Source organism: Pholcus phalangioides, unplaced genomic scaffold, assembly GCF_987345545.1.
Source record: "Pholcus phalangioides strain wild (caught in Gottingen) unplaced genomic scaffold, Ppha-v1.0 ptg000006l_1, whole genome shotgun sequence".
Lineage (NCBI taxonomy): Eukaryota > Metazoa > Arthropoda > Arachnida > Araneae > Pholcidae > Pholcus > Pholcus phalangioides.
In genome coordinates, this window is record NW_028301599.1 from 2069493 (window position 1) to 2357850 (window position 288358).

The window sequence follows — 288358 nt, forward strand, 5'->3', positions numbered from 1 at the left end:
AGCAAAATGAGGTCAGGAGAACTATGGAATATTCCTAAACTCGGTATAATATTTTTTGCATATTTAGCATTACTTCTTGCAAACCATTCGCAATAGAGAGACTCTAGTTACACAAGCTGTAGGGGAGCGGAGATAAGATGTTCGTATACGATTATGACAGCTAACACCAGATACGCCAATTTGATCTCGGAGAAGGACGTTTCCCTACCGAACCTAAGGCTACCACCAATAGATAATGCCTACTCAATATGCTCCAGCAAAGTCTCTCTATGCTCAAGACGAGTATGGAATTGTTGTATAACATGACTTTCTCACTTTTTCTAGAGAGAACGATTTATGATCCAATTCGATCGGTAGTAAATTGTCCTGTAGCGATGACTCGGGGTTGGTGTGTGTAAAAGTAATAGTATATATGAGACGCACTCGTAATAACGGACATTCACTGTAATTGAACGAGCACGATGACAACTCGAAAACTTTATCCATAGAAACCGGAGAAATTAGTCGACAAGTCCAAAAGCACAAGTTTTTAAGTAGAAAATAGGAACCCAGATATGTGTGAGTTCTTGGCATACCGAACCATCCGTTTTACTTGCGGAAACATCAATAGCGAATTCATTAGTATCTAAAAAGAAATAATTATGTAATACTTTGTAATAATTATGTAATACTTTGTAATAATTATGTAATACTTTGTAATAATTATGTAATACTTTGTAATAATTATGTAATACTTTGTAATAATTATGTAATACTTTGTAATAATTATGTAATACTTTGTAATAATTATGTAATACTTTGTAATAATTATGTAATACTTTGTAATAATTATGTAATACTTTGTAATAATTATGTAATACTTTGTAATAATTATGTAATACTTTGTAATAATTATGTAATACTTTGTAATAATTATGTAATACTTTGTAATAATTATGTAATACTTTGTAATAATTATGTAATACTTTGTAATAATTATGTAATACTAATCACAACTTTCGTTTTACGCAATCATAATGCGATTATAAAAATATGATTTTTAGGTAAGATCATATTTCGAATTATGAGCCTCATAGTGACGTCAACACGCGTAATTTGTACCAAACTGTAGATATAATCAAAGACAGGAAATAATTGATTTTCCGGATAGAATGGCAACATAATTATCTGAGGAATACATACGATTTTAATTAGGGAAAAACCCGAAAAATATCGAGTTGCCTTGTATCATTGAATACCTTTTCTGAACGCAATCATGTAGTAAGTAACCGAGTTCGTATATGCATGTAATGTTTCAAAAAATAAATAAATAAATTGGGAAAAGAGAAGAGGGAGATGGGAAAAAAACCTCCTTATCTACAGCTCTGTTCTCTCCAGGTTTTTTCTCGTTTTATTCCCCATTTTTTTCGGTGAAGGAAATGAATTTTTGTTTATTTCATGTTCCCCGTTATCTCCTCACGTCACATTTCGTTTTGCGCGGCAAATGCATGGAAGGGTGGAATATGATGGGCAAAATAGACCGACGTGGAGGCGAAGAGAACGAGAGCTTTTCTATATCTTTGGCAAATAAGAATACGCATCAACACGTCTCTAATAGAATTTTTTTTTCTATCTCTCGTGTTACCGGCCCACCAGCAAAACATACTCTCTCTCTCTCACTCTACCATTGCTGATTGCTTTCTGCAGAGCGATCACCCGAAAGGTTGTGCAAATGTGTTTTAGAGAGAAACGTGCATTTACAAAAAAAAAAATATTCTCTGTTTCCATTTTTCTCTCTACTTTTGAGTATAGTTTACCTTATCGTAGTCGACTATACTGTATCAGGAACTGAGTTATTTTTAGGTTTATTTCACTAGAGGAGGAAAGACGGGAGCGGGAGCAGAAACAGGAAATATTTCTCCTGCCTCACTCGCATACGAGATTATTTTGATTTATGCATAGCGTGAGTAAGATATTTCATTCCGAAAGTCTTATGGACTCATTCTTTAGGACAATTTTCGTGTGCGAAGAAAATAGGGGTAAAGTGGAGGAAAGTAACACTGAGTAATAAGTGAATGAGGGAAGTGTATTTTTCGGAGTATTGGCAGTTGTCGTTGGATCCAATGATAAGATGGAAGTATTGAGTGTATTTATCATTTTTATCTATCAAACATGGAAAATCCGACATTAAAAATGTTCGAATGTTGTTTTACGTTCGTTGTCATTATAATAGCATGGTTAATCAGATTTCTGGGTTTAAATATAGAATCGTAGCGAGTTTCAAGGCCTTCTGGTTGGTATAATGCACCTAGTATGAATATCATCCATGCCATAAGGATGTGTATATGTTTGTAAACATCTGGATATGTATATGATGCCATGTACGTAAACTCAGATAAGTTCCAGTACATCACGAGAATATGTATCAACCCATCTCTAATAGAATTTTTTTTTCATTTGCATCTTTCGTGCTACCAACCCACCAGCAGCAACACATTCACACTATATCAGCGATCACACGAAAGTTTGTGCAAATGTATTTTGGAAAGAAACGTGAATTTACAAAAAAATAAATAAAATACTCGGTTTTCATTTTTCCTCTCGTACTTTTGAGTAGAGTTTACCTTATTATACTTCGAATATACGGTATCAGGAACCAAGTTATTTTTGTTTATTTCAATGGATGAGAAGAGACAAGATTAGGAAGAAACGGGAAATATTTCTCCTGCCTCATTCCCATTGGAGATAATTTTGATTTATGCATAACTTAAGCGAAATACAGGATGTTTCAAAATGAATTACCTGATTTGAAATATGTATATTACGAAAAATAGTGAATATACAGTACTGTATATGTGTATGTATGTATGTATGTATGTGTGTATATATATATATATATATGGCTAATCATAAAGTTTTCTTGCAAATCAGATTAAAGGTGGTGCATATGCCGTTCATCCCATTGTAGACAATTATTGTCCACATTGGGATGCACGGCATACGCATGTCTATACGGTAGTCAAATTCGTCCCAAACTTTTGTGATCACGTTTGCATCCACTGCAAGTGCATTTCTGTGGACTACGTACGAAACTGTCGGATGTGCTCTACATTTTCGTCTGACATGGTAGTTTCTTTTTACACACACAGAACAGAACCCTTGTCTCGGAATTTTTTATACCATCGCTTAATGCTCTGATTGGTGGGAAGTTCAACAGGGTACGGCCGACGAAAAGTACGATGAACGGTTGTTACGGACTCACATTTCGGACTCCCACTTCACGAAGCTTAGAACACAAAACGATTTTCGTTGTGCAGTTGCCATCTTGACAAACACTGAAGTGGCGGCCGAAGGAAGAGCATTAGCGCTACCTGCCAGCAGCTGCGTGAAACCTGAGATTTCCCTCTTTCTACCAATACATTAATCGATCAAAACGGATTAAAAGCTGAATAACAATAATTTTTTTAATATCGGATGATTCTTTTTGAAACACCCTGTACTTCATTCCCAAAGTCTTATGAACTCATTCTTTAGGACAATTTTTGTGCGAAGACAATAAGGGGAAATTGGAGGAACGCGAACCTGAATGTGGATCATGTATTTTACGGAATATTAACATGTTTTCATTGGATGGGATGATGGAATGGTAAATTTTAAATGTGTGTGTTGATCACTTTTATCTATCAAACATGGGAAATCTGAAATGAAAAATGTGCCGTTGGAATATGATCGAATGTTGTTTTATATTCGCTGTGTCGTTCGTTATAAGAACATTGTTATTCAGATTTCTGATCATAAGTATCGAAGCGTCGTGAGTTTCAAGACCCTTCTCGATATGATTATGCACCTTATACAAATATCATCTCCTGGCTATAAGGATGAACGGACATGTATATGACGCCATGAATTTGAAATCAGATAAGTTCCAGTACATCATAAGAATAAGCATCAACCCATCTCATTAATAGATTTTTTTCTATCATGTCATGTTACCCCAACCCTCTATAATCCCTATCATTCTACTATTGCTGATTACTTTCTGCGGAGCGGTCACCCGAAAGGTTGTGCAAACGTGCAGTTATTAAAAAAAACTCCGTTTCCATTTTTCCTCTCCTACTTCTGAGTGCAGTTTAACTTATCATAGTCGACTATACTGTATCAAGGACCGAATTACTTTTAGGTTTATTTCACTACACACACACACACACACACACACACACACACACACACACACACACACACACACACACACACACACACACACACACACACACACACACACACACACACACACACACACACACACACACACACACAGGAAATATTTATCCTGCCTCACTTGCATAGGATATAATTTTGATTTATGCATAACTTGAAGGAAATACTTCATTTCCAAAGTCTTATGAATACATTCTTCAGAATATATTTTGCGCGAGGGGAAAATAAGGGGAGGACTATGAAACTGAGCAATAAGTGAATATGGATCATGCATTTTACGGAGTATTGGCATTTCTCGTTGAATCAAGTGATGAGATGGAAAACTTTAAATGTATTTATATATCATTTTTATCTATAAAAGGAAGAAAATACGAGATGAAAAATTTATCGTTGGTAAATCATCGCATGTTGTTTATATTCGCTAAATGTCATTAAAATAACAAGATTACTCAGATTTCTGGATATAAGTAGCGGAGCGTCAAAAGTTTCAAGGCCTTCTCGATGTGATTATGAACCTTATGCGAATATTGGACATACAATGAAACCTCGATACAACGATACTCACCGGACCAAGAAAAAATACCGTTGTAGAGGGATTATTTTGTTATATCGAGAGGTAGCATTATCATCAGGTGCTGAAAAATTTATGTGGGCGTGGGCATCTCTTGTGAATTAGCGTTCTTATCACCACTATAAAATGCATTTATAAGCATTTATTCGGCTGCAAAATTCTAATTGGTCAGTTGATGAATAAAATTCAATTGGTTGTTTTGTCCGGTAAAGTAGCTTCTCTCGCAGGACTTTCTTGTACTACGTGAAAAGTAGCTTCACAGCAACTTCATTAACACTTTTGCAGGGGTAGATAGTGCAAAATACCGATGCTATTAGATAACCTTGAAGGAACAAAATATGGTGAAGAATTCAAAAATTGAGATATAAAAGTTATCGGTGTAACAGTTTCACAAACGCTTCAAGAAATACCGTTATGGGAAGGGTTGTCGTAGTGAAGGATATTGTATCGAGAGGAGTTTAACATAATACAGTAGGCAATTCCAAACAAGATTCGAAACCACTATCGTTGTAGAGGCATTTATCATTGTATCCAGTATCGTTGTAGCGAGGTTTCACTGTATATCATCTTGGCCATAAGTGACTTAGGCGAATCCAGATACAGGTTTCAAGACAACGTATTATGAATCTCCTAACCCGAGCGGACCAGTGAAAATGGTTGGACAATTTCATGGACAAAGTAAGTGAATTAATTTGTGGACGAGACAAAAATGAATGAATGGAATGCCTAAATTAAAGACCGAACAGAACTAAATAAATGTGACAAATATAATTTGAAGACTGGAAAAAAAAGGAAAAATAATAAGTGGGAAAAATTGCCTGTGAACCGGGAAACCCAATACAAGGACAATGTGCTTGAGAATGGATAGAAGATAATTACCTTAAATAGAAAAAATCATTTACGGATTCGCAAAAACTAAATTTTCATTAATGCGATATTTCTAAAAATATCACTGTTATTTCAGTAAAACTTTCTCCCCCCCCCTTTTTAAAATCGAAGTTTCCAATAAGTCAAACTAACGATAACTAACGTAAAACTAAATTTTTGTTTTTCTTCTGCATATTCGAAGAACAATTCGGTTTATGAAGAACAAAAACTATTCGGTTAACGAACCCGCAAAGTGGTCCGAATTCCGGACCGAATTCCGGAAGAAGCATGTTTCATAAGTCTGAGATTACAATTTCTTTCCGATAGAATTTGGTTGAATAATTATATTTTAACAGGGTAAAATTTCTGCCGCCAAATACAACTCCTCTCATGTACCGATTTGCTCAACAACAAGGTGTTAAGCGAGATGGCTCGCTCCGATGCATATTTTATATTATATAATAAGATTTTCGTGTTGTTTGTTTGTTGTATCCTATGCATATAATATGACAGGTGTAAGATATCAGATAAGATGACATGGGCTCCCCTCTAATTACTACTAAAATGTACCTTCATCCTAATATGTGTACCTTCATCCACCTTAACGAAACCCCGGAACATTCCTCCAACTCCCAACCCCATCTCGTCTGTAATCATCTCAAAATTTATTAATCGCGACAGTACCCAATTGTCCCGGGAAAATATGTTCTCTGGACTATGCCATGAAGTTTTGCTGGAAGATATCTCGACAACGCGGGATAAGTCCAGTGGCAAAGTTCTGGCGTTTATTCATTCATTCGGCTCCTCTCATATAGCCCATGGATCAGCAGGAAATTTCAAAATTTAGGAAGAACATTTTTTCAAAGATGTTTAGCAACAATATCTGACGTTTAACTAACAGTTAGTAACTTCTGTAAAAATTGTTTTATCATTCTACAATTGCATACTTATTATTTTCAAAGCTTGGCAGCAAGCGTCTTACACATCATCAATTTGGATTGGAATATATTTTGTGGGGAGAGTGTCGCAAGGGAAGATTTTGAGGACTTTGACACAATGTGATTTTATATTATACATATTCCTGAAATCGGACTTTGCCCTTGAACCGTTTTCATATATTCCGTTTGCCCTTCGTTTCTTCTTTCGAGTGATGTTAATTTTTTAGCGTTTTCTGATTGGTAACCATGTTGGTCATACGCAGGAGATGTTGTAAAAGTTCACACTTAGAGTTTTCGGAGTCCCAGGAATGCCCGCTGTGGTGATCGAGTGGTCATAGTGAAGGACTCGCATCACAAGGTTTTCCTGTGGTTCCCAGGTTCGAGATGCGAATATCACAGTGAGGAACAGTGATACAATTATTCAATCATTACACACTTCACTCATAATTACAAAAATTGACGGCGGATGACAGCACTACACATAACAAGCATTACACAGAAACAGACCACGTTAGGGTCACAATACATACATACACAGCTTCCGGCATGGCCTGGGTCTCCTTCGACCAACTGCAAAAATATCTTCATTGAGACAAAACGGTGGGCTATGATCTGGTTAGGAGTAGGAGTCGTCCCAGGAACGGTGCTCATGTGTATTCCTATAGGAAAAATTATTTCGGTTTGTGAACAATTACGTTTCTACGAACAGAATTCAGGAACGAAATAAGTTCGTATGCCGAGGGCTGACTGCATATTCTTTCCGTTCAACGAATACTTCAATTTGTTGGTTTAAAAATTTAGTATGTTATTTTTCGCGCATCAGTTACTAAACGAGAAAAAAAAAACAAACATGAACATCTCAGAACGTGAAGTATGTCCACGGCGTCGGTCCTCGACACGAACGTGACTCTAAAGGTCGCAGCATATAAATAAATAAATATAAAATCTCAACACACAATGCCAAGGACCGATTTCCGAATTTTATATCCACCCTTTTCCCACTTGGATGACTTGGCAAGTTTCTCTGGATGAACGAATCTGACCTGAGTGATGCTGCGGCTCGATCTATCACATGATGCGATCTTTACACACACACCTTCCTCTTTCTACTTCCTCCAAGAAGGAAACCGTCATCGGCAAGAAGAGATCAACTTGATTGATGCTCGGGGTCCGGAGAAACCTCAAGGAGAGAATGTGGAAACTTTCTGGGGTTTTCTTCATGACAGAAACCAGAAAGTCTTAGCAATGTCAGCACGATCGATATCTCAGGGCGCCCTTTCTCCCCCCTACAATATATATATACATACATACATACCTCGCTATTCCAATATCTAATCTCATCTTCTGGATGAGTCCAATGAGTTGGAGCAATATGTCTCCGGTGCGGGAACAATATTTATTATTAATTGTTCGTAGTTTTCACCATTATAAGGTATGGCACGGGAAATATCATTCTTTGACTCAGCAATGTACTTATGTATGCTTTTCGATTTATTAACTAGTATAATGTGTATTAAATAGAATTATTTTCTAAGAAATAAGTAAAAAATCAAACGAATTTGTTTCGATAAAGAAATAAAATTCTTAAAAAGTCTGAAGTTTCAAAAAGCAGATTTTTCAATGATGACTTAAACATATATTTCACTTAATTGCAGATAAATGAAAAAAAAAAGTGAAACTGGGTGGCCAATAGTTAATTGGTTCTTTCAAAACCAAGCGAAGAAGATATTAATTATAGTGTAAATGTATACAAGAAAAAACCGCAATTTGTTTCAGATTCTAGGTTTTGAACTCTTTCGTAAGATTAAAAACAGAACTGCGGCACCAAAGTTGCTCAAATCTTTTTTGGAATATTTATACTACGATTTTTAGTAAGATAAATCTCCAATTTAACGAATGATTGATGAAATGTATTTCCTTTAAAAATGTGTTGAATTCAAATTTTTGAACTTTTTCCACTTTAAAAGTTCCTACAATTTCTACAAAAGGTCAAATACCTCCGATGAAAGTTCATTTTACTAACACAGTCGAATGAATATTCCTACAAAATTTAAGCAATTTTAGTGCAGTGTTTTTTAAATCTTACGTATGAGTAGCAAAAAGTCGAAGTGGGAAAAAAACGCGCAAAATTTGTTTCTTGGATTCTTTCACACTGTCATTCAATACCTTCTTTTATTTAAAAAGAACCAGTCAACCTATCGACACGGATTTTTTTTTTCATTTGATTTGCAATTAATTTAATCACACATTTTTTGTGAAGCTTCGGAGATCGTGACACTACTTTAATAATATGGTCTAAATATGAATGGTTTAAAAAATAACTAAAGTTCCTATAAAAGTAAAACATGAGTTGTGTACGAAATACGTGTATTATATGAAATAGTCTAATAATATGGTATACCGGGTTTTATCAGCTTTCAGGAATGGCCTGCAAGAAGAGCAGTGATAAATCACTTCAAAATGCCTCCTTGATGCTAAGGATTCAGTATCACTCGGTTGTCACCATCATCACGGCTGCAATACGAGAAAAATTGTTTTTCTACTTCCATAAATGTACTGGTAATTTGAAACTAAGCAAAATATGTACATCAAAAGTGTTGCATTTTATTCCGCTCTCCTCATTTTTTAGCTACTGATCCTTTCCGGTTAGATGAGACGCTGTTTCTTCAAAAACTATGTGCCGGGAAATATATATGGAAAGTACAAGATATACGGAAATTGGCTATACGTAGAGATACTCGCTGATATTTTATTTCTTTTTAAAATATGTAAAAATATTCTAAAATATATTTCTTCATCATGTAGCTAGTTTCTGAATGTCTTGTATTAGCATGTGGAGAGGACATCTTTCTTACTATAAATATAGGATGTTTTAAGTATCATTTGATTCGGGCTAAAACATATCTTCAAAATGAAAAGTTGAAGACTGAAGAGGAAAGGTTGAGGAGTAATTGCACGTCCTGTCGTCCGTGGGTCTATCTCATAGAGTTATTAGAGGTATATCTTTAGTCTATGGTCCATCTCGATTGCTTTAGGACAGAGAAGGAAGATTTCATCTATGACTCTTGTAATTATACTATGACACCACTGAAGCATCGTCAACTACAAAGACAAACGATGGATTTTATTTTTCATTTTCCATTGTCATAGACTCATTAAGACTCATTAGATCTTATTTTGATCAATTTCAATTAATCTTCTTAATTGTGAGACTCCTATTCCGTATTGCCCCTAAAAACGACTGTTTTAATGATTTTTTCCCAGACATAACACTAATAATTAACGCTATGTCTTGATTAATGATAATTTTGATAATAATTATAATTATAATAATTAACAAACACTTGTGAATGCAACGGCAAAAATCAAGATTTTATCCAAATACTGATTTCAGGCTTCTATCATTGCGCTTGTGAAGGTTAGATAAATCATCCACGGTCGAGATACAGGGAAAACACCTCTCAATGACCATTTTTCAGATGCGATCAGCTGTCTGTTACGTTAAAGTAATAATTTCGCTTGGAAACAAAACTGTACAGTTCAAATATCTCGCACTTTTTTACGAAAAAAATTTTTTGTCATGCCGTTCCGTAATAAAGGGGTTTTACTGTATTTCGACGAGATTTGTTGTTCATTAAGTAAAACTAAAATCCACACTTCAACTAGCGACGTGAATTTTTAACATGTGGAAATTTGTACCGGATATTGAATTGGATATTGGAGAACCAAATTCTCTATTGGGTTCAAGTCAAAATCAATGAGTGGCTATCAATCTGTAAATTATTATTATTATAATAAGTTATAATTCAGTTACAGCAACTGAAAAATTTTACATCTCTCTTTCAGTAAATAGTCTTTTTTTCTCTCTTTCTGATGTATCTGATGCATATACATTTACATTTCATTATTTATAGAAACATCCAGTGATATTCAGAGCAAAGTTGAATTAAGAGGGTTGACGCATGATCTTCGGCTTCCCATGCTTTCCTATGGGGGAAAATTTTTCTTTAAGGAACATTTTTAAAATTTTTCCATCCACTTTAGGCACCCAATTTTTCCCCCCAAATACTATGAATATTTTTACACAATTAAACAAGAGTATTTAGGGTTTTAATTGTTTGTTATCTTTTTCTCGAATTTTAACTTCAACAACAAGCAACTTTTTCAAAATTCACCCATATTTTGTGACAAAAACTTATTAAACTTATTAAATAACTTCAATAAAAAATCTTCGTGTTGATATATGTAACACCATAGTGTTGAAACACACAAAGTTTAAGGCATTTGAAAGAGTGGTGTGTGAAAAAATGTCCCTTATCTCTAAAAAAACACTTAGTTTAACACACGCCTGCCAGCAGATTTTATTAAAATATTTCAAAATATTTCTACAATACATGTAGAACAAAAACTTATGCATAGACTCAGGAAATTCCATAGTGTTTGAAAATTGAAAAATTAGAAACTGTTTTCTTCAAATTTCCGTGCCAACCCTCTTAAAACCTATAACTACATAATGACAATTAACAATAATAAACGTGAAATTGATAAATTTCGTAATTCGATCGGGAAAATAATGAGCTTAAATATCATTAGTAATGATGATCAATTTTTTAATATCCGTGTATTAGGAATCCGATGTTGGTAAATGTTTTTTTTTTTTTCGTATCAATGTTATTTCTATATTTCAAGTACGAAGTCGAACTTATGTGTGTTTTTTTTTTGTTATCCTGTTCACCGTGTATCTTTTCTTGGGAGGGGGGGGGGGGTGTTGAGGAAAAGATTCACCACCACGACCATCATCGCGCAAGCTCACACAGATCCGTTCGGATGGTTCGGAGGATTCCACCCCCTTCGGTTGATCGATTCTGCGAAAAAGGAGCGGCTATCACAACGTCGAACGTTTTTGGCTCTCGCGGAACAAGCTTCAGTCGGCGCAACGTCTCCGAACCCGACGGCGCCAAACCAACTCAAATGCCCGTTTTATTGGGAAAAATCCTCCAAAGTTCGGGAAACAACTTTCACTCACAACTCACTTTTGCCCCCTTAGAACGAACGGACTCTCTCTTCTCTCTCACGCACACGCTCTCGCTCCTTTTCTAACGAAGTCGAGAGATGAAGAAAATTTTCCGATTTCTATTTCGGGATGAATCGGACTTTTCGACCCTCTGGTGAAATTTCGGATCACATTTTATGTATATATTTCATTTCAGTCTAAAGGAGCTGAAATAGATATAAAATATTACGTATTAAACGATGTTGAAATTTGTGTTGCCTTGTATGATATTGGAGCTTAGACGCGATTCAAAGCACTTGGACTTAAAGGATGAGGTGTTGATGAATTTATTTAATTTTCAAGTTCTTCCAGAAGAAAAACTGTTTTTCTTGTGAAAGTGTGTGTTCGTAACCCAGTTATAGCGTCGGTGTACGTCTTAAGAAACTGAAAACCACCAGCTGGTACATATTATGGTTTAGTGCAATTTTCTTCTCCTTCATCATACGCCGGTGCATTATACCCTGGGAAAGTTTTGCAACTGAATGAATCGTTGAGGTGTTATGTTGTCCCTGAACGTTTGAAGAAACTAAAAACGACCAGCTGGTATATCAACGTACAGTGTAATCATACGCTGGTGCATTACGTTGTAAGGAAATTTTGGAAATCCGAACGGTCAGTTGATAGAATATCATTCCCGTCAATTATTCGACATGGATATCCATTCATCAGAGGTAACTGCCGTCATGCGTGACTGAATTACATCAGTGACATGCCAATGCAACTTCGCCAGGTGCTCAAAACGTTCAGAGCGATGATGATGTCATATAAATTATTGAATGGTATTTAACTATCCGTTTGTGTAGTGTACAACGTTTTATGTTTTATCGCTCCGACGGTGTAATTCGAAATGTCATCTGATCATCCACGACATCCGGGGAGAAAGGCTGAAACAGTATTGGCTGCGTCGCGATTTTATGGACAATTTTATTCCGGTGAAGTTCTTTAGCGAACATCGATCGTAACAAATGAAAAGAGACGATTCAATTTGTGTAATCATCTCCAAGGCGGTCTTCGTGATGGAAATTACAAGCGCATTAATGATCTTCAGTCTGCTCAGTGGTGAGTATTCGATTGCTTATTAAATATAATTACCTTACACGCGCAATTAGTGTCGAAATTTGGTTTTTAAAATGAAATTTATATTCATAAGGAGGGGTTTGATTTTGAAAATTATGGTAATTTGTAATCAGTCGGAAATGCAGCTAGAGATTCTTCCAGTGATTACAAAGAACAAGCAGTAATGGAAATGAATTATTGGACCCTCTATGGGTTCACCCCTCATGAAATCGTATTAGGAAATTCTGATTTTAGAAAATACGGATGTAAATGTAGGTGCTGTTAGGCTATTTTAAACTGAAATAATATATCAACACAGCAATTTAGTTATTTAGAGTGGATTTTTTTTATTAACAAGAAATGATTAATTGATCCTAAAATATTCAGTCTGCCTGCATTTTAATGTTATTCATAAACAGATAAAATATTCTATAGCATGAATGAGTAAATTATGAATTAGGAATGAATACTCTATAGCAAAGTTTTTACTTCGAATTTCATTTCCAATCCCCTCAATTTTGTTCTATTTTATAAATTTCTGTAAATAGTTTAGCTTCTATCAAACAATAACACCAACAGGGACTCAATTCTTCCTAGTGAAAAAAAAACAACTGTTGTACTAACATAGCTGTATTTTGTATTGAAATGACACTAAAAAAGAAATACTTCCTGTAATAGTAAAAAAATCGAGAAAACCAATCGGTATAATATTTTTTTTTTACTATGCATTCTCCGTAAGACCATGGAGGGTTGAATATCCGTTAAACTTTCGTTAGTATTTCCTCACTCTTGAATTATTCTGAAATGTATTTATAAATCTAAATAATTCCATTCATCAATTCCTTCAGGAAGATGAAGGTATAGTAGTGAATGACAGTTTTTTTAACAGTGTGTGTATCCTTTCAGAGTTACTGGATAATATTATTCTTCGCGGTCAGTTTTCTTACCATGGCAAGTTTGGCGAAATGGCTGTCGGCCCAAACACGGCAGAAATGATTAATGAGATTTTCTAAACCGTGTATTGGACTTCAAAAACCGTTAACAGCTGTTTCATCCTATTGCGATGCTCGATAAATATATATTTTATACGGACACAATGAAATCACTGTTCTCCGATGTATAATCACTTTACGAATATCAATAATAATCAGACTTGCTAAGCTAATAAAAATAATAGAAATATACCAAGTGCTCTACTTAGTGTTATTCAATGGAACCTCACAATAACGAAACTTGATATAATGGTAAATCCTCCTGCAACGATGTTTTTTTTCAAATCGTGTTTGGAATTGTTTAATGTTAGTATCTATAGTCTAATGTTAAATCTTTCTCGATAAAACGATAATGTTTACTACGATAAATTTCTATTATAACGATATTTTTTTTTCACGAGATTTCGAAATTGTTACAACGATATTTTGTAAATTTTACTCGAACTCACGTTTAATATATTTTCAAATTCTTCACCACAGTTTGTTCTTTCGAAGATGTTTAATAACAGCGTATTTTGCGCTATCTGCTATCCGAAAGAGTTGATGCAGTTTCCATGAAGCTATTTTTTGTTTAGAGTACACCAGACTGCCATGCAGTAAACCACTTTACATCTAATTAGAATTTTTTTGTTGCCAATGAATTACTTGCATAATTTAGATCTTAATAGTTACAAACAGGGCCGTAACAGGATTTTTGCGGCCCGGGGTGCAAATGATTTTGTTATTCCCTCCCAACTCTCTTTAAAATTCGATAATTTTATAACGGTGTGCCTTGTTCTCACCTAAAACTGGCGCCCCTAAATTTTACCACCCGCGGCAGTCCCCCCTGCTCCCTCCAGCTCCGGCCCTGCTTACTTATGCATTTCATGGTGGTACAAACAATCCTAATTCAGAAGAGGTACAAACAACTGAAAAAATCCGGCGGTGACTGATGATAATTCTACCTCTTGATATAACGATAACCCCTTAAAACAACACTTTTTTCTTCGTCAGCAGAGTATCGTTGTATCGATGTTTCACTGCATTTAGTTTGAAACGTTTCTTGGAAATATATTGAGGTGTCAATGCTATTCACTCCCCGTGCTGAACTCGTTTCTGGTCCCGGTTATGTATTTTTTACCGGTATTTTACTAACAAATGCTTGATCTCACCGAAAAGAAGTTCTAGTTCTCAAAATTGCGATGTTTTGAAGTACAAAGGTGAAATATTGTGTAAATGTCGAGTTCGAGAGTTTAAATTGATATTTTCAGAGATTTTCTTAAAAAAATCACTTCAAAAAATTCTAAAACGAATCTCGTATAGTAAATTCTCAACTATTTGGCGTAGTGTAGTAGAATGGCAGGCCGGATAACAGAAAAAAAAGTCGGATAAACCAGAGTGATTTATATACTCACTTCATAGTCATACATTTCAAAACTGCCGTTTTAGCAAAAACCCGCTGTTGTTCATATTTGCTAAGCTCTAACTTCGAGCCAATATTTTAAAAATCATTGTTATGCACTGTACTGCGTGTTTTAAAAGTTTATTACAGAAAAAGTCCAAGAATAAAAATATTGTACACATTTTGAAACAAATTTTATAATGTCTAACTGAGTAGGAACATAAAACATACACATTAAAAAAAAATAATAAACACGCATACATATATGCACACATACATTAACTTAAAAACATAGGTTTAGTTATCACAAAAAATATTTGAACTCATTTGACTGTTCACTGACAAATGATTACACAAATGTGGAAAGGTAACACTGTTTGATTCATTCATGTATTAGTATTTTTTAACGAGGCCGGATTGTCGAGAGCTTACTACAGGATGATTCTAAATTCATGGAAAAAACTTTATGAGGGATATAAGATACCTAAACTAGCATTTTTGATAACAGAATGCGCGGTCGAATCGCAATAGCGGTAAAACGTGTTTTTAATGAGTGCACTTCACCGAAACCAAACACCGTATCGTTCCGACATATTTGCTGCGACATATGTTATATCAACTATTCGAGGGTGCATATGCACCTTCGGATTGATTGAATTGTTGTTTGTTTTCTATTGGTGTAAAGACCGTAAAAGTTATGCTGCATCAAACAATGATCAAGCGGTATAATGACTTGAAGTACTGTTGTGTGCGCACTCTATAAAGAAAACACTCTACTGTCTTTGCCAGTGTGATTCGACTACACGTGCCAGTATGACCAAAAATGCTTTGTTTAGGAGTACTTTATCACTTCGTGAAGTTCTTTATGTTGGTATTTCAACAGTTCAGCTGACTGCGAATTGGTCGTATATCAAATTTATGAACATTAAAATATACTCAGTGCATGCTAATATACAGATGCGGTGGCATTCACGCATCAAATTTAAATTTTACTCCCAAGTTTCGTTTAGCAACTTCTCAATCAAACCTCCGAAATTTTTGGTACTCCTAAAGCAGCGGTTCTCAATCGGAGCCCCTAGGGAACTAAAAAAAAAAAAAAAAAAAAAAAAAAAAAAAAAAAAAATTAAAAAAATAATAATTATAAATATTTTTAAATAGTAAAAATGAATCAGAAACTGATGAACAATTAAAAAGTTGGCCTACGTTGCTCCACCATAGAAGTTTTTTTTACTTGAAAGGGCTCCACGAGTCAAAAAATGTTGAGGACCGCTGTCCTAAAGTACAGAGTAAAATTTAAGATATAATCTAAATTTTAGGTATATCCTCTTACTTTCAAGTACCTCTTAAATTTCAGGGTTTTTTCAATCTAATATAATTATTTCTCACTGATAAAAATATACTCCTCTTTTTACAAAAAACCCGTTATAATAATTAAAAGTAATCCCAGATCTTGAAAATAATAAAGGGTATTTCTTCAAGCGGGGTAATTTTTGTCAGTGAGAGATGAAATTAACAGACTCGATTAACAAAATAACTCTCCCTAAAATTTAAGAGAATTTACTGAGGAGTGTTTTCACTCCTCAATGAAATTTAGAGAAGGGAAATTGAATTTTTGATGCGTGATCTGACGGACACTGATACTTACAGATTATATTCACAAAGACAGCAGCATTTACCTAATACAAATATTCAGCTATTGAAATGGTGATGAGGTTTAGGAATTCAGACTCTGAATGCACGTTAAACACACAAACACAAGTCTTTTATTCTCACTCAAAGGGAAATTCGAATGCCGGTTGAATGGTAATTATGTTGAATCTATCAATTTAATTACTGAAACCAACGTCAATTCAAGATTTCAAGAAAGCTGTATACACACGGACGGAAACCAAACATTATAATTCCGATCATTTCGTTTTCTTGGGTCATATAAAATGGCTGTTCATTCCGAATAATATTCTTACTGAATAAGTCAAATACTAAATTGCTCCGGAGGTATTCGATGCGGGAGAAGAACAAATCAATTCGCAAGGCTTGCGAAGATCTTGCGGAAACGGTTTAGGAAATATTCAGTATTTAGTTTCGGGGATAGAAAAATGGTTCCCCCACCTCATTTGAGCAATTGAATGAATCAATAACCAGCCAAGCATTTAAATAAATTGAACCATCTCTATTTTCTTCGGCCGGAAATGGAAATTGAATATTCAATGAAGTCATTCTTTGGTAAATCCTCGGTGAATTCACGTTACGCGAGTTAAAATTTCAAGACAGTTTAGTTGATGTTTGTTCTTTGTAATTACGATCTTATCCCACGATAATGTAAGCATAAAATAATATAATTGTCGATATACATTATAGACATACAAACGGGGTTTCCCAAAAGTGATAGGCCCATGAACTAAAAAAAACGAAAGAACGGGAAGCGATAGATACGTACCGTTTTCTGCATTGTGCTTGGGAAAACAACGTAAATTCAGTATTATAGTATTCAGACAAGACAATTTCTAAATTAATTAGAAAATTCCGTAATAGATGACGCTGCAGTGTGGTAAAAGTTCTTAAATGCGGTATAAGTATATACAGTCGGTCCTTGCTCTTATCGGTTACCAACGATTCCAGAACACAAAATATCCGATTATGCGGCTATAAATTCAAAATTGCCATTTTACAACGTTAATATAATCTGTATATTGGAAGTTGATGAGGGATCAATATTAATAAAGCTTCTCGAAGAAATCAGACATCAAAAATAAAATTCTAATTATATTTAATAACAACGCTCAACCACCATTCCCAATAATTTTTCATTTCATTAGCAAATTTAGCGCCCTCTATTGGATCAATAGAATACCAAAATAAAGTAATTAAATGTACGTATATTCAAAATAACTTGAATTCTTGGAGGCCAGTACGTACTCTCTCGAATGTTCTTTTTTCTTTCAAATCTTAATTCAGTAACATATTTTAAATCAATTTCGAATTTTTCATTCAGTAAAAGAACATTTCATTCAAACCACTATGCACATTATGCTCATATTGGCTGATGTGTAGTTACAGTTGACGTGTGAAGCGTAAGATTTGATTAACCCTTTAAGCGGCAAATTGGATATCACAAAACACTCTTCAGTACATCGTATCTTTTTTTAATGGAAGTAAGTTGGCTTTCTTCCGATTCTCGGCTGCTGCGAACTAAATGGCGTAGGGAAAAGATTTTCCATTGAGAAGTCTTTTTCCTAAATATATCTGGGCAGATCAATGCCCAGATATATTCTGGAACATTTCTGGGGACGTTTCAGAGCGTCCTGCTATGTCTCATCGTCATCCTCATCAATTTTAAAAATAAAGTACTTTCGTATCCCCTCATTCAGCAGTGCCATCTGCACACGAACTTTGTAAATTGATGTCGAAATTCTTTCTAAATTTAATTGATTCCATCCAGGATGAGAAGTGTGTGAGGGTTTCTGGGATGTAACATCATGGTGCTGCTAGGAATAGTGGATATTTTCAAAATAACGCAATTTAGTTTTTTCTACTACTACTACCACCGTGCATGCACCTCGCGCTCATTTCATTGTGGAATTTATCACGAATCGGTACATAGCGGAAAATGTGTTCTGCGTGTATGTATGACCCCCTGACGTATTTATGTAGTCAGATTTAAATGTCCCGCTGGTGCAGCCACCTGTCTTCAATATTTTTAAGTAAAGCTTGAATTTTCATGTTATGTAAGCTAGCATGTTGGATGTTTCTTTGCATTCTGCGGAGAGATTTTTTTCCAATGGGAGACCGGCTCGTATTCGCTCGTCGAAGTTCGAACACAGTAGAAAACCAACTTCAACCGAACACTACTGTACTGTCAACTGGTTTCAAAGGTGGATCCCGATGATGTGAGTCCAGCACGAACCCCATACGACCGCGCAGCGGTAGTTTTTCTTACTCCTACTTGCATACATTCCTTTGCTGGATTTCTAACGCATCTGTACGTGCAGAAAAGTGCTGCGCGTGTTTATGCGTCGTTCTATCTATGGTATTTAAATAGTCAAGATCAGGCTCCTTTTGTGTTATATTGATGCTGACATCTGGCTTCCATATTTTGCATTTTGAAGACAAAGTGACACAGGCTTGAATTTTCATGTTTGTTTGTAGAAAAATTTGCAACCAACTTTGAAATTTTGGGTGTGCATGGAAATTTACTGTTTTCTCAAGCACAATGCAGTGAAGGGTGAAGCTCTATATCGCTTGCCGTTCGTATTCTACCCGTTTTCCAAATGAGAGAGACCGTCATTTTTACTCAACCCTCTACAATTAAGGTTTATGCGTCTGGTTTCATATTAGTATTACCCTGTAAATTAAAGTATGCGCTTGGTTTAATATAAGTATGAAAATGTGATGTGTCATGCATTACAATAAAAAAATTGGCGTATGTTTCCTTCAAATAAAAGTGATTCAGAATTTACGTAGAATTTAGGATTACCCTGCATGAAACCATACATCAACTTGATTTATTTTTTCCAAAAATTTTTCATGGGACTATATTTTTACATTATATATTCGATAAATTTAATTTATATTTAAATTTCCGACCCCGTATATATTCCGATTTTATGTAAAAATTATTTCAACCTCGTCCATCAAAATCCCATAAAATCGGAAGAAATTGTATTTTTTTTTTTGTGAAAGAAAGGAGAAAAATATACAATGCAAAATTTGTCGTGGACCTTTTTTGTTTTCTCTTTAGACACTGAGTCGGCAAGTTTTATCCATATTTCATGAGAGACTGTAAACACACACACACAACACACAACTATGTACGTCCCGTACTAGAGACTTTTCCTTAAATTGAACGTGACGGCTGGACTAAAAGACTTCTATCCCTACAAGAAATGGAATTTCTTACTTTCTTCCTTTCTCTTTGAAATAAATTTCTCTCTTTTCTTTTTTTTTAAAGAAACTTTGTTTTTATTTATTTATTTATTTTTTCTCACTTGCCTACATCTAAAAGAACTTTACCGGCTTTCAGAAACTTTCAAAGTGAATGTATGTATAGATTTATTGAACACATTTTCTGCTACGCGTTTGGTTTGAAATCAAATAAAAAATAGAATCTGAAGTCCCCTTTTATACATGCATTTTCATATTTCTTGTAATATAAAAACGTGACTACGAGGGACAATTTCAGTGTTAGGTGCGTAGTCTTTAGAGTACCCTTTCTGAATTGAAAGGCGGACGTTTGTATTACGCGTGTATTAGGGCATATGAAAAACAATCGTGTGAAATGGCTAAAAATTCTCATATGCGTATTTGTGTGCTTAAAATTATAGATAGTTTCACGAATTCCCAATCCATATCCATAAATAGTAGTTGATTTTGAATTATGGATGGGGATCTTTGAACTGTAAAATCATACTTTATCTCTGACCGTATCTGCTGAAGCTGTTTGGAAATTATGGGAAAAATAATTATTTCTATTTCATAATTTTAAACAGTATTTTATAAATTAATACAGTTCGGTAATGTTTAACCTTCCATCCCAGAACGTCGAGTTGCATTGAAATGTTCTGGTGAAGAAGCAGACACGTGTGCTATATGTTAAGAGGTCTCCGTGCGTTTCAACACTAGAAGGGCAGAATAATGTATTGTACGTATAAAGTCCACCGGGAGTAGTTTTGACCGCTGATACTTTTCAGTAAAATGTATTAAATCACACTAATTTTTTTACAACAAAAAATGAAAAGCATTGTCCCACAAGGTAAATTTATCAATTTTGAAGAAATTTATTTTTTCTTAAGCACACATGATGTTCATAAAATAAGTCTTCAATTTCAAATAGGAAATCGTAAAAGTCAACTGTTGGCAAGATTTTTTATCACGAAAAAATATCGATAAACATTGCGCTTCAATCACAACGCACATTGCTCCATTTTGATAATGTGCTAAGTTTTTATATGTGTATCTTTTCTATTCAGATCATCAGTTGTTCGTCCACGCTATGGATGCCATATAATAATATGCTACCGAAATTTTCCTTGAGGAAAAAATTGCTTACTACTAAAAAACAATTTCATTCTATAAATTAATTTATAAATAGTACACAAAATAAAAATAAAAATACATCTTTGTCTTTCTTTTTCATCAATATTTATCTGATTCAGTGATATTGAAAGTGCCAACCAAGTTACCAATTTGACTTGAATGGAGTTTGAATGAATGAATGAATGAATGAATGAATGAATGAATGAATGAATGAATGAATGAATGAATGAATGGAGTTTGAAGCACACGAAGCGCACAACATTGTGCTTCAACCTCCTCTTCCAACAGTAAACATGGTACAACAAAAATAGCATTATTTTATTTGATTTTCTAATTTGTATGTTACTCGTGAATATGTCTGTTGTGCGTGCTGACGAATGATAGAGAATATATAAAAACAAAAGCTACAACGCCCGCCGCAAAGAGAAAACATACACAATTTAGCTTATAGCGGTAAAAAAAATAGACTGCTCTTAGCCGTTGTAATTGTAAATGTTATTTAAATTAATATGACTTTTACAAAATAACTTCAATTAAAGTTACATAATTTGAATACTTGATTAATATCAATAATGTTGAACGTCTGCATTAAGATTCCAAATTTTAATCTATTTTCAAGGAATATACCCATGTATATTAATCTACAAATAAAAAGAAAAGTTGTTTTTATGGAAATTTTGGCTGATTCATTAGAAAAATGGGGGGGGGGGAGAAATCAGCATATAATTTTCCCGTAACGTAATTGTGGAAAATTAAACGACACTGAAGGCATTAAAGCAGTCATCAGAAGTTCAGATATTTCGAACCATACACGATATGCATATCAAGCGAATAAATCTGTTCGGAGTTCTCCTCTACGGACGAGGAACTTACTGCGAAATACTCATAGGGAATCCCGAGCTTGATTAGAAAGGAGGGTAAGGGGATTGCGATCAGAGTAATGTCAGGGTTACGGCATTCCATCTTCCCGAAGAAGCAATTACGTCAGTTGGAAATGGTTATACCATTTGCCCCGGAGCCATGATTTGCATATATTACTCCATCACAGAGATCTTGGATAATTTTATCGGAAGGAAATGGGAAATGTTATATTTAGTTCTCCTAATCATAAAGTTAGGAAACTTTTACTGTGTCTTCCATGGTTTTATAAATGCTTAAAAAAAAGACACGAATCGTTGGAATGGCATAAATGAATATTGCATACAATTCTCTTTACAAATACATATAAATATATAAGACTGGCTATCAGAAATTCAAATATCAGTGACTCATTTTATTTTGTCAATATTAAATGTTGAATCAACCGTTAAAAATATATTTCACGTGTCTCGCTTTTGAATATTTTCTCTTATAAGTAAACGCTAGTATTTATTGCCTACTGGTTACTCAAATTCTTCATCAGTAAAAATTGCATATAGGTAACGATGTTGCAAAACATTCCATATTAGCTTACGTATACATAGATGGAATATCATAATACTTTTCAGAAGTATTTTAATCCAAATTTTTGTTGAATTAATATTAATATTCATCGATTAATATTACAGCTTATAGTTGGGATTTTTAAATTGCAGGAAAAAACATTTTAGGATATGATTTTGACGTATCTTGACATTTCTGAACCGAAGGACCAGTAGAATGCCTGAAATCATTTGACGGAACACTCGTGCCCCATATTACGGGACATTCCTTTAATTATTTTGGTTCCGATTTTTTTATACAAAAAATATTGAATATTTAATATTCAATAAGATCAAGCGATACACAGCTTTTTCATAATATATACATTATTATTATGATAATTATGACATAAATATTCATGTCGAATATTTTTCAGGTTCAACGATATTTTCTTTTGCAATTTTTCAGCAATTTTAGTTTAAAATTGTGCCTACTTCTGGCAACGTTTCTTATGAGACAATTTTCCCTCATTTTACCATACTTAATGTCCCAGTTTAATGTACTTTTTCCAGTGGAATATCCTCCTCAAATCGTTTGAATATTATTTCCCCGTGAAATGCATTTCTTTTCACAGTGTAGAAGTCCCTTACCCTTAAGCGATTTCAGCAGCGCATTGCATTCAAGTCAACGAATTGAATTTTTTGGCTAAACTTTGTGATATCCCATATTTATCGCATCCCGTGGTATCGCAATTTCCGAAATTTCATATACCGTAATGAGGTCTCTTGAATCCAAGTATGAAGGTATCATATTTATTCAAACACATATGATATTACACCAAAATCGATATTACAAAGGTTGAATAATTTTTCATTCAGTTAGAATTAACTTTTATTAGAATTAACTTTGCCAAGTCCACTTGTGATCCAGTTATACGAGAAGTCTTCAACCTTTCTCGAGTCGCGAGCACTGCCTATGCTTATCATCAAATATAGATCACTTTTTACGGGAAGGGCGTGCTCAACCTTTAGAAGTGTGGGGGGGGGGACATTTCATTTTAATAAAAACATCTCGCACATCAAGTAAGTGATCTGTAAATATGATGCAGCTCGATAAAGTGATCTACAAATGTGCTGCTCGCACTTTCACCAAATTTACGAGTAAAAATATTTTTTTTATTCTTTCCTGAAAAATGTTGTTTATATTATCGAAAAAATGCGTCATTTTCTATGGAGAAAATTGTGGTAGGCTTTGCCATAGACATGGCCGCAAGTATTGACATGAAAACGTTCATTGGGCCAACCTGCACGTGGTGGGTGCTGACATAATGAAATTAGTATAATCGGATTTGCCTTTGAAATAGGTGGCAGTGTTGTCTATCTAAGTTGCGGACTCCTCGAGATATAACATAAAGTAATTTCATTACGAAATGGGCCGCGTGCCTGGTGTCCAGAGTACGCCTTAACATACATTGGGTATCATCGGATTCGTATTTGTAATGTCTAGCATATCTACCGTGAAACGATTTTGTTGCGAGTATGGGCTGTGGATCTGGTGCCAAGACAGAATGAGGTATTGAAACCGGAGTGATTCCGTTGTATTTTTTCTTAAGAATATCTATCGGACGACACCATTGTCTTCTGTCTGCGGTGTGAATCTTTGGATACATAGCGTAAAAAAAAAATCCGTAACGAAATGGAGCCTTGAGTCTGGTGTCTAGACCGGAAGAGATATTGCAACCAGAGTAGCATAATTGAATTTGCCTTTATGAGGTCTACCAGAACACATCGAAAACATGGATACATTCTGATTACTTTCCTGAGGTGTGAGCGTTTTAACTATTTCGTTCTGCACCCACTATCGTCAGATAATTTAAAAGACGCATTCATGTCAAAATTGCAGTTCATTATACCACGTGATACAAAAGTTGTACAGAAAAAACCAGAGTCTATAAGTTTTTGGGACGTACGCGTATTCCATTCAAGAGCATCAGAACTCAAACTCACAAAAGTTCGTGTACTTTCTATTACATAGTATATCATTTGTGTTGAACCCGGATCCTCTCCTCTTCAGAAGGTTGTTTGTGCATCTGCACAGGAGCAGACTAAATCCTCTATAATCGATAGTATCGAAAAGCCACGTTTCTTCTTGATCGAGGTAAAGAGCCCTGACGTGTAACTTTTTCCTCTTCTTTTTTTCTCGAGTGGATTTGTTCCAATAAAAGTCTGAAAGAGGAAAAAGCTCTTAAAGAAGAACTTCAGCAAATTTTTTTTTTCCTTTCGCTACTTAATGACTTTATATTTTTCTCCCCTGCTTAGAGAGCCTGCATCGTATCGATTTCAAATAACTAGCTGAGAAATAGTGGAGCTCAAAATCCGTGTTATCTAGACGGGATTACGATTATTAGATGAGAAATATATTTGAAAATAATTATTCATATAATCCTCTATTGCATTTATATTTGCGACATAGATTTTTCCAAGCAACTTCAGAGTGCCCTTATTGTGGAATTTTCACAGGATTTCTAGTTTTTTTTTTGATTTTCCAACTTCAATTGGCTAGAATTTCTATACGACGAACAGTTAACCCACGGCATACGTATGCAGAATGTCTGTAAAGAGTTTAAAAATTCATAAAAATTAAAGATTTGGTACAGTGCAGCCCGAATGTTTAGGCACACAGTGTATTATATAATAAAATTAGAAAATAACTTATTTATTTTGTTCATAATTTATAAATTATGTATTCTAAAATATATGACGTACAGGTTTTATAAAAAATAAATTTTCAAATAAAAAAAAAATTAATTTAAGTGTTTTAAAAATATAGACACAGAATCAAATTTATGTGGGTTTCGGTATATGACGTAGATTGACGCAACAAAAGGATGTTTCTTATTATTGCTACAAGAATGTTGAATATGTTCGTGAGCCAAGCATCGTGTGAAAATCCACTCAGCCTTCGAACATAGAAGTATTGAGGATATGAGTACCGAGGAAACAAGGTAAATCTGTTCCTCAAATTTCTATTGAATTAAATCGATTTAGGTGAGGCATCTATATAGCGGTAGCAAGTGGCGAGCTTTATAAACCAAAATCAAGACCTGGAAGACCACGGGTGACCAGTTAACATGACGACAGAAAAATACGAAGACTGGCTCCGTATACAACAAACACACTGATAGTGAAATAAAACATGCAGCATAATTGGATATTTCGAGAGAAAGTGTTCGTAGATTAATTCACGAAGTCGGATATTTGTGAAAGAGCAACATGATTCATGAACCTTTCTTGAAACATCATCATAAGCAAAGGCGATCGAATTGGAATGAAAATCATGAGTGGAATGAGAATCACTAAGGCGAATGGCTGCGTATATGCTTCCGTGATAGAAAGAAGTAGAATATAGACACGGTCCAGACGGTTATTATTATTATTTTCATGATCTAAGAAAGAGTCCATGAAATTTATGGTATGTGAAATCATATTAGCTAAGAATGTCTCGGTTCTGGGTTGGTCAGCCTTCAGTCCGAACTTCAAAATGTTTAGAAATTGTGGAATGTATATGGGGTGCACATACGTACTATATTTTATTTTGCATTTTAAGCATATTGAATATATGTTTCCCCATGGCTTTACGGTTAGAAGTCACGTAGGATGTGGACCGAGCCATCACACGTTTACTTAGTTTGTTCGAACTTCAACCCCATAGAAAACCCGTGATACACATACACGTGCCGTGCATAGTAAAGAAAAGAAATATTTTCCGGTTTCAATATTGAATAATGCAATTGAGAAAGCGAGGTTCGATTTGTCCAGAGAATCACCATTAAATCTTGCACTTTCAATTAAAATCGTGCATTTGCTGTTTTTAAAGCAATGGCGATCATATAAGTTAATAAAAAAATTTTCATGATTTGTAAAAATGAGTATTTCAAATCTGTGCCCCTAAATTTTTGTGGGATGCATTGTCATTGTTCTCGCTATAATTTGTGAAATATTCAAGATTTTTGTTTTGTTTTTGTTATGTATTGCGCATTTGTCACAGGAATCCTTCAAAAATGTGTAAAGAAGCACTATTTACATTAAATAACTTACGACTCAAAATCAGTGTTGGGCCTAATCTTTCATTGCGCACACTGTATATCTGAATGCTGTTTGCGAAAAAGTTAATCTCATAAAGCAGGATGGTTGTTTTCGTATGGAAAAACAATTTAGTTGAAACTTTTGTTGACAGAAGAAGCTGCGTCCTAATTTTTGCGTCCAGAATAAAAATAGTTAATTCCTATGTACTGTGCTGAAACAAATCTTACCATAAAAAGTTGGATTGGCTCCGGTTTTCCTTTTTAATCTCACAATCAATACATATATGTTGTAATACAATACAAGTACATTGAAACGTATTTTAAAATACAAGTACATTTACAAAAAAAAAGAAAACCATAAATGTAGAGACCTTGCAAATATATAGGGATACCATATTAATATACGTAAAAACACAATAAAAAGGCATGTAAGTATATCACAGACAAATATAAAAACACTACAAAAATGAGTAGAAACACAAATATATTACAGCAGTATAGTTCATTTATTCTCAACATGGTAATATGTATGATAAAAAGACCACGTAGTTCAATAGGTGAAAACCAATTTAGACAACTGTGCATTTTTTTTTGGTCGCTTTTATTGTAAGACTTTCATGTCGGCAATTTCATTCTTGTCTACAGACACCTTCCGTAAAGCTCGTTTTTCAACACTTTGCATGGTAATATTTACCGCACGCCAACTCCGGTAATACCACCTGACAGCAATTTTCAACATTAAGTTAGCTGAGAAATGAAGGCGCCATCTATCGGGGGGCCATTGCCATATCTGCTAAAAAAAATCGATATAACTTTTTCATGGTGATATTCGTACACTGCAGGTCGAAACTATTCAGAATCATGTATTTTCACGTCAGACGCACTTTCATTGTTGTCCACAGATATTACTCCTGAAGCACTTTTTTCACACTTTACATTGTCACAAAAAAGGTCGATGGAACTTTTTCATGTTGATATTCGTGTTCAGCAGGTATAATATTGCCATATCGGTCACAGTTTAATTGTTGCCCAGTGTTATTAATCATTTTCCGTAGATATCATGCTCGAATTATTATTCTGATATTTATTTTTTCTCTGTAAATATCATTTGCTTGATTTCTATACCGTTGAAAACTTTCCTATCGATCCAATCAACTTTCCAATGATTCGCACTTTCTCAAGGGAGTTCTTGAACGTAAAATGCAAAATGTTGTGATATTACGGGAACAAGGGGAAGAAAGTAACCCTAAACGCGTGCGCTTTTAATAGGTATCAAAGGGAATCACGATCTTTGGTGAAATGAAGCAGGAAAAGGATCTGATTTACGATTTCCTCTACACACGGGAGTTTTTATTTGCTACTTACGGGGCGTGCAACTTGAGCTTTGAAAGTAAATCTTATTTTTATTTTCCAAGAGAACGTTTTCTTGTCTTTGTGAGCAACATCTTTCCTCCTTCCGTTTCCATTAATCAGTAGAATTGGGCGTTGAGAAAGACGAGAAGTAGAAAGTGTTGATTGTTTAACACTAGAAGAAAAAAAGTTGGCCCAGAGAAAGAAGTAATATTGTAACGGGAGAAAAGCTCCTTTTCTCAGTTGTGAGAGGTTTTTAGTATCAACGTTGTAAAGTGAGACGATGTGCTACCACAGCCAGAGTTTGGATTCCCGGTCGTCGTCGTTGTATATAGGAGAGAGTTGATCGTTAATTTAGAAAAGTAACTCAATTTTAACAAAACCAGGTCACGTTTCGTCGAAATAGCAGTTGGGGTGGAAAATGGGTAAACTTGGGGGCTGCGGAGAACTCCATCCCAAACACGGGCTTACTCCTCCCTTTTTTTATTATTATTCTATTCTATTCAAAATCTGGTCACATAATGTTTTCGCTTTTAAAGTTCGCATATTTCAACAAATGCTTAAGAGTAAACTATGTGGGGACTCGTATTTTAAAGCGAGTTCCTCTTTTGCTTCAAGAACCGTTGAGTAAACGCTTGGCTTACCGTGAATAAAAAGTTTTATCCGCAGGGCGCCGGAACGAAACGTATAATGATAGCTCAGTTTATGACCGAGAACATCGGCCAATTATGAAATTAAATTGTTGCTTTCGTTGGAGACGTTTCATAAACACTTGAGAGATGATAATTCAATTCATGAGTGCTTAAAATTGGCACTTAATTACGTTTATAAGTGGTTAGCTACTTTGTAAAAGATGGATTTTCCAGATGAAATTCCATGTAGAAGCTTTGTGTACATGACAATTCTAAATTCATCAGACAAACTTTATAAGGTGATATACAGAGTGATCAACAGCAGTTCATCAAAAACAAATGTGATAATTCTGTGACGGATTTACTGCGATATATGCTATCAGCCATTCGAGAGCAATGTAATCACCTTTTTAAATTTTAGGCCGTATCTGGAACGAATTAAACGATTTTCCATAGAAACCTATTGCCCGCCGAGATATCACTGCATTTATCTTTTGAGGACGATAAATCATGTTTATCTATGTAAAGAGACGCTAACAAGGAACTATATTTACTTGCATAGTACAACATCGAACTATTGAATATGCCATTTTAAATCTTCGTCGTGGAGTAATAGAAATAATAATGGGGAAAACGGAAAAAAAAACAGAAAACAAATGCAACTTTTGGGATTCAGAGCTTAAAAGAATTTAAGAGTAATTTATGACAGCTGAGATTTAATGAATTCTCAGCGATTTTTTTTCCCTTCTAGGCATGAGTTCGTGTCCATTACGTTAAGCCGAAGTTTAAGAATGTAAATGAGGAAAAATTTAATGGATTATTCAAGACACAAACCGTTCTCAAATTTTTACACGAATATTTCACGGACGAATAATTGTCAACGACTTAATGAGAGATTTTAATACATAATTTTTCCAAGAAGTGGAAAAGGTTCCGTACGATTTTTCTTTGCTGTCTTGTTTATGGTTTCATTTTCGAAATAAATCTCTAACATTTTTCAAGAGAAAGAAAATGACAGAAACGTTTTAAATAACTTTTAAGAGAAGTTAGAACACGTCCGCTTATACTTAAATTTGATCTCACAAGAACTGTAATTTTTGTTTTTGTTCTTACCCATTTCCGTTGAAAGAAATCAAATATAGATCAGGGCATCAAGCAGGATAAAGCCGAAGTAGAGAAAGTAAAGGGGATATATTCCTTGTCTGAAAGTCTTCGTGAGACCATCGCCAGTGCCACGAAATATTAATTGACACTGAAGGTTTCGTCTGTGTATGAAGATCTATGAAGAGCTACCACAAACAAGTTCAAATGGATGCTACAAATTGTGGGAAATATCCGGACGAATAAAACGACTTTCCATGGGAACCTATAGAAAATCGCATTTCCGCTAACGAACGGGGTTCTATAACGAATTATCTTCGTTAGCTGAGGTATGATTCTATTTATCTTTCCAGGACGATAAATCATCATTATCGGTCTAAAGAGGAGCTAAGAAACAACTATATTTACTTACATATTTACGACATTGAACTATCAAATTGCATATCATTATAAGCCTACATCGTAGAGTTATAATAATAATGTGAAACGAGGAAAATAAATACAACTTTTGGGATTCAGAGCTCAAAAGACTTTAAGAGTAATTTATGACAGTTGAGATTTCATGATTTCTCAGAAGAATTTTTCTCTTGTAGGCTCGATCTTACGCCCATTACGTTAAGCCAAAGTGTTAAGAATGTAAATTGGAAAAATTTAATAGATAATTCAAGACGGGAACTGCTCTTAAATTTCTACACGGATATTTCAAGAGTGAATAGTTGTGAATGACTTAATGGGAAATCTCAACGTATACGTTTCCGAAAAATAATATTTCGTACGATTTTTCCTCGCTTCTTATTTATGGTTTCATTTTCGAAATAAATCATAAAACAATCTCTTAACGTTTTTCAAAAGAAAGAAAATGTTAGAAACGTGGCAAATAACTTTTAAGAGAAGCTAGAACATGTCCGCTAATACTTTAATTTGACCTCAAGAACTCTGTTATTTTTTCTTCCGTTTTCGTTAAAAAAAAAACGGAATAGGGATCGGGACATCAAGCAGAATAAAGGAAAAGAAAAAAAAAACAGGGAGGTCCTCACGGGACCATCGCCAGTGTCATGAAATATTAATTAATTCTGAAGGTTTCGTCTGTGTATGAAGCTCTATGAAGAGCTACCGCAAACAAGTTCGGATGGATGTTCCTTACCACTAAAGAGACACGTGCAGTAGACACCAGCGAACATTTCCTGACTGTGTTGTTCTCCTTATTTTTTTCTTATCCTTATCCTCTTCCTTTATCTTTTATTCTGGTCCTCGTTTCCTATACATATAACATATATCTATGTACTTTGGTGAGGAGTTCATCTTTTTTTTTTCTTTTACACGTGAGTGCTTTGCACTTTCACTCGTTATAAGGGTTAAGAGAAGAATAAAAGAGCAAGGACGAATAAAGAAGTACACACGATGCAGTTGTTTTTTTTTTATTTTGCTGTATCTTTCTCGCTTGTTTATTGCGCTATTATGTCGATCTACTTTACTTATTTTTGTCTTGGATGTCTTCGTTTTTGACGTTGATGCTTGAGATATGTACATGGAACGTGTTATTGAGGTATTTACTTACTTTATGAACAGTTATTGGGGAGATCTGAGCAAGTTCTTCTAGACAATAATTTGTTATGTCACAAATTGTTTCCACAGTGAATATTTCTACTACCTTCTTGACTTCAGGAACATATTTTCAATTACAAATATTTTTTTTTCAAATGGAGTGCGGTTACTTAACACGTCTTAAAATTTCGTAGAATAATTCACCAAAAAATGGTGTTTTCTTAGTTACATTTGTCCATAGCCATTATAGGGTTAAAAATAAAATTTTGTGTATATTATATAATAGACAAACCATACTATTTTGTCTATTATATAATAGACAAACATACGTCTGAGGCACATCAATGAAGTACGCCCCTTCCGCTACCTATCAATTACGACTGTTTTGATTCTTCTATTTAAAATAGCTACCAGATCCTGATTAATGTACCACTCAAAAAAATAAGATATGGTATCAACTAATATTTTATAAGCTATAATATTATTTTAATTTTCAGGTCTGCTTCGAAAAGTTAGCACTTATTTGTGCGTGGTCGTTCAGCTCGGTAGTTCATACTCTGACGTACTGACCATGGCACGTGCAGCACATTTTGAGGCCTGAGAAATTTAAGTCTCTGACTGAGTTCCTCGTCCTTTTCAAAGTGATCCTCTGAGATTTGTTGGTGGTTGAGAATGGCTGGAATATCCAAGTCTTTCTAATGTCAGACCCCTAATGTACTTTGGGGCCCGCACAAGGGTTCTCAGTATTTTATTGTGTTGACTTTGCAGACGCTGCATGTTGGTCTTTGAAACATGAGCAAATACTGGTGCGGCGTAGGTCATGATAGGTCTAATGATCGATTTAACAATATGACTTTCTTTTTAAGAGTTAGTCTTGAACTTGGGAATGCCATGCGTGATATCACATTCTCATGGTTTGGGTAGCCTTAGCTCTTACGTGATTTATTTGAGGAGCGAAGAATGTGATGATTGGCTTAGAATACATCCCAAATATTTCACTTCCTTCACAGGTCTTATGTCTTCTCTTCCCAGGTAGATTGGTGCTCTAGTGAATTTTGTTCTTAAACACCAGATGAATTGACACTTGACATGATTAAGCTCAACAGCATTATCCTCACATCAGTCTTCAACTTCCTTCAGAGTCCCCTGAAGATTTTCTCTGCAATTGTCAGATTTTCTGTTGTTGGTGATAATAATGGCATCATCCGCAGAGTCACATTATTCCCATTTGGGGGGGGGGCAAGAAAGTCAAGTCATTCATGTAGATGGAGAAGAGTGGAGGCCCAAGAACTGATCCTTAGGGAACTGAGGTTCTTATTGAACGAACAGAAGAACAAGCATTTTTCCATTTTTGACCAGAAAATATCTGTCATTAAGATAGCTCTTGAAGAACAACACGTAGTGGTCAGGAAAACTGTATTCATTAAGCTTGGCCAACAGAGTTACGTGATTTGTTTAGTCAAATGCCTTGCTAATGCCCAAGCACATTGTACAGGTGAATTCCTTGTGGTTCAAGGCTTGTATTGCAAATTCTATGACTCAATGTAGCTGTGTGGCACAGGAATGGTTTCTTCCGAATCCATGCTCAGGACGAAGTCGAGATAATTATTGAATCGTGTAAAAAGGATACGTTCAAAGAACTTCGATAGATTGCTCAGAAGGCTGATTGGTCGAAAATGTTTTGCTATGATAGGGCTAGCAACTTTATTAAAAAACCAATCAACAATTTCAATCGAAGAATTGTAGCGGTTTTATTTGATAGGTGGCGGAAGGGGTTCCAGTTTCAACATACTATTATACTACTGCAGTTTTTTCCAAACATTTGGCCTATTCTTCCCCTCTCTCTCTCTCTTTTTCCTGGGGAAAAACTACCAAATTTTTATTGCGGCTCCCCGTCTTACCCAAGAAGGGCCATACTGTCATCCAGGATACAAAAATTATTGTTTATACATTAATAACTAATATCATACCATATTGCTTTTTTCATACTTCACATCTTCTGTCAGACGGTATGCAATGTTTCCATCGTTCACTCCAATCCCCAAAGCAAGTAGAAAAGGCCTTTTCCTGGAATCTGCCTCAGTGAACCTTACAAAGCTGAAATAACCAATAATTCTGTCACTCAGTTTCTCTTTCGAACTTTTTGCTGTCCCTATATTTCTTGATTTTTTATGATTTCATTCTCAATTCTTACGGAACGCACCTTTAAAATATGTTATTCTGCTCTCAGAGTGAATAGCTTTTAACGTCACCGCTCAAATTATAATAAATATAATTTTCTTGTAACTTGTCTATATTCTAGAAAAGCTAAAACGTTAAGAAGATTAAATCTTTATACATATAATAGAAACGTTTATAACGAATTCATTTACGAGTTTAAATATTAGGAAAAATTCTACATAATTCTAGATCTAATGCCTTTACTAAGCGGAATCAGAGAACTAATCGCAGATCCCCAAGGTAAACGTTCTTATGTCTTTAATAGACATTTTAAAACCCATAGAGAGAAATAAACATATTGTGAGACGCTGTGTATATGAATAAAGAAAAATTAAGATATTATATCCGGTAGAAAAAAAATGAAAATAAAAGGAAGATGCGCAGACTACGTATGGCAAGGATTGCATGAATCGCTTCTAGTGGATCATAAATCGGATTATATTACTCTGCTAACACGCACTAAGGTGTCACATGTCTTATCAAGCTAGAACGAAAGCTCATTTAGGGATTTTCCTAGAAGAAATCATACTGTATATGAGCGCTTCACGTACATATTTATTCCCAAGATACTTCGATGAAATGTATAAGGAATGTTTATTATGGTATATGTATAGCATTACAGTATATGGTTTACGTGATAAGTCAACATAAGCTATCTGGTATTTTTGTGATAAGGTCTCGATCCACTATGACACAAAATTCTGCAGCATGGTGATTAAAATCTGCTTACGTTAGCGGATGTGAAAAAAGAAAATAAATCAAATACATATATGGATGACATTTATCAAATATTGGTTATTTGGGGTGAAACATGCCCGCTACCAATGTGATCACACTTCCTGATAGCAATAATCGATTGATAACCGCATTCGAAAAAAACTCGTGTAGAAGCACGATGGCCATATGTCCCGTTTGGTCGAATGGTACGTAAAAAACCGCACAAACATTGATAAACTTCGTTTTTTTTTCCTCGTATGACTAGTTTCAAAATGTTAACACTAGAATAACGGTGGGTGTCTGTGTGACACCATAGCTTTTTCCGGCAATTTCGGTACATTTTAATATATTAGAGTATCGTATAATATTTCTATGAGAACATAGTTAAAACACAAACAATAAGTGGGTGAAACCATTGAACTATATTTTCATTGCTATTTATGTTTTTAAAACATTCTGGCATAGGAACTTTCTCGATGTGCATCAATGTTGAGGAAACTCGAGACTGAGGGATTTGTATTCTTTTTATCCCTGATATGATTCTAATGTTACAACGTCTCTAGGTTTTCAATGGGATCAAGGAGTGTGATCTTGCTTTATTTATTTATTTTTTTAGCAGTTGAAAGTACTTGAAAATGTTCTTTCCGAAGGCTTTCAACCAATCTTCTCGACACAAATTTGAAAAAAATTCACAGAATTTCACTGAACTGGAATATGTATCTGTGAGGAAAGAGTTTCTTGTAAACTATTTTGGAATACTTGTCCTGTTTCATTATGATTCACACATCAATACTGTTGCTTACTTCACAAAGGTTTTTCCTGGGGTAGTTTTCATTCACTCGTCTGAATTCTCACCATAACCAACACTGCTTCAGCGTTTTTCTTACCCAGTCCTTGCCAACTTTGAAAAGTTTTTTTTTCGGTGAAACTACGTCTTTTTGCCATTTTTACAGCACGTTGATATTTCTACTTTTCACAACAAGCAATTTTTGGGAAAAAATGACGAAAGTGCTCGACAGTAAAAGCTGAGAGAAATGACCGATGCTCACAAATAAGAATGAAGGTTAAAAAAAGGCTCACAAATGAGGAATTACGCCATATTCGTTGCACAAAGAGACTATCAGAAGAATTTCGACCATACAAAAATCATTCGTTTATAATGTACATACGTTTTCTCTCTCTGCAGAGAACAGGCAGGCCTACAACACGATACTCACAAAACATGAAAATTCAAGCATTTCCATCCTTACTTCAGAAAATGGAAGCCAGATGACAGCATGAACACGAAACAAGCGCAACTCGACAACATAAATACGTTAGGGCCAAGCATACACTCAGAACACACATTCCGGCATGTGCCGATTCGTTAGAAATTCCGAAGAGGAATGTGTACGAGGTGCATGTTCGGTCAAGTAGTAGTAGTACGCTCCATAGATTACTTGTGGAATTCTTCCGGCCAAAGAACTATGAATGTGGTTAACTAAGAGAAACTGGCCATGAACTGAAGAAAAAAACATTTTTTAATATAGCGCATGCCTTCTATTGGGCGAGAGATTGCGAAAGCAGCACTTCACATATATGGATCATAGCAGCTAACAGCTACCAGCTCATATGCTACCTGCCGCTTGAAGAGAAATAAATAGCCTACGCATGTTTAAGACCAGTCTAAAAATCTATTTAACACAACAGACATCAGAGATGTAGTGTATATTTCCTTCTTTTTCCTCATTTTAATAGCATCAATTTATGTTGTTGTTTTTTTCCGACTTTTTCATTTCGTTTTTCTGATTGTTTTTGCCAACCCTTCCAATCGGCCACGGAGCTCGTCAGGGCATTTCTATGCCCTTTTCTTCGTGGTTCGACTGTACATGTTCAGTTTTTTTCTGTTATATTCTTCAATGTTCTCACCTGTATCAATAATCATACATGATCTATAATGCACTGTAATATTTTCATGTACGGAAAAATAAATTAAAATTGAAATATTACGGCCAGATTAAGACATTGTGAACTGAGTACGGGTTTTTTGGTCACAAAGAGCACCTTCAACATAGTCTTGCAGGTTTACAGCGATATCTTATAGGGGATAAAATGAGTCTGGTTCAACCTTATCTTCAAAATATGCAAAAAGAAAAAACTTTCTGTGCCTATGAAATAATATAAACTATGAAATACTTTTTTTCTCATGTTACGGTATTGATTCGTTACGTATTTTGTCAGAGTGATAAAAACACCCGAATTATCCATTATCCATGATTTCCATATGCGACATCCACTGTATTTGAGGATTTTCATAGCGATATCTGAAAAATACTTGGCAATTTCTGAACTGTCGTGTCGGGGTTATTATCACTTTTGCTCGTCAATTACCAAGACTTTCTCTTCCAAGAATTGTTTTCTATTCGATTTATTTACAGTAGGATTTTCAGAAACTTCTCAAACAAACACGAAGATCGATTTCGTTGCATCCGAAATGTTTGTTATTGATCTACGGAAAAGATCTTTCTTCTCTAACTATTTGAAACTTGAACCTGGAAAAACAAAATAGTTCTGCGTACAATTCAGACTATGAGTCGTGTTTCATTTTCCCAATCGAAATGCAAACGTTAAATTACTCTCTGAGCTGGTACCAAATGTTATACGAAATGGATGGCGTTTTAACGAGAAGCATCAAGTGAATCCAAATGCGTTCACGTTTATTGCTGTGAAATCTGTTGCAATCACGTGGAAAATCAATAGCATATTCGTAGGGGAATTGCAATAGCTCGACTTATTACGGGAGCTTGCGCTTTTTACATATGGCTAGTGATAATTTCCAAGGCTATTGGCGGTTGCGCTGATCAAGCCAACATGAAAACATCTTAAAGAAATTGAACTATGTTCAGCAGTTTCCCCAAATTTTCCAGAATGTATTATGGTAAGTTGTTTTAAGTGTATAATATATGATATTGCAGTGAAACCATCATTACGGTTAGACTCGTTTCTTTATTTCTCCTTCGTTCTCTTCCATCAATGTAATAACTTATCTAATTTCAACTTCAACGTTTGCTATTCCAGTTTATTGTAATGTTTCGTGGGCTAGCTTTAAGCAAGAGTCATACTTAAGTCATGGGTTTCAAAATAAAATTTCATTGCACTGTTTTGCGTAATTTTTCTTGTCATTGCAGTTTTATGGACACGGCGTGTTGGTCAATTGTCTCCAAATCTACTCACATCCTTGTTATACACATAGACCAGGAGGGCTGGTGGGCAAAGTCACCCTTTTATGCCGGGTTATTTTCAGAAAAAAGAGGGGTGACCAATTAAATAAAAACTACATAAATCATATCTACGAACCATGACATAAACATTTAAAAAACAATACATATATATTTTCGACTTTTAACCAACGGGAATGAAATTTTTAATTTCAATTTTGAATTTGGGGAAAGTCAGTTAACGGAAAGTCAGTTCCTGAGTGTATACTCTGTATATCATCTCATAAGTTTTGAATATCGGTTATTTCAATAAAAACGCATTAATTCAGGGTGTCTACTTGGTTGAAAAATGGTGCTTACATGAAAAATGAATTTAATTCTGGAAAAGTGGGGTGTAGACTATATATACATATGCGTCTTTAGAGCTAACCTCACAAATATACAGATTGGATTAGAAGCCGATGACACATTAAAAAAAAAGATACATGACCAACTCGTTGACTCTCCCAATTTCTGCGCATGTCCTTGAGAAACAGTCAAAGAATTTTGCAAACTTTCTCTTTGAGATCCAGAAATAGTCTGGTCTGCATTCTGAGCATGCAAACCTGCGGGTCGTTGCCGAGTACAATGGAATGAAATCAAAAAATTTCTCCTTCCGATAGCGTAACTCTAAAAGAATCTTCATTTCATTGAAATTGTGAACTACATAGGTTGGTATTTTGAAACAAAAGTTGTTATTATAGCTGAAATAAAATTTCGCACCTTCTCTGTCTCCAGATTCAACACCCTCTAGATTCCTTGGATTATGGAAAATTTTCTATCATCGATGAGCTCGATGATGATGTGTAAGTGGAGAGACACATCCATGAAATTACACATCGATGTAAATGGAGACCATTTTCACAGAAATGATCGAGACTCCTCTACAATCGATGGTAACAGACATATGGGTTGCAATTGATTACCGCATTTTAACGTGCATAACGAAACTCTTTTTGCCAAAAATCGAGTCCCAAAAATAGAAAAAGGTTTCTGATACATGATTAGTATTAGAGATATATTTTTTCAACATTTTTGCAAATTTTAAGCCTAATAAGTCAGGAGAGGGGGTTTCCATATACACGATAAAATACGGTATGTGAAAGTATTATGCAGAGCGAAGCGTAACAAGCATTAATTATGAACTGTTTGTCTCGCATTTTAGGAGTTAATTTCTGTTTATACGAGATGCAACGTCATCTATAACTTAAATATAAATGTATTTTAATTTTTTTAGAAAACCAAAATTCTGGGCAATAATAGGTATGGGGTCATTCAAGTATTACGTCAGCATTGAGGGAGGAGGGGTTTCGGATTTGCTGGCTTGTGGGTCATTGTTTTGCTGACTTTTCCTGACAAGGAGGGGGAGAGGGTCAAAAATGGATGAAAATCTGCTAACGTAATACTTGAATGGCCCCAATTTTATTGCAAATTGCACTTTTTTCCCATGTAAGAAAAACGTTGATTTTTTTTGTGAAATACTAAAGTTTATTCAACTTAATATCTTGTAATAATTTTCGAAATGTATATAATTTTTATCCGTACTTAATTTTTCATGTATGCTTTTGCATATAACGTGTACTCTCAAGCAATGCTTGTTGCCAGAAATATGGTACATGCGGATCAATTATGATTAACTTCATTTGAATTCCAATTTTAAATGCTGCTATTATGTGAACAATATCTGTTATAACAATCACTATAATAATCATAATCAATCGATGTAATATCAAAATTTTTGAAATTCCAGTTACAATTAAGTGCAGCTTTAACACGACCGATTTCATCAAGTCGGTTTCACTATTCAATATAATGCATCTATTGTTCTAACGTGCAGCTGCACGTGAGGGAAGGGGAATGCATAATGATAGGTAAGGCGTAAACAAGTATGAGCGTGCGGGTGTGAGCATGTCTGCCAGCGTATATGTATATACATATAGAAATTGAAGTTGAGGAATTAATGACTTTATCACGGCGAGTATAATTAAAATATACACACATATATAATTTATGAACGACGCTCCACTAACTCTAATCATAGGGTTCCTAGGCGTTTTAAATTATAGTTTGAAGGGAGAAAACGCGCTGATGGCATTATGGAGAAAGTAGGCTTCATTAACATAAGTTCCACGCTTGCTGCAAATTCAACGTAATTTGTGGCTATGTGGGAAATTTCAGTTTGCGGATTCTCGCGGCAGCGGCGTTTCCGATGCAATTTAGCTGTATACCAAATGTTTCGTAATTAATATTCCCTTTATTATCTTTGTTTTAAACAATATTTATATGAAATTTCTTTGTGTACTGAATTACAAAACTGTTCACACTGTAACACCTGGATCATGTCGTCAAAAAAATAACATCGTACACATTTTGCATTACGAACACATTGGACCGATTTCAAAAATTAATTTAAAATCAACTAATAAACATAAGAAGGTGAGGTTGGCACTGAAATAATCCTTTTTTTTAATAAATTGAAAGAAATAGTCTAAACTTTCAACTAGCACGAAACACTCGACGTATCGTAAAATTAGAAACACACAGTGTAAAATTATTATTTATGAATATATGAATTATTGAATATGAGCACCCCTTTTATAGCTCGAGGTCCATCTAAACGGGGAAAGGATGCTTTATGTTCAAATTTGTTTGATCTATGTAACGCATATTTGGCATTATTAGCGTTAGGATTTTTATAATCTCAACACTGTAAATATGCCCTATAAAACAAAAAATGAGTCCTAATTTTTTTTTTCATTCCTATCAGAGATAACATTCGTTTTAGCAAAATACTAATATGATAATAAGTGTTGATGCAGTCTAAATTATTTTGACCTATTACTTATTTTGTATGAAGAAAAATTACTAGTTTTAATAACTAATCTCATTCAGTAGAAATTTCCCTTATGTGTAAGTTTTTCCTACAAATTAATATGCTGCCATAAAATATCTAGCCAAGCACGGTATTTAGTTTAGAAAACCATGGCGCAAATTAAAAAAATATATATATTATTTTTATTTGATAAAAGCTCAAAATCCCCCCAATTTACCAATTTTAGTCAATTTTCCCCACGAGTTACCATCCCCAACACCGATTCAGATGATTTATCTATATTACAGCCACACACCAGTGCCTTTCAAGGGACTGGTATTTTTAGGCTAAATAAATAGTGAATGTCACTGATGATTAGTTGAGAAACGTGAATTTCAGGATTTTTACCAATCTGTAACGACGTTCCATTTTTTGTGCGTAAACTTCCTACTCCTAAGAGATCTCGTCAGAGGTATGAACAGCAAAATCCAGTCTAAAGTTGGATTGGAATAGCAAGGAAAAAATTTTTTACCGAAAATTATGAAATATGTGCAAAATGTGCCTTAAAATTGTGCAAATACGCTCTATCAAGTAAAAATAGCGAAATATGCAGAACAATAAATAAATAAATAAATATATATATATATATATATATATATATATATATATATATATATACACACACACACACACAATGACATAGAAATCCGAGCCCTAGTCATTATTATTAGTTATTACTCTAGCGCTCGGATTTTTATGCCCCTAAAGATGAAACGTCATTACTCATCGGTAAATTCAGGTTTTTTTTTAACCAATCAGCAACGACGTTTCAGCATGAGGGCATGAAAATCTGAGGCCTAGAGTAATAACTAATAATATTGATCGGGGCTCGGATTTCTATGTCATTGTGTGTGTATATATATATATTCATTTATTTATTTTTCTGCATATTTCGCAATTTTTACTATATAGAGCATAGTTTCACTATTCGTACTTAATAAAGCATATTTGCACAATTTTAAGGCATATTTTGCACATATTTCATAATTTTGCATTGCATTTAATGTGTTTAGTTTTTCGTGATACCACCCCATCTATGAGTGAAATTTCGAAACATTTCCTGAATATATCAAAGAACAAAAACAACTTTTGAAATCATGAGAATTTTATTGTATTGCACTTTTTACATCAATTGATTGATTTTTAATAAATTTTAAAAATGCGCACAGGTACAAATTAATAAAGAATAGTTTTGTTGTACCTGTCATACTGCCAGTTTGAAGAAGCCTAATACCCTTGGATATCACGGAGCCACCAAATGGAGGTTGATTACTCGTAACCGACTCCATAGATTTATCATACCGGGCTATTGGACCCCCCTCCCCCCCCTTTTCCTCAGAATAAACTCATCGTTCATAGTATCCATTAATCAATATCTTATAATCAGTCATCCTCTTTCATCTGAAGCCAGTGTCGAAGGAAGAGAAATATGAACCTCCCTTATCATTTATACCGACCATACCATATCCAGAGAAAGAAAAAAATTAATGGATTCTATAAAACTCTTCATTTATATTCTGCTTTTTTTTCATTTTCACTGAAAATCTAAGAATATTTATGTAATTTTCGAACAAATTCAAAATAATGCTGCATCCGAAAAAAAAGTTGCATGATTTATAATGAGTGAATCTTAATAAATGATCTTTGATGAAACATAAAAAGATATTGTTCGTTGAACAAAAATGATGTGAAAAAATTCAATAATGAGCTTTATGAAATTTCAAAAAACAACAACTTAATATCAAGTGCTAAAAGTTTTTGTTGAACACATTGAAATCCCGAGATGAACGCATGGAAACACATGGAAAATCGCGAGAGAATTTCATTTCTCCGAGTTGCAGTGAGATCAAATTGAGTACGTAATAATGTTGAAAATAATAAAAGAAAAAAATATAATTTGATTTCCATAGAACCTAAAAAAAAGTCAACAATGCTCTGTATGAAGGGTTTTTTTATTATTAAAATATTCTGTGATGTCTACACAGCTTCCTTCACTTTGTCTTCCACATTTTAATATTTCTGGTTTAAGAGAAAGAAGGAAAATTCTCTAATTTTTCAGACTTGCTACAAATGTCTATATTTTTATATTATACCAGCTATATAAGACAAGGTGCTTGCCCTGGCTTTCTTCAATTACTGGGAGGATTGAAGAAATGACAAACCATTATAAAGGAGAGAGTAAACTATATACAGTACTAACAGGATTAAAGAAGTGACAAAACATTGTAATGGCATATAAATGTCTGGTCATTTGATCATTTTTGTCGCACCACGGTCATTTTCTGCACACGAGGGCTAATTATAGACCGGGAACTATAATTCTTTGCAGATTCCGAAGGGCAGGCTTGGTTTTATACTCATCGAAAGGTTGGTGCGCTAACCCCTTGATGGAGGACTCCCTGCGGTAGCAATTTTTTCTGCGGTCATGTCGCCGTTTTTGTCGTAACCCTGTATCAGGAAAGTTTTCTGACAAGGACGAACCGGGTATCGAACTCGCGACACCTCTAAACATCCTTTGGTACTTTAGGCGAGTATCTTATCGACCTTGACTACCGCGCCCTATACGTGTCTGGAACGCATTGTTAGAGAACCACGGTAACCAAAGTAAACATTCTGAAAGTAATTGCTGAGACCCAGAAACCATTGTTGCCAGATAGTTTTTCAGCCATTTCGGGCATTTGCTCAGCTCTGACAAACTTTTAAACTGGCCTATCGTTCAATCGAAGCCCTGTTTGGTATACAGGGTGCTCTGTTAATGGACCGACAAACTGAGAAGGTTGTTAGTAGGCATTAAGACGAAAAAAAATTGCAATAGAACATGGTGTCGCAAACCACGTTGAGAGGGTGAAAATCGCGAAAAAGCCATGCAGGTTTCGACGTCACGCTGGAACGACAAAAAGTACAATAATAACAAAAATATTTATTTGATTAATTATTACAAGTTTTTTTGGGAAGTGGCGACCGCTGACTATATATGAGTATATTCAAACCATATACAGGGTGCATAGGTGACAGGGCGTATGGTATTTGACTGTCGAACCGTCTTTCCTAGAGGCATAATTCCAGTTGGAAAAATTATCTAACCAACATGTAGTACTCAAATATGTCATTCATGTTGCAAAGTGTTATACAGTTACTAAAATTAAAAAAAAAACAAAAAAAACCTTTGATACAGTGTCCATGCGCCCAGAAACACAATTAGAATGTTGTTGCCCTGTCTTCTTGTATGATCCTAAAAAGAGAAAAAAGTGACGTTTGTAAGTGCAATATAAACCGAGTGAATATTCACTGAGATATTCAAATTCGAAAAAAAGGAGGAAAGTTTAAGAAAAACAGCATTAAATACGAGTAAAACGATTTTTGTGACTGGCATGCTTTTCCTGGTCAATGGTGCAATTCTTCACATACGTTGGACTATTGGTTTTAAACTGGTGTGCAACATGAAAAGGAAAATGTGGTACTGAAAATTGTTTATTTTCATGCTACTTAGTGAAGTGAATCTTATGCGTCATATGAAACCTGTCACTATATTCGTAAAACTGTTTTGTCGCATGTGTGTGTATTGCTTTTTTTCCAATTTTCCGCCGTTTTTCGTATTCGAATATCGGTGAATATTTCCCTTACAACGTCACTTTTTTTTCTTATTTTTGGAATCATCAGAGGCAACATGAAGGCAACAACTTTCTAATTGTGTTTTGGGACTTCATAAATAGTTTTAATTTGTTTTTATTTCAATAACTTCATAACCCCTTTCAACATGAACGACATATCTGAGTGCTACACATTATTTGAAAACTTTTTCTCATTGGAAATATGTCTCTAGGATCAACGGTGCGCCGGTAAAATATGACAAAAGCCGTATTAACTATGCACCCTGTATATATAAATAAAAATGTATTGTTTAGTATATATTCAAACGTGAAATAGGAGAAACAGTTATTTTCCGGATATCGTGCTGAGCAAACTCCGAGGAGGACTCGAACACGGTCCCTCTTGCATACCGGGCAAGCATGCTACCATCTACACTACTGGAGATACGGCCCTGCCTTCCATTCACATACTGTGGCGTGAGGCGCTGAAGTGGATGCATTGGTAGCCTCTCTTAACTTCAGGAAATGGCCCCCGGGTGGGACGGTTTAGAGATAGATAGCCCAGGCACAAGAGGGCCTAGGTTCGAGTCCCGATGGAGACGTGATGACTTCTGTTTCTGAGTTCACCTCAGCATGATATCCGGAAAATAACTGTTTCTCCTATTTCACGTTAGAATATACACATTTATACTAAACAATACATTTTTATTTATATGTACATGGTGCAAAATAACTGTTTCCTTGATATCTCGGGCTGAGAAAAAGCCATCTATCTCTCTGTGAAATAGGAGGTTTTGCGATTCACTTTTTCTAAATTCTTGTGTGCGTGTGTGTGTGCCCTCCCTCCTCTCTCAAGAGGTTCCGCAGTCGACGCAACATAAACACTTCTACAACATAAAACGCTTTTACTGCCACCTGTAATGTGAGAAAACAACTATTTAGTAATATACTGGAAGTCAAATTGCTTGTTCATTTGAAGCCAGTGAGCAGCATCAAGACTAACAACATACAATATAGTACAATATATATTTGATACTGCTAACCTATCAAAATTTAACGGTTACTAATTTTTAAGTTTATAGTTTTATAAAACAAGTTTTCGATTATAATTCAAACATACGCGAAATCTCAAGTTGAACTCGCACTGTTGTTGTCTATCCTGCTTTTGCAAAGAGCGGAAGCGACAACTTTCGACATGGGAAAAATTTGTTTGTAGTCATTAGGGAATCGGATAATGCTATCAATTTTTTTATATTTCCGCGTCGAAAGTTTTTCTTCTGAAGAGCTTAAACAAACTTTCCCCGAGTAAGTTATCGTTATCAGTCTGCAAGACTATGTAGGCGACTAGAGGGTGCTCTCCCCCACCCTCTCTTGTTGACAAAAATTCCCGTACCGAATGTCGTAATCGGTCTGTAGTATTCGCTGTGATCCATTCATGTACGCATGGAGCTGCTGTTGCAATGATCTTCCTATAGTGAAGTCAAATGTATCACAAAAATATGACTTATTCTTCCGTTCTTCATCAGTTTCTTTGGGTTGAACTCACTGAAGTTCGTTTTTCTCTGGGGGGGGGGGCGAACGAAACGTATTGTTCATTAATATATATACAAATGGCAAAAGATGCCACCATAAACGGAACTGAATACAACACGGTCAAGCTACCACACTCAGCGGCCAAACCGATGCTAATGGTGGACCTCCTCAGGAAGTGGCAATCTAGATGGGACAACCCGGAGGCCAACGGTCGTTCCACCCACGAGGTGCTGAAAACTGTGGATCTGAAAAGTAGCAATTGGAAAAGGGAAGTGACAATGTTTATCACAGGACACGGGCCATTTTCAGCATATTTGAGGAGGTTTCAAACTGATCCCGAATGGCAAGTGCAGTTGAGGGTCGACGGGCTCTAAATGGCATTACGCCACAACCCGTGAACACACGAGGATTTTTCACTTACAGGCTCCAGATGAACAATACGAGACCGCCTGGATCAAAGCAACCCTTGGCAGACCTGAATCTACAAGGAAGCTGGTGGAAATGGTCAGATTCCTGACAAATCACCCAGAAAAAGCCAGAAGATAACAACCCAGATGAGGAGACGACACCAGCAAACAGGGGCCAACTCAGGCGATCTGTCAGACTGGTCAACAGACGAGTCGAATATGCAGAACAAGATCTCACCGACGAAGATGATGATGCGGAGAACGCGTAAGAGACAAAGTTCCCAGCACTTCACGGAATACCTCTCTCGGCAATGGCTGCAGAGGACCAGCGCAAGAGGCTGCAGAGGACCTATTTAATATACCTGTAGTATTTTTTTTGATGATGCGGCACACGTCTTTTGGCAAACTGTCGCGCCCGCATGTGGCTCCTCGGGTGGGGGGGGGGGAGGCGGTACGTTCGGGGGTGCGGGGGTTGCAGGGAGGGCGGGAATGGGTGTCGGCGGTAGGGTGGCTTCCTGCGTGGTCGGGAGTGGCGCGTCAGTTGGGGCCCTTGTTGCGAGGCGTCCGTGTTTTTCTTTTGGGGGGGGGGTGGTGTCCCTGTCCTGTGGCGGGTTCTCTCTCGTGTCCGCGCAATTACATTAAGCGGCATGGACTGCATTTGTTTTAATTATTCACATCAATAGCTATTGGTTTTAAACGGGTGTGAAACATGAAAATGAATATATGGTAACGAAAATTTATTTTCATGCTCACACTAGAGTTCTAAATCTTCTGTGGCATATATAAAACCTGTTACTATATTTTCATGTTTGCTGCAAAATTTACAAGTTACTTTTTTTTGTGTGTGTGCCGATTTACATATTTTTTTCAGCAGCTGGGCATTCACTGTTTCCGAAGAGTATTTTTCTACCATACGTTCACCGAGGACAAGCCATTTGCTAGTCTAAGCTGAAATCGAAAGCCATAAAATCAATGAAACGAAGTAATCAAACGAATGTTTTACGCTTAGATACCGTTCCCGTCAAACGTAACAAGAAGCTTATTGCACCGCTATCGGCCGCAATATGAATATGACAGTCTCTTCAGGCCCTGTTTGTTCGTCGAAATGTGCTATCGTGGAAACCAGAGGAAGAATGAGGGAGGGGGATATATGAGAGGCAGTTTATTCGCGAGATGTGCATTTGCTCTGAATCGATCTATATTTAGCGTCATTATGATTGCGTGAGTTTCGAGCATTCATTACTCCGGACATCGCGGATGTTTGAGTGTTGCTGTCTCTCTCACGCTCTCTTACTCTCGCTCCCACACACTATGTGTCCTGTCCACAACATCTGCGGCCAATGTCTGACCGGCCATCAGTTTGCATGCGAGAGAGTGTGTCTTGATTGTAGCTCTACAAATGATAAATTCTTCGTGTTCGAGAGGCACTGAGTCGATTCTCTTGCTCAAGAGTGGTGGGGGCCTACATCATTTCGTATATATAAAATGCATGAAATAAGTAAATGAGGCGAGCATTCGCGTAAGAGTCTTCAAGCTGAAATGACCGTACCGGAGACATTATTGTCCTTATGCATGCTCCACAATGGGTTTCGTCCGTAAATTACCATCCCTGGCGGATGAATGTTATCACGCATCGATGTCTTGATATAACCTGCTGCTCTCCTTTGCCTTCATATTTCCTTATCCGGGAATAAAAATGTTCCATTTCAACGATGGGAATATATTTTTTTTACTAGGAAAAGTATCTGAAGTTTTCATAGATCATAAAAACTTATAGCCCTTCGTTTATCATCTCATCAATTCGAAACTCTTCAGCAAAAAAAAAAACCCACCTTCCGCCTTTTTGCAACCAGCGAAATCGATCGAAAAACGCTATTTTTTATGTTTTTAATATAACTTTTTATGGGAAATTTTTTCAAAAAGCTCTAATTGAATTTATCTATTACAACGATCCAAGTTTTCAATCCCTAATGGAAAATATAAGGTAGGAAAAAATAATCTAAAACTTTTTACCTCCACCGATGGATAGACCTTATCAAATATTAATTCCAACCACCTCAAATCTCTCTCCTTTTCGTAAAAAAAAATCCATCCATGATCGAAGGAACTCTCTCATCTACTTAATCTCTGTCAGTGCCACTATTGAGCAAAATCTAATAAATCTTTATACCCTTATAAGAATCCTTGATTTATTGAACGAAGATTGAAAAATGTTTCCTCGCATATCATCGCAATGCTAGGAGAATTATGGTTCCTGTCCTCAGTTGACAGACTTGTGAGAATATGATATATATGTGGATTGGCATATCCTTATCCTGAAATAACCGTATCTTGTGACTTTATTCGTAAAAAATTCAGTTTTCCTAAAAAATATTATCCAGCTTTTTGTGTCCATAAGGAATATCAAAGGCTGATCTGAATGTCTGGAACAGCGGATCTGCAATCGTTGACGTTATAAGCATACTTTCAATTACAAAATGTTTCCAAATGACGTACGGTTATTGAAAATGTCTAAAATTCAACCCAAGAGGTCGAATACGTAAAAAAATTATTCAAAAATTAACTTTCTTTTACACTTTTTGCTAACATTTCAAATACATGAAACGTAAATGCTACTCTAAGAGATCATTCACAGAAAATTACATACTTTGAATTTTGAAACATTTAACTTTGAAGTTTTCAGCATTTACCGCCGATGCCTGAGAGTGAGGTTCACAAATTGCGAAACATAAATTGAATTCAAAACTCTAAAAAAATCTGTAACTGACAAAAAATTCAATTAATTGTTATTTATTGTTAATATAAAAATAAAATGGATGAGTGATTATTCTATTTGAGTAGAGTAACTAAAAACCACCATCGCCCAAAAGAATGTCAACACAGTAATAAGTTGCCGAAGCATAACGGTTTTATGTGTATTTTCAATGTTCAATATTTCTATAAATATTGCATCAAAAATAATAATATTATCTTTTTGCAAACAACTTACCATAGCGGGATCTACATTTTAATAATCCCAAGTTTCAGCACGCGAGGACTGTATAAAAAGTTGATTTCTTAATTTTTCATATGTACGATCTCTGAAAAAAATTTTGCGATTTTGAGAAGAATCACGTGACTTGAAAATCTTTTGTTGTTATTGAAAGTATGGTTTCTGAAGGCAACGATTACAGAGATATCTGCTGTGGAAATAATTTGGGATTTCAGCTATATATGATCACGTAAGTAAAAAATGAATTTTTTGAATTTTTTTATACTTTAAAAGTTGTCACTGAATATTCTGTTTATTTTCTCCGTATTTATTGTAATTTTACTCGTGTATTTTGAAAATTTGACTTGAAGTAGACTAGGAAACAAGATCCACATATCCGGAAATACATTTAATACAATTGAAGCGCTTATTTCAGAAACTCCATAACTGGCAAAAACAGTTAAATTGAGTTAATACTAGTTTCTTGAAGTTGATCGATTGACGATCATTTGGTGCAGAAAAACTAACTTATATATATATATATATATATATATATATATGCCCCCCCCCTTTTTTTGGGCCCTTGGAATATTCGTTTAGTGCAGAAACCCCAATAAATGACATTACTTAGATTATTTCTGCGCTTAAAAGTAAAAATTAGCGACACTGACGTCAATGGCTGGTTTTGTGAGATCTAAAAAGGGTTAAACAGGTCGTTCCGGATTTTTCTGCGTTTTGAAAGTTTGTTTTAAGGGTACTATGATTATTTTCTGTTATCTGCTTTCAAAGTTTGAAAAAAACATAGTCAAGTTAATCGCAATCACAGACGTGGAAACTCTGAAGAATAGAAGAAAGGGTGTCGTTAATCCAGGCACGTACAAACGTAATGCATTATACAAATCACGAGTTTAGGGCCAAAGAATATGCCACTTACAAAGGTAGACAATCACTCAGAAAACACTTCCTGACAAAATCAATTGCAAATGTTTCGCCAACTTGGCACCGAAAAAGTTCTGAATGAAATTTGGAATAACTTCTACTCAATTTCTGGAAAGCAAAAACATGCAAGATAGGTATCTTGGTAAAGCGGTGGACATGATCATACACGAAAACCGTCAACTCTGACAAGACGTGAGGAAGGAGCATTCGAAAACAGAAAATAATCCCATTTAAAATATTTACGAACGGACACTTTCTCCAGCCATGGTTTACCTGGAAAAGTGAAAGCCAAGTCATTCATTAATTTCTTGACTACATCAACATTTTTCTTGACAAAAACTCGTAGATTGGCTCGCATTTGGGCTTCAAAGTTTAGAACCACAGAAAACCAACTTGAGCCAATCACTCCCAGGAATACAGTCGAATCCCGTGTTAACGAATACCGTTGCAGCAAAACTCTCGTTTTAATAACAGTTTTTTTTTATCCCCAGATAAGAGAACAATTTAAAACATGAAATTCCTTTATAACAAAGTGCCCAACGACGTGCTGAAAAAGATGCGCATAAAATATGGTTGGCGAATATATATCTAAACTATATCAAAAATACAGCAACCCAATACCAGCAGTAAAAAAACAAACAACGATGATAAAACATATACATACTGCTCGCAAAACATTATGATTGTCTTCTCTAAGTATGGAGATCTTCTCGATTCATCCCAATATTTTTATCATATCTCTTTTTAAACGTGTCAATCGTGTGAGAACCACGACTCCGGAGATAAGCTATTCCATTTATTAACAACCCTATTAGGGAGAAAACTCCCTGCGGCACCACCGCCACCTGGAATTGTCCCTTACTAGTCGAAAGTGGTGCCCCCCTTGTCGAATCAGTTGATTGACGATGTATTAGTAAGTAATGGTCCATTTTATCCATCCCGTTGAAAATTTCACACATTTCGATCATATCCCTCCCCACGACAACTACGCTCTTCGAATGTAAACATTTTATCATTTCCACGCAAGGAAATTTAACCAAATTTCAACATTTAAACAAGTGTGTATACTGTACGTATAATATACTTTGCGTAATAGCAAATACGAAATCTGAAATCACTATAGGGAGATTGCCTAAGAAACAACATGAGTAAAATATATGTAATAAAAATTAACATTACAAAAAACCCCATAAAAATATGATTACGGTGGCTTAATTACAGCAACCCAAAGATAGTGAATAGAAAAAAAAAATCTAAAATAATAAGTAGGTAATGGTGAGTATCGGTTATGGTATGGTAAGCCTATGATTTGTAAGTATTCCAAAATCATTTTTTTCCTCGCTCTTGTATATGATCCGGAAAAAAAAATGAAGTGAGATCAGAGATAAATTTAGACGAAATTCTAAAATATTGATTGCTTCGAATCTCTGGAATTCTCCATTTCTTCATAGTATCACCTATGTTCCGTTCACGGAATGTAATAATGAATAAATATAACACGACCATCCAGTTGCAAAGGTCTAGGAAAGATGTATCTACCAGGAATTGAATTGTAGTGAATACAAACTATATGGGAATTCTATTTATATCTTAATTAACTGGACTAAATGAAGAGAAGAAAAAGTAGATGTTCTGGTTTTTATATGATATTCCTGTTAAAAGAAGCATCTTTTGAAGAAGAAATTGAGGAGAAAAGTTTTAGAAGTAATTCGAGAAAGGAGAGCAGTATATGTGAAGGGGCAAAAGGGGAATCGAATGAAGAAAAACTCGTGGAGAATGTTGAGAAATGTTCCCTAGCAGCTCTCAACGCCAGAAAAAGTTGAGAGCCTCTTGCACTGTCTGCTTTCTTTTCTGCTTTTATTTTCCTTTAGGGCAAACGAAATGAATTTCATTTCTTCGACTGTCCAAGCAATGCATATCCAGAGAGAGAGAGAGAGAGAGAGAGAGAGAGAGAGATAGAGAGCGATCCAGTATAAGCGAAAGGAATGAGCAAAAAACAAGAGGAGAAAGAGATAGGAAAGGACATTGGAGTACCGCTGTGAGGGAATATATCCGCAGCAGTTTTGTGTAGAATATGACGTTAAGGCATCGCATCTGCAGTCGGCGCCTTCCAGACTGGAAAACATTTGGCGGAAATTTCTTCCCATCCATTCAACAACACTTTGGTTTATCCTAAAACAGGAAAACACAACTTTTCCTGGAACAATTTAGTTTCCCGCGAGGCAGTTCTGTGAAAGAAGGCAAAGCAAAAGTCACCATCTGCATAATGAGAAGGAGGCAAATATCCAGATTGCTTCTGTGGCGTAAGGTCAATTGGCAAAAGGGTTTTCCTCTCTCACCAACCGAGAAACCAAAGATGAAAAAGAAAAGATATAATACAAAAGCTCCTCTGAGATTAGACATTCGAGTGTATTGAAGGATTTGCTAGTTTTACGTGCGATATGTTTATTTCCACATGGTACCCTGTGGGTGCTTGTATTTGTATTGCGGCATCCAAATATACGAATACAAAATATTTCTCGGAAAAATTTAATACAAGAGAAATACAAACTCCTTATGCTCTTTGATACGCTATATATAGGTGCCGTCTTCAGAGGACAAAAAAAAAAATATCACGCCGACCGTGGGTCCCACTTGGATTTGCTACCAAATCTTTACTATGGGTTGCTCAGCGGAAAGAATTAATATACGTCTATCTAAGTCAAGTGCCGTGACCAGAATAAATTTCATCGCCTGCGTGTAAGTCTTTTATGACAACCTGATTGGTGGCTGCGTGCGAAATGGAGCAATGTGATTGGTCTATTCGGATTTTCTTATAATTCCTGCTCGTCATGGCTCTGCGATCGGCAGTGCTTATTTATTGTCGTTTACTAATTTACTTGTGAAGGCCCAAATATATGTGTCATTGTAGAAGTTTAAATCAAACTGTACTGTGTGAAAAGATTCCGCCAGTGGCGTAGCCAGAAATTTCGTTCGGGGGGGGGGGCAAAGTGATAGAACAATAGATTTGGCCATCCTTTTCCTTGTTTTCTCACATTTCGGGGGAAACCAGACGTCCAAGTCTCTCCCCCCCCCCCGCTACGTCCTTGGCTTCCGCTTAATGAAATTTGAATCCATGGCCCTATTGTCAGCAATGAGCGGCAGTGGTCAATTCTCACATTCTTGATTTTTAACACGCGAACATCTTCATTTAATCTAGTTTCAATGGGTCGCTTTGCCTGTCCCATGTAGCCAAGAACAAAATCACCACATGGAATGTAATGAAGGCCGCATTGTTTATTCTATGGTATAGCATGTTCAGGGGGCAAAACTCACAATAAACCTTAGCTTGTGGTGACTGGAGGCTTGAAACATAAGTTTTTAGTAAGCACATCTATGGTTGTTGGGTAAAACGTTTTGAGAATCAGTTTGATCTTGAGGGAGATTATTGGGTCGTAAGGTACAACAACTATTGTTTGTGCAGCCTCTCTGTGATATTTTATAAACTGGTTCCTCTTGTTGGTTTAATGAATTTCCTACTCATTTCGCCAACGATCTTGGTGTTTAGAACGCCAATGTCTTTAGGAATTCCTTTGATGGTTTCTAGTTCACGGTCTGATGTGAGAATAAGTGCGAAATCCCGAGAGTTTCTGTTGTTGCATGGAATGACACGATCTAAAACCATTTGCTAACTACGGTCAAACTCGATTATAACGACTTCGGTGGCAACGAAACTTCAGCTATAATGTGAATAATTGGAGGGTCTTGGCTGATTTCCTTAGATAATAATGTTAATACATTATTACCCTTGTTTACGACGTCCTTGATAATTGAACGGCCTTGGTTATCACGACATACTTTCGTCGCTTTTGCTTCCGTTTTCCCTATAATCAGAGATTGTCACACTTGCGTGTGGCTGAATTAAATTAAGCTAGCCAGAACGCACACTAAACCTTAGATTGTGGTGTCCACGTGTTCACTTAGCTACTTAACTGTGCATAAACTTTAGAAATATTTCTCAAGGTTTCATGGTTTCTTCGTTAGAAAGTATTTGTTGAATTCACATGCGGGAACGTGCTGTATGCGACCCCTATTATCGTGCTGAGTGCAATTATACTTTCTACCGGATCACATTTCGCGTTTAAGGCGGAACCTCTTGACGGGCGCATTTTCCCGAAGGCTGGAGGTTGTGCATCCCTTATATAACAGGGTGCTTAGGCTGAAAAATTATTTATTATCGCATATATTTGGCCAGCGGACGTAAAAGATTTCTCGCCCATGCAGTATATATACGAGATATTGTAAAAAAATTGTCCTCATAAGAATGAAAAATATAGCGTTGAGACTATAGTTCCTTAAATAGAAACGAGTTCTGAATTATAGACGCGAGTGTAAGTAAAATTCTTCCACATGAAAGACTTCGATTGAAATCTGTAAGTCACAACATTTATAAAAAGTAATAAAAATGACTTTTCGGGGTATATCTATGGGGAGCTTTCTTCTTCTTCTCCCCCTCTCCTAAAAATACGGGATTTCTATTTTAACATGTTCTTAGTTCCTGGAAAGCTGTAGTCGAAGAAAGAATAGTCGCGCAGCTCTCGCTCTCTCTCGTACGTAGAAAATGGATTTAACAAGAAACAGAATAAAGAGAAGACATTTTTTTTCTCCTCCCTTGTCACCTTTTAGCAAAGACTGATTTTGACACCTGTCGAGAATTTTGTCGACAGCGACAAGATGTGCAGTAGCGAAGAAATGGTACTAACATGGGATGGAATGAAAGAGAGAGAAAATGGAATCGCGATGTGGAATGTATGCATACGTATGCACACCACTTGGCGATAAAAAAAAGCTCCGGTCTGCATAATAAACTCGTAAACTTTGAAAGAGAGTGTGTGTGTTGCTTTTTATTACCCGTTTTCCACATTTTCACGGTTATGTGCTTACGTCGAGACTTTTCGTTACAGTTTATCACAGAAAAATAACAAGGATTGAATGGAAATAAAAATTCCTGCAGAATCTGTCTATGTAGGGACTTTTCACCACGACATTTGAGGTTTCGGGTCACCAGTCTTTCATCGGATATTTTTGAAGTTATTTACTTGTTTATTTATTATTTATTATTATTTTTTTGTCATTTTATAATTCTCAAAATGTTATGAAGCCGCAAAATATTCGAGCACGGTGTTCTGCAAATTCCCGACAGATGTCACTTCAGTTTTCAGGAAGTTCACTTTCATTGAGAAATCCCGGGATGACAGAATTTTTTTACGAATCGGAGCATGCCTGAATGTGCTTCCTGAGTGTGGCACTAACGTATTTATGTCGGCAGACTTGTGCTTGTTTCGAATTCTTGCTGCCCTTGTCATCTTCTTTCTTATTATTAAGTGAAGATGTGTAAATGCTTGGATTTACGGTCGGATACTCGTTTACCAGAGTAGAATGTTTTAATATCATCAGCTCTGTGTAAAAATAGCAAAATGGAAACATTACTTACGGAAATTCTGCACGTCGATGAAATGAGTGGTCAGTGTTTTCGCACAGTCACGTCATGACTCTAGTAAGTTTTTTTTTCTCGTTAGACACACAAATTGGTTTAAAATATTTTCTTCACAAAGAAAATATGTTAGTTATACAGTACTCGCATTACACTATGTTATTTTTGGTATATTTACATACACCGAACGTCCATTCTTTATGTTTTTTCATAACCCTGATCTCCAAACAGTAAATAACAACATGCGTGATCTAGAGCGACGACAATGGTTTACTGATCGCATAAAAAATGCTTATAAGATGATATGATAAAATGAGAATGTTTCTCTTCTTTATGTTCCTCATTGGAGGAATGATTGAGCGCCAGACTTGAGAAAGTGGACATCCACGATGAGCGCTCTTCTCCTAAAGTGCAGCCATAACCAGAACGTGTCGGATAAGACACGTGCAGATATCTGATTTATATTTTGCACTAGCTGAGTTCATCCTGGCCCGAAGAATGATGTACGAGTTCAGATATTATACATGCAGAGGAAGATTGGCTTGGCCGAGGAGGTGCATGGAAGAGGTACCTACGCATGTTCAAGTTAGTGCACGGGGCATGCGCTATGGAGATAGATGATTTTTTCTGCAGTATAAGAGTGAAGGTGGCTGAGGGTGGTATGGTCGAAGCATTAAAGGTAACGTAATCGAGAACACTTTTCTATAAAATGGTTTGCCGCTGTGGTGGTCGAGTAGTTATAGTGACGGACTCGCGATGCGAGGATCCGGGTTCGAACCCCACAGTGGTGGTCGGCTGCAGTTGGTTTTCTGTGGTTCCCAACTTCAAGGCGCAAATGCGAGCCGATCTCCCCGTTAAAAAGTCTCGCCACAGAGAGCAACAGTCCTACAACGATAAATCATTCAATCATAACACTTCACTCATGGTAAAAAAAACTGATGGCAGCACTACACATAACAAGCATTACAGAGAAACAAAAAAAACTTCACGTCAGGTTTCACTACACGTGCACGCACATTCCCGCATGTACCGATTCGTTGGCGGCACTTATATTTTTTTTTATATAAAATTATAGAATCAGCGATGAGATTTCCCCGCATTCCGCTCTTGAGATTGAATACTTTGCATGGTCATAACGCCGTCGGTTTATCTTATCGCCATCTTTGATAACAAGGTATTAAAGTGCTTACTCTTTTATATAGCTTAACCACATGGAAGCTTGCGAAACTTTTGCAACGATGTATACTTTAATTTGTAATTCATACGAAAATCGTGAATAAACAACGTTTTCATAACTTATGATAATTATGGCTATAAATATATAAATATCCATCATATATTTGTCAGGTCCAACGCATTTTTCTCAATTTTTAACGACTCTTTACTATATTTTGGGATTTTGACGACAATGTTTTTGAATACCATGAGCAACTTTCCGTATTTGAGAACCCAGTTTCCCTTATTTTTCTAAATGAAATATGGTCATTCAATCATTTGAATGATTTCTCCCGTCAAAAAACACTTTTGTTTACTGCATTTTCTTTTTTAAGGCAATAATTAATGATATCCCGTATACAGGATCGCACTTTTTTACATTTGTCTTCATGAGGTACGGTGAACCTAAGTATAAATATACAATATTAATTGCATTTATTAATTTATTTACTTAGAATTCAATAACAAGTCTTCTTGTGGATCGCCTGTGGTCGGCGGATCATAAGTTGAGAAACGCTGAACTATAATGAACACATTATACAAAAGTTATTTTTACTCAGACAAAATACTCAAACCCTCAAAAATACATAGAAATGAAGTAAAAAAAAACTGGTTCATGAAGACTAATCACCCCCTACACTAAGACCCTTGAAAACAGCTTCAAGTTAAGGCGAAAAATTCCAATATCGCAGACAAATTTCCATTTGATACACAAACTTTATAGCAAGTGGTATTATTCACTTCCATTCTAAGCCCCCTATATTTTCGATATCATGTTTGCGTGTAATATTTACTCAGAGCTAGCCTTTTTCTAGCATTATACAGCGAATATAACTCACGTCAGGTTATCCGTTGCCCCCCTCCCCTCCACAATGCAGATTACAGTCCCTCTTTCATGATCGATCCGTGCATTTCGCGTCAGTTGAATCGTATTTTATAGTGATCTGAATCCATTTTCATCAGTCTGGACACCAAATCGAATATTCTAGTCGAGTTGGGGGTGAATAGAAAGTGAGTTTCTCTCCTCTCTCTCGGGAAAGGACAGAGACAGAGCAGAGAGAGAGAGAGAGTGGAAATCAACTCCACAGCGGGACTCAGACTCAGTTCTGCAGACATTCGGCAGACTGAGAAAGAGATCATTCATTCCCGAAACGTCATAAATCACCAGTGTGTGAGTTTTTAGCTCCGTAGAGACGTGTCAGTTCCAACTTATAACGGTTGCAGGTAGTACATGCTTTCGTTTGTTACTTATTTTTGTAGAATTTCGCAATTTTTTCCCCCCTGGAAGAAAGGGGGAGGAGTTGCATGTTGAAAAATATTCCTGCCGCGATTTAATCAAAAAATCATCGGGGATCGGGATCGTAAATGTGTTTTTGATAGAGGGGAAATCCTGTGAAGGGAGAAAGGAGGGAAAATATTACACACACACACACACCCCCAACACTAATAAATCGATTTCAATGCCGAATTCAGACTTTTGTGTGCCCCCTACTGAAATATTTTTATAATTTTTTTTCGAAGTTATTTAATGTTAAATTTTTGCAGCATCAATGGAGGATCTTTATTCTTATTATAATAACGGGATGTGCTTAAATGAGAAAAAAAAATTTATATATATCATTTTTTTGTTAGGATCGAAATACGGTAGACACCACTTATAAGAGTCATGAATAATATCGGGTTGAAGTACCGGGATAATATAGAATAATTTAAGTATTGTTATCAATTTTGCGTAGTATAGAAAAGTCATCATGAAAATTCGTTTTTTGTTATCAAGACTCGTTTATGGTATCATGTTTTGTGGAGTTTTTTTTTTTCTTTTTACGTAATTTGTAGCTAAGGTTGAACCAGTCTCACTACTCCCCACATAAGTTACTGTTACAAACCTGCAACAGTGGAGTTCAAAAGGTACCCTAACCCTTATGCACAAAAACTTTTGAACTTGACTCACAATCGAACTGCAATTAACCGGTATAATCCATATACGTGTAGCATTTATTTTGCAATTTATTTCGTATTTATTCGTGTAGAGTGAAGGCAAATGCAAAGTAATCAAAAAGTGTCTTTCTTCACTTCATGCACAGTTTTTTTTCAACTTACCACATTCACACTCGACAAGGAATCTACGTATATTTCACAAGGGAATCTATATAACGTACATTATAACAATTTGCCTTAATTTGTGAAACACATTAGAGAGTTCCAATCAATTCCTCACAGTTTCTGAATAAGAACACAACATATTATCTTGAAAGAAAGAAAATCATGCTCTGCAAGAGAAAAAAGACACGATTTAAGAATTTAAAAGAAAACAAAGATGCGAGAAAGAAAAACGGATTGTCTCATTTCATACAACCCGTTCTACTAAACGGACCATTGTGTTTGAAACCGTGCTTTTTTGGATATAGTTATCAACCGGTTATTAATATCAATACCTCAAGTACCGATGTGGCCATATTAAGCGGCGTGCACTGTTTTTTTTCTAAATCGTGTTTGAAAAAATGTCAAAAGATATTCATTGTGTCTATGCCTTCAAAATCCGAAAAATTCGGAATAGTTTGGAATAATATCTTTCTTCCTAGTTTTTATGTTTTTTTTTCCCAGCGGACATTACCAACTTCCATCTCAAGAAAAATATATGAAAAAAAAGGAGATGCACAACTATAAAATGGAACTTTAGATATCTTGCATGATGTCTCGAAAATATCCGCCAGCCATCTTTCCTACATGGAATGTCGTATAATGGCTTTTTGCGTATATCTCTCGGACTTTAGATATTCCATAAAGTAAATACGCGTCGTATAACGGAAGTCCAGCAGTCAACATCTACATCTGGTGCGTTTGACGCCGACGAAAATCGGAATAATACTGTGAATTTATATCGTATACTTTCATTCCAGGTGCAAAATATAAATAATTTTATTTTTCATGGCATGTGGACTCCCTATGCGTTGTATAGTGATATATACAGGTTCTACGGCACACTTTTTTTAACTGTACACGCAATCACGGTCTATATCACCATAGTTTTACTACCATTTTATTCCTCAGTGAAGAGGAGCTGTTTCGGAATGGTGAAATCTACCAGTTATCTCTCTCTCTCTCATGTTTTGCTTTTTATGCAAAACCGTGAAAACCGTGAATGCTGTACAGTCCGTCTCAAAAGTTTAGAAGCTCTAGATTTTTAACTGCGCCTTGAATACCGTTTTGGTTTCATTTTTCTTTGCTTGTGATCAGAATGCAAAAACCAACTTTGAACTTCAGTCACTGTTCACGAAAATAGGTTTGGATTTTTTAAACTGAAAATTATGAAAAGAAATAGTCATCTCAAAAGTTTAGAAAAACTTCCGATTATTTGAATATTACGTCTATATTGGGTATCGGAGACGTGGTAGTATAAGAATGGAAAGCTATAGGATTGGTGTAAATTTAAAAAAAAAATTGCTGCTGAAATCAGTGTGTGTGATTGACATTTTTTCCCCCTCAATTTTCAGCAGTTGCGATTTTGCAATTTTGAGACCTAGTTATCGAAGGAAAAACATTTTATCAGGGTTATCCTTTTTTTTTCTTGTTTGAGCCAAATCTGATAAGTATAACGGTCCTTTAAAATAAAAAAAAATGATAATAATAATAATTTTCATGCATATATATACTGGTACAATTTAGGTACACCTATGTGTACCTTAACTTGGAAAAAAATCATTAAGAACTATTTACCGTTTAAATATAAGGAGCACATGTGTACCACTGGAGCGAAGAAGGATACACCATATAAATCATGCAACTACACTTTTTTTTTTTTTTAATAATAATAACGTGATCCTCACGTATTCCCAAGGCATCAGCATGATCCGTCCAGGGAATTTGTTAGTGTTAGTAAACATCCATGCGCGGACCGGGATTCGAACCCAGACCTGCACAGTGAGAAGCTAGTTCCCTAAGCACTCGACTGCCAGGCGGCAGTGACATCAGAATGTTGCCATAGGTACTATAGATAATATTAAATATATTCAAATGATTCAGATATGAACAGTATTTATCTGTTCCAAAATTAAAAATATCAACTTTATCGTCATGAAGGCCATTTTAAAGACTATTATTTTACTATTTCATTGAATCTCTTATTGTTCACACATAACTAAAATTATTCTGATATTGATAAACTCATAGGGAACGCCAACTGTATTTAATCTGTAGTGAGACAGGATTTACTCTGCGTACAGAGACTGGAATTGCATCAGTGCCGAGGGGTTTCCTTAGCCGTACGATCTATCTGTCCATATAATAGCGTTGTTCTCAACAATTATTGACGAATTGAAACTGTCGTCTCCTCAGTCTCGACTAGAGGTTGTACATCGCGCCCTGATTTGTCACGAATGGACTCAAGACAAGGCGGAGAGTTATCAATCCGCATTGCTGAACATCGATTTCACTTAAAAAGGGAATTCTAGCCATTTTGCCTATACAATTCGTTCTACCCATCGATACAGTACAATACAAACACAACATGCCTTGCACGGTGGATGCATGAAAGAAAATTAAAGTACATATTAAATGAATAAATTATCACGTTCACTCCCTTAGATTATATACCAAAAAAATTAAATAATGTTCTTAACACTCAAGTGCGTGGCTTTGCACATGTTCAAAGGGTCCTTTAACCTCTTTACGATCACGGGCGTAATATTACGTCCAAAAACCAGTGGAATAAATTCAAACAAGTTCTCTGTGTTTTCTTTCTTCTCTTTTCACCATGGCGAAGCTTTATAGCAACTCTATTATCAGTACTGTCTCTTATCTACGGAAGTTGTTTTTTCTTTGCCTCGTTTCTTTATAATTATTTATATTTCTACTATATACATGTAAAAGCGGAAGAAACCACGTAGGGTGAGGGTGAAAAGAAGACTCTAAAAAACTTTTATCTATATTATCTATTATACTTTTTCCTTTTTGACATTTTCTTTCTCCAAATTTCTTCATTTTTCCGAAACGTGATTGGGTTAGGACAAGGTAACCATATTCATCGCCTATTCGTTATATAGAGATAATCCAGATTTCTTACCAAAACCTTGCACGTTTATTGATAAGCGAATGGGTTTGGTAACTTGCGGACTCTTAGAAACCGCAATTTATCAAATTCATTTTCTCGCCCTCAGTCATTGTGGATTTTAACTCTTTTGTGACAAAGTTCTGGCGTTCATTCATCCATGCACGTGAAGTGGTTGAATGATCCTCACCGCAGCTCCATTGCAGCCCAAGACAAAAACTTCAAATCATGTTTGCATATAAGTTAAGGTCTGATTCTTTCCACTTTATATCTTAAATTTGCTGGTAGGCGTCCCAATTTAAGTCGAATTTTAAAAAAAATCATGCATTCAAGGATTAACCCTCCATCCACCACATTACGAAGAAATTATTAGAATAAGGAATGATAATAAATAAACATATATAATAAAGTAAAATCTGTCACTTTGGACAACTCTGTATACTATGAAATTCCCCACGTTGAACAGTTTTGAATAGAACCAACCACACATGCTATCCACAATACTCTACCTCTAAATTTTGAACCCTCACTAGCATGGTCATATTTTGATGGCACCATAGGCGTCAACTTAGACAGGTTTTACTGTATAATGATATATATAATACTTAATAGTTATTTTTTATATTAATGTGATGTGGGTGGCCAATTTGGTTCTAGTCAAAGACAAAATACTGTTATTCAAACAATTAAAACACAGTATATTGCGCAACCCAGTTCACCATACACCGATTCCTGCAATATCGCTATACGCTATATGTGTGTGGGGGGGATCGGCTAATTTTGTTAAATATTGACTCGGTCAATGTTCAAATTTCGAACATTGGCTGTCCAGTTCACGAAGTGGCCGGTTCTCCCTGGCCAATGTCCGATGAAGAAAGACATAATTACGGATTCACGTCAAGTTGGCGTATTTTTTCGTGATAATGTTTTCCACGTTAGTAATGGCAGTCCGTCAAACCACAGTCACGATGCGGGAATAATTTTTCCTCCAAAATTTGACAGAAAAACTATATGTTTATACAGTTATTTTTAGACTTTTCCTCTCGACTTTCACTCCCCCCCCCCCCTCTTCTCGTCGCGTGAAGCTAATCCAATACAGCTGCTATATACATGTATAGCCATGTATCACATGTTGGCGATGAAAAAAAAGAAGGATTTGGCCTCTACCGGGCCGTCTTATATCAGCACATCGAGCTTTGGCGAGGGATTTCCTACCACTTTGTGCAATGGACATTCACGACAAATGGACATTCAATTTTTTTCCAACTTCAGACTTTATCCAAAACTCCTGACCGATTCGCGAAGTGGCTGGCCCCGTCGCGAATTGGTCGCACTCTTTGGCAGTAATTTTATACATTCTATGCTTCTTTATATTACTGCCAGAAAAGTGAAGCCAATTCGCGAACTGGTGTGATTCGGGCTTTGGCACTAATATATATATATTACGGTAAAAGCACGAAGATTAGCACCGTAATTAGCACCGGGATCGTTGTGATTAATAAATGACAAGCTTTTGAATTTATGAAAATCAGAAAATTCGCAATTTTACTAGTTTTCACGAATTTGAACGACTAATTAGTTACTTAATTAAGATTTTAATTAGCACCGGGATCGTTGTGATTGATAAAAGATAAGCTTTCAAATTCATGAAAATTAGTAAAAATTCGAATTTTCCAATTTTCATGAAAGTTACTAAATGTCAGCTTTCACCGAAATGCTTGGTAAAGCCCGAAATGTATACGTTTTCAAGCATATTTCGGGCTTTTACCAACTCGACTTGGGCTTTTACCCTAACATATATATATATACACACACACACACGCCTTCATATTATACCTTCAAGTTTATATAAAATCAATGACTATGATACAAAATACATTGTGTAACTCTTTCCGATGCAAAAAAGACAAAGAAAAGTAAAACGTATCTTTAGCATATATGGGACATGAATTCTGTCGTAAAGTATTTTCCCCTCTTCAATGAAACAAAATAGAAGAAACCACTTTTGACTGTAAATGTGACATAGTATTTCGATTTTATCCGATTCATTCTACTAAGCCACTATCTTTATCAGACTAAAAGTATTCTTTTTCAAAGTTGAAAAACACAAAAAAAAAACTTTTACAGGATAAAATTTCTTTTGAAAGCAAAGGAAAATATTTCTTCTCTCGTGTCTTCTAAAATCCATGATAATTCTTCAGAAGAGTTTTTTCCATTTATCCAAACTCCCAAATAAAAGAAAAAATAATAATAAGAACGATTCTCTAAGAAGAATAGGAATCTCAAGAAGAGTTTCAGGAAAATGAGAGAGGAAAAGAAAATATTTCCAGGAATGAAAACCAAATGAGTAGAATTATTCTTCGGGAAGCAAATGATTTGAATTCCAATATTACTTGTTTCTGCCATCGAACGACGAAAGAGAAGGGAAATCCAATATATATATATATAAATGTATATGTCATTGCTGTTTCTCTTTCCTCTTCTGAAAATTGTTCTTGAATTTCCAATTTTTGAAGTTCTTAAACGAAAAATAAGCTGATTTTTATTATTATTAAAATAAAATGGGGATGAGAGATGTTTTCATAAAAATAAAAAAAATGTCAGGGGTAATTACAGAGAACCTTATCCAAAATCTTTAATATGATCGCATGTATTTGTGGGACTATATTATAGTTATTTTAAAAGTCTATGTAAAAGCTTCGCTCGAAGGTAATTAGGATTAGTTATAATAACATGGAAAAACATCACCGAAGCGTCACTCAAAATAAAAAGTCAGGATGGAGAGAGCTTCATGAGTGGTATCACTGGACAGGGTCCGAGTCTCATCGTCGCCACAGTGGTGGTCGACTAAAGTTGATTTTCTGTGGTTCTCAACCTCGAGACGCGAGTGCGGGCCAATCCCCCGTAAGAAGTCTCGCCACAGAGAGCGACAGGACTGCAAGTACATACTTTCTGTCATCACAGTCCAATCATATTCCGAAATATTGATGACAGGGCAGATTCAGCTCCCACCGCATTGTTGCAGTGGTGGTCGGCTGTTAATTTTCTGTGGTTCCCAACTTCCAAGAGCGAATGCGAGCTGATCTTCCCGTTGAAAAGTCTCTCCACGGAGAGCATCAGATCTACAACGATACGATTATTCAATTATTATACTTTACTCAATTTTTCAGGTAGAAAAATTGATGGCAGATGGCAGCGCTACATATAACAAGCATTGCACAAAAACAAAACTTCCTGTTAGTGTCATTTCACGCACACACATTGCAACATGTACCAATTCGTTGGAAATTCCGCGGAGGAATATGGACGAGGTGCATGTATGGTTTAGAAGTAGTAGTAGATGACAGCACTATAACAAGCATCGCATTGGAAAAACTCCATGTTATATTCACGACACATACATACAACTTTCAGCATGGAACCAACTCCAACCATCTGCTTATAACTTGAGACAGAGCAGCCGGCTTTTTAAGAGGAGGTGGACATCAATGAAACCACGTCCGACATGAAAATATACAATAACAAATAATTTCGACCTGCTAAACATGAATTTCACTGTGAAAAAAGTTTTATTGTCTCCTCTTTTCGGGATATTGTCCTGTTCCCATGTACTTGGTAGAGCCGAAGCATATGAATGTTATTTGTACATTAATGTAAACTATTTGTACCTAATATATGTATAATGGATCTAATATGTGAAATTTATGAATGTGCGTTGTAAATGATTTTGAAGTTTGGCACATAGTTGCTTTGCCAGTGGTACCGAACCAAGAAATAAATATGCTATTGCTCCGTTAACAGTTAGAAAGCGCTTAACCTATTTATGTTGTAGTTTTATGTTTATTAGTATTACGTTTTCAATTTAATTAATGTTCTGTGTCACCTCAGACTTTAAAGCACCTCATGATAAAAAAAAAAGTTTCAAGAAAAAATCGCTTTGTTATGCAAAGTTGCAACCCAGTGATTTAAACCACTTTAACTCTCAACCTTAGGATATGTGGAATGAACATTTAAAGAGTTCGCACATATATCAACAGATCTGAGCGTATGACCATAACATACAATCCTTTAAACTTTGTTACCGAACCTCCATCATCACCATGGGCACCGTAACCCAGAAGCTGAGGCCATTCGAGCACCCTCTTATAATTTTTCAAAAAAAATAATAATGCAATGCAGCTTCTTCCCGCCTACGTATGTGATTGAGTTCAGTATATATGGGACGACCACAGCAACTCCCCCCCCCCCCCCACAGTGCTTTCTCCATTTTGCTTAAAATTTGGCATAAAAATACCTCTTTCATATAGAATGACATAGATAATAAAAATGAATAACCATTTTTAAAATTTTGAACTTTCCATCAAAACAACAACTCTCTATCAAAAAATGTTGTAATAGTTCACACTAACAACATTTCATAGAAAAGTGACTAGAAGGGACTCGGATACCTTAAAGTTCTTGAGAAAATGTTTTCTCTTCTAATATTCCGTCTTATCTACTATGTCTTCGCTTCAAAGCTATATATATGAGTTTTAGTCTAATTTCAAAAGACTTACACCGTGTCTGCAACTTTCTGGTAGCTTATAAAAAATAATTCATTGAAATGTTCAAAAATAGGGCCTAATCTATATGGGAACCGAGCATCAGTGGGAAAGAATACGAAGGAGGAATGCTCGAAAAAGCTTGTATCAGTGAGTCCCGTTGGGGAAGAAGATTACGGAACAGATAGAAAATTCTGAGTGGTGTAATACCTAGATAAAAAGATTAAATCGCGAAAAGAAGGAGGCGTTCTGGGAATTTGAGAAAAGCGGAGAGAAGAAAGAGATTGAACTAGTGTTCGATGTATTTTGATAAAAGCGAGCAATGGATTTTAGTCACATTAAATAAGTTGTTTTGTTGTGAATGTCAACTATTTTTTTTGGGCATCCGTTACATAGATATCTAAGTCGTCCATCAAAACCTTTTACATTTCCCTTAAGAATTAACTTGTTCCGTTTGATAATGCACTTATATGTCACCTAATAATGTATACAGCATGCATTCTATTCAATATTCTTTTATTCAATAACACTTGATGAACAGTTTAATTTTCATTAGATTTAGTGTTTTTTATGATATATGACAATGCTCTTCAACATTTTCACACCTATGGACAAGTGAGAATCGTTAAACAGTTTTGCGTACCGGGAGAAATAAGAAAAATAATTTGCCGGCAAAAATCAATAAGTGGAATAATTTGCGGACCTGGAAAAGACAATAAAATATGGAAAACAATTTGCGGGTCGAAAAAATTGAAAAAATAATAACTCTATGGCCGACAAAAAAGGAATATGGAAATATGTGATTTGGAGACAGCAAAACAAACAAATACGAAAAATAATTTATGCATCACCAAAAAGAATTATAAATAAGAGAAATAATTTACGCACCATCAAAACGAATAAATGGGAAGAAAAATTTACGGAACTTCGGAAATAAATATGGAAATTAATTTGGGATCTCCGAAAAATAAGTATAGAAAATGATTGACTGACGGGAAAAGCGAATATGGAAAATAATTTGCGGGCAATAAAGGATAAATTGAGAAAAAAATTAGGAGATAAGTTACGGACTTCCGAAATGTTTATAAATAAGCGAAATAGTTTGCTGGCTGACAAACATTTGATCATTTTTGTCGCACCACGGTCATTTTCTGCACACGAGGGCTAATTAGACCGGGACCTACAATTTATTGCCGATTCCGAACGGCAGGCTTGTTTTTCATACTCATCGAGAGGTTGGTGCGCTAACACCTCGATGGGGGAACTCCCTGCGGTAGCAATTTTTGCTGCGGTCAAGTCGCCTTTTTTTGTTGTACCCCGTGTCAGGAAAGTTTTCTGACAAGGACGAACTGGGTATCGAACTCGCGACACCTCTAAACATCTTTTGGTACTTTAGGCGAGCATCTTATCGACCGAGCTACCGCGCCCGGCTGGCAAACAGAAATGAAAAGGAAGAATAATTCGCTCACCGGCAAATGCAAAATATAAAAGAATCATTTGCGCTGACCGGAAAAATGAATATGAAAAATAACTTACGGACAGCAACAGATAAATTAATAGGAGGGATAATTCGCGGACCGGCAAAGAAAAACAAGAATGCAGGGCATCTTTTTATCAGCCACCACGTTGGGCATTTTGCCTGTTGTGGCGTTGTATTTGTAATTGTATTAATTTGCAGGCCGGTAAAAAAATATGAAAAATAATTCTCCAATACCCAAAACAATAACATGCGGACCGGCAAAAGATAAATCAATATCTCGAACAGTTCGCAGACCGGCTGACGGCAAAAACCGTCACAACACAAAAATGTTGGATATATTATTTTATTTTTAAAATCTAGGAACGATGTAGCGGCTACATAGATCGGGCGAAATTTTTGCAGAGACCTGCAGAAACTTTTCACACACACGGACTTGAAGAACACTGATGAATAGAATGTGCAGTAGAGAATATTATTCCGAAAATCAGAAATATACCCAGTTGCATTAGAATTATTAGCATAATACGATAAGCCCAAGATCAATTTCATCTTAAAAAATCTACTTCCTTGTCATCTTTGCGGGATTCGATAAAATAAACGCTGTCGGGAATGTCTCGCGACATCATAAATCATCTGAATTGGAACTTAGAGGAAAAAGTATATATATGTATGTACATAGACATAGTGAATACATATCAAATTCATATCGCAAAAACATTAATTCATCGATATAAAAAACCCTCTATAATCCATGAATATTTGAATAATATCAAAGACGCATGTATATATATAGGGTTATATCACAGTAATGAATACTCAGATATAGGCTTATTGATTGAGTAATAGTCCCGAAAATAAATTGAACTAGCAGAAAAAAAATGTTATAAGAAGTGAGAAGAACCAATTTTCGTGAATTTTATACGTAAAAGAAGTTAAAAAGAGAAAGATGTAGAAGTAAAAACACCTGCGAGAGGATATGTAATTGGAATTATTCCATTATCCCGTTCCTTCCTCAAAAAGTCAGGGCAAATTTTCTTTGGAATTTTCCAATATTCTAAAATATTCACGTTCTTGCCTCCGGAAATTCTGAACTTCAAGGGGAATTTTATGAGCGTTTCTTACATGCACGAGAAGGAAGGAAATTTTCTTGCTTGGAAGTAAAAATAAACGACTAAGCAAGCAATTTGAATACATACATCAGGAGAAATAGTTTTCTCATTTTTATTTTTTTTTAAGATCAGAACAGATATTACAACCGGTAGTTCACATTTGAAAGTACGTACTTGGCACAGGTAATGGCTAAAATGTATTAACTAAATAAAATTTAATAGAAAGGAAATTCCGATGAATCTTTAATGTACTTATAAGAATATATTATGCTTTTTTATTCTATCGCCATTCACTATTCCCGTAGAACTATTTTCAGCTATCCATGGATCGACTTTTGCAATAATGCACTGCTTATAAGCTGAGATGTAAATTTTGGTGGATAAAGTGATATCTTCATTGCGATGAGTTTCTTTCTTATGCCCAATTTTTCACGGAATATTATTTACGTATTTATCCATAGAATATTGTTGGCTGATGCTTAAGAAATCGAATACGTTTTATTGTTACGGAAAGGGATATTGTTCTATGCAAAAATTCAGCGGGTGTGAACAAATAAATGATAGTGGAAGGAGTTTTTTTTAATTACTGAAGACAAGACAATAAAAAAAAAGAAACAAGACAAAAGGCAATTAAAAGGTAAAAGTGGTAAACACTGTAATTGCCAAAAAATAAAGTGTTGGGAAATCACAAAAAAAAGAAACTGCTTTTGCAGCCCTTAGGGATGTCTATACATTTGCGACGTCTTTACAAGCTCTTTAGTACCATCTACATGACTCCCAGCCACTTTTCACGTCAACAACATTGACTCATGTTCATAAAGCATTGTTCATTTGACACTTTGTGAAAAACGGTGTTTTCATTTTTTTGGCACTTACAGTGTTCATCATTTTTACCTTTCAATTACAAACACGCACACACACTGTTTGACGAAAAGGACGTGATCCTTCCATGGGTCATGTCTTACTTATACTTATGATAGATATGGATTCACGGCAATATTGAAGTGTACAAAAAAAACCAGTGAAACCGAATAATACATTTTAACAATTGTTTGAAGAATATCAATATTACCTCTCTCATTCTATTTATATTATGATTATTCCACTATAGTCGGACCTCATTAACGTGAACCCACTTAACGCCAAAAGAATCATAGTCCTGTTATTTTTTGGTGATATAATGTTATAAAAAATATGCTTAACATGAACCTTTTAAATGGAAGATCGCATAACGTGAAACGATTTGTTAACATGAAATAAAAATATGTTTGTAGAAAAATTCTAGGAAGGCAAGGGTGTTTGCGAATGCCGCTAACGCGCTAAACAACGATGGGGGAGGGAGGGGGCGCATGACTTTGATTTTCATTGGGGTGGAAGGTTTTGTTAACTACAGTCTTGTAAAATTAACTGTTCAGCATCTGTTATTTCAAATACACAATTTTTATAGCCTTTTTTAAACGTATCAGATGGAAGCTGTTGCCTATTAAAACCACAGAATTCATTGCAGGAAGGCATAAAGATTTTTTGTAAATTGCTTTCCTTGGTAATGGTACTGTCTGTGACCTTTCTGGTGTTTAGACATTTTCTCGAAAATTTCTAGAAAATACACTGGATAAATCGTTTTAAAATTTCGGTGAAGTAAACCCTGTGCTATACTCACTAATTTCCAGTGAGACGTTAGTCACTAGAGTATTTAGGGGGGGGGGGGTCAACGACAAATTAAATAATAGAGAAAGGTTTTTGATCAGCCTTGTATAATAAAGAAACTGCAGACGATCTGTAACTTTCACAGAATATGATACTGTTCCTGTGCAATACATGTGTGCATTTTCGTGAGAATAACACACATATTCACGAAGGTATAAATGTTCTCTAAGAACATTCCAAATTTCCTCATATGATTTTTGCCATTACCATGCCGATTTTTCAACCATTATTCACGAAATTTACAGAAAACCTGAGACATACTACATAGCAACTCAAAACATAAATTATAATTCAAAGACATAAGTATTTTTAGTAAATGGTTATTAATTGCGCATGCGCAAAAAATATAAATATTATTCTTCATAATTTAATTGGCGGATATAGTGAAAATTATATAAAAACTTTAGCGCTGAATGTCATGAAAATTCAGATAGATATGCGCGATAGAGTGAGCTGCAATTTCGAACCTTGCTAAAAGTAACTGAATAAAAAAAAAATTTCCACAAATTGCTACACGATTATTTGTTGTTATTAATACGAAATGTTATATACAAATAATAAAATAACGGAAAGTAATCGCTTCGTGGAAAATCCCTTACTATTCGGTTACTTCAGCAAGTTTCAAAATTAAGGCTCAGAATATCGCGTATTTTTATTAATTTTCACGACATTCGGCTGGCACTATCATATGTGTTGCACCATGTGTCTGGCAATCAAATTTCTTTTATAAACATATAAAAATTATATTTCTTGCTCATACGCAATTAATAAGCATTACTAAAACATATTCTCACAAAAATTCACAGAAGTACAAAGTTAGTAAAATATATTTTGAAGTTACAAGTCATTTTCAGCTTTTTCTGACACAGGCTCGATGAAAAGCTTTTTTTTAATATTTAATTTGCTGTCGGCCCCTAAATGCACTGGCGACTAAATTTTCACTGGAATATGTGACTACTAATGTAGGGTATATGATCGAAATTTTAGAATGATTCGCTCAGTACTTTTTCTAGAAATTTGAGAAACACTCTAAACTCCAAAAAAGACAGTGTATATGATATAGAAACTCGGTTCTCATAATATTTTTTTTGTACTTCTTGTAATTATTCTGCTGGGATAGAAAAATCAGCATTTCTATACATATAAATAGGAATACCTTGTACACGTGTAGTTGAAGTACGTTGAAATGAGTTAATGATACATTGCCTTGTGAGGTATTATTGCTAATCTTTAGAATATTCCGTCGAAAATTGTCATATAAAGGATTTATAGATGGAATATAATTTTTCTACGTTCTTCCCAGGCAGTTAATCTAAAAAATATATATGCAAAAACACCCATGAATAGAACACTTCTCTCCAACTTTTATACGAAATAATAGATTTTAAATGTTAAAATTAGATTTAAAAATTAGTTTAAACATTGAACTCATAATTACTCTTAGCTTAATAATAGTTACATTAGAGTATGATATTTCTATTTCAAGTTAAATGAAGAAAATTTAAAACAGTCAGCAGAAGCACAAATGGGATTTGCTTTTAGGGAATGGTAAATTCTGTTAGGAAATAGGATGACTTATTTAGAATATACGAGAAGTATCAAGGTTTAATTCATCATAGAAAATCTTATATAGCATAACTCTAATCAGGGAAATAAGTCCGTGAGTAATGAGAGGATGAAAATTAAATTCGCGTTTCAGTTCGGAAATGAACACAGGAAAATCAATATAAAGGGGTTTTGGATTCATGTTACACTGATTCTAGAGTTTGCTGATATTACATAACACTAGAAAGACGAACGGGATCTCTGTGACCCTCTGTCAATGATAATGCCATGTAAAATGTCTGCGACACATGCGTGATCAAGGTATATCTGTATAATTCTCAAGTACGGTGACACACTCTAGAATTCAGAGGCATTTTATAGTTGATTCCATAAATTTAGAGTGTTAGAATATCTCGCAACCACAAGTCCGATCTCACAGAACTTATAGAATCCCAGGGTGTTACGTCGTTGCATCACTGCGCTAAAGTTAAATTGCTTTAAAAGTAATTATTTAAAATTATTGAGAAAACGTGCAATTTGAGAAATTGTACGTTATTCCCAGTTTCTGTGAATACATCAAGAACTTTCTTTTATTACCCCAAACATTAATTTTTTTTTGGAATTTTCAAGATTTGTTTGCATTTTCGATAATCAAAAAATGCATTAAAAACATAAATCACAGCAAATCAATATTTTTTCAAGTTTCAAATTTTTTTGTGAAAAACAAAAATAAATTCGTTAGAATTGTTTTCAGCCAAGATGATGCAGGGTTCTATATCAATCAGTCTTCACGTATAATTTTTTCCAGAATTTTATTGCTAAAGTTTATGCAATAAATCACACATTTTCCGGAGGCGCTTTCTCATAAAACCATATTAGAAATCTCCGAAATTTCAAATTTAACTGTGCCTTCTGATGAAAGTACCCTGAAATTCGTATTGACTATACTTCTAACTCAAAACTTTTTCACAATCCTTTAAGTCAGGGCTCAAGTCCCTGAGGTTGAAAAAAAGAATTCCTACAGTGAGGAAAAAGCAACCATGGTATTTGTTCATAAAGTGTCTTAAAGGGCTAATGAAAAGAAAATTTTGTAGAATTTACACGAAAAGAAACAAAAAAAATATATATTCAAAACTGATTTATTTCAAAGAAAATTTCAAGTTTATGCAAAGTTTTCCAGAAGAGTTCATAAAAAACCATATCTTGATAGCTCTTCCGTGACACAATACTTTTTTTACGTCCCAACTTTTCCCGTTAAAAAAATGGGTGGAAAAAAAACCCCTTTCCGTAAACTACCGAAGTCCAGTACTTATTGAATACTTCCGTGCATGAAACTTAGTCATTCATCAATGTCACGACTGGTTTGCGTATAACCACATGAATTTCGGTTTCTTTTTTATTTCATTTCAATCTTCCCTCTATAGTGTTTATTCAACCATATATGCAAAAAAAACCTATATTCCATGGTTGGTTCTGCGTATCATATTAGAAGTTTGCTTCCAGGAGACAACATAATGTTTATTATCGATAAAAATAGAGTAAATAGTTCTGATTCAAAATCGTGAGTAGAATGCATTTTTTGCTCTCTCTCTCAAGGTAAAATAGATCGGAGTAAATTATAGTAATATGACTAAATTTTTTCGGATTGGCCTGGGTTTCTTCCCCCCCCCCCCCCTGTCTCTAAGCGAGTGTTTGATATTGATACACTAACCATTTTGTGTGGATTGCCATGAGCTTATGGGTCCTTCTGAGTGTCATTCGTTCCCTATAAATGGAACCATTATTGTAATTTTTACATGTTGAAGTTCTGGAACATCAAAGAACTGCTACCGCGAAAGAGTTGTGCTAACTTTCCGTGTATGCCCGATCCCGGAAATTCAGCAAAAGTCGTGAACCTGATGTGACCACCGGTGGCATGCATCAGGTGAATGACGCTCTCAGAAGCCACCACAAACATTTTTCCACGGTAAAAATCAAAAACGTTAAGTGGAACTTATGTACATATGTCCACATATTTAGAATTGGGAGATTTACATATTCTAAAATAATAATAACTAGTGGCTGAAATTTTTTATTTATGGTATCGTGTTGAAATATCACAACTTGTACAGGGTGGACAAAAAGTCCGTAGAAATTTCAAAAAATTAATAAAAATCAGAAAAGTGACCGAAATAAAAAACGGTTTGCAGGGTTAACATCGCTAGATCACGGGAATTTTCTTAAGACAGAAAAAAAACTCAAGAAACGGCCGATAGGTGGTGCTAAATACACAAGTCAAAGAAAACATACGCAAATTACGAACAGAATGACTCCAAATCGGTTATAGCAGCAGTACACGGTATACAACGGTGAACCGGTTGTGGATGTCTACATTTGCGACGTCTTTATAAGCTCTTTTGTACCATTTAGACGACTACCAGCCACTTTTCACGTCAACAACATTGACTCATGTTCATGAAGCATTGCTAATTTGACACTTTGTGAAAAACGGTGTTTGAATTTTTTTGGCACTTACATTTTTTTGGCACGCACGCACGCACACACACACACCAGCTCTTTTTTGAGTTAATTTTCCGGTTTTTATTCATTATCAAAGTGGCCGTGCAAGTATTATGTCAGCAAATTTTTAAGATATTTTGTCACCCTCCCCCCGTCAGCAAAAGTCACCAAAACTCCCACCCCCCCCCCCTTGTCAGTAAAATTTCGTCATCAGCTCTGCCCCAATCCAAACGCATATTGGTTGGATCACAGAAGTACACGGGGGGGGGGGGGGAAAGGGGCTCTAGCCCCCTTCCTACCCACGATCAAAAATTTATTTTCATTCAAAGTTACTTCAGATTTAAAGTAATTAATCAAACGCGTTTTTCAGAATTGGGGAAAAAATAATTTCAAAACTAAGCAAACTTGATGATTAGTAAAAGAAATAATTTCAGTTTAAATAAATCTTCAGTTATTTTTGCCTTTTATTAATTCGGGGCCCCATTGGCCCCTCCTATTAATGTATCGCTAAATTACATGAGTTGGTAGCCTTGCGGGCTTTCAACTTGGCCCGCGGTGTCTGAAAGGTTGAAGATCCTGCACTATAGGCAGATATGTTATAAACAATTCATATACACAGATATTAAAAATAATAATAATCAAGTATTCATATTTTATTACATTTTTATTAGTCATGTAAAATTTCAGCAAATGTTAGAATCCATGATGACAATGGAAAAAATATCTTATCTAGAATATTATATTTCTTTTGAAAGTTTTAGATGTTTGTCGATTAAAGTACAAGCAACGCAAAGGCTGAAAGCTAACTCCGCATAAATCATATTCACGTATTTAAATAATTGTTTAAAACAAATTAAAAACTCTTTGGGACTCAAAGGAAATAATGAATTGGTATTATTGCATTGATATTTATCGTTTATAAATCATAACTTATAACGCAATAAGAAAAAAGTAATTCTTCGATTGTTCTATATGAAAAATGGATTTCATTTCTTCGGTACGTTAGAAAACCACGTATTCCAGTTGTTTCCAGCCATTGTTCATAAGGAATAATATGAGAATGTAACGACTTTTAGAAAAGAGTTAAATATTATTTCAAAGAAATCATTTTTATCTTTATTGTCCTGTTTTTTTCAGCATTTTCCGGTTTAAGGATCCATTTGTTCGACAAGATTTTGACGAACACGAGCGAGCGATTCATATGCTAATTTCCTCCCGCATGAATTCAATATTTCGCTGGAGTTATGGGAATTTTTATGCGTCTCGAATAGCGACTTACGGTTTAAATACCGGGTAAAATCGAGAAATAATTCAAAAGAAAGAATTGATAAGTAATGTTTTCGAGTTTTCACGAATGAACGAGCGATGAGGGAGAAATTCCAATCGCTTTCAAAAGAATGCAATAACAGCATGTATTCGAATCTAGTAAAAATGACAATGTGGCGATAGTGGTATCCTAGAAATGTTTGCTGTTCTCCGGTAGTTTCGAATTGTTTTTGGGTTCTAAACATCTTCAATAGATTTCAGTTAATTTATAACTGTGAACAGTATTTAGACGATATTTACCTTTCTTTTATCGAATTTCAACTATGTTAATTTCCCTACTCATATGTCCGGCGTATAAAGTTATATTCAAATTCTATGTGCTGAACATTAGAAAATGCCGGATGTATAGGCCAAACTCTGTTTGGCTGATATACTTCAGATGCACGTAACCTGAAAACGGAAACATTGCTACAAAGTACATTATCGGAAAACATTGTTAGTCTTTTTTCTTTACATCCATAACAAATTTTTGTCCAAAACGAACTGAACAGTAGAGCATTTTGGTGATGTAACATGGTGTTACATGTTCAACAACCATTCAACTACTCATTAAGTTCATAGTACTGTAGTTTTCTTTGTTCTTTTGAAGTTCTCTGAAGCGATTTCAACACTAGTTCATCGTCTGTATGGAATTTAATTAATTTCATTCCTATTATTCGGATGAGAAGGATATTTGTACCGTAATATCCTGTGTATACTCCACAGACGCAAATTTCATTACTTTAGAAATTTCATATCGATGTTTAAAGAAAATAACATCATGTCTTTTGTAGCCATGTGAAATCCGCTTATGGAAATTTCATTCACCAATATCTAAAAATAATCTAGTAAAATCTTTAGGAATGGAAGGGGTTGTGACAATTTTGTGGAAAAATATCCAGCTTTTCCCAACTCACGCTTATACGCCCAAGTGTGAAAAATATTTTTTTCAGAAAATAATTCCATGCATTTAACGTACAGAATGATTCAAAACTCAACGTAAAAACTTTTAGTGGAGGCAGAACAAAAAAAAAACAAATAACATAGGAATGTATGACCGGAAACCCCAACCTGATCAGCTGGAGGATAAACGAAGATGAAGAAATTTCAAGCCAATAATGGGTGGAAAAACTTTTTATTTACCGATACTTTACGCGAGGACAGTACGTAGTGTGTGTATACGTTAAGTTTCACAATTGCTCAAAGTTCCCACCATCCACAGTTATACAAAAAAAGAAGAAGAAAAAAGTGATACATTTTTTTCCTGTGATTCTGTTTTGAGAGAGATTTTGCGTTTTCTGCCTCCCCTAAAAGTTTGTACGCTGAGTTTTGAATCATCATGAATAAAATTGTTTCCCTGTCCCTGTGTAGAGAAATCTTCAATTTTAGACCCAATCTTCGCCAAATTTAGCATATATATCAAACAGGGTGCGACTTGAACGATAGGCTTTAAAGATCGTCAGAGCCGGGCAAAAAACTGTCGGGTAACAATGGTTTCTTTAATCCCGTACGTTACAACTGTTAGAACGGTTGAACGCTGGAATTTATTTACTGTGACGCAGATTTGCATACAGTTTCTTCTTCTTCCCCAGGTTGCATTTGCATGCAGGGTGTTCTTTTTCTCCAGATAACTTTCAACAGGAATGCCGTTTTAACGTTTACGGTGCGGCCATTTCGAAATGCGCTATAAAAGCATTTCATTAGTCAAAAACAGTCTGTATCACCATTCCTCATAAATGAACGATTTATGGTGGCCTCGGTCAACAAGATTGAAAAGTCAATTTATTCAATTTTCATCCGTATTTTGGAACGTCACCTTTTTTGAATACCGAAGCGCACGTCATTGAATTTCAGAAAATTATTTGCTTTCCTACGTTGGTTTTACGGTTTAATCATATCATCATCATTACATAACCCTGAAATTAATCATATTTCCTTATTTACCAAATTTTGTAGCAGAAATGGCAGCCTATTATACAATAAGTTTAATGATTAACAAATATCAAAAATATAAAGGAGGAAGATTATACTAGTTCAAACATAGTTTATATTGGTAATTGGTCTTTCATTTAATTCTTAAAAACAATACGAACAAAATGGTCGAAACAATATTTTAAATTCTACGAAAGAAATGATCCCATGGAATATGACGCTTGTTTATGATTTCTTTTTTGTATCAATAAAGTTCGTCTGTTCCATTCAACTCACTAGATCATCCATATAGCTGGTTATAAATAATAAATTCAATAGATGGAATCTCGCTTTACCGTAATCATTCGTAATACTTTCGAAACATGTAATTTCTATGGCTTTTCTCCTTGGATTCGGAAGTAATAGATGTAAGAGTTCCTGGAAGTCTATATATAGAATGCTTTATTGCCCAACAAGAGTCTTAAAGAAAATTCTTCTTTCCGAGGGAACTAGTGGAGAGCTATTTCGTCGAAATGGAAGGAGATTAAGCGGAGATAATTATGTATCGGCGGCGATCGAAAGGAATTATATTAAAACAAGCGCCATCCTATAATTAAGTGGGTCTCTCATAATACGAGTTCTTCTTTCAATTTTATTCCTCCATTGGGGATTATCCCGATGAAAAGGGAAGATGATGTGGGAAAGAAGAATGATGTTGTTCTCCCTCCATCGACCGGCGAAGGCATCAAATGCAAATTGGACCGAACTCGAGAACCTAAAGTTTAGCCAACCTCTTCCTTTTCCCCATGATGATAAAGGCTAGGCCTAAAGAAAAATGCAATTTGAATACTTTGAGCTGTAAGATTGCTTCAGGGAATCCTACACAACGCATTTTTGATATGTGGCTTTGATGTGGGAGCGGATTTCTTTCTTATTCTTTACTTCGAAAGCGCATCGTCTAATCTTCCTTTTCATATAATAATCTTTCCGAATACCTCATAAGTAGGTCTCATCAACGTAAACTAAACTGACTTCAAAAGGTGGATGATGATGAATTGATGGTTATGATCGTGTTGATCCATACACACATTCATATAGCTAATCCATCAATAGGTTCCTCTATGTTAAATGCTGGATTGTGAAGATATATCACCATGGGTTATAATGCTTGAAATTTTTGAATATTTGGGCTTTTCTTTTTGGATGAGTTTTTAGCAAAGAAGTGTCACGACCCCTAAAGTCAATTTTTCAAAAGTGACTTCGAAAAACACTTCACTGTAAATAAAATACAAAAAAAATTCGTTTCAATCCGTCAATTTTTCCTTCTGAAATCTAATAGAAAATAAGTGAATGATATAGTGTTAATGTGTTTAAAAAAAACAACTCCAAACACGTCTTTCCCCGATTGCAGATTTTGAGCTTGCCCGTAAGAAAAAAAAACTACATCAAAAATTCTCAAATTTTGTTGGAATAATGTACGACATGTGGTATATTTATACGGCGTATGTTAATAAAACGAACCTCGAACGCGTATATCTGCCCATTCGTCATAATTTTATGATTTTTAAAGAAAGTAAAAAAGGATTATTTGGAACTTGTGAATTCAATTCAAAAAAATGCATCTACATACTTTCTATCAATTTACTGAATCGGAGGTTAATTTTAAAAACACATGTTGAATGAATATTTCTGAAAAAAATCAGAATTTTTGGAGCAGTAGCTTTTTTTTAATATTGCGCGCTGCCAAAGTTCCGAAGTTCGATCTGAAAAAAAAAGAAAAAACGCTCAAGTTTGTTGCTTTAATACTTTTACATTGTGTGTGCCTCATACATTTACACACTTTTTACTTTAATTTTTTTTCATTTTTAAAAACTCAACTCAACGATTGACGATAAATTGTTTGCATTTGATTTGCAATTGAATGAAATATTTTTTAAAGTCATTTTTGCAGGCCTCAGAGAGGTCGTGACACCCCTTAACCACGGCCATGCCTTAACCTTATCTAAATTCAATATTTGATGAATAAAATGTGCGTGAATGAACATTCATTTTTTTTTTGCAATAATACAATTATTATTTTTAATCATAAGAAGTGATCAATATTGAATCTTTCCTCTTGAATTCTAGATAACTATTAGTTAAAACCTATAGATTTTATTGTGTGTGTTGTGAAATGAATATGTGTGAATGCGTAAACAGAAATACAATAAACACATTTGGATAAATCGGGAAGATATCCATAAGTACACATGAGACAACCATAATTTTCTATGGGCAGTATATTTATACTTCATCACAATTATCGGTTTATTTATTAGTCTTATTGGATTGTTGCATTTTTGATACAGTTTAGAATATATATCGGCATTCATATTCTTTGTGGGCATCTTTTTCAGCCACCTCGCTGGGCATCTGTTGTGGGCTTTGTATTTGTATTTGTTTGTGACTGATAGCTTTTGTTAAAGAATGCATGCACATCTAGGTTCTAAATGTGGGTTACAGCATGACGCAGAGTACTATGCACACATTGACACAGTACTCCCGATATGAACAATTATCATTATGAATAAATAACGTTAAATAAAGTTTAAAGCAATAAAGCTTTATCGGAATCGCAGTGCATCAAATAAATAACTGCAATTAATCTTTGAGTGCGTAATATTTGTATATGGCTAAATGTTAGCTGACTGTGGGACGTACGAAAGTTGAAGTACTAAATGTAAAGGTACAATATGATGGAGAATACTTAGTGCACATTACATATTACTAGCAAACACCCTACAACTTGCAGGTCAAATATGGAAGTTAGAAACTTGTACTGGGAGCAACATAAATGGGAAAAGGAGAAGAACGAAGGTATATATGGAATAATGAACATTATTAAATGTTCATTATTGAGAGACATTGCTCTCTCGATGTTAATTGAAAGAGCATTCCACAGCTAAATATCTGGTATTCTACTTCAAAGACCATTATGTGCATTACTTTCGACAGATATTACTGCAGTATGTTGCGTGTATGATCAATTGCTAAATCATTGTGTATTGTTTGAATATATGCAAAGGCTATGGATTCAATAATTCAATTATTTCGATTATATAACAGTGTTTTCATAATTAATTGAAATACTGTTACATTTAAATGCGCTTTTCATTATAATGTTATGAATATGTTCACGTAACACATTTATAGTAATGGATATTTACGAGTTTACAGCTGCTAATTCTGGAAAAGTTATAAAAGAGCAGATTTAGAATGCAGAGTACAATTTTAAAATACACAAGATGTCTGTGCTTTTTAGAAGAAAAAAATATCTACAGTTCCTGCCAAAAATAAGAAAAAAGCTTTCAGAAGATACAAATATGCAGCACACTAGTAAAAATTATATCACGATGAGTATTTTATCCAAGAGTATCAGGGCTGAGGAAAAAAATTTCCCAACATGTCCGGGGCATGTAGATAATTCTATTCTGCATGCATTTTCTTCGACCACATGCTCTACGCAGGACATAAAAAACATTTTTGTTTTTATTACATTTTTTCATCAACAATGTTGCAAGTTTTACTATACAAATGATTTAAATTTCACAGAAATGCTTCCAGTGGCAGTCAGGATGCAAATATGCAGTCAACGTATTCTTAGTTACTTCCCGAGTGAATGAACTATTTTAATATTTTCTATGATTCTGATATTTAGCATCCCTATGCGATCATGGGCTCTCACATACTGCTGCCGGGCTGTTCTGGAAAACGGAAAGCATCTATTCCGACGAAATAGTATACCCTAATGGTATTCATTGAAAAATAGAAAATACTTTTTAGTTTGCATAAAAATGTAAAAATGTATTTTTTCCAAACATTACATGCGTTACATGACATTTTCATGTAGTTTATAAAAATTCCGAAAGGGACAAAAAAACCTGCAGATCAATTCTAAGAATTGTGAAAAATATTTGTCGCAATTCTCTTCCACGGATAGAAGTATTGGAGAAAATATCTATCACAAAAATAAAGGGGTTTTGCTGCCACCTATCCCAATAAAAGTTAAAGTATCTGTTATCATTTCTAAGTGAAATTTTTTTTATTGTTGGTTTAAAACCGGTATGTAGCATGGAAATGAAATAAATGTGTATAGTTCTATACATAATTTATTTGTATAGTGCATAGTGGTATTTTTTATCAGGATTCGCCCTGGTCTTTCAGTCCCGTACTGCAAATCAGTACGATTGTATAAGCGAGGAGAATCGTAACCTGATTACTCCTTTGCCGACGCCAACCGCGTGGAAAATTATTATTGCCGTTTTGGCTAATTTTAGATTCTTTTATTGTTGGCCCCATTTTCCTCTTGAATTTTCGTAATTCTTTCAAAATTTCGATTCAAATGTTTTTATCACTATCGATATATTACTTATGCAAATAAATCAATATGTGTGTGAGTGCGATTTAGTATTTCTTAAAATAAGTAAATCCACTGATAATGATTTTCGGGCATGCAATCACATTAATCTTGGTATCCATATTTAAAGTTACATGCCTCTCCGAAGATTTAAAGTAAAACCCTTTAGTAGCTGGTTTTTAAACATTGTTCACTGTAGCCGTATGTCTAAACAGCTTCTCAATGAAGCTTTTCACAATGCACAGCATGCATGCACATGTAAAATAAATCTTACCTATACACTGTCATAACAGAAAAGCAAAATTTATTCGTGTGTGCCAGAAAATATTTCTGAAAGTATTCTTTCGTCTAAATATGCGTTTGTTCAAAATGTTTCGTGCTTATATTTAGGAGAGATACTTTCTCTGCAATGCATTTTGGAATAAAAAATATGGGTACAAAAAAGACTAATGTTTCTTCTTTAGATCTGATAAAAATTAAGAAAAAAACAGAAAAAAGATATGGAAATTCGGAGGGGAATATAAAAACAAGAAATTCTAACAATGCTAATGAGCTCTTGAAAAATTACAACGAGAAACTAAGAAAAATTATATGACAGATTATATATTCACGAAAAACCAAAAAAAACAAGAACATCAAAATAAACAAAGAATAATGATACAGCGAAACAAAAAAAAAAGAAGATATTTTTTGTTTAATACTTAAGAACCTAGAAGAAAATAATGAATTTATTAAAGAAAAGAAAAATAGTTTCCAGTTCAATCGTTTTCGGAATATGAAAATTGGCCAACGACAGAAATAAGAAATTATAACCGCGATCTAAAAACAACTATTTATCCAAATTACGCGATAAAAAATGAGTGGGCATAATTATCTAGGAAATAATAGTAATAATTCTAAATTATAAAAATTTTATTGATAAGCTGCTTCAATGCAGACACGTTCAGCAATGAGTTTCTCTAGTGATTATGTGAAAAGGTCTTTCTTTTAACTAATTAAGATAGAGAAAGGGCATGACAATTAGTCGTGCGAACGTCACTAATATGGTGAGTTACGACGCCTTCTATGTTCATCGGTCTCAGGTGAGAAAAAGGCGGTGTCTTCAAGGCTGAGGCTGTGGTTGGTGCTCAGTTTAAGCCTGTTAATAAGTGTCTGTTAAAATATTAATCAGTCTTCATAAAGTCTGATAAAGCTATATTTATATTATGCAAATGAAATTCCCAAAGAATGTTTAAACTGCTGAAAAATCGTTTTAAAAACCTCAAGCATATATTCTTCTATATATTTCGATATTATTCTCCATTATTTAGTACATATTTTGTAGGTACTAAATAAATGTTCATAAGATACTCACAAACCAATTTAAAACCCAAGGAAAAATTGCGATTCACTCTTTTTTTTCCTTGATGGAATTAACACAAATTCGAATCTCAATTTCTTTCTTAAATTTTAACTGTGAAGTGTGACACCATACAGGCTGTCCACTTGTCGTTCTTCGATTACGTACTAACTTGTAAATCTTTTTCACAGAGGAAGCTAAAAAAATAAAAGAGTTCAATTAAGTGAAAGGAAATGCCAGGGAACAATTAAAAAAAAATTAGAATACAGAAAGTAAAAGAAAACTATATTTCTCAAAAATCGCGATTTGAAAATTGAAAATTTTACATGATACTATGGTCCAATAAGCAGTACCGGTAAAAAAACATATTTTGAAATAAGTTCTTGCATTCACCTGCATCTTTGCAACGAATCATGCGTTTTCAGGTGACGAAAATCCAATGCTTTAACTCGGTCGGTTTTGGTCGTAGATGGATGTTTTTTTTTAGTTTCGCATTCTACTGCATGATCATAATTTCTACCAGTCTTAATTAATATGTGGTTCCCAACTTCGAGGCGCAAATGCGAGCCGATCTCCCCGTTAAAAAGTCTCGCCACAGAGAGCAACAGACCTACAAACAGTACAAATATTCAGTCACGACACATCACTCACTTCACTTCTGAGATATAGATGGCAGCACTGAAAAATCATACACAACACTTGATACGCACTCAGACTGTTAGGTACACACAATTACACTTCCGGCACAACTCACTAGGTAGAAAACTGCCTATGGCGATAGACCTGAGTTGTGCTCGGTTAAAAAAAAAAAGTCTTAATTAATATGGCTCAGTGACTATCAAATAAATAAATAAATATATATATATATATATATATATATATACATATTTATTTATTCTTTTTTTTTCGTGTGTGTTCTCTCAGTTTATGCGAAATGTTGAATCCATGTTCTATGCATCGGTTTTTTCCTTGTGCCCTTTTTTTTCTATCAATATTTTGTATACATGATTCAATATGTCTCTGTTTAGGTCTAATTTTGCTCATGCTGAGGTCTAATTCTCTTCATGCTAAGATCTAATTCTGTTCATATTAAGGTAACTGGAAGTTTCGTTCAAAGCTAATGGTTCATAAATCAGGTATTGAATAACGTTAATAGTGGCCACCCTGTACATTGCAATCTAATTCAACTTCCCTCTATATACCCAAGCATCTCATTTTCATCAATTGCAAACTGTTTCCTCTATGTAACATATTTGATGGCACTATGTTCCATCTACATAAATATTGAGTAGATATCAAATAATCTCGCAGAATTTTACCTGTTAAGCGCAATTTATTATGTAAACTTCGATAATTAATCCTCTTCTGGATGCGAAACCGATTATTGACATTATAGCGTATAGTCAAAAGATTCCATCACATCATCGGACACATAATTTCACTACGGGAAACGGCGAACGTTCCAGCTTATCGTATTCGATCATAGCGGCAGTCAATTAGTCAATGCCTCGTTTTAAAGGTGCTAACTAAGTCCTCTCCACCTTTTCCTCTCTCTTTCTCTCTCTCTCTCTCTACGGCAGAAATAAGCGTAGCCCCTGTTTATCAAGTTAATACAATTTGAGCATAACATAAACACACCGGCAACAGAATTCATTAACGTCCATTTGCGATTAATCCAGGCATGTTCATAATTCGCTATTGATGCAGACGAATGAATGTTGAGATACGCTACCTGGGTTTCCTCTGACAAACGGGTTCCGAGAACATAGTCAATAAACTCATGGCATGGTGAATTAATTGCATCCCGGGAAATTTGTATCGGTTATGCGTAATTAGCTGTGATATCCCCCCTGAGCTTATTCATTAGCCGCTGATGAGAGAAAAAAAATTATACTTTTTTTCGAAAAAAGATAAATGCTCGAGATGTATGATAGATCAGTGTTGTTTGTTTCTTATTCAAGTATAGCGGAGTCATTAATATAAAAAAAAATAAGTTAAGGAGTAAAACACAAAGCACTGTGTTCTTAAAGGTAAAAATGTCCAATACGTGTGTTCATGCATTTCAAAAGAATCCACCTAAATAAACCTGAATCTTCAATCATATAATACCGTAAGCTCTTTTTTGTTACCAAGGAAAAATTAAACAACTTCATGCATTCATTGAACATAAATAAACAAATCTTCTCTTTAAATATGTTACCGAATGACAGTAATTTCGTAAAGAATGAAATTTTGTCTCGATAATTTTAAGATTCGTATTTTTTTGTGAAATAAACCTTTGATGAATGTGTGCGGAGCGTTGTTCCAAAAATCAGTAGTTGAAAGTCTTTCAGTACATGTGTTTGTAGATGGTAGCCCTAAAACACAATTCACACACAACACTATATATGCATACTCAGACTGTTAGATACACACACTCATACTTCCAGCACAACTCGCTAAGTTGTAAATTGCCCATGACGATAGACCTGATTTGCGCTCGGTTTGCAAAAAAGAAAGCAAGTACATGCGTGTAGTGGTCTGAGTTAACTGAACTCCATTTCCCGGCCTTAGTGTGCAATCATTAACCTCATCAGCTCATCTCGTCTAGAGTTCATACGACCCTCTGAAAAGAATTTACTTTATTCACCGTTATTATCTTAATACCGTGGTTCCCAGAGTGATGGTAATGACCCACTTGCGGGATGTGAGTTACGTTAATGATTTGTCGTGAGAGAATATACTAAATAAAACTGATGGAAAATGCCTAAACTAAATGGCTGCCCTAATTAATAATTGCATTGAAAGGGATGAATTTCCCGAATTTCCAAAATCAGCTATAGTTGTTCGTTCCTATTTTTTAAAAATGTTAATCAGAATAACCTCAGCAACTACAGGCCTATCTCAATATTGTCACATACCTCGAAAATAATTGAAACGCTTATTAAAACTAGGATTTGCTCATTTTTCATTAACAATAATTTATTCTCCAATAGAAAGCATGGTTTCTACCTGATAGTAATACTGAATCTGCTCTTTTAAATTTTTCTGAGTATGTCTACAAGAATATTAAATAATCTAGAAAAACAATAGGCATCTTTCTTGACATAAGATAATCATTTGACTGCGGGAATCATAAAATCTTGCTTTCGAAACTGTATTCCTGTGGAATTAGAGGAAATACTTTCAATTTTATTCAATCTTATCTCACTGAGAACTCAAAAAGTTAAATGCAATAATTACTCAAGTAAGGCCATGAAGATAATCAAAGGAGTCCCACAAGGATCTAATTTATTACCATTATATTATTTATAATTTTTATCAATGATCTCTATAATTCAAATATCAAGGGTAAAATCATCACGTTCGCAGATGATACTGTAATTCCTTATTCAGGGGATGACTACCTAACACTTATCAACAACATAAATACCGATCTGTTAACAGTCCGTAATTAGTTTATTGCTAATGATCCCCATACCAATATTTCCAAAATTAAATCTATCAAACTTTCTTTGCAAAATATTTCACCTATTGCCTATGGCATAATTTCTGCATGAACCAATTCGTACTAGTAATAATTCATGTAATCGTTAACGTCTAGAACAAATACCCTCCATAAAATACCTAGGTATTTGTATTTTTCAAAATCTAAAATGGATAGCTCATTGTAATCACTTAAAATCAAAACTTCGCTTCATTTTATACAAATTCTACAACCCGAAACCATATGTAAACCCATCCCTTTCTTGTTAAACTATTATTATCCAATGTTTCATTCCCACTTACTTTATGGTCTGCCACTCTGGGGAAGTGATTATGTCACCACTATTGCTCCCATTATTTCTTTAAAAAAAGTTATTACAATTTTAGCTAGCAATTACATCACTCCAACAAATGAACTTTTTATTCAATTAAACATTTTTCCCTTAAGACATATATAACTGTTACAGATCCATACTTATTATTTACAAAAAAAAAATCAATCCTCTTTCCCCTTCTGAAGTCATCAAGAACATTCAATAGACACAATTTTATTTACTCGATGCCGTTAGTGCATAAAACTATTCTAAAAAAATTAGATTTCTCATTCCAAAATTTTTTGATAGCCTTCCAAATGATCTCATACATTCCCCCCCCCCCTCATTTTCTATTTTCAAAAAAAAATCTCAAACGAAACTTACTACAAATTGTCAATAATGAAAATTACTTTTCATTTCATCCTCAGATTCACAATCACTCGTTGTTGTCTGTTTTACTGTGTCTTTTGTTGAGTTACTGTTATTTTTCACCTCCTCCGCGGTCGAATTTTTAATTAAAATACCCTTGCTGTCAACTCTGCTCTGCCAGTCCAATTCCTACGTAATTGTATGTTGATTTATAGATGTTTTTTTATAATCACTAAAGCACTCCCTTGTGACCGTTGCATTATTCCATTATAAGCGGAAAAACCTCCTATTTTCGTGACCCGATTTTGCTAAAAAGTTGTTCCTTATACATATTAAATTACGGTATATAATAACGCATTAGAAGCCTACATAAAATTTACCGAATATACTTTTAAGAAAATTTTCATTCAATCAAATGTGCTTTCGCGCACTTTTATGGGAAAACAATTAATAAATTTGTTTATTTGTTCTGAATCCAAATACAACATTTATTTATTGAAAATCCAAGAGAATCACTATCCTCATTCCCTATTTTTTTAAATGGTGAAGTGATTCTCCGCATTATTTTTTTACTACATGCGCGTAACGTAAAGATAGGTCTTTCCTGCTTTTTTATTTATACATTTCTTCGAAATTTTCTAGCGAAGTAACAGCCCCGAGTTCATACGTTTGTGGCCAGAGGCGTATGTAGGGGAGAAAAGAGGCGGGGGGGGGGGCAGCCAAGACAATCGAAATTTAAAAATGTTTTGAAATATCGTCGTAAAAAAAATTAAAATATTTATATATATATACTGTATGCTATTTTTATCCATCTCTGTTAATTTGAAATGCTTTTGGAAGGGTTGTGGCTCAAAGTTTCTCTGAGGGCGGAATTAAACCACAAAAGTATGATAAAAGTTTTTATAAAACTTTAAAAATGCAGCCAAAAAAGGCTACCGGTTGCACTTATGCGAATATAACCGGTACGATTATTGTTTGCATTTTTCAAGTGTAATAAAATACCTTTTATCAAACTTTTATAGTGTAATTGCGAACTGAGAGAAAGTCCTTGTACTCCCCAAACCCAATGTGCCCTCTCTAAAGGTCAATTTTGCATACGCCAATACTCGTGAACAGGGTGCAGGGTATTGTAATGTGGTAGGCCTTCTGATGTGCACCTTGGGTAACGCAAATCTACCACCAGTCATTGTACCATTTCATTACTGCTTGGCGCAGCGTAATCTGTCCTTGCACTAATAAAAAACAAACTCCAATACATTCCATAGGTGCATATGTACGCACAAATAGTTGATAAATATATGTATCCCGCGGAAAAATGATATTTCTTTTTGGTGAGGTGCTGTTGTGCACTCTCTAAAAACAAAATGCAATCGATCGCCTTTGCTATTGCTGTTCGACCCCTCATTTTATGATCAAAAATCCATAAATGAATTTCGAATCACCCTTTATTTACAAGTGAGAAACATTAACTAACTATAACCCTCTTCGCCAACTATCGCGCAAAGCTGTTAAAAGTTCTTCGATTAAAATGAGTGACCAGATGTTGATTAATGTGCCGCATTAAAAAACAATATAACATGGTATTAGTTAATATTTTATTAGCAATAATACCAATTGAGCTATCAAATTTGTTTCGAAATTCTAACAATAGTTATTTGTGCAGGGTAAAATAACATTGGTAAAACTTGCAAAGTATAGCTATCTACAGCCTTCTGAGATTGTAATAAAAAAATATCAAGACCAGAAAGGGGTGCAAAACCATTGAGAATCTTTCAACTCAGCTTTGGGTAGCTACACTTTACAACTTTTACTATCGTTGCTTTACAACACACAAATAACAACTGTTAAACTTTCGAGGCAAATTTGAGAATTTAACTAATATCATTGCTTATAAAATATTAGCTAATATATCTTATTGCTTTTTATGAGGCACATTAATCATAATCTCGTCGCTAGTTTCAATCGAAGCATCACAACAGTCGTATCTGATAGGTGGCAGAAGGGGTCCTACATGGTTTGTGTGTCTCACACGCAATATAATACTACGTATATTATATAATTGTTTTTAGTATTTTCTAGAAAGCATATTTTTCCTGATGTAATTTTATTTTTACCTGTTTATTGGTTATCGAGAATATATTACTTAGCACCATTTTTTCATGGTGGTAAAGCTTACAAAATATGAATGTTTAGAGTCTAAAGAATGCTTCCGTGTGCACGGAGTTTTTTTGTGCTGCGCAGAATTTTTCTTCTTTTTAAAACAGTATGATATTTTTTCATTCTACACAGATATCGAAATTCTGTGAACAGGGAAACAGGTTTGTGCGAGTGAAATAAAAGGCACTGTTCCCCCATCTGAAATTTAAAAAAAAAGTTAAAAGGCACATTTCGTGTAAGAATAGAATTTTCCGTTGAAAGTTTGACTGTATTTTCTGCATTTCTCAGTGTTCAAACATCTCCCCCACCTGGCATATTAAAGAAAATTTCCCGCTGACACTCTGATTTCATTTTCAATTGGTGTTCTAAAATCTGTCTCCTACTCGTTGCGGAACTACATCATATCCAATAACGAATTAAAGAGCAGGATATGTAAAAAAAGAAAGATATTGTCAAAAACAAGAAGAAAAACCTACGATTACTTCAACATTCATGAGATAAGGGTAAAGAAATAAATCCGTGGCAATTATAAGGAAAGAATAATAAATAAATGAAAGAAAATATTTCCCCTTTACACATGAATATGGAATTACGAAACATTTAAAATTCATTTGTAAAGAGATTAGACAGGGATAATGCTCAGGGAAGATTCATCTTAGCATTCAGAAAAAAAATTATATAGAGTTTTATTCAATAACGAACGGGCTGTCGATATGTCCTCAGGTGGTCATTGTGGTAAATGCGATATCGATTCTTTGGAATTCTATGTATTCACATCTCTATAAGAGCCCTATAATTCCTCCTACGACCTCTAAAGCCTCCCATTGTCCTTAACCAATCAAAACTGGTGCCCCTTCGTCGAAACAGTAGATTGACAGTCACAAATAGCTCACAGTCAGTTCTGTCAATTCTTTTGAAGACGTTAAGACTTCAATCACGTCTCTTTTATATATTTACAGCAGTATCAAACACATAAACTTTTGACTATGTCGAGTTTTTCACTTTGAAAGACACTTTTATGGAAATAATTCATTTGTGATTCATATAAAAATGAAATACACACAATATATATTATTTTAGTGTCCACAAAGAAATGATAGATAGACTGTGATATTGTCGCCTGTTCTGAAATATTTTATACGTGTCCAGACATTTTTTCCCACCAACCTATTCAAGAAAGTCTCTCACAGACATTCACAATTGGTTTTCTGAAATCTGTAGTCTACTCGTTCCAGTTCCAACATGGCCAATGCGTGACCAATAATGAATAAAAGAGCAGAATACGGAAAAGAAGGAAAGAAATGTTATCGCAAAACAACCTACAGATTACTTTAACATTCGTGAAATAAGGGTAAAGAAATAAATCCGTAAGGAACATTAAAATAAGAATAAAGAAAAACGGAAGAAAAATCCCCTTGACAGATGAATATGAAATTACGAAATTTAAAATTCATTTCTAAACAGATTAGACAAGGAAAACGCTCACAGAGAAGATTCAACTTAACATTCAGAAAAATTTAAATTAATTTTTAACGACGTCAAGAGAGAGGTTAGATTCCGCAATTCCACATTCTGATGTTTCTTTATTCCACTAAATTCTTTTGAGAGTTCTTTCTTAATATATTTTTTTTCTGTCTTACAAAACATCTCTGGTAAGAGATTATGATATGTTCTCCTTTTCATTTTTATTTCGCCGGACTACATACACCTTCTAATAAGAAATGAATTACATGGTTAGGAAAGAAAGATAAAAAAATTAATTTTGGTTCTGTATTTTTAATTACTAGCGAGAGTTGACCGAATCAAATTAAGAATATGAATTTAGTGAGAGGTTTTCGTAATTAAAATCCGTTCTTGCCCGTAGTTATTAACTCTTTTGCTTCTTTGTGTCAACAGATTACAACCAGAAAGTTGAAAATATTAAAAATAATAATAGTTATAAAAAAAAAATATATATATGCATATGTATGTACAGAACGGAAAATAAGAAACTTTGAACTAAGAGTTTAAAAGTGTTTCAACGGTTACGAAACTTAAGACAATATTTGATTAAGACTTTATGTTAATAATAAAAGTTTTCGGAATTTAAATTTTTTTAGATGACTATGTCTACACTAAAAGAGACGAGACAGTCTTTTCTTGTGTTAACAAGTTGGAAGATTGTGTGAAATGTAATTTTCCATGTAACACCGTATATAAAACAAATTGTTGCAAGAGAATTTCGCAGCATTATACTTGTAACAAGAATTCATTTTGATTTGATAAAAATGTTTGGATTCGTAATGTTTGGTGCCATTAAGGGAAAAGAACTATAATATATTACTGGCAGTGTTTCTTTCTCTTTGCGCATTGAAGAAAAAAAAATTCAGTCTTAACATAATGACACCTGACTTTTGCCGAAAAAAATGTAAAATTAAAGTTGAAATTGCTGCTGACATTTTTAAGAGTTTCTGATTGGTTTACCACCTGTAACACTATATATAATATGATTAAAATAGGTCAGTTTGCTAATTGGCTGGAAATTTTGCGTATTCACCAATTTCGCTTTAAATTGACTAGCCAATGTCCGATCTTCTTGATTTCGGGTGTTGAAGAGCCAATTCGCGAATTATGACGGAGTGATCAGGAAAAACCAGAAGAAAAAATACATGGTGTTATATTTATTTGTTATCATCACTTGTTGCAACAAGGTGAATGAACTTCTGTGACATTTTGAATTGCGCAGCAAACCAGAAAGGCAGATGTGCCGTCTTACATCAGCAAATCGAATTATGGCCAGGGATATTCAGCTACTTTGTGAATATTAGTGTGTGTGTGTATATTTATTTATTTATTTATTTTTATTTCACAATAAGGTTCTCATTTCTTTTTTTTTGTACCCTGTGTATATAATATGGCAAGTGTAAGATAACAGATGAGATGGCATGGGGGGGGGGGGTTAATTGCTTTTAAAACATACCTCCATCCTAATATGTGTACATTCATCTTAACTTAACCCCGAAACTTCTCCAACTCCTAATCCCATCTCGTCTGTAATCACCACAAAATTTGTTAATCGCGACAGTATCCAATTGTCCGGGGAAAATATGTTGTAAAAAAGTTTGTATGTTGTTTTTTTTTGACACTAAATAAAGTGTTCCAGACTCTGCCACGAAGCTACGCTGGAAGAGATCTCAGCAACGGGATAAGTCCAGTGGCAAAGCTCTGGCGTTCATTCATTCAGCCACTTTGCGAAATGGCCGATCAAAGTAGAAAAAAAATCCTAGTCATTTCTGGTAATCAGACTTTGACCGCACCTCTTGGCCAATACGCGAAATAGCCAGCCAATTCGCAAATTCACCGTACATACATACAGAAAAAAAGTTTTCCACATTCTCTTTTCAATATGTCCACGTGTTTAATCTCTTTACATACAAGCAGCTGGCGATAAATTTGAATGATCTGTATTAGACGTATAGCCAATGAATGTTGTAGTCTTGTTTCACGCAAAAAAAAGGAAGAAAGTGTAAGAAAGAAAAAAAAGAAAGAAGGGTGGGAAGAGAGGAGCATCACAGAGATAATTGCTATAAGTATTAGTACAGTGACTTGCTTTTTCGCCCCCAGCTACAAATTTATTTTGTACTTTTTTTTTACTTGTTTCCTTCCTCACTTCAATGTGCAGTATATAATAGGAGGATTACATTATTGGAGAGTGGGTTGTTGCCGTGGTAAAGAAGACTCACACAACTCTGTTTCATATAGTTATAGTAACCCTGGTGAGCCCAGACACTGATTTATCACCCCCTATTTTCCACTATTGGAAATTTTTCAGCAACAGATATTCTAGCGATACTTGGCAACTTCATTCATATTTTTGATTAAACAATTGGAACTTTAATTTAATTAACTTTGGCAATTTTTTGCTGAAAATTGGTAATGTGCTGCATGGATTCCAATTTTCTGTATTTTAATGAATGGAATATGGTAAGCTGTTTTACTGGAAATAACTTTCTACAGGAATACTTTTCGTGGGCCGGTTGTTGCACCTCTGCTGGCCGCATTTGTCACGAGCCCCGGAGGACGTGCACTTGTAATGCAAAGGATAATCTTGGCATCAATGTTTTGTTACTTTGGTAAGACTGTTCCGACCCAGATATCATTTACAGCCTGCATAATATTTATATTCCACATGTTTGTGACTGACAGAACGGTTATAATCGAATCGAAGCCATAGCATATTTTATGTAAATTATAGATAGTTCTTTGTAATTCGTTTCGGATTGCTTTATTGTGCATAAAAAGTATGGTTTTCTTTTATTTTGTCTTGGCTGATGAAAGGGAATTATCTCACGGATCGTGAGAACGGAAGTTTACCCACATGACCTCACTTGGGAAATCTTAGGTGGATGAAGTCCACTTTTACTCTGAAGGAGTCAGATATTGCCCCTGGACGTGAAGTAAAGCCCATTCACCACGCTGGCTAGAAGCCCCGCTCCGGGAGCATTATCTGTCGGGGGGGGGGGGATTCTGGATGAGTATTTCGAGGTGTTATAAGATGCAAAAACTAATACTCGACCCGAACTGCGATGTCCCTCATAATGTTGTCCGTGTCTATGCTTTATATTGTGAAATAGTTGTGTTCCGGATAATGTGTGTCTCTCACAAGCACTTGGAAGGGCAAACCACGACGCAGTTTTATGGAAAACACAATTTATTTCACAGCTATGTACACGTATTCACAAGCAGCGATTTCGACCGGGAAATAAGGCATTTATTTGTATTAAATAGTTTATAGGTATTAAATAGTATTATTACAGTATAGTCTACAAATGTATATGTAAAGGTATAATATATATATATAAGACCATGTTCCAACTAAAATTCTACAAACTGCTCTTACTTCTGGTCTGTTAGTGGCGCCACTTATATAGGGAAATAAATCTTCCAGGAAAATCTCGACGATTCGCGCGTTATCTTCACACTTCTCTTGATACAATGACATCCTATATCATCTCACTTGCCAAGTTTGTCGTCGTCAGATTGGCGACATTCACAGAGAAATGGGTTAATGATTATTTACAGGCAAAAATGACGTAATACACGGTAATAATATTAGTATTTACATAATTTTTGTAACAGTCGTTATAGCAAGGCTCACCGATGACACTAAGTACAGAGCAAAAATTGGGGTATCGTTATAATATTTTGTTTTCTTATCTTATCTATTGTGATTATGTATCGAAGTAGTCTAATAAACAAATGTAATAATGCTAATTGTTTTTCTCCACAGGTGTTTGGGCTCAGCAATACTTCAGAGTGAAGCCGCACGACACGTCAGTAGTAGAGAACCGAACAGCTGAATTGCACTGCCACGTTGGTAACCGCGTAGGCAAAGTCCAGTGGAGCAAAGACGGTTTGCTTCTTGGTGAGTTTTAGTATAGAATAAATATTTGTCGCAATCACAGTCCAAAAATACACTACTACGACTACTACTAAACAGTACTTGGACATCCTGTACATACGTTCTTCTACGGAATTTCTAACGAATCGGTACATGCCGGTGTGAGTGTGTGTATGGCGTCTAACGCATTTATGTTGTCAGCATTGTGTCTGTCACCTGCCTTCCGTATTTTGAAGTGAAGATAGCAAATGCTTGTATTTTCGTGTTGGGTATCCAAGTTTTACGTGCTCTCTAATGAGAGAATCGTTTTAAATGGGAGAAAGACTTGCATTCACACGCTTTGAAGTTGAAAAACTGCATAAAACAATCTTCAGCCGACCACCACTATGTCACCTAGATTTCCAACCTGGATCCTCATGATGAAAGCACGGGAAGCACCACGCCCACACGACATAGTGAAAATTCATGAAATTATTTTCCTCACGGTCCATATATAACGTACATATATACCGAGTTTCAACGGAATACGTGCACCGAAATGAACGTTCTATACATAATATAGGGTGGGGGGGGGGGGGGTCGAAAAAAAATGATTTTTTTTTAATTTTCGAATCTCTAAAGTGTGGAAAAGTTGCCTCCTTTAATAAGAAGAAAAACGACGCAAAAATTTTTTAAAATCGGTTTATATTTTCCGGTTCGAAAAATCTGACATTTTTCTTAAATTTTTTAATATTACTTAAAATTCTACGATCGGCACGGCAAATTCTATTCTGTTTATTTTATGGTTCAATAAAATGAAGCGAGAGTTAAAACATCATAATATTTCGATGTCTATTGGTCGCGCAACGTGCTTGAAAAACAGGGATTATTCAAATTTCAGCAAGTTTCATTGTGCAGCTTTTCGTCCGTCAAAACAAACCATTCATCGCTAGGAGGTGGCTGCACGTCGAATTCTATCCACACTACCCAATCAACCATCCGAAGTAGGCGTGTATGCGTAATTTACATTATATTTTAAAATTAGTTATCAAAATTGAGTAGGACTTTTTAAAGGAATTTTGTAGGATTTGGGGATTTACGGTTTCTTCTACTGTTTCTTTTCCAAGTGTATGTGTTTGAAGTTTGACTTTTGGGAGAAATCAGGCACATGACTGAGTTTTATAACAGCTTAGATCTGAGATGGCTATACCTAGCTTCACGTCTACATACTCTACTTGAGGCCTCGGTAACAAGTTAGGCACACGTAGAACTACACGTGGGAAGACCACTACAGTGGATCGTGTATCTACTCCGTTTCAACAAACGTCTCAGCATACAGATGGTGCAATGAATCAATGAACGCCAGGACTCTGTCATCGAACTTATCCCGTTGCCGAGATCTCTTCTAGAGTCTGGAACAATGTGTGGGTACTTGACAGTCTTAGCCGTATATGTAGTGTTGTGCGGCAATTTGAAACCTTGATCCTCATGTTGAGAGTGAGGAAAGCACGATGCCACACGACCACGTAGTCAAAATTCGTGAACTTATTTTCCCCACGGTCCATATAAGGTACATATATATACCGAGTTTCAACGGAATACGTGCACCAGAAGAAGCGTTTACATTGTCTGAAAAGCGTCAGTTTAAAATAAAACCGTTTTGAGTAGTGTCATTAAAGAGTACTATTACTATATTTAACCTCACATGAAGCTCGTAGACATTCCTCCGTGAAATTTTTAAGGAATCGGTACATGCCGGAATGTGTGTTCTGAATGTATGGTCTTTTCCTAAGATATTTATGTGGGCATAGTCGTTCTTGTTTCCTGTTATTGTTGCAACCTGTCTTACAGGAAAGATGTTCATTCTTGAATTTTCATGTCATGAGAGCATCGTGCTAGAGGTCTGAATGCGCTCTACGGTGAGATTGTTTTTTCCAATGGGAGTCCAACGGTAAAATGCGACAAATATTATTTTTTTTTTTTTTGCATCATATGTTCTATAAAAAGTGGGGTGGATGAGTTCTGGAGGTATTGGACTTTCGTTAAGAACGAGCTCTGGTGAGCGTTGCTACTTTTCCTCACATTAGAAGTTCCGTGACGGATATTAACGGTGGTATGGACTCTCGGTCTGATTTTTAAAGTTCAAGTTAAAAATTGGTACGACATACAGATGTCAGCACTAACAAGAACACGAAGCACCCACGACTCAGACAACGTCAACACTTTAGGGAAATACATGCTCAACCCATTGCTCGCTGGCAAAATCTGGCCCTTTGAGTCATCTCGTGTGGCCTGCGACCTCAAACCTATTCTTTTTAATGAACTAAGCGGCACATTTCCAGTTTACTCAAGTGGCCGGCGTTGCAATTTCACTTCCCTTAAGCAACCCGTGGCGCATTAATGATAATTTAGCTCACCCACTTACTGAATACTTGAAGGAACCGCGACAGTGTTCTAGATCACTCAAGTGACTCGCGACAATTACAGATTCCCTAAGTGACCTGCGCCAAAATTTATACACCACCTTAGTCACCCACGTCACATTTACAGATTACTTAAGTGATTATTTACAGGCCCTGGTTATCGGCACTGTACCAACTCACTTAAATGGTCCGTGGCACGTTTTCCAACGAATGAAGTGGTCCGCATTCTCCGAAAGGTTGAGCACCCTTGCTTTAGTCTCACATATACTCAACACACAGACACACATTCCGGAATTTACGAATTCGTTCAAAATTCCGCAGAATAACGAGACACATACAGTTAAGTAGCCATAGTACAGAAATGAATGGGAACAGATGGAAACGTTTTTTTTTAAAAAAACATTACACGCATTCCAGAAAATGATTGCCTTTATGTTAGAAGCACAACAATTTCCTTCCTATCATACACAAGTTTATCAGCAATCACTCGCAGGAAAGCTTATGAGGTGCATGTGCGGTATATCAGTTGTAGTACAGAATCGGGAATAAAAATGTATAAAAAGACATTTCAAATTAAATTTAAAAGTAAAAAAAAGCCAATAAATGACAATGAAATAAATGATAAAATCGAAAGTACTACTGTGTAATCCTCACTCACCTCGTTATCCAATGCTCATTTTTTCGATATTTTTTTCCTCTTCTGCCTAAAAAACGAAGCAAATCATCTCGTTTGACCGTAAAAGTTACAACTACAGCCCTAATTAGCGCTAATGAGAACCCCTTATCGGTTTTTATCGGTAATTATTATTCCATTACCGCGCATTGATCTTATTAATGAATTGTCTCTAGACTAGAGTACACCGCGATCCTTTCTACTCCGGTTCATATTTACGGCGTTATGAATCTGTCCGAAAAAGTATAATTTCGAATTTAAATTGGATTTTCGTCGAATAAAAACGTCGAATTCTTACCGAGTCGGTGAATTAATGCATCGACCGTCGTCTTTTCGAATTTAATGAATTTTAATATTTTCTAGAAGTATTACGAGTTTGTTTCCCTAGAAAATATTTTAACTGTTTTCTAGCTATTGTAATAAGTTAATAAATAGGGCTCGGATTTATATGACCTAAATATATTCACAAAAACTACTCTGCAAAAAGGTACTTTTTTTTAAATTTTGATGAAAACTACCAGATGAAGCAATATTTGAAGACTTGTCGTAAAGCAGACTCTAGTTTCTGCAATTTCGTTGATTATTTTTCAAGATCAATCACAATTGTTCTGCACATTAAATCGGTTTTGTGTTGGAGAACTTTTAACATATTAATATAATAAAAAACTGGTACACCATCCATCCTCTTTTAAATTGAACACAACTCCAGTCTACCGGCATTCCGCAATTTACTACCGATTCACCCTAATTCCAGAGGTAAGTAAGTTATGCCGAAAGTGCGTGTTTGTTCGAAACCTAATAGGATAACTGAATATACCTAACTATGTGCGTGCGTTAGTGCTGCCATCTGTATTTCCAATTGTGAATGATGTGCAGTCCTTGAATAATGCTACACTTGAAATCATGGCCGCAACTAAGGGAGGGCAGGGAGAGGATCTGATGTCTATATAGGCCACCCCATTGGCCCGTCTGTTAAGAGCGGTAGAACGGCGAACGTGCCGCGGAACCGCCGAAAAACGTTTTATTCAGGTCAGGTCAGGTCATCTGATGTCTCTTCACATATTGATCATGCAATAAATAAATCCAATGGAATTATGGGTATGCTCAATCCCATCACATTTCCACAGGCAAAACTTTCACTAAAGAACGAAATCATTCTTTTCAAATCTATAATATGGCCTACATTACTCTATGCTTCACCAGCTTGGGCGCATGCCTGCAAAATGAACATGAAAAATTACAGACCACACAGAACAAAACACTAAGAAAATTTATTGGAGCCCCATGGTTTGTTTGTGGAATTAACATCAGACAAGACTTGTATATACCTCACATCTTCACATACATAAAGAAGTTAAACAATGATCAATTCGAGATCGAATGTTTAATTCTCAATTTGAACATCTGAAGGAAATTGTTGATTATGACACTGGTTGCTTGAGGAAGTATAGGGGGCTCAAACAAATTGGGCACCTTGCATAGGAAAACTTGTAAAGGTGTTTTCCTCTACAAATCTCATTGTATACATACTATTGATACGTAAATTCTCTTCTTCAATTGTATATACTCACATTACTTGCATATTTTGTATTTTTTCACTTTTCGACATTTATTCGTATTATTCGCATATCTATCCGAATTGCTTCATTTGACTTTCGTATGTTCACATATTTTTTCCCAATTGAATATGCAATTGGACATTGGATTTTGACCTGTATATAACGTACATGTGGGGGGGGGGGAGAGCATGAAGTCTCTTTTTGAATTGGATTTGTTTAATCTACATAATTTTTGCTAATATATATCCCCTGTAATTTTTGATGCACTGAGTTGAAACAGAACTTTGTTACCTATATTGCATTTTTGCAGGGGTTTTTGCTTCACGACCCCATGTGATGTCCCCCCCCCCATTCCACTTCGAACAGATGTTGCTAGCTGAATATTGTGTGACCTGCTTCTGTGGACTGTGGCGACTTTTACCTGCTTATCGCCGGATCATGACTCTCGACCAAATTTGACCAGTTCTTTTTTACATTCATTACACATACATGCAAACATATATGTAAACAAACATTACCACTTTTTCTTCTTCACAGGCCTACTTGGCCAGTTGTTATGCCGGCAGTTGGCCCTCTCGGGCTAGGAATCGGCTCAAAATTTAATTCTGGTCTGGTGTCTTGTTCGCTGGAAAAGGGAAGGACGCCAAGTTTTTGATTTTGTTCGATAAAAATAACGGGGAGCGGTTGCGGCCATGGTTGTAGTATCTTTTGCGAAACTTTTCAACGTGGGGAGATCGGCTCATATTTACGACTGAAGTTGGAAAACGACATACGTCCCGTAAACCACGATGGTCTGCATCTTAAAAATTCCAAAGTGGTACTCCATCCAAAGTAATCTTGATTGTGGCACAGCTTGATGTGCAGCTTGTGGCACAGCAAAGGTTGGCCACCCCAGTAAAAGAGCTTTGGTGGCAAAAAGTCTGCCCCTCCTGACAAAAATTCATGTGTTTAGGAATGATGTAAAATATATTGAACATGATTTTCGTGTTTGAATTTTTTCGTGTTCGTTCTTGGCGTGCCATTCTGTAAAATTGCAAAATTATCCTTCGGACCCTTCTTATTTATTTAAATAATTATAAAATTACTTGTTTCAACCAGTCTGAAATAGTTTCTCTCATTGATTCTGAAATAATTTTCCTCTCATTTATCCTGAAATCATTTTCCTCATTTATCCTGAAATCATTTTCCTCATTTATCGTGAAATCATTTTCCTCATTTATCCTGAAATCATTTTTCTTATTAATTCTGGAATGGATTTTCCTTCGGGAACAAAAAAGTGGCTATTGGGAACGCAAAATGTTCTTATTTATGTTTTAATAATCACAAAAATTCATTGTAAGTAAGTGCATATTAAATCTCTAAACGTCTAAACAAATGCTCCCAGATTGAAATTTTGGGTGATAAAAAAAATAAATAAATAATCTATTGCTTGAAAATTCCTAAAATGTTAAAGATCTCTCAAATATGCTTGAAAATATGACCAATAACTCGAAAATGCCTGAAATATGACTGTTCATAAAAAAATATCGCATGTCATAGAAATCCGAGCCCTATTAATAACTATCCTGTCACAAATTCTCAATAAGTATCTTATGGTATGTCATGGGTTATGCCAGAATAAATAAATTGTACAGAAATTGAGATGCATTTTTATTGCAGAATAAACTTTAATGGAAGCACTAGGGATCTTCAACCTCGCAGACGTTGGGTTTTTATAAAATATAAAATATTTTTCTCAAAATAATTCTGAAAATATTTCTTGCATTAATTCCAAAAATATATCTTCCAATAATTCTGAAAATATTTCTTGTAATAATTTTGAAATTATTTCTTTCAATAACTTTGATGATATATGATATAACATTGATTTTATAATTCTGGAAATATTTTTCATTAACTAGTGATTTTCATGAATTGCGAAGAGCTTTTTTCTAGCACTTAGGAAGCATTTACTATTCTGAACTATTTATATACTACTATTACACAATTCTGAAATTAATTAATCTAATAAATATAAAATTATTTCTCTCTTTAACTCTGAAATTATTTATTTAAATAATTCTAAAATTACTTGTTTCAACAATTCTGAAATAGTTTCTCTCATTGATTCTGAAATCATTTTCCTCATTTTTTCTGAAATCATTTTCCTCATTTCTTCTGAAACCATTTTCCTCATTTCTTCTGAAATCATTTTCCTCATTTATTCTGAAATCATTTTCCTCATTAAACCTGAACTAATTTTTCTTATGAATTCTGGAATGATTCCTCGCATTAATTCCAAAATGATTTCTCTCACTAATTCTGAGTTATTTGATTAAAGTAGTTTTAAAATTACTTCTTGTACCCGATTCTGGAAAACATTTTTCCTTTGATGTCTTTTTCCCAGCATTTCTATAAATTCTGTAACAATGTAAGTCTTTCCATCTCAAAAGGAGCTTCAAGGGCCACGCGTTGAAGACCGCTGGTCATATTATGTACGGTATATTTTCGACTTTCTTGGTATCATTTTCCTCAGAGAAGAGTCTTCCAAGATGATGGTTATATCCCATCATATAAACAAAGACCTTAGAGCTGTCCATTCACGGAAACATTTCGTTGGCACCAACGCGGTGTTTTCGATGAAAAATTCATACCGATCCCCCCGAACAAAACGTATGAAAAGATATGAGAAAACAGCAAATGAGATCTCTACCCCACGTGTAAGTGATAAAAGGGAGGTGCTGTGGCTCCGATTTACCGGGATGTTCCAGATGAGTTCTTTCCTCCAGGGTCCCAGATAAACAACAGTATAATGTATCCGATTCAGTTCTATGATATGTTATTTCTTTATCGTATTAAAAGATAAACCGAAAAATATATGTTTCAATCGACGAATAGTGTTGTAAGATTAAGTCGTTCCGATTTCCTTGACGTTTTGCTCAAATATTACAGTGATAATTTGATTCCATTCTCAAACAATTCTAATAATGTGTCTTTACTTTAAAAATTCATAAAAACCGGAAAAATAACCGAAATAAAAAGGGTTTGCAGGGTTAGCATCTAACATACACAAGTGAAAGAAAAAAATACGCAAGAATAGCAAACAGAATGCCCCCAAATCGTTTATTACAGCAGCGTGTGTTCCACATGACCACCACCACAGGCGAGTCACAAATCCAGCAACGGCAGAGTGCAGCAGGTTCGCATACACAGTTTGCAACGGTGAACAGGTAGTTGATTAGGGGCGTAAGTTCTTATAACCGTCTCATTTACATATTTCCACCGACATCGCTCGGACCAGTGCCACCTGTCGGATGTTTTTTGTTATTTTTTTCCTAAAAAAAATTCACGTGACCTACGATGCTAACCCTGCAAATCGTTTTTTATTTCGGTTATTTTTCCGGTTTTTATTCATTTTTAAAATTTCTACGGACTTATTGCACACCCTGTATTTCTTTCAATAATTCTGATGGAAACGACGCATCATCAGAAGTCCGATGAATGCGAATCGCATAATGAAACTTGTGAAACATCTTGAATCATGCAAAACAGAATTCAGACGTCCAATTGACCGGACTGACAAATCCAACGATTCCGAATATACAGCTTCAGAACCAAGACCAAAAGTTCCTGGCCAGCATCCCATGATCACAAGACTCAAGAGTAAACAAAGATCAATCCAGGCAGCCTTTCCTTCCTCGGAAATACTCTCTACATCCCAATTTCAGCATCCAGATGTAAATGTACATTGTCAGTCAATGTAAATTAGCGTGTGTTTAATCCTATTTTCTTTGGTGCATATATTTTATTATTTTTTTCATTTTTCTCCTATGATAATGCTGTATGTATGATAATTCTATGATTGTATCGTGCTCAATGTTTGTTTTCTGATGGATTGTTTCCATAGAATGTATATAATTGTTTCATTTGTTGAGAATAAATAGAAGATGCTCTCTCCGACACGACCCAGCCTCCTAGGAGGTAAAGAGAGGAAGTTGTCTTGCACAACAGCTCTGGGCGTGAGCGGTCATCAATCAATCAATAATTCTGATAACATTTCTTTCAATAATTCTGATAACATTTCTTTCAATAATTCTGATAACATTTCTTTTTCAATAATTCTGATAACATTTCTTTTTCAATAATTCTGATAACATTTCTTTTTCAATAATTCTGATAACATTTCTTTCAATAATTTTGATAACATTTCTTTCAATAATTCTGATAACATTTCTTTCAATAATTCTGATAACATTTCTTTCAATAATTCTGATAACATTTCCTTCAATAATTCTCATAACATTTATTTCAATAATTCTCATAACATTTATTTCAATAATTCTGATAACATTTCTTTCAATAATTCTGATAACATTTCTTTCAATAATTCTGATAACATTTCCTTCAATAATTCTCATAACATTTATTTCAATAATTCTCATAACATTTATTTCAATAATTCTGATAACATTTCTTTCAATAATTCTGATAACATTTCTTTCAATAATTCTGATAACATTTCTTTCAATAATTCTGATAACATTTCTTTTTCAATAATTCTGATAACATTTCTTTTCAATAATTCTGATAACATTTCTTTCAATAATTCTGATAACATTTCTTTCAATAATTCTGATAACATTTATTTCAATAATTCTGATAACATTTCTTTTTCAATAATTCTGATAACATTTCTTTCAATAATTTTGATAACATTTCTTTCAATAATTCTGATAACATTTCTTTCAATAATTCTGATAACATTTCCTTCAATAATTCTCATAACATTTATTTCAATAATTCTGATAACATTTATTTCAATAATTTTGATAACATTTCTTTCAATAATTTTGATAACATTTCTTTCAATAATTCTGATAACATTTCTTTCAATAATTCTGATAACATTTCCTTCAATAATTCTCATAACATTTATTTCAATAATTCTGATAACATTTATTTCAATAATTTTGATAACATTTCTTTCAATAATTTTGATAACATTTCTTTCAATAATTCTAATAATATTTTCAATAATTATGAATTTCCATGTGATTTGTGAAATAATCTTTTTCTAACAATTATTACTCTCGATAAACATTAAACCATTACTCTTATTAATATTCCCAAATGCTTTCGCTCATTAATTCCGACATTTTTCCTAAAAGTAGTTTTGAAATTACTTCTTGTACCGAAACTGAAAAAAAAAATTATCCTTCTTTTCTCCTCCAGCATTTCTATAAATTCTGTAACAATGTAACAATGTAAGTCTCTGCAAAAGAGCTTCAAGTGCCACATGTTGCCCGGAGGTGATGTGTTGAAAACCCCCAGTTTAATAATTCATGCATGCTGGATATTCATGGGCTGAACATTCATGCTATGCCCACTACACCGTATGGCACGATACTATTTTTCTCAGACAGAAGTCCTTCAAAATGAGTGTTATATCCCATCACATATAAACAAAGACCTTGGAGCTGTCCATTCACGGAAACATTTCGTTGGCACCAACGCGGTGTTTTCGATGAAAAATTCATACCAATCCCCCCGAAAAAAACGTATGAAAAGATATGAGGAAAACATAAAATGAGATCTCTACCCCACGTGTAAGTGATAAAAGGGGGAGGTTCTGTGGCTCCGATTTACCGGAATGCTCCAGATGAGCTCTTTCCTCCAGGGTTCAGATAAACAACAGTATCAAGTATCCGACTCAGTTCTATGATATGTTCTTTCTTTATCGTATTAAAAGCGAAAAAAGCTAAACCGAAAATATATATATATATATATATATATATGTTTCAATCCGCAAACAGCGTTGCAAGATGCATTCGATCCGTTTTCCTTGGCTCTTTGCTCAAATATTTTTTGGTTTTTATTGGTCAGAAGAAAAATCTATCTCTTGTGTGAAGTTTTTAGCGAGTTGTTGTTGGTTTTCGATTGCTCTACCAACATCAAGAAGAATCTAATTTCACCAATTTCACTCACAAACACCCTTTACTTATTTTATCTAAAAAAAAGAGAAAACTTCTAGAAAAAAAAGTTTCTTTTTATTTTCCCGCGACTCATTCTGATAATTGCGTGTAACTTCGAAGACACAAGTCGCAAGATTTCCTTAAGTTTCTCCGATCGACTTTTCGTCGATGCTGATCATTAGCGCTTCCGATAATTTGTCTATTCCTAGGGCCCAACAACACTTCACAAATTTAGCCCCCCCCCCCACCCAATTCTTCTTTTTTTTAGTGTATACTATAATCTTGTAATCTTCATACTTTTCTATATGAAGAATTTTCTTCATATGTTGTCATTAATGTCGTAAAAACTCGTTGTTTTTTTTCTCTCTGAATAAAATAATGAGGATTTTAATGATGTATATAGTCTCAACTTATCAGCCGTTACTAGAAATTTATGGCCGTGTTTCCGTGTCTGTTTTAAACATGGTGCAGATTCATTAATGTTGGCAGTGGATTTAGTAGTACAGGGTGATCCAAAAGTTTCAAGACTTTTGAAAACTCGATACTTTTTTTAAATAAGTATAATAGAAAGATGCGGTTTCCACAGATATGCTTTGAAACATCTATGATTTTACTTTTCGTAATAGTAGGAAAACTCTCGATAGTTACTTTTTTGTTCAACAGATGCCGCTACAGTAAAAAAATAGCTTTTCAATGCCATAGTTGAGTTCAATCAGAAAAAATGATCATTGTCTAAATAATTTCAATGTAAAAACCAACCTGTACAGCATTGAAGAGTATTTAGGGTACTGTAGGGTTTACCCCTGAAACTTCATTCTGTATAGCATCTTTCAACTGAACCAATGACGTAGGCCGATCTCTGTGCGCATGCGGGGGATTTCAGATAGTCGCATAACCAAAAGTCACAAAGAGTAAGATCTCGAGACGAGCCAGGACACTGTTCTCTCGAAATGTCCACTTCAAAATTGTCTTGACAGGATTAGCGATGTGCGGAGGTGCTCCATGTTACATGAACGTTATGCAATGGAATGCTCGCCTGTTGCAAGTGAGGGATGGCATTATCCTTGTTCGTATGAACGCAATGAACTCATCTGCTTAAGAAATGCATCTTAGGTATATGTACCTCGGTAGTTTAACGGTAGAACACACACCCGGAAAGTGCGAGGTTGGTGGGTTGATTCCCACAGACAAATGTGACTTTTCTTTCCAATTATCTTCCCCTGGTATCCAGTCATCTGTACTTCGTACAATTAGCGGAAAGGATCATCGTTTCGTCGTAAATATGAGCCAACGGTAATTCTGTGAAACCGCGACTATATACGTAATATATACTGTATTTAAATACAAATACAAATACAACGCCACAACAGGCAAAATGCCCAACGAGGTGGCTGATAAAAAGATGCCCATAAAAGAACTGTGAAGAAAAAGCTTGACCACAGCAATGTCATTTTCGAAGCATTCGACTTGAAAATACATGATCTAAAGCCGAATCGATTGCAGGATTACCGTACATTTGGCATTTCCAGTATACATGAAAAAGTACCTTTCTCTGAAATTTCTACTGTTATTTGAATATTTTTGCGACAACGAAGTGCTTACTAAAAGTGCTCATCCGACTAAAAGTGCATTCGAAGATATTTTTCAACCAGGATCCCGGGGATGTTTCGGAAACGATTATAGTTCGTTGACTCGAAATCCCCCGGAAAAACAAATGCTAATTTGAAGAGGATGCTACTCCATTTATAGTCGGTCGTATACAAAAGGAACTGCCCCGGAAGAAAAACATTCGGCTTTCACAGATTAGGGCATCTCGAATAAGAAGAAAAGCCCGGAAAGACATTGAATGAGACGGAAAAGGGGAACAAATGGGGCAAGTCTTGTTGTATAGTGGCCAGAAAATTTGCTGCTTTTAAGGACTTCCTTCTCTTGAAGATAAAGAAATAAAAAGGAAGGAAGAAGATTACGGATATACACAACTTTATTCGGCTTTTTTACTGTCAACTATGCGAATACAGAAGACGACTACAGCTTTTGCTCTCTTATATGCATCTGGAAATGGAAAGAGGATCCTTAAAATGCGCAGAATGGACGAAACGCATAATAATAATAGTAATAGCTTTATCTCAAATACATACGTATTTGTATCATACTATTCCGTTTTCGCAGAAATATCTTTAGTAAATTCAACGAGAGTTGAGTTTCTTTTATAACAGTCCTAAGAATTAGAAGAGTATTATTATGTACTATTATAGGAGTCCTAATCCAAATACAAGCCACGTCGATTGATGTGATCGTATTGGGGGTTCGGAGTTGCTGATAACAATAACCAAGTGATGACTATATCCAAAAAAATTGCGTACGGTGGCCATACATTCCTTTTGGTAGAACAGGACGTATGATAAACAGGGCTATATAATAAGGGTTCGGTTAATCCCTTTATAGTCGCGCTTGCCGCCTTGATTCAGTGGGTGTGATCTCGGAGCTACTGCTTGACGTCACCGCTCAAGCCCTTTTTTTAGGAGACGACAGCAGCACACAAAATGTGATTTGTTTTTATATTTTAGTTGCTTATTTACTGTTCTTATTTACTGATCTCTCACTCATGGTGTTATCACAGGGAAGCGCGTGTGGTATTTGTATAATCCATAAGCTAAGAAATATATGGATTAAAACCAAGAAATAGTTGGCAAGTAATAATGTCTTTTTTGATATTAGCATTCAAAATGATAATAATAACTTCAAACATAGTATATATTAGGATTTTTCTATATGCTACATTTTTTGCGGACATTCGCAGGACAAAGAAAGTGACCGTAAAAGAGGGGGGTGACCGCATCAAAGGGGTTCCTGTTGGAACGGTAAAATGCAGTAAACAGTATTAACAATAACTGAAATGGTTTTTTGCCTGCAAATGAACGAAAATATGGCAATAAAAGATGCGTTTGAAGTCATGAAAGTATATAGTTATTGCACAGATACAACATTAAAATTACAAAAGAAATATTATATAGAGTTTACATACTCAATTTACATATTTTGGAAAATTGATCAATCGATGTTTGGTGGGTTTTACGGAGTATCCTAACTGTTTCTTAAAAATTGGCCACATGCGGCCCGCTGGCCAGCTGCTGGACACCCCTAGTATATATCATTGACCGAATATCTCTCGATAATGTTCGGACATTTCTGAATTCCATTCTTTGCACACTTCATCATTGACATCAGCACCGCACAATATCTTAAATACAATATAGTGGCGTGTACGAAAACAATCCAACCAACCATTTTGAGTCTTTGAAGTAGATGAATCCGATTTCTTTTGCAGCTCCTCGAGTTCTTTCTTGTAGAATCCGGTCGGAAACAATGTAAGTTCTTGCTTTGTGCTGAAACAAACAAATCACACACAACTGAGTCTATGTGCAAGTTCTTCTGTCTTCGGAAATATATTTTCCTATGCTTGCTTTCTGTTTTTCAGTCATTCTTCTTGCCAATGTTCATTTTACTTCAAAATGTATCATATCTGGGACATATCAAAATGGACAAATTCATTGTCACCATCCGTGTCTCTGAGGGGAAAATGTTCTGATTCGCACCATTCGATCTTCTCTTGACATTTTCTGTATTTTCTATTCTTTTTTTTTTATAAATTTCACTGATACGTATCATAACTGGGAACAGAGGAAATAACTGAAATTTATGTAAAATTCCACAGCTCTTTTTTCAAGAAGACAATTTTGCTAATTTTGTGAAAGTGATAGTGTTAGAGCAGTAAATACCAACGAAGACAAACTCTTTAGCTTCTTCCATTGTTTAAACTGTACGCATATTCTTATACTACCCCAAAGAAAAGGAGGAAAAATATATATTTCGAATACCGCCCGTCTTCCACTATTATCAAAATGACAACACAATCAGAAAAAATAGAACAAATGTGGCAACGGAAAATTTGCTGATTTTAAGAACTTCCTTCTCTCAAAACCTTTTAACCCAAGACATGAAAATTCTTTTTTTAGAATTTTCAAGATTTCATTGCATTTTTTGAGAGAGATACTCGGAAAATACATTAAAAACATTAATGTCAGCAAGTCTTTACTCTCTCAAATTTTACATTTTTTTCTCTTTTTTGATGAAGAAATAATTTCTTCAGCCATTGTGATGCAATTTATTCAATTATTTACAGCCAGCTACGTGAATACCGATGAAGAATATTTTCCTATTTATTACATACGTCTCAGAATGGAAAGAGGAGCCCCAAAACTCCTCCAGAATGGACGAAACGTATAATACGAATAGCGCTTATGCAACACATTCGTATTTCTAACATGCAGTTCTTATTTCGCAAAAATATCTCTCTTTGAGTGAACTCAACGACACAATCGAGTTTCATTCATAAAATTTCTAAGAAAAGCATTGAGACATTTGTTTCTATGTCTCGTCTACTGGATAATTTTCTAAGGGTTTTAGATTTTCCCTGAGGAATTTCTGTGCACAGTATAATACGATTAATGTCTCCAGTCTGTTATGATAATGAATTGTAAATAATGTAACGTTCGCATTCATGCAAGAAAAGAAAGCGTGATTCTGCTGACATCAGTTATCAGAACGTAATTACGAATACCGACATATTAATATTTTATGCATGTATTCAGCAGGTACTGCGAATGTTTAGCAAGCAGACACGCACAGATCGTTTTCCAACCACAACTTTCCAAAAATCTATTAGAAATCGAATGTTTCGTTTGCTCTATGTACAGAGTATATAATCCTAATGATTCACTGTGTATATAATTTTTGGTCTATTAAGATGTAAATGAGAAAGTCATTAATACATGTCTTAGAACATACATCGGGTATGATAATTCTGATATCTGGACATCTAAATTCCGTGAGTGTCATAATGAAGTAAATTTTTCAGAGAGTGTTTGGGTGGTTGAGACCTTTATATATGGAGAATCCTTCAAATTTACTTTACCTATGTCACTGCGACAGACACGCCATGGGCATTTTTTGCAAACAAGGAGATATGATTTAAATTGGATTTTCAAACAGCTGGGCGAAGACATTCCTCCTTGCTATGCTTAAAACTCAGACACATCAACCGAAATTTTGTGCACTGAATCCGAATAAGTATGTCGATTTATATGGTTGGGAATTTACTGCAAATTCGCCATCATGAATACCTAAAGCACTACCTAATTATTGTAAGTTAAATTTACAACTCCTGATAGACCCCGAGCATGTAATTTTCGGAATTTTAAAAAAAGTTTTTGCATTTTTGATACTTAAAAAATGCATGAAAACATAAATGTCGGCAAATCTTTATTTTCTCAATTTTTTTTTTCAGTTTTTGCAATTTTCTTTAGTGAAGAAATGCTTTACTTCGTTCGCCTTCTCATGAAGTCCCCCTCCACAAAAAAGTTCATATCTGCCCTATTTCCAGCTCAAAACTTAGACAATCCTCACACCGTAATAACCCGAATACTAAATAGGGCGTAACGCTTCTCCTAGGTATTTACATATTACATATTTATTTCAAGTTTGTAACTGGATTGTTTATTTGCCCATCATGTGAAATTTCCTATCGTAAAATCTCTGGAATGCAACGTACTAGTATGGACACTCTTCTCCTAACCACTAATTTTGTAGGTTTCAATTTATATTCTGTATGTCATGCACATTCACTGTCCATCCAGCAGTGTCAGGTGTAATTTCATGCATACTGAATTTTATAAGCGATACATTATTTATTCTCTGCAGCCCTTGACCTACTCTACTTTGCTGCAATTTACCGCGGCGGTGACCTGTCAGGTAGAAGTTCTTCCGAATATGAACTGAGTCACAGTTTTGATTAGTAAGTAAGTGAGAATAAGCAACCCGCACATTTTTGGCACCATGGTCACAAAGGGATAATACCTGTTGTAAACTTCGATTTCTACAGGGTTAAAAATACAGTCAACACTCGTTATAACAACCCCATAAAATAACGACCATTACATTACAAGGGACTGGTAGAATAGGTTTCAAATATTTTCATATAATGACTGTCATATACATTTTGCTTCGATATAACGTTGGTATTGGACGAAACGATAGGTTCTTTTATAAAGGTCGTTGACTGTGCTATTCACATCAGGAATTGATCGAATTCAAATTCTGAGAAGAAAAAATAATCAAAGCAGAGAAAATATATTCTGACGATCTGTTGAAAAATGAAGCCATGTGAAGATAATGAGACTTATTAATAAATATAATTTTTGGTATCCTTTTAATTAACGAACTAATTAAAATTATTTCTCAATATAAAATACGTTGCAATCTCATTTTTGTTTTTTAAATAGGAAAAAATGTCGTTACGAATAAAAATTGGAAACTTGAATTTATTTCGTGTTATTAGCAATAGATTTTTAACACTTATATAAAATGAATGAGAACGATTTGATTTTAAACTGCATTAAATATACGCGCGTAACTGCACTACGAAAGTATAGTGACTTGTATTTATCCAAAGCATACGAATTTTATATACGAGGTCATCTTAAAAGTAATGCATAAGGTGGCACCACTGCGGAGTCGATGAAAGTGGATATGCGAAGACGGAGAACGTGTCTTTTCTATTTTCTATGAATTTTCAAATTATGCGGTACCACAAATGTCACCCACAGCATAGGTAATATTGTGACAGCTCAAGATAAAAGAATCGTCTTAAGTTAATTAGAAAAATTAGATTGTGTACGATGCTGACCAATCATTCCTATTTTCGTTTGGTAACTTTTCCGACACAACTCTGCCTCTTTTGAGGTAACGGAAGTAAAGTGCTCTGCATCAGTCCGGGGTTGTGAGCGGTTCTATCTATCGATCTATTTTCTTTTGGTGTTACCTATGTTCTTGGGAATGTGTCTTTTCTTCTGTGTATCGCAAGTTCTCCAGCCGAAATGCCAATTTTATAAGTATTCCCCATTAAATTTCTTCATTGCCCTTCATCCTCCGTTTCCTATGACAAATGCACAACTAAGTTTTTTATTCTTTCTCTCCAGCTTTTCACCGTTGGATTCCTCTCCGAAATGGCCCCATCAATGAAAAAACTACGCCTTGAAGAGAAATATGCTAAATTTGTATTGGAGACGAAGCATAGGTTCAGGGAAGATTCCTTCTGGTTTAATATTATGAACTTTTGAACTGCAGTTGAAATTGTAGTCAAATGAGTTAAGTCTACCAGTTCAGACAAAAAAATGGGTCTTTCACTCTATCATGCATGTTTGCACCGATTTACTGAATAGGTGCGGGTAAGAACTAACGAATCACATTCGTACCGTTTCGATACGAGCCTCCTTATTTTGATCGTACACGGCTCAGACCCCTATCGATCACTGACAATGTCAGCAATTGCTGTGGTTGAGGGTAGGATAGATATGAATATTTTTCCACCACTCGCCAGCTGCAGTCATATCGCCACCCATTGAAATCTCCTGGAGGAATACTTTCGAGGTGCACGTATGATATAGTAATAGTCATATTGTGAGATATGGAACTATACTGTCGATCGAGTTGCGTCGGAAATTCTTTTCTCTACTGATAGGGAAAGAATTTTTCTTTACTTTTCGCAGGGACCGAACTAGTGGGCCTCACGGTCACCTTCATGGTGGCAGGTGGGCATCTTACCTTTGCTCCACTCGGGCACAAATTTGAGTGCTTCCATCCATTTTCCAAACTATGAGTGAAGTGCACCGTTGTAGGTATGTTTCTTTCTGTGGAGAGGCTTTTTAACTGGGAGATCGGCTCGCATTCACGTCTTGAATGTGGGAACCACAGAAAACACAAGCGCCAGTCGAACCCATGCTTCGAGAACCACGGTTGGGTTCGAACACGGATCCTCGCGATGCTAGCCGATCAGTGTGACCACACAGCGACTAATGCGAGCCCACAAAATTTTGACTCATTCCGGAATTGGAAGAACATAATTTTTAGGGACGCCAGCTTTTTATCCGGAATCATCTGAGGACTGATAGAAGTGATACCTTGACTAAATAGAATATCTTCCAAAATTTGAAATGAATCACATCTGAGAAGCATATAACGAATATACAAAATATTATAATACACAGGGAGGTTATAAATAAACTAACACTACTCAGACGTATGTAGCCTCAATTCGGATGTAGGAATTTTGATGAAACTTGGCATATAGGATGCTTGTATGAACCACGAGGAAAACGATTCAATAAAAAGTAGTTCAATTTTCGACCACCAGGCTGAACTTATTTCATATTGAATCTTTTTTTATTTCGCCATGGACCATATATCCTACCAAGTGTCATTCAAAGTACCTCCATTGGAATGGCTGCTAAATACGTCTGAGTAATGTCAGTTCATTTATAACCACCCTGTATATTCCTGAAATAAAATGTAGTCAGTAATTAAAATTGTAATTTATATCAGTCATAGATTAACCAACGTATAAATAATTTTGTCGCATTTTCAAAGATAAAGTATATTTAGTCTTCAATAACAATCTTACCTATACGAGTAAAGTTGTCTCCACCGCGGTATATATTCAAGCCACTACAAGTATAAAAATACTGTATAGAGTCTCCGACTCGTTCAATACGAATGATGAGATTTTCGGTTCAAATACACGCACATATACAGGAGGAGTAGGGAATAGAAGGAACGGGAGAATAAAGAAAAGCTGAATCCCCATTGTATACGGAAAGGAAACGAGATCTTTTGAGGAGAGTCAGCAGTAAGCGTCATTTGGGATACTAAAGATGCGAAATCGATGGACCATTGCGGTCGGACCCATCCTCGTAAAGACAAGACTAGACACAACGACAGTTTTTTTTTTTCTTATTCCTTACTCAGAATAAAAAAGAGCAGAATGAGAAGACATTGTGGAAGAGAAACAGCAAGATCTGACAAAAAAAGAAACAACACAGTTTCTTGCTTCATTGCTTCCACACTAATGCTATTTGGTGTAGCAGTGACATTTGTGACACTGTATGCTGTATTAAAGGACTTGTCATCTGTTTCATCTCCTTTCTTGCTTGGTTGACCCATAACACTCAGCTGAGAGACGGTTAACGCCATTTTGAAAGGATGGATATCGCCCTTTTGTGAGTTTTTATTTCCGTGATTTCAGATCTTGTATGTGTTTTTCTTTTATCGAGGATAATCCAATGATCAGACCACTTGTTAATTACATTAGAGTTAGAGAAGTTAACATTCTTGAAAAAAATAGAGGTTCACGCGTCCCTTCCAAAAAATTGGAACACCCCCAGAAATTTACGAGAGCAGTTCCTGAAATCATCAAGCTGAAGAGCGAAAATAAAGAATATGGTTGGAATTTGCATCATCCTCTTTGAATAGAGAGGTTATTCTTGAGCACATCAGTGACGAAAAAATCTGCATAAAGTAGTTTGAATGCGCCGTAAAATTCCAAATTTCTTCACCTTTTTTTTTTAAAAAAACTAGAACATCTGACTTGAAATGGATTAGGAAATTAATATTTGTATGCAAATTTACATCAGCTTGATCATATAATGTGTAGTATGTCTTTCCTGGTTATGTATGTGAATCTAGAATAACTCGATCGTTGCATTAAGTGTGGAAAAACGGGACATTTCTGCAAACACAAAATTGCATATGTTGTATTTGCTTTAATTATTAGTATGGGTAAACGCGTGCTGACATCGTACGAATACATTGCACTGTGGCCATCTTTGGGATTCACCATGAATTTTATGCATCAAAACATTGAGTTGGTGAGTCTCTGGCGCAGATCCAGATTGTACTATTCTACAGCCGATAGCAACTGGTTTGCAATTGATTGGCTTTTTCACGATCTCCACAATCTCTTGGCAAGATCCGCATCGTTTACAACCATCAGATATCACGAAACCACCGAAGTACCGATTATGTTTGATGGAAATTGCCGAATTCTTGATACGATCTGCGCTTTCCATCTCCAAACAAAATCTTCAGTTGCTGGAACCAAAAAAATGGAGACCAATAAATCGGCAGACTTCTCTGTGTAGAGATGCATATTAGGCTTATTATCTTTTGATTCCAGAAGTTGAAGACTTGTTATGGAGATGGGAATTTTATTTGCCTCATCAAAAGTTTTTTCCCCGTCCAACAAGCTGTAGCGCACTGCTGCAGAAATTCCCATCTGCACAAACTACATAATAAACAGGAAAGACATACAACACATTCGTTCAAGTTGATGTAAATTTGCATGAAGATATTTATGTCATATTCCGTTTTTATAGTCAGATCTTCTAATCTTTTGAGACATTTTTCGAGGTGTTCTAATTCTTGAAACGAAGAGAGAAAAAAAAAGTAATTTAGCATTTTATGACGCATTAAATTTACTTCGCGCGAATTTTTTTTTGCCATGATAAGCTCAAGAATAACTTCTTAGAAGATAAAAATGCAAATTACAACCGTTCCTTTAATTTGAGCTTTTCAGCTGGAGCATTTTATTTTCACGGCAGTTACAGTGTGATGATTCGTCTCTAGGGAAATGATTTAACAATTTTTATGAGTATATTATCAAAATCAGTCATGTTCCTTGTTTTCAAGCAAATGTATTTTGATTTTTGAATATTTAATCTCCATTTATATCTTTCTTTAATACCGTTATCATTTTGAATATTAGCAACTTTCCGAGAGCATTTCATAAGAATTACTGTTACCAAAATCATATTTGAAAGATCACTGTTTTCATATGCGATACTCGTGGTTGAAGTGAGTCGGAGGCGATTGGGGCCGCGGCGGGGTTGGGTCCTGTGGCTTACGGGCCGATGCCTGCCGGGCCCGGACATCAAGAGTAACTTCCAGCATAGCGCAGCCTCCAGGTAATCTGCTTCAAAGCGAGGGTCATACTTGGTGTTAGTGTTTGTTGTTCTTTGCGTGGTTCGGAGGTCCAGTGACACAATTCGGCCCGTGGTCTTAGTGGCTGGTGGGACTTTTTTTCCCAGCATGGCCCAGCCGCAAGGTAGCCTGCTTACATCCCATAAGGGACAGAGCGGGGGCCATGTTTGGTTTTTTCATATGCGATGCTGAAGAACCATTATTCCCATTCACATAATCAATGTACGGTGCCATCGTTACCGTACTTAAACTAAAAAATCAATATGATTGTAGTGACCCTAGGTTCTCCAAAAATAGTGAGCACTCATCACGACAAATTTAACAGGAATTTATTAATTAAAAAATGAGAATAAAAACGTACACTGAAGACGATGATCCTATATACATACTCGATCGTTTTCACACACACTTCACCCCCGTTTTCTATTTTCGAATGTCCATAGCAGAGTTCTCCGGATTTTCATTCTCCTGAGGCTTATTCCTTCTTTGGCTGTTGATCCTTTTACCGTATTGTTGCTTCAAGATTTTAACTGAGAGACGTGCATTACAGAACACTCTACAACCATAATACTTACTACTCTCTTAGAATCATTGTTATCATTCACAAAAGCTTTGAAAAGTAAACTTATGTTTCAGAAATGTCAAGATCCATTGTTACCATTCTTGTGGAAGAATAGGAGGGGTCCCCCTCCCCCGTTCACTATACGAACAAGACCCTGTACCCGCTTCTACCGCAGCAGAGATTCGAAATAGAATAAAACTAATTTTACACTATATCAAGTTAGTCCATGAGCATTATGGATGGAACCACAGTTGGTATTAATTTTCTTCCTCAACTAATTAAATGCCTCTTAAACAATATCCCGTAGCAAAGTGTCATATAACTCTTCTGTCGGGGAAGTAACAACTCACATAAAAGGATCCAGTGGGAATTAGTTTCAAGAGCATAGAACTCGACGGAACTTTTTGAGCGGTTTTCATACACATATGCAGAACGAGAAAATCCATCGTGGGTATCTAATTGCTGTCGCACCGAATAATTCAACCATTATGAGGGACGTTATCATTTGCATAAATTATCACGAGTGAGGTGAAGTGAGAAATTCTACGGAAGGGACGCCATGTATGAGACGAACTCGCTTAATAATTGCATTTTGTTTCCAAACTTCATCTGGATTTTTATGAAGTCAAAAGTAATTATATCTACAACAGTTGTATGACAACGGTTTATTGACAGTTTTGTCATTAAGCAATGATGAAATCCAAATATATTATATTTTCTGAGAAATTTTCCAAATAAAATTCATCAGAAAAATTACGATGTTTGGATTTTAGCCTTGCTTAATGACAACACACTATAAATAAACCGTTGTCAAACAATTGTTAAAGATATAATCACTTTTGGATTTCCCAAATAAAATTCAATGTATTCATGTTATATCGAATCAACTACATATAATAGCATGTCTGAAACGAACTGTTAGGGAACCACGGTAACCAAAGTAAACATTCGAAAAGTCATTGTTTAGGCCCAGGAAACATTGTTGCAAGACAGTTTTCTGCCTATTTCGGGCATTTGCCCAGCTTTTCCGATTTGTTAAAGTAGCCTATCGTTCACGACGGGTAATGTTTGATATATACGCTAAATTTGGTGAAGATCAGTCTAAAATTGCAGATTTGTATGGAGAACATACACACAGACAAACACAGAGACCCAGAACAGAGCAGACCGAGCATGACCTGGCTCTATCACATACGTGATTTTAGCTCATTGGCCCGGAGGGCGCAGTCGTGCCGGAGAAAATTCTGAAAGACAAGGATAGAGATCGGGGATACCTTCGTAGGGCTATGCATACGTTTATTGATATACATATTATAATTCCTTATACATACAATCATTGTGACAAGACACATACACAGCAAGTCAATTTTATATATATAGATTGTTACGTGCACGGCGAAGATCGCAAAATTAACGATAATAATTCACCTCCACACAATTCATCGAAAGAAAAATTCCCAATACACTCACATGTCAATTCACTGCTAGAAAATTCACCAACAACCAATTCATTGACAGTGTGACAGTGAGCGCGTGAGCAGGTGAGTGAGCCACTAAGCAAGTGAGTGTTTAACGAACAAGTGAATAATTCATCGTGTAATATGTGGTGTTGCAGGTGTTCCTACTCTCTGCGAAAATACTTTTTTTAAATGTGAGATTGGCTCGCATTCGCTCCTAGAAAAAGTTTTCTGGTTTATGAGGTTCTGAAGACACGATGAAACACGATGCTTACATAATTCGGAAATTCAGTTGGAAATCTTCATGAAATTATACATTTTTTACGTGAAGTGTATTGAATGATTTTTTTTTTGGTAATACTCGTACTATCGGAATGACGGGTTTTGTCTCATTACTATATTTGTGGCAGGATACGATGCAGATATCCCTGGTCATCCGAGATACAAGATGAGGGTCGACCATCCTAACTCGGCGTACACTTTGCTTGTAGACGGAGCACGTCTGGAGGATGAAGGAGAGTTCCAATGCCAGGTAATATCTATACATATTTCACATTTGTACCTTACCTCACCAATTTTAAGTACCACCATTGTTCTATGCTTTGGAACAGCAGTACAGTTAAATTGGCACCATGTCGAGGAAATGTGTTATACGATATTGTTTATTGATACGATATATGTTTCAAATGTGTCTCCCTATTCATTTCACATTTTTTCCATTATAATGACCTAAAAGAGCATTTAATCCTTTAAAACGACCTATAAACAATATAACACCACACAAACAACATTAAATCCAATATAACAACCCACAAACAGCATTCAATCCAATGAAACGACAAAGGGCGTCAAGTTCAATATGTCGGCCTGGGAAAAAATAACAGCCTACAAAGAATGTTTAGTTCAACACAAGGACAAGGACATCAGGGAAATATAACGACATCCAAAAACGTTTATCCAGTAAAGATCATTTCATTCAAAACAACGATCCACGATCCAACGATCCCCAACCCAATGCGACCAACAAATAATATTTATTCAACCATAACGAATACAAAGAACGTTTAATTCAACATAACGTCCTGTAGGGGACATTCAAGGTATCCGACTACAGTGAAAAACACGGCATTTTGGAAGAAAATTTTGAATTTATTCTTTTTTATTATTTATGAAAGTCATATTTATTTTGTGATTCAAAAAAATTTATTGTTTTGTTTGTATGGCGTTGAACTGAAGTTACGCCCACTTTAGCATTACGTGTTTACATACATGTAAACAGTGATTACAAGCTTTAAACGCGTTTTACGCAGAAATTTTAAAATTATGTTTTTCCAGATATTGTTAAAAGTAATGAACCAAAATCTGAGGTCTATCATTTGTATTTGTCTATAACTACAGTGTTTATACACGATATGAAATGGAATTTCAAAAAAATACACACGTGCATTATCAAATTTGAGTGCAGCTTATGAGCACATCCTACAATCCTTTGAATTTTGGACCATAACTTGCACCATCACTAGTTGAACGTACTGTTAAAATAATAATAAAAAAAACATTCCATGCATAGAACTTTTTGCGATCGTGTTTGGAATATTAGATCTATTCTGCTTAAAATTTGACATAAAAAAATAATTTATCATACAAAATGGCTCACGTCGTCCAAAATGAATTACTGTTCTCACAATTTTGGGTTACTTCCTCTATCAAAAAAATATCACTTAAGTTCGCTTCTCTCCAATACCGTTTCATAGAAAACTGACAGGAAATGTAGTCCGATACAGGCCCGTGATTTAGGGGGATTTCGAAAAGACACTAAAAATGGTGTATATATATATATATATATATATATATATATATATATATATATATATATATATATATATATATACACACACACAAATATATACACTGGAGAGCCAAAAAAAACGGACACCTGCCTAATATCGTGTAGGGCTCCCAGCGAGCACGCAGAAGTGCCGCAACACGACGTGGCATGGACTCGACTAATGTCTGAAGTAGTGCTGGAGGCTGGAGGTAATTGACACCATGAATCCTACAGGGCTGTCCATAAATCCATAGGAGTAAGAGGGGGGTGGAGATCTCTTCTGAACAGCACCTTGCAAGGCATCCCAGATATGTTCAATAATGTTCATGTCTGGGGATTTGGGTGGCCAGCGGAAGTGTCTAAAGTCAGAAGAGTGTTCCTGGAGCCACTTTGTAGCAATTCTGGACGTGTGGGGTGTCGCATTGTCCTGCTGAAATTGTCCAAGTCCGTCGGAATGCACAATGGACATGAATGGGTGCTGGTGATCAGACAGGATGCTTCTCGTCAGTCGTCGTTGGTCCCGTTCTTGCATGATCCGGCCGCAGCGATGTCGTAGATTTAATTTTTTACGGTATTATCGATATTCATGGTACACTCGTGAAATGCTCGTACGTGAAAATCAAAATTTCATCGCTACCTCGGAGATGTTATGTCTCATCTCTCGTGTGCCGACTATAACACCACGTTCAAACTCACTTAAATCTCGATAACCTGTCATTGTAGCAGCAGTAACCAATGTAACAACTATGCCAGACACTTGTTTTGCGGCATAGGCGTTGCCGACAGCAGCGCCGTACTCTGATTGGTTCCATATCTTTTTATTTGCATACGCATGCCTGCACCATTTTTTTCAGCTCTTCAGTTTTTATACATACATTGAGTACATGTGCTTTGCTCCCCCCCCCCGGAACAGGTTTGCCCCCCCCCCTCCGGAAAAAGTTGAAATGACGGCCCTGGTCCGATACATTATTGGAATATACAGACCTACGAAGAAGTTCAGGTTCCAACCTCTATTTTATTATAAGATTCTAATGTGGTGCATTCTCATTACCGTTGCTTATATTATAAAAAATAAATAAATAATATATCATTTCAGTTTATCTAAATATGGAATATTTTCTTGAAAAAAAATATTTTTTTAAACTTCACAAAATCCCCCAAAATGATAACGTCTGTTTTTCGTGGAACGATGCGAGTCGTTATAATAAACATTGACTATATTTTTATGCATAAAATAAAATTTTTGATGAATAATTTTCGGTAGAGATCTTCGAAAAAATTGAATGTAGAAAAGATATTCATACCTATACAATTCTTAAACGAGGGGAAAAATTGTTTTTGACATGAAATGGGAAGTAATAGAAAAAAACTATCAATGAATTGATCGTAGGATGCAAATAACTTTGGAAAAAGTCCGAAAAAAAAAATCCCCTTATCAATTCTCTTTCAATACACAACAGCAGTAACAAAGAAAAAAGGAAATAAGAAATTCATTTCAATTTCTTTCTTTTTTTTCTTAGCGACGCAAAGTATCTTTCGTCAATCATTACTCAGTCCAAGAAAGAGAAAGTAATGCTAACTGAACAAAAGGAATTTTCGGACACTAATTTCTTCGACGAAAAATTCCTTTCTGAAAGTTCCTACAGGGGGCGCCCTATTTAGTCGAAGGAACTACGGAGCCATAGGAGGAGCAAAAAAAAAAAAAAATCCTTTTCTCTCATTCAATTTCATTATCTGTGGGCTTCTGAAGGACAATGAGATGGAATGTATAGAACAGATTCACAAAAGAATAATTCACAGAAAGTAAAAAAATTCTCGCAATGACGTTCATAACACACTCATTTGTCGTATGAAGTACTTCATTTTCAGCCAAGTTTTCTTTATTCAGCCTTTTCTATTGTCTTTGTTACCGCAATGCTCAATTGCGAACCTCGCCGCATGTTAGTTTTAATTTAGTCGATTTATGAGTAGCGTGCTCTTTCCGATTTTTTTTTCTTTGCCCTGACGTAATTACATCTCATTATGTTTTGGAAGTATGTGTTACTTATATTTGATTTTTCAGCGAATTTATTTGATGAATGTTTAGTAATTTATATGATTAAAAACAAAATTCACGAATACAAAAATAATCTTCAATGATAAATAACTCAAGATGAGCTTGAAGAGATACGTGATAAGTTGCATCAATAGTCAACCCAGCTTAAATGTGTTGTATATCAACGGTGCGAACATAGAATATCCTATTAACGAGGCATTTGATTATGTAGTGAACAACTGAATTGCTGTTTAACACTATTAACATACTTGGAATATTGAAAACGGATGAAGGATCAATGACAATGGAGCTTCTGGAATAAATCAGACATCAAAATGAAATGAAAACTATTTTTAATTCTGACAAGCACAATACCTAAGATTTTTTTTTTACTTTTCATTGTGAAAGTTAGTGTCATCTATGGGTGCAGCAAACAACAAAAATAAAATAATTTAATATAAGACAGAGACAGCGAAGTTAGTAGTCAACCTTAACTCCTGGTATTTTCTAAAGTCTTAACTTGACAACATTTTGGCATAAACTCTGAATAATTTGTCTAATAGGAATATAATATAAATACAGTGGTTGATACATATTAAGAGTTGTAGAAATCATAGAATTTCCTTCAAACACAATATATATCACTGCTGCTTTGACGTAGAAATTTTTGAACGGATGGTGGCTATTCGCCTCTTTCTTGTACAAGGACAGTATGGTTTCTGGAAACGGGTATCTACGACCACTTAATTAATAATCGTTCATCAAAATCATTGATTTATGAAAAGCTGTATAGTCACTTTGCTCCTCCATTGAGTCCGTTTCAGCACGGTTTTGTTCGCAAAGGCTCAACTGTAACCAACCTTGGGAACTTCACTCATGATATGTTGGTTGCTCTTCACAATGGGGAACAGATAGACACCATATGCACAGATTTTGAAAGGGCTTTCGATCAAGTAGATCATCATATACTCTTAACGAAATTACGCTCACAACTTTGTTTGTCAAATGAATCTGTAGCTTGGTTCGCGTCCTATTTGAGTGACAGAGCAAACATGGTTCGGCTGCCATCAGTAAATCTTTCTAAACCATATACAAGCACGTCTGGTGTTCCTCAAGGGTCGAATCTAGGCCCGTTACTTTTTCTCATCTTTGCAAATGACCTTCCGTTGTATCTTCAAAATAGCCGTTGCCTCATGTTTGCTGATGAAATAAAATTTCATCGATCAATTCAATCCATAGAAGAATGTTTGGCTCTTCAAAATGAGATATTCCATCTGAATGATTTGTGTCGTGACAACAATCTGGGTCTGAATGTTTCAAAGTGCAGTGTCGTTTCATTCACGCGAAAATATTGCATCCATTGCTTTACGATTACACCGTAGATGCAGCAGCTATATGAAGAAAGAGCATGGTAATGGATTCAGGTGTAATTTTCTAGAGCGATTTGAACTTCATCGCTCACGCGGAAAGTGTCTTGGCAAAGTACAACAAGTCACTTGGCTTTTTCGTTAGGCCGTCTGGGATATTCACTTCAGTTCTACCGATGGTACGACTGTATTTCACATATGTCTTACCCTCACTTGAGTATGGCTCAGCCATATGGGGTCATATTCCTGCAGTGATGAGCGTACGTATTGAAAGTGTACAAAAAACATTTTTGGGGTCATTGTTTCGGAAGACGTTTGGTGTGTACGTCCCTTTTGTACGTCTGTTTTTTTGAAGATGACATCTCTCGATAGCACACGTACAAAGCGAGATCTATCATTCCTTCACAAAGTTCTCCACGGCAGAATCGATGACTATTATCTGACGAACCTAATTAATATCACCGTGCCATCTTCCGAGCGAAGGGTTCATAGTTCCAGAAATGTTTTTTATTTACCCCGTGCACGCACGAACATTTTAAATGCCTCACCAATTTTGCGAGCATGCAAAAATTATAATACGGGTGAATTCCCATATATTTTTCATAAAGATTCCGTGTTAGGTGCTATATGAATTTGTATATATTTTCTTGTTTTATCATCTATTTTCGGTTTTTCATTCTTTATTTTGGACGTTTTGTCTCTCTCATATTGAATTCTCAATGTGTGCTTCCGTTGCGCATATATATTTTTGTATTATATGTATGTAGATTTCATTTTTAACGTGTAAATTCCATGAATTGTTATTATTATTTTGCTTATTTGATTAATTTTCATTACTTGTATTTTTGTATTTTATGTCCGTGTGTTTCCCATCTGTGTATTTGAGCTCAGCCTGTTGAAATGTGTTAATAAATAAATAAATAATTTTTGTTGGATTGCTGAATGCTAACAGACAGCCAGAACTACGTTTTTCGATATTGCAAAATCTTTTGACAAAATTTGGCGTAATGGCCAGCTATAAATCATCCTTATTTCATAAGCACCTTATTTTTCTGCATTTTTTGAATTTGCCAAACGATATCTTGACTGGAATATTTTTTTCGAATCCAAATATGTGAACGGCGCTACACCTAATCCCAGACCAATCACGGCCTCAATAGCTCAAGGGGATGTCCTTGGCCCTCTGCTTTATATAATCTAGATATACATGATTTCTCTCTCCCAGTGGCATGGCACCAAAATGAATCTCTTCTATTTATGCCGATCAGTTATCGCCGATACGCATCTAGATTCGTGATTCGCGCATCAAAATTGAATTTTATTCCTTTAAATCTCTCATCGGGGAAGTCAAAATACTCCTCAATTAATCCTCCTAAATTTTAGATAATTTTTAATAGGTTTATGTATCACTGATAAAAAAAATCTCTAATTTTACACAAATGCCGCTTGAAATTTGGAAGGGGGTGGAATTACTTTAAAAAGTTATTTTTTTCGGATAACACTGATGCCGATGATAATGTCATAATTTGTAGAGGTGAAAAGTCTCATGAAATATATTCAAGAGAGATGGTCCACAAAAAAATGAGAGAAATTATGTCTTTTTGAATCAGTTGAATGCTAGGAAAAACTGTTTTTATGTGAGCAACTGGAAAACTTGTGTTTCCCACAAATATATTCATAAATTTATAAGAAAACATTATTCATTGATCTGATACACACAAATACCTTGGTGTAATTTTCGGTAAACGTCTTTCGTTCGCATATCACTATTCTGACGTTACAAAAAAGCCAGGTGGGGGGAGGTACCTTTGCAAGAGCAATACAGCTCTTTCTATCTCGTCGTCTGGCAGACCAGTGTTTAGGGAGCTAGCTTCTGATTGTGCAGGTCTGGGTTTCGGGCATGAATGTCTCTAGTAACACTATAACACTTTTTTTTCTTCCCTGGACTAGTCTTACGGATCTCTTAGGAATACGTGAAAATCACGTGGTTTATTTATTTATTTATCTTAACAAACTTATTTTGTATAAACTGATCATACGTAGTTCCTGTCTGGATGTGTTCTAGAAATCCCAATGTCATTGCTTTTGAATGTTTCCAAAACGCAAGACTATGAAGTTTTACCAGGTCCCCCGCCCTCCGGTTCTTCAGAAATAAATGTATAAGTAGATACCAAAATTGAAACAATCATGGATTAGGCCAAAAAGGCTATTCAGGAACTGCTTTAATTCTCTTCACAACTCTGACTATGAGAGCATCTTCGTGAACTCTTCAATTATAATAGCACTGATATTTTTAGACTAAAAAAGCCTAAAACTTTCTTCGAGATGTCCAGACCCAATGTTACTGACAAACTCGAAATTGGTCAGTTGATTAGGCCAATGTCCGAATTTCGGGCTTTGGTCAGTCAGTTAGTGAAGTGGCTGGAGATCCCTGACCAAAGAAAAGACATTGTTTGAGGTAATCGCTAAGTTGGTATATATTTATGATAAACTGAAGAGCCAGAAAAACTGGTACAGGCATGCGTATGCAAACAAAGACATATGGAACCAATCAGAGTACGGCGCTGTGGTCGGGAAAGCCTATACAACACAACAAGTGTCTGGCATAGTTGTTAGATCGGTTACTGCTGCTACAATGGCAGGTTATCGAGATTTAAGTGAGTTTGAACGTGGTGTTATAGTCGGCGCACGAGAGATGGGACATAACATCTCCGAGGTAGCGATGGAATTTGGATTTTCACGTACGACCATTTCACGAATGTACCGTGAATATCGGGAATCCAATAAAAAATTGAATCTACGACATCGCTGCGGCCGGAAAAAGATCATGCAAGAACGGGACCATCGACGACTGACGAGAATCGTTAAACGTGACAGACGTGCAACCCTTCCGCAAATTGCTGCAGATTTCAATGCTGGGCCATCAACAAGTGTAAGCGTGCGAACCATTCAACGAAACATCATCGATATGGGCTTTCGGTGCCGAAGGCCGCCCACTCGTGTACCCTTGATGACTGCACAACACAAAGCTTTAAGCCTCGCCTGGGCCCGACAACACTGATATTGGACTGTCGAGGACTGGAAACACGTTGCCTGGTCTGACGAGTCTCGGTTCCAATTGCTTCAAGCTGATGGACGTGTACGGGTATGGAGACAACCTCATGAATCCATGGACCCTACATGTCAACAGGAGACTGTTCAAGCTGATGGAGACTCTGTGATGGTATGGGGCGTGTGCAGTTGACGTGATATGGGACCTCTGATACGTCTAGATACGACTCTGACAGGTGACAGGTACGTAAGCATCCTGTCTGATCACCTGCACCCATTCATGTCCATTGTGCATTCCGACGGACTTGGACAATTTCAGCAGAACAATGCGACACCCCACACGTCCAGAATTGCTACAAATTGGCTCCAGGAACACTCTTTTGACTTTAGACACTTCCGCTGGCCACCTAAATCCCCAGACATGAACATTATTGAACATATCTGGGATGCCTTGCAACGTGCTGTTCAGAAGAGATCTCCACCCCCTCTTACTCCTACGGATTTATGGACAGCCCTGCAGGATTCAAGGTGTCAATTACATCCAGCACTACTTCAGGCATTAGTCGAGTCCATGACAAGTCGTGTTGCGGCACTTCTGCGGGCTCGCGGGGGGCCGTACACGATATTAGGCAGGTTTACCAGTTTTTTTGGCTCTTCAGTGTAATTAAGCTCATTTGTAATAACGTTTAACTACATGCAACGATCAGAGGAATAAGAATATAGATATCTTATGGGATTCATACTGATATTATAGGGATCTTCCGCCACTTTCGGCAATGTTCGAAATTACACACCAATTGAGACATTGGTTGGGTCAACTGACCAGTTCTCAGATTTCGGGCATTGACCGTAACATGTATAGGATTAATTTTCTTCATTCTGGTACTGTCATTGTAATTATACAGTGTATATGTGTAATTTTAAATACTTCCTGACTATATTATATTCCTTATGTACATCAAGGAAAATATTACTCACCAATCTCACCATAATCTGCAGTGCATTTACATGTCTTCATTATCATAACCATATAGCATTAATCGGATCACTCTTAACATGTTGCATCTTCAGCATCTTCCTCATCATATGGGAATTCTTTTGATCATCATTTGCATCATATTTCATTTTGCATATTGCATGATATTGCATTTTTCATTTTGCATATCGCATGATATTGCACTTTTCACACATTTTGCATATTGCATGACATTACATTTTTAATATTACATCACATGATCGCGTATCATTAGTTTTTTGGCGTCGATTACCACCAATATATGTTATCCATTAGTTCCTATGGGGGTGACTGATAACTCTCGGTGTAAAAATGTACTTCCAGCCACATTTCTTTTCTAGAATTTTAGCCGAAATGACAAATTATCATAATTACTCAAGGAAACAGTTATTTTCCGGATATTTTTGCTGAGGTGAACTCGGAAAGAAAAGTCATCTATCTCACTCTAAACCGTTCCACGCGTGGGCCATTTCCTGAAGTTAAGAGAGGCTACTAATGCCTCTACTTCAGCGCCTCACGCCACAGTGCGTGAAATAAGGAAGGCAGGGTCATGCCTCCAGTGGTGTAGATGGTAGCATGCTTGCCCAGTATGCAAGAGGGCCTGGGTTCGAGTCCCGAGGGAGACCTGGTGACTTTTCTTTCCGAATTCACCTCAGCAAAAATATCCCGAAAATAACTGTTTACTTGATATCTCGGGCTGAGAAAAAGTCATCTATATCATCATTACTATTTTCTTATCCCAGCCATGGCTTCAATGCACTACTTACTGCGTTTAAATGACAGAGCGATGATAAACGGGGGTATGAGCTGTTTATCATCGCTCACTCCTATTTACGGGTGAAGTTTCAAGGTAAACATTTCCTCTACAGAGAAATTTGGGTTCCGAATAAACAGTGAGTGTATCCGTTTGTCCACGCGCGTTACCCGATTAAGAGGGGACGACTGTATATGGAGGAAAATTAGTAGATTTATCTTTATTTTCTCTCTTAAGTCTGACCATGTTATATCGATCAGATAAATAGAATATTTATCTGAATTATGAGAAAATACGGGAGACCGCCAATTTTCTATAGAATATGTATCCCAAATAACGAGGAAAATATGCAGTATCTCCGATTTCGTACACGTTCGGTGACTTCGTAAAGTTACGGGAGTGGGGGAGGTTTAGAATTTTTGAGAAATGTTGCCCATTACGGCTAAAACTGCTGAAAGAATGTCAATGGATGTAAAATGGAGGGTTGCTGAATCAAAATTATATTGCACGAAACAAAATGTTGAATACACATGAAAAACATGCGAAACATAGTTATTTTATAGCCATGGATATCTTAATCAAATTTTATGAGGTACAAAGAAAACATCCCCATCAGTCAAGATTACGAATTCAAGTAAGCTCTGTTGAAGATTTGGAAAAAAAAAACGCAGCCTGAATTATGGGAGAATACATGAACGTCCCGTAAAATAGGGTCATATGATCAAACAAAAACAAACAGTCATGGTCTGTAGGGACCTACGGCAAGTAATGCGTTCTACACTACGTTCATGTTTCGCCGGTGTCAACGTTTGTACAACGTTTGTACAAAGTATAAAGCTTTGTATTTATTCGAGTGTGACTGAACCAAGCAGCTTATAATGTGGATGAAGCTCAGAGTCTCCAAGACTGTTGGTGCAGCTTAAAGCTAATTCCGATCAAATGGACGAAGCCAACCATTTTGCTGGAATTCACAACCAGACCGCAGAGGATGCTGCAATAGCTAATCGGATCCCACACTCGTTAATACATAACTAGGTGGTTGATGTGTCATATGTTTACATTATCCTACCATGGTGATTTCTAGAGCCTGGATTATATGCAAATGCATATGTGCATATGCATATTTTGGCCTTTTCTCCAAACAAATATTGCTCAGAATATTTTCATAGCATTTTTATTTTTTCCGCAGGTGGGATTTAGTGAAATTATAGAGTTGTTTGTATAAAATACTGTATTTTCTAAATAACAACCGTTTTACAAAACTTGTAACCGATACGTTTATTGGTTGCATTTTCAAGTTTTATTAAAGTTCTTTTATCAAATTTTATAGTGTAATTCCCGTTTAAGACTATTCCTAGAGATATGTTAAAAAAGTGTCAAATTTTTTCAGAAAAATTCTCGAAATTTTTTTGTCACTGGTATTTCGTTACTGAGCAGCTACAGCAAAGAAGAAAAAGAAGAAATTTTAAAAATGTGTAAATAAAAAATATGTAGAATTATTTGCATATGCAGTATACACTGTGCATATGTAGGTATATATTTTTTAAATGAATATGCACTAAGAAATTAAAAAAAAATCATTTTTAAAAACGTCCTTTCTTGCATGATTTTTAATGCGTATTTTCTGTTTTGATACATATCCTGGAATTTTTTTTTAATTTTCCTGATATGCTTTTTATGCACATTTTGGCTTTATTCCGCATTTTCTGCGGTTTTCATTGCATATTCTGGCATTTTCCCTGCAGATTTTGACAGTTTTCAGTGCATATTTTGACAGTTTTAAGTGCATATTTTGACAGTTTTAAGAGCATATTTGCATATTTTAAGAGCATATTTGCATATTTTAAGAGCATATTTGCATATTTTAAGAGCATATTTGCATATTTTAAGAGCATATTTGCATATTTTAAGAGCATATTTGCATATTTTAAGAGAATATTTGCATATTTTAAGAGAATATTTGCATACTTTAAGAGCATACTTTAAGAGAATTAATTTTATTAATTCCCAAATTATTATTATTTTAATAATTATTAATTTTGATTAGCTCTGAAATATTTTTTCTACCAATTCTAAAACCAAATACAAGTTTTTTTTTTTATTAATTACTCACTAAATAAATTCTGAGCTTTATTTCGATGTGGAATCTATTTAAAATGATCCCGTAATTATTTATTTCGGTATATCTGAAATTATTTTAATTCTCAATATATCTAAAAATTATTTCTATCAATAATCATGCAATTATTCTTTGAATGCTAGGTAATTTTTATTAGTAATTACGAAATTATTTTTCTCTCATTGATTTATAAGTTATTCTTTCACTAATTCGGAAATTATTTATTTCATCAATTCTATAATTCTTTCTTTCATGAATTCTGGAATTATTCCTTTCATCAATTCTGGAATTATTCCTTTCATCAATTCGGGAATTATCCCTTTCATCAATTCCGGCATTATTCTGTCAATTCTGGAATTATTTTGTCAATTCTGGAATTATTTCTGTCAATTCTGGAACTATTTCTTTCAATTCTGACATTAGTTCTTTCAATTCTGACATTAGTTCTTTCAATTCTGACATTAGTTCTTTCAATTCTGACATTAGTTCTTTCAACTCTGACATTAGTTCTTTCAATTCTGGCATTAGTTCTTTCAATTCTGACATTAGTTCTTTCAATTCTGACATTAGTTCTTTCACTAATTCTGAAATTCTTCTTCATCAATTCTTCAATTATTTATTTTACTAATTTTGAGTTTTCATCAGTTTGTTCCGGAATTATGTCTCTTATTTATTTTATAAATACTTCTTTCATTTATTCTAAAATTATTTCTTTCATTTATTCTAAAATTATTTCTTTCATTTATTCTAAAATTATTTCTTTCATTTATTCTAAAATTATTTCTTTCATTTATTCTAAAATTATTTCTTTCATTTATTCTAAAATTATTTCTTTCATTTATTCTAAAATTATTTCTTTCATTTATTCTAAAATTATTTCTTTCATTTATTCTAAAATTATTTCTTTCATCAATTCTGGAATTATTGCTTTAATTTCTTCTAGACTTATTTCTCTTTCTTCACTTATTTTAGAATTATTTCTTTCAGTAATTTTGAATTTATTTTAATTAATTAATCGTTTTTCAATTTTTTTCAACTATTTTTTGAAAATGATCGGCGGGCAGTGACAAAAACTCCTAGGACAAAATATGACCCACGGGTCTTGCGTGGATCCCTGCAGGCGAGGCAATGTTGAGGCTACCATTTTATTCATCATTTATATTAATACGATAATCATTCCATTCTATAATTTGATATGAAATAAAAATTTAGTTTCATTCCTTAACAATCAAAAGCGAAATAGGAAAGTCGTAAACAAATGAATTAATTCGAAAATCATTGAGTGATACGAATTATTTATGTTCAATTTACATATAATCAAAAAAATTCAATTACTTACAGAGAAAAGTTTCACTCAAGATATTCTCATTTTTTCAACTAACGAATCTTTCAGGAATAATTTTCCCCATGAATTAATCACGTTAAAAACGCGATTTTTACCAACAAAATTGTTGATTTAACTCCCCTTTTAAAAGACTTTTCAAAGAAACCAAGTCAGGTAGTTGTGGAAAAAAGTAATCAATTCTTTAATTGGGTGAGAAACCCTCATGGGCTATTTCGAATTTAAAGGAATGAAAAAATGAGGTGTATATTTACATAGAGGAAAAAATACCAAAGGCATATGTTACTGATGTTTATTAGTTTCCTCATAGCCCATCTTTCATCCGGTAAAAATTCCTTATTACCGGCGGAATAGGAAATAGTAAAATATATATAAAAAAAAAGTAGGATATGAGAAAAATAGAGCAAAGTAGGAAGCGGATATCCGAGAGAAAAGGAAAAAAAAAATTGTCGTAGAAGGGGAAAAAAATCAAATATTGACAAGCGAGCCTGGGTAATAATGTGGATGAACCCATGGCCTAGCTCCCAAGCAGTTCGGGAAAAAAAGGAGTCGATCCTGGAAAATAAAGAATAAAAAAAAAAGAATGCCAAAAGAATAAAAGCGGAAAAAATTCTAGAACTGGAGGCATCTGTTAGGAAGATAATATTGGCTTGAACAGGATATTCTGTACTAGAAGCAGCAGCATCAGCTTCAGCGAAATAGATAATCCCCTTGGGTTACGCAATAAATAACTTCTAGGGAATAACGACCTAGTTATATTGCTACTTTCACGACAACATCTCATTTTGTGAGAAGCGAATGCCCCCCCCCCCTTCCTTTTTTCCCCTTCATTTTTATTTTTGAAAATTTATGTATAATAAAGACGAAAAAGAAGAGAGAACGCTGTCTAATTTATGTTAACAGAACGCGTTTATTTCTAAGAAATAGAAGTGGAGTAAATTTTAGCTTGTGAAATTAAGCTTTCTTTAGGTATATTTTATTGTTTTGTCTTTGAACGGCGGTCATAATTCATATTGGAAATATCCCAAACGTTTTTAGTGATTTTGTGAAATTAAAAATTAAGGAAAAATCCCAATCTACGACTTATTATGACAATATTTTATCTACTAATTCTGATACTGTTGACGCCTTAGATTATTTTGGGTTTATTTTCTCCACCAATGAACTTGATAACGTCGACATCATATCAGCTAATGGATATCCAAGTGCATAGTGAGCGTGGAAGACCTAAAAACTTTAGGTATTGATGGAATTCCTGTGTATATTGTAAAAGCTCGTGTTGATTTTTTTCTTCTGTATCCATTAAAAAAAAAAAACACTTTTAATTTGTCTATAAAATCTAGTTTTTTTCACGTAAATGAAAAAAAAATCCAATAATTCCAACAATTTCCAATAAATCCGATAATTCTGATCTATAAGAAATGGGATAAAGTGCCTGTCTAACAAACTATAGGCCAATGATTATTTCTTTTTTTTAATTGAATTATTATTTCCTTGTTTTTAAAAAAAAATTGTACAATATACATGCTAGAAATTATCCTCATAATAATAAATATGTTTATTCAAAACTAAATCAAATATCAAAATCACAATTTCACTTGAAGGAATATAACAAATAGTTTTGTATTTATTTGGTAGATGTCAGCAGAATACCACCAGCGTAGCGTCTTGTCTCAGATGTACGACAAAATATAATATTATTGCATATTTGAAAGTCACACTGGAGCTTTTAAATAGCACAATATAGCATTTTTACAGCATAAATATTCTATTTATTTGATCGATGTAATATGGTCAGCCTTAGAGAGAACGAAGAGAAAGTATATATATATATATATATATATATACATACACACACTTTTCCGTTTATTAATCGGGTAACGGACAAATAGATACACTAAATGTTTATTCGGATAAAGTCCTGCTGAACTAAATTTTACTCTATACAATGTCAACCCCTGACCCTTCACCCGTATACCGGGGTGCCGTAGATCAGCTTATAACAGTTCATACCCCCGTTTCGCTTTCTCAATTATGCAGTAACTAGTGCATTGATGAAATTGTTGAGAAAAGAAACCAGGATGATGATAACTTAAGCATCTCGGCTGAAATTTTAGAAAGTAAATTTTTGCTGGAAATACACTTTTACACCGGGAGTTATCAGTCACATTCATACGAACTAATTGATAACATATATTAATGGCGATCTCAAAATATTTCATCGCCCTTTAGCGCCATCTATATTCATATTCGACTGATGAGAAATGATTGAAGAGTAAAACTGGTAAACAATGTAGGTGCCGAAAAAAATGTTGTGTAGGTGAAAGTGCCTTGTAACCTTCTGAATGAAGGGTGGGCAGAAAAGTCCGTAGAAACGAAAATTTAAAAATCCATAAAAACCGGAAAAATTTCCGAAATAAAAAATGGTTTGCTGGGTGAGCATCGCTAGGTCACGGAAATTTTTTTGAGACAGGAAAAAAATAACTTAAAAACAGCAAACAGCCGATAAATGGCGCTGGTACGAGCGACTTCGGTGGAAATATGCAAATGAGACGGTTATAATAACGTGCGCTCCTAATCCACAATCAGTACATCGTTGTAAACCGTGTATGTGGACCTGCTGCACTTTGCCGTTGCCGAATTTGTGACTCGCCCGCAATGTGTTATCCCCTATTGTGTAGGTCATGTGGAACACATACTGCTGTAATATAAGATTGAGAGGCATTCTGTTCGTTATTTGCGTATCTTTTCTTTGACTTGTGTACGTCAGTGGCACTTACCGGTTGTGTTTTAGTTAAATTTTTTTCTACCTTAAAAACATTCCCGTGACCAAGCGATGCCAATCATACAGTTCGTTTTTATTTGGTTATTTTTTCGGTTTTTATGAATTTTTAATGTTTCTACTGACTTTTTGCCCACCTTGTAGTTCAAAAAGGCGTGTAAATGGGAACGTCCCTACGGGCAGCAAAAACGTTTTTTCTTTAATTGCTAAATTACTGTGGCAAACATGAAAACATAACTGTTATTACAGCGTTTAAAATTTATGCTGGCGTATATTGTCCTATATATATATATATATATATATATATAGTAATGAAAGTTCATTGTCTGTGTCAGTAATTGTCCTAAAGTCTTTTACTAAACGTATTTCATGCTCTTTGCAGGTCGGTCCGGGAAAAACTGAAAAACCGATACGTTCAGTCGCAAGGCTTACGGTTCTAGGTAAGCGAATGCTCGACTTATTCGTTATCGAAAATCCCAGCAAACGTTTGGAAATATGATTTTGTTTTCCTTGATCATGCGCGTAAAATTGGAATAAGCAGAGAGAGAGAGAATTGTACCACAAAACATGATATCGTAATGCAAAAGTGGCAGCACATTCCTTCAATATCAGAAAGGGTTAGAAAACGAGCAAAATACAGTACACTATCTGTATATTCAGTAATAGAATGACATAGTCGACGCCGCTTATTAGAATCACGAAGAAAGTTATCAGTTAGATATTGTTATCTCTTTTGTAAAGAACGGAACAGACATATATCATAGCAGGGGGAAAATTCGTTTTAATTAATCGGAAATTCGGATAATATTATTTTAATTTTTACCTAAGTTTTTCCTGCGTATTCTAACGCTATAAGGTTTCATAAATTTATTTTTTCCCTGTACGGTTATCGTTGTCAGGTTGCAAAACTGTGTAGGAGTCTTTAAGGTGTTCTCCCTCGTCCCCGTGTTGACAAACATTTCCGTATTTAATGTCACAACCAGTCCCTCGTATTCACTGCGATCCATGTACGTGCTCGTTAGATCCACAACTGCTTTTGCAATGGCCTTCCTATAGTGAAGATAAATGTAGGACGAAAAAAGAAACGTTTTCCTCCTTCGATCTCGATCAGTTTTTTTCGTTTACCAGATTCAAATTACTTTTCCAAAATACGTATGTGAAACGTTTCTACATTAAATACATATATTTATCTTCATTCCTGATATACATTAAAGCAGTGTTTCCCAACCATTTTGATAACGCGGACTACTCTATAGTGGTGGTCGACACTCGCGGACCCCTCGCCTGCATCGTCAGAACCCCTTCTTATTGTTGTTTTTATTCTGCACATCATGAAAAATTCAATAAATTACACATTCACAGCACGAAATGTGTTATTGGTGATAAATGAAAATGATCCCGTTGACCCCTCACAAGGTACTGATAGACTCAATGATGTCCGAGGAGACCGCAGGTTGGGAAATATTGCATTCTCACAATGAATGAATCACAATAATGCAGGATTTTAGGTCAAAGGAAAAAAAACGTCCCATTTTAGAACAGAATTTAAAAAGAAATGAAATGATTGAACAATTTGCAACCAATGCAGGAAAGAAAAGCAGAGCTGTCTCGTTTCACGAATACATGTTTACTATGCGTCCCGTTTGACCAAAAGGGATGTATGGTCACCGAAATTGCAAACTGGGCTTCTCGGATCGCATTAAGCGACGTGGACTGTATTATACAGAATGTCCCGTAAGTGCTAAGGCGGCATTTATCTCATAAACCATCCGTCGTAGAAATGTGATTCAATTTAAAAAGTGCTAAAAAATCATTCAAAAAATACCCTGTACCCAGCTTTGAGTGTGGAAATACTGTGTGTCACAAAATAAGAAAATTTTGATACCATCACCCCGTCTTTTAACTTCAAATTAAAAGTTGTTGCCATATATCTGTGGGAATTATTATTATAAATTTTGTAAAAAGCATATTTCGGCCCGATGAGCCAATTTAGCCTGTATAATCGAGCGATTAATTTTTCTATGTTACAGCCACGAGGCTGAGGCGTTCCCAATCAGTTCGCTCTGGATTTTCGACATGTATAGTTAGTTCTCAATTTTCTCCGTGTATGTTTCATCTCCTTAATACTTGTGATGTCGTATTTAATTATGGATTAATATGCTTAATACGTTTGCGAGTCGCTCATCTCTTTTTTCACATCATCGACAATATCGCTATACATCTCTTGACCCCAACAGAAAAAAAATCCTGTTTCTAAGTGCAATATTCGAAGATATTTGAATTCAAAATCTGAGAAAACTTATGAAAGAACAGTAAAAACTAGTGGACAACGCTTTTCTCCCTGAATATATATGCTATGCTTTCCCAACTTCTCTCCTAATTTTGAATTCTAATATCTCAGTGAATAGGGAGTTTAAAACATGAATATTTTGTTGGCCTCGGGAGAGACAGGATAAAAACTTTCTCTGATTGGTTGTTAGAGGACAAGAGAAATGTATAAAAATTAAGATTTTCCATTTTGTTACACACTGCATATTTATTCTCAAAACTGGCACAGGGTAAATTTTTGAACGCTTTTTGAGCATTTTTGCAAACTGCACATCTATGACGGACGGATGATGCGATAAAAGCCGCATTAGCACTTACAGGACCTCCTGCATGACATTATATTATTTATTAATTATATTATTATTTTTTAATCCTGATTTTGCCATTCATTCAAAATTTTATATAAACTGATGTCGATATATTCGATCGGTGATGTCTGATTGTCGGTGAATGCTGTGATTCTCATTACGAACTTCCCTTTTTCGACATATTGGGAATGGACCGGACTCCTACATTTGGAAATCTTGTTTCCCGAATATATTCGGCTGGGCAGTTAATGCGAGGAGAATACAGTACATGAATGCATGTTTTGATGGCGCTTTGATCAGAACACGACATTCACAAACAGTTGCGTCATACAGTCGTGATTTCCTTCTGATATATCATGTGAGTTATCCCCGTCCATTCCAGCATGATAAAATGAAGACATGAAGTAGCCCTCCCAAGAGCGTCCCAGACATGTTCTTTAGTGTTTTGGTCAGGAGAACTGGCTGGCCAATCTATACGCCGAATATTTTCACTTTCCAGATAATCGTTGACCAGATCAGCCCGATTCGGACGAGCGTTGTCTTCCACGAACAGGAACCGAGGACCAGCTACGTCCCAAGAAAGTCGAACATAGTGCTCTAACATCTCCTCTCTACACCTCCTAGCAGTCAGGGACCCTCTGTCAAATACATGGGCTAAGTTGGAGGAGGGGGGGGGGGTGTACGGCTTTACAACACGCCCAGACCATGGCACCTCCAGCACCATAACACTTCTTTCGAAATCACAGGCTGCGGTCTCCGGCCCTTATGTGCCACTGGGTGCACGTGCAATTTTTCTCCCTAGTCATTGGATTCAGTCACCCATTTTTGTCAAATGGCTTGTACGTTGCATCGAGTAGTTGATAGCTGTCTTCATGAGGAGAACGACGCGAGTGATTCGAAACTTGCGAGCACGGGGCAAGGGGAGCCACCACTATAAATCTTTGCTAACTTTTCCGACACAACTCCGGAAGGAAGGTGCTTTGCATCAGTCCGGGATTGTGAGCGGTTCTATCTATCTATCTATCCAGCACCATAGTGGTCCATTTCCCTGATGTGGGACTGATGGTATCGGGTCCCAAGTTCTCTCCAGATGAGGATACGTCGAGAATCAGTATCCAGACTGAATCTCGACTCATCTGTGAAGAACACGGTGCTTCTCGGTATTCCGGTCCAAGTACCTTTGGTTCAGTACTTTTCGTGAAAATAGACACTATGTTCAAATTCCCCTAATTTTGCACACGAGTGTACTTCTGAGAAAAAAAAGGTTATACATATAATAACTTTCATTCACGAAATGACCTTCATATCTAGGATTATAAAAGTTCCTGCACCAGAGAAAGAAGTACTACTTATTTTTTATTCAACTTGCTTCACGTTTCTTCAAACTAAAGGAATAAAAAAAGGAGGTGGAAAAGAACGAAGGAATAGAATGAAATTCCAGAAATATGATAAGTTCCTACTTTACGTGGAAAAAACCTGAAGTTTTATTTTTCATTTCGCATCCATTAGGGTTGCTCATATATATACGAATTTTATTTATTTTTTAGTTTAAACCATCTTTTTGCTTTGTGGAACCAAACTAAAATTACCCCGGGTAGAATTTCTCCCACACAAGTTCATTTTTTTTTTCATTTTCGTTAGTTTACTCACAGCGTTACATATCCTACTTTCTTTTCCACTATGGAAGAAGTGAAATCTAGAATTTTTATTTCTTTTCCATACTAGCCTCAAGGCGTGTGAAAATAATAATATTAAATGCTGTAACAAAGGGGAAAAAATACTTCGGATGAATAATATTTAGGTGTTTTACGCTTTCCTCGGAAAACTTACGAAATAAACTCTAATGGGTGTCGCATTAAGAACATTTAGGATGTTGGCAAACGGATCATGGCGCCTAAATCTTGGAAAGTGTTAAGAATCTTCAGACTAATGTTTGCCTTAGGCATTATTTCTACAGAAGTTTCCGTTAGAAATTATTAATGTAAATTAAATTCTACGGATGGTATGCTATTTGTTTACGCAGAAGATGATTCATAAAAAGGTACCGTTGCAGATATAACTATGTTGTTTAATATTCGTGTTATTTAATAGTGAGTAATGATTATCCATTGAATATTATATATAACTTTATATCCAAAAATTTCTTCTTAATATGAATTCCGAAAGTGTTTTATAAGCCAAGTTATCTCTGAAACGATGCTATAAGATTAAATTATTTCCATATTATTATATTTATGGTCAGAGATGCCAAGTACAAAAATGAATTACCCGTTTTAAACATTTATTCGGAATATTGAAACTTTCAATTATTTGTATTCGTGGTAATATGAATATTAAATGAAGATTTAGTTGAAATCTTAATATTTTTCTTGACGTTTACAGTCCCACCAAAGTCAGTATCGATAAACAGTTTGGATAATAACAGTGTCATAGAAGTGAGAGAAGCCGAGAAAGTAGTTCTGCAGTGCCAAGCATTGTCCAGCAAACCAGCAACTATATTGAAATGGTTTAGGAAAAACGTTGAACTTATGCCTGGTGAGTATTTTATATAATGTATAAATATATATTAATACCAGAATCATCTTCACTAAAATTATCACTTTTAATATTGAGACGTGTTTTTGACCTATTAGTACAGTATATAAGTCCGTGGATGATGTCACTCTCCGCTATGCATGCGGAGGTTTTTTAACCTTCAGTACATACGTTGCGGTGAATGTAATAAACCCGACGATTACGCATAATCGCCGATCATTTCGATATCTCATTTAATGTATCACTTTTACCCGGTTACGTATAATACCGAGATTATGTGTAATACGGGAATATGCATAATACCCAAGTGTCGGTGGTAAATTTGATGGATACTGAAAACAGTTGAAGACAATATGCCTCCAGATGGTGACAAATGGAGAGAAACGATGTCCCTTTCAGGTGTTCATACAAAGTACGATACAATAGAAGAATAGACTACAGTAGAATTTTGTATGGACAGCGGGGAAAGACATCGTTTCCCCTCTAAACGTCACCATCTTGCAACTGTTGTTGTCAAGAGCTATTGGCTGAGCTAAGAGGCTGCCTATGCGCTGTCTGTCCCGCATGTGCTCTTAGGCGGTGTTTCCCAAAGTTTTGTAAACGATGAAATGGTTAACGGGGTGGTAGAAGCAACGGGTCTAACACAAGATCTAAAACTTGGCTTGAGTTTGGGGGGGGGGGGGTGATTAGAGAACAGATTCTGAGAGGGGGGCGATGGAACAAAACGTTTTAGAAACTCTGTTCTCATTTAAGACAATTGTAATTCACTGTAGTTCTATGGTGAAGCACTCGCCAGGACTAGTTTGATTCACCACAAAAACATGTGAATTTTTTTTTCGAATTTTATCTTCATTTCCACTTGGTATAGTATCAAGTCTATCGTACTTTTTCTCTCTTCGTCTGTCTTACTGCAGTAGAACTTGGTTAATTCGAACTTTTACGAACCTCCCTTGAGTTTTCTATGTAGTTTAATGTTGATTTTTCTTGTTTAATTCGAACTTTTTTCACTTTTGTTTTGGATATTTTGAAGTGAATGGTAAGCGAAATTTGGAAAACACTTTCAGAAAGGATAATCAGGAATAATTGTCGTAAATCAGACTTTGAACACGGTCAAGAAATTCTGTAGTGATACTTATTCCAGAACAGTGGAATAATGTAGCAGCTAAGATAAATTATTATAATTATACATCATAAAAATTTGGGAAACAGTTTTGTGATAGATATGATAAAATTTTAATAATTCATAATTATTATTCTCTGTGGATGTTGATGATTATGTTGCAATTTGTAGTAACTTTACAGATCCGAGGTAGATAAATTGGATAATTTGAACTCTTTTCTAGTGACTTAGGACTTCAAATTAACCAAGTTTGACCGTACTATTACTTAACCGTACATGCACCTCGTACACATTCCTCTACGGAATTTCTAACGAATTGGTGCACAATCATCGTCAGCCTTACATAACCCATTATTTTAGCAACAAGACCTTTATTGGAGTTTTTTTTCCTGTATTGTGTTAGTATCAGGCAAAAGGCATGGTGGCATGGTGGTAAGATGTTCATCTACCATCGTGAAGGTTGTTGTCAGGGTCCCGGGTCGAACCCAAGGGAGGGTATAGATAAGATATTTTCCCTAACGAACTCGAGGCGACCACCGATAGACAGCGCTTGCACTTCCAACCCATCTCACTAATGGCAGTAAATAGCGATATGGCCAGAGTTGGTGTTTGGTGAAGTAGTAGTACCAGGCAAAATAATATACGTGTGCCTCTTCTATAGTGAAGTGCTGTTTCTTTTCAAAGGAACATAGTTCGGAACGCTATTCGATTATATTGCACAACACTGATTTTGTCAATAATTATTATTTCATTGATGTTATGGTAATTATGGAGCACTGATTCGAATCTGGCATTGGTTTTGACAGTATGACTTTAGTTTTTGAGGAAAGAGTGGAAATTCATTTTCAGTCGTTTTACATAAGTAGCATACAAATAACATTGTTGAGATGCATTTTCTTAGAAAGTAGAGCCAATCCGACAAAATAAACTATTTATGAAATCCGCAGCCGTAATATACCCTGAAAGTATTAAAATTTTCTTGGAAACTTTATTATCACTTTTTGAGCAGTGTTACCACTGCCACTTAGAAGTGAGGAACAATCTTAGATTCTAATGCAGACACAACTTTTGCTTTGTTCGGTGAGAGCAAATATCAAGAAATGTTTGTTGAAAGGGATTCAACCACCTTCAATCGAATTGACCGATTCGATGTTCGAAGGTGACCTAGTATCGATTCGATTACTCTTATATAGTAACATATACATTCCACCAAAGTCGTATCCCTTGATCCGAGAATCAGTGCGAATTAACTTTTTTTTCCAGTCTTTTTGTCTGAACGTCGTCACCTTCACATAACTCCCTGATCGATTCCAATATCTTGGAAAAGCAATTCTCTCGGTTCTCATAAGATAGACTTGGTTTTATTGGAGTGAACAAAAACATCTCCACATTTGCGATGTGTGGCACTAAAGTTCATCGAAACCATGAAACTGTGTGAATATTGTAGAACAGCGGTCCCCAATTGCGGCTCCTGGGACCCCTAGAGTACATGGTTAATTGTAGAATTACATTTAAAAAATGCTGCTGCGTTGAACAAAAAGTATATAATATGAATATATATAAATTACTTTAAAAAATCACAATTGAATTTACCTACAAAGGCAACGTTGGTGGACTGCAGTAGTGATACTGCTTGAAAAATGCTAAGGAACGGTGTTATTTTTCATCATACATAACGATAGACATCCTTCAAAGGAATGAAACTTGGTATCCCTCTATCTCATAGTAGCTGGTATCCAGAATCATTGTAGATGCTGAAGCATGATTCATCAATGAATGGACCACTGTTCCCAACGATATACCATTCATTATACCGGCGAAATCTTTTTCGACGATCATGTGTTCATAAGGGGCCGTTCAAGTATTACGTCATCACCGATGGGGGAGGGGGGGAGGGGGTTTCTGATATGCTGACTTTTGATGACAAGGGGGGAGGGGTTTGGCTAATACTTACGTCATCAACCACCCTTTATGAAAATGAGTTAGGATTCAGAGGGGCAGAGCTGATGACGAAATTTTGCTGACAAGGGGGTGGGGGAGGGGGTCAGCGTTTTGCTGACTTTTGATGACAAGGGGTGGGCGTCAAAAATAGCTAAACATTTGCTTACGTAATACTTGAACGGACGAGTGCTCGTCCGGCAATCGAGGGACCCGGGTTCGACTCCCGGTAGAGGCAGAGATGAGTTTTTTCCTTCCTTAAAAAATTAACATCTCAAATACTAAATATCTTCACAACATCCAGTCTTCTGTATATCTTGTATTAACAAGTGGAGAGCGACATTCATGTCATATATTTTTTGTTATTTTTCATTAATTAAAATTTTAATTATACATTAGCATAATAATAACATGTATTTAAAAATACTTCAATAGAATTTTGAATTACAACATTATTCTTTAAACCTATGAGGGACGGTGGTTTTGCTGGGAAACCGTCTTATCGAGACACCGGAGTAATGTCGTTACATAGGTGATTATCATTATTGTGGGAAAGGGGGGGGGGCATTCTATCACCTTTTTGGAATTTAGTTATTACCATCATGCTATACTATTAACTAAACTTAAAATGTTTTATATTATCTTCGGAAAAATGTATTCAATAATTCTTCGATACACGTATAAGAAGTACAACATTGTTATTTAAATCTTTGAGGGGCGGTGGTTTCACTGCGAAACCGTCTGTTCGAAAAAGTTTTCCTTGGCCGGCCCGTCATTTAAGGGTGGTCGATTTCGAAAGATATATATTTTTATACTTCATTAAAGTTGTTAAATAGTAAAATAGTTTTTTTATCGAATAAACAAACGAGAAGATGATCTTTTTTTTTATATATTTTCTCATTTTATCTCAAAAAAGTGCCAATAAACTGAAAAAAAATATATAAATTTCATATATAATGGCATTTGCTAAAATTATAAAACCAAGGAAAGTTATCGGTAATTTCTGTATTTCTGAAAATTTTAGTTGGTTCCATGGGTAAACCACAACCCCCATAGAGCTAAGAAGTATGATGTTTTATTTTTACTATGATGCAATATGGCATGCTTGCAAATGGGGAACCTGAATTATGTGTTTTTTATGTGCGCTCATCATTTTTGAACAAAAAGACAAAACGTAACATCCACCTACCAGTAAATCGCACATCATAAAAATGTGCCTTTTGTAGCACAGAAGAGCGGCCCAACTGAGCATTTACCAGTAAAGTGTGTCATTGTGTTCTTATCAGAAAGATGTTACGTGTTTCCAGAAATTCTATGATTTGTAATATATAGAAGAAATGCATAGTATGAATGGATTTTGGATATACATTTTTACTGAATAATTTATAGATAACTTGATGTACTCTGTACTTCATGATTTTATTTCGTATATTGCTTTTTTTTAATATACAGAATTGGGTGATACAAAAACGTACGAAATGAAATCGGAATAAATACCAGATTTGTCAATACATTATCAAATCACCAGAAAGATTTTGAAAATTTTTCTTTTCCATCATTATTTACCAATAGAATGATAGATAATAAATAGAAATACAAATACAAGGCCACAACAGGCAAAATGCCCAATGAGGGGGGCTGAGATGAAGATGCCCATAACAAATATGGATGTGGTATATTTCAAAAATACAGAACTAACGTCTTGAAAACCTCCAATATCATTATATACATGGGCAGTTTTATTATTATTATTCTTTTGAAATATTTTTAGCGCATCACATTGAAACAGAAATGTTTCGATTTTGATCATTTCACTTATATAAATTGATGATTCATGATGTAATATTTTGCTCTCAGAGGCTTCAAAGACGTCAGTGCGGAGAGAAGGTGAAAAACGTTACACCACTGTCAGTTCGATTACGTTGTACCCGAAGGGAGAGGCTTCAGGTGTTCCTTACAGCTGCGAAGCTTTGAATCCAGCGCTTCAGAATCCTTTACGGACTACTGTCACAATTCAAGTGCTTTGTAAGTATGTCTAACTGACTCACGTGGGAAAACTATCGCAGTATGTATCACATAATATTATAGTAGTGATTTGCCAACATCCTATTGTTTGAATAGACGGCGTCGAAAACAATTTTGTTGTCAATTGTTGTTATTAGAATGTTTTCATAACGTTTTTTGAAAATGTTTTGCTTCATTTTTTTTAAAAATCCCGTACCGCAATATGATATTGAGAGCTATGCAGGCATCAAGCGTCATCTATTGACCATAACGTGAAGCTCTTATTGATCGTAATTTTTCCTTGTGGATGAACAAACGCTCCCGCAAACTATACACTCTGAAAGAAATGTTAAAAAAAATATTTGGGTGGTTTTCTTAGTTGTGTTAAATGTTTAATAAGATATTTATTTTCATGAATTTCAAAAAAATCGATGAACTTCAACTGAGTTCAAAATTGATGATATAGATAATGTTCTTCAACAGCTAGTCTGCAGGAATGCTCTGTCTGTAAAACGTTTCACCCAATTGATGTAGCCGCTATATAATTTCAGAATTATATAGCGGCCAGCCCAGGACATCATACATCTCTTGGGAATACTTGAGGATCACGTGATTAAAAAAACTAAAAAAAAATTCTGTCTGCCTACATCAGGATTTTACAAAATGTGGTTCAAAGACCCTGGGGTTCCACAAGTTGTTGTTAACCGGTGCACGCTCTTAACCACTGAGCTAGATGAAATTTTTCAAATTAACAAATCAGAAGTTAGACTTGGAATATAGTGCGAAACTTTGACCAGAGAGTTCTTGGTTCCCACTCTGTTTCTAAGAGACATTTGGGTTATCACTAATTAAAAATGATGCCCAAGAGACAAAAATATATGATCATATCAGAGAATGAGTTTGATATCTTAAAAGAAGGTCTGGTTGTGTAAGCAAAGATTGCAAGTATGGAACAACGTAATTTTCTTCATCAAATCATCACGTTTTTTTGGCATAAACAGTTGCATTTTGTGTCTGCTAGCTTTGTATAACCATTCCGAAGATGCTTCCTTCAAAATATATAAATTTCCAAGTTTCAAAGACACATTCAAAGTTATCAAGGATATTAATAGTATTGGTTCAGAAAATAAGCTTAAATTTGATGATTTGTTTTACAGATAGATAAAAGAAATTTCGGAATAACAGTTTTCCGTTACAGTAGCACCATAGGAGCAAAGAACACAAAACAAAAGAGCAACTCTCGCAACATAAATACTGTTAGGCACCACTCATACATTTAGATCACAAATTCCGACGTGTACCGATTCGTAAGAAACTCCGCAGAAGAATATGTACGATGTGCATGTATCAGAGAATGGGTATATATAGTATTTAAGTAGTATTAGTAGTCCGTCCTTCGAGTGCGAACAAAAGCATAACTTAACAGCTCTTTGTTCGAATGAGATTAAAAATGGAAAAAAAAGCCAAATACTAAATTAAAAATCATCATGAAAAATGGGAACTTAAAAAAATGAATCTCATGTGCATCATTTGAAGCAAAAAACTTCTTTGAAAATAATAAAAAAAAGCATCTTCCTTGGAATTTCACACAGTGATGCTTTCTTCGGCAGCTCCATGAAGAAAATATAAGCAAATAACATATTTTTATATATTTTCACGGTCCTAATATTTAGCAGCCCTTGTATGAGTTCTCATACACTGCAACTGAGCCATTGTGGAAAATGAAAAAACTTCACTTCTAGCGAAATAGTATTACCGTTATGGTATTTATGAAAGAAGAGACCTTAGTTTGCATAAAACCGTAAAAATATATTTTTCGAAAAAATATTACATAGTCTTATTATACAGTATATAAGGTGTGCGAAAGGAATAAAAAAAATCCGAGATTGTTTCTAAAATTGTAGGAAATACTTATGTGCCGCATTTGCAACAAACAAAATAACCCTAACAAAAAACAAAGGTATTTTGCTTCCACCTATCCAACAAAAATTAAAGTATATGTTATAATTTCCAAGTAAAGTTATTTGTTGGTTTCAAACCGGTGTGCAGCGTAAAAACGAACCAAACATGCATGATGTTATTTATTATTAATTTTTTTGGTGTATCCCTGTGTAAGTCTCATTCGTCGAAAGACCGGGAAATATGTTTTTGTTTTTTGTCACCAAATTGCTTTTTGTAGTACATTTACATCAAAAACGTATACTTACCAATATTTTGGCGCATAAATGCAACCAGTGTGCAGAACAAAAATGCAGTTTAATACTAAAATCCTTTTCATTTCCATCCTACAAATCGGTTTAAAACCAAAAGGGGTATTATTTTGGGAATTATAAGCGATATTTTTGATTCTATTCAATAGGTGACAGTACGGGTGCTAGCTTAAAGCAGTTTCTCGTATTTGTAATAGAAAAATACGTATTCTAGCCATTACGTATTTCTAGCCTTTCCCTTATAATTTGCGCTCTATTATATCACCTCAATTATTTTACACACACGTACGTACGTACGTACGTGTGTGTGTTTGCAGTGAATTTTTATATTTTCTTCTATCACAAGTTTGTATCGGCTTTTAATTTTCTTATGATTATAACCCCAGTAGTGGCAGCCATCCATTCGTCTCTTGGGTAATGATGTTTTTGAGTATGTAATTGTTGTTTAACAAAACAAAATTTAGATTGAAAAGAAAAATCGTTATGTCCGGTTTTTGTATCAGGATTTGTCCCGGTTTTTTCGTCGCTTGATCTGGTCACCCTCTCCTAGGCCCGTCATTTACCAAGCCCAACCATAATTCTATATGCGAAATGAATTGTAACTTTCTTCCGACGCCAACATTGGGAAAAATTACAATAACCGGCTTGATAAATTGTAGCAAGTTTAAGTAAGTTCAGGGGAGGGGGGGGGGGGGCGGTGATAATATTTTTTTTAGCATATGACATATTTTTTGCGTGTTCGAGCACGTATTATTTTGAGTCACATGACCGAAACCGAGCATGTAATTTTTGGAGATCGGTTTTGTAGTGCATCCAAGTAAAGTCGCTGCCTTGATAATGAGAGAATACAGTATTAAATTCTGAAGAATTTGGAGAAAAAAAATGATATAACATGAAATATATTCCTCTATCGCATAGTTTAAACTTACTCTACACATTGTATTACAGTTCATGATAACTAAGAAGGAAATTTTAAGATACGATGTTTGAAAAATTGGAATCTGATGTAAAATCTAAAAATTACAATATTATTTATCTCTTTTAATAAAATAATCTTATTTAGATCCTCCAAGCCCTCCGGAAATCAAGGGTTACCGAGACGGTGAGGTAATACAGGCTGGTGACGTGCTGAAACTGGCATGCGTATCAAAAGGTGGTAAACCTCCGGCTCGTCTCGTGTGGTACCGAAACGGAGACGTTCTCGAAGGTACTTACAGTACCATGGACCGTGAAGCAACGAATATTCTCGAGATCACTGTGATCCCCGAAGACAACAACGTAATATACGGTTGCGCGGCAGTCAACCCACTCACCACTCGACCGCTCTTCACCACCATCAAGCTCAACGTTTTTTGTGAGTGTCACTTCTAATAATCACTTCTCATGCCATCACATATTTTAACACAAGTGCTATTAAAGATAATAAATGAGGATGCTATTTTCGTTGGTGCTATAAAAGTCAATATTTAAAACGGATTTCATCGTAGTATTTAACATATGTGTGCCCATCATATCTGTTTTTGAATGTAGACTGTTATGACAACTATTTATAAAGAGTGATTAAGTAAAGATGGGGAAACTTTAAGAGATGATAGTACACACCAATACAAACAATTGTCATCAGAGAATGCATGGTCTAACATGAAACGCAAACGCACGTTTCGAAACGGCCGCTTCGCAAACGTTAAAACGGCATTTCTGTTGAAATTTATCGGGAGAAAAAGAACACCATGAATGCAAATGTAACCTGCGGAAGAAGAAGAAACCGTATGCAAATCTATGTCGCAGTGAATAAAAGCCGGGGACGCCAGCCCTGTGAAGTTATTCCAGCATGCAACCACACATTCTAACAGTTGTAACGTATGGGATAATAACGCTTAATTAGTCTTCGCCTTTTACTCACCATGACGCAGATTTGCATGCGGTTTTTTCTTCTTCCCCAGGTTACATTTACATGCATGGTGTTCTTTTCCTCTCAATATGTTTCAACAGGAACGCCGTTTTAACGTTTGCGGAGCGGCCGTTTCGAAACGCGCGTTTGCGTTTCGTGTTAGACCATGCATTCTTTGACGACAATTGTTTGTATTGGTGTGTACTATCACCCCTTGAAGTTTCTCCCATCTTTTCTGAATCATCCTGTATATACACATAACATTCAAAAACTGTGGTTGCATGTACATTCATGCAACCACAGTTTTTGAATGTTAGGTGTTATCATAGTGTGGTGGGCCGCGTCACAAACATATTCAATTAAAATAATTTCAAACAAACTTATTGAATAACTGAAGCGGCATTACGCTGTTCCGCAATTAAATTTTAAAAAATCATTCGCTTCAAAAACATTTTAAAAACATTATTAATTTCTTCTGTCAAATCATTTGAAACAATTTATTTCGTATTATATTAATATAACTAATTATACTATTAAATCACACTGAATATGAAATTATATTAAAAATTTACAAAAAACAATAAGATAACCTCACCAAAATTCGCTCAAAATGAAAAATAACACACACACACACCATCATTACTTGCGCTTGTGAGCATCCCGTGGTAGGAAAACACAACATTCATTTCTTTTCATTTCATTTTATACTGGATTTTAAAGCAACCCGGGCCAGTCCCGTCCGAAAGAGGTGGACCTCCGAAACTTAATTAAAAGTTGCCGCCGAGAAGTGCTTGTGGTACACCTAGAATACGAGCACTTTGATAGAGATGCAATTTTCTAATTGATCAATAGGGATCATGTGCTACCTATGGAATTTCATCCAAACGTGGAAACAAGACACAAGATCTAACGTTTATAATTTGAAGGCAGTATCCAGTTGAAAAATAATGCAGATGTTATCACACAGCTTTTGTTAAATGTAGTTGCTATCACACAGCCTTCATTGAATGTAGATGTTATCATAGTTTTCAGTGTCGATGCTGTGGTAGCTTTTTTCCAAATGATGTAATGGGAAGCATTATGCGATCTATAACTATCTAATATGATATTAGATAGATTAGATATTAGATATTATATCATGGAATTGAAGTCAACGCACATGTCGCGAACTATATTACAAATTACTTTGTGTGTGTATTGCATATTTTTCAGTTCCTCCCAAAAGTGTGATACTCACCGGACCTTCGACTGCTCACAGAGGCGACATCGTGTCCATGGATTGTCGCTCAGACGTCAGCAACCCTGCAGCGGAGATCTCGTGGACGATAGACGGCGAAGTTGTCGATCCCGAAGAGGTTGAAGTGCTTCCCGACGAGAGAGGCTGGTACACGACATCCAAAGTGACAGATAAAATCTCCAGGCAGGTAAATTATGTAACTTTCTTTAACCACTAAACTTTAGATTGAAGTTCCTATTTTTGCATATTTATTGCCTACGTAATCATTAAAGGGCGGGGGGGGGGGATAACCTACTACAGTCAATTCTCACTTCGCGAACTTAATTCGTTTCCAAAGTACGTTCGTAAACCGAATTATTCGTGAACCAAAATAATTTTTCCTGTAGAAGTCAATGTAAAATGGATTAATTCGTTTCTGGGTCCTCGAACACTTGTATAGTTCAATTTTTACAACACTGCTTTATGCTCCAGTACATAATGTGAAACCAAATGAAATCATCATATTGACTCTGAAAACACATTACCCGAGAGGGAAATATTCCCAACCTCGGGCTTATATTCTATACCTGGGAAAATCTGGCCCCATGCCTAGAATAAATAAATTCATCTATTCATCTGTGTCAAATCCATCGAAAAATTTGATGTAAACCTTTTTTCGAAGTTTTAAATGACATGCTGAACACACACACACAACAGTCGTCTCTGTATAAAATGCCCTTGAAAAGGGTATTTTCTCCTGAGACGACTTGAAAAGCTTATTTTCTCCTTTTGCCACGGGGCCGTAAACTTTTTCCGGCTCGCATGTTCGTAAATCCAGGCAAGTTCGTAAACCAAATGTTTGTTTCAAAACCACCGAATTTTGTGCAAACTAAGGCATTCGTAAACCTTGGGTTAAGCGTATTTTAATAATTTTGGCGTATCGTATGCCAATAGACAGTGGGCTTTATGTTGCGAAATTTAAACTTATTCTTCCTTGACCTTCTAGTGCTTCTCAGGCTTTTGACTATTCTAGTCTGCTGTCTAAATGGACTGAAAGTTTCAGCTGCAGCTGGAAGGACGCGTAAACACGCACACACACACATCTTAAATTTATGTTATTTTTCTGCAAGTTTTTGTTAATTATCACAGCATTAGAAAACTTGCAGCCACACGTTTTTTTTGTTCTTGATGTGCATAATTCTCACGTTAGGACTAATAGAAAAGCATTAAATTTGTATTACGTTCAATTTTTAGATACGTCACCAAACTAAAACTTAGTCAAGTATTTATGTTCACAAGAAATAGATCTTGCGAACAGAAATTTCTACGTGACATTAATTTTATGAATTCCTGCAGATTTTATTTTTCCCTGAATTGAAATCAATATTTCAACAAGATCTTTGGTGAATCTAGAAAGAGTCAAACTTCGCATATTACTTTCCAATACGTTCCATTGACTCTCTATTTGACTAAGAAGGGAAACTCGTCGGGTGATAATTCAAACATCAGAATGATAACTTCTCACTGTCTGATCTCACTATCAATTTTCCATAGTTAGAGACAAATATATTTAAGAATCGCTGATTTGAAACATGCCTCAGTTTTCAAAGCAGATTATATCTATCTATTGAGATTGATAAATATAGGCTACATAAATACCGTATATACTTGTGTATAAGCTGACCCCCCCCCCCCCCCCCCAGTTCAGGACCACCAAAACCGCAATAAATTTAAAACCCCAGTACGAGCCGACACCAAAAAAATTGATGCATTTCAGAGAAAAAAAAATGCTTATATTTTCATGCAAAATGAATAGCTTGTGGAAATTTACAATAAGAAATGATTCAAACATTTTAATCCATTTCAACTGAGTCTTCAAGCTAATCGTGATCCATCAGATCATCATAGGGGGTGCGGCATCTTCGTTGTTATCTTCATCTGGGCTGTCATCTCCATTGGCACTTTCAAACAGGATATCATCTTCAGTTTCATCCATCGCATTGCTGATGCAACACTTTTTGAAGGATCAGATGATAATTTCGGCGGAAATAGAATTTCACGCTTCATGTCCCATTGACACACTAGGCCAATGTCACAGGGCCGTCATTTCAACTTTTTCCAGGAGTGGGGGGGGGGGGGGGCAAAGCACATACACTCAATGTATGTATATATATATATTTGTATATATATATACCAGTTTGAGTGTATTTTCAAAATGCACTCAAAAATACACCCCTAAATGACGGGCCTGCGATGTCAGGTTTCTTCTTTCATAATCATCGGAACTCATCCATTCGATCCACAAATCCCTCAAAATCCCTCAAATAGTCTTCCACAGGCTTGTTGATGCTCACATCCAAAGACTATGCAATCGAGGTTAGCCCACCTGATATCAAAGAGAATGATGTTTTCGATTTCTTTGCCTCGGCTTTGACATTATCGGTTCTGTGGGGTTTCACTGCTACAAAAATGACTACTGATTGTGGGGGTCGATATTTTCTCATAAAAAACTGACCCGAGTATAAGCCGACCCCCCCCCCCTTACTTGAGAAACGAATTTTTCCACAAAAAAACTCCGCTTATACACGAGTATATATATGGTATGCTAAAATATGGTGGATATAGCTTAGTGCAACAGATGCATCCCCAGTTGATAACACTCACTCATACAGTTCACACAGTCAATGCAGTGAAATATTTCACGAGTTTTTATGTCGCGTAATCATTCAATGCTTTGCCGTACTCGTACGTTTTACGTTGTTTGCAACACTAATTTTATCATTTTAATGACGAGCATCACACACTGCTATTTTCGCTGAGCTGAGGTGCACACGTTGTGTAATTTCTTGGAATATATTCACAGTATCAGTGATTAGAATATTTGTTCACATATGAATTCTATTCTCTTACAGGACACCGATGTCAAGACGTTCGTATGTACGGCGGTTGGTGTGCCTCAACACGAATCTGTCTTCCAGTCATTCAATATAACAATAATGTGTAAGAGTCAAAACTATTCAATCAGACAATGTTAGAAAGGCTATCCCAGAACACTATCGGCAAAATAAGAGGGGGATTACATTACCCATCAATACGACCATTTTTCCTAATTATGCCAAGGTTTTCTACCCACTCATTCGCTGGATAAGTGTATTATCCTATAATTCAGAAGTCATCAACCTTCCTCAAAATATCACAAAGAAGGACAAAGAAAATTTCTATTTTTTTGGCACCTTTGACGCGGATCTCATGTTACAATGCACTGGATATGCCATTTATGACCCTAAGTTCCGTCAGAAAAATCGTTTGTTTTCACTTGTAGTACCACTCTTGTGATAGAGTTCCTGGTAACCCTACATGCATTTATAGATGAATATGCATGATTGTTTGCATCAATTATTCATAAATTACTAATTCAATCATAGATGTCAGAAATGAAATTGCCTATATATTTTTAATGAATTTTTGTAATGAATATATTTGACTAATATTTCTTTTGTATAAGAAGATTACGGACAAAAGAGATAATTAAATGGAAATTGAGAGTTAGAGAGAGACGTTTTCTGTGACATACCAATTATAACAATCCAACAGGGAATTATTTCATGAAAATAGACAAAGCTCACCCCTTTAAAATTGATTGCCGAAATAAAAAGAAAAATAGATGCCTGGGATGGAGACGCATTTTCCCCCATTTATTATACTTGGCGACATATAATAATGATAATAATAAATCAACAGGAAAAAATTGCGATTAAAAGCTTGCAAGATATACAGAAAACTAGATGTTTCGTGAAGATGCGTATTTATTCATTTTTTGAGTCGTTGATTTTATGAAGGAAAGAACTCATCACTGCCTCTACCGGGAATCGAAGCCGGACACCTCAATTGCCGAACGAGTGTTCTCAGTACTAACCTACAGAGGACATAGAAATTATTTTATCCTGGAGCCCGGGTTCGATTCCCGGAATTGAGAGAGATTATTTTTTTTTCAACAACTCAAAAAAAAAAAAATTAATAAGTATCTCCATACAATATCCAGTTTACTCTACACCTTGCTTAAACAAGTGGGGAGTGTCATAATGCTATATAGATTATAACTTTGTTTACATCAGGGAAAAACCACTAGGAAATTTCTTCACTTTCATATTTTCTACCTCGTTTGTGACACCATTGGCTTGAATTCCATGTTGTCACACGGTGAATATAAAAGTAATTTATAGCCCTCTAAGTTCACTAACTACAAAAAAATCTTCTAGACATTATTTACAGAACTTCCTCTCCATACTACCGGGTGTGGGATTCTAGTACAGCCTGCATATTCCTATGAATAATGCATAATAGTTTTTTTTTATTAGATATAAGTAATTAATCATGTCTTATTTAACGTATGAAATTGAAAATAATCAGCACAAAAATTATCGATAAATTTTCTGAATTTTCAACTAATATTTCTCCTCTCTATGAGAAAATTACGAAGAAAACAGATAAGTAACTAAGAGAAAACTGGAATGAAAACAAAACTGTTTCCACAACATACCATTTTAACGGGATCCAGCAAATAATTCTTTGAAAAAAATACAAAGAATCGCCCTTGAAATATATTGTGGAAATACACAGAAGAATAAAACCCTGGAATGAGGGCGCATTATGCATTGTTTATTGTTCTTGCTGACATAGATAAACGACAGTTCAGGGAAAAAAATAATTAATAATTATGATAATAGTAAGTCCAGAGAATTAAAGTTTTAATATTATAACCACCCATCATAAAAATCGACTGGGAAATTTATTATTTCCACATTTCTTTCACTTCGATTTTGGCATCATCGGCTTGAATTCCATGTTAACATGCGCTGAATATGAAAGTCATTTGCAACCCTAAGTTTATAGACGAGACAAAATCTTCTTCTTGACATTATTACCGACATTCTCCTTCATTCTAGTAGTAGGGTTCTGGCACAGCCTTCATGTTATTATAAATAAATATGCAAAATATTTTTATTAGATTTTTTTCAACATGAACTTTAAAATTATCAGATTAAATTTCTGAATTTTAAACTTTCTTTTTTATGAGAAATTACAAAGAAAAGAGATAATTAAGGGAGAATCGTGAGCGGAAAAAAGACCGTGTCCCTAACATACCATTTTAATGGCGTCCAACAGAGAATCCTTTGACCAAAATAGAAAGAATCACCCTTAAAATTTATTGTGGAAAAATACAGAAAAATAAATGCCTGGAATGGGGACGCATTATGCATTATTTATTATTCTTCCGGGCATAGAAAAAGGACAGGGCAGGGCAAAAGCAGGGGAAAAAAAACAAAAACAACAAATAATAATAATAATAATAAGTCCACGGGGTAAAATTCCGTAACGACGAAAACAGATTCTTCGCTAAAAATGCATGGGCCGTATAGCCAGAGAGAGAGAGAGAGCGCTCGAAGAATAATGAAGGAGGGAATGGCATCAATAAATCACACAGGAAAATTTTCCCAGGCTCTCTCTCTCTCTCTTTCCAGGATCCTGTCTTTTACCCGTCATTCCCCACTTCGAAGATTTCCCAGTAATGAGCTCTGCCTTGTTTCCGGCAGAACTTTCTGGAATACACACACACATATTGCCCACTACTATCGATGCTATCCACGATGGAAGGAAGAAGCCAACCATCCATCCCCAACCCCATCTCGAACTAATCAGATTACCGGCGGTGCAACTTTGTTGACTTCGCCTCTAACAAGACCGGTTAACAAAGTCCAGTCTCCTATGTCCATTCGGGGTATGCGTTCATCTGTAAAGTCCGAGGACCTATGACTGGGCAGGGAGTTGGCAGGATGAGGAGCAGTGGAAGGATGATTGTGCTTGCATTGGCGAGAGATAACACTCCCAGAACGACCAACTTAGTATACCACTTTACTCACTCTCTCTCTTCCTGTACCGACCCTTCCCTGTGTCCCGTTTCCATTTAGAGCCTCTGTGTATGTCTGACTGGGTCAGTGTTATTGCATATTTGCGTGTGTCAGATATTATTTCGAGTAGCGATCGGTATTTGGTGGACTTATTCGGTATTCTCGAGCTGACATTTCCTGGGACGAAAGGAAAATTACTGTGTGTGTGTGTCTGGATATGTTTCTTTTAACACGCTCGATCCCCTTTGGGATTCATGACCGGAATGACGTCCTGGATAGCTTAATAGAACAAATTATATTTGATTGTGTGGATGTTCGTTGAGTGAGAAATGAATTCCGGTGCATTAATGAATAATGTTTTATATATGAGTGATTTGATACGCTTCGTTTTTTTCTCACGATTTTTATGTAAATAATCCAATGTGAAATAGTTCATATACAAGTTGTTCTATAAATTTGCATAAATGGTTTGAACATTTATATAAAATAAATTAAATTAATTGAAGCATATGTCAATACGGTTTGCGAAAAAGTTATTTTCATGAAGTTGAGCATTTTTGGTGCAGAAGAAATATTTCAAGGTTTTTTTCCATAGATGGCGCTAGAAACCAAAGTATTGTTGATTGGATCCGAAACTTTCTTCCCTCTATTTTTTGACCGAAACATTCGTAAGGCTTCAGTTGGTGATTCCAGTATGAGAAGGAACAACTTCACCAATAGTGCTATATTCACCAGTGTCAGCAATGGGAAGCCTTATGTTAGAAATGAGCTGTTAATAGAACTATGAGTTATTATAGGACTCTGGTTTATATATTTCCAGCGATTTGCTTCCATGAAGTGTCTTCTATCGACAAAAATTTTAACACTAATGTCTAAAAAAATTTTCCTTCGTGAGAATAACTTCTTCGCAATTCAAATGTACCCCAATTCCTACACATTTACTTAAATGTGTGAGATACCCTGTACTTTATGACAATTAGTTTCAGATTTTATTGATGATTGGCCAATAAATTTCAGATCCACCGGAATCTCCAGAAATCTCGAGATATTTCGAAGGCGATGTACTGAAAGCTGGACAGACCCACGAATTTTTATGTACAGCGGTCGCTGGGAATCCTCCTGCGGAAATAGTGTGGATTCGAAGTGGCAAAGTGGTTAGTCAATATATCCTTGTGTTGCATTAAAATCGATATTTTATATAATTTATATAATCATATGTCTATTACTCACAAACACCAAAACATAACTGTTTTATAATTGAACCCGCCCCCTATCGTTCGAGAATACGAAATATTTCCAAATAAAAACTATGTAATTTAATTATCGCTAAATACAATTTATCATGGGATTTTTCATTCTGTCGTTGAAACGAAGTTTTTTTTTTGTTATAAAATAAGTGCATGTATCCATATAAGCTCATATCAACGACCCAGTTCAGAGAAAGGAAACAACTTCAAATTCTACATGTTTTGAGACATCTTCGTTTTAAAAGAATCACTGCGTAATAGAACTGAATGTGAGTCATTTCGTATTTTATTATAGTAGAGGGAGTATAAGCAGAGATGGGAGTTGCTGTTGTTTTGCAATTGGTAGAGGTATTTTCCACCGAACTGGGTAGTCAATGTACGGGGGGTCCTGTAAATAGACGTACGCAGCAGAATTTTCTCGAGGGGAGGGTGGGATTTTTTTATTTTTCTGAAGGTTGAGGGAGGGGAGTTACTATACTTTCCTGCTAAATAACACTATAATCTCGGCTTTTGGGTGGGGGGGAGGGGGGGTTAGAACCGCCCTCTTTTTAGTACGTCAATGGTCTTGTACGTCCTAATAGAACTTTTATCTCATCAACAGTTCGTCGTAGAGGTATGGTTCCAGTTCAAAAAGAATGCTCAGAATGTGTTCAGAAATCACACTGTACCAGTTTTATGAGTGAAAATACACTGCTTCACAAAATAAAAAAATTACTATTTTTTACGGTTTTTTCTCGTCCTCTAACTTTCAACTACAGTCCAACTACAGAGTTTCCGCCATTTGATTGTTTTTCTAAGTGCAAAAGAATCCCATGTTTTCTAAATGCAATATTCACTGATATATTTGAATTCGGAAGTCGGAGGAAAGCTGTAAATAAAACATCATAAATGAGGAAACGGAGCGTCCTCCGTTAGTGTGTTTTTGCTGTTCTCTCCAAAATTTTCTTCGTGTTTGGAATTCAAATAGCTCAGTGAATATTGCTGAAACACGGAAGTTTTTGTTTGCCTTATGAGAGATAGGACAACAGCTTTCTAATTGCAAGTTAGCGGACGAGGGCGTTGCAAAAAAAAATTGATTTTTTACTTTGTTAAACACTGCATTTTTACTCTCAAATTGTGATTTTTGAACGTAGTTTGGGCATTTGTTTAAGTTACGACTATATCTCTGCGACGAACGGTTGATGGGATAAAGGCCGTATACTCGAACATCCAGGGTCGTAACTAGGCAGGTGCAACAGGTGCACCCGGACAGGGCTCACTTGGAAGGGAGGCCCAAAATGGGTCCAGAAGGGGGCCTAAATTCAAATTCTTGCGGAAGGCACAGGAATGGCTAACTACGGCCATGCGTACATCAGTCTCACGATTCAACGATCGGATATCTCGTATTGGCTTCTCCTCATATTGTACATAGATGCAAAGAAGACCATTCTACAGGGAGATTCCTATGACACTCCTTATGGAATTTTTCTTTCTACCAGTGGTTTTTCAGAGCTCTACATTTTTTCTTATTTCTGCAGGATAATTCATTAATCTAAATTACTCATTTATTAACGGATTTCTCATAAAAATTCGATGGTCTACAGTGTGTCAAACCTTATCTTATCCTGACCAAGTGAAACATACAAAACAATCAGGGTACGATCTTTCATATTATATACATAGTAGTGACCTTCATATTCTACACAACCCTCTTTATTTCTGAATAATATCGCGAACATAAATAACTGTATTGCACTGGTTACATTGATATTCATGAGTGCGGTGTAATAAATATTTCAAATACAGTTGATAACCATGAAATTTATCCAGGACGTGCAATTTTTAATTTCCGTTTATTGAAAACAATGGAACTGCCAATATACAAGATAGTTATAAAATTACTTCGCCGATATACGAAGTCCTAGCGGGCGCAAAAATTGACGAATCCAGTGAAATTCGAGACATAACTGTTTCAAAGTGCATGTTCATGAATAAGAAGAAAAACAAAATCTCCTAGCCCTCACGGTTAAGGACACAACAGTTTGAACATTCCAAATGGTAACATCTAGTTTTATGCATTGCAAAGGGGTTGGTCCGTTGAAAGATCATGAATGTCGTTACAATGGTACCTGCATCCTGTTTAACCTCTCAGGGATTTATTAAAGAAGTAGGATTTATGTAGTTTTAGTTTCGTCTTTAGTCATGAAGTTTTTAGGGATTGAAATTAGTTCATTATGTATCTATTTAAAATGAAACATCATTAATCTGCCAGAAAGTTTTTTTTTTTTTGCAGTTTTTTTATAGGTCACGCTAATATGTGATTTTCAGTGATGAAACGATTAAAAATATGTTTGTTGTACATGTAAGTATTTGGCATGGAAGAACGCGTGCTTTGCTCCCCGAAGGTTTAAACGCTGGCGCTAGACGCAGACAAAGAAACACGTGAGAAAAACCAATATAGCTCTTATATTACTGCCGCAGGAAGAACCCCACCGACAAGTTAGTGTATTAACCTCTTGGTTGGATCTTCTTCCGTTGTCTGCGTCTTGCTCCATCGTTTATGGTGATATAGATATAAAATCTATATCACCATATACTATAAAATACCTATATTTCGAATTTCATTCTCATTCGTTGATATTTGCACCGCTAGGAGTTTGTATATCGGTAAAGTCATTTAATGCCCACCTGGTACATAAAATATACGTGAACGATAAATAAAATGCATCGAATGAATGAAATCACATAGCATATTGGGCATTAAATAGAAGAAGCAAAGATGGTAAACAACTTATGCAAATTGAAACATATCATTATAAGTCTTGGAGGTTAAATTACACACATTTTATTGCTGTAATAACGCATTGTAACTTCATTTCCTGCGTAAAAGTGTTTTTTTGTTAAGAGAGAAGAAAAATTTAATTTTTAAAATTTATTACACGTCTTGTTGTAACCTGATTCATGTTGACAATAAAATGTGTGACACATCTTTTGTGAGAGCAGCCACATCATGAACATATTTTGTTTTAAATAACTTTAGGTACATGCCAGAAGAGAAATGAGTAATGGTGTCATCAGCAGCGTCTTGAAACTTGAGATCGAAGCATCAGATAATGAAGCGTATTTGAAATGTCAAGTGAACAACTCGGCTTCGCCGTCGCCTCTTTTCGCTGAAACGAAACTCAATGTTCTATGTGAGTACGAGGTACCCTTTTTCAACGTTTTCAAATAACATGAAAAATAATCATTTCAATCAGTATAATTTTTGTATTTTTATACGTATTGTTATAGTGGGAAAAACTCTACCGAAATGAAATAAAGGGTTTGAAATGAATGACAATATTTCAAATATTTAAAATAAAGAAAAAATATGTAATTTTTTTCTACAACGCTCAATAGATGTCAACACTTCCATAGAATGTCTGAAATTGACTGAACCATTATTTTGCTTGCTTTTTTCTTTAGGTTACAAATTTCTAAATGCAGGCTTCATAGAATTAGCGGAAACAACCCTTGCATATTCTAAGACACAAAGAAAATTCTCTAGTCATCAGTTTTAAACACTGCGTTCTACAGATGAGCTGCTATATATTGAGCAATGCTGAAAATAATCATTAACAGTTTTTCTTTATTTTTATGTATATCATAGTTTTATATTATGCGTAATAGTTTTGAAAATATAAGTTTTTAAGATCATGTTATTCATTTCTGCAAACTGTGTACATTTATATTTTCATGGTGAAAAATCTGAGTAGGTTTTTGGCACTTCACAATTTCGCAATAAAATCCAATTTAAAATTTCTTTAATAAAGCAGAGATGTTCCAAGTCATAGCAAAAGTATTAAAAGTGAAAAATAAATTCGTAATTTATATAGATTTATATTAATATTATTTTATGTGTGTATATACAGGGTGATTCAGAAAAGATGGGGAAACGCTTTAGAAGGTGATAGTACACACATACAAACAATTGTCATCAAAGAATGCGCGGTCAAACATGAAACGCAAACACGCTAGCGCGTTTCGAAACTGACATTCCCGTTGAAATATATAGGAAGAAAAAGAACACTATGCATGCAAATGTAACCTGGGGAAGAAGAAGAAACCGTATGCAAATTTGCGTCACAATGAATGAAAGGCGTGGAAGCGATCCCTGTTATTCCACCATGCAACCGTTCTAACATCTGTAAGGTACGGGATAATGGCGCACTTTAGTAATACTGAAAAAGCAGGCATGCATTTCAGTATGAAAATACTTAGCGTATTACCCCAGATTACATATACATGCATGGTGTTCTTTTACTACTATTAATTGTTAATAGGAATGCCGTTTTAACGTTTGTTTAGCGGCCGTTTCGAAACCCGCTGGAGCGTGTGCATTTCATTTTAAACCATGCATTCTTTCATAAACATTGTTTGTACTATCACCACTTTCCCATCTTTTCTGTATAATCCTTTATGCATGTGTAATAACAATCCACAGTCGTTCACTAACGTACGCGAAACTTCTCCTTGCAGCCAAAAGACGCCTTATTCAAGCGATAGGTAATTTCGTTTTCAGAACTTAAAAAAAATATCCAAAATTATATAATTTAGTTATTGAGTAAATAAGTTCTGTTTCCTACTGCTAAAGTGTCTGATAATCCTTCTCCCTGAAACATCCATCCAAAATGACCAATGTTTGAGATGAGAGACAATTTTTACCCGGTAAGATTCTAAAATGGCCAGCAACAATGGCTTCTCGGCTTCACCAGTGACTTTTCGAATGCTCGTTGTGTTTAAAATTGCACATCTTATTACAACACTTTCTAAATAATGTCATTATCGACAATGCAGAGAAAGTTTCATCATTTTGCAATGGAAGCGCTTCTCAGTTCGCCCTCTTCACTTCAAAATGTGGAAGCCAGATGACAGCACCAGCAAAAATAAGAACCTAGCACAACTCTGACAACATAATTGCGTTAAGGCTACATATACACACACGCAATATACTCCTTCATGCACCACTTTGTTAGAATTCTCCGGAGGCATGTGTATGAGGTGCATGTTCTGCTAAGTAGTAGTCAATCATAAGGGAAACGATGTGGAAAAACTGGGTAATATACAGTAAAACACAGTTACAACCAAATATTTCTAGATCTTTATTCTAGTAGGTTGAATGATATGGCAATAAATGATTCCTTCCTGAATATGTATACAAACTAATAAAAAAAAGTCAGTACGAAAAATAATAGTTTATTGCTCACCTAAAAATTCGATTCGAATCGAATTTTACAGACATAATCATTGAGAGGAAAATCTTTAATCACTCGAGTAAAATGAGTAACGCATTCAAATCAATGCATTTCTCCAACTACGTCTGGAACGAATTGAAAAGCTTCTCAAATGTCTTTGAAATCTTGAGAGAGGGAAAGAGCTCAAAGAAGTTTTAAGCTTGGACTTTTGAGCATTTTGAAATCGTAATAAGATCTTATAAAATGGAATATTTCTCTTGAATGAATTCATGTACTTTTCATTCTGGTAATTACATTCGAAAACTGTTTTGAATATTTTGAATGTACACAGTCCGCCTCAAATGTTTAGACAATGCAATTTTTTTAGAATAACAAGAAAAATATGGCAAGTAAAATTAGCACAATTTAATGGCTATTATCTGAAGCATTTCTACATGTGTAGAAAAATAATTTCCACCTAAGCACATTTGGAATATTTGTAACGCTGAAACTACAAAAAATAGTTGTCTTAAAAGTTTAGAGTTAGAGAGAGAGAAAAGTTAGAGATAGTTTAGCAACCCTGCATATGGTCATGGGCCTTCAAATACTGCATGGGTTGAAATATTTTTCAGGTCCCGGGGTCGGAATTTTTTCGGTTAATTTCACCTCTCTCGAAATTTAACTCTTTCACTAAAAATAATAGTGGGATTTATCCGTGCTATTGTGGACGGACGTCCAATTTTTTGACAGACTGCCCAGGACAGCTGGTTGTCCCGAAAAAAATGTTTTCGGGAGAGCTTTTTTTTCCCATCTTTAATCGGAGATTCAGTAAAATCACATTGTTTTTAAGGAGGAAAAATCTGGATTTTATAGCGAACATTGGGGAGAGGGAAGTGAGTTTTTTTTCGCCTAACGGTAATATATGCACGGAAGAAATATGCACATGAATATCCATTGAGAGCTGGAACACCCACTGCTACCTACGGGATGCAAATCTGTTACAATTCTCAAACTGAAATTGTTTTTGGCTTTAAACACATGTGGAACATTCATATAAATGAATAACATGTGGTATGAAAACATATATTCTTTTACTTTCATGCTGCATACCAGTGTAAATTTTACGTGCCAAATTTCAGTATTAAAAAAAAAAAATTCTATGATCTCTGGCTCAAATGTTTCGGCGTTCCAGCAACGCGAGTCTATAAGCAAATTTAATTTCTATCTAAAAATTCGCACCAATCACGCGCGGAAGATACCTATAAGCGTTTGAATTGGAGTTGATTTTAGTGATTCTCTCATAATATTTCTTACATATTTATCGAAATCATAACATCGTTCGGGAATTATGCATAATTGCCGGTAAGGGAGCGACATCTTGAAAAAAATATATCAAACTTGCCGAGACGTTTTATGACCATCAATATTCAGTCTACGTGGACTTACTGAATTGTGAAAATGCAAATGACATTTTTTTTAATATGATAAATATAAAATATAATAAATATAATTATAATAATCGTTTTCATTTTGATGTTTTTTATCAATTCTATGCAGTTCCGCCCGCTAACGTCAGCATAACAGTGGATCCGCCTCACCCAAAAGAAGGAGAAAAGGTAAGTATGTATTAATTTATTACATAAATGTTAGCATATTATGGAAAAACTGATTTTATACCTATAATGATCCTGAAATGATATTTGCTTAAATTAGTTTATAGGGACACCATTTTCTATCTCGAGTATCGAGTCATATTTCCACTGCCATTTTTAGCAAAGCCTGATTTTTTTTTCCACTAATGACCCATCTTAAGGCTAGAAACACGGACGCGGTGTGTGTGACCCTGCGCACTCTCACTGCTCCCATGCCTCAAGTAAAAAAAAAAAACCAGATGTTTAAAAGTTTCTCGAATTTTCCCGAATTTTACCTTGTTCTTATTATATATCTTTTTTTTTTCATTATCTTTCGTAACAACGGGAATACGAACGGATATACGTAGAAAGACAGAGAAAAGGTCACACTAACCCTCCCATATATACACATCTAACATACAATACTACCAACAGTATCACATTTGATTTTATAAAGTCAAAATTATCTTCTAATAAAATCTCTTTGTGCATCTAATACGGAGTAATTCCCCATTCGTGAGATTTTTTTTACCTTTATTCTTATCTCTGCAGATTTTGGTCAGCAGGTGCCTCTGTAGCTTTAAATGTCAAGTATTTTTGTCATTTTCGGTAGATTTGTTTGACCGGCAAAGTAGAAATAGTCACGTGTTTAAGATTGCTGTTAAAATGTCAAAAGATGCCAATTCACCGATGTCAAAAAGTTGGCAAAGATTGTGTGAGAAAAATCGAGAATCAGTCGTGGTGATGAAGATCAGAAGTGGCCGTGAAAGTACATAATTATTGCAATGAGGAACAATTAAAATTACAAAATATATGCTATAGAAAGAAGTTTAACACTAACAAATTCCATGGACAGATCATACGGATCTCTTGGAAATACGTAAAGATTTCGTTATTTAAGAAAAATGTTGAATACTAAATTCGCATGTTTTGGAAAAATTATCACTCTTCATTTGGTGGGTTATTCATTTGGTCTGAGTATTTCAACTCTTTCATAATGTATTTTAAGCTGTGAGGCTGAATCCAATGTCTTTTTGTCAATGGAAAATATATTTGATTCGCCCAGAATAGCACTTTGAATACGTTTATTGCACCGTTCAATTACTTAAAAACCATAGAGATTTTGGCAGAGTTTTTTTTTGCTCCTAAAACTCTGTTTCTTCCACATTGTCTTCTTCTTCAGATGGCTGACGCTTTTAGTTTCTAGACGATGTGCGATATTTCTCGGTGGCATGATCTTTTATTCTCACATTATTTTCTTTAAAATCATAATGTTCGGCCGTTACTATAATAAATTATTGCTTATTTGACGACATCGATTTTTTTCTATTAGTGACAGAGTGACGATTACTAGAGCCGGCCATATTAAACAGAGTGGAATCGTATGTGAAAAAAACAGGCAATACATGATTTTATATCCTTAACCCTGACATCAGAGCTTATAAACATTAGCAAACTTCAAGCCAAAATTTATTCAAAAGTCATAAATTGGTCCAAATACTGGAACTTGTGCTGCCATCTAGTGAGCATATTTGAACCAAAATCACAACTATCGGTGTCCATACAGGGGTTTCAGTTCAATGTAACTAATGATGAAAATGGTGTCCGTGACCGTATCTGAGGGTGACATGAAATGGGAAGGGTTAAATACATTATTACAAAATAGGCTTTTATCCAGGAAAATTTTATTTGGCCTTGAACAGGGGTGACCTCATCTGAATGATCACCGTTAAGATGGGTGTTATTGTATAAGCAACAGTATTGATGATGAATGTGTGAATCAGAATGAACTTACACATGGAATGATGCCTCAACTGATTCGAAATAAAATTTTGTTGCAAACATTAAACGCAAACTACACTAAAGGCACCAGAACAACCTAGAACTACATCCAAATGTGAACTGATTTCCACAAATTCCGAGATGTCAGTCAAAACTGTAATATCCCGTCTATCGGTTGAGAAGAAACTGCTACAGATGAACGTGCATGAAATATCGTGGGACATTTCTTGAATAGGACACATCAAGGACTCAAAAATATTTTACGAGAAACTCATTGCTTACAGATACTCATTTCAAATCACTGGAATCCTGTTAATTTCTTTATACTAAAATCGACAAGCATGGTTGAAATCTTTCGGAAAGATCATCGTCAGGTGCTTCCAACTCCAAAAAACATAAATAAATAAAGAATAATCTGATAATCTAATAAATAATTTGAATATAATCCCAGTAGTTGATTCTATTAGTGATGTAACACTGAAATCCTATCAAGAATATAAGAATATAGGAAATACGAATCCCCGTATCGAGTCCCATCCAAACTTACGCATATCAAGGGAGTTCGTTCACACAGAATGCTATAAAAACTAAATAATAAATGTAGATTAATAGCTTAATGGTTTCACTCATGATTCTTTGCGTTTTAAGACTATTCTGTATTAAAAAAAGTACATACTATGCTTTTTAAAATATTAAAAAATTCCCGGGGAAAGTTATGAGGGCACAGACCCCTGCCGTGTTTCTCCTTATACTCCCCCGACTCCTCTGCCTAGTTTCAAGTAGTACGTTTGAAATTTGAAGAACCAAGAACAAGCATATCCTGATGATATTAGGCTCACAAGTCCCCTTAGCCAAAAAATATTCCTTATCTGCGTTTTGATTAAATTAATAAATTATCTTATCTTGTTTTGACCATTGAAGTTGAAAAACGTTGAGTGGATAATCAACTCAGAGTTGTTTTCTTGCCCGATAGACTTTTCGATACGAACAAGTTCAAAATTTAAATGCACCGTTCATTAGTGATTTGATGGAAACATTTTTTTTTTTCATTTTTAATGCAGCGGCATGTTTATATGAAAATGACTATTGTTTCTTTTAAGGCGAGACTTGAATGTCTGGCATCGACGAGCAACCCGTCTTCGAAGATTATTTGGTGGCAGAACGGCAGATTGCTCACAGGTCATCTCTCAAGGACCAAGGCCTCCTCTTACGGTGGCTTATCGACGACGAGTACCTTGAACGTCAAACCGCTGACGTCCTTGGACGACGGGTCGAAATTCACTTGCGAGGCGAAGAACGAAGCTTTCGATGATTCAGTCCAAGAGCATGTCATCTTACGAGTTAAATGTAAATATTAATACGATAATTGTCAAATATACCAACAATAATTTCAATGAACTGTTAGGCTGTATAGTATTTATATAGCTAGATAATAATGATTCCACATATCCAGGTTGATTCAACAATGATGCTATTATGTGACAATTTTAAGACCTATTTACATACAACACTATCCGTCTTCTGTTTGACGGATCCATTTTGCTCTCCGAAACTCCCGGAAATCTTGGTGTCTGCACATGGAACCCTATTCCTCAGCCAAGCATCATCATTAAACTTTGACAGCTAAATAAATAGTCACGACTTTAAAGACATACATAAAGAATTTGTTATACACATGATATGAAATATCTTGTAGTAATTCAGTGTCACTGTAAATTCACATTTCTTTTAAGTTTTACAAAATTCGGTTCTATATTTTTTGACAGTTTTTTTAACGAGCTCGCCTTTCAAATTGAGCAGTTTGTTACTTAATTTATATTTTACCTGGAACAGTAATGAAAAGTATTTCTCACAGAGGTAGGCATATGCGAATGGAATCCCATTGGTGGTATAGTGGTGGTAGGGAGAAGCTGGTTTTCTGTGGGTCCCAACTGCGACTGCGAGCCGATCTTTCTCTTTGAGAAGTCTCGCCATAGAGAGCCACATACCTACAACGGTACAATTATTCAAAAATTTCACTCCACTTATAGTTAGAGAAAATGATGGCAGATGGCAGCACTGCACGTAACAAGCATCACGCAGTAACAAACTCCATGATAGGTTAACAACACGTACACGCACATTCCAACGTGTACCAATTCTTTAGAATTTCCGCAGAGGAACATGAACGATGTGCGTGTGTGTTTTAGTAGCAGTAGTTGTTAGAAATTGATGGTACAGCGGTGCTTTTGCGCGATATATATAAATTCCTTTTTTTAAATATTTTTTCTCAAATTAGCATTGATATATTTTTGTAATCCTACAACTGCATAAACCCTCAGCAAGAAAGCCGTGGACCTCCCGGTGGTGTGAAATCATCCCCGATTGAGAACCATTAGGACAGTTGAAAACAGGAAAATATTTTTTAAACTGAAACTAGACGTATTGCACAAAACGGAGATGGGCTGTGTCCGATGTGTGTGAATAGACCCACATGCGTTTCACAACTGCATATTGCATCAGATATGGACGCAAAGTAGATAGAGAGCGAGATGATATTTTCAGCCTAAAATACAAAGTCGAGGGATGAGAAAAATTTTCTTTATCTTTCTACTGTTTGAGAGGGGGTATTTCTCAGGTTAAAGGCCACTCTACTACTTATGGCACTCTAATCTCGTGAACATCGTTCTAAGAAACATATTAACGAATTGGTCCATGTCGGAATGTGTCATGTATGACTTCGGTACATTGTGTACAATTTGTTTCTGAAGAATATCTGATATATGTTTGAGAAGTGCTGATATCCGTCTTCTGCATTTGAAAGCAAACAAGTCAGCAGCCTTTCCCGTCATGTTATGTGTGAATTTCAAGTCTTGTGCAGATCTGATTGCTTCTTGCTTCATGTAGAGATATTTTAAAAGGGTGATCGGCTTACATTCGCTCCTTCAAGGTGAAAAATCACAGAACATCATCAGCAAACCACTATTACACCGTCACGTTGGTCCGAATTTGGGTTTCTCTCTTTGCGAGTTCAGTTTTAGAGAGTCTGAAATGTCTCAACTTCAGCGCTGTGAGTATTACAAGTTAAGATAAGTTTGTGCCTCCATGGCGGCAGGTGCACTTTCCTCGATTGCAAGGGGATCGGAGTTTGATTCCCATCGGAGACCAGCGAACTGTTTTTGTCCTCCCTCCCGATATTTGTGTCAGCAGTAAATATTTTTCCTAGACGCAAAGTAGTTTGCGAAAAAAGCGTCCGAGGACAACATCATATCTTCAAACTAACAAAAAAAAAAAAAAATCTGGTGTGACACTCTTTTGTAGATACAAACAACGTGTTAGGCTTTAGATGTACCTCGAAATAGCAGTAAAACGTTGCAACAACAACGACGTCTTCAATAGAGGCTGCTAGTGCCTCGCGTACACCAATATCTTCATGTAAAATCAGTAATCAAAGGAGTCAGAGGCATTGTGTAGTCCCAGTTACTGGCTTTAATCTAACGTCCAATTTTTTTGGAGTATGAGCGGGAATACGGGGGATCTAAATTCTAAACATACTTTTTGATGATTTCTTAGCAGTTGTTCTGTTGAATGTGCTCTCGATCATCATGTACACATGTCCTCCTGTCATTATATATTCTATTTGGCAATAACTTTGATCATTCTTAGGTTAGACAGAAACGCACGCGATGCTAATCTCTGCTGTTCATTCTGATCATGAAATACTGGATAACAACAGGAGATAAAGATGAATTTCTGATAGAAAATCTACATGCTTCTGTGGGAACGCGAACCGCAAACCTCTTGCCGTTAAGGCGCGTCCTCTAACATTACATTTACGCTCTAAGAAAAGAAAGTGTCTGATCTCTAATGGTAGTAATTCACTGCGAGAATTTGTTTTTTTCAATCCCTCACCCTTTCTTCCCGCAGTGGGGATGTGAATTTTTTTTCCGAATTTTTCTAGTTAATAACCCAGTCTTTAGTATATCGTACTCTTAACCCTTCTCTTTCGTAGAAACGTATTAAAAAAACAAAAGGCATAAAATAAAATAACGTATTAAAAAATTATAAATGTTTTTATAAAAAGGGGATTTCAATTGGGGCTTTCAATTTCCTTTTAATTGAAATAATACATCAACACAGAAATCTAATTGACTAGAGGGGATTTTCCAAGTAGCTAAAATGATAAATTAAGTGTAATGCACAGAAAGAACAGCGCAAAGGGAAACAAGCGTTGTCCGTTTGTGCTGTTCTTTCCCAATTTTTCTCAGATTTTTGAATGCTAATATCTCAGGAAATATTTGCAATCACAGTTGCTCATAGAAACATGATTTTTTTTTCTTTCCTCAGGAACGACAGGGCAACAATTTTTCGATTAAAAGTTAGAGGAAGGGAATATGGGCAAAGTTAGACGGACGTTGAATAGTTATTTACTTGAATTTTATTTCCGAACTGGACGCTTATCTCAGGTAGATAAGATTCTCATCTGAAGTACCAAAGGATGTTTAAAGGCATTGCGAGGTCGATACCCGGTTAGTTCTTGTCAGAAACTTTCCTGACACAGGGGGTACAACAGAAACGGCACATGACCACAGAAAAAAGACACATCGAAAGGTAAAGCTCACCAACCCCTCGGTGAGTTCGGCGAGTATAAAAAATGGTGCGGTTCGGTATCGGTAATAAATTTTAGGTCACGGTCTAATTACCCTCAGGTGCAGGAAATTACCGAGGTATGACAAAAATAATGATATAACCAAATCTCTCAATTTCGTGTAATCATTCAAATCCCTAAACACGTGAAATTTCAGAAGCTCTTAAAAAATGGCACCTACAAGTAATCAAATCCTTACTATTATATATTATTGTATATTTAAAAAAAAATACTTATATAGCTGTATTTTCTACTGATATGACAAAGATGTTTTTTTCTAAAATACCAAAAAACTTAGAACATATATTGATTGATATAATTTTTTCACCGTGTATTTGTCATGTACGTTCATATGTACACATCATCATAAAGGGTTACATTAAGTGAATTTTAAAAACATACGTACTCAGTTGCATCGAAAAGTTTTATTTCACTGTTATGAAATAATCGCATGCATTTCGATTTTATTTCACATAATTCGATTCAAGATGCTATACACGGTGATTCAAAACTCAGCGTAAAAACCTCTATGGTAGGTAGAAAACCCAAAACATAATCACATAGGAATGTATGGCCGGAAACCTCAACCTGATGGGACTGGAGGATATACGAAGATACAGAAATGACAAGCCAAGAATGGGTGGATAAACTCTTTATTTTTAGCGATACCTCACACGAATACCGTACATGCCCCCGTTAAGTTTAATAACAAGTGCTCGAACTTTTTAACATCAACAGTTATGAACAAAAAAATTGTGATACATTCCTATGTGATTCAGTTTTGTTTTTGTGTTTTCTTCCTCCCCTAAAAGTTTGCAGGTTTAGTTTCGAATCACCCTGTATAAAAGTCATATACTATATACACACACACATCTGGAATATTTAGTCCCTCTCACACAAGAAACTGGGTTCAAAACGTTGCGTTGAGTCGATGGTTATGTATAAAAGACGATGTTGAGTGATGGCTTTACTGTACTGATGGGATTTACAGAGAGATATAGTTCAAGAACTCTCCAAGAAAAAAAAATTAAAATGTTCCTCTTCTTTTTTTATAGATCACCAGTTTTGAAAACGTCGTCGTCGTCGTGAGGATTCTAAAAATCTATTGGGCCGTAAATAGGGAATCACCAGGCCTCCATTTTTTTCATAAAAGAAAAAAAAAGTGAAATACGAATATTTCGGGCTTTGGTTTACCATTTCCAACTGAATCAGCTTCCACCTCCCACAAATCTTACCTCTCTATAACGGAGGAGGATTTCCTTATATAACCCTACTTTTTCACATCCGTTCTCTACAGCTGTCACGATCCATAGGAATGTTCGGGATCTAAAAAAATAAAAAAATTGAAATAAATAAAATAAAATCTCTACATTCCATGACTTTCTTTTTCCCACGATCACTTATTCAGAAGTCGACGTTGCTGCGCTAACCAATCCCTTCCCCCTGATTCAAACTGATAGGTGGATGGAGAAAGTGACTGGAAGCGGTAGAAAGTTTCTAGGACCCTCTCTCTGTATATTGCAATGAAAAAATAAGAAAAAGTTAAAAAAAAGGCGTTCTTATTTTATTTTATTTCAACATGGGAAACGTAAATCGTATCCAGACACGATTTACTTAGGGAAGACTTCCTACATATAAATTCTTTTTTTTTTGGTGCAAACTTCGTTGGTGAAACCCGTTGAAGTCCTGTTGAGATATCTCCTAGTGAAAGGAAGAGGAATACTACGGTACCGGCTTGGTGTATGTCATTGCTCTGTTTTATTGGACTCTTGTGTTTGTCGTCGTTTCCCAATAGACCGACGAGAAAGCTAAGAAAAGCAAAAAAGAAAAAGGTTCTATCCTTGGATCTGAGACAGCCTCCTCCTGGTGTTCATTTGAATTTTTCAAGTAAATAAATACGTGGGAATAGGTCGGAAGCTGTGCCGTAAAATGTACGCTTCACGTGAATAAAAGGCTTCGAAGACAGAGTTTTTTTCTCACACTCATGTTGTATATCGAATAAGTATGAAATTCAGCTATACTTCCTTTTATACGGCCTGGTCCTGAAAAATGCCGTGAATTATATATTTAGGAGATACATGCTTGGAATTTGTACTTCTTGCATAGGGAATGAAACGTTTTTACTGCTGTATATTTCGGAAAGTTTTATCGTGATTCAAATAGATAGTATTCAGAAGTTTACAGTTGAAGAACGTGTTTACTTATGTGATTTTCCTATAAATGTTCGGTAAAGTATCGGTACTTGAGACGAATTAGATTGGGTGAAACCTACGCAAATTTATTTCACAATTTCCAAGTAGGTATTTAACCAAGCTTAGTCGTGGAGAGTGACTTTTTCATTTGTTCATTCTGAATGTTTTTATTAGTTAAATATGTATTACATTATTCACGTTACCACTACTTCTTAACCGCACACGTTCCTCGTGAAGAATCTTCTGGGGAATTTTAATGAGTCGGTGCATGTCTGAGCTTTGTTTGTGTCGCCCTAATGTGTTTATGTTATTAGAGTTATGCCTGATTCTTGTTATACAGGTGAGAAGTGAAAATGGCGGAATCATAATATGTATTTATCGTGTTGAAAGTCTGCCTGCTTGCTCTCTTTGGAGAGACATTTTCCAAATAGAGACCGGCTTGCAGTCACGCTTCAAAGTTAGAATACTGCAGGGATATCTTTATTCAGAATATTTTTGTGAAACATTTGTTCTTGCATATTGTTACCCCCAAAAGCCATAAATTTTAAGGTGTATTTTGAAATACACGAAAATAGCCATTGAGCTAGCTGATAAACATCTAGAGTGAAGGATATTGAGCGAATTGTTTGTTGCTTGTTTCTCGGAGGGTATAGGTCTACCAATGGAAATAGCACAACAAATTTCAAATTAGGAATTAACTCATAACCAAATAATATACTATAGCGATAAAAGAAAAGCGGAAGAAAGTCTTTTCGAAAAATCATCAAAGTAGAAATTAGGTCTTCTTCCCTAATACCGGAAACTTCCCGATCCTGAAAAGTATAGGCATATAAAAAGATGTGCGACTAGAGAAATATATTTGTCCATTTCTGGTTCCTGCACTCAAAATATGATAAATAATCATTACAAAATACGTTGCAAAAGGAGTAGATTTTTCAACGATATTCTAATGGTTCATTCTCAGAAGGCAGAATAAACATCGTATTTACCGATAATTCTCTCACTGTATTGGATTGTTTTATTAAGTAGGCAGAACTTATCAAAAAATGAAGTATTTTGTGTACTATTTAAAAATTGATTTCTCGTATACAAGAAAACGGCAGAAAGTGTGGAAAAATACATTGTATTACCAAAAATTATACGTATGAAATTAAAAAGTAGCATTCACACAAAGATGGGCACGCTAAAATCCGAAATTTCTTTTTGACGGGAAAAAATACCGAAATCAAAATTACTTCGACATGAAGCAGAAATGTTTTCTAAATATTATAAAAAAATATACTAACCTGTAATTAACTGCATGCCGTTTCTCTATAATTAAGAGCAATGTAAATACATTTTATCAAAACAATAAACTACAATATGAATTTATCAAAGTTAACAGATGGGCATATGACTAAAATGTGCATCAGTCCAGAAATTAGTGTTTTAATTTAACAGCAGATGCCACCGAATGTATTTTTGGAAAGCGCATTCCTCGAAAAAATGGTTGGGAAAATGTATTGTTGAACGCTGTACAGGCAGGGACGTCTTAACAGCATCATGGGCCCCGGATAAAGTAATATCAGGTGATGTCTAATCAGCTGAAAGTACAGTATATACATACTTATAAGTGTCTACACTTTGTTTCGAAATGCACATGGGGACCCGTGTGGGGCTAACGCGTTAAGACGGCACTGCCAATAAAAGACAAGCGGTACACAACACAATATCAGTTCTTTTGATCATTCCCAATGGATTTTGATGCTTCGCTTGCTGGCTGTGACACAAAAAGGATGAATTAATGTTGTTGTTTTTTTTAATTATTCTATTATCTTTCTATATGGATAGTTGAGATATAAGAGAGAGAGGAATGATAATGTACTTCTAATTTTATTTTCCGAAGTGATTTGAAATTTCATTTTAAAATTTAATTTCTTTATTTAATTTTAAATGTAATTTGAACTTGAAAATTTGTTTTTTTCCCGTCAATTATGATTGAAATGACTTCTTTTTTTCAAAAGAATTGGAGATGCAACTAAACACATTGAATTTCATAATGTTTTGCATGTCTGTTGGAGAAGAAAGTTTTTATTTTTTTCCAAGATGTTTTAGTTATACGTACGACTTTTGCATTAATACGGCGTTTTGACTAGTTCACTTGAAAGTCGTATAAACGGGCGCTCCACTGTACTTTATATATTTCTTGTCAGTGGCATTTATTATCAAATTTTATAACTATTATTTAAGGAGAAAACTGTTCTTCCAATATCATTCGAGCAAACTAATTTTTCGATTGATTTATTATAATTTAATCAATTCTTAAAATTTTTGAGGATTTCTGACACGTCTTTTTATTCGATATAATCATACACGTAGAAAAGGACAATATGAAGAACAAGGAAAAAAAAAACAAAGAAAGGAACATTGAGAGCATAAACATTATGTGCCCCAAGGACAACCGTCCAATAGTTCTAACCTGATTTTCCAATTTAAGATTTATTTTTAAAACAACATGGGATTATCTGCCTTTCATGCAGAACGGAATAAGCCAATTTCTTCACATTACTGCAATTCATTCATTGACTACTATTTCCCATACTGTTTTCTTGTCGATTCGAATTCGCAAACATCTCTCGTTGTATATTTTGCGATTGGTTTTCTGTAGTAGTCTGTCGGCACTGTTGTTGTTGTTGTTGTAACCTCCCTCGTATACTATAGCCAGATTTGTTCCCATACGAAAGTCGACGGATGTCAAGAAACGTGCGCCTCTAACTAGGTAATCCGATTACGTCTGATCGGCACAAGTGGAAGTCAATCTTCATGTAACGATAATGTGCTGAATAAAGTTTCTCAGAGGCGATGATACCTTTGGTAGAGTGAAAGCACAGTGCCAGTAAAAAAGCAGAACAAGGCCAGATCTACATCCGAAGGTATTTGCAGCGATGTCTATCCGGTTTACGATTGAGTGCGCGAGATTACTGCGTTGAATAATGCTTGTGTGAGAAATAGAGTTCTATAGCAAACGATAATGATGCAAAAGCGGAATGCTTTGATATTTGTTGAAAGGACTGCAATAAGCAAACAATATAAAATTACATGAGGAATGACGAATAGCCACCAACATATTTTACCACTAAGAAATTATAGATATTTTATGAAATATTTTGTATCTGGTGGGAAATGCCAATTTTTTCATTGCATAATGCCTATCTAGAGAAAAAATTAATTAAGTCGATTTAAAAAACGTACCAATGGTTTGTCTACTGGGAGTATGACCTCGTAGAATGATTTGATTTTTTTTTAGATTTTTGCAGTTAGCCTTTACCAGCTAGGTATAGTGGAAAGTGTGCACGAATGGGAAAATATTTTTGGGTTTTTTTTAATGGGATAAACAAATTTAAATTTATTTGTTTTCTTTTTTGACAAAAATATACAAATTTACGTTATATAATAAAATATTCTAAACAAGTAGGCTCAGTTGCTTTTGGTGATGCTCAATTTTATACGTGAACTTTTTTTAACCACCCTGTATTTCTACTTTATCTCTTCCACGACAGCCAACGGCTCGTATGAAACTAATTCCCATCATGCATAATAATATCAGATAAAATGAACATCCGATGAATTTAGATAAATTTTCGAAATTAAAAATCTTGGCCAACATTATGAGTCAATAACCCAGATAAATAATGTTCTTCTATTTAGAAAATATTCTGATTTTCACTCAAATTTTTTTCTCTCTTTGTAAAACTCGGACAGAAACAACGCCAAAATTGAAACTCAAAGAAAAGCTTGTTTCATACCTGAAACAAAAGAAAATAACAATACGAAGAAAAAAAAATTGAATTTCGTATTACCAAGAGGTGTGTCGACAGAGTAATAGAAGCAACGCTACAAAAGCTATTCTCCCTGAAGGACAAGAGAGTCCTTTCTTCTTCTCAAATATATTTCTTTATCTCTCACTCAATGTCCCTGTATTTCCGCCTACTTCCGTCCAATATCTTAATAAATGCCAGAGCCATTGTTTCCGGTTTCCGTCCCCGAATTCAACCCCTGATCCCAAAATAAAAAATACCCCATATATGTCTCTAGTAGGGAGAGAAAATGTAATCAACTTATTGACTGTTCCAGGTCTGATATTGGTTCTGATTGCTCTTCCCATTCTTAAATTTTCAATTCTTTAAATTTGCAATGGGATGGATAGGATGGACCATGAACTTTCAGTACACCGCCAATCGACTGCTTTTACAAGGGGACACCAGTATCGATTGGTGAGGGACAATGCAAGGTTATGGTGTCGCAGGGAATTTTTTTCTAATAGGGTTGTTAATAAATGGAATAGCTTACACCCGGAAGTAGTAAATTGTAACACAATTGACACGTTCAAAAAGAAATACGACAAACATGTTGGGGTAAGTCGAGAAGCTATCCATACTTAGAATAAGACAACCATAAGTATTTTTTATAGACATTGTATAGTATTTTATCATGTGTATATATTGATTATAATTTTTGTTAATTGCATTTTTCATTGGGTTGCTATATTTTTTTTTGGAAATATATGACATCCATATTTTCATGGGCATCTTTTTCTCAGCCACCTCGTTGGGCATTTTGCCTGTAGCGGCGTTGTATTTGTATATTCTATGTCCACTAGAGTTGAGCCGGTGCCACACAATCGTAGATTAAGACATTGTAAAATATTCGCAGAGAATGAAACGGAGTGGTAAGTGGTCTCCACTCATGTGCATACACATTAATAAGCTTTGTTTGAAATGTTAAAATTATTCTCATAAATCACGAACACTTGAATATTATTCCACGAAATATAATTCTATCTCATCGATTTTACAACAGTCAATGGCTCACAATAAACTAATTCATCTCATAATTTTCTAATATCAAATAAAATAAACATCCTATATATTCAAATAAATTTTCTAAAAATTAACAATCTTGACCAAGTCAATAACCCAGATAAATAATTTTCTTTTATTTAGTAAATAATCGGATTTTCAGTTTTTTTTCTTCTCTTTGTGAAACTCAAGAGGAAACAATCGCCAAAATTTAAACTCACAAGAAAAATCTTTTTTTTTTAGTCTAATACTTGAAACAAAAGAAATAATAATCCGTAGAAAGAAAATTGAATTTGGTATTACTAAGAGGTGTGTCTGGACAGAGGCAATGCTACAAAAGGCTATTTTCCCCTGAAGGACAAGAGAATAGTCCTTTCTCCTTCTTAAATATATTTCTTTATCTCCCATTCCCTGTCCCTATATTTCCGCCTACTTCCGTTCAATATCTTATTAAATGTCAGAGCCATTCTTTCCGGTTTTTCCAACCCTGAAGTCACCCCTTGATCCTAAAATAAAATAAAATAAAAATACCCCACACATTTCTCTAGTCGGAACAGAAGATGGAACCAACTTATTGACCGTTTAAGATCTGATATTGATTCTGATTCTTCTACTTCCACTCTATGTCCACTAGCTGAGAAATTCGGATTTTTTTTTTTCTCGTTGATATATATCTGGAAAATAAGAGCCGAGAAATCCCCAATATATACTTTTTTTCGGGCTTCTACTGCCATCTTTTTCCACCTCCTATGACTTTTCCGTCTTATTTTTTAATGCTTGAAGCAGGGTTCCCTTGTCAACAACAAGCCTCTTGTTGTATGGACATCTATCTGTTCCAAGATAGAGTAGAAAGAAAGAAAGATCTTGGGGGAGAACAGAGAACTTCAAGTCATAGTGGACGCAAAAAAAAATGGCGATGGGATGGAGAAGAAAAAAAAATACCCCTGAAGGAGAGAAGAATAAGAAAAGGAAAACGTTTCATGTACAGAGATATAAAGACCAAAAAAAAACACGTTCGATTGTCGCTACGCCACTGCAATTGGAGCAGATGGTGCAAGACGGAGCAATCAGCGATAAGAATGTGCTTCCACACATCGATGATCCATTTTCTTTTTATATTGCTTCAGTGTAAATCTATTATTTTTATTTCTAAAAATAAAGAAGGTGAAATGGATCCTTATATATCTATATATTGAATACATATTATATGAGAATGATAACTCCCATCAATTTGGGAGTTGTTTTTATTCGGGATATGGATTTTCAGAATGTTGATTTAATTGTAACGTGTGAGTAATAATGAATAAGTGATTAATAATTGCTTTCGATGTCCATGTGTATATAATATTAAAATTCCTAACATATATATATTTTTAATCTCTAAATATGCGTTATTAAATCAATTCAGCAGTAACTGCAGTATATAGTTTTGCGGTTAAAAAACTAATACTGATTAAATAAAATGGTAATGTATGGTAATACAAACTTGATAAAAAGTATGGAAATGCAATTTATTGAATTTTATGATTGATAAAATATTTACACTCAAAATCAGCTTTTGAATTAACTAAGGAGGGAAATAAAAATATGAAGGGTATTGAGCGCAGTGAGTCGAACTCAATTAAAATGATTAAAAAAAAACTTAAAGTCGGGTCTGTATTTACTAGGAACAGGTTTTTTGCGCCGCGTGAACCGAACTAGATCATTTCCCTTGGCAGAAACGTGCTACATAATCACGTAACGCGTTTGTGTTTTGCTAGCGTGGTGCATCAGATCAGGGCGACTATATAGTATATTGCCCTGGCATCACTTATTCCGTCGTCTGCATGCTCCGGTTTGAAGTGAAGGGAAAGAAAAACGCAACGAAAATGGGTGCATGAAACGCGCGGTGCATGACGCATTTGACTCCACCTGTCGGCCAATCACGCCCGACGTAAAGCGCTGTCGTGAAACGTATATCGCTTTGTAGGAAAACAGTCATATTGTTTTTCTTATTGGTGAGTGGACGGCATGTGTCGCGCTGGGCGATTGAAGTTGCACGCAGTACAGAAAACCTGCTTCTAGGAAAAATTCCTATTTCGGGTTATGTCGTTTGTTCCACTAAGGACCGTACATGAAAGGTGAAAATTAAGAAATTTCCGTACTGGCCAGCGGTGACTCACAAACGCTAGGAAAAATAAAAGTTTTCACTTTCAAATATTTCGATGAATGTTGCACTTAGAAGAAAGAAAGGGTCCAAAGGTGTCATTCTAAAAAATATGAAAAAAATACGAAAGTACAAAAAAAGTAAAGGAAAAATATGAAAGTACATTCATTTCAACCAGAAACACATTAAAAAAATACCAGGGAATGGACTTATTAAAGCCATAAAGAATTATTAAAAATTGCAACTGGCTACTTATCACCTTTTGCGCACCTTGGCGATATCCATAAAAAAACATTTCTTTTCCCTTTTTTTTTTTTCAGAAGCGGCTTCATGTTTTCTTCTCCAGCTTTTTTCCTAGCGAAACACTGTCTCTCTTCTCTAGTTATTTCTTTCTTTCACTGTCTGTGCTATAACTAATCGTGTGTTGTTTGAATGGCATCATTTCAAGTCTGTAGGGTTGCGAGATTTTCAAATTCATTCTTAGCCTCTATTAGTATTCAAAATATTAATATTTACAATTTTTTTGAGTAAGACATAATAATTTTACCGGTTATTTTCATATTTTTGTGCATATTTTAATGAGTAGGATTTGTGTCGAATCTTTTCGAGGATGATAACTTTAGACCCTTTCGTTCTTAGAAACGTTAGTTTTAGTTTGGTTCAGTAGAAGCAGATTTTAAAGCGAAAATAAAATGTCTGAGTAGACCGTATGAAGTTTAAATTTTTGTCGTTGGTACATATACGATCCTTGGTAAAATGAATGACATATCGTAAATGGGCACGTTTACGTTTTCCCATTTATTTTTCTTCAATTAATAGTAACTTTTATAACTCTAACGCTTCTAAAGATGAGTGATATGATTTCAAGGACTTTGCACAATTCTGATCCCGACTGCTTATCCTCATATATTTTTTTTATCTAAAATTGTAATCTATTAATCTCTTTCAGATGCTCCAGAATTTTTACCTCATGATGATATCTTGGAGTTGGTTGAGGGACAGTCCGGTGAATTCAACATCAGCGCAAGAGCATATCCCGATGTTTACCAATACGTTTGGAACAAACTACAGACACCCGTTCCAGTATATGTTAAGAGCTCTTCCACTGGATTACAGCCCAGGGTCAGTTCTGATGGTCCTTTGCTAGTCTTCTACAAAGTAGCGAGGAAAGATTCCGGTCAGTATTCCTGCACGGCAAGGAATTCGGAGGGGAGTTCGACCACAACGCTAACGCTCAATGTTTTATGTACGCTTTTTTTATCACTCTCACGCATTCATGTTGAATACATATAACTTGCAGCTTAAAATCATAATCTCACTGATTGTTTTTGTAGTGCACTGTAATTTTTGTGGTGATTTTTCTAGCATTTTAATTATTGTCTTCCTTTAGATCCAGCCGTCATCACGAATTTAACTTCAACCGTCGAAGTTCCAGAGGGAGAAACGGCGTCATTAGAATGCGAAGCCGAGGGTAACCCTATGCCCGATGGTGCCATCTCTTGGCGTGGCAAAAAGAACCAGCAATCTTTAATACCAACTCCCATAGGCTCCAGAAAATCGGTGCTAACTTTATCTAATATCAGCCGTCAGCATGATGATATCATTGAATGCGTCGTAGATAATGGCGTTGGTGCTGCAGCAGTGAGACCTGCTCGTCTAATTGTAATGTGTAAGTTGTAGTTTTCTCTCACAACTATTTATTACTTCGTAAATGTAAAGAAAATATATACACAAGGTGCCCTGTAAGTGCTGATGCGGCCTCTTCATCGCATCAACCGACTACCGTAGAGGTATAATTCTAATTTAGAAAATGCTCTCTCGAAAAGCGTTAAATACTTACCCTGCACCAGCTTTGAAAGTGAAAATACTGTGTGCCACAAAATAAAGCATCTACATTTAATACAATCACCCCCTTGCCCTCTAACTTCGAATTAGAAATTTGCTGCCCTCTATTACCTGAGGTCAACAGAAAATATTTCATGTTTCTAAGTGCAATATTGGCTAAGATATTTGAACTCAAAAAACCGAGGAAAGTTGAGAAACAACAGCGAAAAGACGAACTAACGGACAACACTTCTTTCTCCTATTTATGTTATCTTTCTAAAACTTTTCTCAGCTTTTTGAATTCAAATATCTTAGTGAAAATTGCACTTAGAAACAATAATTTTTTTTTCTGTTCACCTCAGATAATACAGGGCAACAACAATTTCCTGATTGGAAGTTAGAGAAGAGGAAGAAGGCGTAAAAAAATTAAATATTTTATTTTTACTCACTATTTTCACTCTCAAAAGTGCTACAGGGTCATTTTTGAACGCCTTTTGAGTATTTTTAAATTGTAATCATACCTCGACGGCAGACGGTTAATGAAATAAAAGCCGCATTAGGACTTACAGGACACCCTGTATATATTAATACAACTTTTTCACTTATAATACTGTTCGCATTTCTGAATCTCACCAAATACGCAATTCTTAGACAGGCCCTATGTCCTCCGAGAAGATATGAAAAGGCGTGTCGCTGTCGGCAACAGAACTTCGGCGCATTTCGACTGCGGTGCGGAAGGTCATCCGAAAATCACTTTCACGTGGTCCTACAACGGCACGACGTTAGCTTCTGGTACAATGGAGAACACAGACCATGTTTCTAAAGAAGAAAGGCGTTCCGTCAACCATTGGTGGAGCAGGCTTACCATCAAAAAAGTCGATTGGTTGGATTTCGGTGTTTATACTTGTGTGGCGGGGAACGAACTTGGACATGATTTCATCACATTCACGCTGACAAAGACTGGTGAGTACGAATGCCTTCACTTAAATTTATATATATCTCTTTGGAAAATATAATCCTCTGATAGACTACTATGTATAGAAGTACTGATAAATGAGAAAAATATATACATGAGAATATGGAAACAAATATGAAAGACAATAAATTAGGGAAAATTTAAGGTAATTAGAAAAAAAGAGAGAAGAGACATAGGGAATTTTTGAATTTTTCTCACAAAGGGAATTCTTAAAGTTTGAGAAAAAAGTATATTTCGCTTCCTTCTCTCTCTTATACAGCCACTAAGTTAGGGAATGGCAGCTACTACTACTAAACCACACATGCACCTCGTCCATATTCCTCTACGGAATTTCTAACGAATCGGTACATGTTGGAATGCGTACGTGTAATAAACATAACGTGAGGTTGTTTCTGTGTAGTGCTGAAATCTGCCATCTTTTTTTTCTAATCATGAACGAAGTGGAATGATTGAAAAATTGTATCGTTGCAGGACTGTTGCTCTTTCTTTGGCAATAGTTGGGCAATGGCTGTTGTGGCAGTTGGACATTGTAGTGTTTGAGAGAAGCCACCCTGTATATCATTCTCTCACAATTTAAGATACCATCAAATTAATCTAAATCTCCGTCGTAGGCATCAAATATCATTTTCATCTAAATATCATGTTTGTATGTACTGCAAAAATAAGAGAGGGTGACATTACACGTCAAAACGAACAATGTTCAAAGCGGGAAACAGAGTCGCAATTCTTCCAGTGTCAAAAACTTCGGAACCAAGGTTGGACAAATCTCCAAAAATTTACATGCCCGGTAAGACCTGTAACTTGAAATGATAGATGCCCAGATAAATGTTTTACACCCCCCCCCCCCGAAAACAAATCGTCACCGAATTTATTTACTTGATTTTTTTTTTTAATCGTATCGATTTATTTGCATAAAAATATCGAAAGTGATAAAAAATTTCTTTTAAAATCAAAATTTTGAAAGAAACGCGAAAATTTAAAAAACGTGTGGTCATCAATCAAATCACTAATTATAATTATCCGTGTTATTGGCGTCGGAAAATAAGGCATCACGTTACAATTCACCTCATTTTTTGAATCGATTTATATACCGGGTCGGACGGCAGCCGCGGGTCTAGGATAATATAGCCATGCGACTGAAAAGAGGGGACAAATCCTTATGAGAACCGTGATACGATACCAATTCATGGATAACATATTGAAAAAAAAAAATCAGAAGGGATTATATATAGTGTCAAAATTTACAACTTGCCATTAAGGCAACGGATGAAATTGCCTATTGCACTAAAAGACTTGACCTTGTACAATTTAGTTCCGTGTTCTTCAAACTATCTCATTGTAAACCACTGAAATTAAATGAAGATTTTTGCAAACTGTGACCAAACTCCGATATCACAACACATGATTCGGGGTCATCGCCAAGTTGGTTTCTTTTTGTAGATAATTATTATTCGTCAACGACAGATATGGCTACCCAACAAACCGCAGTTACGATGCGGTAATCATTTCATTTCGACCGTTAGCGTAAACCATCGAAAAATTGGTTTTAAAATACGTCTGAACCGTCTTGCATCAACGTATTAAATTTTAGTCAGAGATCTCCGGCCGCACCGTGATTTTGCCGGCCAAAGTCCGAATCATTTCTGAAAATCAGACTTTGACCAAACCTCTCAGCCATTTCTCAAATTTTAACGTATTCAAAAACATGCGTTAAATCAAATGTGCGTTGTATGATCTATTCCAGAACTCGGAAACAGAATACAGGATTTGTAAAGTTTTAATAGCATTATCATAATAAAACACACCTAAAATTATCTGTGAAAAATACTCTCGACGAATCATTGAGTAAATCAATTTCTTGATGTCTCCTCAGGGCCACCAGATCAGCCCCTCGGTCTAGAAGTAAGTAACTTGACTCACCAGGGCCTCAATCTTAGGTGGAAACCAGGTTTCGACGGCGGCATGCCCCAAAGTTTCGTAATCCGATTCAAGGACTTCAAAGACACCAACTTCACATTCGTGGAGGTTCCAAGGAATAGTACGTCGTATCGTGTGACATCCCTGGAAGAAGGCACATCTTACGAGTTTTCCGTTGCCGCCAAGAACAGCTTAGGCATCAGTGATTTCTCTTCGGAAGTGAAAATAAGAACGAGAAGTGAGTCCATGAAATACAACCAAATATCCGAAAATGAATACATATTATATATATATAAAAAATGGCAGTTCTATACATTAACATATATCCTTCAGGAACGCTTTGATACCTCTCTCTGAGGGGTAAAGCGGGGTGTGTCCCATCCTTCAATATTCAATATGCATTAATTAACATAGACGTCTTATATAATTTTAGCTTAGTATTCAATATTATTTGCATTCAATGAAATAAATTTTGGAAAGGTATTCAAAGTTATACGCGATATAGCTTAATAATTCGGGGATTTTAATTATGTTTTGATCCATACCAAACACTCAAGGATCATAAGTAATTAAATAAGTAATTGAATTTTTACGAAATTACTTAAAACTTTAATTATCTCTAATTATAAACCGAGAATAATAATTGAATCAAGATCCTAAAGATCCTGAAAAAAAGTGATTAAGTTAGATTCGTATAAACAGCGTTGAACTTTTGAAGAAAGTTTTATGAATTTGATTATAATCATCCGGACAATTTTAATTGTTCTAAATCAAGATATTTGATCTGTAAAGAAAGAAGAAATAGAATAATATGGGATGCATTGTCGCTTTTATTGTGTATTTTCCACATTAGAGCACTTTGAAAGATTATATCGATCTTTTTTCTTCTGAGAGGAATTGAGGGTAGAGATAATTGCGGAATGATATTTACTATTGTTGTAAAATACAAAAAAATGGTTTTAGAAATCACTACTGAAAATAATTTAATTTCATATATGAAATAAAACTGGAATATAATTATTGAGATATTGACATTTTTCTTACATATCCAACCATTTAAGAATGCATTCAAATTTACTTTCATCAAGATTCGTACTCGTATGTCCAACATAACAGTTCAAAATAGGTTTATAAAAAGACAGAGTTTAAAGAATGTTAGCAAGTAAGTGCATTGCAGTCTTTATAAAAATGCACTGAGGCAGTTCTGTACTTATTCATCATTCTGCAGCAGTTCTAAAAGAGTACCTACGTATTGAAAAATGGAATATTCCTTGCAGCACAAGATGACATAATTCGGTGTTTCTTCAACCATTTTCTACTTGCGGATCAGTGAAATTAAATGAAAAATTGCCTTGGTCGATACAAGTGATACAGGTATTTAGCAAAACGGCAAAAAAATGATAGTAAAATATAATAGGCGATAGGAGAAAAATAAAAAAAATTCTATCTTTCTGCCTTATTATATTTCATATTTATTACTATTCCAGTACATGCGAGAAAGGTTGTTGAGCTGTGGCCCCTTCTGTCACCTATCAATTAAAAATTAAACCATCTGTATGAATTTGAAAGTAAGTTTGGTTGTTAGTTTTGAACCCTATGCAGCATGAAAGTAATTAATATGTAGTATAATACAAATTACTGTTCTTTTGATGCTGCGTAATTATATTAATTTCTCATGCTCCATAATACCAATTACTATGTTTGCTAGTACTTACATAGACAGGTTTTGTGGCAAACGTAAAAACATATTAACCAGCATTATGGTGCATGAGGTCTACACCAGTATTGAACATAAAAATGAAAAATATGCATTATATATATATATCATATGGCTTATTTTATAAAATAAAAGTGTCACTATTTTCTTGCTTGGGAGTTCTTTCTCCATGCATATGACATGAACACATTCAAATCCTGTTTTAACGAATACCGTTATAGTGCAAATCTCGTTTTAACGAACACTTTTCTAATCCCCCAGATAAATTTCCCTAGAAACAATGCAAAAACCTGTAATTCCTTTACAACGAAATTTCGTTATAACGAAGTGATTTCTCCGGTCTCTTAGAGTTCGTTATAACGGTATTCGACTCTATAATGGAAATATAATACTTACTGCAGTGGTTTTAAACATTTTTTATCCCGTGCCCCCCCCCCCCCCCTGTATCATATTTTAATGCGTTATATGGCATAACGTGCTATAATAGCTAAATTAATGTTTTGAAGGGCGGATATTTCCCCAAAACCCATAGAATAGAAAGTAAACAGGTGCCCCCCTTATACTATAGACCCTCTCCCCCCCCCCCCCCGCCAAAGAAGAGCATATAGCCCCAAACAGAATAATATTGATTTGAAAAAAACTACTCTCATCAGGATGTTTTTCGCAACATCTTAAAATATTAACGTTATCCCCCGCCAAGGGGATCGTGACCAACACTTGAGAAACCGCTGTGTGGAACTTGAGAAACCAAATGCTGATTGGTTAATGAGCACTGATTGGTTAAAAGCCTTAAATTCACGTTTTTTTCGACCAATCAGCGTTTTCACGCTGCACGCGCTGTAGAAACCTGCTCCTAGGAAAACCCGGCTTTAAGAATTATTTGGTGAAATGTTTTGTGAATCAAAATTTGGTCAAAAACAGTTGGCGGAAAGAACGTGGTTGAAAAACTATGACAGAGTTAATATGATTCAACTCACAATAAGTCATCATTCAACATGTACTTACTAATGTATCCGGATTCACTGGCGGCATCACCAGGCATCCTTTTACAAGCTCTGCAGTACATTGTCACCAAAACACATGATCGGGTTATTATCGGGTTCATACACACAAAACCTAACTGGTCGCTTCACTGTAGTTATTGCTGCTTTACTGTTTAATCACTCTTTTATTTTGACTAAAAGTTTCAGGTATGTGCGTACATAATGATTTTCATACTATTGTATAATTAATGCTCTGAAGCATTAATTGTGATCGTTCTTATTTTCCAGATGTGCCAGTTATGGATTCGACCGTCTCGCAGCTGGATTCAGATCGAACTTCGGACGCCCTACCATCTTGGTTGCTCGCACTAGCCGTAATCGGAGGGATAGTCGTTGTCGTCAATGTCCTGCTGTGTATTGGATATTTCAGGAAGAAAAACATGTGTGGTGATCAACCTGGAGGCAAAGTTTTTTTTTTTATATAGCTCATTGCCCATAATATAAAAACAATACCGAACTTTATACCAGGTGGTCGAGTGAAGTGCGATTCTCTGATAAAGAAAACACATATGAGAAAATTATTCTTAGTTGAGAAATTATTCTCAATTGAAAAAATTCTCTCTTGAAATTAAACTTTCTTCAGAGCACTAAGCAATCTTCTTTCTTCTGCAAATATTTTGATGCTTCTTTTCTCCCATGGGCAAATGGGGTCGGACAAATTTTCAGGGATCTAAAATTCAAAATACAGGGTGAGAAAAAAGTCCGAAGAAACTTTAAAATTGAATAAAAACCGGAAAAAATGATGGAAATAGAAAACGGTTTGCTGGGTTACCATCGCTAGGTCACGGAAATTTTCTTAAAACGGAGGAAATAATAAACAGCCTCCAGGCGGCGCTGGTACAAGCGACTTAGGTGGAAATATGCAAATGAGACGGTTATATGAACTTGCACTCCGAATCCATAACCAGTTCACCGTTGTAAACCGTGTATGTGGACCCGCTGCACTCTGCCGTTGCTGGATTTGTGACTCGCCTTCAATGTGTTATCCACTGTGGTGGTTTGGACATGTGGAACATATACTGCCGTAATAAACGATTTGGGGACATACTGTTCGTTATTTGCGTATTTTCCTTTGACTTGTGTACGCCAGCGCCACTTGTCGGCTGTTTTTTAGTTATTTTTTCCTGTCAAAAAAATTCCCGTCACCTAGCGATGCTAACCCTGAAAACCATTTTTTAATTTCGGTTATTTTTCCGGTTTTTATGAATTTTCAAAGTTTTAAGGGGGGGGGGGGGACTTTTTGCCCCACCTTGTACAATCTCATCTTAATACAATTTTAAAAGATGTTTGCAAAACTGATGAATTATTGTAAAAAAAAACAAGTGTCTAATACATTTCCGAATGTATTTGTGACAGTTTTATGCATGTATACATACGTGACGCAAACACACACAATACATTTTATAACAATTACTCAAAAAACGCTGAGTGGGGCCCTACAAATCCATGTTTATTTAAGGCTGGACCTTGTGGTGGGGAACGCTATATTTAGGTTAAATAATATTATTTTGTTATAAATAGCGCATCAATGTTTTATATAGATACTCATTAAACTAGCAAATAGGTTCCTTACAGAAACATAGCGAAAATGCTTGAAACACGCCCAACACGTCCATATAATGTTCGTTACTTCAATTTCTTTGATAGATGCGAAGAACATTGATTGGAAGAGATGAAATGCAGCTGAACCCCGATACTAAGAACTCTGATTTAACGAATTCTTCGGTTAACAATTTTTCAGAAACTTTTCTGTGTATAATTTTGTTAATCTCCCAAACCCATATATAAAGATTTTCATAGATTTTACGAATGAGATGAGACCGTCATTATTATTCGTTGAATCGGAGAAAATTACTATACCGTGGTTGAGATATAACAGAAATGTACGTAAAAGTAATTCTAAAACAATTCGTCAAATCAGAATTTGTTACAACGTTGTCCAACAGTGTTACGCCTTTTTGATACATCACCAAAAAACTGCTACACAAATGTAAACTAGTTAGTTTGTCAGTGTTCGGGAACATCGCCAATGACCCAATCGGTACGGACAGAAAGACAAGAGGCTGAAGTTCCTCTAACCAGTCGCAACAACTGTAATAACGGAAAAGAGGCCTAGAGCCCATCAATTTAGCCAGCTAGAAAATAATTTTGCGCAATATCGTTTGGTATTATAGATATATGTAGGCTAACAATGAGTCCAAAAAGTACGGCGGAGAGGCTGAGTGGGATGCTAAACTTTCTGGAATTTTCTCCGGTGCGATCACGCCCTCTGAGGTCATGTCATAACAGCGACAGAGTTATGTTCGTTAGTCCATTTACAACAGTGGTTTATCCATCCCTGGGTCGTACGAGTAGCCTAACGATGAGTAGAAAAAAGAAAAGAAAAGCTGATTACAGACGCCCTATAAATATGTATCCCACCAACCGAACGTTTATTAATGCGTGTTATTTTTTCTAACTAAACCCATATTTTGCAAAAACTTTTATCATTTAAAGTTACACGACTGAGGTAGATAGCGGCAGATTGAATGAATATGGCGCAGTGGCATAATAATATTGATTTGCTACTTCCAGATCCCAGCCCTGAACTGCATACTGACGACGACGAGTTATCCAGGGAGAAGAAGATAGTCAAGAAAAAGAAGATTCCCGGAGAGGAGGATACGCCACCGTTCTACTTGTCTGGCACAACAGTAGATTTACCGGATGACGGGCTCGATCTCAGCAGCTTCCAGGTCAGTTATTTGCGTCATTTATTCCTGTTATTATACAGGCAGACTCCCGCGTTACTTTTTGCATGGGTAATTACCGGTAATTTATTCCTTGTGCCCTATTTAGCGCTTCCCTCGACAATTTGTGTGCGCCAGGGGAAAACCCAAGGCCAAAAACAAATCTTAGTTTTCGCCATGTTTCAAGATCAGACAACGATCACTAGGAACTTTTTGTTTGTATTCTTGAATATATACACACACTTAAAAGGAAATTGTTTGAAGAAAAAATGAATACAAGATCGAATTTTATGAAAGTGAAATAGAACCTATGCAGTGGGTCGTCATCAGGGGAACCTCATGCATGGTTCGAAAAGAATAGACGTTTCTGAAGGGTGGCTGATTGCATTAAAAATGCTAATACTTGTTGCCAATACAATGCCAATACAAATCCATCCCTTTGGGCATGCGCTGATTTTATTCGACTTTTGTCAATGACCTGAACCTGAAAAACCAGACACACTCCCACGTTACTATTCCTATGAAACCTCTAACGTATAGGGAGTGTGCTGGAAATTTGCCAATTACCAAGAGACCACGGGATGAGTACTCACAGATTTTGCACCCACGTGGCATGGTGGTCGAGTGGTGATAGTGACGGACTTGCAGCATCGCGAAGACCTGGGTTCGAACCTACTTTCGCTACAGGGTGATCGGCTGAAATTGGTTCTGTGATTATCAACTTCGAGGCGCAAATGCGAACCGATCTCACTGTTAAAAAGTCTCACCACGAACAATTACAACAAAAATTCAAATGTTTCGTAAATAATTATCATATTGAAAGAAAATGTCTTTTATTTGCTATTTTAATCAATTTCTCTTAACTTAAATACTCTTTGAAGATAACTTAACTTAAAAATATTTCGGAAAGAGAAATTTTGGAACACCACAAGACTTTTGTGCCCCCCTCCCCTCCAAAGGTGGTGCCCAGGTAAGCCCATCGCCAAATGGGTACGCCGAATCTCTAAGAAGTTTCTTTTTCAGATTTTATTCGTCGCGTTGAAATACTTTGGTAATAAAATTTTAGGGTAAAAAGCAAATGTCTCAAATATACAGAGTGCAATTGGTGTTAAAATTTGTGATGCTTCCAGTTCTTTGTTCTCTAATATTTTGCCGTTTTTCCTTATTCTACATAGAAAGTTCCAAGTCTCAGGCAGATATCACGTGACACAAGTGACGACTGTCATTCCTGTGACAGTAGAAGGTGTGATTGCGGTGGTAAACAGTGGGGTATGTACATCTGTGTAGTAGATAAAATAAAAATGGTAATTTTATGAATGTTTTAAACACAGTACCACCTCGAGTTGCGAATAATCTCGAGTTACGTCAGGATCACACTATAAAAGTGTGATAGAAGATCTTTTACAAAACGGGGAAAAAAGCAACAGTCGATGAACTAATTGGTTACATTCGCTCGAATGTAACCGATACACTTATTGGTTGCATTTCTCAAGTTTCATGAAAGAATCTTTCTAGAACTTTTATAGTATAATGCCCGCCTTACGAAAAGGTAATTGGTAAAATGCTTCGATTTGAGGTGGAAATAGATCTCGACTAGAGATTGTGTTACAAAAAAAAATCATCATTTGAGATGCGAAAGCTCTCGTTTGCTGGAAAAATGTCAAAAACGACATCTCTGCGGTACAATGTATGAGGTATTTTTTGTCTCCTCCCTTTCCAAAACCTATCAGAAATCATTCGATTTTTTGCCTGGATAGCGTATGCCACGGGTTATGGACGCGGGTTCTTAACCCGCGTCATAAGGGTTTTTAAGATGGGCCATTCAAATCCACTAACAGTCGATGAATTCGAGAACTATGGATCATGACACAAACTTGATTAGCAGAGGCTTAATAGACGGGTCTAGCACAAATACGCTTACAGTCCTGTTATAAATGCACTTATTGCGACACTGATTTCACTTAACTAATTTTTAAAAACAAACCGTCCCATGGGTCGCGAAGCTGATCTTGTTGCCGACTTTTGGGTAGCGGCTGAAAAAGTTTCAGAATCTCTGCCGTATGACAAATACATGCTCTTCTTCTAGTTTCGGTAAATAAACGGTGCTTGGGGCTCAACAAAACTAAAGGTGTAAGCGCTATTACTTCATTCCGCCTGGACAGCGTATGTCAGGGGTTCTTAACCAGGGACCAATTTGATAGCATTCACATGGCGGAGAACGTGATGAAAAGATTGGATAAGCATTATTTTATGCATGAAGTGCATTCCATAAGAACTTAGTGTAGAATCATAAAAAAAAAAAAAAAAAAATATTGGTGCAGCAAAAAATAACTTATTATTTTTCCAAATTATCTTTCCTCACAATGGTCAAATCGTCCAATCCACTTTTCAAAGCAAGTACAGAAGATGGTTAGAGCTTACTGTATTCCATATCACTATATGCCGGAGGTAAAAAGGGCACCATGCGCCATAAAATGAATTTTACAGCAGAAACGTTTGCGAATTTTTTTAGTATGTCATTCTATGGGGCTCCCTTGTTTTATAAAGTGAGAATATTTCTGTTATTTAATTGAAATAGGATATGTGGGTAGCGCAACGGAAGTACTGCAAAATAATAGGGTTATCCCGATAATGACAAGAATGGGTATGGTGTACTTTTTTCTCCGACATACAGATTTGTACTAATTTGCTATAACAAGTACGAAAAACCGCGTCAAGTTAGGACTTCTGGTGTCACCTGTTGAGTAAGAACAAAACTGTATCCGTAATAATTCTTGAAATAAAATGTTTGTTGATTTTGAAAACATGTGCATCATGGAAATAGACATCAAGTGGAATAAAACTATATGTATATATGTATGTATTTTATTTTATGAGGCATATCATGGTTTTTATGCTTCATAATATCGGTCACTAAATTGTTAAGTTTATACCATACATAAATACATAGTAACTATTATTCTGCACTAATATGAAGGTTGGTCGAAAGGTATGGAACATTTTTTTTTCGAAATTACTTTTGGCTTGAGTGTATTAGTTTGCATAATATTTTTTTTATTGAAATCCATTCATATCTTCCGGCGCCCCAAAAATAGTTAAAAATTGGCATTTATAGAAAAAAGAATTTTTTCGAAACTAATTATGGCGTGGGTTGGGCAAGTTCTGTCTTGGGCATATTAGTCTACATAATTCATTCATCTTTTGATGACCCAAGTGCCCCAAAAATAGTTAAAACCACACACTTTTATGAAAACGTATAAAAATTGTAAATTAATGAAAAATATGAATAAATTTTTCAGAGTATTTAGGTATTAAAGTATAAACTTATAAATAATAATTTTATAATAATACATGAAGTTTAAATTTAAAAATCAAAGCAATAAATCATGAAACTTATATAATGACTTTTTTAATTGTATTAATTTTAAGATTCACATATTTGTTAATGCTTTTTGGTATTAAAATGTTTGATATGGCTTCTTAATTTTATCCTATTCAATATGAGAAGCCGTGTCTCTTCTCCACACACACTTTCCGACGCCTCAGACACTAAGCGAATGATCTTTCAACTGCTTGGGTACGGCATGAAAATATTTTCCCCATTCCTTCCAACTTTTACTATACTAAATAATTTTATAGATTCAATAATAAGCAATAAATGATTTTTCATTCTCTGCCTATACTATTTTCCCTGTGAAATCGATTATTTAACTCATCGATTATTAACTAATTTGCATAAAAATCGATTTTTGGCAAATATTTAAGTGTCTTGGGGCACCGGAAGAAAATAACTGAAGTTGAAATTTTTTTGTATTTATGCTAGTATGCTTAAAAGACAACTTTTGCACTCCACGCCGATTCTTTCTTCCACATCTCGATTTTTCGATCCACCCTAACCAATATGCAGCAAAAAAAAGAAGTACTTATAATTTCGAACGGAATTGAACCATTTATTTTATATTAATAATTATAACAGGAAATTTTGCTTTAATACAATAGGACGAAGCCGGGCTCCCAGTGTTCAAGCAAAATTTATGTGTATTTCCCATCTATGGAAAATGTTTGGTACGGGAAAGCGTACATCCCACTCCCAAGTATTCATCCCATTTCTTTTTTCGTTCTTTTTCATTTAATTTAACTGAAAGAACTAAAATAAACCGACAAACTTCAGAGAGAGAGTTCCGCAAAATATCCTGTCCTAAGGATTCACCAAAGATTCCAGCCTATGAGCCCAGCTTCTGTATATGAGGGCCCATATCCACACCGGTACTGCTAAATATTAGGACCGTAAAAATTGGTACAAATACAATGAATAAACATTTGCAACATGACTGCCACGGAGTGCATTTCTGCGGTGTGTAGGAATTTTTTACTTGCATCATTCTCGATGGAAAAAAAAATCTCGAATTTTATTTTTTTACATGCCAGCGTCAAGCATGTCGAAAAAATACATGCCAGTTAGAAATTTTTATATGTTCCAAAAATGTCGAGCTCTGAACAGCCGTTGCATACACCTATTATGTTTCAGTTTCGAAAAGTTTGTGAGAATAAGTGGCGTGAATAACTACTACTTTGCGCCACACACCAACTCTGGCCATATCGCTATACTGCAATTTAGTGCTGTTAACGAGTTGGGCTGGAAATGAAAGCGCCAGCTATCGGTAGTCACCTCAAGCTCTTTAGGAAAAACATCTGTTAGGGAATAAACATCTAGTTGTAAATAAGTAGGAAATTGTTTTTAGTGTGAACTGGTAGAAATTTCAGTTGAGCAGAGTCCACTGAATCAGCTCCAAAAAAAACCCTTCTCATCTCGCTGTGGAAGCTGGATTAAGCAATAGGATTATAGTATATTATCTGAGGGAAGATACGCTGAGAAAGAATAAATAATTTTCAGCTGTACATATATTTCTTGATTTTTCATGATTATACTCTAAGTTCTTATAGAACGCACCTTGTATTGTACCACCCTTGTGTGACCACCACTTGAGATTTGCAAGTTCAGGACTGCCTTCTCAAGAGCAAAATAATGTCATAAATCAGTGTGTAACTGTAGAACTTACAAAGAGTGACCCGAACTTACAGAAGAGAGCTTACAGAGAGTGAACTTACAAATTATACGTAACACGTTCATTTGCAGTTCCAAAAAAAAAATAAAAAAAACACTGCGAATTCAATTCTTATCGTTGCGTGTTCGGGGGTATTTTAAATGGGGTAAATCATTACTGTGAATTGGAGTGAAAGTGAACCAGGCATTGTGACCATACGTTCATAACACTTAAATTGACAACGATATTGCAGATTTGGAACACGTGGCGTCACTTGAAATCACGAAACAAGATGCTCATGACGCTATCTCATACAAACTGTTGTTTCACTCTGTAGCCAATTCTGACGAGTAAGTCTTTTAACGCATTGGCACGCACATAGTTGAAGAGATCTCTTCCCGATGATGCGACAAGACGCTTCCAGGCTCTTAATAATACAGATTGCCGCCCTCTTCGAAACGCCGATAATCGGTTGACAGCCTAAATTTGTAATTAGGCCCATTTCTGCAGCTGCGCAACGATGTGACTTCCCTAATTACTCTTTCATTTTAGCTTCTATTTCGGCTAAGGAGATAGAAAGAGAGAGAGAGAGACATTCCAACATTTATAGACTGATTGCTACGAATAATGTAACACACGCAGAGAGTTCTCCGAAAACGCTTCTAATTAAGGTTTTCCCCTGATAACGAGTCACTTCCACGGCAGGTAATAAACGCTGTGATCTTTTCCATAAGTGCCTCTTCTCTGAGAGGACAGTCCAGTTATTGAGGAGTATTGGAGTTAAATCAAGGTGATCTTTCTAATACCGTACAGTCATATCTCGACTTACGTCGGTAATTCGTCACAAGACTAGCGACGTAAGTAGAGGTAAATTTTTGTTTAACTTATATATTGTGGAAATAATTAGGCAACAGGTTTCCAAATGAAATTATTAAAATCTATCTTTCTTCTTTTCTACTAACATAAAAATATAAGGCCACAACAGGCAAAATGCCCAACAAGGTGACCGGCAAAAAAAGCACCATGAATCCAAACGGAAAAAAAGACTAATTATCGTTAATTACCTTCCGGCGGTAAATACAGAGCTAATATAAATCTGAAGTGAATTCAAATACATTTCACGAAAGGAAAAAAACAATGTTACGCATGGCTAATAAGTGACAGGATCATCCATATTCAATGGCTCCCACTTATCGTAACTACATTTATAAAAGCAATAACAATTATACTCTTATACGTTTTTAGTTGACCCTTTTATATCCGACATTATGAAAAGTAGAATAAGTTTGTTATAAATTAAAATGAAAGTATATAAATGTTATGATAATAATAAATATTTATTATGTAAATTCTTGCATAGGTCAATTTAGTTCTGATTAAAGGCGAGAAAACCAATGTTTGTTTTTCAATTAGTTATTTCGAAACAAATTATCTAACCAGTTAATTTGAATTATCGTCAGGGCAAAGTGTTAAAATCACGAATAAGAGTTATTCGTTAAAAGCACGGGACAACGGGAAGGTCCCGTAAAATACGGACCTTCATCAACCCTTGACCAACCTTGACCCTGATCAACCTATTATTTGTTTATTCTTTTCTTTGATGCGATTCTCGCATGGAAAATTTAAAAAAAAAATCAGCGTAATTACAGTGCCTCGCTGAATTTTCCTGAAAAAAAAAATGACTGAAATTTTATCATTTCTGTGAGCTAAAATGGCCAAGTTATAGAAAGTGATGTGTGTGCGTGGTCGCAATAGTGAAAGTAACAGAAATTTCACACTATCGGTGTACCTACTATCGATGTAACAACTAAAGTGTGAAATTATTAGCTTATTGGACATTTTAAATGATCAGGTATTTCATGAAATAAATAGATACGGCATTCCATGAAATTCCTGAATTATTCATTCTAACTCTGTAACATATCTACTTATTTTTCTTCAAGTGTAAAAAGAACAAAATCTTTCGGTATAATATGAAAAAGCACTCATTTCAATATTTAATAATCAAAATTTGTTTCATTGTTGCCATCCAAAATTTTTGATTTACACATTTCCCTTTAATCACTATCCTGATTTGCCCATGTTAGACACGGCATCCGCTTCTTCCCGAAGTTGATTTGCCCGTGTCTTGTACGAGCATCGTAATCTTTGACCCTAGAGTGAGCTAACGTAAGTTTTGACGTAAAGTAAAAATTTAACTGAATGAATTGAAATGAATTTAACTCAATGAAATGAAATTGTTCTGATAATCTTTTACGCTTCCGTTCTGATTTACCTGTGTCTTTCTGTTTTTGTAATGTTTGGCCTAAGAGGGCGCTAACAAAAAGTAAAAAATTAATTAAATCTGTACAAAATGCTATGGCTTCATGCAACAGTAATATAATGATATCTAGATACATAATCTTGTAATCTAATTATATAGATACATAATCTCTAAGCTCAGTTACTTAATCTATCTACAAACTAGATTATTTATATTCCATGGAAAAAAAATTCAAATAAATACAAACATAAAGGTCATAACAGGAAATTGCCAAATGAAAGAAGATGTTCATAAAATATATGGGTGCCAAATATGAACTACAGCAACCCAAATAAGATTATATCCCGACAAACAGGCCTATAACTAATAATATATAATACACTGCTTATATAAAAGATTATGGTTGTCTTAACTAAGTATAGATAGCTTCTCGATTTATCCCAATATGATTATCGCACGCTTTTATATATGCTTTCCCTATCCAAAACGTGTAAATTGTGTTATAGTTCACGATCCCCGTGTTTAGGATTTGAAGTAAATAAAAGTGTATTGGTAAAATACAAATACCACAACAGGCAAAATGCTCAACGAGGTAAGTAAGAGCCTTTGAAAACATAACTATTTCAACGAAAATGAATAAGGGAATCAGAATCTTAAGATTTCTAAATTAAAAATTGAGTGTGACTTTCTGTAATTGTCTGTGGTTTTCCTAGTCCTAGACATATGGATAGAATGGGCAAATAAACAATCCTGACATTTTCTGTGCATAAAAAATTAAAAACCCTTCAGGCAAGTGAAGAATAGAACTTACTGAAATAGCAGAAACTCTCTCTTTGTTTCATTACATGTGTTTTATATATTTTTTAGTTTTAATGAAAGCTTTTATTCATATCAGACAAATTCCATGGAACCCCTCTTACATTGACAGAAATTAATGACAAATTAAATCTCGAGAAACATTTCTCAGATTATTTTCCAATCACCAAACACAAAACTATCCATATTCATGAGAGCATTAATACTCTGTGGTGCATTTTCACAAAATTCTTCATAAGTATATGCACTATAAATTCCCCAATTTCAGCTAAATACATTGATAGAACCGGTCACAATCCCAGACTGATGCAAAACAACTTACTTCCGTTACCACAAAATGGGAACGGTTGTGTCAGAAAAAAGTAGCAAAGATTTATAGCAGTGGCTTTCCTTCCCCCGTGCTCGCAAGTATCGAATCACTCGTGTCGTTATCTCCATGGAGACAGCTATCAAATGGCTTGTATCGTACATGTAACGTGCAAACCATTCGACTAAAAATGGATAGCTGAACCCAATGACTGGGGGAGAAAAATTGCATGTGCGCCCAGCGGCACATAAGGGCCGGATACCGCAGCCTGCGATTTCAAAAGAAGTGTGGAGAAGACTTGTGGGAGCAAGTAAGAAAAAGAAGAAGTCAGCATATTGAAGTGGGAGATATTTGGGAATGGTCTACATACACAATGTAAATGTACTGTGACGGTAAACGAAGAAACAAAGCATCCGTCAACAGTGCTGGGAAGTTTTGCTTTCCTTTCGTTTTACGGAATATGTAGAGCCTCCACTGCGACGGAAATAATCAAACAGCCTACGTTGACAGTGCTGGGCATTCACATTTGAATTACTGCCATATATTATTCATATTATATAATACAAATACAAATACAAATACCACGCCACAACAGGCAAAATGCCCAACGAGGTGGCTGATAAAAAGATGCCCATAAAAATATGGATGTCATATGTTTCAAAAATACAGCAACCCAATTAAAAATGCAATTAACACAAATTACAACAATATATACACATGATAAAATATTATACAATGCTCATAAAGAATACTTATGGTTGTCTTATTCTAAGAATGGATAGCTTCGCGATTTACCCCAACATGTTATCGTATTTATTTTTAAACGTGTCAATTGTATTACAATTTACTACCTCCGGGTGTAAGCTATTCCATTTATTAACAACCCTATTAGAGAAAAATTCCCTGCGACATCATAGCCTTGCATTGTCCCTCACCAATCGAACCCGGTGTCCCCTTGTAAAAGCAGTCGATTGGCGGTGTACTAAAAGTTCATGGTCCATCCTATCCATCCCATTGAAAATTTTGAACACTTCGATCATATCTCCTCGACACCTGCGTTCATCTAATGTAAACATATTCAAAAAATGAAGTCCCTCTTCATAACTCAAGCCCCGTGTGCCAATAAGGACACGCGCAGCTCTTCTCTGCACCCCTTCGACCAAGTCTATGCCCCTCTGTAGGTATGGTCTCCGAAACCTTACAGCATACTCCAGTCCAGGACGAACTAAGCCTCGAAAAAGCGGAAGAATGACTTTAGGAGAACGCGAAGAAACCTTTTTGAAAATTAGACCAAACATTCTGTTCGATTTTTTGGCTACCGCTGAACAATGTTCAGAAAACCTAAGCCGCTCGTCAATGAGAATTCCCAAATCGGTGACCCTGGTTGCATCCGGGATAGTGACACCATTCAACTCGTAAGAGAACCGTGGGTTGTTCGAACCAAAATGAGCGACCATGCATTTATCAACGCTAAACGTCATGCTCCATTCATTTGCCCATGCTGCAATCCTGTTTAGATTGGTCTGGAGCGACTCCCTATCACTTTGATTCCCGATTAACCCCATTAGCTTTACATCATCTGCGATTTTGCTAGTAATCCCATCGATACCCTGATCGAGTTTATCGATACAAAGTGAAAAAAGTAGCGGGCGGAGGACACTTCCTTGAGGAACTCGACTTGTGACACCTGTCCAACCAGAGATTTCGCCGTTCACCATAACTCGTTGCGACCTATTTCTTAACCACGATTCTATCCAATTCAGCAAGTTGCCCCCAATCCCAATCTCATGTAAACGCTTCAAGAGTTTACCATGTTTGACCCGATCGAATGCCTTCTGGAAATCAAGGTAAACAACGTCTATATTTTTGCTTTTACTCAAAGCCTTAGTCACATGATCACAGAAGCAAAGGAGGTTAGTTACACATGACTTCCCCTTCCTGAACCCATGCTGATTATCCGACAATACATTATTCTCGTCTATCCACTTCACAAACTGCCTTTTGATGATAATTTCCAAAATTTTCGAGAGGGAGCTCGTCAAACTCACTGGACGATAATTTGACACCGCTTCTCTACTACCCTTCTTAAATATCGGAACAACGTTAGCAAGTTTCCAATCTCTTGGGACGATACCCTCAGCAACACTACTCCTGTATATCAAAGGGTGTGCGACTGGCCCCAACATTTCATTAGCACATTCCCTGAGGACCCTGTGATAGATATCATCTGGTCCTGGTGCTTTGCTTGCACATACATTTCTTAGAAGATTTAGGACCTCCGCGTCTTCTACTTGAATATCGTTGAGGGTTTTATTACCCCATGCAACACCCGTATATCGAATGTCATTATCGCCATTAAAAACCGACGCGAAAAAGTCATTGAAAGCACAACACATGCCTACATTGCTCTCTACCCTAGAGCCTCCTATCGAGAGGAGGCCAACTGTCCCCTTACATCCATTATTGACGTATCGAAAAAATGATTTTGGGTCAGAGCCAATGTTATCTGCCAACCTAGATTCAACTTCCTTTTTACTATCCCTTATCGCTTTCTTCAACAGTCTTCTTTTATCAGTAAACAATGATAGGTCACCTCGTCCACGTTTAAACTCTCTGAATGTCCTTTTCTTTTCAAGATAAAGGTTCCGCACGCTATCCGTGAACCATAGAGGGTGCGATGTACAAAAACGCTTTTTTCGAACAAAGGGTATGACGTCGTGCAAAACAGCGGACAGCTTCATACTAAATTCTTCTCATTGACTTACCACCTCTACCGATTCCAACCGGTCTTTGAAAACTTCCGCTAACCTTCCTCTCAAAACATCAAAGTTAGTTCTCCGAAAACAAGGAACCAATCTTTTGTTATCAACCTTTCCCGAGGAAAAGTTACAGTGAAATCTGACGATACGATGATCACTGGAAGAAAACTCTTCCCCCACCGAAACATGTTCAACTAGATCTTCAGAGCTAGTAAGACCTAAATCCAAAATAGCAGTACCCCTAGTGGCTTCTGATACATGCTGATACAAAAGATTTTCGAGCACCAACTTAAAAAAGTCTCTTTCATACTGATTTCCAGATGAAAGGTTCTCCCAATCAATACCTGGGTAATTGAAATCGCATAGTATGAGAACCCTCTTACGCTTACACATGTAGGAAATTTCATCATGATATTTGGCGATGAAGTTTGGATCCCTATTCGGTGGATTGTAACAAACCCCAACAATAAGTTTATGACGTCTTTTGTTCTCAAGTTCAACCCATATGGTTTCAATATCACTTCTCTGCACGTTACACTCTCTAGCCTTCAATATATCAATCAATATATCAATCTCAGCAATATAAATCATGAAAAAACACAAGGCATGTTCTGTGATCACTATAATTCAACTACAAATATATTTTTTAATGAATCTATTTCCCTCACGACACACACTGAATCGTACAGCTGCAGCTTCTCAACTGAATACAGAACGGGGTAATCGAAAAAACTGACACTGGAGAGAACAACAGTTGTCAGAGGAGATAACATTTTGACACTGATAGGGCAAATGTCATTAGGAAATTCTCTGGAGGTTGCATTACACTCCAGAGAATACAGTGCGAGTAACGAAATTCTTCGAGTTGATTGCTTTTCGTAGAAAAGGTCATTGGCTTCTGGGTTTGCTCGACGAAATACAACAAAAATAAGTACAAAAAAGATTTACACTTCTTTTTCCGTTTTTGATTGTTATATTCTATGATGTTTGGAATTCTTCATATTTTCTAGCTATAACTCGCATAGAAATTCGAATATTTTATATAATATTTGGTAATTTAGTCTTAATTTTTTTATATATTAATTAGGAGGCACCTTATCTTGTGGAGCGAGTGGTCACGACCCTTCGCATAATCATGAGCATCAGGAGTGCCCAGATATTCTGAAAAGAGACAGTTGCCATTGTCTTTCATCAAAGACTTCGGTAAGGAATAATTCAGTTTAATGTTGTCGGATAAACAGTATTGCAGATTAAATAAAGGTTCGTAAGAACCCCTTGTTGAATGAAGTCTAAAATACAGTGAAAGTGCGTTATAACGAGAATCTCGCAATAACGAGTAATTCACAAGTGATTGTGAACAGCTAATGTTAAAGATGCAAAAAATATTCGCTTATTTATTAAAAATATCGAGTAATTCATAAAAACCAAAACCAGAGCACATTCGCTATAACGACAACGGAAACTCCCGAAAAAATCATGCACCAAATACTGCCACATCCCGAAATTGGCCAGTTCGCAACAAGAATGGCCACTTCGCGAATTAGTCAATTTCGTTAAATAATAACCGCATTGGCCGGCTAGTTTGTGAAGTGGCCGATGATGCTTAGCCAATGTCCGATAACAAAAAGCATGATTCGATATCGTCGTCAAGTTCGCGTATGTTTTCGTGTATTATTACGTCACATTAGTTATGGCAACCCGTCAAATTCCAGTCCTGATGCGTTAATCATTTTTCTTCCCAAAATTTGGCAGAAAAAACTACATGTTTAGAAAATTATTTTTGATTTTTTTCCCCACAAATTTCACTTTTTTGTCTCGTCATATGGTAGTTAATCCAATACAGCTGCTATATACAGTCGAATCCCGTTAAAACGAGTACCGTTATAGCGAAAATTTCATTTTAACAAACAATTTTCTAATTTCTCAGATAAGTTTAAATCGGAAAAAAACCAAAAACCTAGAATTCCTTTATAACGAAATTTCGTTCAAACGAAGTGATTTCTCCAGTCTCTTGGAGTTCATTAAAACGGGATTCGACTGTATAGACAAGCATCACATATATATTTGGCTTCTACCAGGCCGTCTTACATCAGGCCATCGAGCTTTCGTGGCCATATCGTGAAATGGCGCGAAAACTGGTCGCAGATCAAACAAGTCTTTGAAACATTTTCCTCTGTTGTAAGTTTTTCCGCTGCTAATCTTGCGGCTTTTTTTTTTTAACATGAAAATTACACACGAGTGAAATAGTGTTAGATTTTTTTTTTAGCCTTTCTTCCCTTTTTTTTGCTGTGCAAAAGAAAAAATGGAAAATTTAGTAATAGAAACAAAACCGTCAATCGTCAACTTCCTTTTTTTCCTATGGCAATCACCATAAACTATGGCATGCATAAGCAATTTACTCTGAATGGGTTCCCAGCAAGGAGCCCACGCCCCACAAGGGGGCAATTTCATTTTTAGAACAGGAGACAGTTTGAGTTTTTCTATGAAAGCTTGAAACCTTCCGAACTCCCTTGATTTCTTGTATCAGCTCAAATTTTCAATATTTAAACACACAATTGGTACACACACACGCACGCACACACACACGCACACAAACACACACATATATATATCATTTCTTTTATTTTTTATCTTTCAGTAAAAAGGATTTGACCAAGGGTTCTTGATGTTTTGTGTTTCATGGAAAATTTGCACCAGTAAGATAAAATTAACGGATGCCAAAAGATGGAAGGCCTCCTTTAAAACATGATATTCTGTGTATATATCGCAATGTAAAGACAATGACTTAATTTTTTTTTCTCATCCAAGCTCACGGAGCATCCTGAAGTCTCTCGGATGACCCTTGATTGAGATAGAACCACTACTCTTGACTAAGTAAAAGTAGACAGAAATCGGGAGGGGGACAAGGACCTCTGGTTTTGAAATTCGAGGAGGCAAAGCAATGGGTCTCACATTTGAAGAAGAAAAAAAACATATGATATGGTACTATGAAGTTTCACCGAGGAGGGGGTACCCGCGAGAAAAATACAGGGGCATCAGTATTTCAGAGCTGCTTTGGTAGGGCATGGCCTAAAAGAGGTTGGAAGCCACTGCTCTAGATACATATTTCAGCAAAAGTAATTCAAAATAAAAGAAAGACAAATTCGTGAATTCCCCCCCCCCTACATTTATTTGTTTCTACAGTCCAAAAAAATTAAAATTCGTTTGTATGTAACGAGAATTCCGTTATAAAACGACAATCTTTTCTCTGATTGAGCTGTCGTTATAACCGACTTTTACTGCAACTTGGCCTTCATAGCCGTGAATTCTACCGAATTATTGTCGGTAAGAGAAATATCTACTACCCACATCAAGATTGCGCTATTAATACCATGGAGTTATTCATTATCATTTACCATCTTTAGATAAAAACTATGTACATGATGTACCATAATTTCGTAAATAGATTAGAAATACAATGAAAATTAAGGCAAGTGAAATATTTTAATGGTGGTAGAGCAAAATATTTATTCTCACAAAGAAGATTCAAATTTTTGTCAACTGAGGGCACTGCGTAAGATTAATGCACGAAATTTCGGCCCTCAACTTTTCTTCGATCTCTTCTGTGTCGAAAACGTGCGTAAATCATCAATCTTAAATAAAAATGCTGAAAAATATATCAACAGATTTAAATTTTAATATACCGTGGATTATCAGTAGTACTGTAGCAAAATGTGTGTAATAATATTATCGATTTAATAAATACAAGTTTGTTAATTGCATTAGGAAATTATGGAAAATGATTTTGCAAAATACAGTCGAATCCCGCTATAACGAGAGACAGGATAAATCATTTCGTTATAAAGGAATTCCAAGTTTTTATGCATCGTTCCTATCTAAACTTATTTGGTTTATTAGAAAGTTGTTTCTTAAAACGAGATTTTCGCTATAACGACATTCGTTAAAACGGGATTCGAGTGTATTTTGCAAAATCATTTTCAATAACTTACTATCATCTATTTTCAAAAAAGACATGATTTCACTTCGAATCCAATATGAATACTTGAAACATAAAAAAATGAAATAAAATAAATCCATTCCATTTCAGGGTGTTTCATAAATTTGTAAATAGCTTAAAAGTATATAAAAATCAAAGGAGTCGGTATTTTGTAATGAGATGTAGAATGGTAGTTATATGGCATCCCTGACAATCAAAAGAATCTGAATATCGATATCTTAGTGATCAATACATAGGTATGTACAGGGATCGACATATAGGAGACAGCTAAAGCCTGGCGAAAGCCCAAACTTCAGACATTGGCCAGATTAACTGGGCCGGTTCGTTCGCGAAGTGGCCAACTTCGAGATTTTGCAGTAGCATTTACAAATTGACGTATTCAAATAGTTATCCGTTTGATTTTTAACGTATAATGTAAAAATTACGCAGAAAAAATATGGCAAAAAGTTTTTTTGAATTTTTTTTAACACTTTAAGTGAGCAGTGTTTCTTAACCTTCTTTAGTGCGTGGTCCCCTTTGGACCATTTTTCTCCTTGTGGCCCCACTTTTTTTTATCCAGAGCCCTCCACCACTCTCATCCAGGATCGAGACCTTCCTACTTATTGAATGTTCTTATGGGGGTTGCCTGGATGGCGTGTCATCTCAATGCATTTACCTACCCGGGCACGGTCCGGAGTCCTCAGATGCAAAGGAGCTTCATGAAAATGAGATATGTTAGAAATGTTTTAATATGAGAATGTAAATTGAAGTGATATTTTTTTTGCCAGGTAGGGGCCTTAAAAAAAGCAAGGATACTTTGGCAGGGTGGGGGCATGATTCGTTTAAGACGGCCTGAAGATGTCCTGCCTGCAAATGTACATAATTATTCTCGGAATACGTGATATCAGATCTCATTATCATGAGGTACCTTGAGGCAACTTATGCCCTCGAGACCCCCCCCCCCCCCCCAGTGTAAAAGCTTTTTTCTTTACAACCGAATTTTTTTCACAGTGTGGCCCCCTAAGCAGCCAGTAGCTTCTCCCCTTCAACTTGATTTTCACCCATGGGCACTAACGTCTCAGGACCACAAAGGGGGCCCCCAGGTTGAGAAATGCTGCTTTAGGACAGGGATGCACAAACTTATCAGTCCGTGGGCGAGATGTGTGGAAATTTGTATACCGTACACAGTGACTTGCATTTTAAGGGACACTAATTTCTGCGTCCCAACATTTTGAAAAATGTCCCGTTACTTCCCATATTTTCAATAAGCGTTAGTTAAATTTTTGAATTAAAGAATATGCTTATTTTCATGGCTTATAAATTATATTGTGATTATATTGCTACTATCACAACTAAAGTGAATGCAATGTATGTGTTTGTGGTATTAATTATAATACATTTAATATATTCATCTCACACATATCCCGTATATATATATTCTCTCTCGTCAAACATGTACGGTTTTTGGTGAATTAATTACATTTTGACTCACTGTAACCATCCTTTTCCACGAAACGCAAAGATTTTAGAAGTAGACTTTATAGTTTTTATCTATAATCGACAACTTTTCACTTGACAATTTCTTCGACTGTAAATGGTTACTTTATTATTTTTCATTTGACATTTCCTTTCTTCGACTGTAAATGGCATTTATGGCTTACCAAATGACTTACCTTTCGTTTGGCATTTTTCTTTCTGTAATTGGCAACTTCATTTGCATTTGAAAATATTTCTGGTGATAATAAACGGTATCTCACATGGATCTCGTATTATTATGAAGGAAATATGTTCTGCCTAGATATTTGTCATGTATGTGTCTGTTATTATTACCAATACTTGTTCACCCTTAAAAACGCTTCGTGGGCCGGATGAAACACCTTGTCGGGTCTCATTTCCCACAGGCTTCAGTTTATGCACCCAGAACACATTCGAGGTGCGAAATGAATCGATCTTTGCATTAAAAACGTCCGCCACCGAGAGCAACAAGCCTACAACAAGACAAATCTGTAGCTGTTGCACTTCACTCACATTCCTAAAAATAGATAGCAGATTGCTGCACCATAACATGCGATACATAGAAACAAACTTCACAATAGGTTCACAACACCTACACGCACATTCCAACATACATCAATGGGCTGGGAGTTCCGCAGAGGAATATGCACGATATGCATGTGTGGTTTAGTAATAGTAGTAGTAGTAGTGTAGAAAATATAAAGAAAATAGACTTTCTGGACCAACATTCAAAATAAGCCAACAAAAAAAAGAGGCCTAACGGGTATAGTCACATTGGCGTACGTAACGGGGGTCAAGCCGAAATTATAGAGTTACTAACTATAATACCCGGCGTTGCCCGGGTTTTCTTCAATGAGGCTGTTTGGATCACGTGATATCTCCCTCTTTCTTTGAGGGGCATGCAAACCGTGTCTAAGTTAACCAATATGACGACTTCCTGCGCAACTTCATCAACTTCATGAAATAAACAAATCTAGATTTAAAGAAGCATAGAAACGAATATATTTTTTTTTCTTTTTTAAGGGGTGCTAGGTATTTCGATTCCCTCCCCCTGAATTTCAAGTTATTAAATCTGCCAGTTTCAGCTTTCAAAAATGCTTAATTGAAGCTGTGGAATTTCTTCGATGTACTTTACGGGCCCATAATTAATTTTAAAACATCCTAAACTATGAATTTATGCAGTTGAATATCAAAAGACAATACGGAGACATAAATTTTCATGCTCGAGAAGATATAAATAAAAAGTTGAAATCAATGTTATTGCATGAATATCCAACTCAAAAGTAGGTCCGGCTAATTACTTCATATTTGATCTCATGGACTTCGTATATCTCTAATCGAACTCAATATTTCAGAAATCTAGAATTCAATGCAATTTTCAAAATATTGATGTGACAGACAACTCCACAAAATTTCAGCATTTCTACAGTAAAATCGGCAATTTTAACACTGATTTCTATGGGGCATCATCCTTTGCCTGACCCTCAAACTGATGCTGATGATGGTGTCTATTCAAAAAGCTCTCATTACTGGGAGGATTGAATAAAGTGGCAAACCACTATAAAGGCATAAATATTATACATATACTGACAGCGTTGAAGAAATGGCAAACCATTGTAAAGGCATATACACGTCTTAAACGCATTGCTAGGGAACCACGGTAACCAAAGTAAACGTTCGGAAAGTGATTGTTGAGGGCCAAAAACCATTGTTGCCCGACAGTTTTTGCCCATTCGGGGCACTTGCCCTGCTCTGACGAAATTTTAAAGTAGCCTATCGTTTAAGTCAGGTCCCATTTGGTATATATGCAAAATTTGGCGACGATCGATCTAAAATTGTAGATTGGTATAGAGAACATACAGACAGACAGACAGACAGACAGACAGACAGAAAATCAATTTTATATATGTAGATTTTGTAGGAAAAACGTAACCCCCCCCCCCTTTGAGAAGAAAAAAATTTGAAACCCTCAAGAAATTGGGGGTTTCAAATTGTTTGACCCCCCCCCCCCCATTCTGCGTACGCCTGTGTGTGTGTACCATATAAATAATATACTAAAAAGGGCACCTCGAGTTAAACAGGGCTCCACCATAGAAATTATACGTTGAAAAGGGTGTCAGAAAAGGCTGAGAACAGCTGGTTTAAACCATGCTAAGACCAACTTTCTTCCGGTATTCATTTAACACCACGTATAGAAGAAGGTCGTGACGTCACTGAAGAAGGCCATTTCACCTATTGCCATTGGATATAGCAGGTCGACGCATGCGGTATCTTTACCTGTTTTTTGCAGGATATGGCTATAGGTGGAAATAACCTTCTTCAGTGACGTCACTAAAGAAGGAGGACTTCCAACCACCTACAGATAATTTTTTTTGCGTTTTCCCACCTCCTATAAACAAAAAGATAAGATACCGCATGTGGTTCTCTTATCCATTGGGAGCTACTGACATATGCTGTTTGTGAACACCTATGGATAAGGTGAAGATATTCAAAAAGAATGTCATTCTTTTCCGGTGTATCATATGTATGTTACTGCCAAAGCCCGAAGCGCGACCAAATCAAGATAGGTCCGGCCATTTCGGATATGGACGGACATCCTTGGCCAAAGCTCGGTGTGCTGATGTAAGACGGCCTGGTAGAAGCCAAATATATTTTTTCATCGCCAACGTGTGATGCTTGTCTATACAGTCGAATCCCGTTTTAACGAACTCCAAGAGAATGGAGAAATCACTTCATTATAACGAAATTTCGTTATAAAGGAATTCCAGATTTTTGCTTTTTTCCGATTTAAACTTATCTGAGAAATTAGAAAATTGTTCGTTAAAACGAGATTTTTTCTATAACGGTACTCCTTAAAACGGGATTCGACTGTATATAGCAGATGTATTGTATTAACTACTATATGACGAGAGAAAAAAGTGAAATTTGAGAGAAAAAATCAAAAATAATTTAAATAAATAATATTAAAATAATTCTATAGGTGGTGTTGATTCATCTCGGCATAATTATTCAGAAAGTAGATTTCTCATTTGATTTCAAAATACTTTATGTTTATTGCTTTTGACGCATACGAATATTACTTCTTGTTTTAACGTGTATCATTATGGGGAATTCATTATGTTCTCGATCTTTCTTTTTAGAGAGTTGCGGCTGAAGGCGATGTTACTTTGTCGGCAAAAGTGGCTACATACGGACGAGCTCAAGAGAAAGAGATAAACATCGGCTACACTAGAAGCCAAAGCCCACTGCACGTCACACTGAGTACATTCCAGCCAAAAAGTGAACTTCCTATCAGACATTCACTTCTAGATATCATCGGGCCGAAGCTCGAAACTGTCATCAACGGTGACGGCGAAGACAGCTGAAGTCCGTTGTCCACGAGGGTATGCAGCGCGATCTAACGACGTCGATTACAGCACCAAGGACACCATCGATCTGTACGAAAAAAAAAAACAATTATTTGTTCTACTACTCACTCACACATGAAGAACCGTCGCACAAAGTGCCTGAAAACTTTTAGGAACAGTTTTCCTCGAGGAAATCGCGGAATATGAAATGACGAAAGAAAACCTTAGCTATTTTTGTAATCATTATAAATGGCAACTGAGTGAAGTCTCCGTGGACTCCGAACTCTTCTGCTCGTGTTTGTTGTTGTTGTGAAAATATTTGTGAGAAGAAAACCGTTGATGGAGAAATTTAAATAAAAAAGTATTAATAATAATTCGAAAGTCGGTGTTTATGCAACAAGCTTGTACGTTTATAGGTGGAGGTGACACGTGAATTGTAAATAAATAATTTTTGTTTGATTTCATGAGATGTTATCATTTTCTACTTTTTTCATGTGAAATATACTAATTTTTGAACACACATTTTTGATGGAAAAAACAAAACATGCGTGTGCCATAATTAGCTTTGCCGCAATAGTTTTTTTAGTGAGTAAATAAACAGAGCCTTTCCATCCATAAAATTTACGGTTCATGTTCAAGGCTTTATTTACACTTCCATTATAATCTTTTCGTTATACAACGAATTCCATGCATAATTTGGCATGCCGATAAATGTGAAGGACACCAGCTCTTCGACTCGGAATACAGTGAAACCTCGATACAACGATAAATATCGTTAGCATACGCAGTGCATTGTTTGGTGCCAGGGTTTTTTAAACCGATTTTATGTGAATTCCATGCGCTGAAAACAAAATATGACGCCAGCTTTTGCCCATCAGCTTTTGTTTACAGACATGAGAGTTTCCTTATTTAAGTTAAACACATCAAATTAGGCTTACGGTATGGACGTTAAATTGAAAAAAAATCTTTTTCTTTATAAATTTTGTAAAACATTTTAACTGTATAATTGAAAATAAGATGTTCCTGTACATTTACAATGGCTTAGTTTAAAATTAGAAATGGGAAGTATCATGGAAAACTGTTGGCTTACGACTACGCATTGAAACCCCAATATCACTAATTATGGTTTCCAGGTTTTCAAATAATAACTGAAGAAATAGTTATTCTGTTCCACTCCGAAAGCTTCCGTTTGAAGTTCTTGAGTAAATTTTGTTCCCACATTCTTTCAGCAGATTCCAATAGTAATCTGCCATCACATGAGTATTCCATCTACTTTAGTGTCAGTCCTCCATTGTCTTTATGTCCTGGTGAAATCGTTCACCTTATTTTTCGCTAGTATCGTCAAAATTTTCAGGGAAACGGTTGTGCAATTGATAAACCTTCATATGATGTTTACTAGTTCAACAGTTTTCAGCCTTGTGGTAATCCAGAAAGTTCTCAACAAGGCCGAATGAGAGCCTCGCTTTCTGTTCTGAATTCATCAAATAATCATTCATAAATAATATTATAATAATAATCGTTTATGAGCTGTCTGATTTGAGGACCATCAAAAAAATCTAGCTCCACCTTTTTCTGTACTTATTCCAGGCAAATTTTGTTCTATGCATGCAAAGCAAGGACTATCTTGATCAAGTGCTTTCATAAACAGTTTCACTAACCCTAGCTTTATATGTAGCGGAGACAAGGTGATTCTATCTCCTCCAACTAAGGATTAAATATCACACAAATGGCATTTCTTTCTCGAAGAACCATATTCTCTCTTGCAGACCAATCTTTTTTACCCATTGGAAATGCCTGACTATGCTATCCCGTAAGCAATAAAGGAGCAAGGATATTTCGTTTAGCTCAATTACTGACCAAGGAAAAATTTTACCCTTTTCAAGTTCTCACAAATTACCCATTGATGTTCACGAAACCTAATCTTCTCCATGACCAAGGTATGGTATCATATTATTCTTTCATTTTGTTTGAATGAGCAATGGGTCTTGCAGAGACTGAATCAGGACACGCCTGCTTGTTACGATTATTTCGGTTTATGCCAGTAATATTCATAATACAAAAATTACATTTCCTCAAATTGGTTTAAGGGTTGCCTCCAAACTATAGAAACACCAAGTTTTAGACCCCTTTCCCTCCAATTAGTTAACTGCTGTAGGTGTTCTATACAAGGTTAGGTATAGACAGGCTGAAAAAATAAAATATTTTTTGTTTTTGTTTTGACAACTACTTTGACGTATCTGGGGTCTACACGTTATTTGAATACAGTTTCTATTTGAAAGTATGCTTCTAAGATAAACGGTTCGCGAGTTATTCCACGATAAAGTGTCTATCCTATGGATCTTGAATATATTAATTGAATCATCACTCCTGGATAAACTCACGTTGTCACAGGAATAGAAAGTACAAATGCCCGAAAAAAATATAATAAATTTATATATATATATTAGCCTTATACTGGGTTACTCTGCTACTAGTACAAACTCTGCTCTCTACACAGACAAAATTCGGAAAAAAATACATTGAGCATTGAAGGACCCGACACACACCGCTTCCCATCTCAGAGAGATATCGAAGCTTTCCCGGGGGATGGGTGTATCCGGAAATTTATTAACTTAGGTGAAAATAACAAACAACGATATACATATATACAATAAACAATCTGGAGTAAAAACTGTGATCATAGCATCATCCACAGATAGACAGTCAGTAATCGTAATACTCCTCATATAAATAATCAAAAATAATTGTACATTATTCTTTGTAAAATACATAAATAATGCATATTGTATAATGAATAATACAAGCACTTGAGGAAATATTTGCACAAAGCTTACAAAATTTTGTTCCTCGAATGTTTCTCGAACGTTCTGTCTGTGTCTGCCAGCTGAATTAAAAATATATACGTAGACGTTTATGGTTGATACACTAATCCTTAACGGTCAGGGACAAGATATCTCACCCCAACACAATTGGAAAAAACACATACATCTCTCTATTTCTTGACAAGACTTTTCTCATCGTGAAGATTTATTGTAACCCTGTGATCGCAAGTTGTTTTCCCCTTTCGACTTTCTATACTCCTATATTACTGATTCCTCTATATTCCAATGTAACTTTCTACTATACATAAATGAGAGAGAAAGAACACATAGGAATCTACTGCCACTCGTCTTTCCCCATTTTAATTCTAACACGAGGACAAGGAAACCAGATTTTTTATATTTATCACCGTTACATCAAATAAACATTGTCCAAATTTGTTGCCAAAAGCCTGCACAATACGTGGATAACTTGCCTTGTAGGTAAAATGAATGAAAGAAAAGCCGTGGGAACTCAATGTTTTTATATTGTCTAGATGCTCGTTTGATCATCAGAAGAACACACGAGACAAGTATATCAAAATTTACTTCAGTTAAGTACTTAGTACAATAAGAGAAACGTCATAGCAACATCCCAGCTCATAGTATTTACTTTCCTGCAGACTAAATGCACAGATATCGATACAAGCAAAGCCTTCCTGAACGTATATTTCGATTATTCTCATGACCATGATAAGAAATTTATTTGTGAATGTTGCTATGAATAACCTGAAGTTACTCTAGTAAAATTTGAGCAATATGAAAAAAAACCACCTTTTTTTGGAGAGTGAACAAAGATTGAACATAAATGCACGAAAATCCCCACCGTTTAGTTTGCTGAAAAGATAGAGATCATTTTACGGCTGAATGTACTTCAACCATTCCATTTCAGTTATATTCAGGGGAATAAGGGGGAATAGAAAATGCGTTAGCCATAAATCCAGAGTTCCTATTCAATGGGAACACATTGGTGTAAATCTACGTTTCGGAGATACTCTCGAAACACCTTATAACTGATACATTAGACCATATGCGTTTTAAAGGATCAAGCATGGATCGCGTTACTGAGCACATAAGGTATAAAACAGCTCCTGTAGTTGCAGAACTACTACACAAAGATAGCTTGAAATGGCCAATCTCTATCTGGTCTGAATGCATCGGATCTGCAAATCATTTCTATTCGATAGTCTAAAATAAGATAGTTTCTCAAATCTGAATGAATTTTATCTGAAACTTGTGAAAGAGTTTCTGAAATTCTAAAGAGATCAATAAACAGTCTTGGCTTGAATGTATCAGTTTATCATCCCAATATTGCGTTGCAATATTGGTGAATGATACGAAGTTAAAGGTTAATACAAAAACATCAGTGTAAAGGAAGTGTATTTGATTTAATTTCAATTACGATATGTATTATCCGTATTGCCTATCCATATTGGTGTTTTTAGATTTTCTGTTTGGAATGATACGAATTTACTGCATTAGTGGTAATTTATCTGATATAATTGAATGATTGTACAGTTAGTTGTATAAACCAATGTTCTTGAAGCTTTTAATACTTCCGAACTGGTGAAATCAAGTGAACAATTTCGCGGACTGGCATTAAAGGGAGAAGTAATTTGTGAATTCGCTACCTAAAAATTACAAGGGGAGGAAAATTTCATAAATTTTGAATTATTTATATTAATCCCCTTCTTTTCTTTGTTTAAAAATTTGACATAACTTTGGCAAACCAGTTTTTTTTTTGTTGAAACATCGAGAGCATGAATGAGTTCGCTTTTCTTCATAGATTTCTCATCTTTACTACGCTAAGTCATTGCTCTGCTTTACGTTCTTTGTTGCATCATGTTTTAATCCATTATAATTACCATGGCTAAATTTCAAAGCAATCGTGTGTTATGTAGTCACCAACGAGTAAGGCAAATTCCACAGACTATACAAAGTGGCACACTGTCAAAATTTGGCACAATGTCAAAAAATTTGAAACGAACTAATTTAGTACAAGTAAATGGTCATTAGTCACGCATTTACAGGAAATAATTTTATTTTACCATTGTTTGGTTGCCGGATATATATTGCAACTTGTGAGAGAATTCTAGTTGAATGTCATAAAAATCCAGTCAACAATAGAGTGAGCAGTAATTCCAATTACTCGCTGAAAGATGGCGGATGATAATTGATTTTCGACAAGACGATATTTAGATTGTTTCCTGTCATTCCGTTATATCGGGAATCAGCCTTCGAGAATATCTTTAATAATTTTTTGTTGGTCCTCTAAAAACATTCGTGACCGAATCTATATTGGAGATTGTGAGTTCGATTATTACGTTCACATGCCCGAAATTACAGAACAATGTGATGTCATAATTCATTCGCTTAAAACCGTCAGATGGTGATAATAAAGTGGCAACTCAGTTTATAATTAACCACGACGGCTCTCAGACCGCCGAGAGCTTTGATTATAGCATACACTTAGAATTTGATTATTTATACTTGAATATTTTTCTTTTCTACCTTAGGTTTTTACGCTTTTTGATAACGCATTACACATAATAAATGATACGACCTATGGAGAAAGTGGGGGGAAAATACCGTAATCATCATCTACACATTTCGGCCGTAGACCTCACAAGAGTTACACGTCAAAAGATAAATGACAACACATAACACCGTCAGCGTAAAAGTTAATAACACCAACGAATATGTTTCTTCCCTTATGTGTGAGTACATATATTGCGCCTTTTTTTCCGGCTTCTCAAACAAGAAGCAAATCTAATATAGAAGGAAACCATTATATTTGACACACGATGAGCTCCCAAGCGTTACTCAGCATCAGCTGGAGAAATAATAATAAATAAATATAGTAAAAAAAAACAACATGAAAACACACACTTCGATGGACGTTATGAGATGAAACAAGGCCTATACTGGTGCTGTACTTGATGCTTTTCGTCGCTCTGATACACGCCTGTGGTTTATTTCTTGTAGTAGATCAATTGGGTTGATTAATATTTAATAACGAAGTACCCGGTACGTTGACTTCGCTCTTTACCCTCGGATTTCATGAACGCTAGAATCCTGAGAAAACGTTTCACTTGGAGTAATGACACCTATCTTTTGTTGTTCTTTCTCCGGGCTGTACTGTATAATCCAATATCTATGAAACAAATGTTTCCTCATGAGAATGGACAACCAATTCAAAACAATACCATATGTCATCAAACCAATTCATCTTTTTATATGTTCGTCCTTCATCATTCAATATCTTGTTGGATGAGGAGGAGAGGTAGTCGTTTTTGTGTAGATAACCAAACTGGTGATGCGAATTATAGCTGTATTTCTTCACAGGAAGTCCCCAACACAAACGATACTTCAACACCAAATCAAGACATTTTCTGAATATTGTACCGAGGTGAACTTTGGGAAAGAAAAGTTGGTTTTCTCCACCAGGAATCCTAGGCAGGACATCTTGCAATTAGTCAAGAGATCCTGGGTTCGATTCCCGGTTGTGGCATGAATTAATACCCCATATTTGGAAGGATAAAAAACAGATTTCAATAAGAGATAGATAAAAAAAACTTGAAAAAACGAAATAAGAAGCGCTCCCCGATCTTAATCATGAAACGCTGGAACATTATTGAAGTTATGCTATTTAATATACAATATACAAACAATATACAAATACAACGCCACAACAGGCAAATTGCCCAACGAGGTGGCTGACTTAAGAACATCATGGATCCTCGAGCCATTTTTGGAGGCACTACTACTACACCACACATGCACCCCGCCCACCCCCCACCCACCCCGCGGAACCCCCCAACGAATCGGTACATGCGGGAATGTGCGTGTACGTGTAGTGAAACCTGACGTGAAGTTTTTTTGTTGTTTCTCTGTAATGCTTGTTATGTATAGTGCTGCCATCTGCCACTAGTTTTTCTAACTATGAGTGAAGTGTTATGATTGAATGATTTATCGTTGAAGGACTGTTGCTCTCTGTGGCGAGACTTTTTAACGGGGAGATCGGCTCGCATTTGCGCCTTGAAGTTGGGAACCACAGAAACTTCTTGTACTTCCTAGCATTTCTTAATTTTTGGAAATATTACATGTAGGGTTATAGTCTACAATAAATCATTTGGATGCGTATAAGAGAAAAATGACACATATAATATGAAACATTATTGCCATTGAAGTATTCACGATTCTGTCTTGTTCGATAGTGATGAGCAATCTAACTTCAGTGAAGAATGAAAAATATTTGAAACATTTCTTTGAAGATACATAGTGGTGCATTTGAAATGAAGGATCTCTCCGGATGTGTGTGTAAAATTACCAAGAAGGAATTCAAGGTTCCTCTGATATAAATATTCTATTAGAAATCAATTTTTTTCTAAAAAAAATTAGTGTATATTTTGGGTTGTTTTTTGACATCTTTGTTAATATCCGTAATTGCCACCAAAGTGCTCATCCAGGATAGGATCATGAGCTGTCGTAGCAAACGCTGGTATCCTGTATATGTCACACCTAACATGCACCGACAAAAATAAATCTTAAGGAGAAAGAAAACAAAGTCCATATTTCGTTATTTAAATATTCATAAAGTTCGTGCATGAATCTTCTTTTTCATATGCTTCTCATGATTTTTGTTCATGTAATCTCAACTACTATTTATTCCTCAAATCCTGCTTCTCTCACAAGAAGAGATTGCGAAATATACAGAAAAGTATGTGTATATGTAAAGAGATGCTGTTTTTATTTTCCTGGAAATAAATATTCATCTCTTCTACGGAGGATTCAAACGCACTTTCTGTAATACGCCGGACAACCAGACCAGACCAGACTCAGAATTTGATGATGGTGGTTGGCCCTTAAAGCGGGTCATTAGCCAACAAACAGTCTGGGGACCCTTTGGGACCCCGGATGAAATACGCCGGATGATTGCGCTAAAGCTGGGCTTTCCTAGGAGTAGAATTTCTCCGTCGTGTGCAGCGTGAAAACGCTGATTGGTTAAAAACCTGAAATTCCGGTTTTTTTCATGTTTTTTGACCAATCAGTGTTTTCACGCAGCACGCACTGTAAAAACCTGCTCCTAGGAAAACCTGGCTTAACACGGTAAGCTATAGCACTTCATTCGGTAAGCTATAGAAGCAAATGAAATAGCCCTTGGAGAAGATATACGTACATACTGATTGACACATCATCGTGAATGATATCAACATGTTATTTAGGGGCAATTATCTTCTGCTATCACCGTCCATCGCATTGTGCCGTTCAGCATATATACGCTCCATGGAAGAAATATTTTGCCTGCTTCTATTGGTAGCACACTCGTCGGGTATACGAGATGACGTGGGCTCGAGTCTCCGTAGAGGCACAAATGGGTTTTTCGCTCCAACATAAATCAGCATCTTATATTCAGCGAGTTTTATATATAGCTTGTATTAATAAATGTGGGTCAAGAGCACATCTTTCTCTACGTAAGAAGATATTATTTTTCAAGTGTGATGCATTTTTGGTCTAAGACATATTTAAAAAGTTAAGCATTCAGATCGCAATGCTCTTTGAGAGCCACGCCACGCCGTATTCGATACGGTAGCATGGGCAGCAGTAGCAACATACGAGCCCTATCTTTGTCTGGAATCATTGAAAATACGTTTTCCAGGAAACGAATTTCCGCTGAAGAGGAAATCAAACAACCTTTACAGACAACGGTTTACTTTTATGTGTGTGTGTGTGTATATATATATATATATACACACACACACACATGCGAACACGTTCGATACTTATATTACACTTTAATCTCACTCTCCGTCGTCCCTGTATACACATACACAAACCCATCCTAAAGCGAAGAATCTGGATTATCCCACGTTTCCTGAAAAGACCCGGAAATTGGCCTGGAATACTTTAAATTCCTCACTAGCGTCTCGACAGTTGATTCGGTATTCTGTTTGGCTAGTCCGAGCTTCTAGATCGTCGCGGTATTTAAGCTACCTACACCCTCTTCTCCACGCATTCCGAAGAGACTACATGCTGTCGCGATTAGACGTAACGATACGCGCAGCGTCGAGTTAATTACTTTAGCTATGCCGCGGAACATTCAGCGAATGATGCAAAAGGTTTTCATTTCCACTAAGAACCTCTCTCGTACAAGTTGATTGCTGATACGTCCATGCGGAATGCGTGTCCATAAAATGCATAGCTCTACCATATTACTGTTTCTCTCTACGAGGGTCATATGGGAATCGAACTCCAGTGAAATTACGTGAAGCGTATTGAAGGAATACAGTTACATTGCTTCACTTTAGACTTTTATAGTATCATATCCAATATTATAATCCATTGTATGCATGAATGCAAACGCTCATATGGGACATTATCATTTCCAGAAACAGAGGATTTTGTGGATTTTTTTTTCTCCAATAGAGACCAGAACAATCACTGCATTGAGAAATTGAATTTTCGCGATGTTAAGGCCAAAACTGATATTTGGAAAGAAAAGTGATTTGCCTCCTCCGGAAATCGAACCCGGATCCCCTTGCACACCGGGTTAGCGCACTTGCCTGGTATGCAAGGGGACATGAGAAATGAAAGATTCAGCTAATCGAAAATGCTTTAAAAATATATAATATGGCGCGCTCCTATGTTTTCAGGACAACCGCGTTCTTTCAGTGCAAGACTAGGCATCAAAATGAACAGCTTGGGCTTTCTAGGAGCTTATCTTTTCCCTCTGCATGTGTTAGACACAGAAATGAGCCGACCAAATTACAAACACCTACGAATTCGATTAGTTTGTGTAAACACCAGCTTTAGCAGAACCGTGCTGGTTATGGTTGTGCACAGGGCCGTAACATGGATTTTTACCGCCCGGGTCAAACAGGATTTTGACGCCCCTCACAACTTTAAACTTCGATAGATTTATAACAGTGTTCTTCTTTCTGACCTAACACTGCCGCCCACAAAATTATTCTGCCTGGGGCTGTTGTCCCCACTCCCAGTCATGTGTGTGTGTGTGCAGATGGTGTGGAATAAAACGATCTTCAGTTTCTCTCATGTCCTTATAAATTTTCACTTATCCTGTTTATTTTAACCTTCCGTCAGTTTTTGTCTTTCTTATAGCATGCCTTCAATTGTCAAAAAAAAATGTGTCTTGAAATTTCGGGCGAGAGAGAGAGAGAGAGAGAGAGTACCTGGTACTAATTAAACTAATTACGTTATCAAATCACGTTTCGGCTAACAAAAATGATTCCGGGACAAATTATCTTCGTTAGCCAAGGTGTAACACTGTATTTTATAGAAAAATCAAAACTTTCTGAATGCATTCAGGATTAAAAAAATTTGCTACTTCATTGATTTTCTTAATTACAACGCCTTTTCTCGAAATGATTCAGTAAATATTCAATCCATAAGGAAACAAGTTATTTTTTATAAACTGAGGAAAAGTAACCTAACTCATGAAATAAGTTCATTATACACATCTGCATATAAATATTCATGATTTTTGAGAGTTGAAAATAATTTTATCCACTCTCATGCATTTAAAAAATAGTCAAGGCAATTAACGATTTGATTAATTTTCATTCTATTTGATTAATCGCACATATGCATGCGTGGAAGTGTGTATGGGTATATATGAATATAAAACGAATGTGACTCTTCCACGTTTAGCCAGGGGCTCTGGGATATGCGATACAATATATGGAACTCATTCTCTATCACTTAATAACGTTAGGTTTCACCTGAAGAATAATTTACATCTAATTTAGTGCTTAAGGAGTCCGTCTAATTTATCATGAAGGATTTCCAAGTCGTAATTAATGGTACGGTTAATGAAATCACGCTCGCGTGGCTCCGTGAGTTTTATTTAATGCGGGGATCTTTGGAAATTCCAATTAAGATGGTAATAATGAACCCGGTGTAATTCAATCATATTTTGCAGGGGAAATACGTGGGGAGAATACGTCACTTGATAATGGCCAATTGAAGAATACGGAAAGGTTTTCCAGCAAAACCACTCGATACGACATCACGCCATCTCCTTTATCAAATAAAAAGGGACAAATAGTTGGTGATAACAAGCAAGAAAGCATAGGTATATAAATTAGAACTATCACCAATTATAAACATGTATGAAGTAGTATAGTACAGTGTAGCTATAATTAAACTGATGCATTCAGACCTATGTATTCGAAACCTATGGCTCGAATAAATTAGGTACCAAAAATGGCATGAAAATTATATTTAATTGCAATCAACCATACATACGATTTTTACTTTTCATTAGGAAAGTTAGTGCTCTCTATTGGCTCAACGGAGAACAAAAAATAAACTAATTAAATGTACGTGTTAAAGATGACGATGCCAATATCTACTCTCAAATGTATTTATTTTAACTTAGTAACACATTTTCCATCAATCTCAGATTTTTTATTCACTAAAAGCATTATGTGTATAGTGATTGAAGTGTATTAAACAGTGAAGTATATGAAATATCCATATTCGATAATTTACAGAAAAGAAATTTCTTCAACACTCTAAAATTCGCCTGCCCAAGATATTGATAACATTGTCTTGCAAATGGCCAACACCTTTCATACTGTAATGCGGGAGTCCTCCACAGAAATTCTACATGCGGTGAATCAATTCGGTTTACCGACAGAAATTTTAGAAAAAATAAGGCACAAAAACCGCATACTTTCGAACATCAGTTCTCACCAAACTACATTCAATTGCTTTCCACACAAACTGACTTGCGAAAAAGAGTGGTGGAATATATAAGTTATCATAGAAATAATCTCACTCACACTCTATAGAACCTACTGATGTGATTGAAGTTACTGATATAATTTCTAGACTCAAAGTTAAAAAAGCCTCTGCCTATGATTCTATTACTAACCTTTCTCTAAAAAGTCCCCCCCCCCCTTCTATGCTTATTTCACTGACAAATATATTTAATGCAGCTCTTCAAATCAACTACTTCCCAAATCCGTGGAAGCACTGAATAGTTAAGGCTATTCACAACACAGGTCTAGACCCTATACTACCACGTTCATACAGGCCGATTAACCTTTTATCCAATGTAAGTAAGATCTTTCAACGAATCGTTGCTACCCGTTCGGGCAATTTTATTACTAACAACAATATTATACGTCCCGAGAAACATGGGTTCAGACGTGAGCATTGCTGTGTGTCACGCAGCTCTTACGTGTTAGAGTACATCGCTCATGCATTCAATCACAGAGACTACGTGGCAGCTGCTTTTTTAATATTTTAAAGCCTTCGATAAGTGTGACCATCCAGCACTTCTTGCCAAACTTATTGATCATAGTTTTCCCTCTCACTTCGTTATTTTTTTCATAATTATCTTGTTGGAAGAACTCCCCAGGTTAAAATTGGAGAAAAAATTTCATAAAAATCACCAGAGCATCTGTACCCCAAGGAAGTGTACTTGGGCCCAAACTCTTTAGTATATATTAACGATTCCCCGGCACCTAAAGCAGGAACATTGGCATTATTCGCTGATGATGCGGTTGTTCTATGTGGAGGAAGGGATACAAAACAAGTGGTAAACAATTTACAGGAAACAGTGGATGAAATAACAGATTGGTGTGAGGATTCAGATATAGTTTTGAATCATGGAAATTGCCAATTTGCATGGTTCACCAACTATAAAAAAATTCCAACTCAACGACGTTTACATATTGAAAATCACACCCTACGTCCTGTCAAACAGGTAAAATACTTTGGATGCATACTTAATAAAACACTGACTTATACCCCTCATATCGGATTTGCACCTAATAAAACGACCAAAATTATGGGAGCCTTAAACAAAATTACATTCCCTCAGGCCAAATTTTCTATTAAAAACAAAGTTCTACTCTATAAATTAATCCTATGGCCAACCTTACTTTATGCTTCTCCTGCATGAGCACATGCTAGTAAAATGAACATAACATGAAGATGCTACAAAGGGGACAAAATAAAATTTTACGGAGATTTTTGAGGGCTCCATGGTACATCAGAAGCATAAACATACAGAGACCTCAATATTCCACCTATTTTTAATTATATCAAAGGACTCAACAAAAAACAGTTTGAAAACATGATGAATTCAGAATTTTAACATATAAGAGATATTGTCGATTACAGTGAATCTCCTACGTCGAGAACTTCAGCTCGCAAAAAGGTATACAGGAAACCAAAACAAATCTTTCATCTCCCATGGGAGAATGTAAGATAAGAGGGAAAAAGGAAATTGTAAACCCTCTTATGAATATTTTATGTATCTCATTTGACAATTTTTCGATTGAATTTTATTTTTGGCACCTATTTGCTCACTCGCACCTATATTATAATTTTTATCTTGGTATTGTGGACTGTATATTCATTGAAATGTCTTGGGGTATATACTGTGTAGTGCATTTATACCCCTTTTTGGCACCTATTTACTCACTGCCACCTATGGTGGATGGAATGATCCCATGGACGTGATGGGTGGAGTTGTACTGTCAAACATTCTCGTACCTTAACCTCGCATATTAATCATATACCTATTTACCTTACATTAACCTTGCACAATAACCATATATTTACCTTACATTAACCTTGCACAATAACCATATATTTACCTTACATTAACCTTGCACAATAACCATATATTTACCTTACATTAACCTTGCACAATAACCATATATTTACCTTACATTAACCTTGCACAATAACCATATATTTACCTTACATTAACCTTGCACAATAACCATATATTTACCTTACATTAACCTTGCACAATAACCATATATTTACCTTACATTAACCTTGCACAATAACCATATATTTACCTTACATTAACCTTGCACAATAACCATATATTTACCTTACATTAACCTTGCATAATAACCATATATTAATCTCATTTTGTGAATACAATAAGCTCCCACCGAGTCACAGTTGCCTTGAAGTGTTATTTGAATGACAGAGCGTTCCTTGACACCATATTTGGATGTTTGACTTATTGATAGATTTTGATTATCAGAGCTCACATTATATTGCTTGTGCAGATTCACTTAGGCTGTATTTCATGTAAAATCAGCTTACATTTCAGTAACATCATACCTGAAATAGAGACGGCATTTTTACCCACCTGCAAAATGACCAGATTTAAATTTCTGAAGCATCGACTAAAACTCCCGGAATTGACTTCTCTTCTTTCCTCCACATACATACACACATCATACTGAGTTAAACCTTCTCTTCCTACCTTCATAGGCATACCTGGGCCCGTCTTGGCCTACCTTCCAGCCCTTTGGCGCTGGGAAGGGGGGCAAACTTTGATGCTGGTCTGGTGGTCTGACATAAAAAAAGTGTTTATGGGAATCTGTCCACCAATGCGTTAGCTCTGTGTGCAATGTTTTTTTTTTCTTCTGAAGAGCAGTTGCATGACCAATTGGCTAATTGATAACTTGTGGTGGTATAGGGCTTGAGCTTCTGACAAAAAGATCTGAACTAATATTCTGATGGTTTACAGGACCATATGTGGTTTTTTTCTATTAACTTACAAGCACACACACTTCACATCTACACAAACACGCTACAACCCCCTTCATAGTCATCAAGAGCAGTCTGTATGCCGCTAGACAGTCAGTCCCCTCTGGTTCAAAAATTAAATTCGGTCGGTCGGTAGAAAAAAATTAAAATCAAGCGAAGTTAAACATTGTCTCTATTAAAGCAACTTTGGTGCCGGAAAATTTTATCCGTTATCTGATAAAGCGAGGCAGACAGTGTATACTTTTTGGTGTCATCCACAAATGCGAAATCTTCCACTATGTACTAATGATGATCAAGAGTTAATTTCGCACTGTGCGTAGGTCGTTTAAAATTACGCCAAGTGTTAAAAATCGTCTGACATCCTTCACTCGTACGTGTGCAGTACGTTTATATGCGAGTACGTACGTAGTAAATGGAGGGTCCACAGAAAGGGGATAGCAAAAATATATAACGACGGCAAGTAAAGTGGTTCAGTTATAAGTAAGGTAATTCCTTATCTCCTGCACGCAGTCCCACTCAGCTCCGAAGAGATGAGGAAATTATATACTCGCCAAACCAAGGAAATGGCAACAAATGACCGACATTAATGGCACGCATAGTTCGTGAACTGGCCAGGCCCCACATGGCTGCTACCATCCTCTTCTACTTTTCTCATGGAAGAGAACTAATCCCTTCATCTCTGCAATAAATAGCAGAAGGCTGCAAATCAGGTTTACCATTCCTAGGGTCGTCAGAGAGGAAATAAATAGGCGCTAAGTTGACCTCGTAAAAGAGATGTCAGATCTACGGAAAGGGTAATCTTCTTAGTAGCTCGAGCGGAAGATTTCGAGGCATCAGGAAGATATACCCAGAACTCTCTTTTCAATGGATCTACTTCTTCTCGGCTAGCAGCATGTAAAATCAAGACTAATTTCATTAGAAAACTAGTGCTTTCCATGATGATTTTTTTAATTTCCATCTATCTTCCCAAATCCAGGATGTAATTCTTTATTGTTGTTAAGAATCGCGTAGAGGCTTGTAAAAAAGATGATAGCAGAGCGTCATTCATATATTTCGGGTACATACCCTTCCTCTTTTTCATAGAATCCTTATTGCTATAACGTCAGAAATGCTGCAAACCCATTGGAATTCAGCAGAAGAATTAATTTGGTTATAAATATTTTGAACACTTTTCTATACTCACGAAATTGTTTTTATTGGGAAGGGAATTAAGTGCTGAAATAGGTTTGAGAAAATTCCACTTTTTCACGGATGAAAGGTCAGCATCATGCTATTTAGCTTTTTAACACTTTCCCAGACCAAACAATGTCATTTTGTAGTATTTGTACGACACGTTTGTACAGTAAAAACGGGGGCGGGGTGATTATTCTCGCTTTTTAACCTCAAGGAGTTAAGCCTTGATTTGAAAGATTGTGGTGTTTTGAGTTAGAAACATGAGGATAATGAATTTCGTTCGGGGTTGCCCATTAGAGTGGAGCACTTGGAGTGATAAAAGTTTGATAAAAATGTAAAGTATTTTATGATACTCATTATCAAGTATACAAATATCCAATAACATAAAATTCCTATATTTTAAAAAAATATTTAGATTCGGAAACCATTTAAAATTATAGTGGCCCGAGTGGCATGGTGGTAAGATGCTCGTCTACCACATCTAACGTTGCCGTCACGGTCCCAGGTTCAAACCCGAGGGAGGATATATCAATAAAATATTTTCCCTAACGAATTCGACGTAACCACCGATAGACAGCGCTTTCATTTCTAACCTATCTCATGAATGACTGTAAATTACAATATAACGATATGGTCACAAAAAATTTAAATGCATTCATCTCACACAGAAACATTTAAAAACGAAAGCATAATTACTGGTGGAATGCAATTATTAAAGCCGCAAAAACGTGTAAACCGTCTTTTACGATCAAGGCCGTAATATTGCGTACAAACACCTGTGGAACAAACTCAAACTAGCTCGCTTTGTTTTCTTTCCTCTCTCCTTATGATCGAGAGACTTTGCTGTAACCCTACGAGAAGTTGTTCTTTTTACCTTACTTTTTTTTTATACAATTTGTTAGTGATTTTTCCCCCACATACGACGTATCCTTCTACTTCATACATAAAAGAGACAGGTTTGGTGCGGATGAAAAACCTACTTCGTACACTTACTCTGTCTAAACTCTATATCCTCTCTCTATATCTCTCTCACTCCTCTCTCTATCTCTCCTCCTCTCTCTCTCTCTCTATCTCTCCTCCTCTCTCTCTCTCTCTATCTCTCTCTCCCCTCTCTTATCTGTACTTATTCATTACAATGTTTTTCATTCATTCGTTTTCTTGTTCCTTTTCTTCTACTTTTTTCCCCTTCAATTTCTTTCCCTTTTTTCGAACGTGCGGTTAGGTTAGAACAAGTTCACCATATTTATCGCCCATTCGTCAAATAGAGATTTTCTTGTCAATTCCTTGTAAGCGAAGGGGTTAAAAATTATAAAAATCTGTTAAGCACCTTGTCGCACTTCTTGGCGACATCTATAAGAAAACTAATCTTGACTTTGTCAAGGAAACATATTTTTTCTGGATATTATGCCGAGGTGAACTCGGAAAGAAAAGTCATCTGGTATCGACTCGGACCCAGGCCCTCTTGCAAAAGATAATATCTGTTTCGTTGACATATTGAGCTGAGAAAGAAGCCGTATATCTCTTTTTCACTTTATTTTCCTTTTTCTCCTCCAGCTTCTCTTGTCTCGGAGAAAAACTAGTTATTTCTATTTTTTTCCTCTATGTTTTTCTGCGCTGTACCTGATCATATGTTGTTTGAGCGACACCAGTCTAACACTCCTGGGTTGCACAGAAAAAAATTCAACATCTCATTGGGGAGTTCAAAATATTAATATGTATTTATAATTTTTTTTGAGTGACCCATAATTTATATATTTAACATATTTCCACAATTTTTTTTTAGATTTTTGTGTATTTGTGAATGAGTGGAGTCGCTGGTAATTTTCTCGAAACTTTTTGAAAACATCACCTTGGGGATCTTTCCTTGTCAGTGTACGTTAGTGTTAAACTTTTTTTTACAAAAGTGGTTCACTTTCTGTTTCTTCCTTGAAATTTCTAGCATTCATCTTTTACATATATGTTTGTTCTTTTATGTTTTCTGTAGTCTTTGTATTCGTTTGCTTGTGAGTTCCCATGTTTTGCTTTTATAATTCCGTGAAGCAAACACACACACTAGCTGAATAATTTTCATCATGGGAAGCTCGGTATGTTGCTTTCTAGATCCCCCCCCCCCCCGAAAGCACGCCATCCACACCATAATTACGATTACTTCATTCATGATGTTTGGCATAGTAACTTCTTGTCTTACGTAGGCATGTAATTTTTTTAAATTTTTCTTTTGCGTTATTCATGACATTACGTTCAAAAATTTTGCCTACAAAAAGAAGAAAATTCTTATGCAAAATCCCGTAGAGAATGCTGAAATTTGAATTACGTTCCGAAAGAGACAGAAATTCTTCAAATTAAAATCCTCGAGATTCTTATCTTGTGGGAAAAAAATTTACAGTCAATTTCATAGAATAATATCCAAGAATTTACAGGAAATAACTGCAGTTCTTTAAATTCCCGTGTGGCATGTCAAGAAATTTCGTTATAACAAATATACGTAGTAAAATATTGCAGGAAACTTGCAAGTTTGTCTATTAAATTTTTTGACGAATTGTATGAGAGATTAATACTTATATATATATTTGACGCGTTTCGGTTTATTCAAATATTCCAATGAAAAATTATAAACGCGTGAGTATGCATAATCTTACAAGGGAATAGCTAGGCATTTCCTTATTTAAAAATTATGTTTGATACATTTTGCTCTGAAAATACACAATGTATCATATAATTGAAGAGAACTGACGAACAACAATACAAAAATTAAATATGTATTACATAGAATTGGTGAGTATTTATTCATATAAAAAAGTGTAAAATTTTCACATTAACATTAAATAGTAGAAAATTGGGAAGTATATAACTATCAAAATAAATATGAGTATAACGTATTTCCATAAATGTATTCACTTCATTGGTTGTGACAACAAAATATGTGTATGCATTTTTCAATAATGTATGTGCCACAAAAAAAGAAAAGAAAGTTTAAGAATGTAATCGATCACATTTATCATATTATAGGAAAATAATCTACAATATGTTAAGATACTTCACGTCATGATGTGGCGTTCGATCCTAATTGAACTTTTCTTTATCTTCTTAAGTGTGTAAAACTTGGCTTGGACTCGGAGTGTCCGTGCATATATATATATATATATGCACAGGATGTGTCCCATGAATTTATAAGTAGAACCTCACTAAAACGGACTTCACTTATAACGGACAGCTGAAAAAAATTTAAAAATTGTAAAACTACAATTTCAAGAAGTTAAAACTCGTTTTAAGCATAAAAAAAAATATTAACATGTTTAAAAAGCATTTCCAAGCAATCTATTAAACATCGAACGTTGTTTTGTTTTTCGTAAATATGGATGCGCTGCGTGAGTCATACCGCTTTTAAGCTAGAAAACTTAAAATTAGTACACACAGTGCATACGTACACATTTTTTTCAATTCAACTTATATTGAAGGCTGCTAATTTTAGATATATAGGATGCTTCGAAAACAGGGGTTATGACATTTTACTGGTGAACCATTGATCCTAGAGGTATACTTTCAGTTAGAAAAGTTTTCAAATAACATTTAGTATTCATATATGCCATTCATGCTTCAAATGGTTGTATAGTTATCAAAATAAAATAAAACAACTTTTTTATGCAATGTGTGCTCCAAAACCCAGTTAGGAAGTTGTTGTTCTATTTCTCCCGAGATGCCAACAAAATGAAATTCCATGTTTTTGAATGCAGTATTCATTGAGATATGAATGGAGGGTTTTGGAAAAAAACAGCGTTGAATGTGAGCAAAATTGTTTTTCGACATTTGAGGCGGTTTTTCCCCAACTTTCTTCTCTTTTCTGAATTCGAATATCTCAGTGAATATTGCACTTAGAAACATGGAGTTTCTTTCTTTTTCGCACCAGCAGAGATAAGGAATAGACAACTTTGTAATTGGGTTTTGGGCACACAGGCGAGAGAATATACAAAAAATCGGTTTTATTTTATTTAAATAATCATACAACCCCTTGAAACATGAATGTCATATCATATCTGATTTCTGCACATTATTTGGGAAACTTTTTCTAACTGGAAGTATAACTCCAGGATCAACAGTTCTCCAGGAAAATATCAAACGAAGTGTATGGTACGCACCCCGTATATTAAACAGGTTGAAGAGCTCAGCTAATGTATTCTTGTTGGGGTAGGCTTACACCCTGTAGCATGACACCCGCTAATAGAATTATTTGTTATAACAAGACTCTCATCATAATGGACAACCTTCGACCCCTATTAGTCCGTTATAACGAGGCTCTACTGCAGTTAAAAAATTCATAAAAATTGAAGGAATTCGTATATTTGAATGTGGAACGCGAAAAGTTATTCTCACGAAAGACGATTGTTTTTTTTGTTGTTGAAACGGAAAAAAAAACAAATTTAAATTTGTTTAACGACGAGAGAGACAGAGAGAGAGTTCTACCGGAGAAGCCAGTCCGGCAGAAGTGATTTGACCTCTGAACCGTTCTTCAATATCTTCTCTGTCCGAAACACTCCCAAAGCTTCAGCCGGAGATGAAACGGCTGAGGTAAAACAACTTCGCCAATAGTGTTTTATCAAAAAATGCCAACATCACAATGAAAACTTTATGCAAGTGCCAGGAACGGCGAAATTTAGAAATGCGATGTTAATCGTACACACACCTTGCACTTCATGAAGTCTGGTTTATAAATTCCCAGGGATGTTTCGGCGCAGCGCTCTCTATCGACAAAAATTTGAACCATTTTTCTGTACCGAAAAAAAAAGTCCCCTTTCGCGAAAAAAATTATTACTTTAAGCAAACGGCATTCAAAATACCAATTTTTTTTCAATTTTTGTGAAGTTTAAGCTAACTACGAATTTACGGGACACCCTTTTTCTAATGCCAGGTTTGACGAAAACAAGAGAATTAGTCGTTTATAGGAATAAAATTATATACGATACACGAAAAAAAGGCTTCCGGACATTACAAAAGTAAATTTGAAAATTTGGAAGACTAAAAGATATAAAATATTTTAAACCTGTGATTCCCCACGTGGGCGTTAACGCCCCTGGGGGGTGGGCGATAGAATGCTCCAGGGTTGGGGTAGAAGCTACGAATACAACTATGGGTTAGATTGCGTTGGGGGGCGATGGGACAGAAAAAGTTGCTAAACTATGTTTTAAACAATGGGGAGGATGAGAATGAATACGTTTGAAACTGAAGAAAAGTCATAAATGCCATGTTTTTGTCAAGCCTTAGTATGAAAACAGATGCTTGTTTAATACAATTGAATGACCGACGTTAGTAGACCTAAAAATTGCAAAAAGAAACCACGGCTATACGCTTTTCGGAACTATATGAAGTCCCTTCATCATTAGCAGAAATAAAGGAAAATATAGTAAAATATTCCATATAGCGGGAGTTACTGGTTGTTGTAGACATAAGGGCCCTTTCACACGGAGCGGATGCGGATGCGGGTCCGGAAGAAGTTTTAACAATTGGAATATACTGCGCCTTTCAGACGAGCCGAAAAATCTCCGCACCTAGGAAATGTTCATGCGGGTCCGGACGTCGTCCGCATGTGTCAAAACCTAAGTGCGGGCTCCGCATCCGCACATAGAAGTTTTGACAATAGGTTTATTCGGAGCTATTCAGACGATGCGGATGCGGAGCGAATTCGTCCGCATCTTTGGCTACTTTTTGAAGGTGATTTTTCACGGAATTTTTTTAATTATTTGCCATAAATACCCTTAAAAACACCATATGATGGTCCCTGCTCATTAATAAAATGTACCTACATACGTGTATCCCTTCGTTTCCTTCTGAGATTGAGATATAGAAACTTTGACCTGCCTTCTGTCCATATTTCACAATTTTATACAATAAAACCTGTCAACAACGGCCACTGACGGGACCAAAATTATAAGCCGTTCTGTTCATTACGAATATTTAATTGACTACATACTTTAATAACTTTTAAATTTAATTTAAAAATTTCAATTTTTTCTTTTTAAATTTTTAAAATTATTTAAAAATATAAATATCTGAAATATTATTTAAATATTTGTTATTTTTTTAAATTTTTAATCTGTTAATTTTTTTAAACTTTAAAAAAAATACTTTTATTAAACAACGTTATCCACGTACGGTGTTCACTCAGGGCCGTTTGAAGACCCTAGAACTTGAATATTTTTGGTGGTTCCCCGATACCTACAAGTATATTTTACTCAATATTTAGTCTATAAACTTAAAAAAATGAAATTTTATGTTTCAGAAGTGACTAATCTAAGGATGGGATTTCACTCTAAATGGTTTATGAAAGTTATTTTATAAAACTTGAAAAAAGCAACTAATAAATTGCAAGTGCAACCGATAAATGTATTAGTTGCTTTTTTAAAAGAATTATTATGAAATTTTTATAGTGTAATCCGTACTTGAGGCCGGGATTATACTATAAAGTTTTGTAAAATATCTTTTATAAAAGTTAAAAAATTCAACCAATAGGTGCATCGGTTGCATTCAAGCAAATGCAACCGATCTTAATGGTTGAATTTTTCACGTTTTATCAAAGAGCTTTTACAAAACTTTTATAGTGTAATCCCGGCCTAAGACAGAATTGTGATGTGAATATTTCTAAGCACAGACATTTTGAAAGTCCAGCCCCTCCCTTTTTTTATACTTGCAAATTCTTTGATATTTGCTGAATTTTTTTTTTTTTTTTTTTTGGAACATCGAATGTTTTGGATGTTTTTTGGATTGGATTTTTCGAACATTGGATGTGTTTTTGGAATTTTCTTTCATATTTTTCCGAAAAGACAGATTTTTTTTCAAAATTTTTTGAAAATACACTGCTGGCCACCCAAATTGCAACACCAAGAAAGACAAGAGATATCGCAACAATATTTATTTTGTAGATAACATGTTGCCCAAGCATCAAATGATTAAATTCATAGACTTCTGTGAAGTGTGGTTCCTGCCAAAATCAGTAGCCAGAGTAGCCGCCATTGTTGGAGATCACCGCTGCCACACGCCTCGGCATTGATTCAAAGAGACTTTGGATGTGTTCTTGGGGTACAGCAGACCAAGCAGCTTCCACGCGTTGCCAAAGTTGATCTGGTGTGGCAGCTGGGAATGTAACCTGGGTCAATCGTTGAGCAACCATGGACCACATGTTTTCTATCGGCGAAAGATCCGGAGAGCGAGCTGGCCAGGGAAGCAATTCAATCTGGCGATTGACGAAGAACCTTTCGACAATGCGTGCCACGTGTGGTCACGCGTTATCCTGTTGAAATATGGCTGTGGGCAAGCCCTGAAGGTAAGGAAGGACAACTGGCTCCAACACCTCGGAGATGTAGCGCTGGCTTTTTAAAGTACCGGCAATGCGTACTAGAGGAGTGCGAGAGTGATATCCAATACCGCCCCATACCATAATACCCGGTGCAGGACCAGTGTGGCGGTGCATAACGCAGCTGTTCAGCATCCTCTCTCCACGGTATCTCCAGACTCGAATCCGACCATCGTGGTGTTGCAGACAGAAGCGTGACTCGTCAGTAAAGACAATTTCATTCCATTGTGCCGTCCACATCCTTCTTTCATCGCACAATTGGCGGCGGAGACGTCTGTGGTTCTGCGGCAAGGGTAGACGAAGCAATGGACGTCTTGCGGACAGACCACTCTGCTGTAAACGGCGTCGAATGGTACGCGCAGACACTGGATGATGCGGTACAGACTGAATGTGCTGTGCTATGGTTCGTGATGTGGCTGAGCGATCCGTCACTGCCATACGCACAATACGCCTGTCATCACGTGAAGTGGTGCACTGAGGTGGATGCGATCGAACACGTCGGTCCGTCGTACCCTCCTGCATCCAACGATCACATATCCGCATTACAGTTGTTTGGTTTCGTCCAACACGACTACCGATTTCCCTGAAAGATAATCCACAATCTCGGTAGGCCACTATCCTTCCTCTGTCGAACTCGGATACTTGATCAAAAGATGATCGCTGTTTTCTACGAGGCATAATTGGTAGTTTTTTTGAAAAAAACCACAAGAAAAACACAAATGCCGTACTTCAAATCGTCGAAATCTCCAAGCCTAAAATAGCGTTTGAAGTGGCGCCACAGGCGCGCGTGATGTGCGTCTGCGCTGAAATTCTAATCATTTGCATATCTCACCTCCGCTAATGCATGTTGTAAATTTCATATTATTTGCATGCTTCCTTCAGGGTGTTGCATTTACGGTGGCCAGCAGTGTATTTCAAGATATTTTCTCCCATCGACTACTTGTGAGGATCGCAATGGAGGCATCTTTAGGCTCAATGATAAAAACCACCAAAGAATGCCTCTAGGCTGCCTATGGGCACTGAATCAGGGGTGAAGGAGAAAAATAATTACAAAAATTGCGAAAAAACAGTTTTTATGCACGAATTTCGAACTAAAGATGCGGGCGATTCGTCCGCATCTTCAGCGCTCGTTTGAAAGGGTATGCGGACCCGCGTCCGCATCCGCTCCGTGTGAAAGGGGCCTAAGAGTAGAATTCAAAATGAACCAAGAACAAGAGGTGGGGAGGAGGACAGAAAAAAAAAATGGCGGAGCCAATTGCAAACGAGAACGTGATAGTGATGCTGATAGAGAAGAATAATTAGTTTAGAAATTTTTGCCAGATTTTTGAGAATGGTGGTGTGCTGGTTAGGTGGTTGACCAACTATTTGTGTTTTTGTTGATGTGGAACGATTCGAAGAAGCCCAAGTCAGAGGGTGAGGGGCATTTTTGTATGATTTTGGTAGAATTTTATTCTTTCTCTGCTACTGATGAAGAAACTCATATAATTCCGAAACTAGTATAGCCGTGGTTCCTTTTTGCAATTTTGAGTCCACTAATGTCGGTCGTTCAATTGTATTACCTAATGAATTACCTAAGTTAATTCAGTTCTAGATGCTTGTTTGTCTGCTTAAGTATTACTTGGTAAATTAGTGAAAGAATAAGAAATTTGTGAAATTAGTTAACAATAAGATTGAACGCCTTGTATATGTTACGGTAAATTTGATAAATCGGATATCATGCATACTTACCAATTGCCTTCGTAATTTTGATAAATTTATCACTTTTACCTTAAATTTATTATTTATTTTTCTTACAAATTTATATGCGAATATGCATAATATCAACACACAAGCGAGCGTCATTGGCAAATTTGATAGCTACTTGAATTTTATCAAATTTATCTGTGATTATGCATAGTAAACTAGTGTAATAGGTGACTTTGATAAATATGAAAAAAAATCCAAATTAGTCTAGCAGGTGTAATGAGTATAGTTGAAACCCGATATAATGATAACAAATTTCACAATCTTACCTCGACGTAATGGTACATTACATGTATGAATTGTGATGTATAGTAAAATATATCTTATAGTAAGATTTATCATGTTTACCAAAGACGCGACGCTTATGCATAATCACCGGTGAAAGTGATTAATTTATGTACATTTATCAAACTTATCGAAATGATCAGTGATTATGCATAATAACCGGTTATTGTGAACAATAACCAGATTTATCATATTTACCGTAACATATTCGTGTTACAAAAAAATGATAATAATTGTCAAGATTCTCCGAAAATTGTATAAAAAATTCAAAACTTCATAATTTGCTTTGAACATGTAAACATTCATATCATTATTATTTTTATATTTCCAGTATCATGAGTATGTTTTGTAACATCGCCACTGGCTCTTCCTGTTTATAATTGAACATTTGTGCGTATCGAGAGACGCATTGTCATTTCTGTTACGTGATCATCGAGATCACGCGAATCTTCGAACAGATATGTTTGAACAGCACTCGAACGACTCCCGATGACCTTTCGTCGAATGTTCCTGGAGATCTTAAGAGATTTCCGCTACTCCCTGAAATGTTTCCTCTGCTAAACAGTGCGGCGACCAGAACACATATACTAGACGCTCGTGCGTTAATGCGTACAACGTGAAATTTAAACGGCCAATATCCCTTTTCCTTTGGAGGCAGCTGCAGTGGATGTCGGTCATTAGACGGGCGTTTGTAGTTTATATGACATAATATCCTTTCCTTCCGCTCGTTTGCTCCGACATCGGCATCCCCTACTGTGCGAGACATTAGGTGTTTGGAATTCGGACATGCGCCGTCGGGGCGGCTGCTTCATTTATACGTTGACGGGATCTAACACAACGTTGCACCTTTGGTGTATAGTACCAAAAAAAAAACCATTTCATATAACATCGAATGCATTCTTTGTTACAAAGTAGTCAGTGATGTTCAACATCTAATATATAAATGCGGAGCTTGGAAGAAAGACAGAGAAGGTATCAATTTTGAGAATGAAAAAGCATCACCATTCAGGTACTAATAAAAAGCAAAAAGATTGGATCTCTTATAAATTTTTATACGATCTCCCTGTCCTCTAACTTCCAATTAGAAAGTTGTGGCCCTGAGGCCAAAAGCAAAAAAATTCCACATTTCTAAGTGCGATATTCGCTAATATAGATAGATAGAACCGCTCACAACCCGAACTGATGCAAAGAAACTTACTTCCGTTACCTCAAAAGAGGAAGGGTTGTGTCGGAAAAATTATCAAAAATTAATAGTAGTGGCCCCCTTGCCTTGTTCTCGCAAGTATCAATCACTCGCATCATTCTCCCTATGAAGACAGTTATCAGGTCGATGTAACATAAAAGCTATTTGGCTAAAATTGCTAGCTGAACCAGATGACCAGGAAGAAAAATTGCCCGTGTGCCCAGTGACACATAAGAGATGGAGACCGCAGCTTGGGATTTCAAAAGAAGTGAGGAGAAGAATTGTGTGCCAAGTTCGAAGATGAAGTTGGCATGTTGAGGTGGAAGATTCGAATGATCTAAATACACGATACATACATAATATATACAACGACTCCACTGTGATGGAAAACGAGGAAACAAAGCATCCGTCCCCAGTGCTGAGCGGTTCTGCTTCCCTTTCACTTTTCTTTTTTAGAATATGCAATATACGCACACACACATGAAAACACAGAGCCTCCACTGTGACGGAAATAAACAAACAAAGCCTCCGTTCACAGTGCTGGACATTCACATTTGAATTATTCACTTATATTATTTACTTAGCATAAGTTTCCCTTTTTTACGTAATTGGGAATGCACATAAACATTACTATAAATACAATACACACTTGGAGCAAATATTATGTGCTCATACAAATATTCATGGTAACAAAATTATAATCATTCTATGTCAGTGTATTTACTAAAGCATTCGTATTATTCTTCCGGGTGTTTACGACAGGGTCGCTGAGTGTGTTGTTTCTAAAATAGGGTCTGTGTGAGGACATTAATTCTTACTTTCAAAAATTGCTCTTACACAGATGTCCCTGATTCCAGACGATTGATATATTATGGTGTAGGGGCCTAAGGTGACCTATTTAACTTGAGTCTGCTTCTACTTCAGATTCTACTTCCGAATCACGTAGTTTGTTCATTGCTTCCAGTTATTATCAAAGCAGTTTCTTTATTATTCACCAGATGCTTCAAGACTTGTTGTAGTTTTCTCGTAGCAGATCTTTGTAAAATAATTTTCCGTTTCCATAAGATCTCTCGTCCGTTTGGTGGTGCTTCTAAATGGTATCCCTTTGTGTACTCACACTGTGTGTATCACCTAGTGTATCACGCTTCCCGAATGGCCGCATCTACACATGCTGGTCTGGCTGATTTTGAGCCTTTGCATGTATTCACCGAATGGACCGTGTTCTGCGAGGGGAACATTACTATTTGTCTCGCATGATTTCTTTAATTTTACCTACTTTTGGTATAGCGTCGAAGACCTTTCTTCCAGTTGTACATATTTGCCAATGGTGTTGCCAATTCTCATACACTTCTTGCGAGAGCAGATTTTTAATTTAGGATGCCGGTAATTTCATTAAGTAGTTTTCATGTTGATGTTTTGTAGCCTCTTTTGCGAATTTATCCGCCATTTCATTCTCCTGAATGCATAGATAGATAGAACCACTAACAACCCCGGACTGATGCAAAGAACCTCACTTGTGTTTCCTCAAAAGAGGCAATTCGCTAAGATATTTAATTTCGAAAATCAGAGAAAAGTTATGAAAGAACAGAAAAAACTAACGCACAACTCTTCTTTCCCTCATTTACGTCCTTTCCTCTTTTCACTCTGCTTTTTAAATTCAAAAAATGTTTCAAAGAACATTGCACTTAGAAACATGGAAGAATTTGGTTGGCCTCAGGAGGAACAGGCCAGCAACTCTGTAATTGGAAGTTAAAAGACGAGCGCCGTTTAAAAATGTAGATTTTTTTTTATTTTTGTGTTACACTGTATTTTCAGTCTCGAAACTGGTACAGTGTGTACAGTTTCGAATGTCTGTTGAACATTTTGAAATTTGAATCATACCCCTACGACGGACGCTTGATGAGGTAAAGGCCGCAGTAGCACTTAAAGGAATACCCTTTGTAGTTAATGCATTATTCAAATTTCCGGATATACACACATAAACTTCAATCTAGGATAATTGACGTTGTTTGTTGCATTTGCATATGATGAAAAATAAGAAAACCACATTAACAAGACAAATTTTAATCTTTTTCAAGGTTATGTAATTTTAATTTTTATGGCGAAACACGTGTTGTGCACGAGTCGCGTACGGCAGAAACTGATTAGTGGTTAAATTAGAGTGATACTTTCAAATGATTTCTTTCATATTTATCAAAGTTACCAACTTCATTTGCAAATTATGCATATTTGCCGGTAAAAATGGTGAATGGAATGGAACATATACGTATTCAAAACGTCCGTAGAAACTTTAAAAATGCAATAAAACCGGTCACGGGAATTTTTTGACAGGAAAAAAAAATAATTAAAAAACAGCCGATAGGTGGGGCTGATGTACACAGGTGAAACTAAAGTGTATCGATCTAGTCCATCCAATCTGTCGGAACTGAAAGATGCGATCAAGCCGAAATGTGTCATGTATACATCCGGACCTGCTGAACTCTCCCTTTGCTGGATTCGTGTCTCGCCTGCAATGTGTAACCCTCTGTGGTGGTGGTCATTCGGAACAAATACTGCTGTAATAAACAATTTCGAGGCATTCTATTCGTTATTTCCGTATCTTTTCTTTGACTTGTGTGCGTCAGCACCGCCTATCGGCTGTTTTTTCCTTGTCTTAAAAAATTTCCGTGGCCTAGCGATGCTAACCCTGCAAACCGTTTTTTTATTTCGGTTATTTTTCCGGTTTTTATGAATTTTTAAAGTTTCTAGGGACTTTTTGCCACCCTGTATGTTACAATAACTGCGTAAATACGGCTATCATACATAATCACATACCAGTTTCGTAAAGTTGATAAATATTGCAAATTTTTCCCATTGGCCGGTGAATATTTATAATTTGCAGCTTGTATTGGTAAAATGGTAAATCATCAATAAATTGCCACTCAAATTTACCGGACGTTTTGCTGTAACTTTTCATTCTCAGATTTCCTCCACATTGATCATACTAACCACCTCCATTCAGAAGTTGTGCATAATCACCGGTGAAAGTGATAAATGTAGAAAAGTTTATCAAACTTTCTGATACAATTAGTGATTATACATAATTACTGGTGATTACGGATAATCATGGATTTATCACATTCACCGTAGGATATCGATGTCACTGAAACAATTGGTGATTATGAGTAATAACCGATAACTAAGCATCATTACTAATTTATCACATTTATTGTAACATATAAACCATGTAATTTCTTTTCCCGAATCAATCTTCACACACACACACACAATATGTTTAGTTCTATTTCAACCTAAAAAACCTGCAGACAAGAAGCAGCAGCACGTAATCCTAGCTAGAAAATTCTTGTGTTTTCTCAATGAAAGATTCATGGATTATGCAAATAAAAATACGATAATCAAATATATGTGTAAATTAAAAAATTATAATAATAATCAGTAAACTGTTTAACTCACCGAAATGGATAAATCCAATTTCTAATTTAAAAAAAAAGCATCATATAGCTTTTTTTTGAACTGAATCGGCACGTTTTACAATTTTTTTAGCTTCACGAGCAGCAAAAAAATTAGGAATTCCTTCAATATACCAAAGTGAGCATCTAGTAATGACAATAGATATTACGTGTGTCTTGTAATTGAAAGTTATTTTTCTCCTGTACCTAATTGGATTTTATTGCGATTCCATTTCACGCAGAGAGAATTCCTGTTGGTATTTTTACATTAATTCATCACATCGCTATAAATAAAATCGACTCTTTTTTTTGGTGGTGTACCAAGTGTGCAGTTTTTTTGCTTCCTTTCTACCTTTTTCGGCTTTTTTTTTTGCGTGTGTGTGTGTGCTGGAGCTGCTCGCAATCAGTCGGTAAGACTGACAAATTACTGTTGCGAATCGAATGACTTGCGGATCCAATTAAGAACGATTCGTTCGTTGGAATGATTACCGAGAATAAGATTCATTAAGCTGTACCAAAAGTAGGATATTGAAGTACATCCGGATTTTTATTCAAGTTTTTTCTTTACTTTTTTCTGGAAAGAAATTGCCGTCTTAAACTTTTGAATTATCCAGTGAAATTCTTTTAGAAATCATTTAGCACAAAGTCTGTATTTATTTTTATCATTTATTCTGATTCGCTATACTATATGTTTGAGTCGAAGTTTTCACTTGGTCCCAGTACTTTTTCCGTATTTTAGTGTTAAAAATCTTTCCTCGGTATTCGGGTATAAGAAATACCCCTGAAACACAGAGCGTGCAACAGAAACGGCGACATGACCACAGAAAGAAATTGCTACCGCAGGGAGTTCCACACAAAGAGGGTTGGTGCACCAACTTCTCGGTGAGTATAAAAAAAAGCTGCCGTGTTCGGAATCAGCAATAAATTGTATATCCTGGTTTAATTAGCCCTCTCGTGCAGAAAATAACCGTGGTGCGACAAAAATAATCAAATGATCGGGAATAAGATAAATTCGTGAAAAATACCATTTAGCAATAAAATTTAGCATTTGGCAATATAATTTAGCGAATTCATTTGTCTAAGAGACTGATTTTGTCACGAAAGAAGGACAAAAAAGAGCCAGACAGTCAAAAATCACTGTATTTTTTGACTGAAAGTAATTCTGTGGCGTTTGGTTAGAACTTGATATCTCCAAAAAATGTCTTTTTTGATGTAGTAGTAGGTCTTGTTAATTATAACTAATTAGAAGTGAGATGAATGCACAAATAAAACAACATTCTGACGTATGGTATTTTCATTTGCATTTATGTGTATGATTTATTTCTGATTTTTAAATGACAATAAAAATGATATATCTAAAAAATGTGATTTTGGAGTTATCATGTTCTGACCAAACACCACAGAATTTTGTATAAACTTTATTTATACAAAGGTTTTTAACAGCTGGTTGATGCGAAGATATATTTTGGAAAGAGAGAAAATTGAACTGCCCCTGCAGGAATCGAACCCACGTCCTTCCACTTTCCGGGTGAACGCCCTAGACTATACAGAGACAACGAATATCTCAATCTTTCCTTGGAGCCCGTGCGCACTGCACGGGACCGTACTCAGACGGTCGGACCAAACTCAGGCCAAAGCTCACTTTATTTATAATTCGTTTTATTTATACGAGTATCATGTGTGAGCCTGTTTCCATAATAGAAAAATACAGAGAGTATGCACGTCTGGTTTATTTCTAAATATTTCCATTCAATAATCGAATATGATCAAATTATAATAACATCTCTTCTAATTTCTTCAACATTTGCCATTTTACCAATACGGAAATCGGAAATAGCGCTGTTACTTTAATAAATCTTTCTTTTTCTCACTCTGAAATCAGTATTTTCTGATAACTCGAACTTAACGAAGTTATTCACCGGCGGATGCACATTCGTATTATCGAGATTTGACTGTACTTTCATGACATGAAAATTCAAGAATTTCCCAATTTTACTTCCCACTTTTCACAAAATATGGAAGCCGGATTTTCACACCAGCAACAACACGAAACAAGCACAGCGATGATAACATAAATAAGTAGGGCCATGCATATATAATCCACTCATACAACACGTACATGTACGTGTACTCAGTACGGACATGTACTGATTCGATAGAAATTCCCCAGAAGAATGTGTACAAGGTGCATGTATGATTAGGTAGTTATATACACAGAGTGAGATGTAGTAGGAACCTTTTCGAAAGCATTTTATGTTGAATTTATGTAAAGTTGTTTAAATGCTGAATTTTTTAGTCTTTTTTTATGGTGATAATTTTTTCATAGTGTACACTTTCAGCGGTTTTTAAAATTTTTCTGATATGCATCTGCAACTGTAACAATGAAAATTTATGTATCACTTTCCAAATATATAACTACTTTCTTTGTCATTCAAACTACAGAAAAAAAAAAATTCTGATTACAAACATCAAGGTGAAAAAACCAAAATTAATTAATTAGCGAAATCACAGCACACATATTCTGTAACAAAGGGTTGTCGTCAATTGGGTCATCTACCTGCCATTTTAATATATAAAATAGAAAGAATATGACTCATCTCATGTGCAAAGGCAATTCTGAGTTCTTAACCTTCAAACTGGCTGCGGTCATAGATGTTTAGAAAACCCTCAGCACACATGCAAAGCTACGCATTTAAGGATCAATAACAATTGTTATGCATATTGTTCGAATGCTTCTTCTAAAGTTTATACTTATGTATATTCAATGGTTTTTTTTTTGGAATTTAAGGATTTTGATTTGATTGATACTTTTCTTTTAATATTTTATTCCTTTTCAACATTTTATTTGTTTGTTTACTTTTTCTTAGTTCTTTTTAATCGATGAGAACATATTCTTCAGGCATCAATTACTGCTATTAACAGTACATGCATTCCGTAAAAATTCTTTTGAAACATTTCTAACCAATTTGTACATGCCTTAAATATTGCGCGTATCTATGTGATGGGCCAAACGTATTTATGTCGCCGGAGTTATGTTTTCTAAAGTTCTAGTGGTGCGCTATCTGCCTTCCATATTAGAAATGAATGTAGCAAAAGTCTGAATTTTTGTGTCATCTGGCACAGAAATTCAGGCATTAGTTTTGAGGTTGATAATTTTTAATCATCTTTTACTGGGTGGGACTAATTGAAAAATAGTACGGTACATTACAATACAAACTTTTTTTACACTAACTAGTTTGTATTATGAGGCTTGTATACGATTTTTTTTTCCGGCCACCTCGTTGGGCATTGTGTCTGTTGCGGCCGTTGCATTTGCATCAAAACACTATAAATATTATAACAAAAGCATATTACATCATATTATGCTTACTGTCTTGCCCATAAATACTTAAGAACAGCTCTAAATGCGGAAAACCCGTTTTACCCGCATTAACGCTGTTTTTTCCTTCGTTATTCCAATTCGTATATCACTTAGAAACATCGCCATTTTTTTTGGCATTAGGAGATAGAGGGAAAAAATTTTCTAACAAGTTTAGGGATACACGGAGACTGTATAAAAAGTTACTTTTTATTTTAATAACTATACAATCCCTTGAAACTTGAATGACTTATCTGAGTATTAAACGTTATTTGAAAACTTTTTCCAGCTAGAAATATGCCTCTAGGATAAATGGTTCGCCAGTAAAATTTGTAGCCCCCCCCCCTCCCTGTTTACTATGCATCCTGTGTATGATGAAGCAATCGGACAGCAGATTATTTCCATTTGAAGAATTTCATATCGTCGACCTTCATCCAGATGAAATGAAATTCCTCGCAGACGCGGGGGTTAATCCCTGCATTGCCACTTCGCGGTAGAAGTTTTCTTCTTGCCCTGGGTCTCTAAGCAGCTGTCGCCCGAGATTTCAGCCTTGATTGGTGACCCGTCGTTAGAGCCAGGGATGTTGGAGGATTAGGTCGGTGATCTTCAGTAACATGTGTCGTCGTCAAGAGAGAACTAGGGTGAAGGAGTAAAACTTAAATCTCTTCTTAATCTTGGCCGGTGATGGCTTCGAGTTTAAGTTCCTCTCGAACACACTGGATCCAAATCGACGTCCGGGAGTAAAACGATAATTTCAAGTCTGTTCAGTGAAAGAAAGTTTATTACGTGGATTTTCGATCGGACTGCACTCGTTCCCTGGAATGTTATGTGTATGTGCATACAATTAGTTTTCTCTCCTTTTACATACTTTTTTGGGAAAGATAGTTCGGAAAAACAATGTCCTGGTATCGATTTATTCGTAGATGGAGAGGTCGCTGCAAAAAATCTTAGACAACGAAGAAAATACATTTTATATAAGCAGCGGCATTTGTGTATTCCTTATGTTAGCTAGGAAATAAATATTTTACCTAATTATTAATCTAAACTTTGAAATTTCACTAGCAAAAATTGTTCATAAATAATTGTGGTACAATGGAGTTGGTTAATGAAATAATAACATGCCCCAAACAACTTGTGATCAAAATTTTATAAATTTATGAATTATTGTTATGAAGTAAGTAAAGTGAAACCACACTAAAACGGTACTTACTTATTTACTAAATGAAACTGCGACCCAGTCCATATTGCTACAACGATACTCGATATGACGATAAATCCCTCTACAACGGTATATTTTCGAATCTTGTTTGGAATTGCTTACAGTTTGATTTTAAACTTTTCCCGATACAACTATATATTTTACTGCTACGATAAAACGGTCTTTAACGATATTTATTGAGAATATTTCGAAACACACTGTAACGATATTTTTTTTATTTCTTTCTGTCAAAATCACCTTCAATATATTTTCAAATTCCTCATTAGTGTTTGTCCTTTCGGAGAGTGAACAATAACATCGGTATTTTGCCCAGTCTACTGTCCGGAATTGTCAATGAAGTTGCCACGAAGCTAATTTCTGTGTAGCACACAAAACGGGTTGTGCAAGGAGGAGGCTACTTGACAGGGTTAAACAACCATCTGAATTTCATTCATCATCTTATCAATTAGAATTTTTTGCTGCGAATCTATACTAAAAAAAGCATTTTACATCGTAGCATTAACAACGTTAATTCAGAAGAGAGATTCCAACAACGACAGTGCCTGATGATAATGGTAGATCTCGATATAACGATGACTTCTCTACAGCGATATTTTTCTTGGTCCGCTGAGTATCGTTATATGCACAATAAAGACACAAATAAAGAGGTATCACTGCACAATATAAATGCGTTATAGTAACCTTCGTTGTAACAATATTTCGTCTATAATGACAATAATTGGTTATTCAGGCTGACTGACATAGAGAAGGGCCTCAGGCTACAGAAGGCATGTGTATTATGCATATTCGCCAGTAAAAGTGATGAATATATATCAAACTTACCAAGACTATTGGTAAATATGCATAATAAGTGGTTATTATGTATAATAACTGATTTATATCACATTTACCGTCACAAATACATTGAATATTCAAAATAACAACAAACAATACTCAAACATGATTCTGAGACGTTCTTATTCCAATTCAGAAAACTCAACAAGCATTTGTGAGAGGTTAAAATATTAACAAAATATTTCGCTGATTTTCACAAAAACATAAGGACAGATTTAATTCAATTTTAAAGTAACGTGAAATTTTGAAAACTTAGTTTGCATAATAAATTTAAAAATTATCTTGCGAAAGTGCCGTATGTTTCCGTCTGCCTTAACGATAACGTTCCACTTACATGTATACCTGGCATGTATTTATTGCCGTTATGGCTTCAGGGCCCCTCATGCTTCATAACTGAATTAATTCTTCTTTCTTCCTGCATATTTTATTTTACAGCATATTATGCTAATCTCGAGATATTTTAGTAATTCGAGATTCCCATTTGCGAATTCAATTGCTCTCTGAAGAGATCCCCGTATGCGAAACGAAATCGTCAGACAGCAATTTCCTCTCTAGAAATATGTATAATTTAATTGCTTCTGAGATCTCTGGTTCTTTCTTTCACCTTTACTTTCGCATTTTTTATGGCTCTAATTTTATTACCCCACGTAAATACATTTATCATATCTCCAGCTAATTCCATAATTTTTAATTATGAGAAAAAATAGAAAAATATATAAATATCACCATCATGTATTAGATGTTTAATTTCCATTAGTATACGTATGAGTCGAAGTTCAAGTTTCATATAAATATAGGATGGTTGCAAATAAAATGACACTACTCTCAATGACTCACAAATGACGTATGTAGCGCCCATTCTGATGGTGATATTTTGATGAAACTTGGTAAATATAGGCTATATAAGGGCCATGTGGGGGAAAAAAGGGAAGAAAGATTCAATATAAAATATTATCCAATTTTTAACCACCAGCTGGATAAGTAGCGCTTTTTTTATTGCAGTTATCTTTTTGCCATGGTCAAAATAACGAATATATCAAATTTTAATGAAATACGTCTACCACAACGGGTGCTAGATTGGTCTGAGTAGTGTCACTTGAATTCAACTTGCTTTAGCTCCTAGTTGTATACAGTTAAGACCCAAGCTGAACGATGAGCTATTTTGAAAGTTCGTCAGAGCTGGAGAAATTCCCAAAATTGGCAAAAAACTGTCGAGCAACAATAATTCGTATGCCTAGACCATTACTTTTGGAATGTTTACTTCTGTTACCGAGGTTTATTAACAATGCCTTTCAGATATTTTTATCCCTTTCATTGGTTTGTGACGTCTTAAATGCTTCCTGTATTATGTAGGAAAACCCGGGCGCATATTTCGCAAATGCACCGCTATTCCGTGATTTTTTTCGTAATTTTTTCCACACCAATATCTTGACGTTGCTTAAGCCTCTACGATATCTTCATTTTCGTATCTGTTCGAACAACAGTAGTGCAAACAAGGTAGATATTTCCACTGATGTTCCACGATAAATTTCGAATGTGCAATCGCGCTATTTTCAACGTTATATAAACGATTTTATTTTTAAACTAACAAATTTATACATTGAAAGCAAACTTAAATATTCAAACAGTTAAACAACGATAACGATTTCAAATTTCTGTAAATGTGATAGAAAATCCTTGCAATTTTAGTGAAAAAATTCTCTAATTTATGAATGCAATTTTTAAATAATAACTTATCAATGTATGCAGCAAATCAACTAAAAATAAACAGAAAAATTAAAATACTATATATATATATATATATATATATATTATGCACGTTAATTAGTCGTAAACAGCTATAAAATATTTAAAAACTGGAACTTAGGAAAAGAAAAGATACTAAAAGACACACAACTACGTTTTTTATAACATTAATTTATCTTAATTTCTTCTGCATTGCTTTTGTTACGTTAGTACGAAGCCCTGTGCGAACGTGTACGAAACGATTTGTTTGTTAGTACGAAGCTGTCCTCTGTTTTGCACGACGTCATACCCTTTGTTCGAAAAAAGCGTGTTTGTACATCACACCCTCTATGGTTCACGGATAGCGTGCGGAACCTTTATCTTGAAAAGAAAAGAGCATTCAGAGAGTATAAAAGTGGACGAGGTGACCTATCATTGTTTACTGATAAAAGAAGACTGTTGAAGAAAGCGATAAGGGATAGTAAAAAGCAAGTTGAATCTAGGTTGGCAGATAACATTGGCTCTGACCCAAAATCATTTTTTCGATACGTCAATAATGGATGTAAGGGGACAGTTGGCCCCCTCTCGATAGGAGGCTCAAAAGTAGAGAGCAATGTAGGCATGTGTAGTGCTTTCAATGACTTTTTCGCGTCGGTTTTTAATGGAGATAATGATATTCGATATACGGGTGTTGCATGGGGTAATAAAACGCTCAACGATATTCAAGTGGAAGACGTGGAGGTCCTAAATCTTCTAAGAAATGTATGTGCAAGCAAAGCACCAGGACCAGATGATATCTATCCCAGAGTTCTCAGGGAAGGTGCTAATGAATTGTTGGGGCGAGTCGCACAGATATACAGGAGTAGTGTTGCTGAGGGTATCGTCCCGAGAGATTGGAAACTGGCTAACGTTGTTCCGATATTTAAGAAGGGTAGTAGAGAAGTGGTGTCTAATTATCGTCCAGTGAGTTTGACGAGCTCCCTCTCGAAAATTTTGGAAATTATCATCAAAAGGCAGTTTGTGAAGTGGATAGACGAGAATAATGTATTGTCGGATAATCAGCATGGGTTCAGGAAGGGGAAGTCATGTGTAACTAACCTCCTTTGCTTCTATGATTACGTGACTAAGGCTTTGGGTAAGAGCAAAAATGTCGACGTTGTTTACCTTGATTTCCAGAAGGCATTCGATCGGGTCCAACATGGCAAACTCTTGAAGCGTTTACACGAGATTGGAATAGGGGGCAACTTGCTGAATTGGATAGAATCGTGGTTAAGAGATAGGTCGCAACGAGTTATGGTGAACGGGGAATTCTCTGGTTGGACAGACGTCACAAGTGGAGTTCCTCAGGGAAGTGTCCTTGGCCCCATACTTTTTTCACTTTTTATCGACAAACTCGATCAGGGTATCGATGGAATTACTAGCAAATTCGCAGATGATGTGAAGCTAATGGGGGTAATCGGAAATGAAAGCGATAGGGAGTTGCTCCAGACCAACTTAAACAAGATTGCAGCATGGGCAAATGAATGGAGCATGACGTTTAGCGTAGATAAGTGCATGGTCGCTCATTTTGGTTCGAACAACCCACGGTTCTCTTACGAGTTGAATGGTGTCACTATCCCGGATGCAACTAGAGTCACCGATTTGGGAATTCTCATTGACGAGCGACTTAAGTTTTCTGAACATTGTTCAGCGGTTGTCAAAAAATCGAATAGAATGCTTGGTCTCATTTTCAAAAAGGTCTCTTCGCGTTCTCCTAAAGTCATTCTTCCGCTTTTTCGAGGCTTAGTTCGTCCTGGACTGGAGTATGCTGTAAGGTTTTAGAGACCACACCTACAGAGGGACATAGACTTGGTTGAAGGGGTGCAGAGAAGAGCTACGCGTGTCCTTATTGGCACACAGGGCTTGAGTTATGAAGAAAGACTTCATTTTTTGAATATGTTTACATTGGATGAACGCAGGTGTCGAGGAGATATGATCGAAGTGTTCAAAATTTTCAATGGGATGGATAGGATGGACCATGAACTTTTAGTACACCGCCAATCGACTGCTTTTACAAGGGGACACCAGTATCGATTGGTGAGGGACAATGCAAGGTTATGGTGTCGCAGGGAATTTTTCTCCAATAGGGTTGTTAATAAATGGAATAGCTTACCCCCGGAGGTAGTAAATTGTAACACAATTGACACGTTTAAAAAGAAATACGATAAACATGTTGGGGTAAATCGAGAAGCTATCCATTCTTAGAATAAGACAACCATAAGTATTCTTTATGGGCATTGTATAATATTTTATCATGTGTATATATTGTTTGTAATTTGTGTTAATTGCATTTTTAATTGGGTTGCTGTATTTTTGAAACATATGACAACCATATTTTTATGGGCATCTTTTTATCAGCCACCTCGTTGGGCATTTTGCCTGTTGTGGCGTTGTATTTGTATTTGTATTTGTATTTATAACATTTAACTGAGTCCGCAAAATACATTGTAAAATGTACTGCATCAGCAAAGAAAATAAAAATGTTTAAATCAATTTCTGGCGGGGAGTGGAAAAAAAAACTGATAACTTCCACGACCTGGATTGGGACCTTGGTCCTCAGGTTCACAGTCTTTTATAAGGAAGCCAACTTGTGACCGAAAGCACAACAGATCGTACGATATTAAGGTAGTGGGAATTATCTTAAACCAAAATTACTGCAAACCAAGAAGAGGCGTGATTGGCTGGAATCGTGTAATTGCGGAATAGCGGTGTATTTGTGAAATTAACAACCCGGGCAGCACTGAGCATTATTGCTAGTTTATAGATTTTTTTTTTTGTCAAATACAACCGGTTGGTGATACATGAGATATGAAAGCACTTCAGATGATAAGACTGGCAACATATGCAAATTATTATAGTATAGAATTTTTCGCCTGATTTGAAATATCTCAGTATGAAAATTGCATCTCAAGAATGTATATTGATAGACTGGCACGGATCACAAAACTGAGCTCAAACACAAGTTTACATAAATCATTTTGAGAACAACTATTTAAAACAGCAATTATTCACCATCTAATTATGGACAAAACCTTTCAAAGAAGTATTAAAAGGGAAACATCAGTCTATATGGAATTATCGGCTAATACACTTTTTTTTAATGTCAAGTATTCTATGAAAGGCAATGACAGATCGGAACTTTGATCAGTCGGAAAACTTTGTCTGTGGAACTCTTTGAATCTCATTTAATTCGATTAGAAACCTAAATTATATATGCAATCATTCATAGCCATGGATGACATATGAATTGATGATACTGAACTCACGAAGTTTTCATTCTTTTACCTCCAAAGTCAAATGACTTCGGAATCGGTGCACCGAAATGAGACTATGAGCATGATTTATTTAGTAGTAATGGAGTTTCTGAAGTAACTTGAAACTGGAGAATTGCCATTATTTTTCTTTTTTCGTAGGAATTGATAACTTTCTCTTGAAATTTAGTTTGAAAATCATTTACACAGCAAAAGAAAGCAAAATTATATATTAGTTATTGTTAAAAATATAGTGTCGCATATTGTTAAAAATGCATTGTTGAATATTTTTATGATAATTTTTTAGGAAAAAAAACATTTATTAGGGCCAGAAGAAAAAAAAAAACTTACAGCTAAAAAATCTGCAGAATTTAATTTCTTGCTAGGCATGCACGATGCGTAATATCATAGTCATAATCATGGATAGCTGAAAAATGTCATTAACGTTATAATTATTAGCACAAATGTTATGAAATGGCTAGAATAATAAAGTAAGTAGAAAATGTCAGAATATAATTATTAGTTACAAGTAAAAATTAATTTGAATAATATATATTTTATTTCAAACTAGCTGTAACCCGTGGCATCGCTCGAATTTGGCTCGAAGTTGTTCTGCAATGATTCCCTCCCCCCCATATAACATTTGCACCAAATTGGGTGTTAAATTTCAAAAATTCCTTCGGAGTGATTCTCTGTATTATAAAATATAATACTCACCAAATTTCATATTTACAGTTTCTGCTGTTTGGACTCAACGATTATTGTGCCATATAACATTTGAAACCTCCCTTCTCCCTCCATATGACCCCCTTAAATGTTGAATTTTGAAATATCCCTTCTTACTGAGCTTCTACATTACAAACTAAAACTACTATCCAAATTTCATAATTATAGCAAGATATCACATTCAGCTTTATTTTTGAGAGTTTATTGATATTGATCTGATATTACTATTGCTATATGATCTGCGTAACTTATGATGTTCCCATTTAATTGCAAATATTGAATATCATTTACATGGATTAGAAATAAAATGGGGCTGAGTACAGATCCTTGAGGGACCTCACAGATAATTTCCTTAAATGAGCCGGTGTTTTGTTCATCAATCCATAGTCTTAACCTTTCTTGAATGAAGTAGCTCCTAATCTAATATCAGACTGAAATAAATTATTTCACTTGAAAAATTAAATAACTGATTTAGTTGGAAAGAAAAAAAATCAATCCTTTTTTATTGGGTGGTATTTTATTCAATATTATTCATATAGAAGAACAAAATATTTTCTCTAGATTGTGGAAGCGGGTAGTACATTTCAAATTTAAACATGATAATAACACATGGCATATTGTCGTTAAAAAATAGACGACAAATTATCGTTGCAAAAATACATGGCAATTTATCATTGCTATATTAGATGCCAAATTATCATTGTAAAACCAACTATTTAGATGACAAAACAAATTAACAAATTAAACATTAAAAAACTAAATTAGATGAGCAATTATCATTGTAATATTAGATAAAAATATTATTTTAAAAATAGATCAAAATATTATGTTAAAAATAGATAAAAATATTAGTTGTGTAAATTACTATTTTAGAAATAGATGAAAATCTATGAAAATGTTAGATATAGGACAAATTATCGTTACAAAATTACATGAAAAATTATCGTTATAAAATTACATGAAAAATTATCGTTGTAAAATTACATGAAAAATTCTCTTTGTAAAATAGATGAAAAACTATCATTTTAAAACTATATGAAAAATTTTAATTTTTTTAAAAACTAGATGACAAATTATGATGACTTATTACTAGATGACTATTAAATTAGTTGACAAATTAACATGGCAAAAGAACATTGAAACATTGTAAATTTAAAATTATAAAATAAAAATTGAAGCATTGGAGTGTTAATTAAAATAAAGGTAGAGCAATATCAGTAAAAGTAATAAAATATTATGAAATTCACTATTAATTAATTCTTCTTAATTAGCATAGATATATACTGAATGATTTGCAGTTCAAATTCTTGAAAATAATAAATCTAGAGAAGAGAAAGAAAAGTAAATAACCTTCGATCATTGTGAACTGAGAAAATATCGATATTTCTTTAAAAAAAGCAAAAAAATATCCAAGATGAAATCTTGCCGACTTTTCTATACAGCTACCGACATCTATTGTTACATTTCGCAGTTGCAATCTTTCCGCGGAAATTGAAAGATTCTTTTTGCGATAGAAATATATAAATCATGCTTTGAAATCAAATAAAAATAAAATGAATAATGTTTTTTTTTTCCTCCCATCAAATGGCACATCAATTCCATCCACATCGAATAAATCTAATTTAAAAATATAATGATATTTTCTTCGAAAGCAAAAATAACTTAGGATAAAAATCTCGAAGTTCTGTATTCAAGTCCAGTATCTTAAACGCCACAAAACATGAATAAGCTCTCGAAATATCCACCCATGAAAACATTAGTCTCCTTTACAACCAATAGGAAAAAAATGCAAGTAGGAGAAAAGAGGCCATATAGGGAATAATACGTCGATGATATGCTTCCAAATGGCCAATAAAAGAGACATTTATGGCTTTCAAAATGGGATCAAATATAGAGGTCCACATGGTCTGTTTTTTTTAGATGTTTGTATTTGCACCGAGTCTTCGAATTTCAAACATTTCAGTATTTTTACTTCTATTTTCGCTAATATTAGCTCTATAGCCAGAATACGCGCTATTCAAAGTATTTGATGATAAAAGTCGCCATGAAATGGGATACATTTTTCGAACACGTGAACCAAATAACCTCAAAATGCTTCAATTTATGTGATACCGGAGCTGTTATTACATTCCGGTATGCAATCAAAAGATATCAACGCAACATATGTACATGCGAATGCATCTTTACTTTTTTCTTGTGAGGTACTCAATATTTCGGTTACTGGTATTAAATAAAATATTTGATTTTACTTAGAATTATCATAAAATAATATATGGGCATCTTTTTCTCAGCCACCTCATAACAAATATGGATGTCATATATTTCAAAAATGCAGCAACCCAATTAAAAATGCAATTACAAAAAATATATATACATGTTGAAATATTATACAATGCCCATAAGAATGCTCATGGTTGTCTTATTCTAAGTATGGAATAGCTTCTGGATTTACCCCAACATGTTTATCGTATTTCTTTTTAAACGTGTCAATTGTGTTAGAATTGACTACCTCCGGGGGTAAGTTATTCCATTTATTAACAACCCTATAAGTGAAAAATTCCCTGCGACACCATAACCTCGCACTGTCCCTTACCAATCGGTGTCCCCTAGTAAAAGCAGTCGATTGATGGTGTACTAATAATTCATGGTCAATCGTATAAATCCCGTTGAAAATTATGAACACTTCAATCAAATTTCCCCGAAACCTGCGTTCATCCAATGTAAACATAAACATTTTGCCTCTGTTGTGGCGTTGTATTTGTATTAATTTGTGTATTTCCGGAAAGTTCCTAATCCGTGTTAAAGTGAGCTATGTTTTTCCGCAATCTGCCACAGTCATCGCTATTGTAGAACAAAACTGATTACAGAAGAGCCTCGAAAATTCAAACCCCGAAATTTCGAGTTTGCGGATAATCCGGAGAATGGAAAATTTTCGAATTTCCTTCCCGAGACCCTGTTTTTCCTCCCTGTTTTTTTCTCTCCAAGAAACCAACTTCGTTGTTTTCTGAGATGGTTTATTCTTTTTATTCTCTTTAGTTATTCCTCTTCTCTTTTCTTCTAGAAGTACAACGTAGTATTGTGCTGTAATTTCAATTTTAAAGGGACTAATATGCGACCCCCAGCATTAAAATAAGTATAATTGGCATAATAAAATATCAGACCCCTCTTGAATGGACGTAGACCATTCTAACTTTCAGCGGGTGGGGGGGGGGAGATCGCATAAAGAACAAGCTTGACCGTTTTCTTTATAATGGTGAACAATGGCAGTGTCCCTTGATTGCATTTCCGTAAAATCATGGGATAGGCAGTTGAAAGCTATCAATGTCTCTGCGTCCTTCAACATCAATCCCACCCCAACTCTTCTCAATGATCTCTCATTCTTATCTAAGCACCCTTTTCACATTCTTCATGTTTTGAAAAACATCGTACGGAATCTATCTCATTCAAATATAAAAATACAGTAAGTATGCTAGTACTGCTTTTTTGCTTGTCTTGTTTTTTAGTAAATCCATTATTTAAAGCATTTTTTATTGTTTTTCCGATAATCCGAGGTGGCATCGGTCCCATCCACCTCTGATTACCGAGGCTCTACTGGTACATACTTCTTCACGACATTAAGGATTGCATTCATTCTATGTGTCATAGTAGTTCATACGATTTTTACGAATATATTTGATCGTTTTATATTGATGTGTCTTCACAAGAAGCAAATTAATATTATGACTGTGTGTGTGTTTTTTTTTCACTGTCACATCAAACTATACGAACGGAAATATTTATGAGAATAGTATGATGACGTGTATGATAAACATTTTTGAGACTGGTATAGTAGCCTATCTTATGGAAAATGTTTTTGATAATATTTTAGCCCTTTCTGACTCGACACTCATTTTTCTAACCTCAAGCCCTGACTTAAAGTATTGTAGGTATTTTATTGTTGAAGTCAGGGTTTTACTCCTTGAGGTAAAACAACAACGACTTCAGTAAGAAAAGGCAACCCCCCCTCCCTATTGTGTGTATGAAAAATACCGGGTATTCCCTGGTCCGAAACGTATAATGATACAGTCGAATCACGTTTTAAGGAATACCGTTATTGTGGATATCTCGTTGTAACGAAAGCTTTACAGATCCATAAATAAGTTTACGTAGGAGAAATGTATTGCGAATTCCGATATTACAGAACTGAGAATCCATTTTTATCAGCATTCTTAAACAGGAAATCAACAAAAGAGTACAGAGCGTTCCAAAAATGATCCTGTAAAATCAGTATCAGTGAATTGAATTTACTTGCTGAACTGTTGGGGAAGAAGGGTTGTTCTCCTATGACTTGTGAAGTGAAATTTCAACCATCACGGTGCATGAAAAAGAGTAAAATATGTGGTAATCCAGTGCTACATGTTAAGAATGTTTTATATACCTCAAAAGAAAAAAAAACAGTTTTTGATTAAAGAAAAACTTGAGATAATTTTCTACAGTTGATGTTGGAGTAAATAAAAACAATGTGGCATTAATACGGCATATCTTCATCTACTCTTCCAATATTTTTGAAAAATCGGAAGTTGGAATTTCAAATTCAATTAGCATTTTTAGGATTCATAGAAAAAAGACTAGACTTAAATTTTCAAGATGTGGGTTTGAAGTGTCTTTACAGGGTATTCGTTGCAGACATTTTCCAGAAACATACACGGGTTCAGGAAATTCTTTTCCGAAATGAGCCAGTTATCATCCTACTCATATGAGAGAAGAATTGGATTAAAAATACGGATTATTTGCCTCAAATATGTTAAGTAAGTAAACTGATCGAAAAAAAAAATCAATGTCTTGGGTTGAGTTGCTCTTTGAGTTATTTTTTAAATTTAACTTCATTCTTTTTATTATCTACAACGTAAATACGTTTTTGTTACCTTAGAATCAAATTCAGCAAGGATGAAATAGTTTTAAACAAATACTAAAGCTCATAAAATCAGAAACTTTCTACTTTAATGAAATTTCGTTATAACGAAGTGATTAATTCAGTCCCTTGAAGTTCGTTACAAAGGGATTGCAGTACATTATGGTCATAAAACAAAATCCACTTAAAACTATAACGGCTTAAAATATAAAAATAATCGGGATATAATATGGAGAAGAAATATCTCAATGTTACAGATATACGGAATATTTCAGGAAAGTGACCGAAAAAATATTAGTAATTCTAAAATCAAAGTAAAATGTAAAAAATACAGTATCAGTAAAAGAAAGAAAGAGAGAGAGAGAGAGGTTCAGCTGCGCGTGTGGCCTACGTAAAATGTAAATAGATAATAATCAATTATACGAAGTATTAGACGAGCGCGAATTACATTTTTCAATCTGCCACTAATAAAAAAATATCAATAACTGAAATTTGAACTTCTTTCTATATCATCTGAATGAATGACCCCTGGGCATTTTGATAAAATTCACTGAGATGTAGGCAGTTGGAATTCTTAATTTCAGCAGTTTTGGCGAGCGCTGGCCGATGCTAATGTCTCTCAGCGTATTTGGCAAAAATCGGACTATCGCATTGATATTTGCTAGGTGATCAAGAATGTTCATAAAAAACCATTCCTAATTTACTTCAGAAAAAGCAAAAATACATGTGCATCAAAGTAACTTTAACGTAGATGTATTTATGTTAATACATGTGAAATGTGCCTCATTTTCTTTTGTGCGTCCACTCGGTATGTAAAAAAATAGATTTTATCTAATCGCTTCACCAATTATAACGTCCCTAAACTTTTTTTACGAATGCCTCCTCCCACTGAAATATCAGCAAACTAGGGTTATTGCTCTGCTAAATTTAATCCAATTTATATATAACTATTTTCATTCAAATTATAATAATAACTCGTACATTAAAATCTTTTTCATAGGTGTGAATCTTTCGCGATTTTATTAAACATTTATTAAGTAAGACTATATTCTTAAAGAGATAAATATTTTTACACAGTTTTTATGGCAGATCGAACATAATGAATCGAATACCTGTCTAAACATGTTCTTCGTGGCTCGAATCGATTGCTTTCTTTGAATGAAAATTTGAAGTTGGGGAAGAAATTCAGAATATTTTACAATTAAGATCACAAAAACATAACTTTATTTTCAAACTTTACTTCCTGCAAAAAAAAAAAAAGCCCTAAAAGTTTAAGACAGAAGTACGTATTAAGATTCCCTCATGCACATATTAAAGTCTCCCCTAGAGAAAATAAAGGGAACCAGGATAGTAGAAAACAAAAAGAACATATTTTCTTAAGAAATAAAATAGACGAATTCAATTTCATTTCGAAGTCATAAAGTTTATTTCATTTGTTTATTGACAAGAATTTCTGTGTCAGATATGATTTCCTTCCTTTTTTTCTTATTTTAGGAAATTTTACGAGGTTCCTCCTGATCTTGTATCGAGTATAACTTGATTTCCATTCCTCAAACAATTTTTATAGCTGCTTTGTCACCATCTACTTCTCATTTTCTTCGCGTGTGTAGCTTGACTCTGGGTTCGATATCCGCTCCCGTGTAAGATCGTGTGACAATTTTATGACATCCCTCTGGTTATGAGGAAGAAATACAAACAAAATATTGAGAAAGAGGAAACATATCTTTAAAATTTTGTTTCAATTCCTCACACAGCATTGGAATTAGTTTTATTATTTTTTTTATAGTTTCTGTTTTAATAATTATGTTATCCTCTTTTTCTTTATATGATATTATATTTCGTGAGAGAATGAAAGCAAATCTGTTCAAATTGATCATAAAAATATAATATCCAGCGCGATTTCACTTTTTTTCTCTCATGGTTTTTTTAAATATATTTTTCATATTTATGGTTTTTTTCCTAATCGAATTTTTATATATATATTTCTTTGTAATAATGATACATCAACCACGAATTTTTATCTTTCATTTTGCGAAGAATGTGTGTATTTTCAAATTATTATTATAAATATTTTAAACATAGACACATGTCATATTATGAGTCAAAATTTGAGCAGATGAATAAGTCAAAATAGGTTCTAAGAGTATCAAAATGTGTACTAACGTAAAGGACATTAGCATAATTAATAATCCTAATGTACTGGTGTGTGTGTGTGTTGAATTGCGATGGAATATATCTGAATATATCTTCTTGGTGCAGTATAGATGGATGTGTGGCACATACATTCAGTTGTAAGGTAACATATTACGCACACAATTATTTGAAGCTATTTTCTCATATCCTCTTCAGTGTTAAGGTACATATGCACACCTCCTTTTTAACTATTTTAAATAGTTTTAATGATTCCTTTTTCATGTTAAGACATGAGGTACACATATGTGTACATAATTCAACTCAAATTAATTGATTCAATTATTATTTTTCTATTTAAAGGTATATTTGATATACAATGAACATAAGCAATAAAAAAATAATAAGCAGTTTCGGCTCAGGTGTGAAGAGGATAGAAAATTTCAAACCATGCCAGTGAAGGCAGACTATATCGGAAATTACTGCCATTACCACAATTAAAATAAACTGAAGTAAAATATACGTTGGAAGATCACAAAAGAGCTCAAAAAGGATGTACGATATTTAAAAACCCTCTAGCAATGAAATAATAAGTATTATTATATATTCCCCAAATAACAATTGATAAAAATTGTTTTTCGTTAAATTAGGGTCACCATTCACTTATTATACCGAAATCATGCCACTTTTTGATAATAGAATAAAATTTGCAATGATATCAGTGTTTAAAATCCTATTACATTTGTCGCAAGCCTGGGAAACGTCAAAAGATTTCATGAGTTCGAAAAAGTGTCAAAAATACAGGTATTCAGAACTCTGATATATTAGCGACATTTAACTCGGACTATCGCATTGATATTTGCTAGGTGATCAAGAATGTGCATAAAAAATCATTCCTAATTTACTTCAGAAAAAGCAAAAATACATGTGCAACAAAGTAACTTTAACGTAGATGTATTTATGTTAATACATGTGAAATGTGACTCATTTTCTTTTATGTGTCCACTCGGTATATAAAAAGGTAGATTTTATCTAATCACTTCACCAATTATAATGTCCCTAAACTTTTTTTTTTTACGAATGCTTCCTCCCACTGAAATATCAGCAAACTAGGGCTATTGCTCTGCTAAATTTAATTGTTATATTAATTGTTTGTTTGTTAATTGTTACAAGCCGCATTTCTGTCGTTATTAAAGAGGAAGACTCTTGGCAATTTTGTTGATTGGATACCAAAAAAAATCAATTTCTATATTTTCACTAAGTATTATTTCCGAAAAGTTCAAAAAAATCACAATTTTCTAACTTTTTGCTGATGAAATTTTGAAAACTATACATACATTTCAAAATAAAATGGTGGATTCTCATTCTTTTTCACGCTTTAGGTGAAACATTGTGTATAGTGTTATGCATTACAGAAGAAATATATTTTTATATGGTTCGAAACTCAAGGATTAAATGTCTAATAGAGACATATATGACGAAACATAAACGAAGTTTTCACTCTGGTCCCTTTTTCACTTTGACGAACTCTTCAGCCAAAAAACATCCAGCCATTTCATTGACCTTAACATGAAAGTAGAGGACAGAAGAGATAGAGCAGATTCCCATAAAGTACTCCACTTAGAATGAGAGAAACAAAACAGTTGACATAAAAAAATCATATATTTTCAATTCGACTCTAATCATATACAAATACAAATACAAATACAAATACGACGCCACAACAGGCAAATTGCCCAACGAGGTGGCTGACTTAAGAACATCATGGATCCCCGAGCCATTTTTTGGAGGCCCTACCTACTACTGCTACACCACACATGCACCCCCCCCCCCCCCGCGGAACCCCCCAACGAATCGGTACATGCGGAATGTGCGTGTACGTGTAGTGCAACCTGACGTAAAGGTTGTTTCTGTGTAATGCTTGTTATGTGTAGTGCTGTCATCTGCCCCCAGTTTTTTTAACTATGAGTGAAGTGTTATGGTTGAATGATTTACCGTTGTAGGACTGTTGCTCTCTGTGGCGAGACTTTTTAACGGGGAGATCGGCTCGCATTTGCGCCTTGAAGTTGGGAACCACAGAAAACCAACTTCAGCCGATCACCACTGTGGGGTTCGATATAGATTTGTACCAACGATACAGACGAAACATCTGATTCTGATAAAAATTTTCGATGCTGATTCGAGCTGGCTGGAATAATTAATAATTTATTATGGAATAATAATAATAATTTCTATCGTGTTACCATTTTATTATTTTTATAAAAAAAAATGTGGAAATAAATGTTTTCTTTTTTGTCATCAGTCCCAAATGCAATCAGTCATTGTATTTTTGACAGAATTATCGTAGTCTAAGTGACAAATCTTGTCAAGTTTTGGCCTTAATTTATAAGCAACATGAACTGAATGCTTAGTTACTGTATAAACAAATGGGTTAACAACGAGGAATAAGTAAACACACGCGAGAGAAAAAAAATCGAACATTTGACTCACTAATAACGTCATCTCATCAGATCTACAATTAAATTTTAATGCGGCTAATCTTTAACGTGAAATCGAAACTCCTCGTCTCCAAATTTGGAAGATCCTCGAAAGTGTTGAATATTTTATTAGGATACCTGAACACAATTATTTAATGAACTCTCTCTCAAATCCTTTCCTTCATCTTGCTCTCTGTGGAATTCGCAAGTCGAACTTTGTTTGGGACGAAAATAACTGATTGAGATAATGTTTCTGGGGAAATTATTGAAGTTTCTATTCTAAGTAAAACATAGAAAAGCAATTACAGGAAAATTTTAGACTCAAACAAATGCGGTTTCTGTATTTTAAGTTGATGTTTTTCACGACGCTACATGTGGTCACATCGGGGTTTCGGATAATAATAACCGATTTGTAATTATAACCGAAAAAGTCCCGGTTGCAATTATGATATCTAGGTATCGGATTTTTATGACCTATATAAAAATCTGAGAAATATGCAAGCCGAAAAAAACATAAAATATGACCTAATAATATCCCTAATTATCCCAACTCGATAGAGTGCCTTACCTTATTATACAAATACAAATGTAAGTACAGGGAAATTGCCTAACGAGGTGGCTGGGAAAAAAGAAGCGCATAGAAAATACGTATGTCAAAATAACCCAAAATACAGCAATTAACTTAATTACTGTATTTTTAATTTTTAACAAGCTATTAATATAAAAGCATATACCACCAAAAAAAAAAAGAGGTATAGTAAACTGCCCATATAAAAAAGATAACCTAACAGTCTGCCTTCATATCTAGTGTTTTGCGGGAAGTTGGTCCTATCAGCCATATTTCCAATTGTGAGCGAAGAGTAACGATTGAATATTTGTGTATTTGTAGGACCCGTTTCTCTCTGCAGCGAGAATTTCCTATGTGTGAGATCGGCTAGCATTCACACCTCGACGTTGGAAAACTACAGAAAACCTACTTCAGCCGACCACAACTGCAATGACCGACGGTGGAATTCATACGATGATCAACTACTGCTACTGTGCTGAAAATATTCTCATCGAAATCACAAAAAAATTCTGAAAATGTTTACTTTCTGAACACGAAACTTCAAGTCGGGCCGGAATCATGGTGGGGGGGGGGGGGGGGGGGGTAAGATAAATTATTTAAAGCAGTGATTCCCAACGTGGGCGTTAACGCCCACGTTGAGGGGCGGTGGGATATTCCAGGTGGCGGTAGAAGCCACGGGTATAGGATCCTACGGGTTGAATTGCCTTGGGGGGCGATGGGAGAAAACATTTCTGCAGAAGGGGAGCGATGGGACAAAAAAGGTTGGGAAACTATGATTATTATGATTTAAAGTATAAAATTTACATATTTATTTTTTTACCTCAAAACATAATGCAAAAAACAATGTTATAGAGCTTTACACTTTTACAGTGATGGAGGAGGAGGGGGTTTTCAAAAACATGTTTGCAACCCCTCCCCCCCCCCCCGTGGGAATAATCTCTGCGTTTAAGCATGGTGAAAACTCATTGAGCTTGAAGATTTAACGTGTTTTAATGAATATGATCTTTCGCATTACCTTACATGGTTTCCCATCAGAAATATAATAAAGGGTTTCCCTTAGGAACAAAGAAGTGTCTACAGGAAAAGCAAAAAAAGAGGAAAAAATTCATTGTAATCACATACCATGGAGGTAGAATACAATTCTATTATATCTCCAGGATACATACTATATCTGAGAAGTAAATGCCTAAAACATAAAATTTTGCATGGTAAATGACCAAAAGTCGAAAAAAAAAGTCCAATTACATGAAAACTCCTAAAATACCATCGAATGTTCATAAATGCAGAAATTATGCCTAATAAGTCTGTCGAAAATGCCAAAAATATGACTTTTCATTAAAAAAATGACAAATTATAAGAATCCGATCCTTAATGACAACCATATATTTCGTCTGGTCGAATGAGGAACTTTGTTTATCTTTTCCACATACGCGGGCATATGTGGGTACTTTCACACATTTTCCACATACACGCTGGGGAAATGTTTCAAAATGTTAAATCGCGCATTGTTATTAATAATTATCATTTTCAATTGTTATAAAACAGGATTTTTCCACCTCTATAAGCCGAAGTCATTTTATTTTATCATTCAGAAATTGTGGGAGTTAGATTGGAATTGTTCCGAAGTGCATTGCGAATTATGATACTTTATATAATATACGGTACATTCCCTTGTGAATGTCTTATTTTGATGAGACACCTGTGCGGTTGAGTAGAAATGGTTGTTCACGGTGAACATAAAGGGTGAGCGTTAGGCAACCCTATATTTTGACCCTTTAAGCGGATATGAGGCAATATCTCGCCTTCATAAAACACTCTTATTTTTAGCATTGACAAACCCAGATACGTCGTAGAAATGATTTATTGAGAAACATTTCCGTACAACCCTTCAGTTTGCCTGCCCCGAAAATCTGAAGAAAACCTACTTCATAAAAAAGATATGGCATTTAGGCAGGGGTGGGAAAGGTGTTCACTGATTTCTAGTAACCGCTTAAAGGGTAAAAGACTGATTATTACTACTGCAACCCTTCGTGTATTAAGTTAGCATACCTTTTTGAGGAACTTCCAATGAATTTACACACCGACGGGATGCATTTTTTTGCACGTTGCATTTTTATGTTTTTAAGTGCTGTCATCTAATTTTGAATTTAAAAATAAAAAAATATAAATTAAGTTTCAGGACTTTTCAGTTATGAGTTTGATGTTTTTATTGAAAAATGATTTCTTCAGTAAAATGTAAAAATTAACATTTTCTATAAGTGTTTTGAAACATATTTTAACTGATTTTTAAAATATATAGTTATATTAAAATAATCATTTATATTTAGTAGTTATTGATCTTCCTTACCAATCACATCGCCTGAAGAAGGCTATATGTAAGTCGTTATAAAGTCGCAATGCGCGTGGGAACGACGGAATAAATTCTTTCTATCACTTGTTTCTACGGGTTCTAGAAAAGTACAATGATTAGGGCAAACATTTCTTAACAGCATCTTTACCATTTTTAACTGATAGAGCACTATTTCGTGATTTTTGGCGCTTTAGGGGAGTTCTCCATGATCTTCAGGATTAAAGGCATGGTTTTTAGCATTATTTCGCATGTTTCAGCATAACAAAAAATGAAGTTAGATTTTCTTTTCCTATCTACATTTTAACCCAATTTTTCGGTTTCCGGCTACGATTGGCGATTTTCTGGTTATATTTGCTACTATTGGCTATTTTATTTGCTCACCTTTGGGATCATTTTTGACAATGACTGGTGGTTTATTTTAATTTCCTGTATTTATCTGAAGGAAATGTGCTCAACCAATTTATAAAAGGACATTTTTAGTTTTTTTAGGGCATAATGCATGCCCGAAAAAACATTTTAATTGGTCTGGAGAAACTCCCTATCGCTTTGATTTCCGACTAACCCCATTAGCTTCACGTCATCTGCAAGTCACTAGCAATCTCATCGATACCCTGATCGAGTTTATTGATAAAAATTGAAAAAAAGTTTGGAACCAAGGACACTTCCTTGAGGAACTCCACTTGTGAGGCTTGTCTAATCAGAGAATTCCTCGTTCACCATAACTCGTTGTAACCTATCTCTTAACCACGTTTCTAACCAATTCAGCAACTCCCCAATCCCAATCTCGTGTAAACGCATAAAGAGTTCACTATGTTTCACCGGATCGATTCCGGAAATCAAGGTAAACAACATCTACATTTTTACCCTTACCTAAAGCCCTAGTCACGTGATCATAGAAGCAAAGGAGGTTAGTTATACATGACTTCCCATTCCTGAACCTATGCTGGTTATCCGACAACATACTATTATCGTTTAGCCACTTTACTAATTGCTTTTTGATAATAATTTCCAAATTTTTCAAGAGGGAGCTCGTCGAACTCACCGGACGATAATGGGTCACAGCCTCTCTACTACCCCTTTTTAAATATAGGAATAACATTAGCAAGCTTCCAATCTATTGGGACGATACCCTAAGTAGCACTATTCCTGTATATCTGTGCGACTGGCCCCAAAAATTCATTACCACATTTCCTGAGGGCCCAAGGATAGTGGAATTCCTCCAAGGACACTTCCTTGAGGAACTCGACGTCACAAGTGGAGTTCTCAAGGAAGTGTCCTTGGCCCCATACTTTTTTCACTTTTTATCGATAAACTCGATCAGGTTATCGATGGGATTACTAGAAAATTCGCAGATGATGTGAAGCTAATGGGGGTAATCGGGAATGAAAGCGATAGGGAGTTGCTCCAGACCAACTTAAACAGGATTGCAGAATGGACAAATGAATGGAGTATGACGTTTAGAGTTGATAAGTGCATTGTCGCTCATTTTGGTTCGAAAAACCGACGGTTCTCTTACGAGTTGAATGGTGTCACTATCCCGGATGCAACTAGGGTCGCCGATTTGGGAATTCTCATTGACGAGCGACTTAGGTTTTCTGAACATTGTTCAGCGGTGGTCAAAGGATAGCTATCATCTGGTCCTGGTGCTTTGTTCACACATACATTTCTTAGAAGATTTAGGACCTTCACATCTTCCACTTGAATATCGTTGAGATTTTATTACCCCATGCAACACCCGTATATTGAATATCATTATCTCCATTAAAAACCGACGCAAAAAAGTCATTGAAAGCACTACACATTACCTACACTGCTCTCGACCCAGACACTCCTATAGAGAGGGGGGCCAACTGCTCCCTTACATCAGTTACTGAAGTACATAAAAATGACTTTGGGTCATAGCCAATGTTATCTCCCAAACTAGATTCAACTTTCCTTTCTAGTATCCCTTATAGCTTTCTTCAACGCCCTTCTTTTATCAATAAACAATGACAGGCTACCTCGTCCACTTTTATACCCTCTGTATGCTCTTTTCTTTTCAAGCTTACCATAAGGGAGCGATGTTCAAACACGCTTTTTCCAAACAAAGGGTTGACTTCATGCAAAACAGAAAACAGATTCGTACCAAATTCTTCCCATTGACTTGTCATTGCGACTGATTCCAACCGGTCTTTGAAAACTTCCGCTAATCGTTCTCTCAAAACATCAAAGTTAGTTCTCCGAAAATAAAGAACCAGTCTTTTGCTTTTAACCTTACTCGATGAAATACAGCATTTCAGCATTGAAATGAACAGAAATTGTTAAACTTATTGAAATTTATTTTCTCCATGAATTTAATTTTTTAAAGAATATATATTTTTTCATTGAAGAAATTAATGTTTGATAATCGGGGGAAACACGACGCCCCCATGCCACCCAAGTACACTTTTCTGATCCCATCAATATGCGTTAGGAGGCAGAGCTGATGACGAAATTTTGTTGACAAGGGAGGAGAGGATCAAAAACGGCTAAAAATGGCTAAAAAGTCACGCCGTAATACTTGAACGGCTCCTTAAGTGTCATAGGTATCGGAGATATGCAAAACTTTGTACTGGCAAAAGGTAGTACATACAATAAAATATATGAGAGAAATATTTGAAGTAAATCAATGGTTAAATGATATTTTGGATGATATTTCTACTATAGGGAAAGCGTTTTTCTTTTATATAATATTATTATATGTGAAAAGGTGGGATACCCCTTAAAGAAACACCAAAACTTTCAAAATGTTATTCTGTATAGTTGTGAAAATAAAAGAAAAAATATATAAAAGGACTGAGTTGTGTCTAGCCCGACACATAGTATCACTTTCAGAGGAAAAAAGGACACTATTTCCGAAAGAAAAATAGAACTATTTCAATAAGGAATGAAGGGAGAGGGGAAAAAAAATTTAATAAAGAGTCGGACATAAATATAAGGTAGGAAATCTTGAGGTACACCACAACAGGGACATGACAGACGAAGGTCTTCTAACTGTACTCGAGAGACTTACGTCCACATTTTTCCGAATAAAATGTTACGAACAAAGTTGGCAAGGGGAGGGGAGAGTTACAACACTCTTCTTTGAAATACAACCATTTGGGGAAAAAAGAGGGATTTTATTTGAACTGGAAACAGAAAAAGACGAGTACAAAGAAGAAGAAAAGATAGTCTGAAACTGGGTTTTAGGAAATAATAAAAGTGTATAAATGAATATTTAATGAATGATACAGTATTTGTCACTCAATTGTATGACATACCCGGTTAACCTACTCGTAGCTCTACGAGAAATTAGAGGGTAGTTGACAAAATCGTGTGTCTGAATAATGAATAAACGTGTTGAACAAAATCACAAATTATACAGGGTAAACGAGACCTCCGAGACACATTTTAAAAATTTATTATAAATCAACCAATTCACATTAAAAGATTCGGTTTTGCACTAAAATTTTTATCATGGACTGGAGATTTTTATTAACTTTTTTGAAAAATTAAAAAGAAAACAGTTCATATTTCACCAACAGGTGGCCTTGTAAAACTAGAAACTCGGCATAATACACAAAAGGCAACATCAACAGTTTATGGCAATAAATTCGCGTTACATCAAACTATTACATTTCAATGTGTGTGAGCGCATGTTTCTAGCTCATGTACAAATTACATAGTTTTATGGAACGCGAATAGTGATAAGCATTCATTATACACTATCTATATTGCATTATTTTGGATGTCATGTAGGGTTTTGTGTTTTAAAGCGTCGCCTGGGAGTGAAATTTTAATATACTTTTTAATTCGTTCAAGAAAAGTACTCATTGCATGTTTTTTCATTTTTGCGTCAATTATTTGATTTGTTTTTAAATTTTGAATATTTCCAGGAGTTTTTTCGTCTACTCTGAATGTTTTTAATTTATTTTTAACTCATTTTGTTTAGTAGTTGATGGACGAAATCGGATTGTTTGATGTCTGGTATTGCAGAGAAGTACTCGCCAGGCAGTTGCAATGGTGATCCGTAGAGGATTTCGACAGAGGAGCATCCTAAACACTCTTTCACTGCGGATCTCAGGCCTAGAAGCGCTAATGGAAGAGCGTCAACCCAAGCTGCATGCGATTGGATTCGGCATCTTAGGGCAGCTTTCAGAGATCGGTGTTGTCTCTCGATGAGTCCATTCGCTTGAGGATGATATGCGTTCGTCTTGTGATGTTGGAATCCGAGGTATCTGCTTAAGGTTTGTAAAAGGTGACTCTCAAACTGTCTTCCTTGGTCTGTGGTAATCTTCTGTGGTATTCCAAATCTGGCAAACCAGGTCGCAATTAGGGCTTTGGCGACTGTTTCGGCAGTTTGGTCTGGCGGCTTCGATCCATCTGGAATATCTGTCTATTATCGTTAGGAGGTACCGTGAGCCTTGGCATAATGGCAATGGGCCAACTATGTTGAGATTGATGTGTTGAAATCTATTGTTCGGTACTTTGAAATCGGGCAGAGCGGAACGAGTGTGTCGGTGAACTTTACAACGTTGGCATGCAATGCATGCTCTAGTCGACGTTTAACAATCTTTTTTGATGTTGCGCCTTTAAGGAATTTGAAAGTGTTTTGTGCCAATTTTCATTTTCAAGGTCACGAGGTTAAATGAAAGGTCAAATTGGTTAATTGTTATAGATTTTGACTTTTGAGCATGTATAATTTAGTAAATATTTCTGCAAGTTTGTTACACTAAGGTTACATTGGTTCTTTAGGAACAGAGGAAGTTTAAAATGCTTGGTGTAAACTTTCAATTTTATTTTCCATGTCTCGAGGTAAAATTAAATTAAAAAATTGGTTATTTTTTAAAGTTTTTGGCAAAGTTTATTTTCTACCTAACCAATATTTTTAAAATTTTGATACACATGATATAATATTTTGTGAGATAGTTTCTGTAAGGTTTTTTTAACCTCCATTCTTCTTGTGGAATTTACTTGCGGTGGCGCTATTATAGCAGGTGGTGGCCATGCGTGTGTTTTCCCGCCAATAGTTGCTGTAGGATGGTAGTAGGATTGTGTTCTCATGTAAGTCATGTTAATATCTCTGCCTTACATTTATCGTTATTGTTTATCAGGAGTAGTTCATGCTTTCAAACGATATCTTTGCTTACATTCCCAGCATATTTTTTTATTGACTCGTATGTTTACTTTGAAATTTTAAATATTAAGTAGTGTTTTATGTACGACAGGGGTACAGATATGTTATTTTTGAAATTCCTATAGTGCAATAATATACGGTAATACATTGACAATTTTGCATTATAGGTGCAGGTGATTGAAGTGTGATGCAACATGGCTGAACGCCATGAAAGCAAGCGCCCAAAGTTAGGTGAACTATCCAAATTTGAAATATGTGTTGTGTGCGAAACCGGGATATGACATATTTAAGTGTCCCCAGTATCGGCATCGTATCAGAATTTGAAGGATTGTGTTACCACTAGGAGAAAGCTATCTGGAGCCTTACTTTGTGATTATAAACAAGAGACTCTCTCTCTCTCTCTCTCTGACATTCACTGCTGCAGAACTTGAAGAACTTGGGGCTACTTGGCACAGAAAGTGTTATCAACGTGTAGTGCACAGTGTTAAGATTCAACGTGCTGGAAGAAGGTACGAAAAGGGATTAGTGGATCATGATACAGGAACAATTACTACATTGACGGTTGAAAGACCAAAAAAAGTTGCTGATGAAAAGAAGCTGGCACTCTAGTAATAGTGATAACACGCTATCAAATGACAGGTGAATGACAAGGTCGGTCATGTTTGGATATAGCAACATGCAATATCCCTGAACGAAAGTGCTGAATCATTATGAAGGAGTAGAGAAATTGATTGTTGTGTCTACAGAAACAATAGTTCAATCTAATCACATGGGTGTCAATTACCAGAAAATCTGTTACGAAGAAGCTGACACGATACTAATTTATTATGCCATTCATGCTGAAAAATTGGAATATATACTGCGTATATTATCTCCGGACACAGTTGTATTTATATTTGCATTAAGACGATATCCACTTTGGGAACGAAATCTCATGCAATAACTGGAATTGCAACCACAAAACGAATTGTTGCTCTCAAGCCGATATATGATCGCCTTGGAGCAGAATTAGTTGATGCACTTCCTATTTGTCACCTCTTTTGAGGCAACGGAAGTAAGGTGCTTTGCAGCAGTCCGGGGTTGTGTGTAAGCGGTTCTATCTATCTATCTATCTATCCTACTTTTCACAGTTCCACTGGCTGTGACACGACAGCCAGGTTTAATGGGAAATTAAAATTAACATGCTGGCGACCTTTCTTAAAGCTTGAATCACATGTTGTTGAAGTATATACGCCACTAGGAAAGGAAAAAAAAGCATTTATTGGATACATATTTCAGTGCTCTAAAAGAACTGCCAGTTATACAGATCATATAAACAAATAACTAACGTTAAAGATTGTTTGCCTATGTTTAAGAGACAGCAAGCTGAATCAGAAAGTTTACCTCCAACTCAAGTCGCACTTAAACAGCACACACTTAGAACTCCTTATCAAGCTTTAGTTTGGGTCAATGATATCGAACCGATTCCAGCTGTGCTTAGATTAAATTCGTGCAAATTTCTGATCACTTTAGTGCGGAAAATATCAATTTTTACAAAATATTTGTAACGTTCATGTATTTGCTACAACAACAATAAACTTCTTAAGGAGTCACGTACATTTTAACATGGGGAAAAGTTAAAATATGATTGAAATACTATTCAACAGTTGATTTATTAGGAAACTTGTCCCCACAAATTTTTTTGACTAAATATGCTATCTTATGCGAGTATGAAATTTTATAGATATTTATAACACTTATGTTTTTTTGAAAATTTCAAAAACATTCATTATATATATATATATATATATACAGGGTGGGCAAAAAGTCCATAGAAACTTTAAAAATAGATAAACTCCGGAAAAATAACGAAAATAAAAAAATGGTTTGCAGGGTTAGCATCGCTAGGTCACGAAAATGTTTTTTTAAAACCGGAAAAAACTCATAAAACAGCGGATAGATGACACCGGTGAAGTGGCATCGGTGGAAATACGCAAATATGACGGTGATAAGAACTTTCGCTGCTAATCCACAACCAGTTCACCGTTGTAAAACGTGTATATGAAAAAGGATGCTGAGTGCGAAGTATGAAGCTTTGTTGGTGAAGTTGTTTTACGTGAACCAAGTATCAACGACTATAACTTTGCGTAAATTACGAGTTTAGAAGAATGTGAGGATTGGACAAGGGTCATTAACAGCGACAGGCCTCATAAAGCTTGCTTAGCGGTTTGAGGAAATTGGAACGCAGGAAGATCGTGTACGAGAGCCGTTCGACCATGTTAAAGAAAGGCACGTTCGCAGCGTGTTGCAACCGAAATGGAAGCGTTAGCGTCCAAATCAGCTGCAGTTACCAGCAGTGCTCGTGAAGCTGAGACGCTTGGGCTTACCACCATCCTCAACACGCAATATTCTTCATGGAATCCTTGATCTGTACCCATACAGATTGCAGTCGTGCCATGAACTTTTACCAGCGGATACTGTACAGAGGGACACATTTGTGAGGTACGTTTTTTTTCCAAAATTGAACAGAATCCTTCGTACCTGGGTCTTTAACATCTTGTGGACAGCTGAAGCTATTTTCCGCTTCATGGCGAGGGTTAATAACTGTCGCATCTGGGCGATGTCTAATCCACGTGAGTACACGCAGAAACCATAGCATTCCCCAAAAGTGACAGTGCGTTGTGGGTTCAAAGGTTCATTTATCATCGGACCTTTCTTCTTTGAAACGCAGCGTCCAGTAAATGGGTGGAAAAAAAGCTACGGTGAATGCGCAGCGTTATTTAACGCTAGTGCATGAGAAGGTCGGGCCATGTTTGCGTGAAAGAGATGCGCTTTCTACCGTTACGTTTGTGCAAGATGGAGCACCTAGTCACACTGCTACCCCGGTCAAGGCACCGACAGACTTCTGGTTATGGGAATATTTTAAATCCCGGGCGTATCGATCCGTCCATCCAATCTGTCGGAACTGAAAGATGCGATCCACCGAGCGGTGTCATGTATACATCCGGACTTGCTGCACTCTGCATTTGCTGGATTTGTGACTCGCCTGCAATGTGTTATCCCCTGTGGGGGTGGTCATGTGGAACACATACTTTGACCTTTGAAAACCAAACACACCCCGCTTCCCATCTCATTGAGATATCGAAGCGTTCCTGGAGGATGGGTGTGTCTGGAAATTTTATTAAATATCCTCAGAATAATGAATAAAATATTACATATAGATTGCACATATAAATTCACTTATAATCAATGTTCGTCAATGGACGTATCATAATATACGGAGGAAGAAATTAAAGAACTCCGAAAGGTATAACCGCCAGATCACGCTCATCTTATAGTAAAGAGTTGATTTGAAATCGTAGTATCGCCAAGACTAATTAAGATTAATTGTCTCTGGGATATAATCTCAATTTACAAGTTGATTAGACATTCGTCTGTACAAAATGTCGATACGCGCAACGTCGCTTGGCTCTCAGTAGGTGAGTTTCAGCGACGAGGCCGCAGATCGTATATTCTAGTAGGGTCCGGGTGAAAGGACCTAGCTGGTACATAGTCGTCATCAGCACCTCGTTTACGTTTCATGCCAACCCATTTGGTATGGATATGATGAAGATTTTTGTCCAGGAATTGGATCAGCTGGCGAAGTCGGCCGAAGTTGATGGGGCTCTGAAGTGGGACACATACTGCTGTAATAAACAATTTGGAGGCATTCTGTTCGTTATTTGCGTATCTTTTCTTTGACTTGTGTACGTCAGTGCCACCTATTGGCTGCTTTCTTAATTTTTTTTTCCTGTGTTAAAAATATTCCCATGACCTAGCGATGCTAACCCAGCAAACCGTTTATTATTTCGGTTATTTTTCCGGAATTCATGAATTATTAAACTTTCTACGGACACTTTTTGCCCACCTCGTACATATAGATATATATAAGTGAAAAATCTTTTACTGGAAATGTATGAGAAATCCAAAGTATGTGAAATTGTATTCAATAAATCAATGGCTAAATTATTTTATACAAATACAAATACAAATACAAATACAACGCCACAACAGGCAAAATGCCCAACGAGGTGGCTGATAAAAAGATGCCCATAAAAATATGGTTGTCATATGTTTCAAAAATACAGCAACCCAATTAAAAATGCAATTAACACAAATTACAAACAATATATACACATGATAAAATATTATACAATGCCCATAAAGAATACTTATGGTTGTCTTATTCTAAGAATGGATAGCTTCTCGATTTACCCCAACATGTTTATCGTATTTCTTTTTAAACGTGTCAATTGTGTTACAATTTACTACCTCCGGGGGTAAGCTATTCCATTTATTAACAACCCTATTGGAGAAAAATTCCCTGCGACGCCATAACCTTGCATTGTTCCTCACCAATCGATACTGGTGTCCCCTTGTAAAAGCAGTCGATTGGCGGTGTACTAAAAGTTCATGGTCCATCCTATCCATCCCATTGAAAATTTTGAACACTTCGATCATATCTCCTCGACACCTGCGTTCATCCAATGTAAACATATTCAAAAAATGAAGTCTTTCTTCATAACTCAAGCCCCGTGTGCCAATAAGGACACGCGTAGCTCTTCTCTGCACCCCTTCAACCAAGTCTATGTCCCTCTGTAGGTATGGTCTCCAAAACCTTACCGCATACTCCAGTCCAGGACGAACTAAGCCTCGAAAAAGCGGAAGAATGACTTTAGGAGAACGCGAAGAGACCTTTTTGAAAATGAGACCAAGCATTCTATATTTTTCACAATATTTTAACTTTTCCCCATGTCAACGGGTATGTGACCCCTTGAACAGTACAAATTTTACCTCGTGATTCACTATTATAACCCGCACGGTGAAAATAAAAATTGGCACCAAACATTTTTAAGTCCGCCCCCTCCCCCCCAATACTTTAAAATGCAACCTTATATATAACCTGGGTGTACAAAATGTACATAAACTTTCAGCAGGACCTTTATTTTCGACATATGCTCCTCTACGCTATTATAAATCTTTTCGGTTTTCCGATTTTATTCGATTTTCCGATTATATGCCTGGTTATGCGAATGTAGGACAGTTGGAACTTTATTCTCTACTCAATATAGTATTATGTACTAAAGTGAGAATTATTCAATTCTTCTCTGAATTAAGAAAGAAGCACTGTCGGTGAATTTATGCTATTCTTTCCTAATATTTCTCCGAGATATTTGAATCCAAATAGCTCAATAATCAATATTCTTGCACTTGGAAACGTGGAACTATTTTGTCAGCTTCAGGAAAGACACAACGACAAATGTTTAATAGGGTTTTTATGACAGGGTGTCCTAAAATATAAAAGTTGGCATTTTTATTTTGATAAATATAAATTCCCTTGTAATATGAATGACATATCTAAAGCTTACATGTTACTTGGATATTTTTTTTCTAATTCATGTATGCCTCTAGGATCTACTGCCCTGGATTTATTTACCCTGGGATTTTACCTTGTGTGTGTGAGCCGTATATTAACAATTCTAATAACAAGACCTACATATTAGCGCTTTCGCAGGCTCGCTGTAATTTTGTACTGGGTTGCAGCCGTTCCAACCACTACTGCTCCCTCTGTGGTGGGCGATGTCTCACAGATTTTTAACATTTCTTTTGCACCTGCCCTATGTTGATCTCCCTACGCGATCACCTTTTCGATAATATTCTCACCCATCCCTTTCCGATTTAATCAGTTTCTTGAATTCCCGGCTAAGTCGGGTTTCGATTTTCTCAATTTTGTAAAAATACGCATCGGGCAACTCTCGCTTGTAAATTATGCTTGTTTTATTCTTTCAACTGGTATTGCAATTGGTATTTTATTTGGTGATTTGATGTTTTTCTCACCAATGTTTTTAACGTGCATATATCTCAACTCACTTCCTCTTTCTCTGTTGTCCATTCTAATTTTGTGTATGTTTGTTCACAGGCTTCAGCTTAAATCAGAAATGAAATATTACTATAAGTACTATTAATTGGTGTATGTCTCTAGGATCAACGGTTTGCCAATAAAAAGTGGCAAGATGAATTATGGAATCACCTTGTAGAGTACCTCAATGCACTTTGCCGACGTGAAGGACAGAGTAAGAGGTATATATATATGAGAATTTGTTTTTTCCTGGAGTTTGAAAATATATCATATTCATTATTCTTTCTTCATTATAACGTACTGTTCCCTATACGTACGTCTCTGCAATCATTCTCTACAAAATGACACACGAACAGAAAATAAATAAAAATAAATGTAATAAGCATACAAACAAAAAATACAAACAAAATAAACGTTAGAGAAATTGTCAAATACAGAAGTACAGGTACAAGGAAGAAGACAAAAGAAGGGGGTTGTATTTTATGTACTGCAAGAGAAACAAGAGAAAGAATCCCCTAGTGTATGATTAAATTTATTAGGTTTGTCTTATGTCATTTGCTCCACAGACTTCACACCTGATTCCAAGAGATAAAATGGGACCTTCTTCGTTTTTAATGAATGCTGGAAATAACGAACAACTTTCCCAAAGGTCCAAATTGATTTTTTTCTTCAGGATGGACTGAAACAACGTTTATTCTGAGATTTCAAGTACAGTTTTGTCAAAGGAGTTTCTTGATGATTTCAATTTGTTAAATCTTAGCATACCTTTGTTCTTTTATGATTTTAAGAAACTTTTTATATAGCTTTTATTTTCAAATATCGTCACTTAATTATGTTGAATATTATAAAAACTCGTTAAATTTATGGCTATGTAGGAATCAACTCCAGTTATATGAAAAAAAAGACATACACTATAGCGATTGTTTCGTACAGTACACAATCATTAATCATGCTAGTTACTGTAAGTAAACTGTAGATGCTTAAGAGATGTTAGGGAGCCATGTTGTTCATATCAAAGCCTCTGATTACTCATTGTCGGCTTGGAAGCATTATACTAGACTGCACATTGATTACAAAGTAATGTCAAAATGCTACTACTAAATCACATATGTAACTCATCCATATTCCTCTGTGGAACTGCTAATTAATTGGTACTTGTTGGGATATGCTTGTCCGTGTTGTGAACCTAACGCGAAGCTTGTTTCTGTGTAATGCTCGTAGAGTGCTGCCATCTGCCACGTATTTTTCGCACTATGAGTGAAGTGTAATGATTGAAATTTTTACTGTTGTAGGCCTGTTGCTCTCTGCGGCGAGACATTTTAATGGGGAGATCGCCTTGCATAAGCATCTCGATGTTGAGAACCACAGAAAACCAACTTCAGCTGACCACCACTGTGGTGACGGTGGGGCTCGAATCCAGGACTGCGCGATGCGAGTCAGTCACTATTACCACTAAACAACCGCAGCGGCAATGGTAGTATGCTGAGTCATCGCGTACAAAAAATGAAAAGGTTGAAACCAAATATTATAAAACACTTCTGCAAGGATGACGTCACTCTCCGCTACCATACGAAGGTTTTTAACAACTGGCTGTTGCGAAAATATATATAATAAATATTAAAGCGAGAAAATTCAACTGCCCCTGCGGGGAATCGAACCCACGTCATTTCACTTTCCGGGTGAACGCCCTAGACCACTAGACTACAGAGGCATCGAATCTCTCAATCTTTCCTGGACGTTATCCTTGTATAAGTCGCCATCTGGTGGCAGCGTCAGCAGTTGTAAGCTTGGCCTGAGTCTGGTTCGGCCGTCCATGTACGGTACCTTTCAGCATGGCCCCCACATCCTGTAGCGGGGCCCCTAGGCTGGGATCTTTTGCGGGCCCCTCGGTCAGACTTTTAACGGGCCCCTTCTGCAGTTAATTTATAGCATGAAAAAGTAAAAATATGATGATAACCGTCCCGGGCCCCAGGGCTAGAGCCCTGTCAGCCCCCCCCCCTATGTGGGGGCCATGCCTTTCAGTGTACACAAGCTCCAAGGAAAGATTGAGAAATTCGTGCCTCTGTAGTCTAGTGGTCTAGGGCGTTCACCCGGAAAGTGAAAGGACGTGGGTTCGATTCCCAGCAGGGGCAGTTGAATTTTCTCTCTTTCCAAAATATATCTTCGCAACAGCCAGTTGTTAAAAACCTTCGTACTTATGTGTTCGTCTAAGCAGAGAAAATTATCGAACGGAACGAAACGAAGATCTTAAATTAATCTATCTCCAATACTTTCTTTGACCAACAGGTCCTAAGAAAACATACTTTGTCTTACGTAGATTATTTGATTTAAATTGGAAACCACATGTATTACCTATAGACAAATTGGCGTTTACTAACTCTGTAGCATGATTACGTTGAAAAGAACTTAAAGAATATATGCAAGCTAAAAGAGATTAAAGATGAACACAATAATAAATTAATGAATCGTGACGGAAGGATTAGCTCAGGATAAATAATTTCATGCAGCTAACACTGAAATATAATTATATTTTGAGAGAACTCGTGAGACACCCATCAACTGGAACGCTACTCTATAAAAAGAATTGGGGTTCGCAAGTTTTGACGTGAATGCACTCTTTGTACGTATTGTTACATTCATATGCATTGCGTGGTAGGTAATGTTATAATTAATAAGCGCTTGTTTCAGAAACCCCATAACGGACAAAAAATTCGAAATTTAGTTAATTCTGGTTTTTTATGGACGATTGATAGATGCTTCATTTGGTGCAGAAAGAAACCGAAAAAAATGTTTCGTAATCCCCCATTTTGCGTCCCTGAAATATTCGTTTAGTGCAGAATCCCCACAAGCGACATCACTCACGGGATTTCTGCGCTGAAAGAGGTAACAACACTGACGTTATTGGTGGGTTCTATCAAATGGTAAAAAGAGTGAAGAGACCATTTCTGATTATTGGGTGTTTTGAAAGTTTGTTTTGAAGATTCTAGTGATTATTTACCGTTCTCTGTTTCCAAAGTTTGAGAAAAGTGTCCGGTGAATTGCCATCAGATGAGAAAAGGTGCCTTTAATCCAGGCACGTACAAACGTAGTATATTATACAGATCCCGAGTTAAGAAGATTGGTAGATGCTTCATTAGAGCAAAGGTTAAGGCCAAAGAATATGCCGCTTACAAAAGCAAGACAATCACTCAGAAAACTTCCAAAATCAATTGCAAATGCTCCGCCAAGTGTTTCAAACTTGCACCAGAGTAGTTCTACGTAAAATTTGGAGTAACTTCTACTCATTATGTATAAAGCAGAAACATACAAGATAAGTATATTTGAAAAGTGGTGGCAATGTTCATACAAGGAAACTGTCAACTCTGGCGAAACGTCCGGAAGAAGCATTCGAAAGGACGAAAAAAAATCCCATTCAAATACGTTCTACGTTCGTATCACGTCGAACGTATACGTTCGAACACTGTCTTTAGCCATGGTTTACTGGGAAAAGTAGAAGCCTTGACTATTTCAACATTTTCTTTGAGAAAGACCACTCACCCTCTTGAACCGCCAACTACGAATGCCTACGCTGTTGGAAAAATCCCAATCAACAAGAAAAGAATTGATAACATGCAAAAGCTTGTTGAATATGCCAGACTATGCTGAATTCTACAATATGATTTTTTCTACAATATGATTTTCAGTTGGCCGACATCTGAAGTTAAAATAACAGGAGAGTCCATATATGTACAACAGCGAATGCGATATTACATATGATTATTGCGTTTCTACAAAATATCTGTAATTGACTAAATTAAAATTCAATGTTATTAAAAAGACACTTTTGTTGACTTTTACCCCTAACTGAACTAATTAATAACATAAGAATGATAAAACTGTGTTGTAAATTTGTTTTATTGCAGAAACCCTTAAAAACATACAGCTTTTAGTTAAGTTAGAAGGTTTTTCTTGATTATCGCAAAATTAGAAATTCCGCACTTATGAGGTTTCTGAAGTAAGCGTTTCAATTGGTACGCATTTGAAAATAGTTAACAGAAGTCACCAATGCCGTTTATATGCGTTGTGAACCTCTCGATATATAACGTAAACTAATTTTTAATACCAGTGATGCCATTAGATTTGCCTTAGAAAAGCCTGTCAGACGAAACCATTGGTTTCTATTGGCATTGCGAACCTCTCGATATATAGCCTAAAACAATTTCGCTACTAAAGCGAGCCACAAGTCCAGTGCCCAGACCAGAATAGGTATTATAATAGGATTGGTATCATCGAATTTGTCTTGAAAATGCCCATCAGACGACGCCATTGGTGTTAATTAATTAATTAATTTATTTATTTATAGACTCTCACAACAGGCCCAATCTCACACAGATGCCCAATTACAGTGGAGTGAAGAAAGAGTAAAATAACAAGCATAAACAGCACGTTGCAATTCAGAAAGGCACAGAATAATACAAATAATAACGGCACAATAAAAATAACGCAAAAAAAAAAAATATATAATACAAATGATACCATATGTGTGTACAAAAAAGGGGGAAAAAATGTCAAAAAAGCACATAAGAACTTCCATACCTGAGGAAGCGGAAAAGAGGAGAATTTTCCAACACGTTTGTTCGGTATGGTGGGACATACAATAGATTTCGGTTGCGAAGATTTATGCTATTACAGTGAAAACTGATTTGCGTTGTGAACCTTTTAAGGTATAGCGTAAAACAATTTGTGACGAAACGGGGTCACCAAGACTGGTGGCCAGACCAGAACAGGTTTAAAAACCACACAAAAATGCATACTAGACGACGATGATGGCTTTTATTTGCATTGTGAACCTTTTGCTATATAGCGAAAAACAATTTCGTTACGAAAGTGGGCCGCAAGCCTGATGCCCAGAGTGGAAGAGGTATTACAACCGGAAAGTATAATAGGATTTGTCTCAATCATGCCTATCAGATGACACAATTGGTTTTTATTTGCATTGCAAATCTATCGAGATATAGCGTGAAACAATGTTTCGCTATGAATGCTGGAAACAAACTTGGTGCCCAAACCGAAAGAGTTATTAGAACCGGAGAGTATAGTATCATAGTATTTGACTCAACGAGATCTACCGACAGAGATTAAAATCATTGATGTATACTGAATACTTCTTGAGATATGAGAATTTAAGTAATTCAGTTTCACAAATTTTTGCGAATGCACCCAGTATCGTCAGGTTATTTAAAAGACGTATTCATGTCAAAAAAATAATAAATCCTCAGATCCAATTAATTGATATGGAAAAAAAACGTTTTCTTTCTGGAACAAAAAACGCCATGATAATATGTTTTTATACATAATGTTTCAGTTATACTTCCAAAAATGAAAGTTTCATAAAGTGTAAAAGAAAGTGAAATCACAAGTATATATGAAAGATGGACCATCAGATATCGAGAGCTCTAGAATCGCAAAGAAGGCTCTTCAAACGTCAAAAACTTTAAGATGTCGGGAAATATGATATACCCGTTGAGTAAACGGATAAAGTACCAGTGAGCAAATGCTGCTAACGTTCTCCGTATCATCGGGATATGTCAAAAAAGTATATTTATATATATATATGTAGTTCATTTTTTTTTATTTCATATATTTCCAGCCTCTCTCTCATCTGAGACGTTCCGTAAAAGGAAAGGTTTAAGAGTGATGCCTCACTTATGTCGTTCCCATACACATATTTATTTCTGTTCTACGCATCCTTGTCTGGAAAATCTCCAGTAAATATTTGATTTGAGAAGATATTCCACTCGTAAGATGTATAGCACCATCCATATATATATTCAAGATGAGTATTTGGATAGATGTCATCATATAAGTATTTTATATATCAGTGTCTCTTTTCTTCTCGGTACAAGGCGACACGAGAATATAATAGCCTGGCTTCTCTTATTGAAGAATACAATGTATGAACATCGATATAATGTAGTAGTTTCATGATTCTCGTATTATTTGCGAGAAGATTTATTTACAAAAAACAATATTTTTATTCTGATCCAGTTGCGTAATCGGAATAAAATATTTCACCTGGATAAAGCAACATGGTTTATGATATTGGGAAAAAATGTTATTTTCAGCATTTCAGTGCTTATCGATTTTCATTATCTAAAAAAATGCAATGAACAGTTCGAAAAGTTTTTTTTTTTTTTTGAACTACTAGACTCTTTGGAATGGTATAATAAGATACTACTTTAAAGCATTGCACAGACAAACATCAATATCGACGGCTCGCCTCTAACAAAAGTTGGCGACGAATAATTTGAGAATCGCTGACTTATAGCTCATGGATCAAGCACATTCTATTCAAACCCATGTGAATATTGTTAATACAGTGAAACTCCCCTAGGCGGCAACCCCCTATTCCCTTCCACCCCCTTCGCGGCCAATTTTCCTCGGAACGGACAATAGGCTCCATAGACATAATACAAAAATCACCGCCATTCCGCACCTCTGCATGCGGTCAGTGGCCAACCTGTCCGACTTCCTTGTAGATAAGAGTTTAAGTAAAACAAGTTTTGTGCGGTTTTCTTTTTCTTCCTGGTGCATTCAGAGCTGGTAATTCTTTTCGTATAACCATATGATTTTTATACATCAGCATAAATACCTTTTCGGATCAGTCGGATTTTCTGTTTATGTATGGCACTATCAGGTTGGAAACATTTGTAAATACTATGACAAAGGCTAACTTACATGCATATTGAACGACTTGTGTGATCAGTAATTGATGTTAGCATCTTGTGTGAGTAATTTGAAAGGGAATCAAATATACGCATCCATATTCTTTTAAATTATTCCTACAGGCTTTCTTTTTTTCCCCTTCGAATTCATGAAGATTGATGAATTTTTTTTTTCAAAACCAATACCGAAAATTGAAACTTGCGAGTTAATCAAGTTCCAGGTTAAACTCGATTAAAATTGGGAAGTCGGAAAGGATATTAAAATTCTCCTGAACACTCAAAAGGCTAGTACTAATAAAGTCACCCGGATGTGAAATTTTACTTTATTTTACTTATTTTCGATTTTTTTTTTGTGAAATAAAATTGGGAAAAAAATTGTCAGTTAATTCGGTTTTATCGAAATTAAAATTAATTTTCGAGTTTTACGGTCATGTCTGAAAAAAAAAAAGAACTTCATACCAATCATATCAATGGAGAGAAATAATGATCTTTGAAAAATTTATATCTCGTACCTGTTCAGTAGTCTAATCACCTACCCGCTGTGGTGGTCGAGTAGTCATAGTGACTGCCTCGCATTGTGAGGTTCCGGGTTCGAACCCCACCGTCGCCACAGTGGTGGTCGTCTGAAGTTGGTTTTCTGTGGTTTCTATTTTTGAGGCGAGAATGCAAATCGATCTCCGCTTAAAAAAAGAGAAAACAGTCCTATAATTGTACACTCACTCTACTTCACTCACAGTTTGAAATATAGGTGGCAGCACTAAAACAATCAAACACTACTAAAGATTCGCACTCAGATTGCTAGGTACAAATACACTTTGTCCCAGACTCTGCCACAAACCTAGGCTGGAAGAGATCTCTGCAACGGGATAAGCTCGGTGGCAGAGTTCTGGCTTTCAATCATTCATTGTATGGTCTATACAGGGTGATTATAAATTCATTGGGCAAAGTATGAGAGGTGGTTTTCTGTGGTTCCCAACTTCGAGATGCGAATGCAAGCCGATCTCCCCATTAAAAAGACTTGTCGCAGAGAGCAACAGGCCTACAACGATAAAATCTTCAAACATTACATTTCACTCATAGTTCAAAAAATATGTGGTACAAATTATTCACAAGAATTAGCTCCTTGAAATTGGAAAACCACAAAAAACAAACTACATCCGACTACCACTTCGCCTATGGTCAGGTTCGAACTCGAATCCCCTGAAAATGCGAGTCCGTCACCATGTTATGAAGAATTCCACATTCCCGCCAACAAAGTCATGTGCGGACACCAAGAGACTGGTTCTTCGTCGAGAAAATCTGTTCTCGAGGCAGAAGAAGAAAAAAGACGAGTTTCTTGGAGTTCTGTTTTCGCCTTGAGAAAGAGAGGTGGCGAAAAACGAGACTTGAGACTTGGTTCTCGATACAATACATGGACCATATAAAAATGTTGAAAACTCATCGGTAAATAGTCAAAATAATCAGCTCACCACACTATTATTCTACCCGCTTAAAGCTCCACAAGAGACACATTCCTGTATAGATATATCCCGTACATACCTTAAAACGGGACCGATTGTTTCCCCTGGGAATCGGACACTGCAATAACTCCAAGTTAAAGGATCACCTCTTGGTCGACTACTTACCTTCTTACAATGAAAGGAAGCTGGAAGGTCTCATGGATAATCATCCTCTCTTCCTCCGACAAAACGCACATTATGACGTGGAACAAAGTGATGGTCCACGACACGAATCTCTCCAAACGCTTACGACAAGACGCCAAGAAAATGAACTCGCTTAGTTCAAGATGGAGGCCTCCAAATCCCGACGACCTCCAGTGCAGGCGAGTAAAGTTTACGGTGCCCTTCTGTCTGCCGGCTCCCCTCTAAAACACTGCTCATCGACTCCTTACCAAATTTGTGGAGAATAGCCTATTTTTCACTCTCATTCATACAGTAGGGTGGTGTCAACTCCATAATTTCCCATTTTATGTTTGTCATGAATATCACCCATATATATTTTGCTTCATAATCTGGGCTGCTTAATAATCAATAATTTATTCATAATGGGAAATGAAACCATTTTCGTACTGAACCTAGCTTAAGTCAATTTTTTTGAGTACTGTATTTGTTTCCCCCCGATCAGGGTGCCCCCCCCCCACCAGGCTTAACCTTCTATAATAACCATCGAATGGTAGCCGTTAGACCTCACCAATAGATGGTCGGTTTAGGTACAAATTAATGGATCACGTTAACCACTTCATGTACAAGGATTTGGCAAGAAATCTGGATTATATCCATTTAACCAATCGACCATAAATCTGGCAACCTTGTACTAGCATAACAGTACGTTAGAAAAAATAAAGAGGAAAAAGAAATATATACACTGCTGGCCACCCAAATTGCAACACCAAGAAAGACAAGAGATATCGCAACAATATTTATTTTGTAGATAACATGTTGACCAAGCATCAAATGATTAAATTTATAGACTTCTGTGAAGTGTGGTTCCTGCCAAAATCAGTAGCCAGAGTAGCCGCCATTGTTGGAGATCACCGCTGCCACACGCCTCGGCATTGATTCAAAGAGACTTTGGATGTGTTCTTGGGGTACAGCAGACCAAGCATCTTCCTCGCGTTGCCAAAGTTGATCTGGTGTGACAGCTGGGGATGTAATCTGGGTCAATCGTTGAGCAACCATGGACCACATGTTTTCTATCGGCGAAAGATCCGGAGAGCGAGCTGGCCAGGGAAGCAATTCAATCTGGCGATTGACGAAGAACCTTTGGACAATGCGTGCCACGTGTGGTCGCGCATTATCCTGTTGAAATATGGCTGTGGGCAAGCCCTGAAGGTAAGGAAGGACAACTGGCTCCAACACCTCGGAGATGTACCGCTGGCTTTTTAAAGTACCGGCAATGCGTACTAGAGGAGTGCGAGAGTGATATCCAATACCGCCCCATACCATAATACCCGGTGCAGGACCAGTGTGGCGGTGCATAACGCAGCTGTTCAGCATCCGCTCTCCTCGGTGTCTCCAGACTCGAATCCGACCATCGTGGTGTAGCAGACAGAAGCGTGACTCGTCAGTAAAGACAATTTCATTCCATTGTGCCGTCCACGTCCTTCTTTCATCGCACCATTGGCGGCGGAGACGTCTGTGGTTCTGCGTCAAGGGTAGACGAAGCAATGGACGTCTTGCGGACAGACCACTCTGCTGTAAACGGCGTCGAGACACTGGTACGCGCAGACACTGGATGATGCGGTACAGACTGAATGTGCTGTGCTATGGTTCGTGATGTGGCTGAGCGATCCGTCACTGCCATACGCACAATACGCCTGTCATCACGTGAAGTGGTGCACTGAGGTGGATGCGATCGAACACGTCGGTCCGTCGTACCCTTCTGCATCCAACGATCACATATCCGCATTACAGTTGTTTGGTTTCGTGCAACACGACTACCGATTTCCCTGAAAGATAATCCACAATCTCGGTAGGCCACTTATCCTTCCTCTGTCGAACTCGGATACTTGATCAAAAGATGATCGCTGTTTTCTACGAGGCATAATTGATCGTTTTTTTGAAAAAACCACGAGAAAAACACAATTGCCGTACTTCAAATCGTCGAAATCTCCAAGCCTTAAATAGCGCTTTGAAGTGGCGCCACAGGCGCGCGTGATGTGAGTCTGCGCTGAAATTCTAATCATTTGCATATCTCACCTCCGCTAATGCATGTTGTAAATTTCATATTATTTGCATGCTTCCTTCAGGGTGTTGCATTTACGGTGGCCAGCAGTGTATATATAAAATGAGTGTATAATATATAAGGTAAATAAGATTTAAAGTCCTCTTTTCACACTCACCCCTACGTATTCTGTTTTGCTCTTGCATGTATATAGTAGGAAGATAATTATAAAGAATTGAGGGAAAGAGAAACTAATTTCCGTAAATAATAGGGTTGCTATGTTTCGTGATGGTGAAGACAGAGGACAGAAAATACAGATAACTTGTTTGGAGATTTATTTCATTCGTGTTTGGACGTAGTATTACGCCCGTGATCGTAAAGACGTTAAAACGTAAACGAAAAATGCAATGACCGCAGATATTACTGCACATTTTTTACGCTCTCAGTTTTTATAAACCCTTCCCCCCATCCCAGAAAATTCTGAGACTAAATGGTTGTTATCGCATTGATGAAAACTTCGTCAGCATTTGTACGGAAAAATGAAGTGATTTAAAAACCGGATATGTTGCATGATTCATCCCCCGACTTGATCACTGTTTTCCATGTCTATTGTGAGACCATCATGCCTATTGTTAAAGGCGACTGGCAAAGTGGTGAATGGGTGGAAAGATATACCAAGCAAACTCTTTATTTAGAAATAAAACGTTTTATGTCGCTGAAAAGGACGATTGTGGACTGAAACCTAAAATCTCTACATCAGCATTCTGACAAAATCTAGATATTAGATAAAGCGTTGCTGCAGGTAAAAAAGTGTTCTCAATTGAACCAAGTTCTATAGGATAATTAAGAATAACTATCTCATTAAACGAATACAGCAGAACCTCTCAATAATGGACACCCATGGGAACCGAAAGTTTCGTCTGCTAACGGGGAGTGTCCGCTTATCGGGATGTATGATATAAAGCAGAACCTCGTTTATACGACTTTAACATCTATATGACGTACGGATTTGGTCGTAATTGGTTCCTATGGATGTTCCTACATTTTAATATTAAAATGTATATGTTACTGTAAAGGTGATGCACTTGGTGGTTAAGCATAATCACCAATCGTTTCGATATAGTTTGATTAAAACTCAGTACATTTATAATTATTATTGGCGATTATGCATAACTCCCACATAAAGTTGGGAAGTCTGATAAATATGGACAAATCTATAACCTTTCTTCTCTTCATTAAACCAATTAATTATTTTTCTCGCACATGATACGTGTACTACACATATTTTGCAATAAACATTAAATTAAAATAAGTGTGAATAAAATGGAACCATTCATAACAACATTATCAATCTTGTAATGTATGATTTCTTCACATATATCATCAAACAAAACCAACATTACCCTTCGAATTCACCACCCGGGGCCACAGATATGTTCAGTTAATTAAGTAATTAATTGACAGTTTACCATTTTTGGCAACACGAGTATCGGAGTAAACATATCCCAACTCGAATATGATAAATTATCTGTTTATGACGAAAAAACTAGAAAATTAGAGTTTGCCTGATTTTACTGTCCGCTAACGGGGGAATGAAATACAATGAACACCTATTCCACAGTGCCGAGGAATAGAAAGCTGTCCGTCAACGGGGAGTGCCCGTTAGGAGAGGTTCCACTTTATATATACCTTTTTCAGTGATCTTGAAACAGAAAAAAAATAATCCTTCTTTTATTGTCGTTTGCCATATGTTCTCATTATTCCATTTATTTAACGCATTTGCACTTAAACAAGTAACAGGAAATTTAAAAATCTCTGAACGAAGATATATTAGACTGAAAATTTATTTGATTTGTTCGGAAACTATGCGGATGAAGGAAGCGTAAGTAGAAGGAAGCGTAAGTAGAAGGAGAAGAAACCTCAGGGAGGAAACCTGTCGAAACTATACTGATATCCCGTCCGTTCTATATTGACCACGACTGGACTGACCAAAGAAAATAGAAGCGGGGGGGGGGGGGAGGAAACGCCACTTCTTTTATATATATTGATTGCGTCGGATCAATACTCGGCAACTCCTTTTTCTCCTCCTACTCGATCACACTAAAGGGATGTTTTCGCTCTTTATTTTTCATAGTTTTCCCTCGAGAAGGTGTAAGAAATGTATATAAATGGTTGAAAGACATTACTAGGGTGGAGAGAAGAAAAAAGAATAAGAAAAAAAATCCATGTACTTTATTTGTTTTTCGGTTCACAAGTTTCGAAACCCCCCGCTGGAGTTTTATTGACACTTTTAAGGATACAGAAATCGTGTTCAACTAAAGTTTATTTTTTTTCCTCTCTTTCGGTAAAAAGTATTTTGGATCACAGCATGCATTGATTAAGCCTTGCGAACAGTAAAGAAAGGGTAGATTTAATTCATAAAGAATTCTTTTTGGAAGCTTTGAATCGAAATTGAAAATAATTTTCATAATCATAATTTTCATAAGCATAACGCTCATAACCATAATGTTCATAATCATAATGATCATAATCATCATGTTCATAATCATAACGCTCATAATCATAATTTTCATAATCATAATTTTCATAATCATAATTTTCATAATCATAATTTTCATAATCATAATGCTCATAATCATAATTTTCATAATCATAACGCTCATAACCATAATGTTCATAATCATAATGCTCATAAACATCATTTTCATAATCATAACGCTCATAATCATAATTTTCATAATCATAATGCGCATAATCATGATGCGCATAATCATAATGCGCATAATCATAATTTTCATAACCATAATTTCCATAATCATAATTTCCATAATCATAATTTCCATAATCATAATTTTCATCATTTAATCAATCTATAATTATTATGGATCCATGATTATTATTTGTTAGCTAGGCTAAAAAATCTTAACAAAACTTATAGTGATTTTCATTTTTAATCAAAATGAAATATATTTTTGATAAAGGGGTCTGATACCTTTTAACATGGTCAAAAAGCCTTAAAAAAGCAGTAGAATTATAGTTGAAACCGATATTATTTAACAATTTGATTTATTTCAAATGTCTACGCATATTTACAATTGCATATGCTATGCTATGCTAAAACAATGATCTATACATCTCCAGCACTTGTGTTTTCTGCTAATTTCTATTCAGCAAGAAAAAATGCAATACCAATACCGGGCGAGCATTATAGAATGATATTATAACATGAAAGAAATTGAAAGAGATTTAATTCAAAATAGGAAAAACTTTTCAGTTCGTAAAATGAAGCAGTAATTATTTGAGATCAATCAGAGTGTTGATTCATAAAAAAAGATATTGAACTTTAGAAATTTATAGTTTGATTTTAAATATGGGAAATTTAGTCAATGGAATTGAAGTGTTTTGTCTATTTGATGAACAAACATATTTTATCAATTTTAAATCTATTTTCATTCCTTCTAATTGGTTCCATGTTATTTTATTATGCGCAAAATGTATTATGATGTGTTTTTTTGCTTAATACTCAAAAAATTTCTAAAACGAAATATTGCACGCACGCAAACGAAATGAATGATTTAATAATATCTTTGATGATATTTCTACTAGAGCAGACATTTTCAGGCTTTTCGATCATGCTAAAATGTACGCCCCCCCCCCCCCGTCTTAACCTGGCTCCAAAACCTTCAGGTACAAACCAGATGCAAGGAAAACTTACATGTGGTTGACACGTAAGTCAGACAATTTAATATTTTACACGTAGTATTTCACGCATT

General features: G+C 35.6%; 1 protein-coding gene and 1 non-coding gene across 2 annotated transcripts; both read left to right on the plus strand.

The window, feature by feature from the left end:
• Positions 1–12504: 12504 nt before the first annotated feature.
• On the plus strand, positions 12505–210519 carry LOC149085658 (nephrin-like). Its single transcript, XM_089232459.1, has 22 exons — positions 12505–12685; positions 94828–94962; positions 118825–118946; positions 135090–135147; positions 139726–139878; positions 144794–144961; positions 148214–148504; positions 150254–150465; positions 153170–153257; positions 157184–157320; positions 160433–160586; positions 164163–164221; positions 167119–167365; positions 180771–181067; positions 181212–181490; positions 182297–182608; positions 184495–184776; positions 187527–187700; positions 189873–190033; positions 191203–191296; positions 202305–202420; positions 209849–210519. The coding sequence occupies exons 1-22, from the start codon at positions 12592–12594 to the stop codon at positions 210071–210073; spliced, it is 3858 nt and encodes a 1285-aa protein (XP_089088585.1). The 5' UTR covers positions 12505–12591; the 3' UTR covers positions 210074–210519.
• Positions 210520–276276: 65757 nt separating this feature from the next.
• TRNAS-GGA (transfer RNA serine (anticodon GGA)) lies at positions 276277–276350 on the plus strand. Its single transcript has one exon. It is a non-coding gene; the product is annotated as a tRNA-Ser (tRNA).
• Positions 276351–288358: the final 12008 nt, after the last annotated feature.

What these genes read in the sequence shown, in the direction of transcription:
- LOC149085658 (XM_089232459.1), top strand. Translation starts at nt 12,592, where the DNA reads ATGAAAAGAGACGATTCAATTTGTGTAATCATCTCCAAGGCGGTCTTC. An exon ending in AAACGTTGAACTTATGCCTG is followed by an intron (nt 139,879 to 144,793) that starts GTGAGTATTTTA and finishes TTTTGCTCTCAG; the next exon opens with AGGCTTCAAAGACGTCAGTG. An exon ending in GCTAACGCTCAATGTTTTAT is followed by an intron (nt 181,068 to 181,211) that starts GTACGCTTTTTT and finishes GTCTTCCTTTAG; the next exon opens with ATCCAGCCGTCATCACGAAT.